Below are 280,718 nucleotides of genomic sequence, written 5' to 3' on the forward strand. Positions count from 1 at the left end.
TGGGGGTGAGGGGCGGGGTGATACGGGAAGAGGTTGGGGGGTGAGGCGGGAAGAGGTGGGGGGGGAGGCGGGAAGAGGGGGGGGAGGCGGGAAGAGGTGGGGGGAGGGGAGGGGAGGGGTTGGGGGGAGGCGGGAAGAGGTTGGGGCGGGGGGAGGGGAGGAGTTGGGGGGGAGGGGCGGGGTGATACGGGAAGAGGTTGGGGGTGGGGGGTGAGGCGGGAAGAGGTGGGGGGGAGGGGAGGGGTTGGGGTGAGGCGGGAAGAGGTGGGGGGGAGGGGAGGGGTTGGGGTGAGGCGGGAAGAGGTGGGGGGGAGGGGAGGAGTTGGGGGGAGGCGGGAAGAGGTGGGGGGGGAGGGGAGGGGTTGGGGGGAGGCGGGAAGAGGTGGGGGGGAGGGGAGGGGTTGGGGGTGAGGGGCGGGGTGATACGGGAAGAGGTTGGGGTTGGGGGGTGAGGCGGGAAGAGGTGGGGGGGGAGGGGAGGGGAGGGGTTGGGGTGAGGCGGGAAGAGGTGGGGGGGAGGGGAGGAGTTGGGGGGAGGCGGGAAGAGGTGGCGGGGGGGGAGGGGAGGGGTTGGGGTGTGACGCGGGCGGGCGGCTCGCGCCCCGAATCCGCGTCCGGCGCGCGCTCCGGCTCGTGCCCGCGCCTGGCGGGAGCTGAGCCGCATCAGCCGCGAGAGCCGCGCCGCCCGCATCCTCCCCGCAGCCAGGTAAGCTCCGCCGGGCGGGGCGCTGGGGGCCGGGGCCGGGAGCGGGGCGACACTTGCCCGCGGGACCCCCCGAGCCCCGAGCAGGGGCGCTCAGGGCGCCTGAGTTCTACGGCCGGCCCGCGGGACCGGGGGCAGTCGCTGCCGTGCCTCAGTTTCCTCGCCCTGCTCCAGCTCGCAGGGGCTGCGAGGGCGCCTCTGTCGGTGTCTGCGAAGCCGAGACCCACGGCCGGGGAACAAGCTCAGGGCCAGTCTTCAGCTCAAGATACCCCCATCCCAGCCCCATAGCCTGGGCAGGGGCCATGCTGCCCCCACCCTCCCGTGGGATCCTTCCAGCTGGGCATTTTCCGTAATGCCTCCTGGATAAAAAAAGTTGGATTAAAAGTAACCAAAAATGTTTGCAACCAGCTCTCCCCAGGCAGGGCCGTCTAGCCAGCCCGGCCTGGATTGCGAAGGTCGCAATGCCCTGGCTCCCAACAATTTGCAGGCAAAAAGTGCTCGCTGAAGACATGGGTGAATAATCCCCCAAATGACAAATACATGCAAGAATTTTTTTTATCTGCTCTTGGAAAATTTGCACAGATGAAATTTGCAGAATGAATGGTTGTTCTTTACACGTCACTAGCTCAGCTGTAGCTGGGGGAGTGCGCACCTTCGGGAGAGCTCGGAGATAGCAAGTTGCAGTGGGGGAGGTTTAGATTGGATATTAGGAAAAACTTTTTCACTAGGAGGGTGGTGAAACACTGGAATGCGTTACCTAGGGAGGTGGTAGAATCTCCTTCCTTAGAGGTTTTTAAGGTCAGGCTTGACAAAGCCCTGGCTGGGATGATTTAACTGGGAATTGGTCCTGCTTTGAGCAGGGGGTTGGACTAGATGACCTTCTGGGGTCCCTTCCAACCCTGATATTCTATGATTCTATGATTCTATGATAAGTCGGAAATTGAGCCGTGATTGACGTGAGCTGTCAGCACTTGAACCAGGGTTGGAGACAGTTTGCTACTGTAAACAGGACAAAACTCTTGTCAGCACTATTACAGAAAGCATGGCTTGGAGGGAATAGCCACCTTGCAGTTTGTATTCGATAAACACTGGAATTTTCTATTATTTTTCTGGCTAGGTCTGTCAGGCATGAATGATAGGGGATGGTCTCCCTATTGGGTTTTCTGGTAAAATGTGCAGCAAGCTGAACTCCTCAAACAGACTGACATAGCCCGGTGTTTCACCAGGCAATGTCTCTCTGACAGATGGTACCCTGGGTCTTCCGGGGGTGTTCTATTCCTGCATACATTGAGGCCTCTCGTGCAGAGCCTATGCAGGCGATACTGGCTCTGAAGTCTTTTCCCTAACTACTTTGTATTCAATAGGGTGAGGTCTATGACTTTGTGCCTGTACCGCACTGAGTGAATAAGAGATGCTACCCTGTCTCCAGCCCACATCTTCCAGGAGAATTCATACTCATCAAAATCCATTCTGCACAAAAATGTTACCCTGTGCATCTTACATGCTGAAGGGACAGAGAAGTGATCAGAACTTGTTTTCCTCTCTGTTTGCCTAGGGATTCATGACACTTCATCAAGACGGACCCAATCTTGTAGTCTTTACACGTTCAAAACATTTGTAGCTTTTCTCATCTCCTCCCTTTGTCTATTGTAAATTTTGGACATATGGAATAATGTTCTGTGACTCACATTAAAATGCATTCAACAGCATTTCTGAAAGAACGAAGAGGGGCTGGAATGTTTATGGGATTGTTAATGTTACTCTGAAACCTGTCATTAATGGGACAAGTTGATCCTAGGCAAAGAACCGTTCACCCTGGGCCAAGTTCAGGCAAATGGCTGCCCAGCCCACCATCACTTACACAAACAGTTACAGAACACCTTGCCTCAGATGGCCCCATGCTGTTCTGCCTGTAGAATAGAGCTGTCCTGCTTTCTCTCTAACAACAGTTTCAGCTCCCGTTAGTAGTGGCTATTGCCAACCCCAAGCATTCAAAAATCATGTCTCAGGCCCCCCAGGTCAATGAGACTGAGTTAAAAATCACAAGCTTTTTAAAAAGAAGAATGCATCTGTGGTTCTTTTTACTTACCTCCTGATGTTGGAATGTTCAGGGGTCACATTTTCAAGATTTTCTCCCCAGAAATGAGGGCTAGAAACTTACTAAAAAAAGCAGAGATTCCGAGCTGATAACTTAATTCCAGCAGCTGGGTCTTTAAGAAAAACACCAAATGTGATGAGAGTTGGCAACACGACGTTTGAGTCTCGGTCACGTTCCTAGTGGATACGTGCCCATATCACAAAACCTGCTATAGTAACAAGCTCTATTTGGGTCCCTTGCTGGCAGCCTTAGCAGAGGAATGAATGGGTCAAAGGGAGACATCAGCGAGGGGGGAGGCTGTACCTGTTCTGGGGTGACAGAAGACAATTCAGTGTTCAGTGCTGTTAATCTGGCACCTTTCACGAGCACTAAAATTCACTTAATAAAAACAGCAACACCTTATTACCTGTATTGACACACAAGGCTGCATTAAAGGATAAGTGACAGTTATAAAATAGACTAACAGACGTATTGGAGCATAAGCTTTCGTGAGTGAATATCTTATTCACTTCGTCGGATATTCACGCACAAAGGCTCACAATCCAATACGCCTGTTAGTCTGTAAGGTGCCACAGGACTCTTTGCTGCTTTTACAGTTCCAGATTAACATGGCTACTCCTCTGATACTTGAGTTATAAAATAGATATTTTCCATTATGGGTTGGAGTTTGTGCAGTGCCAGAGAAGCAGCCACCGAATTTCTATTAGTTTTAATGGGTTGCTTTGTGGTTAAAATTGTGCAGTATGCTTAAAATTCACATGGTAATATTGACTATCAATAGCCAAGAATGGATTTTACTTGTTATCCTAAAACACATACTGAGGAGGCCAATCAGAAAGCTTTGGGGATTTAAATGGTTGGTTTTAGATTGTAAGAATAGGAAATAGGTATTTCATTCGTTTAATTCATTTTTCATTTGGTGTGTTTGTGATGTCGCAGGAACCTGTCATTCCTTTCTTACAACACAGGAAATTAATTTGCACTTCAGTAAAGGCTTTAAGCTCCATGTTTTGCAAAATAGAGTATTCTGAGCAGATAGCTTTGTATAATGTGAGGCAGGAAGGAGGAGACCCTTATTGGAATGACAGGATGTATGAGATCTGTTCAGGAGCAAAGCAGGTGTGACCTCCCTAACACTGGGCAGCTGTCTAATGATTAAGCATGAGTGAGGATTTGTGTGTGTCTTGCTGAATTAAGATGAAAAACTTATTAGCTCCATGTATAAATGAGGGCAGAGTAGGGACGTAGCATACAGAGAGGAATCATCAATTCTAGGGCAAGGAACTAGTCCTAAAATTGATTGGTATTACTAGAAGAAACTCTCAGTATGGAAACTTGCCACAGGCCATGGTGAAAAACCTATATAAATAAGAGGAATACATTTTAAAAAGTCATACAAAAGGCATGAGATAGATATCATTAAATTGGCAATAGAAAACCCTCAATTTGTGCAAACATTCTGGAAATACTAATTCAAAATACAAGTTTTCAGTGCTCTACATAAGTCAATAAACCCTTAACTCAGGTGTTCACAACATCCTTAATATGTCCCTAATGGATTTTATTTTATTATAAGACAAATGAATTTCACAGGAGGAATCAAAGTTCAGGAAGCTCAGTGGACTAGTTTGAACAAATAAGATAAGTGTGTTTTGTTTCTGCCTCTGTCAGCAAATGATTTGCTTCACTAACATAACAAGGAAGAATCACTTATTTTACCTCCTTCTGTAATATGTATATGACATATGTCAATGTTTTTGGAATGGAAACTTGTCACTCAAACATCACATAGGTTCAGTAAATGTTTTTCCTACCTGATAAGAGTATGTGCACTACTGGTTCCATTTTTGTTACACTGCCTGGAACTGTGCTTTTTAGTGTTTGATCTGCTGATGGGGGCTAGAGGTCTTTCAGTTCTTTTACACTTTGGCAACACTTGTACAGGCAGTCAAGCCAGTAGAGTATACTGAATGTGTGTATAGTGCAGTCAGGTATCATGTTTCCTATTTAATTTGTATTAACTTCTCAGTTTTTTATATTTAAATCTCTGTGACTAAATGAATGAAGTTAGAGTTTTGATTTTCCAAATATATCAGTGGCCATGTCCTTTGTTCCAGATGTCCCATGCATCCCCAAACAGCTGTCACTTGGATTTCTCATCAGAGAACTGTCCCTCTTGGGGATGTATGATGTGTTACCTGATCTATTCCTGATATAGTGTTATTGTAAAGCACTAAGAAATCCAAACTTATGAGGGAACTGCTGGTTAGAGCTCTTGCTGCACCAGTTACAAGGCTTCTCTTCACACATGTACATTTCTGTTGATATGTATAATACATAAATGTAATTCTCAACATCATCATCCTCACTAAAAACCAACAAAGAACGTGGTTCCTTGGCTTGTTCTAAGTGACTGAAAGGCCACTGACTCTTACAGGAGAAACACAGGACTTGGAATGTATGTCAAGGAGAGGTTTCCAATATTTGAAGAAGAAAGGCCAGGGCGCTCCCCTGCCGTTTAAGGCAAGATAAGCAGGGGAATTCCTGTCTTGCCCTAGTTTGAATATTATGAGTTGGGACTTAGACAAGAGAGAGGCATCCATGTGCCGGCTTGAGGTAGTGCGTGCAGGCCCATAGGTAGAAACTTAGGTGCCTAGGGAACTTTTATGGAAAAAATGTAGGTCCTATGGCACCTACAGTGTCAGGTGGCAGCTGAGGAGGGGTTTCTGGATTGCAGTAGTGCTTAAATCTGGGCTTTAAGTGCCTAAGTCCTTGTGTGGTTCTGGCCCCAAAAGTACTGTAATTTTTCGTGTTGGAAATAGACTGTTATTTTTAAAAACTTAATCCTTTTAAAAAGTCTTCTAATGACATGTAACACACATACTCCATCCCACGCTAGTACTAAGCGTTGTGTCTAGGAGAGTAGACCCTACAGGGAGGTTGGATCTCATTCAGAATTAGCCAAGATATACACAATAATGGAAGCAAAACCTTTGCTGATCAAGTTAACATCACACAGGTTCAGTAAATGATTTTCCGACTTGATAAGAGTATGTACACTACTGGTTCCATTTTTGTTACACTGCCTGTTAGTCTGAAAACTGGTACTAAAATAAGAATATTTCTACCCCTAAATTGCAACAGTTAAATCAGAACAGAGTAAAATCCTTTCTGTAGGAAAACAAGGCGGCAGGTGATTTCTATGTACACTTTGCCCCAGTCTTTGGTTCAGGCTGTGGAAAAGGTGGCATGTGACCAAATGAAGATTGGAGAGGAATTATTGTTGTGCATTTCAGCAAGGAAACTAATAGCAGATATTATGGGCCTGTCCTAGTATCGGAATCATGTTAGCAACTGGTTATTAAACAGAGTCATGACCAACAAACTTTTTGTGTAGCCTCCCTAATCAACGTGGACTGGGATTTTTTAAAAATGAGAACTATGCTCGCCAAACCCTATTACAGACTAATAGGTAGTCTATAGCATGATTTTATAACATGAAGTCTGATCCTATAGGCATCATCAGGCACAGGAGTGTCCCCTTGGATTTCAACAGGAGCAGGATTGGATTTATGGGTCTCAGGGTGTGATGGGAGTAGCCTCTCCACAATGCTGAGGCAAACCATGCTAGGACCATACACACATTTGTTGCTAGCATTATTTCAACCACTGTGTGGATAGGGCCTCCGTGAGTGTGAAATGCATATGGCTCCTTTTGTGCTACAGAAGCCCTGCATCCAGAACTGATTTTCACGATCAGTTATTGAACATTATTTCAGATCACACAATTATGGTAGCAGATGCCAGCAAGAGCCAAACTTTAACTGTGTCCAGACAATGGTGGAGGTATCATCTGGTGTAGACAACTGCTCCATTGTTGACTGGAGGTGTCGATTAAAGTTTGTAAAGTGCTTTGAGATCCTCAGATAACTATAAAAGGGCAGAGTATTACTACAGTATATTGTTGAAGAAAAATGCAACTAATTTCTTATTTACTTATTAGAGAAGAATCCTTACAACCCGAGTAGTGTGTAGGGGCAAAGTGAAGATCATCAGAAGAGGAAGAGACAGGTAGCTGGTAGATGCTTTACCCAGCAGTGCCCAAATCAGGGGAGGGGAAGGTAAAACAGTAAAATGAGAAGCTTCTGGAAGCAGCAATGGGGCATCATAAAGTTTCCCCCATGGCTGCAGTTATTGCTGCATACTTCAATTTTGTAAACAGTGCGATCTAGGGGAAGCAACAAATACATACATTGCCCTGGGTTCATCTGCTACTGCAGTAGCCTGACTGTGCGGTGGAGTTCTGTCTGGCTCCTGCAACCTTCCAAGTTCTCAGCCAAGTTCTCCATTTGGATGTGGGGCAGGGGAGGGGAAGAGTATTGTGCTGCTGTGTTCCCTGATTCAGGGTGGGATAGGGAGGGGTTAGCAATAGTGGTGGGTGGGTGGGTGTGTGAGTGCCAGTTTCTCACTTATCACCTGTGTGCTTTACACTACATGGTACATCCCAGCTAATGGAAGAGCCGGGCAGCCTGAAGGGTTCATAGAGAAGCTGTTGAAGTATCCCTTTAGAAAACATGGGCCACTTGAACTCCTCTGACATTAAGCTCAAGTGAGTACAAGGAGCTGTCTCAGGATTGCAGGTGTGGCTACAGAACCAAGCAAGAGCCAGCTGCAGGAATAAAGAAAGAGTAAGATTTCGTCTTAGAAAAAAAGATTGTAGAAATTAAGGTAAGGAAATGTTGGAAAGGTTAAAAACAAACGTAGGGTTACTTCCCTTCTGGAAAAATGACCATTTGTGTGTGTGAAAGTGCAACTTTTTCTTTTCTGAACCAGCTTTGCCCTTTGAAAGCAACGCTTACTCCGGCCAGAGGGAGTGAGCTTGGCTCTTGGCCTCCTGCAACATTAGAAAATCCCTTTAAAATGGTGTTTGTTAACCAGTCTATTGTGCTACCAGCATTGGACAGAACATTGTTAAAATGTGTCAGGGTTTTTTTTAGAGACGAGGTGGGGGAGGTAATATCTTTTATTAGACCAGCTTCTGGTGGTGAGAGAGACAAGCTTTCAGGCCACACTGAGCTCTTCTTCAGGGCTGGGAAAAGTAATTTTAAATCATTTTATGGTCAGTTTGCTAACCTGGCAGCCAGTTTAGTGCTCAGTCCTGTAAGATACTGACCACTTTAGCCCTGATCCAGCAAAGCTTTTAGATACACGTTTAACTTTAAATCTTTGAGCAGGGTCATTGAAATCAGTGTGCACAGGGTAAAAAGCCAGTTTGCCTCCTGTGGGATTTGGCTCTTAGAATATGAGTCCCCACTACTGTGTTATCTACTGTGTGTAAGCGATAAAGTGAAGGCAGGTTATGTTAAACTCATGCAGGTAAGGATTGACTCCCTCTGCACTGGGGATAAAACTTTTTATGAACAGTTTTAAGCACAGTTCAAAACCAGTTTGGGCTAATTGGATTTGTCTGGTCAACATGGGCAGGGGTTAACTATTTCACAATAACAGGTTTCAGAGTAACAGCCGTGTTAGTCTGTATTCGCAAAAAGAAAAGGAGTACTTGTGGCACCTTAGAGACTAACCAATTTATTTGAGCATGAGCTTTCGTGAGCTACAGCTCACTTCATAATTGGTTAGTCTCTAAGGTGCCACAAGTACTCCTTTTCTTATTTCACAATAGTGTTTAAAAAGCTACTGTAGAACAGTGTTTAGGCCTAGTCATAAACCCATAAATACATAAACCACGTCCGCTTGAATGGGTGGTAAATTGTGATTCAGACTGATTTGATGATAGAAAGATCTGATGACTATATTCCTGTATAAAGTCTCTTGAAATAACAGCTGTTGTGATTATTTTGTTTCGGATATTTACATGACAAGGATTTAACCTCCTAAGTAAATAGTTTCTAAAAATTATTTGGATAAACAGTAATCTCCAGCAGCCTGGAGCCTCCACAGCATTTTTGGTGGGGTTAGAGAGGAGATTATGTCTACACTGAAACCGGAAGATGTACTTTCCTGCTCAAGTAGACATGCCAGCTTGATCAGCGTTGGTGCAAGCATGCTAAAAATAGCAGTGCAAGCGGCAGGATGATCTAGCTTCCCTATGATCCCATCTGAGATGGTAGGTGTGTACTTGGCCAGCTAGCCCTCCTCCAGCTGCACTTCTATTTATGGCTACTCAAGCTGGGAATTAGGACTTCCTGCTCAACAGGGCAGAGTCCTTTTACCAACATGCTATCTAAGTCAGCTCACAGCAGGTCTCGATGGTAGGAGGTTAAAATGCCTTTGGCTTGCCTCCAGTCGCTCTCCCACCATGTCTGTCACCAGTAGAGGTGTACCAGTGGTTCTGCAAAGATGGGTAGATTTTCTCAAAATTGTTATTGAAGTCACAGCAGATGTGGGCAGAGCCTAACTGCAGCCTGGAGCCAATTCAGGGCACTTCCCAGGTCCAGAACTAGGACACGTTTCCACAGATGGATTTAGAAATATCAATTGTGTTAAAATCTTTAAAGGGCCATGGTCAAGATTAGTCATAATTAAAAATCCTCTATTAATAATGTCTCAAATTATGAATAAAGAATTCTCATTTCATTTTCACCTTTTATGCTGTTTGTTTTTTCTCTTCACGGATGATCCAACGCTGCAAAAGTTTACTCACATGAATAATTCCCTCTCAGGCAAGCACATCATTTGACATCAGTGGGATGTCTCGTGTGAGTAGGAGTTGCAAGATAGCATCCTTAAGTTAAGCAATAACACAAAGCTGGTCAGATTAGCTGGTTTTGTTTATACTAGTAGTTATTTTTCCACTTCTTGTGGGGTTGTAACCAGTGTAGTATAATGGGAATGAATCCCAAAGAAAGTTTTAATTGAGTGTTTAGAAAATAATTGAAACATTAGGATAAGTAAATAAACAATTAGATGTTGTGTTTGAACTACTTGACACTGTTTTAAATTACAAGAAAACATAAAATAAGTAATCTGAATCTAGTTTATGATGGCTAATTCTGTGAAAACAACTAGTTGCAAGAGAATACAAAAGGGTGCTGAAAGTACTGGAAATATGAGCTACAAAGTAACTTTTAAAAGGGCCATTTGTTAGATGGATAAATGTAAATACATTCAAGATAGTGCATGTGGGTGTAATGACTGCTACAAAATTATGAACAAAGAAATATAAGTTTCATAGTGGTAGTCATGTTAGTCTGTATCAGCAAAAACAATGAGGAGTCCTTGTGGCACCTTAGAGACTAACAACTTTCTTTGGGCATAAGCTTTCTTGGGCTAAAACCCACTTCCTCAGATGCATGGAGTAAAAAATACAGTAGCAGGTATATATACACAGTACATGAAAAGAAATATAAGTAAACACTTCAAGGTTTTTAATTTTATATAGATAAAAAGATAAGGATACAATGGTGTACATATGCTGCATTATAACTGATTGTAATTGTGTAAATGAAAAGGTTTAAATATTCAGAAGACTATAGAAACGTTGTGGTTTATTCTAAAGAGAATACAATGTTTGTTATGGAAACTTCTGGGGAGCATTTGCTTGAAGAGAAACAAGAGGAAACCCTTCAATCCTGGGTAGAAGAGATATACATTTTACAGTATTGTAATATCAGAATTTATGCATGCTTTATGAATTATGAGTGTTGGCTGTCTGGGCAGTAAAGTGAAAGGCTAATTAATGAATAGTGATTTTCTTGAGTCTATCTGCAATTTCAGATTACTCAGAACATTTTTGAAAAGCACCTGTAGCACAGAAGTCTGTGCTGTGATCCTGGCTGACTAGGGTAATTGGCAAAAAGGAACCAGCTGGTCACTCAGGTCACTGGTTCTTGATCGAGTCCTGTTCAGTAGCAACCAAAAATCGCGAGTGCCTTAGTGGAAGGAGGTGGGGTCTCTGACAGTTCCCAGTCAACAGATGTTGACCTAACTTTCAGAATAGAAAGAAAGTATGTGTGTGTCTGACAGACCAAGGACTCGCTGGACTTGGAGAGGGAACACCCCTCTTGCCACCAGAGGTTCTGTTTCTTGTAAAGGCTCATGGTAGATTGACATGGTAATTTGGAAGAACTTTCCACTGCTGCCACCCATCCCATCCCAGATCTTTGTCTGGAGGTCTTCCCAGAACTGCTGTTCTGGCACCTTCTCAGCACTGAATTCAGAGAGTGGAAGTGTGATGCTCATGTCGTGGCAGTTTGAGGAACCATTCAGTGGTCACCAGCTTGATTAGAAGGGAAAAACTAAGCAGTTTATCCAGTGGGAGTATTCATGACAACTTCCTGTTTTTTTTCCCCTACAGTATGTTTGACACTGTGCCCTGATGCCATAACTCCACTGTCAACACAGTCACATGTAGGAGAACATCTCCTTAACATTTACAAATCGTTTATGAAAGATGATGTAATGGAAGGGAAATATAAGGAACTGAAATTCAAAGTTATCTATAGAAGCCAGTCATCCGGAGGGGATTGTTCAACTGTCAGCCTGTTACTTGGTATGGAGAAGAGCAGTTCTGGATTGCTGGTGATGATAGTAATGCTCATCATCTGGTTTTAATAATCACTGGAAAACCCTGTGGCAAAGAGAGTAGGAAACTGAGGGAGAGAGAATTTTGAAGTGTTATCTTTCAGAGGCTCAAAGAAATCCTCTTCTTTGAGATGCGTTGGAATATATCTGAATGTCTTGGCATCACTTGACCACACCCTTTCCAAAGAAAGCTCCACAAAATCTGGTACCCAATTTGCATCAGCTGCATGACAACTGCAAAAGCAGCACATCCCTCATAACCATGAGGGCTTAATGACTTATTAGTAGGGCCATCCAAATTCACGGCCATGAAAAGCATTTCATGGAGCGTGAAATCTGGTCTCCTGTGAAATCTGGTGCTTTTACACTATACAGATTTCACAGGGGAGACCAGTGTTTCTCAAACTGGGGGTCCTGAGCCAAAAGGGAGCTGCAGGGGGGGCGTCACAAGGTTATTTTAGGGGGTTGCAGTATTGCCTCTCTTACTTCTGTGCTGCCTGCAGAGCTGGGTGCCTGGAGAGCGGCAACTGTTGGTGTGGGCAGTGGGGGGAGGCACTATCCTTGTCGTTTTCTGTGTGGTCGTATATATTTCCCTCTCTTAACTGGTCCCTTCAGCCTGCAGATAAACTCACTTCACACTCTATTGCCAGTAGCAAGGCAGATCTGGGTTATGTCTACACTATGCCACGATGCAGACTATGGGGGTGGGAACTGCAGAGCGCACCAAAGTTTTGCAGCCTCATTGCCCCATATGGACGCTGCTGGCACAAACTAAAAGGTACCCAGTTCACATTAACATAGTCCAGCATGGTGCATTCTGCGGTTCTTGCCCCCGGAGTCCACACTGCAGCACAGTGCAGATGAGAGTGTTAGTCCTTCCTCTGCTGTATGTGAGGAGCTAATTCAGGAAATGCTGTGATGGTGAAGGAGGCTGCAGAAAGTTCCCACTCCTGAATTGGTGGAAATCTTTGAAAGGTCACACAGCTTCTCTTCCAGATTACGGCTAGTATCTCTGTCAGGGATAGGTCCCACACAGTCAGAGCATTCTACCAGCTCCTGGGAAGCAAGTGTTGGCAACTACGGTCTATTGATTTAAAACTATGTAGGAGCCAGAAAGCACTGCCCAGTTACAATTCAGTCATAGTTACACTCACAGTTTCAGTCAGAAAAGTACATGCTACAGCCAGAGTGAGTTGTACAAGGGAAATGGAATTGTTTTCAGAAACTGTAAACTATCCCCTCCAACCACTGCAACTGTGACGGTGGCTGGGAAACAGTGTGGCACACTGCAGTTTAACGTGATCATTAAGGCTGCCTCTGGTCTTAAATCTGTCGTAGTAAATACCTCTCTACAGACCCTCTTTCTTCAGCTGGAACAAAGCTCTAGATTGTACTTTCTGAGGGGAACATTAGCTTTCACAGACTATTTTAGTGAGTGCTTCTCCATCACTACCCATCAGCTCACCAATCTCATGTTGTTAATGGAAAGAACAAGGTGAGAACAAGTTCAAACACAAAGTGAACAACAAAATCTCCAAACCAAAGATGTGAGGGAGAATGAACATTTGAATATAGTTTGGTCAAGCCATGGGCATTTAGACCAAACTTTTAGCCACCTGATTGGGTAAATGACTCTGTGAAACCCTGAAACCGTTCCCACTTGTTGCTCAGAGCTTTCTGGTTTATATAAACTGTAATTTGCTTCCCTAATTTGAAACTTTTATTATTCCCATATCCTGCAGAGCTGTGAACACATTATCCATGTGATGGGCGATCATTGTGTGTCCAGCATGAATGGGGTAGCTCACGTTCTAGTCTAAGTGAGCTAACAAGGGGTTGAGTTGTAATTTGATCTGTTCTTAGAGACCTCTTTACCATTTATTTTCAGAGTTCAGAGCATTATTCCTTTCTAGATGGAACTGTCTGAATCATGGGTCTTAGTTTAGTGTGTCTGATTGCACCCTCCCAGGAAATACCCACAGGAGGCGTTTGGGGAGAAGAAAATCTATTGTGTGTCCTCCCAAGTTTTTCACTTGAGAAGTATGTGTTGGGGATGGGAAGATATTTGTCCCCACATGGACCCAACACCAAAGCAGAAGGTTTAGCCCCATAGCCCCACAGAGCTGCTCTCTGGGGATACATTGGAGGCCAGAGCCATCTGCACAGAGACTCCTCCACACTAACTCCTCTTGTTCTCTCTGGTTGCATAGCTCTGCTGTAGTTGAGGTGACAGGACTCCAACCAGCTTCTTCCACGAAGACCTTAAAGAGGAAAGTTCCCTCGCACAAAAAGGACTTGCTAAAATGTTCAGCTCAGGCTGCAATAACTTTATGATAGCCTCACCGCTGGTTTGAGGGGCTATGGGGGAGGAGGGTTAGGTGAAGGGTCGTGGTACATTTTAATCAAGGCAGCAAAGGGAGTGAAAATATGTGGCCAGGAATGTACAAGTTACTTGGAACAGGGAGAATGCATTGAAAGGAATCCATGACACCTCCTACAGTAACGGCTATCTCAGTGAGCTATTCCAAATAGCATTGGTGGCCAGCAGAATGCATTTCCCATCTGTGCACGCACACGAGAAAGTAGTGGAGTTGCCATGTGGGTTTTTCTTTTTTAAAGCTTCTCAGGATAATTAGGAGCAAACTTGCAAAGCTTTGCCCTTTTTCAAAATGATTGCCAACTCCATTGTTCTTAATTAGGTGAAGCCACAAAACTGTCCTCAATTAAAATAGCCTGTGCAGGCAGCAATGAGGCTGCCCTTGGCAAAGATGGACATGACCTCCCGTTGTTTCCAATTGGACTAATGCTAGATTGGGCTTAATGAAAACGGCCCCTCCTTTGTGCTGTCAGGAGGCAGCGAGAGGGATGCTGTAAGGAGCTGGTGAACAGCAGTGGGACAAGGAGGGACAGTGGGGGAAGCAGGTCACCGGGGGGGGCAGGGAGGGTGCTGTAAAGGGCAAATGAAGGGGGCCAGCACAATCTAGAAGAGTAAGGAGGGCAGCTGTAGGAGAGAGGAATGGGGCACCAGGGAAGACTGAAGGAGGCAGAGGAACCCATGGGGGTACGATGCAATAAGGTGCAGCAAGGAATAGGGGGCAAAGAAGAATTTGAAGGGTGGGAAGTGAAGGGGGGCAGGTAGGAGACTCTGGTGGAGCACAGAGGAGAATGTGAGTTGGACAGAGATCAGGAGGGAGAAAGGACAGTGAATGTGGGGGTGGACGGAGGATAAGGGGAATCTCCCATCAAGAAGCCGGCAGGGAGGATGATTATGTGTATGCTCATTTCAGGGTAGCGTTTGAATCTCAAATTATCAAACACAATTGGAGTCGGCATCTTCCCCCTAAAGCCATAGATCACAGCTCAAAGCAAGAGGCTGGCTTGACAAGAATGAGATTTTTAAAAGCAATCCCCTGACTTAGGAGCCCGGGGCATCATTCTGAATGCTGGGGGGGGGGGGGAGGAGGGGCTACACTGAAGAGATTCTGATTGGTTGTGAATTTTGTTTTAAGAGCGTTAAAATTCAGACTTGGGAGATGTACTATTAAAATAAAGACAGGTTTCAGAGTAACAGCCGTGTTAGTCTATATTCGCAAAAAGAAAAGGAGGACTTGTGGCACCTTAGAGACTAACCAATTTATTTGAGCATGAGCTTTCGTGAGTCTCTAAGGTGCCACAAGTACTCCTTTTTTTTATTAAAATAAGCCAACTCTTCCTTCAAGCCTTTCAAGTATATGAGCCATTGATACACATGTCTGCGTGAACTCAGGATCCCCTTCGGTGGGAGATTTTTAGAACTGAAACAAGACCAGACTTTGTACCTCTCAATTTCAAATTCTTATTTGGTCAGTGGGAAGAGTGAATAAGCAGCAGAGCGAACCCAGATCCCAGGGAATCCAGGTAGTCTGGTCTATCAAGTATGGATTGGATGAATGTACTATAAGGTGGACAGAAAGCTGGCTAGATCATCGGGCTCAGTGGGTAGTGATCAATGGCTTGATGTCTATAGTTGCCAGCCGGTATCGAGTGGAGTGCCCCAGGGATCTGTCCTGGGACTGGTTTTGTTCAACATCTTCATTAATGATCTGGATGATGGGATGGACCCTTGCACCCTCAGCAAGTTCGCGGATGACATTAAGCTGAGGGGAGAGGTAGGTATGCTGGAGGGTACAGATAGAGTCCAGAGTGACCTAGACAAATCGGAGGATAGGGCCAAAAGAAATCTGATGAGGTTCAACAAGGACAAGTGCAGAGTCCTGCACTTAGGACACAAGAATCCCATGCACCACTACAGACTAGGGACCGAATGGCTAAGCGGCAGTCCTGCAGAAAAAGACCTAGGGATTACAGTGGACGAGAAGCTGGATATGAGTCAGCAGTGTGCCCTTGTTGCCAAGAAGGCCAATGGCGTATTGGGCTGTATTAGTAGGAGCATTGCCAGCAGATCGAGGGAAGTGATTATTCCCCTCTATTCAGCACTAGTGAGGCCACACCTGGAGTATTGCATCCAGTTTTGGTTCCCCCACTACAGAAGGGATGTGGACAAATTGGAGAGAGTCCAGCGGAGGGCAATGAAAATGATTAGGGGGCTGGGGCACATGACTTATGAGGAGAGGCTGAGGGAACTGGGCTTATTTAGTCTGCATAAGAGAAGAGTGAGGGGCGATTTGATAGCACCCCTTTAATTACCAGAAGGGGGGTTCCAAAGAGGATGAAGCTCGGCTGATCTCAGTGGTGGCAGATGACAGAACAAGAAGCAATGGTCTCAAGTTGCAGTAGGGGAAGTCTAGGATGGATATTAGGAAACACTATTTCACTAGCAGAGAGGTGAAGCACTGGAAAGCGTTACCTAGGGAGGTGGTTGAATCATCATAGAATACCAGGGTTGGAAGGGACCTCAGGAGGTCATCTACTCCAACCCCATGCTCAAAGCAGGACCAATCCCCAATTTTTGCCCCAGATCCCTAAATGACCCCCTCAAGGATTGAACTCACAACCCTGGGTTTAGCAGGCCAATGCTCAAAGCACTGAGCTATCTGCCCCGCGTCCCCGTCCCCCGGTGATCCTTAGAGGTTTTTAAGGCCCAGCTTGACAAAGCCCTGTCTGCGATGATTTAGTTGGGGATTGGTCCTGTTTTGAGCAGGGAGTTGGACTAGATGACCTCCTGAGGTCTCTTCCAACCCTATTCTATGATCAAAGCTGGATGTTGCCCAGTGGAGTTTGGGTGTGTTTTAATTTTAATCTAATCTAAATCTTTTAATGTTTTTTTTTAAAAGAGGGAGAAATATTTACTAGTTTGCTTTTGCCAATCTCTCTGGCTTCCAGTGTATTTTGGTTATGCCAGTTTATGAAACAAGGGTTGTCCTTGAGGTTTCCTGATCTGGGATTTAGCAAGCAGATGTCTAACTGGTGACAGGACAGCTGAGGTGAAAAGACCACATGTAATAAACCTCCAGCCTTTCTTTATGCCGCAGGTTTGCTTATTCCTCTGGAATTGCCTACTCAGAGGGTATCTACTGCTTGGACCACTCCTGTCTTGCACGGTGGTGAGTTGGGATGCAGCGAAGAGCCATTGCTTCTGCAGTACCCCAGCCCCTGCAGAGAGCTTCTGCAGGGTCAGGCATCCATGACTGGAAAGTAGAAGAGATGGGCAGGAAAAGTGCATATTGCCTGCCCTCATCCCCACCACAGACCTGCACAAAAGCCAGTGGAAAGTTAATCGAACCTAAAGGCCCCCTTCATGCTGAAGAAACTCTTGCGAGCAGGGGGCTTGGAGAGTCCTTCCTTGGTATTGTGACTTCATTGGAGCAATGCTGTCAGGGAGGCGGAGGGCTGGGGGCCCCAGGTCCCCTTTGCAGGTTCCATGAAATCTGCTGGGTTTGGGGACAAAACTGCTTCCTGTTCCCAGGAGGAAGGAGTCTAAGCCCTGTCCCTGACACAACAATCCTAGGAAATCTCTGGAATGGGATAGTGCTAGGGGGCGGGGGAGTTCCTCCCCTCCAGAGCTCCTTACCATGGGTTTTGCTTAGGGAAGAGGTAATCTGGGTCTCATGACATTTGATCTTGGGTGATGAGGCTCTGTTGGGGCATGGCACAGGATCATAGGGCTGTGAGTAACTGGAGACAGATGGAGTTTGACTCCAGCTCAGCATGAAGTTGTGAGACACCACAAAGTCAGTGAATCGTTTTCAATCTTTATCAAACTCATTGCACTCGCAGTCTTGGCCAGATGTGGAAGGTGTCCTCACCCACTCCCCATAAACAGCTGAGCCTGTGTGAGTACTCAGTTACTATCCAGTTCCTCTGCTCGGATAGGTAAGGTTTCAAACTGATGCAGTCATCTCACCAAACAGGCCCAAGAGAAAAAGACCATCTAACCAAATGAAATCAGCCTACATTGTCTTCCAATTCTAGAGGAGTAAAGAGATCCTTCGAGTGTGCATGGCCTATACCCCAGCAACCTGTACAGCAACTTTCCTTTTATATTTTATCTACATGGGATTAAAGTTAGTGAGAGTAACATTGCATAAAAGCAGAATTTGTTCTTTCTTCTGAATATTGCTGATTATTGAAACGTTTCTAGTTCTACACTTTCAGTATTACTGCTCCCTCTGTGCTTAATACCATATTTAACATGGGTCCTCAATCCTGACATTCTACATTTTAAACCTCTGAACGATTTTCAACTTAGCTAGATCTCTCTTTTGTTGTGAAATTCTGCTCCGGGATATAAAGATTTAGTAACACGCATTCTCAACTCACAATAGCAGCATAAAATGTACCATGTACTCACAATACCAATGCAAAATATGCAGCATCCCTCACATCAGCAGCACAAAATGTACTGATATTATCTCAAAACAAAGGTATCTGGAGAAAAAAAAACAATCTATTGTCCTTTCTCTGGCAGGCACCCTCAGCCCTTTGACATTTTTAGTCTTGAAAATGGACACTTGTGCCCAAATCCCTCTTTCCTACTCCCCTTTCGGGAGGTGGATACATCTGATGCCCAAGGAGTTGGTAATACTTCTTCCCCAGTCATTTTAAGTCAAATCCCTTTAGGTCCCTTCTACACTGAGAGTTGAGCTGAGTTAGCCTAATTGCTGTTCTAAACCAGTTCAGAGTCATGCAGTTTAAACAGACCTAGAGCAGATAAAGATTTAAGACTAAGACTGGTCTACAGTAGTAGCATACATTAATGTTCATACAGTGCCATGAATGATGGTTCTTTGAGACAAAATAGGGGTCCCTTCTCCAAGGATCTTACACAGTTTAGGCTGTAATAGGCTCAGAATGGGTTTGCAAGTATGACTTGCCTTCCAATAACTGCATGTTTTCTGTTCCCCACGTCTAGGTGGGAAGGATTTCCAGTATTGCCGTAGGAAGCCCAGCTCTGGGGTGGTGGTACAGGGGGAGGTTGAGAGGTCTCCAGAACTCTTTCAACACGGGTAGTGAGACGCTGAGAATCTCATTCACATTTCCCTCGTGGCAACACAGACCACAACCATTAGGGCATAGGTGAGATCGCTACCCTGTGATCTGTGAAATCCACCTGTAGAGCTACCAGAGACAGGCTGAAGGCACCTGCTGGTTAGCCTCCCATCTGAAGGACTCCTAGAAGCAGAATATGGCAAGTAATTTAAATCCCGCTGCCTAAGACTAACCTGTTTTCCCCCCCATGTTCACAGGCATTACAATGAACTTTAAAAGGTATTTCATTAGAGTGCTGCACCGTCTCCAGAAGGGGCCAGGATACACATACAAAGAGCTGCTGGTCTGGTACTGCGATAACACCAACACGCATGGACCCAAGCGCATCATCCGAGAGGGGCCAAAGAAAAAAGTCATCTGGTTTTTCCTGACTCTGCTCTTCGCATCTCTCGTCTTCTGGCAATGGGGGATCCTCATTGGCACATACCTCTCCTACAGTGTCAGTTCATCTCTCTCTATAGGGTTTAAGACCATGAAGTTCCCAGCAGTCACAGTCTGTAATGCCAGCCCCTACAAGTGAGTTGCCTATCTGCACCAAGTGATACAGCATCAGCTGTGAAGCTGACTTTCTCAGTGACATTTCCAGAGCATAGCACTATAAATCTTTTCCATCTCAAATTGCAAAGATATGGGCTTTCTGAAAGTGGCCATTGTCATTCAGCAAGCCCTTTAAACCAGTGGTTCCCAAACTTGTTCCGCCGCTTGTGCAGGGAAAGCCCCTGGCGGGCCGGCCGGTATGTTTACCTGCCGCATCCGCAGGGTCGGCCGATCGTGGCTCCCAGTGGCCGCGGTTTGCTGCTCCAGGCCAATGGGGGCTGCGGGAAGCGGCGCGGGCTGAGGGACGTACTAGCTGCCGCTTCCAGCAGATCCCATTGGCCTGGAGCAGTGAACCGTGGCCACTGGGAGCCGCGATCGGCCGAACCTGCGGACACGGCAGGTAAACAAACCGGCCCAGCCCTCCAGGGGCTTTCCTTGCACAAGCGGCGGAACAAGTCTGGGAACCACTGCTGTAAACAAATGAAAACAAAAGAATGAATGAAAACACTTTCCGCAACCCAACCCCATTATCTGGGTGCCACAAAAGGCTAATATCTGCTCTCAGTTACTTCAATGTAAATTCAGAGTAACTCCTATGAAATCAGGCAGTCCAACAACTTCACTGGAGGTACTTTAAATTTACATCAATATGACAGAGCAGAGGTGTGGCCCAAAGTGTAAAGTACATCCCAGTCAGTAGTGTAAAGTACATCCCAAAACTTAGAGCAGATCCACAAGTAGGTTGATTTTTGTGTCTTCTCCTTCTAGAGTGGCTCCTGGGTATGTTAGCCCTCTGCTGACCCAGGAACATGAGTTATTTGAAAGATAATGACATTATTTCTGTAAACACAAGTCATCAGTAAAACACTGATGGTTTATCGCCTCGCTAATTTTATATCTGGTTCTTGCTCCAGGGTCTGGCCGCCAGGATACACATTCTAGCCTAGATCACACTTTGTACATGGACTGCATTCATTTTTCAGTAACTCTTTATGAAGCTACCTAAGGCCCATGTTCCCTATAGACATTCAATCTACTGCAAGCCACTGCCACCTTCCCAGCACCTGCTAACTGCTCTTTGTCCTTCAGATACTCCAAGGTGAGGCATCTATTGAAAGAGTTGGATGCGCTCACCGAGGCAGCCCTGGAAAGGATCCTGCAGTCCAAGCATGGGGACGCAATCTCAGCTCCCCCACTAAACTCCAGTGAGACTGTTTCTCAGAGGTTAGACCTGAAGCTCTGGAACCAAATCCCCTTGGTTCTGATTGATGAGAGTGACCCAGACCATCCCGTCATTATCGATCTCTTTGAGACCGACCAAAGCGGCTCAGGAACCCGACCCAACAGTTCCTCTCCCACCCTGTCCAACGTGACATCAGAAGCACAGAAACACAAAGTGGCAGTGAAGCTGGTAAGTGTAGGTTTGTGGCTCCATGCAGATGTGCTCTGCACTTCGCTCGAGGACACAAATGGGAGTTACACAAACATTTGGGGAGGAGAGTTAAGCCGTGGGAGTAAGGCAGATAGGGCTGTATCCATTGACACAGGATGACTATGGCCGTGAAAAAAGCTAATGCGGTCTTGGGATGCATCAGGCGATGTATTTCCAGTAGAGATAAGGAGGTGTTAGTACCGTTATACAAGGCACTGGTGAGACTTCACCTGGAATACTGTGTGCAGTTCTGGTCTCCCATGTTTAAGGATGAATTCAAACTTGAACAGGTACAGAGAAGAGGTACTAGGATGATCTGAGGAATGGAAAACCTGTCTTATGAAAGGAGACTCAAGGAGCTTGGCTTGTTTAGCCTAACCAAAAGAAGGTTGAGGGGAGATATGATTGCTCTCTATAAATATATCAGAGGGATAAATACCGGAGAGGGAGAGGAATTATTTAAGCTCAGTACCAATGTGGACACAAGAACAAATGGATATAAACTGGCCATTGGGAAATTTAGACTTGAAATTGGACGAAGGTTTCTAACCATAAGAGGAGTGAAGTTCTGGAATAGCCTTCCAAGGGAAGCATTGGGGGCAAAAGACCTATCTGGCTTCAAGATTAAACTCAATAAGTTTATGGAGGAGATGGTATGATGGGATAACATGATTTTGGCAATTAACTGATCTTTAACTATTCATGGTAAATAGGCCCAGTGGCCTGTGATGGGATGTTAGATGGGGTGGGATCTGAGTTACTACAGAGAATTCTTTCCTGGGTATCTGGCTGGTGAATCTTGCCCACATGCTCAGGGTTCAGCTGATCGCCATATTTGGGGTCTGGAAGGAATTTTCCTCCAGGGCAGATTGGAAGAGGCCCTGGGGGGTTTTTCACCTTCCTCTGTAGCATGGGGCATGGGTCACTTGCTGGAGGATTCTCTGCACCTTGAAGTCTTTAAACCATGATTTGAGGACTTCAATAGGTCAGACATAGGTGAGAGGTTTACTGCAGGAGTGGGTGGGTGAGATTCTGTGGCCTGCATTGTGAAGGTCAGACTAGATGATCATAATGGTCCCTTCTGACCTTAATACCTATGAGTCTATGAGACATAGCCTCTGCTAGAACGTAAAGCACAAATGGGGCCTCTGGATTTTGTTTCTCCACCAGGTTTCTCTCTTGAAAAGCTGCATCATGTGGTCCATGCTGGCTCATAAAGGGGCCCTGGCACAGTTCTGTGCATCATTTCCAGTCATTTTCTCTCAGTTTAGAGCTGGTTGGAACTGAGCAAGGATCCCATATCAAATGATTTCCCGCAGAGTGACACACTGGGTGTATGGCTGGGGGCTGCTCCATCAGGCTGGTGCATCTCTGGAAGGTTGTTCCATAGGACTCGCTGGTAACACTGGCGTACTGGGGGGCTGCTGGGTTTGAGATTTTTCTAATCACACCAGCCTAGAACCAGTTTGTTTCACTTCTAATCTTTTGGGCCTGATCCTGCCCCCAGGTGACACACCCGAGACTCTGGCTGCAGTCATTCATTAGGGATTCTGAGGGCCCCCACCAGGATCAAACACTCAGGGCTTGTGTGGATGAAAAGTTAGTGCCCAGCAAGCTGGTGTGTAAATCTCTCTCATGCTAATGTATTGCACACTGACGGTCTGCATGGACTCTGCTCCCACACCCGGAAAGCTCCTTAGTACATTGCTATCCACTCCATGGGAGTAGCACACTAGGGATCTTCTAGTGCACAGTAGCAGGGTCGTCTGGTAACTGAGCTAGGTGCAACCGACAGCAGATGGGTTCCAAGGTGAAATTCACCTGTGGTATGAAGGCCCGTGTTAGATGCACCAGTCCACTGAAGCCCTGCCCTGGGGACCATGGGCAGAGCTGCACTTAGATGTCCTTGCTCTGCAGAAAGGGCATCCATGCCAGCCATGCAAATACCCATATGGGTAGTGGTGATGGAGTGGGCTGGGAGGTGGCCACAGGATTTACATTCCTGTATGCTGTGACCCCAATACCCTGTGAATGCTACAGAGGGCCACAGCCACTACTCCAGCCCATAGGTTATCCCATCCCTCTGAACACAAGGCCAGCCGCCTGCTGGTTGTTTGTTAGTTACACATTAATATCTAACTCCATGTGTCTTCAGTGCCACCACAAGGACACCCCCCAGTGCATCTACAGGAACTTCACCAGCGCAGCCCAAGCAGTGACAGAATGGTACGTTCTACAGTCTACTAGCATCCTCTCGAAAGTCCCGCTGCAAGAGAGGATCAGGATGGGCTACCAGCCAGAGGACATGATCCTAGCATGTCTGTATGGGGCAGAGCCCTGCAGCTACAGGTATGTGGAACCCACTGAACTTCTACTTACTCTGTGTCACTTGAAACTATACTGGGCAAAATGAGTATGAAGCTCTTCGGAGCAGGGACCACTTTCTTCTGTGTCTGTAGAATGCTGAGCACAATGGGGTCCTGGTCCATGACAGAGGCTCCTAGACGCTTTGGAAATATGAATAATTACTACTACTATGAATTATTAAATCATGTACGAGCCAGGGCCTCACACTGATGTGTGATTCCTGCTCCTTTTATTGTCTTTCTAAATATTTTCATTGTACAGAATCAAGTCCTTAAAAGGCAAAGAAAAATGTTTATCTAGAAGTCTGTATTAATTTGTAATAGAAACAGCACACAAGTCTCACTCCTTACAGCAATGAATTGCAATTTGGCTTTTATCCATCCAGTGTTGCTGGGTGCTCATTAGCCTGAATGGAGCAGGGATCTTATAACAGAATCTCAAATCAAATTATTAAATGGCCTAAACTTGAACTGGGTATTCCCATCACAGCTTCCCCATTTGGAGTGTTACTGGATGCTCGCTTCTGTTAAAGCCTCCAACCAAAATTTAAGGTAACTTCTTAAATAGTCAGTTATTTAAAAAAAGGGAAAAGACACCTCCGTTCATGCTGCAGCTCTGTCTCTGCGGTTCCAGCCAGTACAGAGCCTACACTTGAGTCTATTTCACAGGGAGAGCGGAGTGCAGCAGGGGAAACAACCCACATAGTCAGGTTTATGGCAGAATATTTTTTAATTTTAAAAAGAAAACCTCAATTCAAAAACTTCAACCTCGAAGACCATGCGCCTGACCTGTAATTAGTGATGGACAAAGCTACTGCAATAGGCTTCAGCAGCTCCGGGGGTCGCTGCTTTTCTTAAGCTTACCTCAGTGAATCAAGAGATTTCCAATGCTCCCTAGTTAATACGAGAGCCACATATCCCACAGGATTTCTGGTTTTGATCATAGAATCATAGAATATCAGGGTTGGAAGGGACCTCAGGAGGTCATCTAGTCCAACCCCCTGCTCAAAGCAGGACCAATCCCCAATTAAATCATCCCAGCCAGGGCTTTGTCAAGCCTGACCTTAAAAACTTCTAAGGAAGGAGATTCTACCACCTCCCTAGGTAACGCATTCCAGTGTTTCACCACCCTCCTAGTGAAAAAGTTTTTCCTAATATCCAACCTAAACCTCCCCCACTGCAACTTGAGACCATTACTCCTTGTCCTGTCATCTTCTACCACTGAGAATAGTCTAGAACCATCCTCTCTGGAACCACCTCTGAGGTAGTTGAAAGTAGCTATCAAATCCCCCCTCATTCTTCTCTTCTGCAGACTAAACAATCCCAGTTCCCTCAGCCTCTCCTCATAAGTCATGTGTTCCAGACCCCTAATCATTTTTGTTGCCCTTCGCTGGACTCTCTCCAATTTATCCACATCCTTCTTGTAGTGTGGGGCCCAAAACTGGACACAGTACTCCAGATGAGGCCTCACCAATGTCGAATAGAGAGGAATGATCACGTCCCTCGATCTGCTCGTTATGCCCCTACTTATACATCCCAAAATGCCATTGGCCTTCTTGGCAACAAGGGCACACTGCTGACTCATATCCTGCTTCTCGTCCACTGTCACCCCTAGGTCCTTTTCCGCAGAACTGCTGCCGAGCCATTCGGTCCCTAGTCTGTAGCTGTGCATTGGGTTCTTCCGTCCTAAGTGCAGGACCCTGCACTTATCCTTATTGAACCTCATCAGATTTCTTTTGGCCCAATCCTCCAATTTGTCTAGGTCCCTCTGTATCCTATCCCTGCCCTCCAGCGTATCTACCACTCCTCCCAGTTTAGTATCATCCGCAAATTTGCTGAGAGTACAATCCACACCATCCTCCAGATCATTTATGAAGATATTGAACAAAACCAGCCCCAGGACCGACCCCTGGGGCACTCCACTTGACACCGGCTGCCAACTAGACATGGAGCCATTGATCACTACCCGTTGAGCCAGACAATCTAGCCAACTTTCTACCCACCTTATAGTGCATTCATCCAGCCCATACTTCTTTAACTTGCTGACAAGAATACTGTGGGAGACCGTGTCAAAAGCTTTGCTAAAGTCAAGAAACAATACATCCACTGCTTTCCCTTCATCCACAGAACCAGTAATCTCATCATAGAAGGCGATTAGATTAGTCAGGCATGACCTTCCCTTGGTGAATCCATGCTGGCTGTTCCTGATCACTTTCCTCTCATGTAAGTGCTTCAGGATTGATTCTTTGAGGACCTGCTCCATGATTTTTCCGGGGACTGAGGTGAGGCTGACTGGCCTGTAGTTCCGAGGATCCTCCTTCTTCCCTTTTTTAAAGATTGGCACTACATTAGCCTTTTTCCAGTCATCCGGGCCTTCCCCCATTCGTCACGAGTTTTCAAAGATAATGGCCAATGGCTCTGCAATCACAGCCGCCAATTCCTTTAGCACTCTCGGATGCAACTCGTCCAGCCCCAAGGACTTGTGCACGTCCAGCTTTTCTAAATAGTCTCTAACCACCTCTATCTCCACAGAGGGCTGGCCACCTATTCCCCATGTTGTGATGCCCAGCACAGCAGTCTGGGAGCTGACCTTGTTAGTGAAGACAGAGGCAAAAAAAGCATTGAGTACATTAGCTTTTTCCACATCCTCTGTCACTAGGTTGCCTCCCTCATTTATTAAGGGGCCCACACTTTCCTTGGCTTTCTTCTTGTTGCCAACATACCTGAAGAAACCCTTCTTGTTACTCTTGACATCTCTCGCTAGCTGCAGCTCCAGGTGCGATTTGGCCCTCCTGATTTCATTCCTACATGCCCGAGCAATATTTTTATACTCTTCCCTGGTCATATGTCCAACCTTCCACTTCTTGTAAGCTTCTTTTTTGTGTTTAAGATCAGCAAGGATTTCACTGTTAAGCCAAGCTGGTCGCCTGCCATATTTACTATTCTTTCGACACATCGGGATGGTTTGTCCCTGTAACCTCAACAGGGATTCCTTGAAATACAGCCAGCTCTCCTGGACTCCTTTCCCCTTCATGTTAGTCCCCCAGGGCATCCTACCCATCCGTTCCCTGAGGGAGTCGAAGTCTGCTTTCCTGAAGTCCAGGGTCCATATCCTGCTGCTTACCTTTCTTCCCTGCGTCAGGATCCTGAACTCAACCAACTCATGGTCACTGCCTCCCAGATTTCCATCCACTTTTGCTTTCCCCACTAATTCTTCCCGGTTTGTGAGCAGCAGGTCAAGATCCCAGCTGCAGTGGACATGCAGGGGCAGAGTAAAATATTCTCAGGCTGGGGTTGGTTTGAGTTTTAGAAGCAGGTGCAGGTTGGTCTTTATTTGATCTGAGTTTGTTCACTTTCCCTGCTTATAGTATCTCATTCTTGTCCACAGGCTCCAACACACAACTTGAAAAACCCTACTGGTGAAATCTGATAGTGTTCTTACTTTAATTACATGTACAGATTGGCATACTGAGAAGCCAACACTTAAGGCTTAGCTGGTAAAGTCTGGGTAACTGAGATCAATTTAATTCTGCATAGGAGCATTGCAAAGGAATTTGCTGGTGAATATTAATTATAATATTTACATTATGTATAATATTCATGTCAATCAATAGAAATGACCCTAAGGAGCAAAAGAGCAGACATGTACATGGGCTGCAGGGTGATTATGGATTGGTTAATATCAACACTACTCCAAGCTCCCCTCCAAATCAGTGGGAATTATGTGCTCTTCACAGCTGCAGGATTAGACCCTTAATCTTTCTCATCTTCCTTCTTCCATTTGTACAGACTGAGTAATTGAAAATGCGCCTGCTGATTAACACCCTGCGGTCACTGGTGGATGATTTGGAACTAACATAAGCACAGAGACTTAATTACTCTTCTATCACGGTCTTATTTGTACCAAGTGTCCCAACACAGAACAATGCCAGTGTGTCTGTGTACCAGGTGGAGAGTCTGTGCATGTTTTATTCCTGTCAGCAACAAAGCCAATTGCCCTGGGCATATTCCCAAGGTTGCTGATTACCATTTGGATATCAATGGAGTTCCATGCATGGAGTGAGAGCCGTTACTCTGCAGGGCGCCTGGACACCCAATGTCCGCTCTGCAGTCTTCCAACACAAGTTGATGGGTTCGCTCGTTATTATGAAGGGTTGTACCCTCCACATGCTCTCAGAGTGGAACCTATATTGACAAGAGTGGGGGCTCTACCTGCTAACAGAGGAGAGACTGTGAGCCAATGCTCATAACAGATGTATTTGCCCATCTGTGTTTGAGAATGTACGAACTTCCCTTGGTGCCAGGAGACCTCGGAGAGGTGCTCTGCTCAGCTCAGCAACTGTTAATCATCCAGTCATCCCTTCTCTCTGACCCGCTGCTGGTGGGTCTGGTGATGTGAGCACAGGACAGGGAATCAGAAGAGTCCCAATCCCAGCTCTGTCACCGACTCCTCATGACCCCAGAAAAGGAACTAAGGCCAATCTTTAAACTTCACACCCTAAAGTCGAGTACATAAATAAGTGGCCTGATTTTCAGAGGGGACGAGCACCTTCAGAGCTCAAATGGCTCCTGTGAGAGTTTGTCTGAATAACTAACCCTAGAGCACAGCATTTGGCCCAGTGTACACTTCTTCCCTCAACATGCCTTGTGATTGACAAACCCTTTGTATCTGCAGTTCTGCAGAACTGAGTGTATGATTCCAACCTGGGCTGTAACGAGCCCTTCCCACAGTACTGCTCTGTACAGGATATTACAAGAATTATCAACAAACAAATAGTTGGGTAGTTATCTAAACTTGGCAAGTCAATTATTACAGCCCTAGGGCAAGTCAGTTATCACAGCCCTAAGCCAGGCACTTATTTGGGTGTGCCACACTTATGTCACACTGTAGCATTCAATAGAAAATCCCAGGCAGGCTCCTTTCTGTCACGGGACGGCACGTACCTCTGAGATGCTGGCTCTGTGGGCAAGACTGTGTCTATACCCTGCACAGGTGAGCAAGAGGGCCGAGGGGTAGGTGCTACAAGGAACCTTTTTCCCTCTCTCGGCGCAAGGTCAGGCCTGGTGCTCCCCTGAGCCAAGCAGTGCCAGTGACCTCCCCGAGGAGATGAGCCCTGGCTAGCCCCGTGCTGTGGGTATCACAATGGCTGTGCTTCTAGAGGTACTGGGCCTGCGTGAGGCATGAGGCTTTCCAGAGCAACTGTGGGGCAGGGAAGCTCTGCACTTCTCCGTTCTAGGACGCACCGTAGGCACAACTGAGGCTCAAGTCACAGCGTCTCCTGTGCACTTTGTTCCATTCCCAGAAGGAACGCTTGCGTGTTAGTTCTGTGTTTAAATGTGGAACATCCCCTTCCCCCAGTCTGCCTCCACTGATACTGGAAAATACTTTATTTACAAGGTCCTTAAATACCATATTCTAAATTCTGTTTGGGTTTTTGGCTAAGTACAACATATCGATGGCACAATTTAAGCCTCCTCCCAGTGCTTTAGGGTCCTGTAAGTGAGGAGCCCTGAAATAATTCACACCATTAAAGACACTTGTTAGCACTGCACCTCCACCGACCTGAAGCTCTGATCTAGCTCCTAGTGTATTGCTCCCTTTGCCAACCAGCACCATGCTTGTCTCAGAAGCAGGAAGGATTTCTATGGGACAACGAGCCCGCGACACTGTCAAATTCAATAGGAAAAAATGAAATCTTGCCACGGAAATTAATAAAAGAAAAACTTCAAACGAGTCTCTCTGAAGTCCCACAAAGAGCTGCTGCTGCTATTTTTCAGTAGAGCAATTTGGTTGAAACTACACCACTTAGGAACTGAGCATCGTCTACCAGAATAAACTGTTGTATTTGTGTGTGCAGCAAATAAACAAGCTACCTGTACATCCCAGGCACAACTACAAGATATCAAAACATAGGATCAATTAGTCCCATTCTTTTACCACCTTAGAGGGTCACACCTTACTATGCATGATTCTTACAGAAATTTCACCCAGATCTATCATCCTGACCATGGCAACTGCTACATCTTTAACTGGGGCATGGATGAGGAAGCCCTGATTTCTTCCAACCCAGGAGCAGAGTTTGGTAAGTACTAAACCCCCAAGGAACAAAGGAAACAGGACAGCTGGGAAATGTTTCATCTGCAGAAAGCAAGATGTTACATGTTTTGAAGAGGCCGATTTATGGTATCATATAGGGCTACGACAGGGGATAGATCATTTGACGATTGTCTATTCTGTTCATTCCCTCTGAAGCACCTGGCATTGGCCACTGTCAGCAGACAGAATACTGGACGAGATGGACCTTTTTGTCTGACCCTGTATGGCCGTTATGTTCTTTTGAATGAGTTCTTGGAGCTACAGGGAATGGATAGGAAAACGATAACTGTCTGCCAGGATTAGAAAGGGGCTAAATCCCAAAGAAGGACATGGATTATATATGGAATGGCAAAGGGTATAACACAGAATAATGGGATGACTTTAAGAAAAGTGCATCTCAGCTGAATACCTGGGAAAACACTGACAGAATCAGGTGTTACACTCAGCCAATGTGTGGGAAGGAAAGAGTCCTTTTCAAAGCATTAACAAGTGTAACAATGGTCAATCTAAGGATGAAGGGTCTGTTCTCCTCTCTTAGTGGGAGAGGGATTTCCCTGCATAGTAAGAGAGTTCCTCTAAACAGTCATGTTTATATATAAATGCTGCACTTCATGTTGTGGGTTTTTGAATGTTGTGTTTGGTGCCCACAGGACTGAAGTTAATTCTGGACATCAGCCAACAAGACTACATTCCCTACCTCACATCTACTGCTGGGGCCAGGCTTATGCTGCATGAGCAGAAGAGTTTCCCGTTTCTTAAAGACCAGGGCATCTATGCCATGTCTGGGACAGAAACTTCTATTGGCATATTAGTGGTATGTGTGACATTTCATCAGAACAAATTGTCGGAGAAAGTAAGACTCTCTGATGGGGCAGCAGCCAAGTTTGTTTTCAATCTTAACTGAACTGGCTCAGTCCAAAACAGCCAAGTTATATTCGAGCTACGGCTTGGAACATTGTTTATGAAAGATTGAATGCAACTTATCTGGTAAACTGATTTATTGAAGCCAAAAGCCGCAGCCTAGGTAATTGTTGCCTCTTCACTCCATGTGTCAGGAGCTGCAGTGCTAAGCGAGTCCAGTTACATTTAACACTGCAGCTAAAGTAACTGGATGGAGTCTTCGGGGCAGGGCACCTCTTCCTTGCCCCCTGCTTCTCACTAAGGTGCAGTTACCTGAATGTTACACTCCCTGACTGACTTTGTCGTTAGTCTTCAGAGCATACTTATAATTGTCATTAACATCATAATCTTCCTAGAATTCTACAGACAACAGGTGTCATGTTTCTTTCTGTACGTTCAGTGAATAAGGTACTAGGTGTTTTGCTTGGTTACTACTGGTCTTGCTGGCTGTGCCTCTGTCAGCCTTTACCATGCATTGAATGTGGCTAAGACAACCCCCTCATCATAGATCCCAGCTTCTCACTCAATCCTCCCCTTCCCTTCTATGGGCTATAATGCAGTTGTCACTGGAACGTATAACCTGGGGTTTGGGACAGGGTGGAACCCATGGATCTGCCATTAATCCTCCCCCAGAGACAATCAGATGGGGTCACAGAGCAGTGGGGTCTGAGGAGGTCCTCGCTGTGTAATCCAGGAAGCCCCATGCTCCTCCTGAGCACCAAAGAATTCCAGTTCAGCGCCATGCATTTCCCAAAGATGATGTTCCTTGAATATTGCAACCTGTGGATGTTATAGCCTCTCCAGGACTGTACATTTCAGGGAAACTGCAGGATCTGCGTGTCTGAAATGGTCTCGCACCAAACAAATGTGACAGAAAGAAAAGGAGTACTTGTGGCACCTTAGAGACTAACCCATTTATTTGAGCATAAGCTTTCATGAGCTACAGCTCACTGCATCCGATGAAGTGAGCTGTAGCTCACGAAAGCTTATGCTCAAATAAATGGGTTAGTCTCTAAGGTGCCACAAGTACTCCTTTTCTTTTTGCGAATACAGACTAACACAGCTGCTACTCTGAAATGTGACAGAAAGGAACTATGACTACAACATACAGATATTTGGTGGGTTTGGTTTTCTTTCAGGATGAACTTGAGCGGATGGGTTATCCCTACAGCGACTGCACTATGAATGGGTCAGATGTCCCCGTAAAAAATCTTTATAATGAATATAACACCTCCTACTCCATACAGGTAAAAAGCATTATTAATTAAAACAATTTAAAAATAAATCTTTTAAGCAATTTAAATTCTTAATTTATATGAACGATTCTAGAGAATAAGTTAAACGTAATAGATCAGAATCTCTAAAATAACCATTAAGCATGAAGCACAAGAAACAAACACAAATGAGAGCCCTAATCTTGCAAACGATTATGCATGTCCATAACTTCATACATATGAATGTTCCCAATGAGTTCAGTTGGAAAATTGGTGTGCATGTTTGCAGGATCAAAGCTTAACAATTTATCTATTCCAAGTTATATTAAGCCACTAGGAATTTTTAAATTGCTTAGACAGAGAATCCAGTTCAATGTAATTCTCTGTCTCTCAATCTTACTACACAGATTGCTGAGCAGAGTGAAGACATGGTGGAAAATAGTTCTTTTCACTCTGTCCAGTTGGAAGCTTTATTTTTTTGCTGTTCTGTAGCTTTCTGCAAAGCGGTAGCCTAGCAAGTTTGCCTTGCAACATTCCCTATGGTTGCACAGAATTCCAATAAGTGCAACTTACAAGCAAAACAGCTATTTGTAAACCGAAAAAGCAAAATGTTTTTGTTGTGCTTTTGGTCCCTGGAAGAGACTGTGGGAGCTCAGGTGACATGGATGATTATTATACACAAGTCAAAGCAGTCAGAATCTAGAATATCTGTGCATCCTCCAATATATTATACATTCTCATTGGATCCCTCCCAATTTTCCTCCCTTTTACTTACCTTCAGACAAGCATCCAAAGGCTTGCTTGTCTGTCTCTGCCAGATAAAAACTGTTAAGAAGATTGGAGAGAACAGAAAAGGAGTACAGAACGTAAATTGATTTCCAGTAGAGTGTATTTTAGAAGAACAGGCAAACTGTTGGGCAAACTTGAATGGATTAAAGGGTCAGACCATAAAGGGGAAATGACAAAAGTTCCCACATAAATTGCAGGGTGCAACAAAATGTGATGTACCAAAATAAGTGCATTAGCAGTAAAGTAATGGGAAAACTCAACAATGAATAAAGCAAAGGTGGAGCCTGCACATGGGGCCCAGAGAAATGCCAAGATGGACAAGGACTCCAAGTGAGATGTTCTCACCCAGTGAGAACTTGTTGGCCAGAACAAAACCAAAATGAATGTGGTGAAAGTACCAGAGAGCTGTTTTGTTTGAAGGATGTCCTAGGGCTTTAGAAAGGCTGGGAGCCCTAAGGGACAAGTGTCCCTGCAAAACATCAGAGAACAAACTCAGGACAATAGTGCTGGTGGAGAGCAGGGTGATTTACCTCCTTGGTCCAGCCGGGCAGCACTTGTGAGCTTTGTCTGGTTTTGTTCATTGCCTCTACACTGCTGCCCAGTTTCTGTCTCGGGGCTGAGCGTCCCAGAATAGAGTTCCCTCTGAAGCCCCATGGCTGGAGGCCCCCATCCATCCTGAAATCAGAGCAAAGGCAGCAATAGGGTGACTCCAACCACAATGTTCAAAATGTCCCCTCCTGTTCCCGTCCTAAATGCTGTGTCTGCAATTCACCCACCTCTAAGGCCACTTGGGTTTCCACCGCCTGCGGCACTTAGCAGGACTCTAGCAGGGCATAACAAAAGCCGAGCAGAAATGGCCCAGAATCTCTGTAGCTATAAATTACCCCTGAAGCTACCATATGACCCTACCCAATTCACAGCTGTGAAAAACAGGTCACAGACTGTGAAATCAGACCTCTCCCATGAAATGGAGCTGTTGGCGGGGAGGAGAGGGGGAGGAATGGAGGCATCCTAGCCGGGGCTCCTACTGCCTATAGGAAAACTGATGATTCTTTCAAGGAACTGAAAGTCCTTGTGCCTTATCTACAGAGAGAGAGTGAAAGGGGCTTGTCGTCCAGTGATCCCAAAGTCAGACTTAATTAGGGGACACCCCTCCTGGCAGAGCAGTGCACAGGACAACAAACGGGTTTGCTAGAGGATGAGCTGCTGAATGACCGTTCTGCCTCCTGTGTTGCAAACGTCCTTGTCAGACAATAGAAAGGAGCCAACAGTAAAGACTCAGCGGGCAGGGAGCAGCTGAGGAGGATTGGGCCTGCACCTGCTTTAGCAGATTGTCTGGGGGCTATCCCTTTGGAGGCGGGGCACGGTGCGAATTGCCATGGGGTATGGCTAGTGTGTTAAAGGTGACTCACAAAGGGGGAAAATGGGTGTGACCCCCTTTTTTGCTTCTTTATGAAGGATAAAGGGGGCTTGAAACACTTCTTAAAGAGAAATTATCCAGCTTGAGCACATCCCACATTCAGGTCTTCTCTGCTCTGTTCTTCTTACAAGACACTATTGACAAGCATTATGGCCCCACAGATACCCAGAAGGTATCTGCCTGAGGGGGTGAGAAGAGAATTTTTATTTGGACAGTTTGAAATTTCTACTTTTGTTGGATAACATCTGTTTCTTCCACAACTTAAGCAAGGGCTGAGAAGGCTCCCAGTCCACAGCTGGGGCCTCTCTAGAGTCCGCCAGCAGAAAAAGCGCTGACAAGCCTCTACATTCCTGATATTTCTCAGCTAAATCACCAACAGGACAATATATAGCTTGTTAATCTCACACCTTACTGACCCTTTGTCATCATAAAGCAGCAAAAGGCACAAACCAATTTTTGCCTTTGCAGGTCTCCTGTAAAGAAGTACTGTGATATTTACACAGTGTCAATAAGGAAAGAATTTCATTGTTGGTCGTGAGAGGATAATGTTTGATTTGTGTGTGTCTGATGATTGACTGCAATCCTTTTATTATAGAACAGTGAGTTAACTAGCCAATGGGCCTGGAGTTGTAATGTAATCGTTACACCTGTGCACTAGGGATGTGCTTTGGACTCAGAAGGGATTATTGAACAATCAGTGTATACTTCCCAGGCTACTTCGGTTAGAATATTGGAGGGTAAAATCAGTCTAGAATAACTACTACAGTCTTGGGTGGATTGCAACATAAACAGCTACCACAATTCTGGATAGGAAGCCATTCAAGATTATCTACTTTTCCTTCAGACTGTAATATTCAGTTATTTTGGGAAACAGCATGATTACTGCTGTTTCATAGGCATTGGGAAGTTAAAGGTATCTCTGGTCTACGTAGCTGTATAAATATTATCTTTTGACTTAGGTGTGCTACAACTTTAAACTGCTAACAACTCTGCCTTCTGCAGAGACAGGCAGGCACAAAGGCTGATGCCTGTGACAGGAACTAAGCACACAAACGTGGCTCTCTCATGGAGACTTCACTTTTGTTCTTTCATTATCTTGTTTTCCTTAAAGAATTTATTTCACTTGAGACTGAAAACAGAAGTTTGGTTTTCACTAGATGGAAATGCAAATTCACCCCAGGCCTTTCTTCTTCTTCAGAATCAAAGACGGGAGAGAAACCAGATATGTTTGCTTAGCATTTATATTGCGCTTTTCATAGCGTTTGTTTCTAAACTCACAAGGCTGTAACTAGGCCTAATGGAATACAAGAGAACTGAGGGATATTTAAGCAGAACATATTTCCTAATCATGACAAATGTCAGACTGCTGTGGAACAGCAGAAGCCCTTTTGCTTGAGTCATTTACAGCTGGCTTGGAGATTAACACACCCCTCCCAAGCCTGGGGATGGGCTCTATGGAGTAGTAGGTATTTCACATATCTAACAATATACATGTTTTCATTAGACCCCTTTACATTAATTTTAAAATATTTAATGAAGCGGACACTTGAAATGACACTATCAGTACTTAATAAATAATACTTAGCTTAACGGTTTCTAAATTTTGCCTCAGTCCATATGTAATGCATATCTCCCAAGGGACATTTAAAGACTTGTCATCAAAATGGAACTTTTTCATTGCTCTATGACTAATTATAGTAAAATACTTAGACATTTCCCTTCATTCAGCTGGAGGTGTTGGGTTTTTCTCTTTTCTTAGTCTCCAATTTCTTCTCTCACTCCTTCATCAAATATCCCAGTCCAATGTCTTAGGGGTATCATCCTGCTTCACAATGGCCCGAGACTGAAAGGCTAATCAGAACGTGCAGCCTCGATCATAGGGTAAGCTGCAGCCATGACTGTCTCATGGGAAGGATGTGGATGGGTGGAGAAGAAAATTCAGCTTTCAGAGAGCTGCTCTCTGTAATAAGAACTTTCCAATGTTTCACATTTTAATAGAAGTTAGAAGGATTTTGAAAAATGGAGTCCACCACCTAGTCAGGGATACTATCCATCAATGTTCATAAATCAAAGGAAAATAAAGAATATGCCATATAAGGCCAAGAAATAATGTCAAGGTCCATAGGTTTAGTTTAACTTACTTTTTATTTCAGTTTGGAAACCTCATATAACTCCCCAGCAACCCTAAATAATCAGTTTTGTGTGTGACTAGAGGTAAGCTGCTTAAGCTCTCTGAGACTCCATTATTCCATCTGTTAAATGGGGTTACTACCATTTACTCACCATGGTAAAGAGCTTTGAGATCACTAGATATCAAAGCAGTAAAAGTGCAAAGCAAAGCCAGCTGGAGTTCTAAAGCAAAGATTTAACAGCTGGGAATTGTAAACCAAACCATTCGCTACTACTGAGTTCCATAGTCTGCCAGTGCATTCTGATTTGTACATGCTTATCACTCCACCTGTAAGAACCATCAGCCTCAAGTCACACCATGCAGTTCAGCTTGTTAAACCAGCAAAACTGGCTCCCTGTGCAAAATTAGCTTTTCCTAACATAAGTCTCCAAAATCTTCCATTCATTGTGGGAGGAATAGGCCCTGGTAGGAAGGCATCTGGGAGCGGTCTCTGCACTCTTTGATGCACTGATCAGCGTGAGAGCATGTCCCAGTTCTAAATGGCTCCTTGTCCCCTTTTTGCAGGCTTGTCTGCGCTCCTGTTTCCAAGCTCAGATGTTCGAAAACTGTGGGTGTGGTCACTATCTGTTTCCTTTACCTGAAGGGGTAAATTATTGCAACAGTGAAGTTGATCCAGACTGGGGTAAGAACATGAAGTAACAAGGCCCCATAATGCATCAGGAAAGGGATCAGAAACATACAGGGCTCCGTCAGGAACATTTTAAGTAACTGAATTAAACACTTTCCTTGTATGAGTTCAGCAGTGGCGCTGTTTGCTAACCAGATGGATAGTGAGTAGCGTGGCAGAGTTCTTAGCTCTGGCATCAGATTAAGAAACCTCAAGTTCCATAGCAGTTTAGCTGAAGGCTGCTCACACAGAGATGACCAGCTGGTAACACCAACATGGTATGAGACAACAGGGATTTCTGCTATGAAGTGAACAGAAAGCACCGCACCGGCCTTGTTGCATTTCAGGTCTCTTAGCACAGAAAGGTCAGCACTTCTCCACAGGTTTGTACAGACCCCAGATGAATTTGCCCCTTCAATACAAGGTGACACAGAATAGATGTAATCCTCAGCACACAACTGTGTCTGCTCTGAATGTTTCTGAGTGCTGCAGTTCTCTTGTGACAGACATTCACAGAAAAGGGATTGTAGTAAAACAAGGTGCATTACTACATTCAATGAGTTTCTATTTCAAGTGACAGCCCATGATACCTACTGGAGTGATGAAGATCTATCTTATGTAGTACAGTGCTGCATAATCAATCTGCTAAGCCCTTAATAATAGCTATCTGCAAAAAGTGTTACGTCGTCTAAGAGTTTAACTGTTTTTGCTTAAATGGTTTTCCAAAAAACCAGAAGGTTAAAGGGGATGCAAATTTGTGCAGCAGCAAAGTTCTCATCTGAAAGGATTGTTTGCTTTTTGTTTTCACCAAACAGCATATTGCTATTCTTCACTGAGAGCAAGTATAGGACACAGGCAGTTTTGTATTGACTCTTGTAAGGAAACATGCAAGTAAGTAAATAAACTCTCTCTGGCAGTTCTCAAGGTGGAGGGAATCCTGCGTTTCATTCCTCACTGAACAGTGATGATCTTAAAATCTAAAATCCTTTTTGGGGTGTTTGAAATCAAACTAAAGTTCTGATAATTTAAGAAAAGTGAGAAATTCTGTGTATTAATGTTCTTATGTCTTCTTTCCAGTGACACTCAGTACAAGATGACCATATCAATGGCAGACTGGCCGTCTGAGGCTTCCGAGGTAAAGCCAATTTCTAACTTTTAAAATGTAGATTGATAATGAAATGTTTTTACCCAAGTGACTCCCTCCATGTGTGAGGTTAACGTGTTCAGCGAGGCAACCTCCCTCTCTGCTAATTGACACTTTTGTCAGCATACAGCAGAGGACAGACTCTCCAGGCTGTGAAATACAAACAGGGAAGGAGAGCTTTTTATTTAACAGAATTGGAGCCAGGAATATTGTATCTGGTTTTAAAAAGCAGATAAGGCCTCCGTTCTTTCACTTAGATGAAAATCAGGAATAGCTGATAGTTAGAACCATGTAAAATTGGTGTCAGTGAGAGCAGAATCCGGCCCTTAATTATTCATTATTTTAGATGTTCTTTAACTATAATGAGAACAATGGCCTCCTCTTTCAAATAAATACCGCACTCGCCTTTGTAACTCACTGCGCCACGGACAGCTGCCCATCCAAAGCTATACAATAGAAACATGGTACAGGACTCTCAGGCATAACAGAAGGCTACTGTGTTTGGGCTTGGCCATTTCACCATAAACTTCCTGTCTAGCTTACACACCTCACTATGATCTGCATATTTCACTTACCCAAGAACAGCTAGAGCCTGCTAGAGAAGCAACTCTAAAATCCTGTTGGATTTTACCCTCTCTCAATAGCAGAGAACAACAAAAACCATCCACCTTTGTACTAGATGAAAGTGTTGTCTGAAGTAGAAAAGTGTGATAAGATCTCATAGAATAGCCAGTGTGAAAGTTCAACATTCCATAAATATATTCATTAAATGTTCAGGTTGCATACTTAAGCAGCCAAAGGTCAGGAAATGTCAAAATTAAGGTTGCACACAAAGCCTTAACTCTGCCTCTTTATGTATATATATAGATCTGCAAATCTGTGGACTATGTTTGCTGATCGCAGATCAGATGCGGATACAAATTTTGCATCCGTGCAGGGCTCTACATATACATGACAAGTCTTTAATTGTATGACCACATTCTATATGTTTAATACATCATCATACAATATTTTCAACAAGATTTTAGATGGGAGTCACATCCTCTGGTTTCAGAGGAGCAGCCGTGTCAGTCTGTATTCCCAAAAAGAACAGGAGGACTTGTGGCACCTGAGAGACGAACCCATTTATCTGAGCATGAGCTTTCGTGAGCTACCGCTCGCTGCATCGGATGCATTCAGTGGAAAATACAGTGGGGAGATTTATATACACAGAGAACAGGAAACAATGGGTGTTATCATACACACTGTAAGGAGAGCGATCACTTAAGATGAGCTAATACCAGCAGGAGGGCGGGGCAAAAACTTTTGTAGAGATAATCAAGGTGGGCCATTTCCAGCAGTTGACAAGAACGTCTGAGGAACATGGGGGGGGGGGGAATAAACATGGGGAAATGTCACCTCCTCTGGTACAAACCCATGTTAACAGCTTCTGCTTATCTAAGAACAGGTTAGAACAATTATGCAAACCTGAGAGAACGACTCAGGGACTCATTCCATAGTTGGTGAATGCTTCTGTAGAAGCGACACTTGTCTTGGTGTTATCACTGGTAAGAGCCACTAACTATGTCGGCTCACTCTGGATCGGCACAGTACAGAGCCGATGTTGCAACAATGAACAGTGCTCCGAGCAACCAGGGAATTACCTGGAGACTAAAAAGGCAGGAGCCAGATTGACAGCAGATCTACTAGAGCTGTGAAGATAATAGTTGTTGAATACATTATTCAACACTTTTCTCCATTTTTCTAGATAGAACATCTGGGTAATAAAAGTGATTTATTCAGAACAGATACAGGTTCTATGACATCTTTCTAATCAGACATGGGAACAGTATTTATAATTACCCAGTTCTACTCTTCAGAACACCCCTGCCTCCTGTTCTCTAATTTTGCTGACTTCCAGCATACTTAAAGATACTCCTGTTGTTTCTTCTTCCCTACTGTATTTGGACTTTATTTTCTCTTTAAATGCTCTTCTCTAACACTGATGCAGATTATCCTCCATGTATTTTTAGAGCTCTAGTTTTATTTGCAGTTAACTTGTCACTCATCCCCACTGGGTATAAAGTTTTAGGTTGAGGGTTCTGTGAAGGGATATGCTTCCCCTGGGCTAAGTCCTCCACCTCTTCAAACTCTAGACAGGTCTCATCTACCACTCCACTTGCTAAGAAACACTGCCACTCCCTATCCCATAATAGGCAACTCACTTCATCAAACTGGCCTTTTGGAAGGTTTCATTTACTTGAGTTCAGATCCCAAATCCTTCCAATGATGGAAATTTGACTCTGTTTCTGGTCTGATCCCATTTTCCCAAACTCTCCCGAAGTCACCTCACCACATTCTCTCATCATCAGTTGAGAACAGTGAAGCTAAAATATCAGGGCCTGTAACATGGACTGATAGAAAATTGGAAGCTCTGTAAAATTACCCCTTTTACCATTTCAACAGGAATTTTCCTGTTGATTTGCTTCTCTGGACCCTGGTTCTCTGGCCTGGAGGAAAGTCACCTGTCTGCAACTGCTATTGACTGAATCACAAATTCCTTTATGTAGTGTAATATCAATCGTTATTTAGCATAGGCAGGTGCCAGAGGTTCCAGCTTTCTTGTGGACCGTGTAGGTGGTATTTTACCTCCCCCAGAGCACACGTGGCTCAGAGAGAATATTTCCCTTTTCAGTTATGAATCAATTTTTCTTTTTCTAGGACTGGATTTTCCATATTTTGTCCTATGAAAGAGATCTGTCGACAAATGTGACTCTGGACAGGTGAGTAAAAACAGAGGTGCCTGTTGACATTAGGTTAGCTCAGACCTTGACGATCAACCCAAGCATGTGGGAGGAGAGCAAATTCTTGGACATGGTGCTTGTCTGTCCATGTAGGCAGACAATCACAGAAGAAGCACATGCAGATACCATGCTCTTCATAGCTCCAAACTAGGCAAATCAAAAACCTGCAACCAGAGTTTAAGCTAAAAAGCATATTGAACACAGCAGGTTCTTTTCAGCTCCAAATAAGTTTTAACAGAGACCAGGGCTAAAAATGCCACAGGTTTCCAAAGTTCAGCACCTGTATGTGCATGTGAGAGCACACACACACACAAACAAACACCCCCCACCCCCTACTCTCGTGTGTGGGAGGCAGGGTTTCCCACCTGAAAACACTGGATTGGCGCCTGCCCCCAGAAGGAGCCAATCCAGTGCACCAGGTTGGATGGAGATGGCTGTTACTATTTGATAATCTGAACTGAGGCCTCGGACAAGTGGGAAATCTGAACTCTGCCTTTGTGGTGCAGAAATAATCTGACTCCAAACCCAAACTATAGCTTTGTTTTGAAAATTCCTGACTTTTTTGGATGCGTGCACACATGCAGCAAACAAGTCACGTGAAAGCGGAGGCTGGACATAAAGGCAGAGCCCCGAATGCAGTGCTAGAGGTGGGCTTAAAAAAAATCAGATAGAAACAGGTCACATTGCAACCAAACTGTGTGAACATTAAGCTCCCTAAAATAGGACTGACACTGGTATTGTATCAGCCCTGTGTCTTGCATATCAAGCCCTAAACCCAGGTGAAACAGACCTCAATGCAACTAGTTCTACCCTCACAGGAAGGCACAAGGAAACTGGTTTTAAGTCTGTGCTCGGGAACAGTCACTTCTCCTCATGCAGAAAACCAATGCCTTGGATTTCATAGCCACACCCAGGCTACTCTGGCATCACCATTTTACCGGGGTGTAGAGCACGTGCGATGCTGACCCATGGATTTCCATGTGCCTGACACTTGTCGTCGTTGTTTCTAGTGCAGCGTTTCTCAAAGGCGGCCACCATGGCCATATGCGGCAACCAGCAGCTTTTCTTGTGGCCACAGCCTCCTGAGTGTGATGTGGGGGAGAGGGCAAAGTAGAGCCTCCTCTCCCTCCCTGTTGCTCCTGGATGCACCGCCCTGGTGTTGGTTGCTGGGGCTACCAGCAGGGGGTTGGGCCCTGCCCCCCTTAGAGTCACCTGGGGCACAACGCTGGTGGAGCAGGCAGCCGATGAGTTCCCCACCTTCCCAGGGCTGTGGGGCTCAGGCTCCAGCTGTGGGCTCCAGCCCTGGGCTCTGGCTGCACCGTGGCAGGCCCCAGGCTCTGGCCACACGGCTTCAAGCTTCATCCTGGCTTCAGGCTCCAGACCCCCACTGCCTCCCCCAACCCTCCATCTAGGGCTTAATTTGTCCCCAGGCTTGCCAGGGCTGATGAAGTCTACTGTGAAAAGTGATACTTGTATGTTTGTTAATACCACTTTTCACAACAGACTTGCTAGCTAGCAATAAATAAATTACAATAATTTGGCCGTGTCTACATGCATATTTATTTGGTTTTCCTACAGCTAATTAAGTATCTTAGGAAAAGTGTGAGAGTGGCCACCAGCAAGAGTCGTTTCAGAGTAGCAGCCGTGTTAGTCTGTATTACTCCTTTTCTTTCAGCAAGAGTTGGTGGCCGCACTCTGAGGCCACCAAAACATTTGTCCTGAGACCCTGTCCTAGGGGTAGCAGTTGCATTCCTTGTTTATACAGAATTCCAGCTCCAACTCCTAAGCAGCGTAAAGGATCCCGAACTAACAATGTTAAATAGAGAAACTGGTTCCATATTCCCATCCAGTCTGCATAATGTGGAGGATGCTGCTATGTCCAGATTACAGTGGACCTGAAATCATGTCATTGTGCAGAGTGAGACCATGTGATTAGGTTCTGAGGGAGAAATTAACTAGAGGCAACCACCTGGAGCAGATCTGTGACCCTGACTCTTCCCCTGTGGAGTCAGAGTATTAGGTGCTGTTACCCTGGGGTTATTTGCAGACTTGGGTGTTTTAAACTGAGGCAGGACAGGGAGGTTTGCTGCAACTGAAGTCCATTTGCCCAAGGGATGAATACAGATAAAGTTGCAGGTCCTGTGCTGAATTAGAGAATGAATGCAAGGCTGGCCATAAAAGGTCTGGCAAAAATGGACAGAAGTAGCATAATAATAATGCTTGGCGGAACATGAAAGTAAAACCAGCTAGCTACCAGGAGGTTTGGTGATGTGCGAGAGACCAAGTTCTGTGGCAAAAAGCAGAGGAACATTAACAAGGCCTTCACTGGAGTTACCCTAATTCTATAATAATATTACAGTCATAAAATAGATTTAAGAGACTGAGGCAGAAGAAAACAGGAAGTGCCACTGTTGCCGGCACCTAGTGCCGAGAGGCTGAACAACAGCTTGAGTGGTTCGTTACCCGGTGTGCTACACCCAATAATCACAACGGGGTGGAGAAGCAGAAAAGTTTATTTGCAGCTGCAAAAAGGTACAGGGAGAATAAAATCTCAAATCCTGCACAACAGAGCAGGAAGTTACACAGGCTTTTATACATCCTTTTTCCCAGCATACTTATCCAATAGCAAGCTGCTCCAAGTATTCATATAGCCAGCCAATCCAGTTCCCAGCTAGTTTCCTGATTCTCTGTATCATTTGTTAAACTACACATAAAGCTGCTTTATTCAGCATTGTTCTTCCATATCTCCCCTGTTTGGCCTTGCTTAGTTTCAGGCAGTCTGACTCTGCAACATACTGTTGCAGATTCTCAGCATAACTGCTGTATGTGCCTCCAGGCGGGGGGGCCAAGGACACTTGGGCCTAGCACACAGAGCTGCTGCGAGTGCCTCCAGGCAGGGGGGGGGGGCCAAGGACACCGGGGCCTAGTGCAAGGGGGCTTCATCGACACTCGTGGTCTTCCATCCCCTCGAGTTACCTAGTGGCCATGCCCCAGTGTTCCCAACAACTCCCCCCTTTGAGAACACTCAACAGCCTTGGCTCTGAGTTTTCTCACTTGGGCTACTTATTTCTTTACAATATGACTTTGCATAAGCACTTTGTGATAGCCCTGAAGAGAATGACTTATTAACTTTTGCAAAAGGGCCCTGACACATGATACCGCACAGCATAATACCAATAATACAAGCAATACAGGAAAGAGAAATTTTAATAGCAGGCTAAATAAACCACCAAGCCAAGACGACAAACCCCAGCCTGAAAACAAGGTTTGCAACCAATCGTTCTCTGGGGCAGTATAGGCAACCTGTGCTCCGGCTCGGGCATGGGCCTCAGCCTGTACCACCTTTTCATAGATTTCATAACTGCTATCATTTACATATACACAACATCGGGGCCCGATAAGGGCACAAACCCCTCCTTGGGATGCCAAGAGATAGTCCAAAGCCAGCCTGTTTTGGAGGGAAAACGTCCTGAGCTGCTGTACCTCTTTATTTAATGTTTTTACTGCTGACCATCCCCTCGAGTTACCTAGTGACCATGCCCCAGTGTTCCCAACACCACCATGACAGAGAGTTGGCAGAAACGAGTAAGTAAAGATGGCGGCCAAAATTTTCATACTTCAATGTTAGGCACTTCTAGAAGTGGCGAGAGCCTCCATTGGCTTCAGTGGGAGAGAGGCTGCTTTGCCTCTCTGAAAAGTCAGCTCCTATTTAGGTGCTTGATTATGAATTTAGAAGCCTAACTTTACCACGTCTCTTTTTAAATGGGGTCAAATGGCTACAAAACTAAGCTCCAGTACTTTCCTCGTGAACAGCTCTAAAAACCATCAGAAAATGCTAACACAGGCAAAACCAAATGCCTCCCTAGCACACAGTTTATGCCCATCCCTTGGCTGCCTCCAGAACAGACCTCATGGGTTATTCAGATGAGTCAGTCAGATGAAAGGTTGCTAATTGGCTCCCAGAAATTTGCTCCTGGCAAGTTCCCCCAAGAGTCTCAAAGCACTTCCAATACAGTCACTAGGCTGCTCTGTGTTTTTAATGCACCTTTGACCCCTTAAGGGATTCAGTTTATAAGGTGCCTGAGAACAAGATCTCTCCCCCAGCAACCAGTCTTACCATTTCTACCTCCTCTACATTCCAGACTGTGTGGTTAACAGAAAGAATATTATAAATGTCACCCTTAGCACTGCTTTGGGAAGCCTGATCCCAAATGCAAGCCCAGCCCCTCCCAGGGAGCAAAAGAGACGAGCTGGAACCACACCTGAGTAAATGCACAGGGTGTACAGGGCTAGAATTTAGTCTGAACTAATTCTTGTGTCCTACAGAAATGGGATCATCAAGCTAAATATTTACTTTCAAGAGTATAACTACAGAACCATCTCGGAATCTGCGGCTACAACCGTAAGTGCAGTATCAGGCTCCTGCTTCTAAACCCGTGCCAGAGCATATTTCCATAGCCTTTTCCAGAAGCCAAATACCTGCAGAGTTCCCACTGAAATGACTCTGCCAATCTCGGCCTCTGAGCAGCGTCCCTGCAGCTCCCCATAGAGATTAATCTGAAGTATTTAGAGGTGTCCCCATCCCCTGGACTGGGTGGTAAATGCACCTGCTGTTCTGCTCCGTGGGATTGAACTCCTGTGGAGTTCAGACACTCCTGGTGGGTCAGAACCACTCTCCACAGGCTGGTTCACAATCCCGTCTACATTCCTGCCGCTGCCCCATTTCTTCCTTTATCCTTGGTTGGGGCGGGGGAAAGTGATGCTAAGGAGTGCTGTGAAATCTCCTTTGGGGTGAGCCGCTGCCTTCACATGCCTCTGTGCCTGCGACATGAGGGACTCAGCGAAACGTTACAGGTGTGATCTAGGTGTGGATAGTCACCTAGTTAAACTTAACACACACACACCCCGAGTACACAGCTGCCCAATTGCTCCTGGGGCTGAGGGTAGGTGGGTCCTGACTTCATTTTCCTATTTCAGATTGTGTGGCTCCTGTCAAGCCTGGGAGGCCAGTTTGGGTTCTGGATGGGGGGCTCGGTGCTGTGCCTCATTGAATTTGGAGAAATCATCATTGACTTTCTGTGGATCACCATAATTAACATCATCAGCTGGGGCAAAGGCCTGAAGCAGAAACGAGCCTGGGCCCAGTACCCAGACGCACCTCCAACCGTGTCAGAGCTGGTGGAGGCTCACACCAATCTTGGGTTCCAACATGAGGACATCATCACCCACTCCCATGATGAAGTTCCTCCCCCTGGAGCACTCCCACCAGAGCCAGGCACCCCACCACCCAACTACGACTCACTGCGTGTAAACCCACTTGCTGTCATTGACTCGGACAGTGATGCAGAGGCCAGTTAAGCAGCACAGAATATCGCACTGCACTTGGCCTCTGAGGAGGGGCCTGCTCTGGCTTGACATGACCCTGTAATTCACTCTGCACCATGCTCTGCTCTTTAGGAAAGCTGCAGGGGATACTCTGCCATGTACATTGGTCAAACTGGACAGTCTCTACGTAAAAGAATAAATGGACACAAATCAGATGTCAAGAATTATAACATTCATAAACCAGTCCGAGAACACTTCAATCTCTGGTCACGCGATTACAGACATGAAAGTTGCGATATTACAACAGAAAAACTTCAAATCCAGACTCCAGCAAGAGACTGCTGAATTGGAATTCATTTGCAAATTGGATACAATTAACTTAGGCTTGAATAGAGACTGGGAGTGGCTAAGTCATTATGCAAGGTAACCTATTTCCCCTTGTTTTCCTAACCCCCGCCCCCTCTTCCTCAGACGTTCTTGTTAAACCCTGGATTTGTGCTGGAAATGGCCCACCTTGATTATCATACACATTGTAAAGGAGAGGTTTCAGAGTAACAGCCGTGTTAGTCTGTATTCGCAAAAAGAAAAGGAGTACTTGTGGCACCTTAGAGACTAACCAATTTATTTGAGCGTGAGCTTTCGTGAGCTACAGCTCACTTCATCGGATGCATACTGTGGAAAGCATAGAAGATCTTTTTATACACACAAACCATAAAAAAATGGGTGTTTATCACTGCAAAAGGTTTTCTCTCCCCCCATCCCACTCTCCTGTGGGGGAGAGAAAACCTTTTGTAGTGGTAAACACCCATTTTTTCATGGTTTGTGTGTATAAAAACAAACATCTGCTGTATTTTCCACAGTATGCATCCGATGAAGTGAGCTGTAGCTCACAAATGCTTATGCTCAAATATATTGGTTAGTCTCTAAGGTGCCACAAGTACTCCTTTTCTTTTTGCGAATACAGACTAACACAGCTGTTACTCTGAAACCTGTCATTATCTTTGCACACAGTTTCTGTGATCAGTAGCTTCTCACAGAATGATTGTGATAAACTAATCATACTACTAGGTATACAAGCATGATAGCAGAATAAAGGCTGTCACAATGACAACAGGAAATTTATTAAAATGGGAGAAAAGTCACAAAGGAAAGACTGAGGCTGGCTTGTGGTAGGGAGAGACTGGGATGTCCATGGCATGAGAATCTGATAGTGGCTTTGATAAGAAAAGGAGTACTAGTGGTACCTTAGAGACTAACCAATTTATTTGAGCATGAGCTTTTGTGAGCTACAGCTCAAGGTAGAGTTTTAGAAACTGAAAAGTAGAAACTAGAGCCTGTTCTACACACTTCTGTTCCTGTACAGCTAGCCGGCAAGTCACAGAATTGAAGTGACCCACCCTTTTTATCTTGTTCTAAGGTCTTCAACTCCCAATATTTCTGCCTCCAAATAACCAGGAGTATAAACAGTGACCTACTCCAGACAAGGTGTGTCGGCTGCTTGCTGGAGCCCTTATGCTTTTTGTTTGTGTTCCTATGCTCACTGCTCTGATTTTTGTAATTAGTTTCCTGCAGATGGGCACATTTGTTAATATATGTTAGAGGTAAACAGTTCAGATTCCAATAAAGATACAAGCACACCTACCATGGGTGGAGTGGCAGGTCACCTAACAGTATCATTCTTGGCAAAAAAACCACCAGCTATCATGGCTGAGTTTCCTGGTGGCAGAGCAGGTGAAGTTTAGTGCTTATAAAAAGAGACGCTGCTAGTCCAGGACAGGACTAGGTATGGTGCAGATTTGGGTCAAGCTTCCCTAGGCAGCCAGCTCTCCTAATGCAACAGCACTAGCCCTGCAATTCCATCTTGCAGGCTGCCTTGGGGAGCTGGGGTTGCTGTTATATAGTCAAATCTCCACCGGGCACTTGGCAAGGGAGCGTAGCACCTTGCTCTTATAGCCAACATGAACCATGTCTTTGTGAGGAGGGAGCAGCTCCGTGCCAAGGCTGCTGTCCCACTACCTCTCCACCACGCTGCAGATCTAGTTTATAGAAATAGTTTTCAGAACTTCAGGAAGAAACAAGATTGTGTGGTCAAGTCACGAGAGTGGGAACATGGAGTCCTGGGGCTTAGCCCCAGCTCAGCAGTTCCCAGCTGTGTGGCCATGGGTGAGTTATCATCTCCCAGCCCCCGACCTGTAGAACGGGGCTAATACATTCTCACACATCAAAGGGGTGGTGAGGCTCCATGCTAGTTTTTATAAATCCTCTTGAGATCCACAGCTGAAAACTGCTATCAAAGTGCAGTGCTATTAATTACACACACAATTCTCACAGCCCAGGCTGGCTGGAGTCTCTCCGTTCCTCCTTCACACAGCCACAGAAGTGATCAGCCTCACACATAGCAGCACAACTGATGTAACAAAATTCTAGCAAGACACACACTGACAATCACACAATCACTTGCTAGCGCAGCAGGCCCTGGTGGCTGCAGTGCCCAGCACATTTGTGGGTCCCCATATTACGCCGATGGCTCTGCAGTGGGATTTTATTGTAAGGCGGCCTTGGCTGGGAATTTTGGATACTTCCCGTGATGTTCAAAGTACCAACCCTTGCACGCTTTGACGATCACGCAATACCACTCACAACGATAAGGAGCTGCATTCTGCACAGGCCTGTCTCCTCCCAGTCACAGGAACCCTTTTGGATAAAGTATTAGGCCATAGGCTCCACAGCGTAAACCAGGACTGACAAGTCACAAAAACCACTGAATGCCTGCCATTCTGCCCCAGGCAGGGGAGCCCAGTACAGCTTTGTCATTAGCCGAGGGCACGGCTCCTGAGAGCATACACTGAATTGGTTTTCCTTTCAGTATGAAACAGGATTCAGCGTCTTCTACACTTTCCACAGTATGCATCCGATGAAGTGAGCTGTAGCTCATGAAAGCTTATGCTCAAATAAATTGGTTAGTCTCTAAGGTGCCACAAGTCCTCCTTTTCTTTTTGCGAATACAGACTAACACGGCTGTTACTCTGAAACCTGTAAGTGGGATAAAGTTAGGGATAAGTGACTCATTCGCTAAAGCCCCAAACCTGCCGTGAACTCCAGCTGGGCAGACCCCTGTCCCCACACGGAGCCCCAGGGGCTCAGTGCAAGCATCACGCCCTCAGAACTGATTACAGGATGGGATTCTAAGATAAAAGTGAATGGCTCTCTTTCCACAGCTGGGAAATAGGCAGCTGTGGGGTCTCTCCCCATTCCTGTTTCTCGATGGAGCCACTTGCAGTCTACATTTTAAAAATTTTATTTCCTGCACCTACAATGGGGAACATGGGTGAAAACCAACAACAGTTTTCAGAGAAGTAGAAACTTTCTGAGTGCGCTCACTGAGAGGGGAAGAATACAACAACATAGCCCAGAACATTGATAACACCTTCCCCTCATTAGGACATACCAGCCCTGATTTTGATTAATTCACATAATAATTTTGGGCAGATTTCTAGTTTCAAAACCACCTCCACCAAAAGCCTTTTACTGTATCCATAATCTCAATTTGTTAAATATTTGAGAATTCGCATTACGACCAAATCTCTATTACATCCCTCTATTAAACCATTACTAGAGAGCTGGATAGACAGAAATCTCTAATTTCACAGACTGCAGGGAGAAGTCTCCTAAAAATGAATGTGAGCTACACTTTATCATCCTTTCCTGGTCTTACCATTTACAGTGCCCTTTCCCTCCTTTTGTTAAAGAAAGTTATCTAAATTAGCCACACAATGTGTTTATTTAAGCAAATGCTCTAAAATCTGCAGAGATTATCTATAGCAAACAAAGCAACATCATGAACTAGGTTCTTAAGAATTTTTATATCTTTTTCCCTACATAAATGAACATTTACTACAGTCCTATAGCTGCAGTTCCCAGCATCATAGGAGTGAAACCAAATTCCCTTATTCTATCAACCCATATTTTGATTTGTTCCATTTACTCCAAAGGAAGCTTTTATTTACAAGAACAACCCTTGTACCGCCCATTCATTAAATATGCAGAACAAACCATCTCTGTTATCCTTCCCCATTACCACCCTTTCCTTCTATACTAGGAATACTTATGGTTTTGACATCTTCAAATAATTTTAATTATTGGTGAAAGACTGTTTCTTGGGCTACTGAGGAGGAGCGGGCTGGGGGAGTTGGGCAGATATTACTGGCAGTCCTTCGTATTGTGTTTTCATTTGTGAGCTAGGCTGATCCTATACTCTGGGCACTAGAGAGATTTCTACAAATACACAGAAACAAATAAATAACCAGTGCCACATATTACCAGCAGATCTGCAAACAATACAAAACCTGCATGTTGCCACTAATGCCACCTAATCAATATTTTAATCTTGTTCAAAACACTGGAAGCTCACTCAGGGAGACAGCGTTCATTTTTCAGGTCTAGGAAAAAAGGGCAGGATCTAAGATGTATCCATTATAACCTTCTAACAGTTTTAAAACCGGAAGATAACTAGATTAAGTAGTAGACTCTAATTTTCCAAATACTGGTCTAGCATTCCTGTAACTTCTATTTGTGTCTCTCATCTAATCACTACATTTCAAAAGGAAGCTTCTTTAGGTCAGTAAATGGAGCCATTCTGTCAAACGTTTGCCTTGAAAATGTGGTATTTTCGCTTTCCATACACAAGGGGATGAGCACAGCTACCGACTACACTTTACTGAGGGCGTGGCTACACTTGGCAGATGTAGAGCGCTTTCAGTTAAACCCGCCTTCGGACAGCGCAGTAGGGAAAGCGCTGCAGTCTGTCCACACTGCAAGCTGCAAGCGCACTGGCATGTCCACATTTGCAGCTGCACTGGGAGTGGTGCATTGTGGGCAGCTATCCCACAGAGCACCTCTTTCTAATCTGGCGCTGTGGCTTGTGGAAAGTGGGGGGAGCACTCGGGGAATTCCGGGTCCTGTCCCAATGCCCTGTGATGCATTGGTTCACATCCCAGCAATCCCTCTGCTTCTGTCCACAATTGGCACCATCTTTCAACAGTTTTTGTATGGCGCGCTCTGTCTTCCCTTTCGGTCTGCAGGAATAGATCCCGAAGTGCTGAGGAATATGCAGACGATTCACGCCAGCACATTGTGTTTGGCAGTCAAGTTATTCCTTATGATCCAAAGTGACAGTGAGGACTCCGATGATGATAGATGCGAGTAATGCATACGACATGACATTGCTTGTGGCTTTCACGGATATGCTCACCACCGTGGAACGGCACTTTTGGGCTCGGGAAACAAGCACTGAGTGGTGGGATCACATTGTCATGCACGTCTGCGATGACGAGCAGTGGCTGCAGAACTTTGGGATGAGAAAAGCCACTTTCATGGGACTGTGTGAGGAGCTCGCCCCCACCCTGCGGCACAAGATTGAGAGCTGCCCTGCTGGTGGAGAAGCGGGTGGCTATTTCAATCTGGAAGCTGGCAACTCCAGACAGCTACCTATCGGTCACTAACCAGTTTGGAGAGGGGAAGTTAACCGTTGGAATCGTGTTGATGCAAGTTTGCAGAGCCATTAATCACATCCTGCTCAGAAGAACCGTGACTCTGGGTAACATGCATGACATTGTGGCTGGCTTTGCACAAATAGGTTTCTCTAACTGCAGAGGGGCGTTAGATGGCACGCACATTCCAATTCTGACACCAGCCTCCAAGTATGTTAATCGGAAGGGCTATTTCTCTATGGTTCTCCAGGCACTTGTGGATCACCGTGAGTGTTTCACTGACATTAACGCAGGCTGGCCCGGAAAGGTGCATGACATACGCATCTTTTGGAACACTGGCCTGTTCAGGAAGCTGCAAGCCAGGACTTTTTCCCTAGACCAGAAGATCACCATTGGGGAAGTCGAAATGCCCATTGTGATCCTTGGAGACCCCGCTTACCCTTTAATGCCATGGCTCATGAAACCCTACACAGGGAGCCTTGACAGTAGCAAGGAGCAGTTCAACAACAGGCTGAGCCAGTGCAGAATGACTGTGGAGTGTGCTTTTGGCCGTTTAAAGGGCCGTTGGCGCTCTCTGTATGGGAAGCTGGACCTGGCTGATATCAGCATCCCCGCGGTTATATCCGCGAGCTGTACCCTCCATAACATTTGTGAAGGGAAGGATGAACGATTTACTCAGGCATGGAACTTGGAGGTTTAACACCTGGAGGCTGAATTTGAACAGCCAGAGAGCAGAGCTATTAGAGGGGCCCAGCACGGGGCTGCAAGGATTAGGGATGCCTTGAGAGAGCAACTTGAGGCTGAAAGCCACCAGTAATGTCTGGTGCCCTGCACGGGCGTGCAGTGGTTCCAATATTAGTAGGAATCTGTGTTTGCTACGTATGATATACTGACTTGCGGTGCCTGTTGCTTTCCTGGGCTAAGGTATCTTTTACTTTATGCAATAATAAAGAATGTTTTCAAAGCAAAAATATCCATGTATTGAAAAGAAATAACTGCTTGGGAAACAGAAAGGGCAAGGGGGTGGGGTGGGGAACGGTACAATCACAGGTTTGTGTATGTCCTATTCTCATACGCAGCCTTTCTGTCTGGAGTGCTGTGCAATGAGTGCTGCTCTTCAGGATGGCTATACTGCATGGTGATGGGGGTTGAGTGCGGTGTGTCAGAGTCGTAGTTTTCAGGGCTGGGTGGTGAAGCTACAGGTGTTGGAGGCAGCTGGTGGCTGGCGATAAGAACCCGGATGTTAGGGAAAGTGGGTTGGAGGTGACATGGGGGCACAAGGGAAAGAGTTTTGGGACAAGGGACAAGGGCTGCGGGCGGGGGGGCGGGCGTAGTAGTGCTCCATCTGCATGGCTATGAGCGCCAAGCAGACTCGATCCAGGCGCTCCACAATGCTTAGTAGCAACTCTGTGCTTTGGTGCTGGTGATCCGCATTCTGCTGGTGGACCCTCCTTTCATTTTCCCACCACTCCTGCACTTTTTGATTTTTATTAAGGGAGTGCTGCATGACTTCATTCAGCATGTCCTCTTTGCTTCTACGTGGCCTCTTCCTGATTCTTTGCAGCCTCTTGGCTGGTGATAACATGGATGGCTGAGATCTCAAAGTTGCATCTGTAAAGGCAAAATGCAACACTTGACAGAGGCAGCATTGTTCACACCAGACAGAGCAATTATGTGGTTTTTATTAAGGGCAAGCATAGTCTACACAATAGCATAATTTGCCCGTCCCAAAGCGAGTGCACATAACCCCCAGGAGCCCCAAAATGGTGAGTAAACACAGGGTCAAGGGGGACTGATTCTTTCATGGCTGTACTGTCCTCTGGGTTTCTGTGCCTTGGGGAAAGCCAACAGCGGCAGGGGGCCCCTGTACTGAACACTGTCCCCACATTTTCCACAGGAGTTCATCCTGAAAGATATTTCACTGTTGAGGGTGACCTGGGAAGCAACGGAGGGTCTTCTACTGCAATGTGGCTTCTGCCCTGGCCCATATGCAGCTTGCCTGTGTGCAGCAATGGTCCCCCCGCCCCTCACAGCATAGTGGCGGGGACATGTTAGCCTGACTGGGACAAGGACCACAGTGGCTCTCCCATGAAACTTGTGCGAGCGCATTGCCCAAGTGCTGGATGAGACCTTTGAAGAGATCACTGAGGCCGATTACCACGATGTGAGAGCACATCAAAGCCCTATTCCACATCGAGGCATGCATGCGGCCCTAACCCTCCTCGCCCCAACAGCCTGCACCGAATAACTTCCTTCCCAAAATAAAAGCCGCTTACTGGGAACCTCCTCTGATGTTTATCCTTCCCCAAGCACCGGCCACCATAACTGGCTACCTTCCTCCTGGCTTGAGAACAGCTCCTGGCTGCATGCATCTAGGGATGCCGGGGCATCTTCCTCTTCCGGAGCACCCTCGCTCCCGCTTTGCTCCTCCTCCTCCTGTCTTGTTGGACTGGGCTCTGAAGTATCCAGGGTAGCCCCCGGAGTGGTGGTGGGGTTGCCCCCAAGTATTCTGTCCAGCTCTTTGTAAATACGGCAGGTCGCAGGGGTAGCACCAGGGCGGCTGTTTGCCTCGCGGGCTTTGCGATAGGCATTCCGCAGCTCCTTCACTTTAACCCTGCACTGCAGGGCATCTCGGCCATGGCTCCTTTCCATCATGGCCCTTGATATCTGCCCGAAGATACTGTAATTCCTAGGGCTGGAGCGCAGCTGGGACTGGTCAGTTTCCTCCCCCCTAACACTGATGAGGTCCAGCACTGCGCCATTGCTCCATACTGGGGATCGCCTGGTGCGTGGAGGCATGGTCATCTGGAAAGATTTGCAGAGAGCACTCCACGCCTGGCTGAGCAAACAGGAAGGGGATTTTCAGAATTCCCAGATGATTTAACGGGCGGGTCTGACGGTTGGTCACCTGAGGGCAGGGCAGTAGAGTTCAAAGTGATGACCAGAGTGGCTAGCACAGGCATTGTGGGACACGTCAGGAGGCCGATCAGAGCGCTCTACGTGCCTGGCCAGCGTGGACACGTCGTGCGTTAGTGCACCCTGGGCTCCTTTACTGCACTGTAACTCACAAGTGTAGCCAAGCCCTGAGTAAAGGAGTGAGACTACACCACACTTCCAAGGATCAGATTCCTTATTGTGTGTTTCAGAGTAACAGCCGTGTTAGTCTGTATCCGCAAAAAGGAGGACTTGTGGCACTTTAGAGACTAACGAATGTACTTGTGCATAAGCTGTGAGCTACATCTGCAAGCTGCATCCGATGAAGTGAGCTGTAGCTCACGAAAGCTTCTGCTCAAATACATTTGTTAGTCTCTAAGGTGCCACAAGTACTCCTTTTCTTATCGTGTGTGAACACTTACTGCTGAGCCAACTCAACACCAGACAGGACCATACCCCAAAACTCTCACCATGCAGGGATGAGCTCACAGCAGTCAGTGAGGGAACACACCTACCCCAGCACTCAAGAGGGATTGAGGCACTTTAGGTCCCCAGTATCTGCAGCAGATGCTTTTAGGGTTAATAAAAGGGGAGTCTGTTGTCCTGTGCAATGAACAGACACACTTGTGAACCAGCTTCTCATTTAAGTTCTGTTGCTGTTTCCAGTTCTCATGCTTCTTATTCACCAGGTTGTTTAGTGTTTGTAGAAGACAGAAGCTAACAGCAGATGGAGACCAGCCTATTCCAGACAGCCAATTATGTTATCTGCACAGATGGTGTTGTGAGGAAGAGATCGCCTGGCCCTGGGTGCATCAAAAGCAAAACCATGAACAAGTAAAAATAACCAGAACTGGTGACAGGGCAGATGAAATGCAGTTAGGAAACCTGCTCAGGACAGCAAGATCCAGTTCTTACAAGACCTATCCTAGCCCTTTACTGTTCAACTCTTCATTACCCTCCTACCCAATAAATGGGTAACTTCCTTCATAAAGCAGAGGATGACTCTATATTGCACCTGCCTTCACAAATAAAGAGTTTCCCTAGAGCAGGGGCGGGCAAACTTTTTGGGCTGAGGGCCACATTGGGCTTCCAAAATTGTATGGAGGGCCAGTTAGGGGAGGCTATGCCTCCCCAAACAGCCAGGCATGACCCAGCCCCTGACAGCCCCCCCAGGACTCCTGCCCCGACAGCCCCCCCAGGACTCCTGCCTCATCCACCACCCCCTGCTCCCTGTCCCCTGACCGCCCCCAGAACCCCTGCCCCTGACTGCCCCTTGCCGCCCCATCCAACCCCCCCTCCTTCCTGACTGCCCACCCCAGGACCCCTGCCCCCATTCAACCCCCATTTCCCACTCTGACCACCCTGACCCCTATCCACACCCTGGCCCCGACCACCCCCTTGAACTCCCCTGCCCCCTGACTGCGCTGCCTGGAACACTGGTGGCACGGCTGCACCAGGACAGGCAGCCACGGCGCCCGGCTGGAGCCAGCCACGCACCACAGAGACCGGGTCAGCCAGGCTCTGTCGCTGCACTGCCCCAGAAGCTTGCAGCCCTCGCCCTGCCCAGAGCAAGGTGAGGCTGCGGGGCAGGGGGATCAGCGGGGGAGGGGCCAGGGGCGAGCCTCCCGGGCCAGGAGCTGAGGGGCCGGGCAGGAGGGTCCCGCGGGCTGTAGTTTGTCCACCTCTATCCTAGAGCCCTTCACTGTGCAGCCCATGTGGCCACTGCATGAGGACTGGGTAAAGGAACTAACCTCTGGTTTTGGGTCAGTGCATTCTAGCACGCTGGTAGTAACACTCAGGAGCTTCTCAGCCACAGACCTCCGCAGCTGCATGCAGCAGTGGGCACGCATTGCTCTCCCCATTTCACAGAGGAGTTCGTCTAGCCACAGAGAAGCTATTTGCTTAAGGCACCGAGCAACACAACAGGGAGCTGAGAATAAATCCCGGTCTCCTGATTCCAAATCTGGTGTCCTAGCCCCTGGACAATGCCGTCTTAATCACTTGTAACAGCTCCTATTTCATTAGAGCACAACAGCTGTTCCAGCCCAGAGCCAGGGCGGATTTAGAAGCATGTGTAGAAATCTCATTTGGCCTCACTATTGTCCCAAGCCCATGCTTTACACGGCAGCAAGCCAGAGTGCTTAACCCTGGGAGGCCAGCTGCAAAGAGAGGAGACAGAGTCTGTTCCCAATCCAGCCCTCACCAAAACTGTTGATGAATCGGTCCCCTCCAATATAGCATCCTCTAGCTCAACAAGGCCTGGCCCAGAAGGGGGGCCTCTGGGCACTACTACAACAGAAATAAAAGAAAATGCACCATTATGTCTAAGATCCTGCCGAGGAGTAAGCATCTGCCACATTCTCAGACCTTTATTCCTAGCTGGGTACCTGCAAGGGTTATTCACTCTGTGAACTGCGACAGCAGCTACAGCCTGGAAACAAAAGGCATAAAGGAGCCACCACACTCCTCAATTTTGAGTTACAAAGCAGAGAAAGGATAGGAGAGGCTCAAATCGTGAGAGTTTCAGCCCCTCACACAATCAATTGGAACAGCATGTTCTCTGGCAGCAGGTGGAAAATTTACTATTCTAGGCATTGCTGGTTTATAGAGGGTGTTTGACAAACTAATAAAATGAAAAATGTGCCTTAGGTACTTGAGTCAGGGTGTTTACTTACTTGGTTATTTCTCCCAAAGTGATCAATGAGAACGCCGAACACGTAGGTGTGACTGCCCCTTGCTAATGGGGTGCTCTGCTGGCTCAGTGAGCGGAAGAGTCTGGGCCCCATGGAAGGATATAAGCTGACAACAGACAGTCACATACTGCCAGCAGCTAGGAGGGGTGGAGGAACAAGCCTCTACCCTACCACAAAAAGCATATAGCGTGTGGAAACAAAGACATATTTACATTTTATGAAAGCAGCAGGACCTGCAGGAGATGGTGCTGGGGAGAAAGGCAGATGTGGGACTGCAGAGGAGGAGAGAGATCAGAGGGTGATTTGACAGTCACCAGCTTAGAGATAGAGACCAAAACACTGGAAACATGTACGGTCGCCAAGGAGTGCAGAGGGAAGAGAGAAAGTGGCAGAGGACAGAGCCCTGAGAGGGGAAGAAGAGGAGTCACAAAACGCAACAGTTCAGGGGCAGTAAGAAAGGAACATCAGGGAAGCCCAGGAGGCAGCGAAACCTGAGACGAGGATGGTCTGTGAGCTAAAGAGAATGGAACAATATGCTGACTTGCCTAGATATCCAGTTGTGACTAGAGAGGGCAGAAACCAGATGGAAGTGAGTTAACAATAGAACAGGAATAGAGAAGATGGAGGCAAGGGGGATGGACAACTGCCCCAAGGAGTCTGGAGGTCAAACCCTGATGTGCACATGCTACAGGTAGGAAAACCAACGTGATCCTCCAAAAGAGAATGAACCGACCAGGAGGTCATTACTAGCAGCTCAATGGCCTCAGAGAGTTTAGAACAAAAATTTGCACATCCCTGCTCTTGGGCAGGCTACGAAGAACAAACGAGTTCAAAGCTCCCCAGAGACTGGAGATTCTCCAGTGCGCTCCACAAACAGCTTCTTTCTTCCAGCTCAAAGGAGAGGCTGCACCATAAAACAAGTCCCATACACATGCCTGATGCCCAATTCCTACTGTGCTACTCAAGTCATCTTCACCCTTCTGCAGATGTTGCCAATCAGCAAGGCCTTCGGCCATTTACAACATACAGGCCCAGGAGCAACTATGCTTTGAGGCCTTACCCATTAGATGGGCCTTAAGTGAATAATGAAGGGCCGATCTGCCTGACGAGAACCTCAAAGTACGAGATAGGGTCAACCAAGGTTTGCAACACTAGAATTCCCTCCTCCCCCCATACACCAAAGCGCTTCAAGACTTGTTTCCCCTTGCACAGTTGCGGGAGCATGCTGAGGTTTTGTTTCTGCTCTGTGACACCCCTGAATGTGTTGCCTTATTACATAAACTAATGGGGTGTTTTTGTTGAGGTGCTCAGAGAAAGTCAGCGCCGGGTGTATAAATTACATTATTAGAGTCTCAGCAGCTGGGGGCTGCTGAAACCGAGCACTTCTGACCTAGAGCACCCTTCCCTGTGCAACTCACCTTGAGAACTGGCATCTCCTCTGGAAGGACACAGCACCCCCCCACCACACCCCCCCGAACTACAGTGACAGGAGCCACGTAGCCGCAAAAAGGAAGCAGTGTGAAATATTGTTTAGAGACCAATATCCTTGAAAGCCACTTGACTCCTTTATGTGTCTTCTGATTTCCCCCCATCTTGAGAGAGGTTTATAGGTCTGCTGCATACTCTTTACTGCTACTGAAAACTGCATGGGGAATGACTGGTGCAGAGGAACAACAGACACATGGCTGAAGATCAGGTCACTGCTGCATACACATAGTCCAATGGGGATTAAGCAAATGTCCTCATCTGCATGAAGGAGTTTGGCACAGAACCTCCAAAACTCAAGACAAGGAGATATCTGTGAAGATGATCCATGATGAATGGGTGCCTCTTTGGCAGAGCATGTCAGCAAATCCAGAGAGGATCGGCTGAGATCAGGAAAATGCCTCTGTTCTAGCTGGAAGAAGAGGGAGAAAGGACAAAGTGCTGGAGCAAAAGAGAAGAAAATCAACTCTGCAGTAGAAAGGTTTTATTTTTATTTGGTTAAATGGGCTGTAACTGCACGTTTCTTAAGTACACACCAGATAAAGAGTTCACTCTGCAATTCAGAGGAGGGCAGTTCACTGTTAAATAGACTATTCCATTCTGATAGGAGAGCAATAAAACCTCAGGGCTACTGCTGCCAGCAACCAAGAGAGTCGTAATCCCTTTCAGGTACAGCCTGTGCTTAGAATCAAGACACACCTGAATATTTGTGTTGGTTTGCATTCCAGATCAGGATTCCTCTCTTGCCAAAAAAACTGGTTACAGTAATGTTGCAGATGAAGTGTCAAATTCTATAGGTAGCTTGGAAAAACAGTTCAGACTGACACTACATGGAGCAGATGTTCCAGGGAAATTCTTCTAGTGCCCCCCCACCCCCACCCCCAAAATCAGACATTTTAAAATTTCTAAGACTTGATTCACCCAAAAAAGGTTCCCATAAGCTGAGCCTTGCAGAATTTCCCCCAACTGCATTTGTATCAACCATGATTCCACACAGCCAAAATCCGAACAGTGGGATCAGTTTATACTTTCCCCAAGCCTATACCCTGGGAAGCGTTCCTAGATTAGAGAAGCCTTTTCGCAAAAACCCACACACCACTTCCATCCATTTCACAAGAAGACTACAACACTGCTACATCCAATTCCTTAGAAGCTTCCCAAGAGCTTCAGAAGGAAGAAAGTCTCCTGAGAGACAACCTGCTAAACTGGTTTTGTTGTCAGGGCTTAGTTTGGTCCTGCCTTTTCTGCAAATTGCTGAGACGCTACCTTCATGAGATTGTGGATAATGAACGACTTGAGCAATGGGCATTGCCTGCAGGTAGTAGAGTCCTCATTTCAGTTGATCCACGCTGCACATACCCTGTAATTTCAGTCAGCATTGGTTAGACTGCACTAAAAAAGCCAGTCATTTCATTGTCATGCGGCATGTACTCTCCAGCTAGTGTCACACTTGTCACAAGACAGCTCTAACTCACCCAGGTCACCCAGATGGCCATAGGGAAATGTGGTCATTAAGATATTTTTCTTTTCCATTTCATAGTTCAAAACACCTAGAGAGCTCTCTCAACATTTCCAAATGAAGAAATGTATTAAATGAGTCACAAATAAATTCCTCTTTTCCCCAACGACATTCCCATCATCCTTGGAAAGTTTACTGGAGAAAAAATTCAATTTAGGAAATTTAGCCTTTAGCCAAGAGCTCCCCTGCTGGTGTTTCTCGAGGGCCTGGAGTTAATAGTCCACACTTCTCATGGTGGCGATGTTGCTTGCTAACCTGCGGGGCAAGCTTTTGGCTGTTTGCCTGTAGTCTTCTGGTTTGGTCTTCAACAGTGTTACAATGTTTTGTAGTGTCTTTGAAGGCTGAAGTCCGAGGGCATCCATCACATTTATCAGATAATCTACAAGATTGAAGGACAAAATGTATTTAAACAGGCAATGGTTACTATGTCAAACACTCCCCAAAGTAGAGCCATGTAATAGAGAAGCCTCCATGGCAATTCTGCCCCCAAAGCACTACACCAGATGTCCTCTGTCCATCAGCACTAGTTCAGACTAACTCACAGCACCTGAAAAGCGGCTGGAATTTAGTTACGCTCCCATCTTACATTTTGGATCTTCGGTTACTGCTTTACGTGATCCGTGGTTTTGGTCAGAGGAATGGGGTACATTTCAATAACTGCACAAACTAACAGGAGAGGATTCAATCACTTCTTCTCTCCCTATCCCCTCAACACCTGTTGGAAAGGCCCAGCTTCTCCAAGTGTCCAGGAGACAAGTCTTGCCAAAAACAAAGCTGTCGGGTTTCAACTCTGACCACTTGGTTTATTTCTACAGCTTTACTAGTTGACATGTCACTCAGAGAGTGACTTGGGCTGCAGTCTGGCACATGCCCTTAGTACCAACAGTGGGGAACAATGGGCTCTGAAATTGAACCACTAACCGGCCATCTCAGCTGTTAGCTGCAACATCATCAAAAGCCTTGAGATGCAAGATATCGAGCAGCTCCTTTAGGAGCTCTTATCCCCCAAAGAGCCCACTAGGAAAGGACAGCAAACCGCACTGCTTGGGAGCTTACTGGCACACTACAGGATTGGGGTCTAGGAGAGTAAGGCCTGCTAGGGAGAAGCAGCTCACTAGACAATGTATGTTCTGCGCTCACCAATGTCTGTGGCTAGCTGCTTCGCTGAGTGAAGGGTGAGCTCTGGAATCTGCAGGATAACTTCACAGTAGGTTTGCATTGTAGCTCTGGCGACGGAACCTAGCCAGTAGTCAGCCATGTTGTCCAGCTCAGGTAACTCGTCACCTGAACAGAAAGTTCTCATTAGCCATCAGAACCCCTACTCGCCTGCGCTTACTCAGTCTGTAGCTGGGGGTGAATTCTGTGCTAGGTAAAAGAAAAAGTCAGTTTAATCTGAAAAACTTTAAGGTACTGGAACTTAGACAGAAAGCGGTTCTCAGACTGGTCTATGGAGAGTGGGGGTGGTGACTGGTGCTAGCTCTTTTAGTTGTTATCAGCTGCTATCTCACATTAAAAGGTAGCTAAATACACAACACTCTTTCTTCATGTTACTCATCCTCATTAAGTCATTTCCACAGAGATATGAGGCAACCATGCACAGCAGTGGGCTGGGTTCCGGCTAGCACTTCTTCTCTAATTCAGACATGGAGAAGCCCTCCAGTAAGCAACAAAGGTCCCTGCAGAACGGATACATGCAAGGCGTCCTCTGTTCACGGCGACATGCGAGGTGTTTCGAAAGCTAATGAAACCCTTTTAAATATGAAAATACTTTAACGAAAGAAAATCATGCACATCACAAGCTAAACCACACATCGTATTTTTAGCAAGCTACAGGAGGAAAAAGGTAAAGAACAGAATTATCAGACAGAGATGAACATGATTTGTTGGGGAAGAGTCAACATTACTTTTGTAAAGGGACATCACGCCTCACCAATCTACTAGAATTCTTTGAGGAGGGTCAACAAACACGTGGACAAGGCGATCCAGTGGATATAGTGTAATTGGACTTTCAGGAAGACTTTAATAAGGTCCACCACCAAAGGCTCTTAAGCAAAGTGAGCAGTCATAGGATAAAGGGAAGGTCATCTCATGGATCAGTAACTAGTTAAAAAGACAGGCAATAAAGGGTAGGAATAAATGGTCACTTTTCACAGTGGAGAGAGATAAATAACTGTCCCCCAGAGATCTGTATAGGACCAGGGCTGTTCATTGTGTACATAAATTATCGGGAAAAAGGGGTAAACAGTGAGGTGGCAAAGTTTGCAGATTATACAAAATTACTCAAGATAGTTAAGTCTAAAGCAGATTGTGAAAAGTTACAAAGGGCTCTCACAAACTGGGTGACTGGGTAACAAAATGGCAGATGAAATTCAGTACTGATAAATGTAAAGTAATGCACATTGGAAAACATAATCCCAACTATACATACAAAATGATGGGGTCTAAATTGGTTGTTACCACTCAAGGAAGATCTTGGAGTCACAGTGGATAGTTCTCTGAAAACTCCCGCTCAATGTGCAGCGGCAGTCAAGAAAGCAAAGAACATTAGGAACCATTAGGAAAGGGAGAGATAACGCCACTATATAAATCCATGGTACACCAACACCCTGAATACTACATGCAGCTCTGGTTGCCCCATTTCAAAAAAGATCTATTAGAAATGGAAAAGGTCCAGAGATGGGCAACAAAATGAACAGGGGGATGGACCAGGTTCCACGTGAGGAGAGACTAAAAAGACTGGGGCTGTTCATCTTGGAAAAGAGGCGACTAAGGGGGATCTGACAGACTTTATAAAATCATGACTGGGGTGGAGACGGTGAACAGGGGCGTGTCATTTACCCCTTCAGACAACCAGGGGTCACCCAATGAAATCAATAGGCAGCAGGTTTAAAACAAACAAAAGGAAGTACTTCTTCACATAATGCACAGACAAGCTGTGGAACTCATTGCCAAGACTATAACAGGGTTCAAAAAAGAATTAGATAAATCCATGAAGCATAAGTCCATCCATGGCTATTAGCCAGGATGGGCAGGGATGTAATCCCATGCGCTGGGGTCCCTAAACCTCTGACTGCCAGAAACTAAGAGTGGACGACGGGAGATGGATCACTTGACGATTGCTCTGTTCTGTTCACTTCCTCTGGGGCACCTGGCATTGGCCACTGTCGGAAGACAGGATACTGGGCTAGACAGACCATGGGTCTGATCCAGTATGGCCGTTCTTATGAAGAACGCAAAGCATCAAGCCATACACTGCTTCAACTGGCAGTGAAAACAAATGTCCATAAGAGATTAAACACCGCAGACCAAGCCACTTTACAATTTAACACTAAGGGGATGGAATGAGGAATTCAAGTTACAGGTGCTTTCCTTCAGCTCTCACGGAGGTCTGGGTGATCTGATCAGCAACAGCAGAAGGAAGAGCCCTTGATAATCCTTATTTACGCCAATCTGGGTAAAATGGCAGGTTGGAAACATGAACATTGTGTATAATTATTGTTCTTTATAGTATGTCTAGTAAACTGCTCAGGACCCAGCTCACCCCCACAATATTCCCTCCCCGCCACCCCGTGTATCACAGGTGGGAATGCACATATCTGCACAGGCATCTATGTCAGATGAGCAGCTATTCAGGCCAGCTTTCCATGCCATGTCAGGATACAAGCACAGAGGTAACAGAATTGAGGGACAGGTCAGTGGGGAGCATTGAAGCCAAAAGCCTCATTTGAGAGGTCTTTGAGAAACACGAAGGCGGGCCAAAATGTAGAGCTCACAGGAGCCTCACTCCTGCCAGCTACAAGAGTTTGAAGAGGACTACTGATGCTGTAGTGACTGAAGTGTTTTCCTTGAAACCACCACCCACCTTCATCACACTCAGGGCAGTGCCCATCTGCTTCAGCCAGTCACATACCAACAGCTTATGGCTGTGTTGATGCACAAAAGCCAGGGGAGCACAGGGAGTCTCAGGAACAGGAGAAGGGAGGACAGTAGGGAGAAGGGGAGCCTAGGATTTGACAGGATGCCACAAGCTTATTTAACAGTCAGCCCCAGAGCAGGGTTATGGGGCCAGAGGGCAAGAAACAGGGATGGTCTCTGCCAGGCTATGCATTGATGTTATTCAGAAGAGACTCCACCAAAGTGGTGAATTTGCTTAAGTGTGACCCTCCCTCATTTAATACTTTAATTAATCCTCAGGCTTGGCACTCGTGTAGTGCTGTTCACCCAGGCAGCTCAGAGCACTTCACAAAGCTGAGGAGGAAGTAGTGTTTTCCCCATTTTACAGATGCAGTGACTGAAACAGACAGACGTGAAGCGATTTGCCCAGGGTGTACAATGAGTTAGTGGCTGAGCCAGGAATGGAACACAGATCTCCTGCTTCCCTCAGCACTCTCTCTCCGCTTGTGTGTCGCTTTGTGCTACCTAGGTAGGGCTTGTTATAGTGCTCAGATCATGTGATCTTTTATTAGCTAGACAAATTATCCAAACAGCTTCTCTGTGGACAGTGTTTCTCTCAAACATCAGCGGTTTGGTGCCAGCCAAAGAGCAGTGCTCATGATGGACATTTCAACACGGACAGCTCAGAGGGGTTTCCGGGGCATTGTCACAAATAACGAAGATTTAGAGCTAGAAATAAGTGAACGCATCAAGTGCGGCTACAATTGTGATTCAACTCGACACCCAAAGGGAACCACACAGCATTTCCCAGGAACTCACACTGACCGTGAGACAGATCCTAGCGAACCAAATAATGCCCTGGCATTGGCACGTTAACGAACTCATCTCTTCACTCTCACACATAGCCCCCATGTGGGCTCATCCCCTCTTCAGGGCAACTTCCCTCAATACAGACATCAACACAGCTCGACCTAAAGCTTCTAGTTTCAGTGAAGGTGCTGAAGTTTTCCTCATTAACTAGGGTCTCATTGTGAGTATTAGGGAGGGACAACCGGAAGGCACTATATGGTTATACAGTAAGGTACCACATCAGCAGGGAAATCAACCTCATCCCCACAACTCATATCTCTGCAATGCTAAAAATACACGCTTTCCTCCAGACACCTCAGTGAATCGGTCTTGTCCTACCTTGCTCTGGTGGATACGGCAGTTTACCAGCATGTAAAGCTAGTTCCAGAGCAGAATCTTCCTGAGTAACAAATGGCTCGAGATGAAGTGGGAGGGACATAATATATTGTCCAATCTAGGATTAAAAAAAATGAAAACCGTAAGCGTGACACTGAATTATTAAGGTTTGTGCATTAAGTGGGCACTTCACTGAATGAGACGCCAATGAGAGAGGACCCCCCACCTACAAGGTCTGAACACAGAGCGTGACAGCAGCTCACCAACCCACACTACGCCAGGAAGTGACGTCCATCTCTCGCTGACCATTAATTCCCTTTGTACAAACACAAGTTTATTTTCCAAGAGGTCAAGGCCCAGTTACAGGAGCAACCATGGCAAGAAAGACTGATACACAGATTCCCAGCTATAATTGCATTGTACTCTGGGCAGGGGCATAGCTCAGAGCACTCTGCCTTCATCCACTGGTGCTCTGGAGAGCAGATCGAGTCTCATTAACATCTCTTTTACTGAGCTCACGTTGCGCTCTCTCTTCTACATAGAAAGTCCAGTTTTGTGGATTTGAGTTTAAACGGCACTTGTAGCTTTTTGGCCATGCAGCAGCTTGGTTTTGGGGCCACCCAAGGAGAGTCTCACTTGGTCTCAATCCATAAATCACGCTCCCATCTCAATCACAGGTTAAAGAGTGGCTTGGGAAAGAAAGCAGACTTTCTACATCTGAACAAGTCCCAGAAGCCCCTCCTGGGCCCAGAAAGGCTCAAATTCCCTTTGAATCCTTACAGAACGAGACCCTAACTGATGCCATGACGTGCTTGGTTTAAAATTGCACTCAACTGCTGCCAAATGTATCCATCAGTCTCACCAATCCCACCAGGGCCTCTCTCAGGCAGTCTGCATCAGCAGCTTGGTTACACGAATTTGGTGGCGGGGTGTCCCCTCTCTTTTCTTCCTGCGACACTGCCCACGAACCTTGTGTTGTAACAGAACCCTCCCAGGTGGCTGAAGTTAGAAATAAGTGGGGAAATTACCCCACACCTCAGCAGGTGACCAACTCTTGGTATCTGCATGCGATGGGAAGAGGCAAGTTTCAGAATGCCAACACCAGAAATGAACTGACCGCATCCTACGGCCTCAGGTCCTCCCTTCAGCTGCTCAGCTGGGGCATACCCCCTCAGGGTCTCTTCCTTGTGCATGTCTGAGAATGAGACATGCAGAATGAGAGCAGTGCTGCCCGGGGCACATCACAGTGAAGAGCAGACATCCTCCTGTTTGTCAAATTACACTGGGGGGTGGAGTGAGCATCCAGCAGGTCAGTACAATTCTCTTGAGTATCGGACTGATCTTTGCTCACTGGCACAGGCTTCAGAATTACTGCCCTTGGCCCATTTAGAGAGAGAGACGATAATGAGAAGCAGCACGTGGAAGAAGTTCAGGAGCAGTCCTCAAGCCTCTGCTGGTGAGTAAGGATTAAACAGTATATAGCCAGCAAGACCAACCAGTGAGACTGATGGCCCCTGTTCACTCTTGGCATCCCAGCACCAGAAGATTATCGCTGCAGCAGAAAGGGAGATGGGAGAGGCTCCCATGTATTGAGGGGAAAAGAGATCAAGCTCTTTTCAAGCCAATAATGACACTAAGTCATCCCAGCAAACGGCAGGGACTCCAGCCCTATGTGCTCAGTGTGATTACTCTGCTGAGCTAGCCTCTCCAAGAGCTGCGTGACTGAAGAGATACTGAAAGACGCCACTTTTCCATAGTTACAACTAGGAAGCAGGGGGTGCCAAGGACTGCAGCAGAGTAACCCACCCCAGTACAAGTGTTAACACAACTCAATAGAGAAGTAATTTTCCACCACCTTTCCTGGGCTCTCCAGAAACCTTGGTGCTTTCCTGGCACCCTTTACAAGAGGTCCCTCTCCAACAACTGCCTAAAATCCTCATAGAGTGGTGTTCAGAAATCCTAGGGGTAGGAACCTGGACCAACAAAACAGCAACTCCTGCCCTTATACAATGAACAAAAATACTCTGACAGCCAAATTACAGAGTCCCCCGAGATTTGGCCATTTCTAGAAACTATCCCCATGTGCTCTTACGTTGCTGATGTACTCAAGAGGAGTCAGACTGAAGTTTGGCAGGTCATCTGTTAGTGTCTCCCCAATGCCACCTGAGCTCCAGCCCTAGGAAGGAGTAAAGCAGAGAACCAGTCAACACTCTCTTCAGCCAGCATGAGTAGCAGCCCCCAAGAAAGGGAGTGGGGTCATATGCTAACAAGGATCGGGATTGCCAGTGGACTCCTAAAGAAACCAAGGACTGTGGAAAAACCCCTCCTCTAAAACACTTCTCTAAAACCTTGTACATAGGTTGAAATTAATTATTTTCACAGAAATGTCGGAACGCTGGAGCCACAAATCCCAGCGGACGATGCAGTGGTGGGGGCCTGTGGGGCTCTCCTTTGAAGCAAGAGCACAGTTCCAAGAAGGGAGTTTACACCCGAGAAAACAGAAATCCTGGTAGCTGTGAGGGCATCCAATATGAGAGGCAATGAGGGTTTACTAGTCTCAAGCTCCCAAAAAGCGTGGGGAGAGATCCATGCTAGGTTTTCCCACTAGCTATACTGGATCAGTGGAACCATCCAGGGAACTTACCTCCATCCTGGAAATCAGTAAGAGCTGCTGTTTGATGCGAAGAAAAACAGAGTCAAATGCCAGCTGGTGAGCTAGCTGGTTGAGGTGGGTAAGGGCAGATCGAGATGCAGACAACAGGTTGTGGTTACTCGTCCCTTTCTCCTAACACAGAAAGGAACAGTTACATACAGATGCCACTAAGCTGATCATAGGAGGCCTAGGTTAAAATATCAGAAAGAAAGGTTTTGATTGGGCTCAGCACAAAGGATCCTCGTCCCGCAAGGGCCACACACATTACCAATGGAGAGCACTACCTCTCCTTCCTACTCAAGGCCCCTAGGGAGCGAGGTCCCTGAAAGGAGGCAGGAAAGGGTGGCACCCTCCACCACCACATCCCCTCCACACCAGCCAGCAGACCTGGTCAGGCACAGAGGGGAGCACACCTGTAGCTGCTGAAAGGGTGGAAGTGGAAGAGATGCCACTGCAGTATGCACTCCCCACACAGCAGCACGCCCTCTCCACACCCCATCCAGTACAAACCAGGGCTTAACAGTCACAATCCAACCGAAAGATTTTCCCTGGTTCCGTATAACTCCTTTGGCCAGTTGCAGGAGGGGCTGGCAACAGCACAGAGATTTTATTGCACTCTGCCAAGCAATCACTAAAAGAAACCTTAGATAATATAATCCATTTGCTCACTAAAGCTATTATGAAGTTACAGAAATGAGGAGGAGGAATACAAACATGACCTTTAGATGACCATGGACAGAGGGCACAAGCAACTGGCCTGCTGTGTGGAATCAAGGAATAGCTTTGCACAAAAAGTTGGTACAGAGAAGGCTGAATACAGAAATATGACTATGTTATTTCTACACAAATCAAATGTGTAATATTGAGGGTACTGATGCATGAGTTATGTGTAATTTAAGTACCAAAAAATTCAACACCCTGGGAAAATAAGGAAGACAGAACAAATAACTTAGCTTTATTATTACAAACGATCTAAGGAAGACAAACAAACATAAATTAGATCAGTCCTGAAGATAACTGGAGTTGCTTTACCCTGTTCGCAGATGCACACATGAATGCACAGGCAGAATTACACACAGTTCAGGATGGGTACACCAGCAGAGTGTAACTTGCTGAGAAAATCTTGGAAAGACAATGACCAGACTTGGAGCTCAAGGTGGCCCTCAAATACAAACTATCCCTTGCCTCTTGCCTTGGGATATCTCATCTGAACTGCACACACCCAGAGCTCTGTACTTCAGAGAGAGGGAGTGAGCCCAGAGCCTCACAGCTCTGGACATTTCGTTCTTTTGGGACTGGGGTGTCTGGAGATTTTGGAATGCCCCTCCCAATCAACAGGCTGCTGTTATGGAGGCATGTGACCAGGGAGTGGCCCCAACTGCCAGATGTGTCCCAAGCAGCACAGCAGTCCTACCTTTAGGGTATGGAGTGTTTCCATGAGGCTGGCATACTCAGACGGAGTCTCCTTCAGGAGGGAATTGTATTCCTGCCAGGGGTTCTTAACTAAGCTCTTCTTCTCTGCAGAGCTGGCATCCTGAAAGCCAGACAGACTACAAGGGCTGTAGGAGTCCAACAGGTACTTCCCAGCAGTGGATAAAACCCTGAAACCAACCAACACAACTAACAAAGTTACAAGCAAACTCCACTGAAGTTGGCACTGGGTTGCTCCAAGAGAATTCCTGAGTTTCTCCCACGGCCCCTGCCCCAGCCCTGCATGGAGTTTCCCCCATGGTCCTTCTGGGAGGCCCCATCTCAGCATCACCAGCTTTACTGACACACAAGGCTCCAGCTTGAGAAATAAAGCAAAGAACAGAGCTAATGTGCCCCTGCCCTCCACATGTTTTTTTAAACTTTGACAAACAAGTTAAGCAGCCTCTACCGGGCCCTGAGGTTAGTCCACTCTGCCCTATCATGTTTCACACCCTCCCTACCACAGTTGGCAGAAATCGTGCCATGTGTTGCTCTGTGGTGACCTCCACCTCACCCCAGCAGCCAATCTTGGCGCATAAGTCCCAGAGGGAGCCCTCCAGGGCCAAATGAACGTCTCTAAGGGTATGTCTTCACTACCCGCCGAATTGGCGGGGATCGATTTATCGCATCTAGACACGATAAATCGACCCCCGAGCGCTGTCCCCTCGACTCCTGTACTCCAGCGCCGCAAGTGGCGCAGGCAGAGTGGACTCACTGCGGTGGAGACATCACGGTAAGTCGATCTAAGTACGGCGACTTCAGCTACGTTATTCATGTAGCTGAAGTTGCGTAACTTAGATCGATCCCCCCCGCATCCCCAGTGTAGACCAGGGCTAAGACATAAGGTAGCCATTCCACAGATCTATCGGCAGCAGAAACTTGCTCCCATGTGGCAATGTGAGAGCGGCACTGCAGCTTCAGATATCTGTAGGGACTCTAACAAGCTTGCAGCATGCCAGAATCTCACCCCCAAAATCAGGATGGGAGACAACCCAACCACAAAACCAGTCCTAGGTTGAAGGGGTTAAGAGTTGGGGCATCTTCTGTAAACTGTCCCCTTACCTGCTCTCCCAGTCACCCCCAAAAGCCACTCTTTGTACACTGCAAATGAAGTTCCCATTAGCTGGTGATTTACAGAACCCTCAAAGGATAAGCAGAAGCCTCAGCAGCACAGGACATGCTCCTTTTGTCTGGCCTGGTTATTTACCTAGCTCCTGAATCTCCTGGAAGTCACTAAGATGGCTCCTGATAAGAGAGATGCTGCACGTGGGCTTTGTCAATAAGCTGCTCATCAGAGCTTCCCAACAGCAGCAGCAAGTGGAAACTTTACTGGCTGCATTTCCTGCCTTCCCAGGAACAGATGCGAGTACCTCAGTTCCACACAGCAAAGCATCTAAATTGTTTCACTCTGCCAGTGCATGCTCTTCTCTCTATCTCTAACCATCCCTCATTAGAAAGCCCAGCTTCATTTTGTGACACCATAATGTCTGAAGCTATTGCCTCCCTTATTCCCGCCCCCGCAATTTTATAGGCCATTGTTACACATTTGGGTCTTGACCAGGGAGACCTAGGTGGATTGGCGGTGTACACAAAGTCACTACTTTTCCACTGCCGTTAGCAAAGTTCATTGGCTCTTGCGTTCCTTCTGCAGCCTCCATACAGACGGAGCACCTTGGGGTTTGGTTCCTTTTAACTGCATAGACCCGTATACAGATTGCATGCTAACCCCAGCATTTCCTACCTGTTTGCTAGCTGCTGCTCAAAGTCCCCGCACTGCTGAAGGAGTTCACCACAGGTAGCTATTATCCTGGGAGGGAACAGAACAAAACACACCATGCTGTGAACCTGGGGGAGTCAGCACACAGGTTCCCAGACTCTCCCTCACGCCATCTAGCCTTAGTATGCAAGTCTCTGGGAATAAAGTTCATCACTGGATGATTAGAGGGAGCTCTCCCCATGGTAGGAATCACTTTTTCAGCTTGGCAGTTAACATGATGCTCATATCCTCACTCTCTCCTGCTGATGTCACACCGTAGCCAGGTCTGCACTACACATCTCTGAAATACTTCCCACCATGGCTAACACCAGCTCAGCTCCAGTAGCTATTTTAAGTGATGTATCCTGCTCTGAGCAGAATCAGTAAACATACTGCTTAAAATGCCAACAGCCACCTAATGCTCAATCTCCACTAACGCTTCCACTAATTTAGATGCCATGTAGACATAGCCCTATGTCAGGGGAGGGCAAACTTTTTGGCCTGAGGGCCACATCGGGTTTCCAAAATTGTATGGCGGGCCAGTTACGGGAGGCTGTGCCTCCCCAAACAGCCAGATGTGGCCCGGCCCCCAACCGACCCCCCCCGCTTCTTGCCCCCTGATGCCCCCCCCGACCCCCGGGACTCCTATACCATCCAACCCCCTCGTTCCCTGTCCGCCCCCAGACCCCCTGCTCTGACTGCCCCCGCTGCCCCATCCAACTCCCCCCTCTCCTTCCTGAGTGCCCCCCCGGGACCCCTGCCCCATCCAACCACCCTTTCTCCCGGTCCCTTGACTGCCCCCCGCCGCCCCATCCAACCCCTCCTCTCCTTCCTGACTGCCCTCCCGGGACCCCTGCCCCCATTCAACCCCCCTGATCCCTGCCCTCTGACTGCCCCAACCCCTATCCACACCCCAGACCCCTGACCCCCCTCCCGCCCCCCCGAACTCCCTTGCCCTCTATCCAGCCGCCCCTGCTCCCTGCCCCCTTACCACGCTGCCTGGAGTACTGGTGGCTGGCAGCACTACGGCCGGGCTGCGCAGCACAGGGCACCGGGTGGGGGGGCTCTGCCGCGGCGCTGCCCCAGGAGCCCGCAGCCCCCACCACGAGCAGTGTACGGGGGTGCAGCACGCTGAGGCTGCAGGGGAGGGGAGACAGCGGGGGAGGGGCTGGGGGCGAGCCCCCTGGGCCAGGAGCTCAGGAGCCGGACAGGAGGGTTCTGCAGGATGGATGTGGACCACGGGCCGTAGTTTGCCCACTTCTGCCCTATGTGAATCTGAACTAGCAGGGCCTCATCAGAGCCACATTTGTTTGATATCAAACCAACTTTAAAGTAGATCATACTGGAGGCCTAGATTATGGAGTGTCCCTTTCTTGAGCATTCAGATGGTTATGGCCTGAGAGACACAGGCTCCAGGGTTCCAACTGTCTTGGGGTTTGTTAGGGTTTTCAGAAATCATTGCTTCTCCATCCCACTAAGCAGATGTTTATAAAAATTACAAACAAAAATTCCTCTAGTTTTGCAGCCACTACCACCACAGAGTGTCCTGCCTTCCCCCTCTTCCCAAGCAGCCTGGCTCTGAAGCAGCAGTCAAATTAGAAACAGTTTCCCACAGTAGTGACCACACTACGACACAGGCTTGTTCGCATGGTCAGAGAGCTTTTACTAAATTGTTGCCACAAAGAAATCCACTAGTTAATTTCACCTCTGCTCAAAACTGACAGAGTATGGGTGAGCAAAGAGACTCAGAATTAGCCAAAGGTACAAAAAGAACAAGTTCTAAAAATGGCAAATGGGAGTGGGGACTCTTCATACTTCCAGAAGGGAGTCTCAAGCAATAGAGAAAAAGGGAGCTAAAATACCCAGGCTGAAAAAAATAATAAAGACCTTCTCCCCCTTCCGTTCTCACGTAAAAACCAGCTTGACCTCAGGACCAAATACCATGTGCCATTTCTCAAGAGCCCTGTTTCCAGTGTTTGCTGCACCGGAAGCCTGGCTCATGCTATCAAGTTACCGGATAGAGTTTTGGAATGCAGTCCAGTCTTCCTGGAAGAGGGAATCCGAGGGGATATCATCCAGTTTGCACTTCTTTCTTATGGACTGCAAAGTAGTAGTGAAGTCAGACACATACCTGTGTAAAGAGACGGAGCAAAGACAGGCAACGGAATAAGACCTCAGACTACAGCAATGGCACTTGCTATGAGCAGTTCACTTCATCTCAGGCAAAGAGCCAGAAGCACCTGAACAAGAAGAGGAGCACAAAGGAAGTATTCCTGGCTCCAGCCCAAGCCCTGACATTTGCAGGCTAGAGGTGGTCAGCAGTGGCAGGTCCAGACCCACCCTGGAGGATGAGGGGTTTGGGTGGTGCCCAGAGCACCAGTCACAGTAGCCTGAAGGAGTAGCTGAGTGACTGGAACCCACCGTCATCACGCAGGTAGGAGCAGAGCACTTTGTTGTCACTAGCATCACTGCTCTCTCCTCGAGCAGACGAGCCAAAGTCAGAGGCTACTGCTCCTCTCACACCTCTTGTTCCCTCACCAAAGAGCAGTGCTCTGCTTCCACCTACTCACGGAACAGGCCTCTCCCCACAGAGCCAATAGTGCACTGATGCTAAGACTTCGTTTATGCAGGGTTAGCAGCTGCCTTGGCCCAGGGAAAAAAGGATAAGTAGGGGAAATCAGTACTGGAATGCTGTCTTAAATGGGAGTATGTGATAGATTTAATAGGGGAAAAAATACATTGCCTCTGATTAGTGTCCCTCGTTATTCTACAGGGAAGCTATGCAGCAAATACTGTAAGGGGGAGGTCACTTGTGCACCGTACATGTTTCCCACTGAGGGTTATGTTCACCAGCCTACCATGCCTCTCTTCTATTAGGCCCTCTCAGAAGTGGTTCTTTCCCAGAAGTGCTTTTAGGCACTTTATCAATGAAAATTCAGGCATACTGTGACTATGAGGAGCTTTACCTCCAATCATGTTTAACTTCCACTTTTCATGAAAAGCCACAAGTTGAGGGATCTTTATAGATGAGCTGAGTGGCAGATCACAAGGGAAGGGATTATGCTAAACACTAGCTGTGTCTATAGAAACGTGACAATATCACAAACCACAATGTCCTCAGGTCTCCCCCCGCACTGCATTCAGAGCCACCTATTGGACACTTGCTCACTCGCCTGGGATAAGTGTATTAGAAAGACAGAAAATGCTTTACTTTTTGAACAGAGCTTTCAGTGCCTTGAGCAGCCCGCACACCCCCAGCCCATCGGTGAGTTTAACGCAGTTGTCAATGGCTCCAGCAGCCAGACTGAAGAGTTTGTTCACTGAGTGGTTCAGCTCCTGGACACAGTCAATTACTTCCCAATGCTCCTGGAGAACAAAAAATACACTGGTTGATCCCAATCCTCCTTCAGCAAGTGTCCCTGCAGTAACCACATTGTACCAGGTCTTTCTGTAGCTAACACTGTAGTTGCTGTAACGCTCAGATGGGGAAGGAGGATGTTTAACCCAACAGGCATACCTTCCCGTCAACATCTAATTGTCTTGTGGAGTGCACTGAGGGCTAACAGTCTCCTTTGTTTTCATCCTCCTACACCAGGGGTGGGAAAACTTTTTGGCCCGAGGGCCACATCGGGGTTGCCAAACTGTATGAAGGGCCAGGTAGGGAAGACTGTGCCTCCCGAAACAGCCTGGCCCCCACCCCCATCCACCCCCTCCCACTTCCCGCACCCTGACTGCCCCCCTCAGAACCTCCAACCCATCCAACCCCCCCTGCTCCTTGTCCCCTGACCGCCCCCTCCTGGGCCCCCCACCCCTAACCACCCCTCCGAGACCTCACCCGCATCCAACGCCCCCTGCTCCCCATCCCCCGAGTGCCCCCGGACCCCTATCCACCCCCCACCCCCTGACAGGTCCCCCGAGACCCCATCCCCTATCCAACCCCCCTGCTCCCCATCCCCTGACAGCCCCCTCCAGAACCTCCGCCCCATCCAACCACCCCCTGCTCCCTGTCCCCTGACTGCCCTCCGGGACCCCCTGCCCCCTTACCATGCTGCTCAGAGCAGCCGGAGCTTGCAGCCCCGCCAGAGCCAGCCACGCCGCCCGCCCTGCCCAGCAGGAGCGACGGGCCAGAGTGCTGGCAGCGCAGTGGCGTCTCTGCTGGGAGAGGGGCCAGGGACTAGCCTCCCCAGCCGGGAGCTCAGGGGCCGGGCAGGATGGTCCCGTGGGCCGGATGTGGCCCACGTGCCGTAGTTTGCCCACCTCTGTCCTACACAGTGATAGCACATAAAATTCAGATTTCCCTCTCCTATCTCATCACTGCCTCTAGACAAGATACACTGACCTAACCTTCCTATAGGACAGTGTTCCTCGACCTTTTTTTTTTTTTTGCTGGCGACCCCCTTTGGACTTTAAAAAAAAAAAAAAAAAAACGCTGAGCCCCCTACTAAGCTGGAGTCCGAACCCCACTACCCTGGGCTGAAGCACATAACTTGGCTTTGCAGAGCCCTCTGTGGCATAGGGCTCCAGGCAACCGCCCTACTTGCCACCTCCTAACGCCGGCCCAGCACTTGCAACCCCCAGGTTGAGAAACACTGCTATAGGAGATTCTTCTACAGGAAATTCCCTCCCCCACCCACTCAGTCTATGGTAAGAAAACAACAGAGGAGGCAGGAACGCACATAGCTAGTCTATGTAACCATTTGTCATTGTTACGCCATCCTCCCTGCAGTGGTTTGGTATAGCCACTTGCAGCACAAGAATCTGGGGCAGGGACTGTCTTCTAGTCTGTACAGTGCCTAGCACAATACTCCACCTCCACTCATTCTGACTGAAGGACACATTTGCAAAAGGTTAAAAGACACAAGGCAAACTCAGAGGTTTTCTTCCTTGCTTCTAACAGTCTGCTTAAGCGTCCAAGAGGTTGTCTGCTTATCCCAAAGGTTTCCCCTACATTAGATGCATGAAGCACCAGTTACTGATTGCCCAGGAGCAGGCAAAGTTATAAAATTAATTCCAGCAACTTAAGTGAAAAAAGCAATATTTAATTAAAAAGAAAAATCAAAGGCAAATGGAAAATGCGAGCCAAAATCTAGGCTCCAACCACCCTGACAAAGATGCTTTAAACTACTCGTAAATATCAGCCTCCAATCACCTGCTGACTACTACTGTACAGATGGAGCAGAATACATGACATTACCAAGGGCACTGCACTGATCTGGATGAGGAGGTTTTCTTCTTCCAGGTCTCCATACCGCAGCTGGTAGGGCTTATATGGACCATACACTACTTCCACCAGTTCCATCACTTTTACCAGGTTATGCTCATCTATAAGGAATCAGAAGTGAGTGTACAAAGAAATAAATGAACTGCTAAAAGGTGGCCTTAAAGCAGCATGTTAGGCTCTTTCAAAGAGTTGTGCCTATTGACAGCCACTATCACGTGCGCATATACCTTGGGACTTTGCCTAGCACCTTTAAAGCTGAGCTGCAGACTTTTTAAACAAATGGGAACATCATCACTATTGGCTCCTTAATACCCAGGTATTCTATTTCAACAAGCACAGCAGGAAATTATTAAGAATATTCCTGGCTGCTCGAGAACAATCTGGGGCCACAAGTCTTCCAGCCAGCTATCTATCACCCATCCCCAGCCTGCACAATCAAAGACGAAGTAAGGAATCTGTCTGAACTGTGCCTGCCTAAAGAGAGTATAGTCTCATTTTATGTCCCATCAAAGATTCTAAAAGGAAATTACACAGTCTTCATCCATACCTAAAATAAATGATGCCAACTCATTTCATGTAGACTACTACACAGCCACAGTCACTCCCAACCTGGCCTGAAAGTGAACCAGTTGACCTAATGCCCCACTGACAATCTGCTTAGTCACCCAGCTCCCGCATTCCTGGGATGCTTCTGCTTTTGCATGTTGCTTTTAGAGCACGCCACCTTGTTGCAGGGTAATATGCAAATAAAGAATGCAACTTTTATTCCCAACTGTTCAGTAACTGGTTTCCTATTCTCTCATCTTACAAACTTCGGCCTCTTCTCTCCAAGTTCCTTCTATACAGGGTCTATGGTATTTATTACCTACCCCAATTAAGCCAGACCAGTATGTGGCAAGTGTTTGCTAAGAGTGCACGAGGACTTCCAATGAAAAGCAGAACACAAGCACAGGACAATAGCCATGCTTCCTAGAATGGCACAGTCATTAAATGTAATCTACTAAAACTGGGTTTAAATAACTGAGGGGTATGACGCAAAGCAAACACAGGCAGGAAATGCAGCGTTAAAGATAACCCATCAACCTTAAGGTGTGATTTTCCTGAACGCTCTCTTTGAAGGGACACGGTGACAAATTAAGATAAACCTATAAGGTTCATAAATTAAAACTGCTGAGCCTATATAATCAGATGGTCTCATTACTGTTAACTCACCTTCCTCCCTCCCTTACCTCCAACGGTTCACATCAACTGCTCATGGATTTCTGTCTAAAATTGAACTGCAAATGCTTTAGGGAAGGGAGAGGTCTTTACTTTGTTCTGAACAGCACACTTTAGGCACTAAACAAAAGCATACTTAAATAATAAAATTTGACCCACCAATTTAATTTGGTTAAAACATGGTTTTCATAAAACCTAAGACCAACAGAACGGTTTCCACAATTTTTTTTACATTCCAGTGAAAACCATTTTGGCAAACTTTCCCTTGCAATGTTTGAGAAAGCAAACGATCAGGAGAACTTGTTAAGAGAGGCGCGGTCTAAATCAAGAACTCCTGAGCTTTTATTGCCATGCGATCTCAGACAAGTCAAGTATCCTCTGACTCCATTTCCCCATTTATGAGACAGGAATAAAACTGATCCACCTTACAGGGATGTTGCAATTCACCCACCCAAATGTTGTAAAAGGAAAGTGCTAAGTATTCTCTACACAAGGTAGCATCAACATAGCTCTGCTTCAGTAAACACAGCCAGGACTGTGTCAATATATTTGGGATAAGTTAAACATACATTTTAGTACAAACATTATGTAAACAGCAAATACTGCGGATGAAATCCAGATCCCTTACATTGTTGTAGCAGTTTCCATGAAAAACAAAACGCAAACCACAGAACCCAAAGGCTGTACAGAGAGTTACACCAAAATATACCATAAAGTCTGGGAATATTTGAAACAACAGTCCCTACTTAAGTTAGACAGCATTGCTACTTCCAAGCCTCTTGCAAAGTGGGCTGTGGTGTCATGCAGCTCCAGCAACTTATTCAGTCTGGTTTCCTGGCTGGCCCTCTCCATTGCAGTGCTGAGGCAGACTGGGATTGAAGGCACCAAGGCACCGAGTGTTTGGATCAGCAGCACAGTCACAATTTCATGGGGGTTCTTAAAAACCTGCACGAACAAGGAAGCTGTTAGCAGGAGCATGTGAGCAGGAGCAGGCCACTGCTTCTGCATAAACTGAGCCCCCCACTCCACCACTTTAGCAAGGGAATCAGCACAATGACCTAGTCAACAGAAGCCATATAGAAGCCCCCAGAAGCAATGCATAAAGAAGAAGAGACTAAACTGCCTCAAAGATGAAATTTAAATTATGTTCATTAAGAGGCAATTGTATGCACATCGAGAACACTGTACTCAGGGAACTGCCAGATCGCTGGATCCTCTCTGGGCATGTGCAATCCCAACTAACACGAACAGGAGCCCAGCATTTGAAAACTCACAAATGTTACCAGACTAAAAGCAGAGCCAGGTAAGATTTCTGGAACCTTGCTGACTGAGCATGCAGGAAAGGCTGACTCAGGATATGAAAGCAGAGTTAATCATTGTCACTTTAAGAGCCCAGCCGAGGAGCGCACTTTATCTAAGGCAGCAGAGAATTTATGAGGTTGAGCAGAGGCTGGATCCGAAGGAGGACAGGCAAATAGTGGGCAACGGAGTAGAGTAACAACAAGGTAGAGAGCCTGCTGTGTCTTCAAACAGAATTTAAACAGGTACCTTTGAAAGACACGAGGAAAGGGATAAAGAATCCCACGAATAAGCAGCTAGGTGATGGGGTCAGGATGGACTGAGGAGAGAGTTGGGAAGTACTACATTCTAGCGCCAACGAGAATATAACCAGCCGGCAAATGCTATCCTTAGATCAGCATAACACCAGCTTCACATTCATATCCATCACCCTCATCTTGGTTTGCAGTAGCTTTTATCATCACCACTTTTGACTGACTGGTCAGCTATTCTCTCTAGGTATTTATACAGCCCCCACCACTGCAGTACCAGAACATACACCCCCAGTATCCAACTCGCAGCAGTAAGACCATGAACAGCAAGTAGAACAGGGGGGAAAAAAATGGTTTTCCTAACACAAGCAGTGCAGGAGGACTAGGGAGAAAAGCCCTGGATGACATGAGCTTTGGTCCACATGGCAAGGCCCCTCACAATAACCAGGTCCTAGAGCACATGTTAGTGAATAAGCCAGCATCTGAACTGTGATTCACAACTAATTGTTATGCAGGAAAAAAACCCAAAGCTATTATTTCAAGGTAAGGCTGGGTATCCTTGCAGAAAAGGACTCAGCCCTTGTTACAAGCTTCATACCCATGAGATAACAATCTCCCTTACCCTTCACGGGTGAAAACTCTGACAGGCTCAACAATGTCCAACACAATTTGTTAAGCTAAATGAAGAGAGGTTAACTCCTTTTGGGATCAGGTATAAGTATGGTAAGCTCTGCATTTACAAATTCAAATGCTTTTCTTGGTACTGCACAGTCCTGAGGGGTTCCAGCAGAAGTTCCCCAAGAATTCACACACAAATCAGTCAAGCAATCCCTCCAGGGCCTCCTCTAGGTCAGGCGGTAATGAAATTCAGGTATTTCAAATGTTTTACGACAGAACAAAATGCAACACTGACAAATTAGATTTCATGTATGATACAGATGAAAGAGAGAGCAGTTTGAACAGCAGCGATGCAGCGATACTGCCATTGGTCTTGAGTCAAACATTTAATCTTTCTGTGGCAGCAGATGAGCTAGATCCCTAAAGCAAGCTCCAAGACGTTAGTGAAGAGGCACAAAATGAGACCATGAGCTGATCAATTATTCTGAGCCTTATGGGAATTTGCAGTCTTTGTTCCCATGCATTGCACTGATGTTGTTAACTGACAGTAACAGTACCTGCATGAGCCACTGGAGTTGCGAGTGCCATGTTCCAAGCAGAGTATCATACAGTTCAGTCAGCTGCCGATTTAAACTTAAGTCACTTTGACAAAGATCCTGCCAGACTGTCACCAGCTGCACCTGCAGGGGTAATAAAAGTCACTCATGCTACAGAATTGGGCCTTGTTAACTCAGAGACATGTCCTAGGGAAACTGCTTCTACACAAAGGCAGCACCCCTCAGATTTGAATGTACCACCATGCAATCATTCAGCACCCAAGAGGACTCAGACTTTAAAACGTTAAGCTAAAGGCTTCTTGGCTTATACAAAGATTTAATTAACCTTGGTATTTTGCTCATAAATGAGACTGAAACCAATACCACCCCATAACAGTTGAAATATTTGGCAGGCCCCAGCTCTGAAGCTAATCCTCACAAGGCCCACTGCTAATAGGGCTTTGGAGGATCAGGTTAAGGTCAATGAACCATCCAGAATTCCAATCCCATCTGAAGAGAGTTTCCATAATTCAGCAGCAGCAAGATATAATAAAGTTTAATAACAACCAGAGATCATAAAGGAAGGAAAAAGCAACAACCGAACACCTTCTCAGGGCACAGAGGGAAACCCTTTGGGATGCACAACTACATTTTTCATTTGGCCTACTAGCTGCTGTAGGAAGGCACAGGAAGACTCCTGTGGAGAGTTATTCCCCAAACCCCCATGTGCGGAGTAATCACAGCCAGGAAAAGATTCAAGCGGATGAAATGTGGAAGAGAACAAGCGCCATCCTCAGTTTAAATTGGACAAGTGAGATGACCAGAGTGGCAGCCCCCCCTACAGGCTAAACCAAGGAACTACTCCACATTTCTCTCCCCCAAATTAAAATGTGACCATGACAGAGACTAGATACCTTGTGACATTTGTAGTAATAAGCCAGGAGCTGGGGCATCCGATCAATTTCAGTGAAGACTTTCACAAACACTTTTGCCTGGTCTAAATACAACAACACAGAACATTAGTTAACAGGTCACCCTCCTAACTTGTGTGACAGAGGTACTGCCCTGAGCAAAACAAGTCTTCTGGACTAAGCAGGAAAATCCATCCTCTTCAGTTTGGAGAAGAGCCTGGATACAGTGTGTATGGGATGTAGAACCACAATATGTCAAGAAAGTGACAAGACCTCCCTGTGTTCCTTTCCCTTCACTTAGGAGGGCAGGTGCCCCTGAATCCATGGCCACAGAAATTCCAGAGTGGGTAGAGTAAAGTGATGATGGAAGAGTTTTTAACTTCCCTTGGGAAAACATTTCTAACTCCAGACCCCCTGTAACAGTACTGAGTCCCCTAAGGACATGATGCTTTTTTCAGACAGAGCTAGTGCCCTCCAGACCAGAGAACGTGTCAGTAGATCCAAACTGCACTCCTCAGTTTTGCCTTCCTCACCCCCAGGTGCCAGGACCACAACCAGCTGTTTCTTCACCTTGACTAAATGACCCAGCTACCGCTTACTCACAACCTGAAAGTCTCCCTGCTCCCTTTGCATTACTGGAGCAGTGGGGAAGGCTTTGTCTACAAAACACACCTGGGTTCAGAGATGTTAGTAATGACGTATTTAGGAACTTGTTTCTGGTTTGCTGGCAGGGCACAAGTGGCTTCCTGTAAATCTGACACACAGCAATTAACTAGGGTTGCTCTAGAGCAGTACAAGGGAGAGAACAGTGCCTCCCACCACCACCACCCCACCCCAGGGACACATTTGTTGTCCTAAAAAAATAAAAGGAGGACTTGTGGCACCTTAGAGACTAACAAATTTATTTGAGCATAAGCTTTCATGAGCTACAGCTCACTTCATCGGATGAAATGAAGGATGCATCCGATGAAGTGAGCTGTAGCTCACGAAAGTTTATGCTCAGATAAATTGGTTAGTCTCTAAGGTGCCACAAGTCCTCCTTTTCTTTTTGCGAATACAGACTAACACGGCTGCTACTCTGAAGTTTGTTGTCCTGTGTTCCTATCTACAGGGTCAGATCTAAGCAAGAACTCAGAAGAACATGTGACATACTATCAACAGAAAGAAAAAGTGTGTTTGACAGCTGCTCCGGAGGAAATATTAAAAGGAGAATAGACTCAGGGCTGCATTTATCGCAAAGTGAGCCAGAACATCTTGAATAACTAAGCGAAGCAATGGACCCATGTCCAGTACAGAAGCGCCACCTGCTGTCAGTTTCCTACCACAGCTACATGGCATTCCTAAAGAACTCATCACAGTATCCTGCAACTTCCACGAGGCTCTCTCCTGGTAGGTGGGAGAAAACATTCTCAAACATCACTGTGTCCCCTGCATCTGCCTGCAAAAGGGCCATACAGCCCAAGAGCAGCAACAAGATAGACACACATACTGAGACAGATGGGTGCAGAGTCAGTATGATAGACTGGAAGACCAGAAAGAGAGTGAAGGGAAATGAGAAGAGAAAAGCAAAGAGAGGAGTAAAGGAGGAAGAGTGTGAAAGAGAACACAAACATAAATCGTTCATATTAACCTTTTCCTTCCTCCCTCTGCTTGTCTCACTCACTGCATCTTGTCTTAAATTAGAAAATAAGCTCGTTGGGGCATGGACTGCCTCTAGGTGCTACTGAAATACTAATAAACTGTGTAATGGTAGGGAAAGGGAGCAAGGTCAGACCAAAAACCCAAAAATCCAGGGGTGGAAAGTAGGGTTGCAGGCTTTCGGAGCACCCAACACATACTGGGCTGCAGGCTGCTGTCCCATCCATCTCTTTTTGTTTGGTTCTGCCAAGAAAGGGCACGTAACCCAGCCCCAGAGAGACCCAATGGATACACACCCAACCTCAGGCAGCATTTAGCTTTCTGGTGAGCAAACCCCAAAACACAAACAGAAACAGAGGGCAAAAGACAAGAAAGAAAAAAAACAGAGACAGAAATGAAGAAAGGACAAATTAAATAGGAGAGATGGTGGTAGGTGTACAAGGCTTGGCAGAATGGTGCTCCTGCTCCCTACCTTGCCCCACCTGCCAGTTCACTGCAAAGGCGGCTCCAACAACAGCTAGGAGGCTGAAAGCATGCTATTCAGAGCACCATGCCTCACGCTCCTGATGAAGGCAGCACCAACATATAAATACATCTATGCTGAAGACAAGGGAAACAGAGCCGTACTGACCTACGGACTGAGCATTGAAGGTGGCCACAATCTGGGGGCTGGCCATGGCCTCTAGCCGGTTCTTCAGAGCCTCTAGGTGCACACATTTCTCAGAGTAGTCCGGAGTGTCCACAAGCATCGCCAGGCTGTTCTGCATACCTGTTAACTTGGCAGAGATCACAGACACATCCTGCCACCAAAGGAAGTTAGGGGTTTGTTAACACAATATCAAAAATGCCAAGTCCTAAGCTCCACAGTGACATCTGGGAAGCACAGGCATATTTCCTTTTGAAAAGTGATCTGAAAGGACTCTTATTTAAATTTGGTTTCTTTATAATTGACAGTTTTTCATGCCTTTGTCTTTTTCAAGCAGGTACCTACTTGTGTTTTAAAAGTTTCCTCAATATCTGCACTCAGTGTGCTCCACTTGTCTGCTTCCTGGAGGGACTCAGCAGCCAGCTGCATTCTGGATTTCACTCGATCAAGTTCCACCAGAACCTGAAAGAGAGATGAAACTGCTGCCCATCAGAATTGGGGACAAATGTGCAAGTTGCTTCACTTGGTGGGGAGTAAGGTGGGATGGGGAGGAGAGGGTTATTTCTGTTATATTTGCATTTAAGAAACTGGGTGATAACAATTTCAGGAGGAAGTTGGCTAAAATCAATTTTAGGGGTTTACACAGAAGTGGATAATCTCTCCAAAGAGCTGAAGAAATTTAAATCAATTTTAAAGTTGAACCAGCTGATGAGCATCATCAGTAGAAATTTGAGTACATAATGAGGAATGTTGCTTTTATTCAGGGTCAACACCCAACTCTAAACAATAATATGGCTATGTGATCCGAGGGGAAGGGGGCTGGGCTCTGATGACAGCCAAAGCTGCAGGAACAACTTGCAAAACAGTTCACCAAAGATCTGCAGTAATGTGGGTAAACCATCAACCCCTCTGCTTGAGCAGCTCACTCCTGAAATTTCACAAGAAAACAAACACACCTATAAACTGGTTTGGATTCGGGATTCAATATAATCAGCGTCTATTTTGTCTGGAAAATGCAAAGCAACTCTATAGCATGGTATTAACACAACACCACCACCAATAAGCTCACACAATCAAGGCTTTTGCATCTTGCTGCCTGTCATGAAAACTGGATCACTCACATGAGGAGAGTTATCAGCTCTTGACAGGTCTGATCAGAGCTAGCTCTAGTCTGGGTTGTGAACATCTATGCCTTGGTGGTGAGGTGGGGGTACTGCACAAGCTTTTCACTTCTGAGCACACAATGCATGGCTGAGTTAACAAGGAAAATGCTTTTGGGGATGTCAACCTAGTCTCCCATCTGTCCACACACAAAACCACCATACAGCATCATTCTCTGCTTAAAAGAGGCTTTGGACTCTAATATCAGGGGTGCTGCAGCCCAGAACCACGGTACAATCTGTAGGGAAGTTTGCATTGTGCCTGCTCTTGCTACGTCCTGCTCTAGACACTTCTATTAGTTCTTCAATTCAATAAGTGCGATCATTCATTCACAATAAGGAAAGTCAGCATCTCCAGAACTTTTTACTTACTCACAAAAGTACCAGAAATCTGAAGCAGCCCACAGGGTATCAAATTGCTGAACCCTAGTACAATCAGACTGTAGTTCAGAGAAGCTACCAGACTGTAGGAGTTTTCAGTGACTGTTCTGCTTGAAAAAAGCATAGAGATTCCTTGCATCTAGGATCTCATAGCCTCAGAACTTGCTGAAGTGTAACAGGATCACAGTAGCAATTTTAAAAGGACACAACATCAGAGCAGGAAATCAGGCTCCCTTACCTGTCAGCATCTACCAGAGCTCAAGCTGCTGCAGAGAGCTAACAGAGCCGCCCTGGAATTGCACAAACCGAAACAGTCTTCAAGTTCACTCAACATCAGTAACTTTGGCAACTACAGCAAATCTGGAAATCAGAGTCAAATATTTAGTGATGAGAGAAGTTACCTGCATTGACTGAGCTGTGTCCTCTTCAAATTTCTTAATGTCCTCCTTAACAAGGACCATTTGTTCCTTCAGGAAAGTTGCCTCCTGTTTCAAGGCTTCCACATCCCGCAGGACTCTGGGCATGTTCTGAAGCGCCTGGTGGCTTGTTTCTGCAGAACGACAGAGCAATGGAATTCTGCAGAGCAATGGAACGACAAGGGACTCAACCCTCACACAGAAGAAGAAACTTGGCAAGGAGCATGGTGTCCAACAAGTCTTCATTGCTGCATTCAAGCTACAGCAGAACCTCAGAGTTACAAAAACCTCGGGAATGGAGGCTCTTCGTAACTCTGAAATGTTCAGAACTCAGAACAAAGCGTTAGGGTTGTTCTTTCAAAAGTTTACAACTGAACATTGACTTAATACAGCTTTCAAACTTTCCTATGCAGAAGAAAAAAGCTGCTTTCCTTTTTTGTTTTTTACAAGTTTACATTTAACACAGCACTGTACTGGCTTTTGGTTGGGGTTTTTTTTGGGGGGGGATGGTGGGGGGGTGTCTCTGCTGCTGCCTGATTGCATACTTCTGGTTCCAAATGAAGTTTGTGGTGGACTGGTCAGTTCATAACTCTGAGGTTCTACTGTATATTTAATAAGATCTTCCAGATCTGAAATAGCAGGGCATGCTGCATATTAGGGACAATCCTCCAAGAGTTTGGCAAGTGCCTATCACCACATATAAATGTGAGAGAACTGGAGGTCCTGGTGATGTCAAGGAATTAGGACATGATTGGAATAACAGAGACTTGGTGGGATAACTCACATGACTGGAGTACTGTCATGCATGGTTATAAACTGTTCAGGAAGGACAGGCAGGGCAGGAAAGGTGGGGGAGTAGCACTGTATGTAAGGGAGTAGTATGACTGCTTAGATCTCCGGTACGAAACTGCAGAAAAACCTGAGTGTCTCTGGATTAAGTTTAGAAGTGTGAGCAACAAGAGTGATGTAGTGGTGGGAGTCTGCTATAGACCACCGGACCAAGGGGATGAGGTGGATGAGGCTTTCTTCCGGCAACTCGCAGAAGCTACTAGATCGCACGTCCTGGTTCTCATGGGTGACTTTAATTTTCCTGATATCTGCTGGGAGAGCAATACAGCAGTGCATAGACAATCCAGGAAGTTGTTGGAAAGCGTAGGGGACAATTTCCTGGTGCAAGTGCTAGAGGAGCCAACTGGGGGGGAGCTTTTCTTGACCTGCTGCTCACAAACCGGGAAGAATTAGTGGGGGAAGCAAAACTGGATGGGAATCTGGGAGGCAGTGACCATGAGTTGGTTGAGTTCAGGATCCTGACACAGGGAAGTAAAGTAAGCAGCAGGATACGGACCCTGGACTTCAGGAAAGCAGACTTCGACTCCCTCAGGGAACGGATGGGTAGGATCCCCTGGGGGACTAACATGAAGGGGAAAGGAGTCCAGGAGAGCTGGCTGTATTTCAAGGAATCCCTGTTGAGGTTACAGGGACAAACCATCCCGATGAGTCGAAAGAATAGTAAATATGGCAGGCGACCAGCTTGGCTTAACGGTGAAATCCTAGCGGATCTTAAACATAAAACAGAAGCTTACAAGAAGTGGAAGGTTGGACATATGACCAGGGAAGAGTATAAAAATATTGCTCGGGCATGTAGGAATGAAATCAAGAGGGCCAAATCGCACCTGGAGCTGCAGCTAGCAAGAGATGTCAAGAGTAACAAGAAGGGTTTCTTCAGGTATGTTGGCAACAAGAAGAAAGCCAAGGAAAGTGTGGGCCCCTTAATGAATGAGGGAGGCAACCTAGTGACAGAGGATGTGGAAAAAGCTAATGTACTCCATGCTTTTTTTGCCTCTGTCTTCACTAACAAGGTCAGCTCCCAGACTGCTGTGCTAGGCATCACAACATGGGGAATAGATGGCCAGCCCTCTGTGGAGAAAGAGGTGGTTAGGGACTATCTAGAAAAGCTGGACGTGCACAAGGCATGGGGCCGGACGAGTTGCATCCGAGAGTGCTAAAGGAATTGGCGGCTGTGATTGCAGAGCCATTGGCCATTATCTTTGAAAACTCGTGGCGAACGGGGGAAGTCCCGGATAACTGGAAAAAGTCTAATGTAGTGCCCATCTTTAAAAAAAGGAAGAAGGAGGATCCTGGGAACTACTGGCCAGTCAGCCTCACCTCAGTCCCCGGAAAAATCATGGAGCAGGTCCTCAAAGAATCAATCCTGAAGCACTTACATGAGAGGAAAGTGATCAGGAACAGTCAGCATGGATTCACCAAGGGAAGGTCATGCCTGACTAATCTAATCGCCTTCTATGATGAGATTACTGGTTCTGTGGATGAAGGGAAAGCAGTGGACGTATTGTTTCTTGACTTTAGCAAAACTTTTGACACGGTCTCCCACAATATTCTTGTCAGCAAGTTAAAGAAGTATGGGCTGGATGAATGCACTATAAGGTGGGTAGAAAGCTGGCTAGATTGTCGGGCTCAACGGGTAGTGATCAATGGCTCCATGTCTAGTTGGCAGCTGGTGTCAAGTGGAGTGCCCCAGGGGTCAGTCCTGGGGCCGGTTTTGTTCAATATCTTCATAAATGATCTGGAGGATGGTGTGGATTGCACTCTCAGCAAATTTGCGGATGATACTAAACTAGGAGGAGTGGTAGATGCGCTGGAGGGCAGGGATAGGATACAGAGGGACCTAGACAAATTGGAGGATTGGGCCAAAAGAAATCTGATGAGGTTCAATAAGGATAAGTGAAGGGTCCTGCACTTAGGATGGAAGAACCCAATGCACAGCTACAGACTAGGGACCGAATGGCTAGGCAGCAGTTCTGCGGAAAAGGACCTAGGGGTGACAGTGGACGAGAAGCAGGATATGAGTCAGCAGTGTGCCCTTGTTGCCAAGAAGGCCAATGGCATTTTGGGATGTATAAGTAGGGGCATAACGAGCAGATCGAGGGACTTGATCATTCCCCTCTATTCAACATTGGTGAGGCCTCATCTGGAGTACTGTGTCCAGTTTTGGGTCCCACACTACAAGAAGGATGTGGAGAAATTGGAGAGAGTCCAGCGAAGGGCAACAAAAATGATTAGGGGTCTGGAACACGTAACTTATGAGGAGAGGCTGAGGGAACTGGGATTGTTTAGTCTGCAGAAGAGAAGAATGAGGGGGGATTTGATAGCTGTTTTCAACTACCTGAGAGGTGGTTCCAGAGAGGATGGTTCTAGACTATTCTCAGTGGTAGAAGAGGACAGGACAAGGAGTAATGGTCTCAAGTTGAAGTGGGGGAGGTTTAGGTTGGATATTAGGAAAAACTTTTTCACTAGGAGGGTGGTGAAACACTGGAATGGGTTACCTAGGGAGGTGGTGGAATCTCCTTCCTTAGAAGTTTTTAAGATCAGGCTTGACAAAGCCCTGGCTGGGATGATTTAATTGGGGATTGGTCCTGCTTTGAGCAGGGGGTTGGACTAGATGACCTCCTGAGGTCCCTTCCAACCCTGATATTCTATGAAATAATACTAAGGACAAAGCATGTAAAGCAATGCTGGTGGGGGGATTGGTAGGAGAGCAGAAGAGAGAAGAACAACTGGGCTGGAATACCAGAAGATGCTGCAGGTCAGGACAGAAATGAGCGGGAAAAAGTTCTCTCATTCTGCAAGAGTTTTCAAAACTTCAATTTTTTTTCCTTCTCCAAATCAAGCACAAAAAGTCAAAATCCTCAAACTAATAATCTAAAAAAAACCCAACACACACAAAAATGGGTCAGGTCAATCAAAACATTTCATTTCAATATTGACTTTTTTTTTTTTTTTTAAGAAAAACTTCTTTTTAGTATAAATTAACATTTTAAAATGAAAAGTTGTTTCAAATTTAAAAACAAAACTTTTTGGTTTCAAAAATATCAAAATGGAATGTTTCAACAATTTCAAAAGATAATTTACAATTTTTCAAATTGGGAGATTTGTCAAAACCGACCCCGTCTCACAAGCAATTGTGGGTTCCATGAATCAATGTTTTTTGAGAGAGAAAAATGGTGGGAAAATTGGCAACCAGTTCGACTCAGCACTGGGTGCCTGCTGGCAGCGCTCCAGGAGGAAGCTTGCAAAGCAGGTGCCGGTGTACTGTATTAAACTGCTCCGCAGGAATGTGCTACTGGTAGCAGTTACTGATACGTGATGGATTGTAGGAAACTGCTATTGTAGTAAGCTGCTACCTGATGTAGCAAATGCCTACGGGTAGCAGTTACTTGCACCACAGTATACGTGCAATTCCACGCGTAGCAATGTCAGCGCAGCGCAGAGCGGACATCCCAGCGTGATGTTCTGGTTTTTTGCATGCTCCGTACACTGCAAGTAGCACATTACCACGGAGAGCACTTTGCTGCACTACACCGGGACCAGCCCTGGCTGCAGCGAGCGCCATCCCCTGCCCACACGGTCACGACATCCGCTCCCAAGCGCAAGGAGACACAAGGCGGCACCTTCCACGGCATTGTTGACCTCCTGGATGAAGAGCTGTAACTTCATCACCAAGGTCGCTGCGTGGGCGTCCACTTTGCCAGGGGCATCCTGCTGCTGCACGGCCTGGAAGGCTCCGTTCACCCAGCGCTTCACCTCGAAGTCATCAGCCAGGAACTTGGAGAAATCCATCCCGGGCGCCGGGGCCGCTCCGCCACCAAGCTCAGAGCCGGGCTCCTACCCACGGGCGGGCGGGACGGGGGCAGCGCTCAGCGGGGCTGGTCGCAACCTCGGGGGCCCCCTCTTCTCGCCAGCCCCCGCTCCGTCCGGGGCCAGCGCCGCACAACACGCTGCCCCCCCCCGTGGCCCCCTGATCTCGCCACCCCCCCCGCCCCTCCCCCAGCGGCCCCTTGGTCTCACCGCCCCCCCGCCCCCGGCCCGAGCCCCGCGACCCCCTGGTCTCGTTGCCCCCCTCCCCCAACGGCCCCCCTGGTCTCGCCACCCCCCCGCCCCTCCCCCAGCGGCCCCTTGGCCTCACCGCCCCCCCGCCCCTCCCCCAACGGCCCCCTGGTCTCGCCACCCCCCCGCCCCTCCCCCAGCGGCCCCTTGGTCTCACCGCCCCCCCGCCCCCGGCCCGAGCCCCGCGACCCCCTGGTCTCGTTGCCCCCCTCCCCCAACGGCCCCGTGGTCTCGCCACCCCCCCGCCCCTCCCCCAGCGGCCCCCTGGTCTCGCCCGGCCCGAGCCCCGCGACCCCCTGGTCTCGTTGCCCCCCCACTCCCCCAACAGCCCCCCGCTCTCGCCGCCCCTCCCCCAGCGGCCCCCTGGTCTCGCCGCCCCCCTCCCGAGCCCCGCGCTGCCCCGCCTGGGCCGGCTAACTGGGAGGGGGCGCTGGAGTCACGGCGGCGCGGCGCGGCCCCACCCGGGACAGACGCCCCCGGCCCACGCAAGGCCCCGAGGGGCAGGAGGCCGGCTCTGGGGGAGGGGACGCCCCAGACTCACCGTCTCCCCAGGCGGCGGCGGCGGCGGCGGCCATCTTGGTTGGGTCATGAACAACGCAGGGCGCAGAGGTTGCCGGGAAACGCCAGGTGCCGGTCCCCGCCGGCCACCGTACCCAGCGGCCCTGCGATCGGCCCCGCCCGGCCACCGTCGCGGCCCAGCGCCGGGGCCCGCCCCCGGCTCAGCAACCAGCGCTGGCGGCGCGGCCGGGGCCGGGGGTGGCTCCGGCTCCGCCGCGCCCATTGGCCAGGGGCCAGGACCAATGGGAGCTGTAGGGGCGGAGCCAGCGGGCGCCGGGTGCGGCGCGAGGAGCCTCCCTGGCGGGCCGGGCGCCGCGGGGCTGCAGGGACCTGGGGGCTGCTTCCTGGGAGCCATGGCAACCGCCCCCCCCAACTCCCCTCCCGGAGCCCCCGCCCCCAGCGCCCCCCCCAAACTCCCCTCCCGGAGCCCCCGCCCCCAGCGCCCCCCCCCAAACTCCCCTCCCGGAGCCCCCGCCCCCACTATCCCCCCCACCCCTAAACTCCCCTCCTGGAGCCCCCGCCCCCAGCGCCCCCCCCAAACTCCCCTCCCGGAGCCCCCGCCCCCAGCGCCCCCCCCCCAAACTCCCCTCCCGGAGCCCCCGCCCCCACTATCCCCCCCACCCCTAAACTCCCCTCCTGGAGCCCCCGCCCCCAGCGCCCCCCCCAAACTCCCCTCCCGGAGCCCCCGCCCCTGCCCCCAGCACCCCCTCCCGCACCCCCCGCCGTCCCCCACCCCTAAACTCCCCTCCCGGAGCCCCCGCCCCCACTATCCCCCCCACCCCTAAACTCCCCTCCTGGAGCCCCCGCCCCCAGCGCCCCCCCCCAAACTCCCCTCCCGGAGCCCCCGCCCCTGCCCCCAGCACCCCCTCCCGCACCCCCCGCCGTCCCCCACCCCTAAACTCCCCTCCTGGAGCCCCCGCCCCCAGCGCCCCCCCCAAACTCCCCTCCCGCACCCCCCGCCGTCCCCCACCCCTAAACTCCCCTCCCAGAGCCCCCGCCCCCACTATCCCCCCCACCCCCAAACTCCCCTCCTGGAGCCCCCGCCCCCAGCGCCCCCCCCAAACTCCCCTCCCGGAGCCCCCGCCCCTGCCCCCAGCACCCCCTCCCGCACCCCCCGCCGTCCCCCACCCCTAAACTCCCCTCCCGGAGCCCCCGCCCCCACTATCCCCCCCACCCCTAAACTCCCCTCCTGGAGCCCCCGCCCCTGCCCCCACCACCCCCCGAACCCCTAAACTCCCCTCCTGGAGCCCCCGCCCCCAGCGCCCCCCCCAAACTCCCCTCCTGGAGCCCCCGCCCCCAGCGCCCCCCCCAAACTCCCCTCCCGGAGCCCCCGCCCCTGCCCCCAGCACCCCCTCCCGCACCCCCCGCCGTCCCCCACCCCTAAACTCCCCTCCTGGAGCCCCCGCCCCCAGCGCCCCCCCACCCCTAAACTCCCCTCCCGGAGCCCCCGCCCCCACTATCCCCCCCACCCCTAAACTCCCCTCCCGGAGCCCCCGTCCCCAGCGCCCCACCCCCACCCCCAAACTCCCCTCCCGGAGCCCCCGCCCCCAGCGCCCCACCCCCACCCCCAAACTCCCCTCCCGGAGCCCCCGCCGTCCCCCCCCACCCCTAAACTCCCCTCCCGGAGCCCCCGCCCCTGCCCCCAGCACCCCCCCACACCCAGAGTGCCACCACCCCCCGAACCCCTAAACTCCCCTCCTGGAGCCCCCGCCCCCAGCGCCCCCCCCACCCCCAAACTCCCCTCCTGGAGCCCCCGCCGTCCCCCCCACCCCTAAACTCCCCTCCTGGAGCCCCCGCCCCCAGCGCCCCCCCACCCCCAAACTCCCCTCCCGGAGCCCCCGCCGTCCCCCCCACCCCTAAACTCCCCTCCCGGAGCCCCCGCCCCCAGCGCCCCACCCCCACCCCCAAACTCCCCTCCCGGAGCCCCCGCCGTCCCCCCCACCCCTAAACTCCCCTCCCGGAGCCCCCGCCCCTGCCCCCAGCACCCCCCCACACCCAGAGTGCCACCACCCCCCGAACCCCTAAACTCCCCTCCTGGAGCCCCCGCCCCCGCCGTCCCCCCCACCCCTAAACTCCCCTCCTGGAGCCCCCGCCCCCAGCGCCCCCCCACCCCCAAACTCCCCTCCCGGAGCCCCCGCCGTCCCCCCCACCCCTAAACTCCCCTCCCGGAGCCCCCGCCCCCAGCACCCCCTCCCCACCCAGAGTGCAACCACCTCCCGCACCCCCAAACTCCCCTCCCGGAGCCCCCGCCGTCCCCCCCACCCCTAAGCTCCCCTCCTGGAGCCCCTGCCCCCAGCGCCCCCCTACCCCCAAACTCCCCTCCCGGAGCCCCTGCCCCCAGCACCCCCCTCCCCACCCAGAGTGCAACCACCCCCCGCACCCCCAAACTCCCCTCCCAGAGCTCCCGCCCCCATCGTCCCCCCCACCCACCCCCAAACTCCCCTCCCGGAGCCCCCACCCCTGCCCCCAGCACCCCCTCCCCACCCAGAGTGCCACCACCCCCCGCACCCCCAATCTCCCCTCCCGGAGCCCCCGCCCCCACTATCCCCCCCACCCCTAAACTTCCCTCCTGGAGCCCCTGCCCCCAGCACCCCCTCCCCACCCAGAGTGCAACCACCCCCCGCACCCCCAACTCCCCTCCCAGAGCCCCTGCCCCCCAGCGCCCACCCACCCACCCCCAAACTCCCCTCCCAGAGCCCCCGCCCCCAGCACCCCCTCCCCACCCAGAGTGCAACCACCTCCCGCACCCCCAAACTCCCCTCCCGGAGCCCCTGCCGTCCCCCCCACCCCTAAACTCCCCTCCTGGAGCCCCCGCCCCCAGCGCCCCCCACCCCCCAAACTCCCCTCCCGGAGCCCCTGCCCCCCAGCGCCCCCTCCCCACCCCAGAGCCCCCAGCCCGCCCAGCATGCCGGGGGCCTCGGGGGAGGGGCAGGACCCGGGTGTCCGGTTCTGTGCGAGAAGGACGTTGGCCGCCCTGGTCCCAGCAAAGCGAGTCCCTCGCCCTCCTTGTCTCGGCGGGCTGCGCGCTTGGCCCGTGGTGGGCAAAGGCTTTGACTGAATCCGCCCAATGCTGGCTCGCAAAGACACTAGGTAATTCGCACTGCCAGAGACCACTGGCTGAGAAATAGGGGGGAAGCTGAATGTATTTGCTGGCACTTTGCCTTTCTGGGGGCTCATTTACCCGTGTGCCGACAAGCTGGGCTGGGGCCAGACACTTGCACTTTTACCCCGGGGGAATTCTGCACTGCTGCAGGCGCGCGTAATCAATGAGCTGTGCGTATTATCACAAGTTTCTGCCAAAATGCTGCTGCAGTTCTGCCATTTTCCCACCAGACAGTGCTGTGGCACAAGAACAGCTGCGGCGCTGAGCAGAAACTAACTTCTGAGTTCCGCCTTTTGCGCACCAGAGGGCAGCCTGGCGCTAGAACACAGCAGCAGCTCCTGGCCAGCAAGGGAAGAGAAAGAGCCTGTCAGGCCAGGTCAAGAGACAGGTGCTATTGGGAGACAGACAGCACGCAGTGCTGGGTGGGGTCAGACAGGGACTCATAAGGGCCAGTGGTGGAGGACGGGGCTAAATGAGAGTGGAGGCATAGGGCCACATAGTGATGGGGGAGGGGTGCAGAGCTACATAGGGACAGGGAGTGGCTGGGTGAGGGCACAGAGACACATGGGGATGGGGGAGTGGGTGTCTGAGTGGGGGTGGAGGGACACATGGGGGTGCAGGAATACGTGGGAGGGGGCGGATGTGCCTGACTGAAGGGGAGAGGCTAGGAGCCAGGCTCTGCATGGGGGAAGCTCCCTAACAACCCCTCCTCACCCCCCAAAAAACCCTGTTCCATACTTTTCCCACTTATACCCAACAACCTTCCAAGTTCACACCCGGGCTCCTTTCCAGCAATTCACTTCCCTCTCCCTCAGCTCCTCCGTTACCCCTGACTCCCCCAAACCTTTGCACTGCTTCTGAGGGGTGCAGGAAATGCAGTTCTGTAGTGTAGTTTAAATGAATCTCAGAGTTCTGTATTAATATGCCTAGTAAGGAATCTATTTGTCAGAAAACATTTCCTGGTTCTTTTTTGTTGTCTGAATTGTTACATACTTGCTGACAGTTATTTTGAAATAAATGACCACAAATAATTGAAACCCGTGTGATTATATTGTGTTATTTTGACAAAATATGCTGAATTTTGAAGAATTTTAAAATATTGTGCACAGAATTTTATATTTTTTTGTTGCAGAATATTTAATTTTTTGGTGCAGAATTTCTCCAAGAGTTCACCTTGCAAGACTGGGCTTCTTCAGTGGGTTTATATTTTGGAGTTTTAAGAACAAAGTGTTCAGAGTGAATCGCAGAGCCCCGGCAGACCAGGCTCTTCGTTGGGACAGTTAGATAAAGGTGATAAATTGCATTCAGTGTTGATCTGGCCCCCTCCATCGCTGTCTGATTCTGTGAAATCCAGGGGCTGAATGCGCAGTGAATCGTAGTGCGGGGGCGGAGTGCCGGGTTCTGGTGGGATTTCTTCATTGGGATAAGTTTCATTATTGGGGTTGAAATGGGATTTTTCATGTTGGAACCCAAAATTGACATGAGCCTGTGACAGCTCTGACACTGTCGGAGGTGTATCTGGGTACTGGGCCAGGGCTCGCTTCTGCTTCAGGCCTTTGCACCAACTGATGATATTAATTATGGTGACCCACAGAAAGTCAATGATGATTTCTCCAAATTCAATGAGGCACAGCACCGAGCCGCCCATCCAGAATGAGAACAGGCCTTCCAATTCCCTCACAAGCAGAAAGAGCTGTAACAGGAAATCAGGAAAGTGAGGGGAGTTCCGGGCAGGATCCTAGTCTGCAGTCAGCCCAAGATGCCATTGAGCAGCTGTTCACTGAGGATTTCTTAAAATATTTAAGCAGGTGACTATAAGTGGTCAGAGCCTAACACCGGCAACATTTAGCTCAGCCCCTCAATTTGCTGCCAAGGAGTGCAGTTAAGGTAGAGAGTGAGATGATCGCCCCCCACCCACACCTCTTTACACTACGAAGAAGTGCTGGAATGGCATAAAGGCCCATATCTGATTGGGGCAGGGTTAACCCATTGCAGGAACGGCAGAAGGCAGCTGTAAATTTGCCTCTAGAGTGCCCCCTCACAAGCCCTAGGGCTGGGGTTCTGAGGATCAAGTCAGGGATGGAGCCCAGGGATGCAGCACTGTGGAGGTTCCAGAAAATTCTGTGGGCCACATGGCAGCTGCCATAACTTAGGGCCCCCACGACTCTATGTTATAACAGGAGCCTAGTCTAGGCCCTGAAATAGCCCAGGCTGGGGAGGGTACAAATGTGGCATAATGCCTCCCCTGCCTGTGAGTTCCTGCTGCACCTCTTAGCCCTGGTCTACACTAGGGGTATGTCTACACTACGAAATTAGGTCGAATTTATAGAAGTCGTTTTTTTAGAAATCGGTTTTATATATTCGAGTGTGTGCGTCCCCACAGAAAATGCTCTAAGTGCATTAAGTGCATTAACTCGGCGGAGCGCTTCCACAGTACCGAGGCAAGCGTCGACTTCCGGAGCGTTGCACTGTGGGTAGCTATCCCACAGTTCCCGCAGTCTCCGCTGCCCATTGGAATTCTGGGTTGATATCCCAATGCCTGATGGGGCTAAAACATTGTCGCGGGTGGTTCTGGGTACATATCGTCAGGCCCCCGTTCCCTCCCTCCCCCCGTGAAAGCAAGGGCAGACAATCATTTCGCGCCTTTTTTCCTGAGTTACCTGTGCAGACGCCATACCACGGCAAGCATGGAGCCCGCTCAGGTAACCGTCACCCTATGTCTCCTGGGTGCTGGCAGACGCGGTACGGCATTGCTACACAGTAGCAGCAACCCCTTGCCTTGTGGCAGCAGACGGAACAGTACGACTGGTAGCCGTCATAGTCATGTCTGAGGTGCTCCTGGTCGCCTCTGTGAGGTCGATCAGGAGCGCCTGGGCAGACATGGGCGCAGGGACTAAATTTGGAGTGACCTGAGCAGGTCATTCTCTTTAGTCCTGCAGTCAGTCCTATTGAACCGTCTTATGGTGAGCGGGCAGGCGATACGGACTGCTAGCAGTCGTACTGTACCATCTTCTGCCGAGCAGCCATGAGATGTGGATGGCATGCAGTCCTTCTGCACCGTCTGCTGCCAGCCAAAGATGTAAAAGATAGATGGAGTGTATCAAAACAAGGAATAGACCAGATTTGTTTTGTACTCATTTGCTTCCCCCCCTCCCCTGTCTAGGGGACTCATTCTTCTAGATCACACTGCAGTCACTCACAGAGAAGGTGCAGCGAGGTAAATCTAGCCATGTATCAATCAGAGGCCAGGCTAACCTTCTTGTTCCAATAACGACAATAACTTAGGTGCACCATTTCTTATTGGAACCCTCCGTGAAGTCCTGCCTGAAATACTCCTTGATGTAAAGCCACCCGCTTTGTTGATTTTAGCTCCCTGAAGCCAACCCTGTAAGCGCCCCTCCCAGCGTCAGAGCAATGGCAAACAATCGGGCATCTGAGAGTGCTGTCCAGAGCACTCACAATGGAGCACTCTGATGGGGCTAAAACATTGTCGCGGGTGGTTCTGGGTACGTGTCGTCAGGCCCCCGTTCCCTCCCTCCCTCCGTGAAAGCAAGGGCGGACAATCGTTTTGCGCCTTTTTTCATGAGTTACCTGTGCAGACACCATACCACGGCAAGCATGGAGCCAGCTCAGGTAACCGTCACCCTATGTCTCCTGGGTGCTGGCAGACGTGGTACGGCTTTGCTGCACAGTAGCAGCAACCCATTGCCTTCTGGCAGCAGACGGTGCAATACGATTGGTAGTCGTCCTCGTCGTGTCCGAGGTGCTCCTGGCCACGTCGGCTGGGAGCGCCTGGGCAGACATGGGCGCAGGGACTAAATTTGGAGTGACTTGACCAGGTCATTCTCTTTAGTCCTGCAGTCCTATTGAACCGTCTTATGGTGAGCGGGCAGGCGATACGGACTGCTAGCAGTCGTACTGTACCATCTTCTGCCAGGCAGGCAAGAGATGAGGATTGCTAGCAGTCGTATTGTACCATCTTATGCCAGGCAGGCAAGAGATGAGGATTGCTAGCAGTCGTATTGTACCATCTTATGCCAGGCAGGCAAGAGATGAAGATGGCTAGCAGTCGTACTGTACCATCTTCTGCCAAGCAGCCATGAGATGTGGATGGCATGCAGTCCTTCTGCACCGTCTGCTGCCAGCCAAAGATGTAAAAGATAGATGGAGTGTATCAAAACAAGAAATAGACCAGATTTGTTTTGTACTCATTTTCCTCCTCCCCTGTCTAGATCACACTGCAGTCACTCACAGAGAAGGTGCAGCGAGGTAAATCTAGCCATGTATCAATCAGAGGCCAGGCTAACCTCCTTGTTCCAATAACAACGATAACTTAGGTGCACCATTTCTTATTGGAACCCTCCGTGCAGTCCTGCCTGAAATACTCCTTGATGTACAGGCACCCCCTTTGTTGATTTTAGCTCCCTGAAGCCAACCCTGTAAGCCGTGTCGTCAGTCGCCCCTCCCTCCGTCAGAGCAACGGCAGACAATCGTTCCGCGCCTTTTTTCTGTGCGGACGCCATACCAAGGCAAGCATGGAGGCCGCTGAGCTCATTTTGGGAATTAGGAGCACATCAACCACCACACGCATTATCCAGCAGTATATGCAACACCAGAACATGGCAACGCGATACCGGGCGAGGAGGCGACGTCAGCGCGGTCCCGTGAGTGATCAGGACATGGACACAGATTTCTCTGAAAGCATGGGCCCTGCCAATGCATGCATCATGGTGCTAATGGGGCAGGTTCATGCTGTGGAACGCCGATTCTGGGCTCGGGAAACAAGCACAGACTGGTGGGACCGCACAGTGTTGCAGGTCTGGGACGATTCCCAGTGGCTGCGAAACTTTCGCATGCGTAAGGGCACTTTCATGGAACTTTGTGACTTGCTTTCCCCTGCCCTGAAGCGCATGAATACCAGGATGAGAGCAGCCCTCACAGTTGAGAAGCGAGTGGCGATAGCCCTGTGGAAGCTTGCAACACCAGACAGCTACCGGTCAGTTGGGAATCAATTTGGAGTGGGCAAATCTACTGTGGGGGCTGCTGTTATGCAAGTAGCTCACGCAATCAAAGATCTGCTGATATCAAGGGTAGTGACCCTGGGAAATGTGCAGGTCATAGTGGATGGCTTTGCTGCAATGGGATTCCCTAACTGTGGTGGGGCTATAGACGGAACCCATATCCCTATCTTGGCACCGGAGCACCAAGCCGCCGAGTACATAAACCGCAAGGGGTACTTTTCAATAGTGCTGCAAGCTCTGGTGGATCACAAGGGACGTTTCACCAACATCAACGTGGGATGGCCGGGAAAGGTGCATGATGCTCGCATCTTCAGGAACTCTGGTCTGTTTCAAAAGCTACAGGAAGGGACTTTATTCCCAGACCAGAAAATAACTGTTGGGGATGTTGAAATGCCTATATGTATCCTTGGGGACCCAGTCTACCCCTTAATGTCATGGCTCATGAAGCCGTACACAGGCAGCCTGGACAGTAGTCAGGAGCTGTTCAACTACAGGCTGAGCAAGTGCAGAATGTTGGTAGAATGTGCATTTGGACGTTTAAAGGCGCGCTGGCGCAGTTTACTGGCTCGCTTAGACCTCAGCGAAACCAATATTCCCACTATTATTACTGCTTGCTGTGTGCTCCACAATATCTGTGAGAGTAAGGGGGAGACGTTTATGGCGGGGTGGGAGGCTGAGGCAAATCGCCTAGCTGCTGGTTACGCGCAGCCAGACACCAGGGTGGTTAGAAGAGCACAGGAGGGCGCGGTACGCATCAGAGAAGCTTTGAAAACCAGTTTCATGACTGGGCAGGCTACGGTGTGAAAGTTCTGTTTGTTTCTCCTTGATGAAACCCCCCACCCCTTGGTTCACTCTACTTCCCTGTAAGCTAACCACCCGCCCCTCCTCCCTTCAATCACGCTTGCAGAGGCAATAAAGTCATTGCTGCTTCACAGTCATGCATTCGTTATTCATTCATCACACAAGTAGGGAGATGACTACCAAGGTATCCCAGGAGGGGTGATGGAGGAGGGAAGGAAAATGCCACACAGCACTTTAAGCACAGCACTTTAAAAGTTTACAACTTTAAAATTTATTGAATGACAGCCTTCTTTCTTTTTGGGCAATCCTCTGTGGTGGAGTGGCTGGTTGGCCAGAGGCCCCCCCACCGCGTTCTTGGGCGTCTGGGTGTGGAGGCTATGGAACTTGGGGAGGAGGGCGGTTGGTTACAGAGGGGCAGCAGTGGCAGTCTGTGCTCCAGCTGCCTTTGCTGCAGCTCAACCATACACTGGAGCATACTGGTTTGGTCCTGCAGCAGCCTCAGCATTGAATCCTGCCTCCTCTCATCACGCTGCCGCCACATTTGAGCTTCAGCCCTGTCTTCAGCCCGCCACTTACTCTCTTCAGCCCCCCACTTACTCTCTTCAGCCCGCCACCTCTCCTCCCGGTCATTTTGTGCTTTCCTGCACTCTGACATTATTTGCCTCCACGCATTCGTCTGTGCTCTGTCAGTGTGGGAGGACAGCATGAGCTCGGAGAACATTTCATCGCGAGTGCGTTTTTTTTTCTTTCTAAGCTTCACTAGCCTCTGGGAAGGAGAAGATCCTGTGATCATTGAAACACATGCAGCTGGTGGAGAAAAAAAAAGGGACAGCGGTATTTAAAAAGACACATTTTATAAAACAGTGGCTACACTCTTTCAGGGTAAACCTTGCTGTTAACATTACATACATAGCACATGTGCTTTCGTTACAAGGTCGCATTTTGCCTCCTCCCACTGCGTGACTACCCCCTCAACCTTCCCCCCTCCCTGTGGCTAACAGCGGGGAACATTTCTGTTTAGCCACAGGCAAACAGCCCAGCAGGAACGGGCACCTCTGAGTGTCCCTGAAGAAAAGCCCTCTATTTCAACCAGGTGACCATGAATTATATCTCACTCTCCTGAGGATAACACAGAGAGATAAAGAACGGATTTTGGTTGAATGCCAGCAAACATACACTGCAATGCTTTGTTCTACAGTGATTCCCGAGTACGTGTTACTGGCCTGGAGTGGTAAAGTGTCCTACCATGAAGGATGCAATAAGGCTGCCCTCCCCAGAAACCTTTTGCAAAGGCTTTAGGACTACATCTAGGAGAACCGCAAATGCCAGGGCAAAGTAATCCTTTCACATGCTTGCTTTTAAACCATGTATAGCATTTTAAAAGGTACACTCACCAGAGGTCCCTTCTCCGCCTGCTGGGTCTAGGAGGCAGCCTTGGGTGGGCTCGGGGGGTACTGGCTCCAGGTCTAGGGTGAGAAACAGTTCCTGGCTGTCGGGAAAACCGGTTTCTCCGCTTGCTTGCTGTGAGCTATCATCTTCTTCGTCCCCAAAACCTGCTTCCGTATTGCCTCCATCTCCATTGAAGGAGTCAAACAACACGGCTGGGGTAGTGGTGGCTGAACCCCCTAAAATGGCATGCAGCTCATCATAGAAGCGGCATGTTTGGGGCTCTGACCCAGAGCGGCTGTTCGCCTCTCTGGTTTTCCGGTAGGCTTGCATCAGCTCCTTCAGTTTCACGCGGCACTGCTTCGGGTCCCTGTTATGGCCTCTGTCCTTCATGCCCTGGGAGATTTTCACAAAGGTTTTGGCATTTCGAAAACTGGAACGGAGTTCTGATAGCACGGATTCCTCTCCCCAAACAGCGATCAGATCCCGTACCTCCCGTTCGGTCCATGCTGGAGCTCTTTTGCGATTCTGGGACTCCATCACGGTCACCTGTGCTGATGAGCTCTGCATGGTCACCTGCAGCTTGCCACGCTGGCCAAACAGGAAATGAGATTCAAAAGTTTGCGGTTGTTTTCCTGTCTACCTGGCCAGTGCATCTGAGTTGAGAGTGCTGTCCAGAGCGGTCAGAATGGAGCACTCTGGGATAGCTCCCGGAGGCCAATACCATCGAATTGTGTCCACAGTACCCCAAATTCGAGCCGGGAACGTCGATTTAAGCGCTAATCCACTTGTCAGGGGTGGAGTAAGGAAATCGATTTTAAGAGCCCTTTAAGTCGAAATAAAGGGCTTCACTGTGTGGACGGGTGCAGGTTTAAATCGATTTAACGCTGCTAAATTCGACCTAAAGTCATAGCCCTGGTCTACACTAGGACTTTAGGTCGAATTTAGCAGCGTTAAATCGATGTAAACCTGCACCCGTCCACACAGTGAAGCCCTTTATTTCGACTTAAAGGGCTCTTAAAATCGATTTCCTTACTCCACCCCTGACAGGTGGATTAGCACTTAAATCGATGTTGCCGGCTCGAATTTGGGGTACTGTGGACACAATTCGATGGTATTGGCCTCCGGGAGCTATCCCAGAGTGCTCCATTCTGACCGCTCTGGACAGCACTCTCAACTCAGATGCACTGGCCAGGTAGACAGGAAAACAACCGCAAACTTTTGAATCTCATTTCCTGTTTGGCCAGCGTGGCAAGCTGCAGGTGACCATGCAGAGCTCATCAGCACAGGTGACCGTGATGGAGTCCCAGAATCGCAAAAGAGCTCCAGCATGGACCGAACGGGAGGTACGGGATCTGATCGCTGTTTGGGGAGAGGAATCCGTGCTATCAGAACTCCGTTCCAGTTTTCGAAATGCCAAAACCTTTGTGAAAATCTCCCAGGGCATGAAGGACAGAGGCCATAACAGGGACCCGAAGCAGTGCCGCGTGAAACTGAAGGAGCTGATGCAAGCCTACCGGAAAACCAGAGAGGCGAACAGCCGCTCTGAGTCAGAGCCCCAAACATGCCGCTTCTATGATGAGCTGCATGCCATTTTAGGGGGTTCAGCCACCACTACCCCAGCCGTGTTGTTTGACTCCTTCAATGGAGATGGAGGCAATACGGAAGCAGGTTTTGGGGACGAAGAAGATGATAGCTCACAGCAAGCAAGCGGAGAAACCGGTTTTCCCGACAGCCAGGAACTGTTTCTCACCCTAGACCTGGAGCCAGTACCCCCCGAACCCACCCAAGGCTGCCTCCTAGACCCAGCAGGCGGAGAAGGGACCTCTGGTGAGTGTACCTTTTAAAATGCTATACATGGTTTAAAAGCAAGCATGTGAAAGGATTACTTTGCCCTGGCATTTGCGGTTCTCCTAGATGTAGTCCTAAAGCCTTTGCAAAAGGTTTCTGGGGAGGGCAGCCTTATTGCGTCCTTCATGGTAGGACACTTTACCACTCCAGGCCAGTAACACGTACTCGGGAATCACTGTAGAACAAAGCATTGCAGTGTATGTTTGCTGGCATTCAACCAAAATCCGTTCTTTATCTCTCTGTGTTATCCTCAGGAGAGTGAGATATAATTCATGGTCACCTGGTTGAAATAGAGGGCTTTTCTTCAGGGGACACTCAGAGGAGCCCGTTCCTGCTGGGCTGTTTGCCTGTGGCTAAACAGAAATGTTCCCTGCTGTTAGCCACAGGGAGGGGGGAAGGTTGAGGGGTTAGTCACGCAGTGGGAGGAGGCAAAATGCGACCTTGTAACGAAAGCACATGTGCTATGTATGTAATGTTAACAGCAAGGTTTACCCTGAAAGAGTGTAGCCACTGTTTTATAAAATGTGTCTTTTTAAATACCGCTGTCCCTTTTTTTTTCTCCACCAGCTGCATGTGTTTCAATGATCACAGGATCTTCTCCTTCCCAGAGGCTAGTGAAGCTTAGAAAGAAAAAAAAACGCACTCGCGATGAAATGTTCTCCGAGCTCATGCTGTCCTCCCACACTGACAGAGCACAGACGAATGCGTGGAGGCAAATAATGTCAGAGTGCAGGAAAGCACAAAATGACCGGGAGGAGAGGTGGAGGGCTGAAGAGAGTAAGTGGCGGGCTGAAGAGAGTAAGTGACGGGCTGAAGACAGGGCTGAAGCTCAAATGTGGCGGCAGCGTGATGAGAGGAGGCAGGATTCAATGCTGAGGCTGCTGCAGGACCAAACCAGTATGCTCCAGTGTATGGTTGAGCTGCAGCAAAGGCAGCTGGAGCACAGACTGCCACTGCAGCCCCTCTGTAACCAACCGCCCTCCTCCCCAAGTTCCATAGCCTCCACACCCAGACGCCCAAGAACGCGGTGGGGGGGCCTCTGGCCAACCAGCCACTCCACCACAGAGGATTGCCCAAAAAAAAGAAGGCTATCATTCAATAAATTTTAAAGTTGTAAACTTTTAAAGTGCTGTGCGGCATTTTCCTTCCCTCCTCCACCACCCCTCCTGGGCTACCTTGGTAGTCATCCCCCTATTTGTGTGATGAATGAATAAAGAATGCATGAATGTGAAGCAACAATGACTTTATTGCCTCTGCAAGCGGTGATTGAAGGGAGGAGGGGCGGGTGGTTAGCTTACAGGGAAGTAGAGTGAACCAAGGGGCGGGGGGTTTCAACAAGGAGAAACAAACAGAACTTTCACACCGTAGCCTGCCCAGTCATGAAACTGGTTTTCAAAGCTTCTCTGATGCGTACCGCGCCCTCCTGTGCTCTTCTAACCACCCTGGTGTCTGGCTGCGCGTAACCAGCAGCCAGGCGATTTGCCTCAACCTCCCACCCCGCCATAAACGTCTCCCCCTTACTCTCACAGATATTGTGGAGCACACAGCAAGCAGTAATAACAGTGGGAATATTGGTTTCGCTGAGGTCTAAGCGAGTCAGTAAACTGCGCCAGCGCGCCTTTAAACGTCCAAATGCACATTCTACCACCATTCTGCACTTGCTCAGCCTGTAGTTGAACAGCTCCTGACTACTGTCCAGGCTGCCTGTGTACGGCTTCATGAGCCATGGGATTAAGGGGTAGGCTGGGTCCCCAAGGATACATATAGGCATTTCAACATCCCCAACAGTTATTTTCTGGTCTGGGAAGAAAGTCCCTTCCTGCAGCTTTTGAAACAGACCAGAGTTCCTGAAGATGCGAGCATCATGCACCTTTCCCGGCCATCCCACGTTGATGTTGGTGAAACGTCCCTTGTGATCCACCAGAGCTTGCAGCACTATCGAAAAGTACCCCTTGCGGTTTATGTACTCGGCAGCTTGGTGCTCCGGTGCCAAGATAGGGATATGGGTTCCGTCTATAGCCCCACCACAGTTAGGGAATCCCATTGCAGCAAAGCCATCCACTATGACCTGCACATTTCCCAGGGTCACTACCCTTGATATCAGCAGATCTTTGATTGCGTGGGCTACTTGCATCACAGCAGCCCCCACAGTAGATTTGCCCACTCCAAATTGATTCCCAACTGACCGGTAGCTGTCTGGCGTTGCAAGCTTCCACAGGGCTATCGCCACTCGCTTCTCAACTGTGAGGGCTGCTCTCATCTTGGTATTCATGCGCTTCAGGGCAGGGGAAAGCAAGTCACAAAGTTCCATGAAAGTGCCCTTACGCATGCGAAAGTTTTGCAGCCACTGGGAATCGTCCCAGACCCGCAACACTATGCGGTCCCACCAGTCTGTGCTTGTTTCCCGAGCCCAGAATCGGCGTTCCACAGCATGAACCTGCCCCATTAGCACCATGATGCATGCATTGGCAGGGCCCATGCTTTCAGAGAAATCTGTGTCCATGTCCTGATCACTCACGGGACCGCGCTGATGTCGCCTCCTCACCCGGTATCGCGTTGCCAGGTTCTGGTGTTGCATATACTGCTGGATAATGCGTGTGGTGGTTGATGTGCTCCTAATTCCCAAAATGAGCTCAGCGGCCTCCATGCTTGCCTTGGTATGGCGTCCGCACAGAAAAAAGGCGCGGAACGATTGTCTGCCGTTGCTCTGACGGAGGGAGGGGCGACTGACGACACGGCTTACAGGGTTGGCTTCAGGGAGCTAAAATCAACAAAGGGGGTGCCTGTACATCAAGGAGTATTTCAGGCAGGACTTCACGGAGGGTTCCAATAAGAAATGGTGCACCTAAGTTATTGTCCTTATTGGAACAAGAAGGTTAGCCTGGCCTCTGATTGATACATGGCTAGATTTACCTTGCTGCACCTTCTCTGTGAGTGACTGCAGTGTGATCTAGAAGAATGAGTCCCCTAGACAGGGGAGAGGGGGAAGCAAATGAGTACAAAACAAATCTGGTCTATTTCTTGTTTTGATACACTCCATCTATCTTTTACATCTTTGGCTGGCAGCAGACGGTGCAGAAGGACTGCATGCCATCCACATCTCATGGCTGCTTGGCAGAAGATGGTACAGTACGACTGCTAGCAGTCCATATCGCCTGCCCGCTCACTATAAGACGGTTCAATAGGACTGACTGCAGGACTAAAGAGAATGACCTGGTCAAGTCACTCCAAATTTAGTCCCTGCGCCCATGTCTGCCCAGGCGCTCCCAGCCGACATGGCCAGGAGCACCTCGGACATGACGATGACGGCTACCAGTCGTACTGTACCGTCTGCTGCCACAAGGCAAGGGGTTGCTGCTACTGTGTAGTAATGCCGTACCGCGTCTGCCAGCACCCAGGAGACATAGGGTGACGGTTACCTGAGCGGGCTTCATGCTTGCCGTGGTATGGCTTCTGCACAGGTAACTCAGGAAAAAAGGCGCGAAATGATTGTCTGCCCTTGCTTTCACGGAGGGAGGGAGGGAACGGGGGCCTGACGATATGTACCCAGAACCACCCACGACAATGTTTTAGCCCCATCAGGCATTGGGATCTCAACCCAGAATTCCAATGGGCAGCGGAGACTGCGGGAACTGTGGGATAGCTACCCACAGTGCAACGCTCCGGAAGTCGACTCTAGCCTCGGTACTGTGGAAGTGCTCCGCCGAGTTAATGCACTTAATGCACTTAGAGCATTTTCTGTGGGGACACACACACTCGAATATATAAAACCGATTTCTAAAAAACCGACTTCTATAAATTCGACCTTATTCCGTAGTGTAGACATACCCTTAGAGCTGCAGCATAGAATGTCACCCCCCAACCCCTGGAGTAAGGAGAGGTTGTGTGCTGCTCTTGAACAACCCAGGCACCCTCCTCCTTGAACAACCCAGCCACCCTCCCATTGAGCCACAAGCAGCAGTGGCAGGCTTTGGAGGCTGGAAGGGAGAGGCAGCCAGTAAAGGCTGGTGCTGACAAGAAGTAGGAGTTCTGTCCCAGACTACAGATACATTTAACATTCTCCGGGTGATGGGGGTAGGTCTAAATACTTCAGATTAACCTCTTGGGAGCAGCATGGACGCTGCTCAGAGACTGAGTGACAGAGTCTGCAGGTATTTGGCTTCTGGAAAAGGCTATGGAAATATGCTCTGGCACGTGTGTTAGAAGCAGGAGCCTGATACTGCACTTACAGTTGTAGCCGCAGATTCCGAGGTGGTTCTGTAGTTATACTCTTCAAAGTAAATATTTAGCTTGACGATCCCATTGCTGTAGGACACAAGGATCAGTTAAAACTCATTTCTAGCCCTGTATACCCTGTGCATTTACTTAAGAAAGTGGTATCTGTATAAGCTGCTTTTGTGATCAACTAGCTTGATAGACAAGCACCCCGGCATCAGTAGATTTGTTCTGTCCCACAGGCACACGTTTGGGATGATGGTCAGGTTTTGTGCTAATCTAACATTAACAGGCCCCTTGGATCAGAGAGAAAATGGTCTATTCTTTTACTCACCTGTCCAGAGTCACATTTGTCGACAGATTTCTTTCATAGGACAAAATATGGAAAATCCAGTCCTAGTAAAAGAAAATTGATTCATAACTGAAATGGGAAATGTTCTCTCTGAGCCACGTATGCTATGGGGGAGGTAAAATACCACCTACAAGGTCCACAAACTGTACACAGAAAGCTGGAATCTCTGGCACCTGCCCATGCTAAATAACAGTTGATGTTACACTACATAAAGGAATTTGTGATTCGGTCAATAGCACTTGCAGACAGGTGACTTTCCTCCAGGCCATAGAACCAGGGCCCAGAGAAGCAAATCAACAGGAAAATTCCTGCTGAAATGGTAAAAGGGGTAATTTTACAGAGCTTCCAATTTTCTATCAATCCATATTACAGGCCCTGATGTTTTAGCTTCACTGTTCTCAACTGATGATGAGAGAATGTGGTGAGATGACTTAGGGAGAGTTTGGGAAAATGGAATCAGACCGGAAGCAGAGTTCATTCCAATGTGGAACAAAAATAAATGATGAAACCTCAAAAGTTGTCCCAAAAGTTGGCCTCCATCCAGCTCTGCTACCAGGCTTAAAAATGCTTCATTTGGTTAAAAATGCAGCAGCCTGCTTACTGAGCCACATAGACCACTACGAGCATACCACCTTCTCTGCTCTGTGCTCTTTACTTGGTTTTTAAAGAGAAGTTCAGTATTTCAGTTATTCTCCTCAAAGGGCCCCTGTGGAATAGCCCATATCATGCAAGGGACCATGTCCCACTCCAAGTTTCTGACTCCTGTGAGAGTGACATTCCATAGAAACAGTGAGTCAGCTTTCAGAGTGAGAATTATGTGTACAGGAGACAGAACTTCCTCAATACTGTCCCATGACTGAGTATCTCAGACTGGAAGACACTGGAATCATCACCCAGCACTTTCAGATCAAAATTGAAACCCTGTTACTGTGGCTGTACAGGTCACAAAAAACCAACAGCCTGTACTGAATAGGGGCTGGAGAGAGAATGGCCATTTATAGTGTTTATTTTTAACATCTGTAAGGCACTTAAATACCAGTGAGAAGCAGAAACAAGGTAATGTAATGGTAACAAGGTAATGTAATGGTAAGGTGTGGTAATATGTTATCAGACCAACTTCTGTTGGAAAATGTAAACTCAAAAGCTGCTCTCTCTCACCAACAGAAGTTGGTCCAATAAAAGATATTACCTCACCACCACCCCTTGTCTCTCTAATATCTTGGGACAAACATGGCTACAACAAAAGTGCATACAATAGCGATAAGCAGGGAATCTTCCCTAGACAGACAGGAACTGATTTTACCTCTGACGCCTCAGATGGCCAGCCTGCCACAGAGATGGTCGTTTTGAACTGAGTGTTGCTGGAAAGAAGACACAAGAACATTAATTCATGGAGCTTTCCACTGCTCTTAAATCACCAGAACTTTAGCTCAATTTCAACCCCCCATAAAGGTCTGTTCAGATTTTAAGATCAGTGTTCAGTGAGGGATAAAACGCAGGATTCCCTCCACCTTGAGAGCTGCCAGAGAGAGTTTATTTACTTACTTGCATGTGTCCTTACAAGAGTCAATACAAGACTGCCTGTGTCCTATACTTGACCTCAGTGAAGAATAGCAATATGCTGTTTGGTGAAAACAAAAAGCAAACAATCCAGTCAGATGAGAACTTTACTGCTGCAGATTTGCTTCCCCCATAACCTTCTGAAGCTTTGACAATCCATTGATAAAAACAATCAAACTCTTAGACGATGTAACACCTTTTGCAGGGCCTAGTGGACTGGCTTTCATCAACACTGACACGTGTGGTGGGCTGTCGATGGTCCTACACCTCACTTACTGCAGTCCCTTCTGCAGGAAACATTCAGCTGGATGCTTGAGCAGTGCAGAATCTTGTCAGTGATGCACCCGCCGATGAATACAGGGTGACTTCTAAAACATTTGTTGCAAGAGAACTGCAGCACTCAGAAACGTTCAGAGCAGACATAAGTGTGCTGAGGATTGCATCAGGTCTGTGCCACCTTGTACTGAAGGGGGGGAATTTATCTGGGGATCTGTACAAACCTGTGGAGAAGTGCTGACCTTTCCGTGCTAGGACACCTGAAATGCTGAGGCTGGTGGTTTCTGTTTACTCCATAACCCAGAGTAGAAAACCTTGTCATCCCATATGGTGTTGGTGTTACCAGCTGGCCATTCCTCTGTGAGAAGCCTTCATTCAGCTAAGCTGTTATGGCAGCTGATATTCCTTAGCCTTAGGCCAGAGCTGAGAGCTCTGCCTCCCTCCTCACTCTCCACCTTGTTAGCAAACAGAGCCCCTGCTGCAAAAACGTTTAACTCCCAGCTACTTAAAGTGCCCCTGACAAAGCCCTTATGTTTCCAACCCCTTCCCATACGTATTATGGGGCCTTGCTATTTCACACTCTGTTCGTGTTCTTACCCCAGTCTGGATCATCTTCACTGTTGCAATAATTTACCCCTTCAGGTAAAGGAAACAGATAGTGACCACACCCACAATTTTCGAACATCTGAGCTTGGAAACAGGAGCGCAGACAAGCCTGCAAAAAGGGGACAAGGAGCCATTTAGAACTGGGACATGCTCTCACGCTGATCAGTGCATCAAAGAGTGCAGAGACTGCTCCCAGATGCCTTCCTACCAGGCTCCCAAAGGGCCGACTCCTTCAACACTGGTTGCCGGTGTTTTACACTGTAACCTCACCCAGCTGAGAACAGGTGTTCATGTCACAATGGTAAAAATGCCACCAACAGCCAGTACTTTCTCTCCACTAGCATTCCCACCCGCTGCCCACAGCAGAGCTGCCCTGGGCTTAGCAACAACGGGAAAGATGTCAGACAAAAAGCCAAGCGTAGACCAGGCCGAAGGGGGATGCTCAGCTCTGAAGCAGAGAGAGGGTAACAGCATGCAGAGCAATAACCAAAACCAGACAAAGTTCACAAGTGCTGCCTGGATGGAGCTTTGGCCTCTGGATTTCTGCAGAATCACTTGTCCCTTGTGGTTCTCTGCTTTCCGAGGCCCTCCCTGTTTTTTCTCCAGCTCTCTGGTTCTTAAAACACATTTGTTTGGTTTTCTTCTGGCCAGTGAGTTCTTACCTGGGTGCATCTGCATGGCGCAGGATTAATGACATGATACTAAGTGCTCAGTCAGGGCCAGATTCTCCCCTGAAATCAATGTGGGGGTGGGGACAAGGAGAACCAGGACTTAGCATCTCCCATCTACTTGCCCAGGGCTCCCCTCTCACTGTTTGATGGCCCAGGAACCTAGGGTGGTTCGTGGTGAAGAGCGGAAGACAGGCAACTTCACCTGGCTTGTTTGTAACAAGGTGCTGGGCTCTGGCCCACCAATTTGTTTCTATGGGGAAGAGAATCTGTCAGAGCCCAACCTGCATCACCTGACCCCCTTCCAACCTACAGACCTAGCAGCTGCGGAGCCCCCTCAAGGGGCTCTTCTAAGGTCAGGGAGGAGCATGCAGCACAGTCAGCTCCTCCCCACTTCCACACCCTGCACTGGGATCCATCGTCCTCCGCTTTCAGGAACAGAGGGGTCACTTGGTTCCTTAGTCTGAGAAAAAAACGGTTACTTACCTCTCGTAACTGTTGTTCTTCGAGATGTGTTGCTCACGTCCATTCCAATAGGTCTGTGCGCGTGCCCTAGCGGAACCCGTCGGGTCGGCTGTGGAGACCCCTAGAGTGGCGCCTTCATGGCGGGGTATGTATGTCCCTGCCGACCCGCCGCCTGCTCGGTTCCTTCTTGCTGGACACGCCGACAGTGGGGCGGCGGGAGGGATTTGGAATGGACGTGAGTAACACATCTCGAAGAACAAGTTACGAGGGGTAAGTAACCGTTTTTTCTTCTTCGAGTGGTTGCTCATGTGCACTCCAATAGGTGTATAGCAATGGAATAATAGCAATGTGACAGTACACGTCCTTCAAGTCGAAGACAGTGTACCAGTCTCCCGGATCCAGGGCGGGAATGATGGCGGCCAGAGAGACCATGCGGAACTTCACCTTTTTTATGTATGTGTTGAGCTCTCGTAGGTCCAGCATAGGCCGAAGCCCGCCCCTGGCCTTGGGGATGAGGAAATAGTGGGAGTAGGACCCCTTGCCCCTGAATTCCTGAGGAACCTCCTCTATTGCCCCTAGAGCTAGGAGTGATTGTACCTGTTGTACAAGGAGTTGCTCGTGAGAGGGGTCCCTGAAGAGGGACGGGGAAGGGGCGTGGGAGGGCGGGAGGGAACAGAATTGGATTGAATATCCCACCCCCACCGTGCTGAGGGCCCAGCGGTCTGATGCGATCTGAGACCAAGCACGGTAGAAGCAGAAGAGTCGATTCACAGAGTGGGGGAAGGATCCAAGAAGGCGACTGGTGCGCTGTCCTCGTGTGCATCTTCAAAAGTTTGGCTTGGGGCCGGGGGGCTGTTTGGTCGAACCCTGGCCTTGGCCTGAGGAGGATTGCGGTGGGTGCCTCCTGTTATTTCTGCCCCTCCTCCTAGGTGGATCCCACCTTGGGGTCCCCGAGTAGAAACGGGTTGGGGGCTGAGGTCTAAAGGCCTTTCTCTGAGGCGCTGGGGTGTGTAGCCCCAGAGACTTCTGAGTCGCCCGCCAGTCCTTCAGGATATGTAGATGTGTGTCCATATTTTGAGCAAACAGGCCCTCACAGTCAAAGGGGAGGTCCTGAATTGTATTTTGGACCTCAGGTGGGATCCCCGAAACCTGAAGCCATGCACTGCACCTCATAGCGATGGTGGTGGCCATGGTTCCAGCCGCAGAGTCCGCTGCATCCAGGGCTGCTTGGAGGTCAGTCTTAGAGACCACTCTATGCTCCTCAAGGAGCGCACTGAACTCCCTGCAAGAATCAGCTGGGATTAACTCCTGGAACTTAGCCAACGAGCTCCAGGAATTGAAAGCGTATCGGCTAAGCACCGCCTGCTGATTCTCTACCCGACTTTATGGCCAAAGAGATCCAGCTTCTTGGCGTCATGTGACTTAAGCGTGGGGCCGGGTTGACCCTGCCACTCCTTGTGGTTTGCCTCGTCAACCACCAGAGTCCCCGGTTGGGGGTGCGTAAACAGGTGCTTATAGCCCTTTTGCGGCACAAAGTAACGTCTCTCGACCCCTTTCGCCGTTGGTGGTTTGGAGGCCGGGGTTTGCCAAAGCACCTTCGTGGTGTTCTGAATTGTCCTTATGAGGGGCAAAGCTACTCTGGAAGGACCCTCGGGGGTGAGGACATCCACCATCGGATCTGAGTCCTCCATAACCTCCTCTGCCTGGAGGTTGAGGTTAACTGCTACCCTCCTAAGCAGGTCCTGGTGCCCTTTGGTATCCATTGGTGGTAGAGTGGTGGAGGTGCCCACCACTGCCTCATCCGGCAAAGAGGAGGAAGAGGTTCCTGGGACAGGGTCTTCCTGACCCTCGGGTTCTCTGGACGCTGGGTCAGCTACCTCGGAGCACCCCGCGACTGGAGGTTCAGGTGCCACCGACGTCGGTGGAGGAGGGGCCGTGCTTGTCCGTGGCCGCTCAACAGCCCTGTCCCATAAGGGATCCTCCGGGTCCCTAGGGGTATAGCGTGCCATCGACATCGCTGATGGAGGGGCATGGGGGGCCGATACCACCGACACCAGCCTAGATCCCTGACCTTGAGCCTGGTGGTAGGCCCAGGGGGTCCAAAAAGGCCATTGCATTGGACCTGCCACTGGGGTGGCCAAGTGGCGACTGGTGCTGGTTGTTCCGCCGACCTTCAGTGCCGGGATCGGGGCCAGGACCGGGAGCAGTAGTGGATGCATCGGGACACAGACGATTCCGTGTCGGACTCTGACGAGTATTCTGTACCGGACCATGGGGGAGCGGAGCCCGATGGTGCTGGGGAGTGGTGCCGGGGAGACGGCGATTGGTGCCGCAGCATCATGGGCCTTCCCCAATGATGAGTCAACGGCGGTGCCGCCATCAGTGCCGGTGCGGCCATCGGTGTCACGACCGGGGCTGTAATCACCCGCGGTGCCAGGCGTGACGCGGCAGTCGGTGCCATCGCCGGTACTACTGGCCGTGCCTGAGTTTGCGAGGCCGGGTACTGCGCCGCCATATCAATGAGGTCTCGAGCCGCCTCATGTGTGTCTGGAGTGGAGGGGAGATCAAGCTCTTCCTCCAAATCATCGCGGGTAGGAGAGTCCGTTCTTGCCGGAGTCAAGAGCGCCGGTTCTTGGGGGCCAGACCGAGGGTGTCCCACCAGAGGATGCAGCCCACTGGAAACCCCCTCAGCTTCCTGACAGGGGAACGACCCCTGTCTGGTTTCTTTTTCTCATGCGGCACTGGAGGCTGTGAACAGTGCCGCCGTGAGGCACTGGCCTTGAGGGCCAGGGAGAGGTACCGGTGCTCCCTGGTGGAGTCTTTCCTCGGTGCCGGGACATCCCACCCTGAGGCTGGTGTGCTGTGCACCGAGGGTGCCGGCATCGGCTCAGGCTGTGGCTGAAGGGCCGACTCCATCAAGAGGAGCTTCAGGAGATAGTCCCACTCCCTCTAAATCCTGGGTCTGAAGCTCGTGCAAATAGGGCACTTATCTGTCTGATGGCCCTCCCCAAGGCACTTGAGACAGGCGGCGTGCAGATCACTTGTTGGCATAGGTTTTGCACACCTCTCACACGCGACCGAGGCATGCCCCAGTGCTGGGGAGAGTAAAACAGGGGAAACCCCCCCAAAGTACGCTAAACTAACCTAATCTACAACTATTAACAACTAACTAACAACTCTGTACACTAGAACCACTCGATAAGGCACTTGCAAAGCAAGAGACTAAGCTGTTCCAACAGGTAAGAAGGAACCGAGCAGGCGGCGGGTTGGCAGGGACATACATATGCCACCATGAAAGCGCCACTCTAGGGGTCTCCACAGCCGACCCGACGGGTACCGCTAGGGAAAAGCTTCCAGCGATCGTGCACGTGACATGTGCACACACCTATTGGAATGCACATGAGCAATCACTCGAAGAAGAAGTATTTATTGCATGATAATTAGTGCTAAGCCCCTGGTCTGTCACACACCAATATTCAGACTGTCCAGAAAGAGTGCAGAAAAAGAATCCAAATGGAGGATTTTTAAAAAAAAACATTCGATTTTTTAAATTACCTGTATGGAATAGGAAGTGTTGTACTTGTTATATAGATTTTTCACAGGGACATCAGAGCCATCTGTCGTGCAGTTGTAAGGGTAACCCAGCTGCACCAATTCATCCTGAAAAATCCAACACTTGTATGTTGCAGTAAGAATCCACATGTATCTTGGCTTCTAGTTTATATATAAATGGAATCCCTTCTCACTGCAGCTCTGGCACCTGGAGTGCAGAGGCAACACTTGCCCATGCAGAGGGAGTTATTTGGATTTAATAAAGCAATTTAACTTAAAATCAGAGTTGCTATGTGAATGCTTATGTTGGAAGTGCACAATTTGCTTTCTATTAATAGTCCCTAAGTGCCACATAAAGGTCTTAGTGTGTGCAAGCACTCCTGCCAAGATTGGCCAGTGTACATGCAGAAGGTGTACCCAAATGAGCACGCATGCATGCAGCCAACGCAAGTTCTGTTATTTTATTAAAGCAAATCTTGTGAAGAGTTAGCTCAGCTAAGACGGAAAGTGAACAGCAAACAGCGGAGAGGCTAACAGTGGGAGTTCGCCTGGGGACAACCCACTGAGGCTTTCATCTTGCCGGCTTCTCTGAGTAATTACTACAGCTCCTGAAAAGAAAAGGAGTACTATTGGCACCTTAGAGACTAACCGATTTATTTGAGCATAAGCTTTCGTGAGCTACAGCTCACTTCATCGGATGCATTCAGTGGAATGCATCCGATGAAGTGAGCTGTAGCTCACGAAAGCTTATGTTCAAATAAATCGGTTAGTCTCTAAGGTGCCACAAGTACTCCTTTTCTTTTTGCGAATACAGACTAACATGGCTGCTACTCTGAAACCTACAGCTCCTGAGGAAGCTCGTAGAAGGAAGGTGATATGGATGGGGGGTGTTCAGCTGTTGTTACCTGCACAGCATGTGCCATGTTGTTTTTCTTCCACAGGACAAAAGCAACTTTGTCTGTACAAAGTGCAAGCTGGTCTCCACATTGGAAGAGAAGGTTCAAGGTCTGGAGAAACAGGTATCAACCCTGCATTGCACAAGAGAAACTGAAAATTTCCTAGACAGACGTCAGGATATGCTTCTACGGGCACAACGGTCTGAAGATTCAGAGCAGGCTGCGCAGCGGGGACAGGAGGATGGTGAAGAAATTTGGCAGCATGTGGCCTCCAGAAGAAGAAAGGGGAGCGTCTATGTACCAGCAATGCAGATACAGGTAAGCAACCATTTTCATGTTCTCTCCACAGGTACTAATGCAGAGAGTGGACTAGATGATACATCTGAGGGAAGGGAGCAGAAGGAGACTCCGCCGATTGGAAGGCATGAGATGCCCTGTCCTAGGGATGTGGTTCCACGACCACCGCTCCCAAGTGAAGGAGGCAGGTGGTGGTGGTCGGGGATTCCCTCCTCAAGAGGACTGAGTCATCTATCTGCCGCCCCAACCGGGAAAACCTAGAAGTCTGCTGCTTGCCAGGAGCTAGGATTCACGATGTGACGGAGAGACTGCCGAGACTCATCAAGCCCTCGGATCGCTACCCCTTCCTGCTTCTCCACGTGGGCACCAATGATACTGCCAAGAATGACCTTGAGTGGATCACTGCGGACTACGTGGCTCTGGGAAGAAGGATAAAGGAGTTTGAGGCGCAAGTGGCGTTCTCGTCCATCCTCCCCGTGGAAGGAAAAGGCCTGGGTAGGGACCGTCGAATGGTGGAAGTCAACGAATGGCTACACATGTGGTGTCGGAGAGAAGGCTTTGGATTCTTTGACCATGGGATGGTGTTCCAAGAAGGAGGAGTGCTAGGCGGAGACGGGCTCCACCTAATGAAGAGAGGGAAGAGCATCTTCGCAAGCAGGCTGGCTAACCTAGTGAGGAGGGCTTTAAACTAGGTTCACAGGGGGAAGGAGACAAAAGCCCTGACGTAAGTCGGGAAGTGGGATACCGGGAGGAAGCACAAGCAGGAGAGCGCGCGAGGGGAGGGCTCCTGCCTCATACTAAGAAAGCAGGACAATCAGTGAGATATCTTAAGTGCCTAGACACAACTGCAAGAAGCCTGGGAAACAAGCAGGGAGAACTGGAAGTCCTGGCACAGTCAAGGAATTATGATGTGATTGGAATAACAGAGACTTGGTGGGATAACTCACATGACTGGAGTACTGTCATGGGTGGATATAAATGGTTCAGGAAGGACAGGCAGGGCAGAAAAGGTGGGGGAGTTGCATTGTATGTAAGGGAGCAGTATGACTGCTCAGAGCTCAAGTATGAAACTGCAGAAAAACCTGAGTGTCTCTAGATTAAGTTTGGAAGTGTGAGCAACAAGGGTGATGTCGTGGTGGGAGTCTGCTATAGACCACCGGACTGGGGGGATGAGGTGGACGAGGCTTTCTTCCGGCAACTCACAGAAGTTACTAGATCGCAGGCCCTGGTTCTCATGGGAGACTTCAATCACCCTGATATCTGCTGGGAGAGCAATACAGCGGTGCACAGACAATCCAGGAAGTTTTTGGAAAATGTAGGGGACAATTTCCTGGTGCAAGTGCTGGAGGAACCAACTAGGGGCAGAGCTCTTCTTGACCTGCTGCTCACAAATGGGGAAGCAAAAGTGGATGGGAACCTGGGAGACAGTGACCATGAGATGGTCGAGTTCAGGATCCTGACACAAGGAAGAAAGGAGAGCAGCAGAATACGGACCCTGGACTTCAGAAAAGCAGACTTTGACTCCCTCAGGGAACTGATGGGCAGGATTCCCTGGGAGAACAACATGACGGGGAAAGGAGTCCAGGAGAGCTGGCTGTATTTTAAAGAATCCTTATTGAGATTACAGGGGCAAACCATTCCGATGTGTAGAAAGAATAGTAAATATGGCAAGCGACCAGCTTGGCTTAACAGTGAAATCCTTGCTGATCTTAAACACAAAAAAGAAGCTTACAAGAAGTGGAAGATTGGACAAATGACCAGGGAGGAGTATAAAAATATTGCTCAGGCATTCAGGAGTGAAATCAGGAAGGCCAAATCACACCTGGAGTTGCAGCTAGCAAGAGATGGTAAGAGTAACCAGAAGGGTTTCTTCAGGTATGTTATCAACAAGAAGAAAGTCAAGGAAAGTGTGGGCCCCTTACTGAATGAGGGAGGCAACCTAGTGACATCCGATGAAGTGAGCTGTAGCTCACGAAAGCTTATGCTCAAATAAATTGGTTAGTCTCTAAGGTGCCACTAGTACTCCTTTTCTTTTAACCTAGTGTCAGAGGATGTGGAAAAAGCTAATGTACTTTTTTCGCCTCTGTCTTCACGAACAAGGTCAGCTCCCAGACTGCGGCACTGGGCAGCACACCATGGGGAGGAGGTGACCAACCCTCTGTGGAGAAAGAAGTGGTTCAGGACTATTTAGAAAAGCTGGACGAGCACAAGTCCATGGGGCTGGATGCGCTACATCCGAGAGTGCTAAAGGAGTTGGCGGAAGTTTTTGGAAAGCGTAGGGGACAATTTCCTGGTGCAAGTGCTAGAGGAGCCAACTGGGGGGGGAGCTTTTCTTGACCTGCTGCTCACAAACCAGGAAGAATTAGTAGGGGAAGCAAAAGTGGATGGGAATCTGGGAGGCAGTGACCATGAGTTGGTTGATTTCAGGATCCTGACACAGGGAAGAAAGGTAAGCAGCAGGATACGGACCCTGGACTTCAGGAAAGCAGACTTCGACTCCCTCAGGGAACGGATGGGTAGGATCCCCTGGGGGACTAACATGAAGGGGAAAGGAGTCCAGGAGAGCTGGCTGTATTTCAAGGAATCCCTGTTGAGGTTACAGGGACAAACCATCCCGATGAGTCGAAAGAATAGTAAATATGGCAGGCGACCAGCTTGGCTTAACGGTGAAATCCTAGCGGATCTTAAACATAAAAAAGAAGCTTACAAGAAGTGGAAGGTTGGACATATGACCAGGGAAGAGTATAAAAATATTGCTCGGGCATGTAGGAATGAAATCAGGAGGGCCAAATCGCACCTGGAGCTGCAGCTAGCAAGAGATGTCAAGAGTAACAAGAAGGGTTACTTCAGGTATGTTGGCAACAAGAAGAAAGCCAAGGAAAGTGTGGGCCCCTTAATGAATGAGGGAGGCAACCTAGTGACAGAGGATGTGGAAAAAGCTAATGTACTCAATGCTTTTTTTGCCTCTGTCTTCACTAACAAGGTCAGCTCCCAGACTGCTGCCCTGGGCATCACAACATGGGGAATAGATGGCCAGCCCTCTGTGGAGAAAGAGGTGCTTAGGGACTATTTAGAAAAGCTGGACGTGCACAAGTCCATGGGGCCAGACGAGTTGCATCCGAGAGTGCTAAAGGAATTGGCGGCTGTGATTGCAGAGCCATTGGCCGTTATCTTTGAAAACTCGTGGCGAACGGGGGAAGTCCCGGATAACTGGAAAAAGGCTAATGTAGTGCCCATCTTTAAAAAAAGGAAGAAGGAGGATCCTGGGAACTACTGGCCAGTCAGCCTCACCTCAGTCCCCGGAAAAATCATGGAGCAGGTCCTCAAAGAATCAATCCTGAAGCACTTGCATGAGAGGAAAGTGATCAGGAACAGCCAGCATGGATTCACCAAGGGAAGGTCATGCCTGACTAATCTAATCGCCTTCTATGATGAGATTACTGGTTCTGTGGATGAAGGGAAAGCAGTGGATGTATTGTTTCTTGACTTTAGCAAAACTTTTGACACGGTTTCCCACAGTATTCTTGTCAGCAAGTTAAAGAAGTATGGGCTGGATGAATGCACTATAAGATGGGTAGAAAGTTGGCTAGATTGTCGGGCTCAACAGGTAGTGATCAATGGCTCCATGTCTAATTGGCAGCCGGTGTCAAGTGGAGTGCCCCAGGGGTCGGTCCTGGGGCCGGTTTTGTTCAATATCTTCATAAATGATCTGGAGGATGGTGTGGATTGCACTCTCAGCAAATTTGCAGATGATACTAAACTGGGAGGAGTGGTAGATACGCTGGAGGGCAGGGATAGGATACAGAGGGCCCTAGACAAATTGGAGGATTGGGCCAAAAGAAATCTGATGAGGTTCAATAAGGATAAGTGAAGGGTCTTGCACTTAGGACTGAAGAACCCAATGCACAGCTACAGACTAGGGTCCGAATGGCTAGGCAGCAGTTCTGCGGAAAAGGACCTAGGGGTGACAGTGGACGAGAAGCTGGATATGAGTCAGCAGTGTGCCCTTGTTGCCAAGAAGGCCAATGGCATTTTGGGATGTATAAGTAGGGGCATAGCGAGCAGATCGAGGGACGTGATCGTCCCCCTCTATTCGACATTGGTGAGGCCTCAGCTGGAGTACTGTGTCCAGTTTTGGGCCCCACACTACAAGAAGGATGTGGACAAATTGGAGAGAGTCCAGCAGAGGGCAACAAAAATGATGAGGGGACTGGAACATATGACTTATGAGGAGAGGCTGAGGGAGCTGGGATTGTTTAGCCTGCAGAAGAGAAGAATGAGGGGGGATTTGATAGCTGCTTTCAACTACCTGAAAGAGGGTTCCAAAGAGGATGGATCTAGTCTGTTCTCAGTGGTAGCAGATGACAGAACAAGGAGTAATGGTCTCAAGTTGAAGTGGGGGAGGTTTAGGTTGGATATTAGGAAAAACTTTTTCACTAGGAGGGTGGTGAAGCACTGGAATGCGTTACCTAGTGAGGTGGTGGAATCTCCTTCCTTAGGGGTTTTTAAGGTCAGGCTTGACAAAGCCCTGGCTGGGCTGTTTTAGTTGGGGATTGGTCCTGCTTTGAGCAGGGGGTTGGACTAGATGACCTCCTGAGGTCCCTTCCAACCCTGATATTCTATGATTCTAGGATTCTATGAAGTGTGTAACTCAGTTCATTCAGATTGGCCAAGACAAACTTGGCTGCTGTCCCATCAGAGGGTCTTACTTTCCAATGATTTGTTCTGATGAGATGTCACACATACCACTAATACGCTGATAGAGGTTTCTGTCCCAGACATGGCATAGATGCCCTGGTCTTTAAGAAACGGGAAACTCTTCTGCTTATGCAGCATAAGCCTTGCCCCAGCAGTAGATGTGAGGTAGGGAATGTAGTCTTGTTGGCCAATGTCCAGAATTAACTGCAGCCCTGTGGGCACCAAACACAATATTCAAAAACCCACAACATGAAGTGCAGGGTTTATATATAAACGTGAGTGTTTAGAGGAACAACAGGGAGTCCGGTGGCACCTTAAAGACTAACAGATTTATTTTGGCATAAGCTTTAATGGGTAAAAAACTCACTTCTTCAGATGCAATGTTTAGATGAACTCTCTTACTCTGCAGGGAAATCCCTCTCCACTGAGAGAGGAGAACAGACCCTTCATCCTTAGATTGACCATTGTTACACCTGTTAATGCTTTGAAAAGGACTCTTACACTCAGCCAATGTGTGGAAAGGAAAAACCTGATTCTGTGGGTGTTTTCCCAGGTATTCAGATGAGATGCACTTTTCTTAAAGTCATCCCATTATTCTGTGTTATACCCTTTGCCATTGCATATGTAATCCATGTCCCTTTTGGGGGTTTACCCCCCTTTCTAATCCTGCACCTCTAAGAACTCAATCATAGCCCTACAGAGGAACATAAATCAACAGTCTCTGTATGATGTGCAGTAGAACTTGCTGTCTGCAGAAGGAACATTTCCCAGCCTTCCCAGTTCCTTTGTTCTGTCTCTTTTAGGAGGGGTTTTAGTACTTACCAAACTTTGCTCGAGGCTTGGAAGAAATCAGGGCTTCCTCATCCATGCCCCAGTTAAAGATGTAGCAGTTGCCATGGTCAGGATGATAGATCTGGGTGAAATTTCTGAAAGAATCACGTACAAGCCGTGACCCTCCAGGGAGAGCTAAAGGGTGGTAGGCTAATTGATCATATGTTTTGTTATCCTGCAGTTAATACTTGGTCCTCCTGCTTCATGGTGTAAGCCAATCTCTGACTATTAGATAGCAGGATAAGTCCTAACATGGGGGCAGATTATTCCACATCTGCTAGTTGGGGGTTCTGACAGCTTCGTTTGAAGCATCTGGTGCCGTACACTGTCAGAGGCAGGATACTGAGCTAGATGGACCTCGGGTCTGAGCCAAATTGGCAATTCTTAGGTTCCCATTGGCTACACACTTACCTGCCTATTTTATTTAGTAAAAAACCCCAAAAAGTACATTCACATGACACTATTATAGATCCCTACAAATGCTTTTCTTTAGCAGTCAATTAGAAGGACAAAACTGGCAGGTGACAATGCAGGATCACAGCATGTCTCATACACAATAACGTGGGGACCATGTGGCACTGCGAAGCCCTCTGTGCCAATATAGTTTCAAGTGACACTGAGAATAAGTAGAAGTTCAGTGGGTTCCACATACCTGTAGCTGCAGGGCTCTGCCCCATACAGACATGCTAGGATCATGTCCTCTGGCTGGTAGCCCATCCTGATCCTCTCTTGCAGCGGGACTTTCGAGAGGATGCTAGTGGACTGTAGAACGTACCATTCTGTCACTGCTTGGGCTGCGCTGGTGAAGTTCCTGTAGATGCACTGGGGGGTGTCCTTGTGGCTGCACTGAAGACACATGGAGTTAGATATTAATGTGTAACTAACAGACAACCTGAGACTAGGCCATCCTGATGGTGAGGGTGTGGGGAGAATGATCTGTTCCCTTCAGTGAACACACAGAGGGTCATCTTCTTTTCTCTTCTCCCTCTGATCCGATGCCAGCCCTCTCTGCTTATTCCTATAAAGGTGAACAGAGATAAAGCCAGGAGTGGCCTGTAGAAATGAATGATCTGGAAAAAGGGGTAAACAGTGAGGTGGCAAAATTTGCAGATGATACAAAACTACTCAAGATAGTTAAGTCCCAGGCTGACTGCGAAGAGCTACAAAAGGATCTCTCAAAACTACGTAACTGGGCAACAAAATGGCAGATGAAATTCAGTGTTGATAAATGCAAAGTAATGCACATTGGAAAACATAATCTCAACTATACAAGCAAAATGATGGGGTGTAAATTAGCTGTTAGCACTCAGGAAAGAGATCTTGGCATCACTGTGGATAGTTCTCTGAAAACATCCCCTCAATGTGCAGCAGCAGACAAAAAGGCTAACAGAATGTTGGGAATCAATAAGAAAGGGATAGATAATGAGACAGAAAATATCATAATGCCTCTATATAAATCCATGGTACGCCCCCATCTTGAATACTGCATGCAAATGTGATCGCCCCATTTCAAAAAAGATATTAGAATTGGAAAAGGTTCAGAAAAGGGTAACAAAAATGATTAGGGGTATAGAACAGCTTCCATATGAGGAGAGATTAATAAGACTGGGACTTTTCAGCTTGGAAAAGAGACGACTAAGGCAGGAGATGATAGAGGTCTATAAAATCATGACTGGTGTGGAGAAAGTAAACAAGGAAGTGTTATTTACTTCTCATAACACAAAAACTAGGGGTCAGCAAATGAAATTAACAGGTAGCAGGTTTAAAACAAACAAAGGAAGTATTTCTTCATGCAACGCACAGTCAACCTGTGGAACTCTTTGCCAGAGGATGTTGTGAAGGCCAAGACAATAACAGGGTTCAAAAAAGAACTAGGTAAATACATGGAGGATAGGTCCATCGATGGCTATTAGCTAGGATGAGCAGGAATGGTGTCTCTAGCCCCTGTTTCCCAGAAGCTGGGAATGGGTGACAGGGGATAGATCACTTGATGATTCCCTGTTCTGTTCATCCCCCGCGGGGCACTTGGCATTGGCCACTGTTGGAAGACAAGATACTGGGCTAGATTGACCTTTGGTCTGACCCAGTATGGCCGTTCTTATGTTCTCATGACTCTAAAATCCTAAAGAATTTAATAGAGAATGATCCCCTTTCTACTGGGATTTTGAAGCATCCTAATGACTTCTGTAATAAGGACAGAATTCTCTGTTCATCCTGTGGGATGGCCCAAAATGCCTATGGAATGTTCATTCCCTATTCCTGTATACCCCTGTCACGGAGTCCCTGGGCGATGCTCTGGAACTGCTCCCCATGAAGCCAGTCAGGACTCTGGGGCAGTCGCCTTTCTGTGAGCAGCCTGTCTTCAGGACACACAGCTCACACAACTTCCACCTTCCTGGGTCTGACCTCAGAGCATTCAGCATCCTCTGCCCCTCCGTGCGCTTCCCCCCAGTGAGTCCGCTCAGGCGGGGCTCCTGGGGAAGCCAGAGGGTCTTGCACCCCAACTTCGCAGTCAGACGGGACTCTCAGCCAGCCAGTAAAACAGAAGGTTTATTAGACGACAGGAACATGGTCTAACACAGAGCTTGCAGGTGCAGAGAACGGGACCCCTCAGCTGGGTCCATTTTGGGGGGCAGTGAGCCAGACAACCACGTCTGCACTTCACTCCATGTCCCAGCCAGCCCCAAACTGAAACTCCCTCCAGCCCCTCCTCCTCTGGGCTTTGTTCCTTTCCCGGGCCAGGAGGACACCTGATTCCTTTGTTCTCCAGCCCTTCAGCTCTGACCTTGCAGGGGGGAAGGGCCCAGGCCATCAGTTGCCAGGAAACAGGGTGTCGGCCATTCTCTGTGTCCAGACTCCTGCACACACCGGCCCTCTAGGGCTCTGCAAGGATCATACACCCTTACCCCACCCCCTAGAGACTTAAGAACTGCCTAGGGGAAACTGAGGCACCCCCACACTATTCAGAGGAAACATTAAGAACAGTCCCACTTCGTCACAACCCCCCACCCAGGATCCTGCCATGCCTCAGTCTGCCTGGACCAAGGCACCCTGGGGGGAATTTCTTCAAGGAGCAATTCACATCAGCCAGTAAAACCCCATCACTGGGCTGGTTGTGGGTGAAGTGTGGCTGGGTAGGGAAGGGAAACCTGTACTGCAGCACGGGGCCAAAGACTGCTCAGAAGCTCCACGACAGCTGCTCTGGCAGCCTAAGGGCTGGGTAGCTGCTGTATTCGGAAGGGACTGGGGCCACAAGATCAGGTGGAGATTTTTAACAGAGAGGGTAATTAACTACGGGAGCAATTTACCAAGGGTTGTGGTGGATTCTCTGTCATCGGCAATTTTTAAATCAAATGTGGGTGTTTTTCTAGAAGCTTTGCTGTAGGAATGATTGTGGGGCCGTTCTCTGGTCTGAATTATACAGGAGAGCAGATGAGATGACGACAGTGGGCCCTTCTGGCTTGGCATCTATGAACCTGAATCCTGTGGTCCGTCCTAGCCCACCCTCCTCACCACTGCCCACAACAGCCTGCACACAGAGACACTTTCTGCAGAGCAAGGATGCCTGTAAGTGCAGCTTCGCCCATGGCTCCCAGTACAGCCGCAGGACAGGGCTTCAGTGGAGTGGGGCATCTGACACTGGCCTCTGAGCACAGGTGAATGTCACCTGGAAACCCCCCTGCTGTACACGTCACCTCATTCAGTTACCGTGCATCCCTGCAGAGCACTCCGAGGGTCTCCCCCTGCCAGGAGCTGAACCGCCTCTCGCCGGAGTGCTCCCAATAGCCCTCGCTGGGGGAGCAGGCCCAGCACAGACGCATACAGGCCGCACTACCCTACACAAACACAGGACACTGTCCTGGGACTGCTGACACCAGGGGAAACGCTCCGTCTTCATTGCAGCTAGCTGGGTTCTGGAGGGAATAACTCAGCCTGGCTCCTCTCCGGGAATTGCAATGTGGGCCTGATCCTGGTGTGGGCACTGAGAATCCCTCATGACTGCAGCCAGAGCCCCAGGTGTGTCACCCAGGGCAGGATCAGGCCAAAAGGATTGGAAGTGTTTCTGTTAAATGAACTTTCTGTGTTGGTGTGATTAGAAAATCTCAAACCCAGCAGCCCCCCACTACACCAGTGTTACCGGCAAGTCCTATGGAACAACCCTCCAGAGATGCACCAGCCTGATGGAGCAGCCCCCAGCCATACACCCAGTGTGTCACTGTGCGGGAAATCATTTGACATGGGATCCATGCTCAGTTCCAACCAGCTCTAAACTGAGAGAAAATGACTGGAAATGATGCACAGAGCTGTGCCAGGGCCCCTTTATGAGCCAGCATGGACCACACGATACAGCTTTTCAAGAGAGAAACCTGGTGGAGAAACAAAATCCAGAGGCCCCATTTGTGCTTTATGTTCTAGCAGAGGCTATGTCAATGGATACAGCCCTATCTGCCTTACTCCCACGGCTTAACTCTCCTCCCCAAATGTTTGTGTAACTCCCATTTGTGTCCTTGAACGAAGTGCAGAGCACGTCTGCATGGAGCCATAAACCTACACTTACCAGCTTCACTGCCACTTTGTGTTTCTTTGCTTCTGACGTCACGTTGGACAGGGCGGGAGAGGAACTGTTGGGTCGGGTTCCTGAGCCGCTTTGGTCGGTCTCAAAGAGATCGATAATGATGGGATGGTCTGGGTCACTCTCGTCCATCAGAACCAAGGGGATTTGGTTCCAGAGCTTGAGGTCTAACCTCTGAGAAACAGTCTCACTGGAGCTTAGTGGGGGAGCTGAGATTGCGTCCCCATGCTTGGACTGCAGGATCCTTTCCAGGGCTGCCTCGGTGAGCGCATCCAACTCTTTCAATAGATGCCTCACCTTGGAGTATCTGAAGGACAAAGAGCAGTTAGCAGGTGCTGGGAAGGTGGCAGTGGCTTGCAGTAGATTGAATGTCTATAGGGAACACGGGCCTTAGGTAGCTTCATAAAGAGTTACTGAAAAATGAATGCAGTCCATGTACAAAGTGTGATCTAGGCTAGAATGTGTATCCTGGAGCAAGAACCAGATATAAAATTAGCCAGGAGCCCTGTACCTGGGCAGTCATTTTCACCATTGCACAGTGGGCATAAAATGGTCCCACTCTGGTTTAATCAGCAGTTTACATGATCTTTGTGCTGGTGTAAATAACTTCACAAGGTGCCAGGATTCAGAGAACGAAGCCAGCTGTGTTCTACTGATGAATGTGCTCTCAGTTATGGCCACTGTCTTTCAGGTGATTTTCTGGGATCCTGCTCAATACATAGGAGCTGCTGTGGAAGGAAGAGATGCACCAAAATCGGTCAGCACCCCTGGTACTACCCCACTTCTTTCTCTGCCCTGATCCAGAGAACTTTCCTGGAGAAAGAGGGCGTGCCTAGTGGGCCATGGCAAGCCACAGGTGCCAGAACAGCCTGGGGGGAAACTGGCACCCAACATAGGTTTGAACAGCCAGCTTTGTCAGCGTAAGAAGGGCCCATCTCCCTCGTAACTTTACCTGCATTTATCAGCAGCAGCTGGCATGGCTGGCTCCTAACATGCCGTGCGTACCCAAACCCATGCTTAGGAACAGTGTTACTGCTGGCAGTGTTTCACCCCCGCCAGTGGCCTAAATGGGAGCCTATAGTTTTCTTCCTGTACATGATTCATACCCCAGTTGTTTTGCGGCGTGAACAGGGCGCACTGAGCGTGCCCGTATAGCAGACTCCCGTCAGGCACGGCCCGCGGCTGCTCTGTGTGTGGGGCTGCTGGGCACTATGTTCCCTGCTGAGTTATTGGCAGGATAGAGTTGTGCAGATTTTCCCAAGATTTTCTCATACAAACAAAACTAGGCAGCCCCTTTGCGTCAACTTGGGTGACCCAACGAGGGGGCTGGAACACTTTGTACAGTGGGGGTGCAAACCCTGGATATGATGGAAACCACTTCACACCAGGGGGTGCAACTGCCCCCTCAGCACCCCGAGCTCCAGCACCTATGGACACCCGGTTGCACTGTGACAAAATCTGCTGCATGGACAAAATGCAAACATATTTGTTATAACTAGGCCCGGTGGCAGAGTCCCAAAGGGGCAGCAGCCACTCCCCCGGACTTGTCGAGTGCAGAGGCCCTAAGGAGCTCACTTGAAGGGGCTGGCATTGCAGACTGTGACCGCTGGGAATGCCATGGCTTTAAATCCCACCGAGAGCGATGGAGTGACACCATAGGAGAAATATCCCTGCACAACTGTCCCCCAGTGCAGAATAAGCAGCGACACTGAGAGCAGCACCAGGAAGAACCAGAACACTCTTTTCTTCGGCCCCTCTCGGATGATGCGCTTGGGTCCATGCGTGTTGGTGTTATCGCAGTACCAGACCAGCAGCTCTTTGTATGTGTATCCCGGCCCCTTCTGGAGACGGTGCAGCACACCAATGAAATACTGCTTCAAGGGCATTGCACTGCCTGCTAAAGAGACAGGAAACAATTCAGAGCAGGAGCATCCCGGGCAGCCAGGATGGGATTTTCCAGAGAGACAAAAGGAACAAGGTTCCCAACTCCCCCTGAAATTCAGAGGGAGCTGGGCACCTAACAGGTGCCTTTGAAACTTCTGGCCCTCAAGCTTCAGTTCCACTGGACAGATGAGCTACAGGACACATGGAACATTACTGACATTTTAGTGTAAACGTGATTTCACAACATCCCCAAGAGGACTCTTCCTCGAGAACGGAGCTCCCCTCCCTGAGCTTGGGTGGGTGAATGGGACATACTGGTGGGACATTGGAACCTCCTTTGTTTGCTGGGATTTACACCGGTAGCACGCACAATGGGTGAGGCAGTTCCCAGACAAGGTGAGTGCGTGGACCTTGACCTGGGCAACTCACAAAGGTTTGGATCCCATAATGTCAGGCACCTCCTAAATGCATCCCAGCTCGGGAGAATCCTCTGGGGGCCTGCCAGCTGCAAAGGGACCTGCTTCCTGTGAAAATGGCTTGTTTATTGTGTGTCTAACTGGGGAGTGGGGAGTTGTGGATGGAGCTAGGAGACTAAACATGGGGAAGAACACAGAAAATAACTCAGGGCTCCACCAAACCTCTCACTGTCACTGTGATTCTAGAGCCCTGCCCCCCCCCCAAACCTCTCACTGTGATCCCAGAGCCTGCCCCCCCAAACCTCTCACTGTGATCCCAGAACCCTGCCCCCAAAACCTCTGTGACCCCAGAGCCCTGGCCCCCAAAACCTCTCACTGTGATCCCAGAGCCCTGGCCCCCAAAACCTCTCACTGTGATCCCAGAGCCCTGGCCACCAAACCTCTCACTGTGATCCGAGAGCCCCGGTCATGCCTGCTTCCCCCGAACCTCTCACTCTGTCTCAGAGCCCTTGACACCCTCCCATACACCTCCACCCCAGCCCTCTCACTGCATCCCAGGGCCCCAGCCCCAAACCGCACTGCATCACAGAGCCCTGGCCACCCCACACACCTGCCCCAAACCTCTCACTGTGTCACAGATCCCCAGCCACCCCCCACCCCTCTCACTGCATCCCAGGGCTCCAGCACTCCCCCCCACCCCCCGCAAGTCTCACTGCATCCCAGAGCTCCAGCTACCCCACCCACCTACCTCAAACCTGTCTGCATGTTCCTGGAAGTCAGATGCCAGCACTGCTCTTGGTGCCCATGAGCCTTGAGTACCTTCTAGCCATCCTCTCGAAAGCCTGAGCATTGCACCCTTCAGTGCCATGAGACACTGGTACTCACGTCAGGCCTCCCAGCTGGCGTCAGGCCGCTGCTGACTTGGGGCGAGGGAAGGTGGGGGTTAGTCTCTCTCTCTCACTTTTGGATGAAAATCCCAGGATCCTCGTCCACCCCACTCTGGCTGCTGACTCTGTGCTTCAGTGTCCTGCACCTGGCTGCGCGGTACAAGCTGTTTGGGGCCAGGGTTTTATGGTCAATATAGTTCACCTGTTGTACAGCACAGGTAGGGCTGTGAGCTGTGTGCACGGCAGAGCGGCTGCAGGGCGGGAGTGGCTGCTCTGTTAAGCATTGCTGCTCCTTCAGGTAACATAAGAGCAGCAAACGCCTGGCTCCTAAACCCAGCACGCAGCAAGCTCAGCCTGGTGTTTCCGATATGCCGTCAGGCGATGAAATGGGGAGGATTCCATTCAGTTTAATTCAATTGAGTGTATTGGCCTGACAAGCTACCAGAGCAGGGTTGCTAAAATGAAAGAAAGAGGCAGGCCTGTGAGGTCTGGGGGCTGGTCCCCCCGGCCCGTCCAGGCGAGGGCTACAGCCTGTCTGGGGGCTGGTCCCCCCGGCCCGTCCAGGCGAGGGCTGCAGCCTGTCTGGGGGCTGGTCCCCCCGGCCCGTCCAGGCGAGGGCTGCAGCCTGTCTGGGGGCTGGTCCCCCCGGCCCGTCCAGGCGAGGGCTGCAGCGTCTCTGGGGGCTGGTCCCCCCGGCCCGTCCAGGCGAGGGCTGCAGCCTGTCTGGGGGCTGGTCCCCCCGGCCCGTCCAGGCGAGGGCTGCAGCATGTCTGGGGGCTGGTCCCCCCGGCCCGTCCAGGCGAGGGCTGCAGCGTATCTGGGGGCTGGTCCCCCCGGCCCGTCCAGGCGAGGGCTGCAGCGTATCTGGGGGCTGGTCCCCCCGGCCCGTCCAGGCGAGGGCTGCAGCATGTCTGGGGGCTGGTCCCCCCGGCCCGTCCAGGCGAGGGCTGCAGCGTATCTGGGGGCTGGTCCCCCCGGCCCGTCCAGGCGAGGGCTGCAGCGTATCTGGGGGCTGGTCCCCCCGGCCCGTCCAGGCGAGGGCTGCAGCATGTCTGGGGGTTGGTCCCCCCGGCCCATTCCCAATCTGGTGGCTCCACAGCACCATGCCATCTCTTTCCTCTGGCCTGGGCAGGCCCTATTGTCCCTCGTAGCTTGTTTTCCTGAGCCCTGGTAACTGGAGGCCAATCTGGATTAATGCCAGGGCTTTAGGGGTGGCAGGCCACGGCCTCGGGCTCTGGTGGCCCTGGTGCAGCGGGGCTCAGGTAGGCTGTCCGCATGCGGTGGCCCCACGCCGCTCCCAGAAGGGGCCAGCTGCTGGCACGTCTCTGCGGCCTCTGGCAAGCAGGGTGGGGAGGAGGTTCTTGGTCTCCTGAATCCCAGCCTGGAGCCCCCTCCTGCACCCAAACTCCCTCCCAGAAAGAAACTAATATAACAGCTGTTCTCAAGTAAGTAGTAGGCTATTTTGAATTAACTATATTCTACATGTTTTAAAACTCAAATGTAACCACAGAATGGCTTTATGTTAAATAAGAGGCAAGTTTAGTAAAGTGTTAATAGCCTCGATGCCATAATTGTGATCATTTTGTTTTAAATTAGGAAAAAGACTTGGATACAGGGGCCCCACAAAATCTAATAGCCCTAGGCCCGCAGAAGAGTTAATCTGGCCCTGAGTGGAGGAAATACCTTTCTCACACTTGTCTATTGGACAGTGGAGTAGGAAGGGTCTGTGCTGTACACTCACACTTAAAACGTAGCTGGATAAATGGTAAGAGTCTGGGGTCAGGCTAGATCATTACAATGGGCCCTTTGGGTCTTAAAATCAATGGAAGATTAATTTAGCCCGACAATTGTTACATTTTCTCCAACAGCCTTGGAGAACATGTTGGTAGAATTTGAAGAAAGCTACTCTAAGTGTTATTTGAGTTATGTTGTTAGAAAAAGACCCAATTTTAAATTGTGTGTGTGAGAGAGAGAGAGAGATGGACTTAGCCCTTCCTACCCAGTGGCCAGGCGCGGCCTCCTGGCCTCGCTATACATTAACTTTATGATGGTTCCTAAGCCCACAGGCAGCAGCCCCACCCAGCTCTGAGCTGCTCTCCCTCATTCCTGGGCACTGGAGAGGCAGAATTGCACATGAATTGCACAGCTGGGAACAGGCCCTTGGTCTCCTGAATCCCAGCCAGGGGCTCTATTTATGCCTTATTGAAATAACCTGCAGTGGATCCTATTTCAGGGGTCCCTGCAGCAGCTCAAGAGCTGAGGGCGGGGCAGTGGTGGGTGTTATCCCTTCCCACATTTTCAGCACCGTGGGAGTCCTTGGACTAGCTCCTGGGACTAGTCTGTGACAATAGCTCCTTTCAGGGCATTAGGTAGCACATTTCTCACTATGAAACTGTTTAATCTTGAGCTGCGGACCAGCCCAACATACCTTCTGACCAGCCTGCACAGGGCAACACCCATCCAGCTGGCAAAGCTCAATCTCCGTTTCTTCCAAGGGCTGTAATGATTTCTCTGCTACTCTTGGTTTACTCCAGTTCTGTGTGAACCCAGTGATGACACTGATCAGCGATTGCCTTCTGTTTCGCTGGAGTTGGCCATGGAATGTATTGGTACAAAACTCGCATCGAGAGGATATTCACCGTGATGATTTCCATTCTCCTTTACCCTCTACAGAACCCCACCTTAAAACCTACCCGTGCTGTGATCCCCGCCATTCCCTCCTGCCTGCCAGTGGCCAGCCAAGAGACTAGCCAGGAAGTCTGGTCTTCTCCTACCTCTGGTCATTTTATTCTTCCAAACCACCCCAATTTATTGTCTTTTTCATCCACCTGTTGCACCCTGATGCCCAAGACTATGAGGATGCTGAGGCAGGACTGCCTTAGCTGTTACTTCTCTGTGCAGCACCTGGCTTAGCAGGGCCCTGATCCTTGATTGGGATTCCCAGGTGCCACCGTAATATAAACAACTACAAACATATGGACAGGACATCCCCCCTTTTTTGCATCGTCTTCTATCTTCTGGAGCCACGTGCTGCCAAGGAGTGTAACTGATGCCAGTTCTAAAAGCCGTGTGTAAGACAGTTCCAGTCAGGGTGAACTTAGAAGCGGGCGTCAGGTTTTCATAAAGATGCCCGTTTACTGCTCTTCAACAGCGACAATGAGAGCAATTCCTGAACCCTGGCTGCCCAGCCGCACAGTTCTGCTCTGAATTCCAGTGACTCAGCTTCCCCTCCCCGCATCATGGCACCAAAAGAAAAAACGGCACCTGCAAGTCCATGCCCAGTAACTGGCACAAGCGCCAAGTTCTGGGACCTCTCTTCCTAGCTGGGCGCCTGCCCAGAGTTATTTGCTCTGTAAAGAGCAGTAACATCTACAGGCCGGAAACGAAAGGCAAAGACAGTGTTGAGTTGTGAAGTGTTTGTGCCTTAAAGAATTTGGGGACAGAGGAAGAGTCAGGTGGAAAAACATGCTAGTAAGTCAGGGGAGGAGCATAGCGTTTCAGGCCAGAAGGAACCAGATCATCCAGTCAGACCTCCTGCATAGCCCAGGCCACCAGCAGCACCCACCACCTGCAACCCAACAACCAAAGTCACACCAAACTATGACAGCCCACAAGGAATGAGACTATGATGTGCCACAAGCAGAGAGCAGGAGGGGCCCAGGTACCCCTGGGCACCGGGTCCCTGCAAATGGCAGGGAAGTGATTGAGATAGACCCAGATAATCCTGACAAGTGATCCACACCCCAACGCTGCACAGGAAAGCAAAACCCCCCAAGGTCACCCCCAATTCCTTCCTGCCCCTACACATGGTGATCAGTTAGACCCTGAGCATGGGAGCAAGAACCAGGCAGCCCAGCACCTGAGAGAGAGCTTGCTCAGAGCCACCTCGGAGCCCTGGCCCTGTCCAACCTCCCATCTCCAGCTAGAGCCATCAGAGGAAGGTGATGACAAAAGCCCACAACCAACCCAAAACAGGGGGAGGAACCTCTTCTAGACCCCTACAGGTGGTGGCTGAAGCCTGAAGCTGTTGGCCAGGCCAGAGGTTGGCTGGGCAGGGCCTGACCCAGTGCTCTGGGACAACCGCACCTTCCACGGAGGTTTGATGGGCGCTTCAGTGACAATATTGACACTGGTCTCAGAGGAGCAGCCGTGTTAGTCTGTATCCGCAAAAAGAACAGGAGGACTTGCGGCACCTTAGAGACTAACACATTTATTTAAGCATAAGCTTTCATGAGCTACAGCTCGCTAACACTGACCTCTGAAAAGGAAGGGCCTTGCAAGGTGGGGCAGGGGAGTGGCACAGAGGGAGGAGCTTGGATACCCCAGGGATGGTCTGGGTGAGACCTGAGACAGATCCCAGGCTACTTTGGTGAAGAGCAAGGGTGTGAAAGAGGCACAGGGCCATGAGGGAGATGGCAAGACAGAGGACAGGAGGGATATGCCACACAGAGCAGGGGAGAGTCTGTCCCTCTTCCAGCCCCTGGGGATGGCTAACAAGCTCCGTACCTGACAACCACCGTGCAGACACAGATCCTGTCATGAACCAGACATCTGCTGTCTGCTTCCAGCTCTCTCTCCTCCGCCCGTTCCTAGCTACGGCAGACGATCCTTGCAGCAGGAGCCTTGCCTTCACTTCTGGCTGTGAAGTGCCATTGAACAGGTTTGAATAAAATGCGGAGGCTAAAGCCCAAGTGCCCCTCATCCCCCTCCCTCAGCCATTCTCCTGAGCAGCAGAGGGACCTTGCATGCACACCCAGGAACCACCAGCAAGCAGCCCCAGTCAAAGCAAACGCTGTTTATTCGGGTTGTGCCTGGGAACCCAGTGCTCTGTACAGGAAAAAAAAGCTCAGAAAGCGAGCGCCCTACGTGGCCAGACTCCACCGAGCTGGGGATGAATAACGCTCTGGCATTTCAGGCACCAGTAGCAACAATGACAACCAGGAGTCAAAAATACTTTGATTTAAAAATGCGCAAGTCCAGCATCATATAAAACCTGACGCTCAGGACGCTGGGTTTGCTGGCTGGCTGGGCACATTCCACTAATAACAGCGCAGGGGGTCCTTTCTCCTCTGCTTCCCAGCACAGGGGGAACAAGGGGAGAGCTGGCCTAAGCAGAGGTTTGTCTAGACATGGATGTACAAAGTGATTTCTCCAGACACGCTCTCCCCGTGGAGCAGCTCAGGTGCCTTAGGACTTGATCCACATTTCCACTTGTGCAGCAGTGAAATTCTTTATACATTTCCCCCCTTAAGTTTTGAGTGACCAGGAAGGAAACGTAAGCTTTGCATAGACACAAACCCACATGCTGCAGTGGGCCCTGCCCATGAGAGCTCCCCACAGGATGCTCCCCAGCATGGAGGCTGCCTCAGGAATCACGGTGAGGCTGAAAAGACACTAAGGGTCCCAGGGAAGGAGCGAGGACACAGCGCCTTGCAGTGCAGAGGCTGTGGTAACACCCAAGAGGTTTGGCTTATGGATCCACCCCCTTTCAAGCCACAGTCGTTCCGTTCTATACCCAGTGGTTCACACCACGCCCATCACTGCGAGGTCAGAGCATTGATCCCCAGATACTGCGGACACCAGCATCAAGAGCTGCTCCGCCCTGGGAGCAAACCGGGCCTGAATTAGGGAATTGTTTTCAAAGAGGTCAGAGGGTGAAATGGCTCAACAAGCAGGAGAAAGCAGAAATGCTGGTAGGAAAGGAGCATCCAGCCACTGGAGGGATGAACGCTGAAGTAAGGCAAAGAGCAGGAGCAGCTGGTTTGCACTCCCTCCTACCAGGTGCCCACAAGGAAAACCCGAGCAGGAGTGGAAGACTGGGCCCCGGGGAGAGCAGCCAGCCTGGAGCCCACCCTGGCTTTCTGGGTGCTGGGCGCCTCCCCCAGCCACACACACAGGGCAGAGGCTCTCGCTGCCCTTCACAGGCGACTCCCCACAGAGCGGTGCTAAGGCGATGCGGCAATGTCCACGTTCCATCAAAGCAGCAGTTCAGCTCTGGCCCCACAGCTCGGCCTCCGGGAAGCCAGTCACCTCCCCCACTTCGCTGAAGGGCCGCTCGCCCTGCGTGAACATGAGCTTGTACCGTAATCGGATGGGGTCCTGGACAGGGGCGAGAGGAACGTTACACAGGCAGGTTACGTGGCCTGCTCCCCTCCACCCCACCTCTGCTAATGCCGAGGGGCTGATGGGTCCTGCAAGGGGAGGGCAACACCCTGAAGCAATGGACACAGCAGTTGTAACGCTATGGGGGTTGGGAAGCGGGGGAGCTGTCCCACAGGCCACCCAAGGGAGTTCCCAGACAGCTGTGCCTGGCCACATTCCCTCTCTGAGGAACCCACAGTCTACCCCATAACCATTAACCGCAGAGTCACCCTCCAGGGCCTGGCCAGCTTGAAGAACACATCTAGGGTGCCTCATGTTCCAGCAGGAATAGCCATCAGTGTTCCCATGGCATGTCAGCACCAGAGAGCCCTCCAGGTCCCACCACTGCATACAGGCTGCGGTGGGGTAAGGCAGTGAAGGGGTTAAAGCTGCAGCCCGCAACGGCCACGCACACCTCAAGATCACCAAGCCCATCAGCTGGAGTCTCTCTCCTCTGGCTCACCCCCCCCCCCGCCCGCCCGAAAGCTCCACCCTTACTGCAGCTTCAGCTATCGCGGATTTCCCACAGGATTCAGAGCTCTGCCCTGCCAGGAGAGCTCCCCAATGCTGCTGCCTTGCTGGCAGAACCCAGATGGCCCTGCCTCTCCTAGCATCAGCTCCCCATACACACGTCAAAGGCGAGCGCTTAGCAGGGTCACTGCCACGTACTTTGTGTGGGTTGGTGAGCAGCAGAACCTGGGATATCACAGCTGGAGGGAGCAAAGGGCTGAAGGCAGGAAGCTCAGAACCACTCGCCGGCTGCAACTTTACTCTCATAACCTGCCATGAGAGAGAGATCACAAGACACATGTTCTAATCACCACTGGAGATGGGCTGGGAGCACTCAGAGCCCCAGAGCCAGTCCTGGGTATATATATGCCAGCCACGCCTTGTCATCCACAAGACTAGTGCACCACGAGCGAAGAGTAAGTGCTGAGAGGAGCATGCAATGGATCCTTACAATGCAAACCACCTTCTGTGTCCGGAGGAAGGAAAGCTGCTACTATCGCCATAAAACCCAGGGGGCAGGGGAGTCCTGGTTCTGTGCCTGGGTGCCTGATGCTGGCACACAGGCTCAGGACAGAGGCTTGCTCATGGTCTCTGGAGGGCGTGGTCAGTGCAAGGGGCTGGCTGTACGTGTGAGCAAAAAGCTACAGGAGTTCAAGGACAGGGACATCCCGGTGATACTGGGAGGGCACCATGATGCAGAGAGCTCCAGGGGACAAAGGTAGTTGGGGTTTGGTACATGCATAAACCGGGTGTAACTGAGCACAGACCCAGTGTGTCAAACCCCTGGATTCTCGGTTACACTGCTCTGTTCACACAGGTGTATAACATGCCTGGGCTTTCCCCAAAGCCTAGTCCAGTGAGGGGGGCATGCAGAGGCTCTAAGCAAATGCATGCCCCTTCAGTAGGATTTTAATGAAAGGCTTTTAATTGAGCACAGGTACAAAGACAGGACATGTGGCTTCCTCGTGAAGTTATTATCCTCCAGTTAAGTAATGCACCCAGGCTAGCCCTCAGGCCAGGTCTCCTGCGAAGCAGGGGGCAGGGCTGTATATTAAGCAGCCAGTGAATACATTACTAGAAACGAGCAGCTTGGTTACTTTGTTATTTCAAGTATTCGAGGAAACCCCTAAGCCAGAAACAGCAGTGCTTTCATTCAGGATAATTTTCCCAGGTCCCACTCCCACGTTCTCACCTTTGGGACCGCAGCCTGGAACACAATGTCCTTAATTGGCTGAGTGGATGTGCTCAGCATGGAGAGCACCATCACCAGTACATCTGGTCGCCCAGGGGCTAGGTCTCTGGAGAAATGGATCATGACCTTGAAACCATCTTGATCATACACTGTAACTGGAGGGATATGGCCTGTCAGAGACAAAACAGAGTCAGGAGAGGATGCAAAGGCCACCTGGGAACAGGAACCGCCCCTTCCTTCTGAGAGAGAACAGGAGAGAGACAGAATGAGGAACAAAGAAAGGGAAACGCTCTCACAAACTGTCGTCTTCCTCAGTAACATCAGAGGTCAGTGCAAAGCCCAAAGGTGTCTGTGTGCACCTGTCCTGCTCCTTTGTGACAGAGCACAGGGAACCTGAGCCTGCCTAAAGTTAGGGCTGGGAGAGCAGCAGCTCCAATTTTACCATCCAGCTGGGACAGCTCTGTCCAGGCCCTCCGAAGTCTGCTGAAGTCCCTCACGTAAAAGAGGGAAGGCAGACAAGGAGGTAATGAAGTCTTTGAGTCTATCTTTATAGCTCAAGGAGCAGTAACAGGCTGGGACTTTAACACAACATTGACATGCTTCAGCCGTACCTTGCTTTGCTGGGCCCAGTAACACAGGGAAAAGGCAGAGGGAAAGGAGCACAGTTCTGTTTAGGGAAGAGAGATAACCTGCCGATGACCAGTTAAGGCAGACTCTGGCATAGCTGGTGCCCAGGCCCGGCAGAGCTGCTCAGAGCTATGCGGGGGATGATACTACCTGTAGGTTTCGAAGCCCACTGTACAGTTCACATATATGTATCATGAGAGTGGGAGGCAACCTGGCCATGGGTAGGGAGGGCTAAGTACATCTCCATGGCCGGGCTCCCGGAGTTCAGACATAGTAAGTACTAGGCAGAGTTACCCTAAAATCTGTCCAGCTTCCCCGCCCCATGAAAAATCCCAGCCTTCAATGCCATAAAGAAGCTGCACTGAGCAGAGCTGGGACACAGAGATCAGTGCACTTACTCGGTGTAATTGAAGTGAGTGGGACAAAAAGGTTTGCCAAAGCAGCATCGTGGGCAGCTGGCTGCGAAGGAGCAGCAGGTTTCAACTCATAGGCTGGGTCAGAGAACAAAGCGTCTGCAGCTAAGCTGCTCGGAAGGCCTGCCGGGGACAGTTGCACTGGTGGTAAGTTCCTGGAAGGAAAAACATTCAGATAACTGACATTAACTGAAGAGATCACATATGGGATCTCATCCCGTCCTCTCCAGCATCTGCCCTGCCCTCAGAATCATCCACCCCCTTTAGGGTACAAAGAACCTACTGTCCGAAGACTTAAGGGAGTTATCAAGTTTGGAGGCAGGCTCTATGTTACACTGAAGATGCTGCTGCTTCTGTGTTCTTTAGGCTGAACTTTTGTCTCTGTTGCAGTGAGTAGATTTTGTTACAAGGTGCTGGCAGTTGCTCTCCATGACAGCTGCAGCCAGGCTCTAATACAAACCCTGCTCTCAGTCTCCCTGTAATGCTGGAGCAAGATTAAAGTACGCTCCCGCTCAGCCACAAAGTAAGGAGTTGAGGCAGGAATCACTGTGTGAAATCCCTTGGCCAGGGGTCAGGCTAGATCATTACAATGGGCCCTTTGGGGCTTAAAATCGATGGAAGATTAATTTAGCCCAACAATTGTGACATTTTCTCCAAAGGCCTTGGAGAACATGTTGGCAAAATTTGAAGAAAACTGCTCCAAGTGTTATTTGAGTTACAGTGTTATAAAAAGACCCAATTTATAAATTGTGTGCGTGTGTGGGACCGACCGAACCACCACTGGTCCATCTAGTCCAGTATTCTGTCTTCCAACAGCAGACAGTGCCCAATGCTTCAAAGGGAATGAACAGAACAGGGCAATTTTGAGTGATCCATCCCCAGTCATCCAGTCCCAGCTTCTGGCAGCTGGAGGTTTAGGGACGCCCAGAGCACAAAGTTACATCCCTGACCATCTTGGCTACTCGCCACGGGTTGACGGTGAGCTGTGTGAAGAAGCACTTCCTTTTGTTTGTTCTAAACTGGCTGCCCATTGATTTCATTGGGTGACCCCTGGTTCCTGTGTTGTGTGAAGGGGTAAATGACACTTCCTGATTCATGCTCTCCACACCCCTCATGATTTTACAGACTTTAATCATCTCCCCCGAGTTGTCTCTTTTCTAAGTTGAACCGTCCCCCGTCTCTTTTTAATTGCTTGCTACCAACTCTTGGGATTGTCCTTCAAGTTAAGAACTCCTTGAAAACGTAGTGCTGGCTGTATCTGAAGACCCTGGCTTGCCATTCAGCAAAGCTAGAAATGACTGTTGTAACCAACTATAAGAAGTTACAGTGAGCCATCGAGCAGCTTGCCCTTTACTGGCAGGTTGCAGTTTAACAGATGATAAGGGGTTTTCCGTACTTCAGTGCCAGAGCAGAGGACTCCCCTTTTCCAAACCAGTGTGCTGTACAGTCTGCTTACATTGGAAATGGCCTGGTCACAGGAGGTGGAGACAGCTGCCCTGCCAAATCCTGAAGCGCACTCCTCTCTGGTGAGCCACCCTGCCATCTATCCCCCAGCACCATGGTTTGATGGGTATCGGCATTTCCGGTTTGATTATATCCATTGTGCCCAGCACTCTGCCAAATAAAGAGGTTCTGATTCACCAAGCAGCTACAGAACACCCGCAGAAGCCACACACATCCTGCTGAAACAACCTGTTTTTAAACACAGGCTGAAATGGGACGATTATAGACAACCTAGTGGCAAGTCCCACCCCAACAACACTGCCACTCTCAGACTAGGGCTGGGACAAAAATGAGTGCTCCTGCCTCCCCAGCCTGCATCCTGGTGGCTCTGCATCCGCAGATACCTACAAACCCCAGGAGTGTCCCCTGACCTCCTGTGTTACAAGGCACAGGGACCACATTGCACAGCCTTCTGCTACAGAAACAGAGGCCTTTACTACCTAAGCTGAAGGAGAATCTCCCATAGCTGCCTACAGTATTAGGGCTCAGAGCATCTTCTAATCTCTCCAACCCTTGCAGGAAGATCAGAGCACTTGCAGATCTGATTCTTTCCAATAGGGGTCAGTGGTGCACGCACCAATCAACTCTCCCAGTGGATGGACTTCCACAAATATTGATCAACACATTATTGCCAACCTCTCATTGAATCATAGAATCATAGAATATCAGGGTTGGAAGGGACCCCAGAAGGTCATCTAGTCCAACCCCCTGCTCGAAGCAGGACCAATTCCCAGTTAAATCATCCCAGCCAGGGCTTTGTCAAGCCTGACCTTAAAAACCTCTAAGGAAGGAGATTCTACCACCTCCCTAGGTAACGCATTCCAGTGTTTCACCACCCTCTTAGTGAAAAAGTTTTTCCTAATATCCAATCTAAACCTCCCCCACTGCAACTTGAGACCATTACTCCTCGTTCTGTCATCTGCTACCATTGAGAACAGTCTAGAGCCATTGGGGGAATGGGGGGCAGCCATTAGTATTTGTAATTCTAAGCCCCCCAAAAATGTGCATGTGGGGGAGCAATGGAACCTGCAGCTAATGCACGTTGGGGCAGGCTAGGTCAGCAGAAAACTGTAAATGGTATATGGAGGACTACGCTACCAGGGGACCACTCACCTGTACTGAGCTGAAATCAGGTGACGGCCTCTGTCCAACAGGGGAATCATTGAGACCTGCGGTAGGGAACCAAAGTACAGACCAATCAGAGCAGGTTGGGCACTCCCATTTGCCAAGTACCTATGAGGTCTAATAGCAGAGCTGGACTGTGATTGGACTCCCTGAAAACTCCCAGCATTTGCCCTGGCTCAGAGGGCTCTGGTTAAAAAGAAAGCTACCGAACCTGCAATATACACAGTCATCCCTAAGGATCAAGGACAGCCCCATCCCTGCGCCCCAAGGACAGACCTAATGACATTAGTTCCTCGTCGAGCAGGCAGGCGGAGGTGCTGCTGTGCTGAGCGGCAGCTGTCGCGTTCACGCTCTGCTCCGAGAGAGACTCGAACGTGGAACCCAGCTTGGAGAAGTCGATCAGTGTGTAACTCTTCGTACTGCCCAGCGGGGACCGAGGTGCTTTGGGAGTGAGAGAAAGCGTTAAAGAGCTGCCATCTCGTGTGCTACGCCCCGGCCGCTCTGACCCAGCCACTAGCTCAGTGGTGTTCGGACTTTTTGGTTTAGTGACCCCTTTCACACAGCAAGCCTCTGAGTGCGATTCCCCCCTTATAAATCAAAAACAAGGGGGTTAATTTAATTTAATGGGGGCTTGGGGCTGTCAGTCCCATGGAGCTGACCACTCACGACCCCCACGTAACCACCTTGTGACCCCCTGAGGGATCACAACCCCCCGTTTGAGAACCCCTGTGAGCTGATCCACAGTGAGAGGGGAGGGCTTTCCTGAACATTTTTTTAAACACATTTATTGAAAATCCTACAGCTGGAAAAACCCTAGAAAATCTTAACTGGACCAGCATTTTCCTAGGAGCACAAGGCCTCTTTCAGCTCTTAGGCTCCATCAATACTGGGCTTTGAATCGTATCTGAAAGCAGGATTTGAACATGGTTAAAACATGGCTCAGGTTAGCATGCTTTCACAAGGGACTGGGCTGACCAGGGTCGATGGAGCAAACCTATTTCAAACTCTTCACAAGAGCCAGGCATGAGCCAGTGACACTCCTGAGTGCCGTTAACCAGCTGTCTTAACACCGCTCCAGCTACGTGCAGCCCGCCTCATGGTCGAGAACGGACATAAGTGACCTGTGCAGCACCATAACAAGTCAGAGAGAATGGGGGGCCACATGGTGCCACTTCTCTACAGTGTCAGGGGTCGTTTCCCAGGTCGGGCGTAGCTGTTTAAGGGCAGCGTCCTGCAAAAGATTTTGTAAGAATTGGGATTGGGCCCTTTTCTGCTTCTTTCTGGCGTAGAAAGAAACCTAAAAGGGTTTCCTGATTGTTTTATACCTTAGAAATATCGGGAATATCAAGTCGAGTTCCCCCTGGTTTTGCTGGAGGACGCAGAGCAGGTTACTTGTGTACTCTCACCTTAATAGAAGGATAGCTCTTTAACAAACACTTCCTTTCTCCTGGGTTAGTCTTTGACGTTAAAGAGATATTAGCAAACCAAACTCTGTTCGAGTCTAACTAGCGACCCTTTCCCCTCTCAAGGGCACAGTCTTCACTCTCTGGGCAATGGTGATGTCACCATCTGACTATGTCTCCAGCCACCACGGAGTCTGCCAGCCTGGAATTTCTACTGTAACACACATAACGCTTCAGGCCACTTGGATACAGCAGAAAGAAGCAGAAGGAGGCACAAACCCATTTTTGTTTTCCTTTGCAGGTCTCCTTGTAAATACACAAAGAGCTCGAGTAGCCACCTTCCCACATAACTGCTTAGTCTGAGGCAAGGGGGAGGCCTAATACAGCCACACTCCAGTACCCTCCCTGGCCCCCAGCGAACTCACTGAAAGGCCTGGCAGTGGGAATCCTGTGTGCTGTTCTGGGCATTTCAGGGCCTTCCCCACGTTTGGTCTCCAGGCCCCACCCCGCCTTCCTTCCAAGCCCCATTCAGACACCGTAAACCAGCAAGGAAGCAGGTTCCTTTGCGGCTGTGGGGGACCCTTTCTACCTGAGGCATCCGTGGAGATGGTCACCGAACTCCTCCTGCCCTGGTCACAGCCCACTCCAACCTGCCTGTACAAGTCGAGCGCCTGGGTGAGTTTGTCATTGGCCTGGAGAATCTCTGCTGGAGAAAGAGGAAGACAAACAAATTAATTATACTCCAACAGGAGGGCAATGGAGGGCCACACTCCGTGCTGGTCACGACAGAGCCAGTCTGTGTCTGGGAACCCGCCACACGCCGGTCCAAGCCCAGCTGGCCACTCGGCTTTTGTTGCAGGGGTTGAGGATAGGTCCATTGAATACCAGCTTCCTTCTCAGACTGACCCATGTGTATCTAGCTGAGATGCTGTGATGTCACACACACAGCTGAGATGCTGTGATGTCACACACATGCCTCGTGAGCCCTGCCTAGAGGCTGCAGCCTGGAGCTGGGACTCTCAGCTTTGCCACTGTTTAAAACAAACAAAAGGGACAACGCACAGTCAATCTGTGAAACTCCTTGCCAGAGGAAGTTGTGAAGGCCAAGACTATAACAGGGTTCAAAAAAGAATGAGCTAAGTTCATGAAGGATAGGTCCATCAATGGCTATTAGCCAGGATGGGCAGGGGTGGTGTCCCTGGCCTCTGTTTGCCAGAAGCTGGGAATGGGTGACAGGGGATACATCACTTGCTGATTACTGTTCTGTTCATTCCCTCTGGGGCACCTGGCATTGGCCACTGTCAGAACACAGGATACTGGTCTGGATGGACCTTTGGTCTGACCCAGTGTGGACGTTCTTATGTTTAGGCCTGTCACTTGTAAAACAGGGATACCAATAGCAGCCTATCTCCCAGGAAGAGCATGAAGTGACATTCAGTCTGTTACCTCAGAGGGAAGTGCTAGAGAGATGCAAAGTAGTGTTATCTCAGGCCTAGGGACTGGGACAGCAAAGTGGACAATAAGAAAATGGCTTTGACTTATGTATCTGAATGGGGATTTAGTGGGCTCTAGACACTGTATTTTGTTGCATGTTCCCTTAAACTGCCACTTTCTTTGTTACTATCTGGTTTGCTTAGATCTGAGCCTGACTGAAGTGCTGGGTGCGTGGGACACAGGGATACAGCGCCTGTCTGAGACATGGGGGCAGGGAGTCAGATATCCTTAGGTGGGAAGGTAGAGTCCTGATGGACGGAGCAAAGGGCCTACTCTCCTCCCGACTCCAGCAGTGCCATCCCCACGACCCAAAACGAAGATGAGAGACATTAAATGGAACCCCTCAGGATAGAGATGGCTCTTGGTTAGATCCTGTCCTCAAAAGCCCAGGGAGTTTGGGGCTCTTGATCTAGTTGCTGGGGGGATTAGTTTACACTTCACCCAAATCGCAGCCTTTGATATGTTTGCTCCCAGGCTCAGGGGGCTGAACAGCAGGGGCTGGTGCGGCAGGTGAGGAAGGAGGTACATTTCCAAAGCTGGTGGGCTCTGAAGCGTAACAGCAGGGATGCTGCTGGTTAGGAACGGGTGGGCCACTCCAGTAACATCAGGAGAGTCCCACAGTCCCTGCTTGCACTAAAACCCAGGAGTTCAGACAGTAGGACGGGGAGTGAGAGAGGTGAGGAAAGAGCAGCAACAGCATATTTTGTTAGATACCCAAAGCCTCGTCATCTTCAGTAGTCTCGCTGGCAAGGCGGAAGAGCAGCGGCCTGAGCTTCTCACAGCGTTCAAACAGGCTCTGGAGAAGAGAACAAGAGAGTCAGGCTATTTGCTTGTTAGATCACAGGTCCTCAGAACCCCGGCCCAGCCTCTGGGGCCATAAAACCCAGAGAGGAAAGGAAGTTAGCTATACAGGCAGCCCTGGTAAAATGCAGCCACGCTTTCTGCTCAGTTCCAGACGCTGGCTTTGTCAAAGCCAGAGAAGACAGTTCAGCGCGTTACTTCCCCTTTCAAATGTGCAATAAGTAAGGCCATGATTTAGTCACAAAAAGAAAATGAGTACTTGTGGCACCTTAGAGACTAACCAATTTATTTGAGCGTAAGCTTTCGTGAGCTACAGCTCACTTCATCGGAATATGCATCCGATGAAGTAAGCTGTAGCTCACGAAAGCTTATGCTCAAATAAATTGGTTAGTCTCTAAGGTGCCACAAGTCCTCCTTTTCTTTTTGCGAATACAGGCTAACATGGCTGTTACTCTGAAACCTGGATTTAGTCACAGGTATTTTTAGTAAAAGTCATGGACAGGTCACGGGCAATAACCAAAAAGCCACGGCCTGTGACCTGTCTGAGACATTTACTAAAAATATCCCTCACTAAATCTTAGGTGCTGGGGTGGGGCAGGCGCTCCCATGGATGCTGCTGCTCTGGGGGGGAGGGAGGGGTGTTTTCCAGGGGTCGCTGCTGCTGCTGAAGGGGGGTGGCCTGGGGCCCCGCAGCTGCTGCCAGGTTGGGGGGGAGGGGAGATCCACCCCCTGAGCGGGGGGGATCCCCCCCACCAGTCACAACACTCACATATACAGATTAATAGGCAGCTCTGCCCCCAGTTTTCACATCCCGTCACTGCTAGACGCCATCAGTGATACCAAATCAATGAGTCTCAAGGCAGGAGGTGTCATTCACCTGCAGAATCTGTAGGTCAGATTTGGGTAACTCCTGCCTCTTGTAGCTGGTCAGCATTTCACCCAGAAGCTTAACGCTGTTGTGAACCTCATCAATTGCATTCAGTCTTTTGGACACCTTGGCAGATTTTTCTTGTTCCTTTGAGACAAAATAAAACAAAGGGCGAAGGGGATGAAATCCCTGATTTAGCCAATAACCTCATCACACATTATGCTGATAGCTTGGACTTCTGCAATATCCCACTGCCTGGCCAGTAATTTCTACTTGTATTCCATAAAACAGAAAACAATGCTAGAAAGGACACACAATGCACCTCAGTGCTAGAAGCTGGGGTGAAATTCACCCCATCGGAGTGCAGCACAAGGCTCGCGCCTTCCTGAAGTGCCAAGGACTGAGCCAGACTCCCCAGAACGCATGGGCCTTGCGCTGGTCCCCTGCACGGGGCGAATTTCACCCCAGCTGCACCAGCTTGTGCTGCAGAGTCTCCAAACTCTCATCTCCGTTACAGCTAAACAAGTTGCAAACCCGTGAGCTGCCAACGGCAAGTCCAGCCAAGCTCTGCCTCGCTCTGAGCAGTGGCAGACATTATGCATTCCGTGCTTCAGAGGATCACTGTTGAAACCAAACTGTGAAACTGCCTCCCCTGCCCCACTCCCCTCCCGCCTCTCCCGCCAACTGCCAGCAGCAGCTTCTTTGACACTCAGAGCTGTGAGCTTCTCATGATGCCTACCTCTTTAATCATGCTCTTGATCAGCCTGTTGGCTGCCTGCAGGTCCTCAGGGTGGTTGCTCTTTAGAAGTCTTGCTAAGAGCTGTTGAGTGGAGACCATTAGAAGACAGACAGCATGAGCAACAGCCCCAGGCACCATAATGCAGCCACTCACCCAATAAATGCAGATGTGTCCAGGGCCCTACTGCCATAGCTGGGCTATAGCTCTATGGACATGTGGACTCACGTCTCACAATCTGATCAGGGTCACACTGCTGCCACACAGGCTGCCAGCCTCACTGAGCTTGTAATGCTGCCTGCATGTGTCAGCAAGAGGACAGAAGGAAACTGTAGTCAACAGTGCGGAAGGAAAACAGGTGACAAATACAAGCCAGATGTTAGAAAAATGAATCCTGGTTCTGAAACAGACTCTCTCTGTGGCATAGGGCAAGTTACATTATCCTCGGTGCCTCTGTTTCCCCATCTCCAAACAGAGATAATGATACTCACCTGTCTGACTAGGAGGCGATAGGGTTACTTATTAGCTAGCCTTTGTGCAGCATGGAATGTGATAAGTATTAGCATTATTCTAAGGAGATCTTCTCCCTGGAACCATAAAGGCCCAAAATACGACCACACACACTCTCCTGACAATACAACCTAATCAGAGGAGGACACAGATTTGAAAACATGAGATTTACCTTGGATTTCTCTTCATCAACATCAAAAATAGAATTCTTAGGTCTCGGAGAAGGAGGTGGTAAAATTTTGTCTTCTAGGAGTTTGGGGTCTTGTTTTATGACTCCTGAAATGAGTAACAGAGAGAGAGAGATTCTACCAGCCCCCATGCAGCTTTGCACAATGCTCAGCCGGGTACCGAACCCTGCTGACCTCTACCACGTCTGCTGGCAATTGAGTACCCCCAACACAATTTTAAGGAATGAGGGGAAGAAGGAACCAGTGGGCTTAGCATGTACCCCAAAAGCAGGTACATGCTAAGATGAGAAATACACGACTCAACTGGCTGTCTGAGATCAAGCAAAAGGGTGGGGGAGGTTTTCAGAACAGGAAGATGAGGAATAAAAGCCTGGCAGTTTCCCTAGAGGGGAATCTGTGGCACCATCTCCCAGAAAGGACTCTGTTCTCCATTAGTTCATAGTTAGGCAGGTCAGAAATCCTTTCTGAGGCTGCTTAGCCCTGCAGGGTCATCTGCCAGTGCCCAGAGCCATAAAACACAGGCAGCTCACTAACATGAACACACAGCAGAGGCAGCCTCAGAGCTTCTGTGAAATTCTCCTTCGCTCCTTCCTAGACACACTGCCTCTGCATGCGTGACAGGCTGTCGTCTTCAGATGTCACCAGAGTGGTGGTCTGCTCTGTTCAATGTTGATAACAGTCGGCTGCGTGCATATGTTTCCTCTGTGTACTGCCCTGGCTCTGCAGATCGCTGACACAGCAGACCCCGAGAGAACGCCCAATGACCACAGGCTCCGATAAGGTACGAAGGCACCTGGCCAGGTTTATTGTCAAATGAAGCACAGTAATAGTTTCCTGCAGACTCTACAGGACATACTACGAATATGTGCCCCTGACAATGGACCAGGTCAGTAAGTGGCAGGATTCTCCACTGCCCACAGGCCACACAAAGACAACCCCTCAGAGGTACACTTCTATACACAGGTACAAACAAGTTACACATCACTCCTGACGTACAGAGGTACAACCCCTCTACGTATTAGGGTGCCGCCTCTCACCTTGTACATGTTGGTTTGAACAAAACAACTCTACCCATCATATTACCCTCCTGCCCTGTCTTTAGGATGGGTCAGCCTGTTCCTTGTTATCTATGTGGAACGTGCTAGTACCGGAATGTTCTGGTACCATCCTGGCATGTGTTTATATTACCAGTGCTTAGTACCTGTTAGGAAGGTGTATTTTTGCAACATCAGCCTTCTTCTTGCCAGCTCCTGTGAGCAGGGCCTGCCTCTGGCTCACAGCTTAACTTTGCTTTACGTTAGCAAAATCTTGACCATTCCTTTAGTTCAGGCCTTAGGCCTCACACCGGGCCTCTGATACAAGCGCTTACGTTTCAGGGCCTCCTCTTACCACTGCTGCGTGCAGGAGAGACTGCAGCCAGTCACACACAAGGCTGCTGACTGGTTTTGTGAAGATCTGTGCTGTCCAGCCAACTGTCTGATTTACTGCCCACCTGACCTCTGCGGGGCACCCAGTCTGGTACCTCCAGGCCCTGCCCAGGGGGCTGGCTTCCTAACAAATCTAAACCTTCCCCATCAAACACTAGCCCTGGCCTCCGAACAAGTCAGGATTCGACAAAGTGGTCCATGCCAGCTTGGTATAACCAGCCCGTCTGGGCAGCTGCCATATCCATCAGTGCTAGCCCTGCACTGGGACAGACAAACCCAAGCTCCTGGCTGCGCACGTCCCCATCTGAAAGAGGCTTTGGTTGCCACTGGCAGGTCTGGGTTATTCTTATTCTCAGGGCTGGGTGCAGTTCCTCTGATCTCCCCACTGAAGCTCTGTGGACAGACACCTTGTCTGTCCTATGCTTCCCATCCATCCAATAAGGTAGCACTTTTTTTACCCCCACCTAGTCTTGCAGCACGTTCTATACTAACCTACTTCTCTCTACCCCTACCAAATAGCTAACAGTGGTGGGTTCTCCTATTCCAGCCATCCAATCCCTGGGCATTTCCACACCCTCCTCATCTCATTAATATACATGCTTTCCTCTGACAGCGTTGTAGTGTGCCGTTCACTGAAAGAGAGCAAGGGTATCTAGCACATGACAAAATCACACAAATGACTTCACAACAGGAAAGCATTTTAATGTTCCTGTCAAGCATACAAAAGATGTTTGTTGCCAGAGCACAGGGCCAACCAGTAGCCAAATATTTACAACTAAAGCAGAAGCTTCTTGTAGCAGGAGTCAGGGCCAGATTTACAGACCTGTGTAGGCACAATGGTCTTTAGGAAGCTATTTATTTAGGATGGTATTCAGACACGGAGGAAGGATGGGCATGGATATGATACTAGGCTAATATTTGGGAGATGAGAACTTCACTTTGATTTCCTGCTCTGCCACAGACTTCCTGTGTGCCCTTGGGCAAGTCATTGAGCCTCTCTGTGCCTCAGTTTCCCATCTGTACAATGGGCATAACAGCCCTGCACTGCCTCCCAGGGGTGTTGTGAAGATAAATACATTAAAAGGCTTTGATGTGCTTTAAGATCAACTGATGAAAAGTCACTATGTAAGAGCTACAGATTTATTAATTATTATTATTATAAGTTTGCAGGTAGGCATCTAATAGGATTTAACCTCCTGAGGTGCTTTTATTGTCGTTTATTGTCATCTTTAGGTGCCTACATCCCTCTGTAAATCTGACCTTTAAACCTTCATCTTGTACAAATAATCATTTTTGGAAAAGTCAAATCACATGGAATGAACTTTAAAACAACTACTCAGCTATTCGTGGTTTGAATCCACATGACTTTGATGTGACAAAAGGAAACTGAAATAACAGAACTAAACCTTGTTTCTTCAGCATCTGATAAGCGTCCCGGATTTTAACTTCCTGAGGAAACCAAACGGTCCAACTGAACATTATTTCTATGACTCTCGATTTGACCTTTTCTGCAGACCAGGTTCCAAGATACTGGGGAAAAAAAAAGTGATTACAACCAGCAAGTTACTGTCAGTTAGGAGTCAGGGATTCTGCCCAGAACGTTCATGCTGAAAGACTGGGGTGAAAATGGGTTCTCAATGCATTATTCAGAGTGCTGTCAACTGTACACCTTACAGAAGATACATATATAGCACTATAATTTATGTGGAATTGTAAGTGCTACATTATTAAATGTGTAGAATTTCATATAAATAATCTGTCACTACAAAAATAATGGCCCATTCAGTGCTGCTTTGGTCAGGTTTTACTAAATCCAGGATCAATATAAAGTATTCTTTCTAATTTGTTTTTAATTACACTGAAAATAGTTTCCTGCTTGGATTTAAACATCCCCCTTCTCCATTACAACCTAGCCAGAACCAGAGCGAAACAAACTGAAAACTGACCATATAGAAAAGTGAAACTACATAGTATGTTTTCAGCGCTCAAGTTTTATCTTTCTACACACTTGTAGGTCCCGATCACCATAGTATCTGAACATCTTGCTGAATAAAATGCAAAACCAACCAGGATGAATGGTGAAAGGTAAATGTGAGTTTTAAAATTCTTTTAGTTTTAATAATCTTGGACATTACTATGAACCCAGAGACAGACACCTGGTGTTTAAAATACGAGGCTTGATTCTTCATGACTTTACCCCAGCTGTGAACTGGGATAGCACCACTAAAGCCAGGCTTTCCTAAATCCAAACTCAACAAAAGCATTTGCTTTAACCTATTTGGTTTTTAACTACAATGAAAACAGCTTCATTAGATTTAAACATTCCCATGAAACCAATGGAGGTCATCCTCTGCCACAGAGTTGGGGTGATGCAGAGCAAACCAAGCCCATGATATTTAACCTGGCTGTGTCCCTGTAATTATTAAATAAATCATCAGGCTGAGAAAAAGGTCCCAGTTTTACTAGTTGATCCAAAGGACGGAGAGAAATGTGGCAATCATGCACAGTAAGTGATGTAAATTGCTCTCTATTTCCCACTATTGCACCAGGTGTCAGTGCACTGGCGAGGTTATTCTCTCTGCATATTGAGCTTGTTTAGCATTTCAAGCTAAAATTCCTATTCCTATCGGTTACTTTTCCAAGGAGACGAACCCCAGGAAGCTGAGTGGGAGCAGGGTGTAGCGCACACCCCAAAAAGAGAGATGAGCAGCAGAGATAGCATACTGCAGAACTCAAATTAGGTCCCCCCAATCTCTCACTTGAAGCAAGTCAGGGCAGAGTCTCCAGTGCCACATTCTTCCCCAGGTGCCTCCTGAGAGTTCACAGTTCCCTATCTGGGCTTTTGGGATGTTCCCAGGGAGAGGTACCTGTGGGGCTCTCATGGGCTTGTGCTGTGTGTAGGCACTGACGACAAAAGCCTAAGAAGAACAGTTCCAAAGGCTGGAATTTGAAGCGAGAGCAGGAAGGTGGGGGAAGGGCCTATGATACAAGGCCAAAATGTGGCCCATGAGCCACTCCTCCCTCTTACTGTGCGGGGCAAAGGGTCCAACCCAGCGAAGCGCAAGCTGGTGAATGACAAGAGCAGATTGGCTCTTCGAGGGTCACTGCCACATTGTGGTGGAGTTCAGAGCAGTAAAAAGGAGGAAAGGTCCCCCAGAAAGAGGCAACTAGGAATAAAACCTTCTGTATTTACCAACACAGGACCTGGGCCCTAGCACACCAAACACCTTCCTCACACTGGCCTTCTGGTGAAGTCTGCCAAGTTGTTCAATGCTTTCACCCCTACTCTGTACCCATCTCCCTTCCCCCTTTGAATTCTAAAGAGACGTTTCAATTATTATCCTTGTTGCTGGGAAATTCATAGCCTGTCCCCGCCATTCATTGTCCCAGGGAACCACAGCAAAACAGTCACACTCAGTTCCTATGTGGAATTGGTATGAAGTTTGCATTTTCTCATCTGCCTGCTAGATCGGGGTGGCTGGGCACTTACCTTCGGGGACAGCACTTTAATCAGTTCATTCAGAAATCTGAATTTTGCCACTTCATTGTGAAACCTTTCTCCACAGTTATTCACACATGTCTCCAGCACCTGGGACGAGGTGGGAAAGCATGAGACATAAAACAAACTTTCCAGGCAATTTTAAAACCTCTTCCATCAAGACAAAGATCTAAGAACCTGTTAGCGGCATGGACACAGATAACGGATAGTACCCTAGGTGAAACTGCTAATTAGGCAACACGTGTCATTTTTACCCACATCCATCATTCATTTTCACCCGTTTAAAACAAATGAGCAAGAGTGAACTGGCAGAGCTTCATAGGTATAAATACAGACATTGACAATGGCTAAGACATTCCCTGTCATAATCACCACACACAACATTCAGGCTGTAAGCTTCAGGGACTGAGTGGCAAAGGGAGCTGATGTGTGATGGCTTCTAACTTCCAGGAGCAAGGCTCCAAATCTGTGCTTGGCCACCGGTAGGAAAGGAGGGCAGAGCCTCAGTCTAGTCCCTGTCAAACATTTGTTCACATGAGGAAAAGCAAAAGACATTCTGGCAGAACCAGAAATCTCCGCTCAAGAGGGGCCTAGGACTGGAATAGCAAGGGGTGCTGTAAGTCAGGAACGAGGGGTGGGAGGAGCTGGGACAGATCAGATAGTAATTTGGGAAATTATATTAGATATGAAAAAAGAAAAGGAGTACTTGTGGCACCTTAGAGACTAACCAATTTATTTGAGCATAAGTTTTCATGAGCTGTAGCTCACGAAAGCTTATGCTCAAATAAATTGGTTAGTCTCTAAGGTGCCACAAGTACTCCTTTTCTTTTTGCAAATACAGACTAACAAGGCTGTTACTCTGAAACCTGTCATTAGATATGAAGGGGATTATCGAGGCATAGGGAATCACTGGGATGGGTGACGGGAACCTTACGGCTGTGAATGCACAAGGAATCCCGGTGACCAAGATGAGTGACAGGAACAGCGTTACAAATTTGAACGCAGTGAAGGGTTAAAAGCGAGAAACACTAATTTTTTTAAAAAGCGGTAGACACAAAAATCTACCACAAGAGATACATTTCCAGCTTATCCCAGCCCATGTCTGTGTGCTGATGAAAGCACTCACTGTTAAGGCATGAAGAGCTTCCATCTCCTGAGGCGACTGTATCTTATGCGCTAGCAGTCTGGGTGCAATGGACGGGCTAGGGAGAAGAAGCAGCAAGTCAGACCAGGCAGGAAGTCTCAGGAAAAGCAAACACGGCAACTTTTCATGCAAAGAAAAGGGCAGTTACCATGTTCACAGACACACAAATCGGGGGTTGGACTAGGTGACCTCCTGAGGTCCCTTCCAACCCTGATATCCTAGGATTCTATGACTGCATCACAGCAACCCTCCCCTTGGCACAATGCTGGGATTATACACCCAAGAAGTAAGGAAGAGATTAATGCAGGCCAGGAAGCCAGAAGTGTCCCGCAAGTGCTGATTACTGCTGCTCTAGCAGCTGTCCCCTGCAATGGAAAAGGGGGGGAGGGAGAGAGGGAGCGGTGTATTCATTGCAGAAGCATCACACCAACTGGGTCACTCAGCATTTAGCAGAAGTGCTCCACTTTGCTGTTCATCACGGCTGGCCCTTTGGCTCAAAGTCTCCCACAGCAGGAATGTTCATTAGACAACAAGTGCAAGTTCTACAGACAGAAATTGTGAGCATCTGCTCGACAGAAATGCTAGCTCAGGGACCTTTATCAGCCCTTTTACTCAGGGCCGTCCCTGGCTATTCTGGGGCCCTACACAGCCTCCGCCGGCGGGTGGGGGGGAGAGCGGGAGGGCTGTGGGCCCAGCCCCACTGCAGAGCTCAGGGGAGTAGGGGCGGGGCAGAGCAGGGGCCCTGGTGAAGAGCCAGAGCAGGGGCTGGAGCAGCACGCAGCTGCACAGGGCACCAGGAAATTTGGTGCCCCCAATTTCCTGGTGCCCTACGCAGCTGCATCCTTTTTATAGGAAAGGGCGGCCCTGCTTTCACTTTACCAGTGCGTACGCTTTGCTGCGTATTGGAGACAATCCCATGAGCTGCAGGGGTGGGGAAAGCCCGGGTGGAGACCTCACCTCCCAGAGAACAGCAGCTAAAGCCACATCAATAGCTACGGACGCTCAGGTCTTCTCTGAAACACAGCCCAGAAGAATTCAGCATCCCACTCATGGCACAGGGATGGGATCTGACCACCTCTGAGACCGTGAGGGGGAGAAGGTGCAGGCTCGTGCTAAACGAAAAGTCCTTTCCTCTAGATCTGCCATGTTACCACAATGTCGCAATAATCTGGCCACTCTTTATCTACCCACTTCTTGCACAGGCATCTCCAGGAGTCACCGAAATTAGCCACTCCCTGCCATTCCTCCTAAGGTTTTACAAAACTGCAATTTACAGATTATCCTTTCACCTCTGAGATCAGAAAAGCTCAGAGCCAGATGCACAGTGCAGAGAGAATACAAAGAGCCTTTCTGTCCAGCTTACCCTTCCGGGTCTGCATTCACCTGGTCACAGAACCGCTGGATACATTCCCAGTTTTCTTCAGAGATGCTTGGGTCCGTGGCTTTATCTTACAGGGAACAGAACAAAAGATCATCTCAGTGTGAGATGAATACAAGTGACTGACTGATGAGACAGTTCAAAATACATTCTTCCCCACTGCAATTCCTCCAGGCTCCATACTCACTCCCACTGGACCAGCTGCTCCAGGACTGTTATCAAACAGGCAGAACTGCTGGTTAATACAGGGCTGGACTCACAGCATCACTGGGACTAACACATACAAGTCTCAGACGATCATTAACTATGAGGCAGATGTTAAAGTCGTGATATTACCCTTTGCAGAAAGAGGTGGGGGCTATTAAACTCCCAGAGGTGTTGGACAGGCTTCTGCCCCCTACCTAGGGCCCATCTATGGACAGTTACATTACATTCAGCTATGTGCCCTCAGGGCAGTCTAGGCACCTTCCAAGCTCATCCAGACTGTTCTCCTTTCTCTCACTGCCTGATTTCCTTCTGGCGTGAGTGGGTGCCACCCAGAGATGTCAACTAGGTCACACCTACTTAAACCAGTGATTAATTTGGCCCCCATCGTTTAGGGGAATGTGACAGCAGCTGGATTCCAGCAGTACCACATTTCTGGGAGATGAAGTTTGCTTTAATTAAAGTTCCAAAATCATAGAAGATCAGGTCCTCTAGTCCCACCCCCTGCTCAAAGCAGGGCCAATCCCCAATTTTTTCCCCAGATCCCTAAATGGCCCCCTCAAGGATTGACTTCACAACCCTGGGTTTAGCAGGCCAATGCTCAAACCACTGAGCTATCTCTCCCCTTCAGTGCAACAGATGTAAACCAAAGACAGAGGATAGATCCCTACGCTGAGGAACATTCCCTGGCTAATCATGATGCCATCCTTTGCATTTGGCCCAGAAAAGCCGGACTGTACACTCAACTCAATGGCCCTTCTCTGTCTGTAATGCAGCAACTTTTGAAAACCACATCTGATGTATTAAAACATTTCAGAGAATACTCAAAGTATCAATGGTCAGAACCCTATAAATTCTGGTGAAAATCTGAAAGCCAGAAAAGCCTGATTTCCACTAATCAAACTGTTTTGATTTCGCCTGGATCCGGGCGTGAAGCAGTGACCTCAGGGTTAGGTTTAGGGCTAGGGCACCAGACTCCTCGGCCTGCAGCAAAACACAGGTATTCTATGAGCCTGATTCTAGTGGACAGCAGGCTGCTGAAAGCCTCTTGCATCCCTCCACCAGGCATATGGTGACCAGTCAGCAAGTGTGAAAAATCGGGACGGGGGTAGGGCTAATAGGAACCTATATAAGAAAAAGACCCAAAAATTGGGACTGTCCCTATAAAATCAGGACATCTGGTCACCCTAACCAGGCAGCCCCCTCCGGCGAGCCCTTTCCCCGCACTCCGGTCTGACCGCCCCCTGGGGCCAAAACAGGCATACAGCTCAGCCTACATAAACAACCAGGTGTGAGGCCTTTTCATTTGTTACGTCTCCTCACAATTGTTTCCAGTGCAGACTGTTCACAGCTACACTTTGCAGGGCTCATGGGTGACTCAGATTTACAATAACTGTGGGGTTGCCTCAGGTTTCCGGGGGATGTATGTGAAAACGAAACGGCTTAAGATGATCAAGCAAACACATGTTGCCCCTTCATTACAGCCCCAGTCCCAGGGAGCCAGGTATTTGCAGAATGGCCATTGTCGCTAAATGCCTTAGCACAAGGCTGCATTTTACAACCTGACACTTAGTGAGACAGGCAATATATGCCGAATGCCACAGCCTTTGGATAACACCACTGTGACTACACTTTGATCAGGAATTGCTTGAACAAAACTTATACCCATAGGTCTCGCTCTAGCAGTAGTTTAAAATGCTGGCCTTGCACCTCCAAGGTCTGTGATAGGTGTTACAGGAAAACTTAGACAGCTTTGAAAACTAGCCCCACAAACAACTAAATGGAATTTTAAAATCAAATATTCAGGTAGCTGCTGTTTGACGGTCCGCTGTGTCGTGGGCTGTGCAGCAGCTTCCACCTCATTCTAAGCTATTCAAAAAGCCCAAAATTGATACATCATTAGCTCACTATTTCTCCCCCTTCTCTCCCCTGTCCTAGTATTTAATTCCTGGCCCTAGGGTGGAAAGTCTAAGAACTCCTTTCCCATTACTGAGCTGTTCCCCTGTCACCAAGATGAGGTGCTACTTCCTCATTCTGCTCTGGGCGGCCTGCTCAGATGGTCTTTGCCTGAGCAGTTACTTGTTTGGAAATGGTGACCCTTCCAGGGAGCACTGCACTCAGCGCCTAGCTGAGAGCTAGGCTACACGGCCTGCTGCTCAGGGCAGCTGCACTGGTGCGAGATGACAGAGGTGGAAGCTATGTCAGCGGAGCGCGTCTCCCAGCAACATAGTGCCAATGTGGGCGGCACTTAGGTCGCTGTAACTTGTGTCGCTCAGGGGGTGTCTTTTTCCCACCCCTGCGCGACGTAAGTTACATCGACGTAAGCGGTAATGTAGACAAGCCCGAGACTGTGCCCGCTCTCCCAGACCGACACAAAAGAGAGAATGCTGCTTTTTGTCTCCTGCTAGGGGGTTGAGCAAAGGGGGTGCGAACTAGGCTAACTTTATCCTACCATAACTCCAGTGAAGCCAGAAGGGTTTGCCCAGGAGGGACCCTCAGGGCCTGCTCCTCAGGAGGCGGCTCTGCCCAGCCCCTTCTCGGTGAGACATACTTGGAGCTCTACCCCCTGCAGGGCAGCGACTGTGAACCCCTTTGCCAAGCCCGTTTTACCCAGGCCTCCCTGTCTCCTGCTCCGGGCCTGCAGCAAGGGACCTAGGGGGCAATGGAAAACCAGGCAAGCAACCAATTCCGTAGGGAACCTGCAACCCTGGGACATCCATTGTCCGTCTGTCCGACCTGCCCACTCCCCAGGGCACCCAGTCCGTCTGTCCGACCCACCCCGCCCACTCCCCGGGGGCACCCAGTCTGTCTGTCCGACCCCCCCCTGCGGGGCACCCAGGCCGTCTGTCCGACCCGCCCTGCCCCGACCCCGGGGCCCCCAGGCCATCTGTCCGACCCCCCCCTCCCCACGGGGCCCCCAGGCCGTCTGTCCGACCCGCCCTGCCCCGACCCCGGGGCCCCCAGGCCGTCTGTCCGACCCCCCCCTGCGGGGCCCCCAGGCCGTCTGTCCGACCCGCCCCCCCCCTCCCCGCGGGGCCCCCAGGCCGTCTGTCCGACCCGCCCCCCCCCCCTCCCCGCGGGGCCCCCAGGCCGTCTGTCCGACCCGCCCCCCCCCCTCCCCGCGGGGCCCCCAGGCCGTCTGTCCGACCCGCCCCCCCCCCTCCCCGCGGGGCCCCCAGGCCGTCTGTCCGACCCGCCCCGCCCCCGGGGCCCCCAGGCCGTCTGTCCGACCCCCCCCCCTCCCCGCGGGGCCCCCAGGCCGTCTGTCCGACCCCCCCCCCACGCGGGGCCCCCAGGCCGTCTGTCCGACCCGCCCCCCCCCTCCCCGCGGGGCCCCCAGGCCGTCTGTCCGACCCGCCCCTGCCCCCGGGGCCCCCAGGCCGTCTGTCCGACCCCCCCCCCCACGCGGGGCCCCCAGGCCGTCTGTCCGACCCCCCCCCCCACGCGGGGCCCCCAGGCCGTCTGTCCGACCCGCCCCGCCCCCGGGGCCCCCAGGCCGTCTGTCCGACCCCCCCCACGCGGGGCCCCCAGGCCGTCTGTCCGACCCGCCCCCCCCCCGCGGGGCCCCCAGGCCGTCTGTCCGACCCCCCCCCCACGCGGGGCCCCCAGGCCGTCTGTCCGACCCGCCCCTGCCCGCGGGGCCCCCAGGCCGTCTGTCCGACCCGCCCCGCCCCCGGGGCCCCCAGGCCGTCTGTCCGACCCCCCCCCACGCGGGGCCCCCAGGCCGTCTGTCCGACCCGCCCCCACGCGGGGCCCCCAGGCCGTCTGTCCGACCCGCCCCGGCCCGCTACTCACGGAGCCAGAGCTCCAGCGCCCCCAGCGCCGCCCCAGCCATGGAGACTCGCCCGGCCCCGGCCCCGGCCCCCGACGCAGCCGCCGCGCAGGGAGGCGGCGCCCGACGGGCCCGGCCCCCTGCCCCGCCCAGAGCCGCGGGGTCCGCGCCCCACCTGCAGCCGCCGCTGGGGCGGGGCACGCTGCGGGGTCCAGGACGCGGCCGGCCGGAGGTGCCAGGCCCTGCTGCGGGGCGGAGACTGGCACCTGCCCGCGGCAATGCGGGCGCCCCGCACGTCCAGCCCCGCACAGCCCCTGCTAGCGACCCGCCAGCGGCCGCCGCGTACACACTGGAGGAGCCTCCGTCGCCCGCGGGCTCCGGCCGACAGGGGCAGTCCGTGAAGTACAGCCCCCCACGGCAGGGCTTGACCTCGGTCCTCGGGCCCGCTGCTGGCCGGCCTGGGCTGGGACCCGCGGGCTCCGGCCGACAGGGGCAGTCCGTGAAGTACAGCCCCCCACGGCAGGGCTTGACCTCGGTCCTCGGGCCCGCTCCTGGCCGGCCTGGGCTGGGACCCGCGGGCTCCGCAAGGAAGGCTCCAGCCGCACCTCAGCTTGGGTCTGCGCTTCAGTCACCCCTGCATCACAGCAGGGAGGGCACAAGGAAATTTGCAACACCCCCCACCCCGCTCTAATGATTCGCAAACCACAACATCTGTCAGTGACAGCACACACAGCAGGCCTCCCCCAGCCGAGAGCCCCACACTTTGAACATGGAACATTCCCAACCCGCTCGACTCCATGAGCCCCCTTTCCTGACGGGCTAAAAGTGCACTTCTCCCAAGGCTTAACCCTGAACATACAGCTCAGATCTCAGCATATTTTTGGAACATGTTTGAGTGGCCGTCCCTGCTCTAAGGAGCAAGTATTAAATCTGTGAGATACACTCAACTTAGTTCCAGGCTTTTCAGAGTAACTACATTCAATTTAAAAAGAAAAGGAGGACTTGTGGCACCTTAGACACTGACAAATTTATGAGAGCGTAAGCATTCGTGAGCGACAGCTCACGAAGTTGCATCTGAGGAAGTGAGCTGTAGCTCATGAAAGCTTATGCTCTAATAAATTTGTTAGTCTCTAAGGTGCCACAAGTCCTCCTTTTCTTTTTACGGATACAGACTAACACGGCTGCTCCTCTGAAACCTATATTCAATTTGTCGCACTTACACTTGTGTTGACTTCAGAACAAAATGGGGCCCATCATTATTTATCCACAAGGAGTAGACTCGCATATGTTTAAAATGCAACATCTGGCCATCGAGGGGGAGCACACAGTAACTTAATGTTCCCAATGTACAGTTCTTGAAAGACCTAGACACTTCCCCACCTTAGATGCACTGAAAGACACTGCTGAAAGAAGGCCACAGTAAAACAGTTACAGATTTTTATGATAGGAAAGAGTTACACACTCACGTCACATTTAGACACAGCTGTACAAATGTACATGTTTTCTCTGCTGCGTTAATGGGGTGGGAAGGCAGGTAGGATGACCTGCAAGGAAAGGATCCAGCATCCCCAATTTCATGTCAGGATGAAAGTGCTTTTATCCAAAAAAGGGGCTTTAAAAACCAAATTGCTAACTGGACATGACGATGTGCACTGTAATACTCTAGCACAGAAACTGCTGTTTGTTATCTTTTCCTGGGTCCAGTTCAAAAACAAAAATATCAGGGACTTTTTAAAAAGTAGAATTAAGTATTCATGAAAAATGTGGGTTACAGTGCTGGAAAGAAAAGTCCTTGCATCACCCACAGAAGAGAGACAGTGAAAAGTGTACACTTCTCTCACACAACAGTCCCCACCAACATGCACCAAGCCAGACCTGGAAGGGCACTTTGTATGGCTGAAGGGATCAAATCTACATTGCCCATTTACATGTGACCTCTCTGCTCAGATTGCCAACTGGGGGCTAATTAGCATCAGTTGTGATGGTTTCTGGATCATGTGGACACAGCTTCAAAAAGAGATCACCATGCTGTGGCTTATGGGAAATCAAACAGCCATCAGAAGTAACCACTTTCAGTCACTGCCAAGCTAGGCTGGACTTGAACATACAGTTAAGATGAAGGACTCCATATCCCAATCTGAATGTCAGCCTGGTCCCACAAGACGAAGACAATGAAGCAGATCTGAATCAGAATTCAGTTGCACCCCTTATATGAACTAGGTTATGCCTCATGAAGACACAGAGATCTTCAAGTGTGCTGATAGCACTCTCACAAATTCAGCATGGTATAAGGCCCAGTTCCTGTGAAATACTGTGGCCTCAGAATTTAGGCTGCAGTACTGAAGAACACATAGGGCTCGGAAGGGGAGTGCTGTCTGCTGGAGCCATTCCTTCTAGGAAGCTTCTTGCTAGTTGGAAAGCACCTTCTTTATCCGTTCACACACTTCTCTAGGTCCCAAGGAAACCATCATCTCAGCCACGCTTGGTCCATGCTGAAAACACACACAAAAGACACTGCACAAGTGAAAGCAAACACTCTGTTGTTCTACTCCCATTCCCACACTGCGCTCATCACAACACTATCAGAACTTGGAGTTTTTTATATTTTTCCCTTGGTAACATCCAGTGGGTACAAGTCTGTATCACTCTATACTGGAGATGACTGAATGATGAGTTGTTAGTCACCTGCGATTAAAATATGCTGAAATTTCTAATACAAGACTCTGGTTCTGTCATCTTGGAAGAAAAGTCCCCAACATCAGGCCAACTTCTCTGCTGGGGTAGCGCCATCAAACTCAAAGGAGTTATGCCATGAGAGAACTCGCCCTGCTTTTTAACCATCATTTTGGACCAAATGAGGAATTTATTCTTGGTTACATTATGAACCATGACACACCCAAAAGCTGACAATGCCCCTTACGAACAAGCCAGCTGCCTTTCCAACCACAGGTTTGCAGCTCTGGGGGGATGGCTTGGTACTTCTTGCCTCTCTTAGCATCCCTCTCTGCCAAGGAGCTTTTTCACATTAGCACATTCACTTATTACAAAAACTGAGGAAAACACACACAAGGTTTAGCACCCAAAAGCCTGTCTTGTGACCAGAGAGCAGGCTGTTATTACTGGATGGGAAGGTCTCAACTTCAAATGGCTTTTACCTGCTGTCCACTGAGGGCCAAGCGGAGGAGTTTCATCATGCTGCTGTATTTGGTCCCTCTTGTTTGCTCCTGTAGGCCTCTCAGGTCTTCATTCAACCCTTCTGTAGTCAGGGCAGCAGTCTGCCCTTCCATCAGCCTTTGGGAGAGAAGAAGCCCTCTCAGTCCAGTGACACGTGGAAGTGAGGAATTCCCGCTGACAGTAGGAGCTGCCACAAATGACCCTTTTGCACACAAGCAAACTATTGCTTTTAGGAAGCTAAGCACTACCTCAGCAGCACCAGGAAAACAGTTAGCTCAGATAGGCAACGGATTATAAAATGATGCCAGAGATCTGGAAAACCACATGGCTGATCAGACATTTTTTACACGGACATGATCTCTCGAGGAGTCAGGGACAGGACCTGTTACTAATGTTACCCCAACTATAAGAGCAGGCCCAGTGTGCTCTGCATGTTAGCTGGATGTTTCTCCTGACATTTGCATTGCCATTGTTAAGGTTCAGTTACTGTCCCACTACAATGAACAGGCAGCTTGCACCTCTCAGAGGTCCTGTTTCCAGCTGTCTGTCAAGGGTCTGCAGACATCACTGCATCAGTTACGGTCAAAATCACTGCATCAGTTATGGTCCTGCTACTCTGAAACCGGTCAAAATTTAGCTTTCAGCACAACTGCTAGTCTCAGCTCAGAAGAGGCCCTTGGTCCAGAGTAGCAGGGTTTGCTGAAGGTTGGAACTGAGTTCTGGGGAATCTAGGATCCGAATTGCAGATGACTGTGCAGGTCCATATTATGATGGCTTAGCAGAGCTGGGAGAAGGAGATTTAGGAGTGGAAGAGAGGGTGGTACAGGTCAGGGCTGAAATGCACTGGCAGAGCTGTGTGAAGGCCAGAGGCATAAAGTAAAGGAGATAGTGCACAGCAGAAGCGGTATGGCCTGTCCTCCATCGCAGCACTGTTTCTGAACAGAGGACTGTGGCGCACTAGGCGGAAATGCAGACATGGAAACAGCAGAGGTCCCCTCCAGGAACTCCAGAGGTGACAATTATTCAGATTAGCTGAGAATTCATGTAGAAGTTTACAGTTTATCACACTGGTCTCTTGCATTCTGCAGGCCACAAGATCCCAGATTAATTCCAGACAAACACCCTGGTCATTTTGTTAATAATCAGAATTGTTTTGAACATCCTCCTGCACGTGAAAGTTTGAGCCAAACCTTCCTGGATTCTTGAAAGTTAGAGACTACAGTTGGTGAATTGCACCACAGGTAATTGCAACACGCTTTGATACACCCCACTGTGAAACTGGAGTAAATCAGAGTGCACTAGGGAACTTTTAGAGCGCAGAAGCAGGGTCCACATGGACAGCTAGTGTGCACAGGCTACTGTGAGGTAGACTTACACCCCAGCTTGCTGTGCGCTAACTGTTCATATACATAAACCCTCCGTACAAGAGAAGAGATGGACAGACAGACAGACTGCTGCAGGGGGACGAGTAAACAATGAGACCCTACCAGTCAGCATGAGAGGCAGTGATCTCTGAACACCAGCTGCCTAACAGGGTTTGTTGGCATCTCGGCAGAGGAGAGTTTTAAGGAGACTGGAAAGTGGCATGGAGGTAGCTTTGTGGATGTTTACAGAGAGTGCCCCCCATGCACCTGGGGCAGCGTGGGAGAAAGCACAAAGGTGCTTGTTTGAAAATGTAACAAGTGGGTGATAGAGGCTGGTTTCATGGGCTGACTGGAGGTGAGCATCAAGTGCGGCCGAGAGAGGATAGGGAGGGTGAGGACTGAATGTGAATGTGTTTAGCCTCTTGATGCACACTAACTACAGCATGTTTTCAAGAGTTTGTGTCTGATGCCAGTGCAGAATGAGCAGCAAGACCAGCTGGAGGGGGCAGGCGGGAGAGAAGAGAGCAGGGAAGAGACACTTACCCTATGACTAGCTTTCCTATCTCATCTACTTCTGCTGAAATGGTTTGCAGCTGCTCTCGGGACACTGAGGGCCTGACCCATAAGTAAGAATACTCAGGCGCCACCAAGTTCTTCAGGCGGCTTATGTGACCCTGCGGGATGGAAAGAAGGTCTGTCAAGATCGGGCAGCTCAGGAAGAGAAAAGATGAAGTCTATTTCCAGCTAGATGTCAGGGTGACAAAGGGGTCATTCACCACTGTTCTGCACTCTCACCAGTTCAGAGGGCGGAATGCTGACACTTGGCTTGTGTAGCATTTTACACCCACTTGCCACTGGCATAAATGACGATGCAAGTGCTGGGCAACAATGAGTCAGGGACAACAAGCCTCCGTAACAGGCCAGCGGTGGAGCAAGCAGGCTGAGTCAGAGCAGCACTCTGCAAATGACTCCCCCTGACATTAACTCGCTGATTCACTGAGGGCAGAAGCAGGAAGTCACATGAGTAATTTTATATTTGCTGCCATAGTGAAACCACATTTTCAAGAGCCACAGTATTTCCTGCCTTTATTAAAGCAAGAGTGTGCAGTGACCCCCAAACCTGCAGTGATCTCATGGGGCTGGAGTGTAGGAACCATGCGGCCTTGCTCATGTAGCAATAGGCAGGGCCATCATCTCCTCTGCTCCCACCTCAAGCCTTGCTTTGCCACCTCCTTTTAGACCAGGGCTCTGGATTAAGGAACGCTCTTGATTTAACCACAAAGTCCCACACTGACATAGCTGGAGACGTGCTCTCTCCATTTAGCCCCAGAACAGGCAGAAGGTAGGCAAGCTTCCCCAACTGCCTAGCCAACGAGCCCTGAAGATAACCAATCTCCTGGGGCAAGAGAAGGCCCATTCAGTCCTTGGTCTCTCTGCTGAGACCACCATCTGTGACGGGGGCTTGGTGATAGAAATGGCTGCTCACTACCCAGCAAGGTCATTTTGGATAGACACGCAGGTCTGCAAAGATAGTGGAGATGCTTGGAGTGTCATACCTGCAACTTGGACTGACTCCACAGCTCCATATTTTGGTATTAAGCAGGGATGCAGGTGCCTGGCAGGATGGGACCTCTCACTGTTTGTGAGGCCTTGGAGCTTTAGCTCTCAAGTTCTAGCATTGCCCAGAACCCAACTGGGTCACCTGCAGAGCTTCTGCCCTCCCAACTCTCTACTCCCCTCCCAAAGGGCACCATAGCTTTAATGCTGGTCATACTTTTCTCAGTAGGAGGACTCGCTCCACATAATCCTTCTCTAAAACCTCTCTGTCCACAAGCCGATCACCATAGACCTGCTCCACCTTCATCTGCAGCTCCGTCACCAGCTTTCGTCGTAGCCTCTCATCTCCAATCTGCTGGACCAGGTGAATCCTGCACAGAAGACAGAACCATCCGAATGGTTACAGACCTCTTTGGCTTAGACTCAGACTTATGAACGTCATTATACAGTGTTTACAAAATAAACCCATAGAATCATTTAGAAAAATCAACATTACAGTGAGTGTAAATATTCAACAATCCTTAACACATGGCTCTGGGAGAATGTGGGGCACTTCACAGAGGTACACCATTAATAATGATGATTTTTAAAAAGTAGTTTCTCACCCAGACTTAAGTCCTTGCATTCCTCTCACAACATGGCCCATCTAGCTAGGCCTTCCTACCATGACCACCACCAAAGTATACAAGCTCCTGGCACATGAATGCTAGTGTTATTTAGGAGGTTGGCTCAATTCCCCCCATTTGGTATCTATTTGCAGAATGGCGGATTTCAGAGCCTTGCGCCATCAGGTTAAAGAGGAAGGGAGCCACTGCACTGAACCTTCCAGTGGGTGCAATGGGCAGGACGCTTATATGGAGCTGCTGAAAAACTATTTGCTTTACAGTAGATGGAGTGGGGCTCAAGGGAGAAAGGAACCCCAACAGTGGAGAATACAGAGAAGAGGTCATGACTGGAACAGCAGGCCAGGGGAGCAGGTGGACAGAGTCATTAGGTGAAGCTAAGTCCATGGAGGGCAATTTTTAGAGTTGGTTGGAAATGAATAAGGTGCTACACCCAATTGTCATACCTGTTGAATTCTAGGAGTTTGTCAAGATCCAGCAGGGCTGAGTGGGTGGTAATTCTGCCCACATCAAACTCCAAGATCAGCTCCTCCAGCGTCCTGCCCATCTGATTGCCTGCAAAATAACGCAACAATGGCATCATGCATTCACTCCCATGGACAGCTAGTATCACTGCTGCTCATCGTAACCAAGGAAACAATGACACTGGAGGGTCTCGCTGCACCGGCTCAGTGCCAACACAGAGCAGGGAACTTTCTTAAGAGAAAGGCAGAGCCCTCACGGCAAGATTTTGCGCGATGCCCGTCTCGTCCTGAGAACAGACTCTGCCAACTTTTCTACCAAGTCCCAGCTACAGGCAGTGCCCAGGGAGTTCCTGCTGTTTTAAAGGGGTGACACTGAATGAAGTATTTCAGTAGACGTGCCATTACCTGACTAATAATTTCCCCTGTATCTCTAACACCTGCCCATGCAGCAGTCGGCCTGGAAGTGACAGTGCAGGGTACCCGGGCCATTTAACAGCAGCACTGAATTGTTACGAAGGTGGGGGGGAGGGTGCGGGGAACACTGATTCAGAGCATTACTGCGGAGCTTCATAGAACAATACTGCATCCCACATGCACCAGACAGCCTGGAGAGGCCCTGTGAGCGGTTGGAACCAGGGACTTTTCCCTCTGGCTTTTTGCTGCTCTGATTCAGTTCTTAAAGAGAAATCATCCTCACGTTGCTCAACCCAGCAGCAAAAGTGTTCAGAGGCAGAAAGTTTCATCCCCTGGGAAGGGGTTAATTTGCAGTGGGGTTCCTAAGCCACACATAGGAAGCGCTGTCTTGCTGAGACATGAGACTGTTTGTGACTCCTGCAAAATGAGAATCTGAAAGGGAGTGACTGGCCCAGCTTCCCATGGACTTTCAGGTTAAACAGGCAGGGAAAAATCTTTAATGTAGTGTTTTAACTACTAATCAGAGAGCAGAAGTGTCCCCAACAGTCCCCAGAGCAGCTGCTGCTCTCCTGACACCCCACCTCCAGCTCTTTTCATTTTACAATGAAGCTGGTGCTGAATGGACAGTCTTGGGGACTGAAATCCTCTAGTGTGGGGAGCAGAAGGGCAAGCTTTCCCCAATCCACCCCACCCATGCTTTGGAGGGACCACCTCCATAACCCATTCCCTCTCTGCTGAGACTGTCACCAGGTGGCCGTTAAGATCTGGACCTCTGCCCACTAGGAACTGGACTGAATTTTAAACAGCTCCCCAGAGGTATCCTGACCCTCGTCACTCTTGGGGGAACTTTAGAGGAGCTGGCAGCATTTTGATTGTAGAGACCCCTTCTGAGACCTTCCTTTTTGACCCCCTCCAAAGAGAGCTCAGAGAGTGCTGAAACATTAATACACCAAATCTTTCCACAAGCAGTAAACGTGTCAAGTAACCAGACCTTGGGGCAGCTCCCAGTGAATCACGCCTGTCCCCAAGTACCTGCAAATCCAGAGCCGCAGTTGGTGACGATGTCCAGTAGAGCTTCCGGCAAGCAGCCATCTTGAACAAAATGTTCTAGAAAAATGTCTCCCTGCCTTTTGGACAGTTTACTGCCATCTTTGTTCAAGAGCAACGGAAGGTGGCCAAACCTAGGAGGGTCCCAGCCAAAGGCTCTGTAGATAAGAAGGTGCTTGGATGTTGAAGTAAGCCACTCAGTTCCACGGAGAACGTGGCTAATTCCCATGTGATGGTCATCCACCACATTTGCCAGGTGGTATGTGGGGAAGCCATCCCCTTTTAAGATCACCGGGTCACCTTCCACCGTAGCCACTTCATGCTTGCTCCATCCATAGACCAGATCATGAAAGGGCTCCACACCTTCCTTCAAACGGAAGCGGACCACGTAGTCAGAACGCTGCGACAACTTCTCAGCCACTCGCTCTGAGCTCAAGTGTCGGCACCTGTTGTCATACCTTTTGGGACAGGAGAGCAATGGTCTTGGTTCAGTACCACTGGCAAAAGGTCAGCTTTTTCTATTCTAGTCTGGATCCTGAGTTCTAATCTCAGCTCTGGCAACAATTCACTCAGGGCTGGGTCAAGTCTCACCTCTATGCCTCAGCCCCTCGTTCTGTAAGGTGGGGATAATGTTTATCTACTTACACGCCTCACTAGGAGGGTGGGGGATTGAGAAGCTTGATCAGTTAATGTGTGTAATGCTCTTTAGAGACAGTAGGTGATATATAAATGTTAAACATGGTCATTTAGGCTAGAGACTGGGACTTTCCCTTCAACAACAAAATACATTTGGAGCTAAAGCCAAAGTGACAAGTAAGAGCTCTGATTATTCTGAGCTGTTAATGCCTTCAGTGCCCCTGTAGCTGGGCAGCTGGTGTCTTGGATCCCAATGCCAGAGACTTCTTCACTGGTTCTGCATGCACACACTCCACAGGAAGCCCCCCTACCGTGGTGTCTGACGATTGCGTAGCGCATCCTTCTTCAGCAGTTCCAGGCGCTGAGGGGTGCAAAAGCAGCGGTAGGCAGCTCCATTCTCCAGAAGAAACTTGCTGGCTTTCTTATACAGCTCAAGTCTGAGAGACTGCTGGTAGGGCCCGACCGGGCCTCCTTTGCGAGGGCTTTCATCAGGTGGGATACCTGGAATGCCAGATTTATGGGATTTAACAAGCTCTCAGTCCAAGGTAAAGTCTGATGATAGAGCATTCAACAGGGATCAGAAGGCAGGAGTTTGTAGTGTGTCCACAGAGCACACTGCTCACTCACAGCCTGGGACTCTACCTGGTGAACTGTAGAGGAATCTTCCAGAGCCATCAACAGTGTTAGCGTTTATAGCAGGGGTGGCCAAACTGTGGCTCGCAAGCCACATAAAGCTCTTTTACAGTTAAAATGCAGATCGCGGAGTCCCACCCCATTCTCCACCTACTGGACTTGGGGTGGATGAGAGAGCTTGGGACCTCTGTCTTGCAGGAAGGTGGTGGAGTAGCGGCTTCTGCCCAGTGGGGAAGGGGGTCTCAGGAATTCAGTCCTGCGAAGCATGCCTTCTGGGGCTCAGGGCTTCAGCAGGAGCGGGACTGATGCCCTGAGCCCTGGCCGGTGCCTCCCGCAGGGCAGAAGCCCTGAGCCCCGGCAGACCCACCCTGGCTCTTGAACTTCTGAAGATTGTCAGATTCGGCTCGGAAGGTCAGTAAGTTTGGCCACCCGTGGTTTATGGTCTCTTTCAGGTTTCCAGCCTCTGGTAGGTCAGACCATGACAAACTGGCAAATACTTGAGCAGGTCCAATCCATTTCAAGTAGCCGAGTGTGAAGTATGTAAGTGTGGCTGCCCGCACTCACCTTCCTCTGGTAAGTTACACTATCTTCACAGAAATGCAGCTGAGATTTTAGGACCCATTATTTTCTCTACTGTAAAGTGATTCAATTACCAGAGTACTCGGAATTCTAAACATGCGAAACAGAATTAACAGTAACACCGTCTTCTCAAACGTTCACCATCAATGCAATATCTTTAACACTCATCCAAGCACAAAAAGAGGCAAAGGATGCAGCCCGGAGACTGGTGTGTACACAGATGAACAACCATCTCTGAATCTTATAAGACATGTCACAGAACCCTTTTTTGCAAATTACATGCACGCACACAATTTATTAACTCATGCTGAGTTCTCTCAGTTCCAACTCCTGGTCTTTTTGCCAACCTCCTACACACCTCTTTGGTAGGGATGCATCTCTTTCCAGATAAACATCCATGGTCCTTCTGCACAGGATAACCAAAGGACACTCACCTAATCATTAGCTAAAGTCTTACTACAATAGGACCCTTCTGGCTCCTAGCCCTTTGTGATAACCACTCAATATACTGAATAGCAAGGAAGAGTGCTGACGGGATTTTGAATTTTAGTGAGGTTCTTTTTAGTAGTAAAACTCTTCATGGTGTAGATTGTTTCAGTAGTTAAGAAGTGAAGTGTATAGACTTGGAAGTTACCTGCCCAATCCAGCATATCCTCTATTCCTTCCGCAGCCCCAGGCACAATGCGACTTTGATCCGTATCTTCCAGTCTCAAGATAAAAGCCCCTTGGTTTTTTCTAGCAAAAATGTAATTGTACAAAGCAGTGCGAAGGCCGCCCAAGTGCAGAAAGCCTGGGTTATAAGAGCAAAAGCAGAGCAAGTCAGGTCAAATTAGATACAATCGACAAAAGAAGTTTTTCAACAGGAGCTGTAAACTATTGTTTATGATGGCATTTCACACATTATTACACCTGAACAGCACAGAGAAACACCAAACGGCTATGCAGACCATTAAAGCTCTGTCTACACTAGGAAACTGAAGCACCGATGACTGGTTTTCAGAAATGGCTTCCTTGAGCTGGTGCAGAATATGATTTAAATGACAGTATCCACTGGAGAAAGCCATTCTCAAAACTCTTTCAGATGGCACGATTAGCTTCTGTCTTCCTCTCCAAAACACTGAAGAGTTTTGTGTGGTCTGCACTCTCACTTACACAGGTTTCAGTACTGGTTAGGGGATCTAATATTGAAAATTAGCAGCAGCTGTTCAATGTCCTACTAGACAAGTCTTTAAAGAGTAAATATGCAACCTGAGGGTCAACAGCAATGGCCTAGTAAAGGCAGGATGGACTGTGTGATCACAAGAGCCTGCACAGATTGCCAACTCGGCCCAAGCATTTGCCAGTTTGTAATGATCCTACCCTCTCGGAGCTGAGGCCATTAATCAGTGCTTCTCATTGCAGCAGAGGAAATTGCCCTTTATCTTATTTATCTGGGAGACCTGTACGGCTGGAGCAGAACACTGCAAGATCTGCTCCTGACTTGGCATACAACATACCCATATGCAGTTTAACTGATCACTAATGCAACTAATTTCAAAGTGTGACAAGACAGATCTATTAAGGGACAATGTCACAGTTTGGTGTAAAACGTACTTTTTTAAAAGAGGTATTTAAAATGTTTTGGGAGCCTTCACAGATGAAAGGATGTAAATGTCAGGTATCACCTATAACAGAAGTGTTTTTATGAATGTTCAGTTTCAGTTGAGAGGGTTTCCCCTGCAACCCACATTAAACAGACCCTTGTAGCAAGCTACAAAAGAGAACCTGAAAACAAAAAGGACTAAAAACAGACCAGTATATTTTCACTGGGAGAGAATGCTAGTTCTGAGCATACAGAACTAGCCATTTTAGGTTCCATTATTACAAACCACTCCGCATTGACACACTGAAGTCCATGGGGCTCTGTACAGGCTGAGGGGCCCAAATTTGTCAGATTGTGTCCATTATTTTTAAGGCACCTATTCCTGTGACACGGAAGTGCCAGCTGATAGATGGAGTTCCATTCTCAGATCCGTCACAGGCACAGGCCTTGTTTAGATACAAAACTTGTATCAGTTTAATTTTTTAAAACATATCTATTTACTTAAACCACTGCAAACCTCTGTGTGGATACTCTTAAATCAATTTTCTGTTGCTTATATGTATTATAACTTAAATTGAGAAGGAATCAGCTTAAAACTATATTGACACAACCCAGGTGTAAACAGATTTAAAAGAGCCCATAGAGCCATTTGCATGAGTTTATCCAAATCGATTTAAGACATTTATTCTAGCTCAACTGATGCAACTTTAGTATGTATACAGAGCCTTTGCGTGTGACCCTGAGCCTTTAAACTCAGAAGAGTGATATAATACACATCGCTCTCACAGGGACATTGTGACGTGCTTTGAAAACTTTTAAATGAAAGTTTCTCCAAAAGTGCAAATTATGAAAAAAATACAAAAACCGGGTGGGGAAGGGTTATTAAACAGCCACTTTTTTTTTTATTATTATTATTATTTCTGGCCCTGTACTAGATGACTGATTTTTATATTTTAAGTCGACGTTTAGATTCTAAAGGAGTTTCACCATTCCATTTACATCCCCACTCCTGAATCACAACAAATTGGGCTCATTTTTAACTCACACCAAGTTTATCCTCTCGGATATTAGCTACATTTCGGTAGTTTTGGTTTAGTTTTCAGGCACTTTTTTAAAGTCTCCATGGGTGTTTCAAGGACACATTTACAATTCTCATGCAAATTACCCCCCCCACACACCACCACCACCCCCCCCCTCCGGTGTCCCTTCCAGTAGGGCAGAACCACCCCCCCCCCCGGCCAGTAGCGTGCCATCCCAGTATGGTTTCAGAGGAGCAGCCGGGTCAGTCTGTAGCCGCAAAAAGAACAGGGGGACTCGTGGCACCTTAGAGACGAACCAGTTTATTTGAGCGTGAGCTTCCGTGGGCTGCAGCAGCTGCGCCCGATGCAGCGGGCTGTAGCTCCGGGAAGCTCACGCTCAGATAACCTGGTCCCCCCCCCACCCCGTTCTTTGCCCCAGCGTGGGTAACTTCAGGTGCGGGCGAGGACAGGAACTCGAACCCCAGCTGCTGCCGCGGCCCTGTGCGGCTGGGACTGGGGACCCTTTACCTGTGGGGCTGGGCGCGAACCGCACCCTCGCCCCGGCTCCGGCTCCGCAGGGCACGACCCCCGCCCGAGACGGCGCCCCGCGCAGAAGGGGCCCGGCCCCGCGCAGCGCAGGCGCCATGGAAGCGCCCGTTCCGGCACGGAGCTCCCCGCGCACGTGGGTGCGCCGAACGGCTTCCGGCTTTGCACAGCCAGCCAATCAACTTCGCCCCCACACCACAGGGCGGGGCGTCCCTTAAAGGAGCCACGTCCCCTTTATCTCACGCCTCCGGTCCGGGCACGGTTGCCGGGCGCTTCGCTGTGTCTAAACGGGGGGGGGGGGGGCGAGCTATAAGTCACTCCGCATTGGCCAAGCCTATCCCCACACCCCGAACAACAACTCCTCCTGGGTCCTCTCCGGGGCGGCGCGGGAGAGGTGGCATCTTCCCCGCAGCGCCAGCGACACCCGGGGGGATCCCGGCAGGGGGTCCCCGCGCCACGGGCAGCTCCGCGCGGGGCCGGGGACCGGCGGGGGCCCGGGGCGGCGAGCTGGGATGGGCGCGGGGCCTGTCAGGCGCCCGGCTCGTCTCGGGGCGCCGCACCAGGCCGAGGGGAGCGGGCCCAGCCGGGCGAGGGGACGTGGCGGGACCGGGCTGGGGCGCAGCGAGCGCGGCGGGAGGGCTCCAGCCTCGCCTCCTCTGGTGGGGGAGGCGGGCTACGGGGGCCAGTAGGGGCCAATCCGGGGCCGGCGGGGGCGGGGTACGGGGCGCCGTGGGGGCCAATCCCGGCGCGCGGCGTTTCCCAGCACCCCCCGCGGGCGGATTGTACACAATCATCATGGCCGCGGCCTCTGCCTCCCCTGACGGTGAGAGTGGGTGGCCGCCGGGGCAGGGACCGTGCGGGGGCGGGGCCTGGCGCCGGGGTCGGAGGGCTGCCCCGGAGCTGCCCTGGGAGGACAGGGCCCCGGGCGGGCCCTAGCAGCTGCCCCGCGCCGTGGGGGGGGGGGTGCCCGAGTCTCGCGGCAGCCGGCGGGTGGCGTGTCCCTCCCCCGGCAGCCGGGGCCCGGCTGCGGAGCGAAGCGGCTGCCCTGGTGCCGGGGCCTCCCGCCCGGGGGAGCGCGGGGCCGGGGGCGAGCGGAGCCGCCGGCGGGGGACCTCCGCGGCGTTAATCGCCCGACCTGCCTCTCCCGGGGCTTTCCGGGTCTGTTTGTTCCCTCAGACGCTGATGAGCCCGGCATGGACACAGAAGCTCAGGACCTGCAGCTTAGCTGTGGAGATGCTGGGGAAAGCCATGCCTCTGCTGCTGGAAAAGCCCTGGAAATGGACCCGCTGCAAGAGGATTCAGCCATTTCACAGGCCTCAGTCAGCAACGGCGGCGATTCCGAGACTGGGAAGGATCTCGTAGAATTAAAAATCATTTGGAACAAAAACAAATACGATGTGAAGTTCTTGCTTGACAGCACAGGGGCTGATCTGAAAGAGAAAATCCACTCACTCACAGGTAAAATGTTGAGCATGCGGAGGTAACTACTTGCCATATAAGCTTGTTTCTCTTCTGACCAAAAATATACTCATGGGGGTTTAAAATGCTCTTTAATTCTTGCCTGGTAGGCCTTCCACCCACTATGCAGAAAGTCATGTTTAAGGGACTTCTACCAGAGGAGAAAACGTTACGGGAAATCAAAGTAACAAATGGTGCAAAAATAATGGTGGTTGGTTCCACTATCAATGATGTGCTAGCAGTAAATACTCCCAAAGAAGCTGGTCAACAAGAGGTGAAAGCTGAAGAAAATAAAAAAGAGCCGCTTTGTAGACAAAAGGTAAGTGATGTCTCAATAACTGTTGGCATAGGACAAGGAAAGCGGGGCTAGTACAGTTCTTGTGTAACGTTGTGTTCTAACCCTTGGGTTCCATTCCACTATGAAGTAGACTATTTCTTACTTACAATCAGTATTACAAGAAGGGACCACCATAGATGAGTTCTAACCGGAAATATTGGTGTCTAGTCCAGTGGAAGCCATAGATTCGCAAGTTCAGTGCTGCACTGCTGGCTGATGGAGCTCAGCAACTCAGTAAGACAAATGTTAGCAGCAAGGATTCACAAGAGACAGGCTTCATATTCCATTTTTAGTCTCCTCTTTTAGGTCAGGTGAGCAAAAATTGGTGGCTGTTCAGTCACCAATGTGAAACAACTTAATGATCTTAGTCCCATTTCTAGCAGTCTAGTTTCTATGTCTCCAAAACCATCTTCATAGTTGGTACCTAGTGGTCTCTTTTTTGGCAGCTTCATCAGCACAGAGAACACTGAACTCTCTCACATCTAAAAGTGTCGTCCGTCCCCCCCCCAAAGAAAGTTCAGCTACAGTGTGAGAAAGCATGCTCTCATGGCTGTGCTGCATCTGTGGTAGGGCTAAATAAAGGGCTTTTAATTCTAGTTGTTTTCAGCCGCATATCTTTCATCAGCAACAAATTCCATTAAAAGTTAAGATCCCCTGTTGGTCTGCAACTCTTTTATGAAATGTCCTTTTGTCTTTTTATAATCTATCATAGTTCGCATTTACTGTAAATTTCATCATTGTTCAAAGGTACTCAGCAAACTTGTCAGTTGCAAGCATGTTTTTCCTTATTAGTAGTGCTCTAATCTATTCTGGTTTTGTTGCTGTGTTACTTTATTAAATCTAGGGATTGTATTTCTGACAATCATTGAATATAACGCCTGATTATTACAATTGTCTTACTAAGGGATAACTCCTCTGTGATATTAAACTGATCCCTGGCTTTTGCACACAATAGAAGACGTTTTCCTTTTTTGCATCTTCTTTGGGTTTTGATTCTCACAGTATTCTTTAGTCAGTCATAAAAAAAATCCCTTTGGTTAACTAACTTTTAAAACTAACCAGTTTCTGTATGATAAATGACTTTTACCATATTTTTAAAAAAATGTTACATAGACCTATTGCACGGTATTTCAGGAAGTGGTCAGGAGTAAATTAAAAGCTTTGTGTCACGTTTCAGTAGTCTAACTTCTGGTTTTTGTTATAGCAACACAGAAAAGTATTGGATAAAGGAAAACCTGAAGACGTGATGCCTTCTGTTAAGGGTGTTCAGGTAAGTTAAATAACCACTTGGACCACTGTCCTGATCAGGAAATACACTACCAGCCCATTGTTCATGCTCCCTGAGACTTTTTCCAGATTTGTTTCCTCCTGCTATCTTAGTAGAATAACATAGATATCCCTTGTACTCTACAGCTTTTTCTTGTGCATTTTAAGTCTTGCATTTTCACTCTTCGTATTGTGTATTTTTAGGAACGCCTGCCAACAGTGCCCTTATCCGGCATGTACAACAAAACAGGGGGGAAAGTGAGGCTGACTTTTAAACTAGAGCAAGATCAGCTGTGGATAGGCACTAAAGGTAAGTGACTAAGACTATTACACAGCTAGTCAATACCTGGAGTATGTACAGACTAGACTTGTAGTCCCTTCTGACCTTAAAGTCTATCATGATTATCTAGTCTGACCTCCTGCACATTGCTGGTCACAGAACCTCGCCCGTCCACTGCTGTAATAGACCCATCACTCTGGCTGAGTTACGAAAGTCCTCATATCATGATTTAAAGACTTCAAGTTATGGAGAAGCCACCATTTACACTTGTTCAAATCTGCAAGTGATCCGTCCCCCATGCTGCGGAGGAAGGAGAAAAAACCCCAGGGTCTCTGCCAATTTGACCTGGGGGAAAATTCCTTCCTGACCCCAAATATGGCGATTAGTTAGTCCCTGAGCATGTGCGCAAGGCCCACCAGCCAGACACCTGGGAAAGAATTCTCTGTTGTAACTCAGAGCCTTCCTCATCTAGCATCACATCTCCGTCTGTTGGAGATATTTGCTGCTAGCAATCACAGATCAGGTACATGGCATTGTTGGCAGTCCCATCATAAAGATCAGTTTCAGTCCAGAATAAACTTTATTAAAGGAATAGCTCCAGCTCTTTGTATATTAATCATTCAAAATCAAATAGAAAAGGAGTACTTGTGGCACCTTAGAGACTAACCACTTCGAAGTAAGCTGTAGCTCACGAAAGCTCATGCTCAAATAAATTGGTTAGTCTCTAAGGTGCCACAAGTACTGCTTTTCTTTTTGCGAATACAGACTAACACGGCTGTTACTCTGAAACCTGTCAAAATCAAATGTTCACTCTGTTTCTTTCCCAGATAGGCTTTCTTCAGGCAGCTGAATATTACAAAATATTTTACGTATTTGTACTTGAAAAGCTTGAATTTATTTGTGTTACTATGCCATAAATAAGGTTAAGATTTTGTCATGGTTATTTTTAGTAAAAGTTGCCGGGGGGGCAGCACCCACGGGGGTTCGGAGCTCCAGGGCCACCCGCAGCAGCTTGGTACTCCAGGGCTGGCACCTGGGAGATCCACAACCTCTGTGACATAATCTTATTCTTAGCCATAACTCTCAATTGTGGATTATGATACTTAGCATTCATAACATTTCTTATTTTCAGAGCACTGCATAAGCAATTTAATCCCCACAGCACAGGGAGGCTAAGTGACTTGTCTAAAGCCACAGAGGGTCTCTCTTAGAGCTGGAATACTGCTAGGAACACTGGCACTGCTTTCATTATCTGTTCTAGGAACTGAAATGAGTTGGGTGACTTGTTTGCAATTGCACAGCCCTGAATCTAGTTTAGAGATGACAGCATGTGCAGCTGCAGGGAATTCAATTTACAATCTTGAAGACAGGCTAGCAGGAGCTGAAAGTGCTGTGGAGATAGCACAGTGTGCGGAGGACATCACTCTCAAATAATCCCTTGCTTCCAGATAACTAAAGGAACCCATGCCTTGCTCTTTGGCCAGAACGGGATGATGCTGCAAAAATGGGGAGAGGAATGGGAGGGACTTGTTGTCTGAGTAATAGAGCTTAACTGTACTGTTATGTTAGCTTGGATAACAATTTCCTGTTGCAAAATAATAATAATAGACACTTATATTGAGCTTTGCAAACATTAACTCCCATACAGCGTAGGTCTTCTTCCAAAGCCCAGCAGAAATCACTGGCTGGGTTCTGTGGGCCTGTGATGTCCAGGAGGTCAGACTAGATTACCATAATGGTCCCTTATGGACTTAAAATCTATGAATTTTTGGCGCCAATCCTGTGGCAACACCCAATACGGCGACTTCATTTGTGTTGGGGTAAATGACTGATGGAGAACTAGTCCTTTTACAGCATGGTGTTGAGTGTTGGTGCAGTCAAGTCAGAGTTGCTCTCCATTTCATTATTGATAGGTGTGTTCTATTGGCTAATTAGTGTTTGAATAATTGCTTACCTTTCCCTCTGCTACAGATTTTGAGGATTAATATTTCTAAAGCACCTTTTGATCCTAGGGCAAGCAACTTCCCCTGGCTGTGCCTCACTTTCCTTATCCGTAAAGTAACGCTGACCTGTCCATTTCAGAGATGTTTTGAGAAGTAATCAGTTAATGTTTGGAGGATGCAGAATAAGTGCCAAGTAATTTGCTCAGTAAATGATCATCCTTCCATCAATTTGATTGGAATTGATCTGTGACAGCTATAGGGTCAGGGTAATTATTGCATTAAAATGGAGAATATTGGTTTACATTTTTACATTTTTGTCTTCTCTATGGTGTAACAACAAAGTGCCTCTGTGCAGCTGCATTTCCTTATGTGTCTTTTCCGAGCAGTTGCTGCTTTCTGCATTGCGCTTCAAAGGGTGCTCCTCATTTAAGGTGTGCATTGCTTGGCTTATCTTCTATAATTAGAGCTTGTTTTTGTCTGTCTCTTGTTCTCAAAAAGATGAACTTAGAGTGTCAGACTGACGTGGGTGATGGAAGTAGGAGTTAAAAGGAAAGATTTTAGTTAAAAGTCTAAAGGAAGAAGTGACGACATAAGTCATAGATAAGAAATGAAAGACATCCATCGTGAGTCCTATGCGTTAGTAATTCCTCTTGGTCACAGCTGACTACCAAATCCATTATTTTGTAATGTTGTTATAGTCATTTTTTCAATATCTCTTGTATTTTCTCTCCCTTCTATACTCTTATTAATATTTGCCTTCCTATTTTTTTAATACCTTTATAATAACCACTAAATGCAGTCTTGTGCTGGAGACAGGAGTAGATCTTGATAGAGAGTTGTACACTTTTTTCATAGCTCAATTCTGCAGAAATTGGAAGGATGAAAAGAGTTAATTGTTTTACACACTTAAACCCTGATCCCACATACATATATGTAAGTGCTTCACTTTACAGTTGTGAGTCCTATCAATTTTAATGGGACTGATCACAGTAGTAAAGCTAAGCACATGCATAAGTGTTTGCAGGATCAGGATCCTATATTGGTTGGTGAAGAAGATTAGGTTTTCTGGTATTTAGAGGGGCTACCTGGCACAGTGAGTCATCAGAGTTTAGGTAGCAGGGACTGGGATTACTTGGAATTGTTTGCATGCTGCTATCCCCTGTCCCTCCCCCAGCAGAAGTGTGAGAGATGGTGTTTGAAGTCAATATGAAGCACTGTAGCAAAGCACTGCTGACATATCCCATGTTATTTTTATCCATTTCAATGTAGAGAGAACAGAAAAAATACCCATGGGGTCCATTAAAAATGTGGTGAGTGAACCTATTGAAGGACATGAGGATTATCACATGATGGTAAGTAATAATGGACTAATAACTTGACGCTAATACATTGAACAAGAAGTTTAAGTTAGAATAAGGCCAAGGCTGACAGCCTTGTTTTAAATGCTTCTAAAAGGTTGACCCTTCAGTATTGTCTGCTATTACAGAGTAAATATTCTGAGCAATATGAGCTGAATGGTTGCCATGACTTTGGGATATTGAACTGTTTCTACCCAAGCTTTAAAGCCATTTAAAATCCTATGGCTTGAAATGACGGCACAGCCACTGTCAGATGTTTAAATTTGGAGTATTTCCTAAAATGGTGTATCATTTTACTTAGGGACAGACTTTCAGAAGAGCTCAACTTTTCGGGTGCAGATTGGGTGCTGAACTCTTCTGAAAACCTGGCCATAATCCTATCTGATTTTATGCATATTTAACATTTGTCTTTTCAGTTTCTTCCTTTGTAACACTTATGTCCCTAACATTGGGGCCAATATGAATTCCACATCTTCAGCATTACTTTCCACTAAAGAACTCTGCCAGAACAATCTTTAGCTCAGTAAAAACTTAACTGACAGTTACAGTAGGAGAAAGTTAGTCGTCCTAGAGTGAACTTCCATCTGATCATTTTCTCAAAATAAACACTTTGTGGTGGTGATCCTTTGTCAGAAAAGAGGTTAGCTCTTGGTAGGTTAATTCCTATTCCATTCATCTTCTCTACCTGCCTCAGTGGAGGTAAAGAATTTTCCCACCCTCCATTTTAATGTATTGAATCTCTGAAAGGTTGGTATTGTGTTTAGGAAAGTGATACATATCAGGCAAGGGTAATGTTGATTCTGCTATGGGACTTTTTAAAGTCCAAGAGTTGCTTTTTTTCCAGTCAGGCCTGTCTTTTAAAGAATATCACTGTAACTAAACTTCGTAATGTTGAGATAAGTTTCTTAGACAGAAATTCCACTTCTTTCTTTGTGGGAGGAAAGGGGGAAATACCCTGAGAAAAAATTATCTGCAAGAGGAAGCTGTTCCATGCCTTTTCCAAACGTTCCATTTGTAATCACTCAGATGGAAGAGCAGCCTCTTCAGATTAGGGCATAAACTATTGCTCAAACCACAAGGATAGAGACTGTTGCCACTTCGTAGTTCTCCCTCCTGTTTACATCAGTCTATTTATTTTGACAATGGTATTTACCATTTAAATACAGAATACTTGCTGAAACTTCAGCTGCTACAATGCAGCCATCTGCCTCAGCCCTTGGTTGGCGTCTCAGCCCTGTGCACTGAATTAACTGGTTTAGATTTTTTTTCTAGGCGTTGTGCTGCAGATTCTGCTCCGAATATCAATTGACCATCCAGATTGTCTGACACCACCTGTTCTGTTTGTTTCCAATCTGTAAATGCTACCTGTTGTCCTTTTAATTTTGCAGGCATTTCAACTGGGCCCTACAGAAGCATCTTACTACTGGGTCTACTGGGTACCTACTCAATATGTTGATGCAATCAAAGACACAGTACTGGGCAAATGGCAGTATTTTTGAAAGCACACTCACCTCTGGCACAGGAGGCTGACACAAAACAAAGGACACTGCTGGGAGAGGCCTCTGACATCCCTGGATGTGACAGTCCTGGAACTTTATTAATAAAATATGATATAACGAGGCATTGACGGAAGCCAGAGGTGATGTTCTTTCACCATTAGTTTACTTTTAACTTAAAAATTTCAGCATCCCTTTTCTGCAGTCAGCTTCAATCATATTTAAAGTAAATACAATGGAAATCAATAAATCTTAATTCATAAACCATTGTGTGTAATACACTTAAATCTTCTGAGAGTAGATCTTCCAATTTAGTTTTCAGAAGAAAATATTACAATGTACTGAGGATTTTTTACTTGATTTGAACAAAAGACAAATATTTTCATAATTCTTCAGTTACAAACAGACTTAATTTAGTTATTTGGTTGTGACTGAGAGTTTGAAAACAGTTTTTTAAAAATTTTTGAACAGTATGCAAAATTGGGGTTTAGTAAGCCATATTACGCTGGCCCTTTTATTTCAGGTTTGACTTCTTTTAGTAGCAACATTTTAGCTTTTTTTTTTTTTTTTTTTTTTGTTTAAACCCAAAGATGCCCAGTTTCTCTGTTTTTTGTACCAGCAGCTCTGGGATGATGCTTGCAATGTTGCATATTGGGAGCAGGAAGATACCACTGTAGACTTTCTGTAGCCAAGATGGCTTGGTGCTGCTTATATCCCATTTCATGCAATTTCAGTCATTCTTTGTTGCTTGCATAGCTCTGCCCCTTTGTCTCTTTCAGGGGAATTCTGTTTTTATGAGCATCTTCTTTACCTTTTATGTTGGGGTCCAAAATCATATTGCAGCGAAGTCCTAACGCTGACCTAGTTGGCTGAGTTAGTATTGATTTTTGCACTCTGCAAAGGACTCCTGGAGTCAGTGCACTGCAATTGTAACAAAGATGATGCTAAAGGAAGTGAACCAAAGAGACCTTCCTATTAATTGTTGGGATAAGCTGGCCAAGATGCCACTTTATTTGGATACTGCATAGATAGGGTAGAATAGTCAGTCCTATGTGATCTGGGTTTGAAAAGTCCTAGTAATAAGGTCAGTGAGTCTTACAAAGTTTTGTACATGCACCCAACCACTGAGCTTTATCTTTAAAGGGTAAAGATGGTAAGGCTACATTTCAGCTTTTCTTTCCTCAAGTTTCCAACAAATTATTCTAGTTCTTTACCCTAGTTCTTTCTGATGTTCCTCATCTGTGGCTCATGACATTTTGCCTGTCCATTTAGCAGTTAAGTTAAAGTGCCATTTATCTCAGGTTTTCTGAGTGGACCCTTTCAGTCCCGGAAAAGTTCACACCCTTAACGGATTGTATTGCACAGCCAGGCTGAATCAGTCCTGCTATCGGTTTAACCTGCATATAACAGATCACTGTTCTGATTTTTATCTCCTGTGTTTTTTTTTTTTTAAAAAACACTGTACACTTCTTAGTATTGTTTGATACGTGTAGCTCAAAATTTTGTGAAATTGGTAGGGAAACATCCCTCTTTAGCAAAGGCTAAATTTAACATATTCCTTGTCTATATTTTATTTTATTTGAAATAACCATGTTGAAACTCAGCAGATACAAATTCCTGAATAAGTATTTTTATAAAGATAGATGGGGAGGAGGTCAGTTATGGTGTGGGCTTTTTTTTTTTTTTTTCTTCCCCAAATATGGTGGTTGCAAGTCAATTTGGATTAAGGTTCTCTATCTGCCTGTAGACTATTGGTGGCAAAATAATTTTGGTTCTGGTTTGTCTTTCCAGTTTGAACATCCCTGTAATATAAATCGGTGTTAAAGGTGTTCTTCTCCCCTTGTTTATAAATTCTTCACATACTTGTTACATCTGTAGCTTTAGATACTTCCTTTTCATATGAAAACCGGTACTATTGTGTCTTGCCATATAATATATACATTGTAACAGGGGTAGTTTTGAAGTAGTACAATGTCAGTTTCCTAGGACAACCTCTGAAAGCTCTTAGCAAGTGCATTCATTCTGGTAATAGAGTTGCTGTCAGTTCCATTACCTTTGAGCAATATGTAAAACTTAAATGCAGATATCGTGCTTTTTATTTTCTAATGTCCAATTTTAGTATTAAGACTAAAACTGCAGTATATGAAGGAAAGTGTATGTACTGTACCTACACCAGACACTACCGCACTCTACGTCAGTGCATAGCGAGAGGCAGTGACGCACGAAGCATTTTCTGTTCCTCATACTCATTCACCTACACCTTCACCCAACCTTGCTGATTCAGCGACTATCAGCTTCCACTCATTGCCTCACGTACCCCTGAACTTGTCCGTAAATCCACTTGTGTTCCCTCTCCTGCGCTTTCATTGGCTTCTCATTTGAAAGGCCCCACTGCATTCTGTTTTGCAACCCCTTCTAAACTCTCCAGTGAATTCAGGGTTCACACTCAATAATGTGGCTGAGCACACTCTACCACCAGTGCTTGTAGTTCTGTGGTAGTGGTGTACATGTGACCTCACCACTTCCAAGAGAGCAAGGGCACCTAGGACACGGAATCCAGTGTCACCTTTAATGTTCCTGTTTGCTCCTTCCCTGAGGATTTTCTTGATTCTACATCCTGTGCCTGGTAAAATAGATCACTGGTATTTAAAAGGACACTGTCAGTTAAAAAATTCTAGATCTTTACTTGTGTTACAAACATCTTATATTATTACAAATGAAGAAAAATATTAAATTCAAATGTACTTGTCCCTGTTTATGTACCTTGTTTCCTTTTTACCTTCATTTGATTTAGAACATGAAATCCGTTTAATTTTTGTTCACCCAATTTCACTTTCAGATTCTAAGGGCAGTTGTCTGGGTTACAACACAGCAAGGAGAGATGTGTCTAACCCGTTTTCATTGTTGGCTTTGGGTTTTTTGGTTATGTTTATTGGTTTAGGGTTTCATGAAAGTTTATTCTTAAATTCAACCTGAACTATTTCATTTTAAAGTTGACAGTGCCCCTTTAAGTTATCTCAGCTCTATTTGGAGTGACATGAAGCTTTGTGTCTTCTGGTATTCCCTAAAAAAGTAACTTAGGCTATGTCTACACTGGCGCTTTTGTATGTAAAACTTTTGTCGGTCAGGGGCCTGAAAAAACACGCCCCTGGCGGACATAAGTTACACCGACAGACGTGCTCGTGTGCACAGCGCTATATCAGCGGGAGACGCTCTCCTGCTGGCATAGCTACAGCCGCTCGTTGGGGGTGGTTTAATTATGCCGACAGGAGAGTTCTCTCTGGTTGGCATAAAGCAGCTACACGGGAGTCCTTACAGCAGTGCAGGTACATCAGTACAACAGTGCCGCTCTAAGTTCTTCAGTGTAGAAAGAGCCTTAATTCACTTTGTTCATAAAAAGCTAGGAATACACAGTGACTTCAGCATATGTTCTATAGTCTGCTGAGTCCAAGTGCCATTTGCTACTCTGTGTCATGACACTGAATTCTCCTTCTGTAACCATGGGAAATTCCTTGTTGGATCCAGGGTATCCATTGGTCCTAAGAGCCCAAGGAGCACATGGGCAGTGATGGAGTAAAGAGTACATTGGTATCTCCTTAAGTAATAGAATCATTTATTACAAAATAAGTGTTAGAAGTAAAGTACTAATAAAATAAATATTTCTAAATTGGCTGAATAAGATTAAAGATCATTCATATAATCCTTCCAGGGGGAGTTCTTAATTATGCTTATAAACAATACAGAAGTTGAGTACCTTCAGTTATTTTCACATTAAACCCTTTAATGGGGGGTTCTGTTCCCTATTCTAAAAGAATGTAATTCCCAATTAAATGGGATGTAGCACCCCATAATTAAGTAGTAGTGAAGGTGCTTTGCCCCACTTCTATGGTTACTGGCAAGCAAAGAAAGTATTTGGAATGCAAGTGAGGATATTTTTGGTGGGAATGAGGAAAGTATTTCCATGCACACAGATCCTAGATGCTTTTCGTATGTTGTCTGGCCAAAGTATCCATTTTAGCTATTCTAGGCATCAGTTCTTCTTCTCTGAAGTACAGTAGTACCAACCCATGTAAGTGAGGAGCCTCAGTGAAGTCGAACATCTCACGGTGCTGGAGCCGGTGCTACCGCTACCGATGTAGTAGCAAGCCTTTCGCTGTATTACTTTTGATCTTTGCTTGCCTGCATTTCTCATTTATCTCTGCTTGTTTTGAATGTAGTATTCACTCCATAACACTCTGCATCCCAAGCGTAAACACCTTCCTATCATATTTGCAAATCAGTACAATAAATGTTTTTAAATTTTTGCTGGGCACAAACATCAGCTGCACCAACTCTTCTGCTCAGTCATTTTTGTATGAAGAATTTTTAATACCTGTAAGTTTCCCATAGTTCAACCTTAAAATAAATCATGCGGTTTTCTTAGCACCAGTAAGTACATCTCAAGGATAATGTATTCCTAGCTTGGATAAGGATGCTCTTGGGGTGGTTAGTTGGGCAAAGTGACAAGAGAAAAAGAAAAAGTGGTTCAGGGGAAGAATTAGTTAAGAAACCGGTAACATGCAATACTCTAACTTGCCGCACATGCACACAGCCTGATAAATTATATAGATGTTTCCACACATTGTATCCACCATTTCATACGATAAGGGCCAAAGATAAACAGTTCATTTGCAATGCCATTTATATCAAAGGTGCCATATTTTGGTGGGGTTTTCTTCCTTTTTCTCTTTTACCAGACTCCAGCTTCCCTCAGAATAATTGCTGATGGAGCTATCAGGGCACTGGCATGTTCTCCTCAGAGCACAGGCTCTGTACTCTGTGATCCCATTGGTTGGTGTGCCAACTCAGTGGTACAAGTTTACTGTTTACTCCTCTCTCTCTCTCTCTCAGTATGCTTTCCCAAGGCACCTGTTTCATTTGGAGATTCATACTCTAGACTTTCACTGTCTGATAAGAGTTGATTCATTATTATGTTTATTGTCAGGGTCACTTTTATTATACTTGAGGGAGGGCAAGATCGCTGTAGCAAGTCATATGTAGAACACATGGTCATTTTACCTTCCAGCAAAAGATTTCCTTTGTGTGGCTCAATGAAGTTTACTATGTCTTACCCATATTCTAGGCAATTCATTCTTTAGTTCTATATGTTTAAAAAAAAAAGACCATGTTTAAGTTTTCACTGCAGAATTATTATAAAATGGAATATGTAAGTACCATATTTATGGTATTTTAAAATCTATTACCTATTTTGGAGGAGGGGGAGATGACAAATATTTAGTCTTAGATTTGCACTGCTGGATTTTTTTAAGCATAACCTTGACTGGTTATCCTATTGTTTTATTCTGTAAAATTAGTCTTATCTATTAAAGTTTGATAATTAAGCATTCTGTGTTTGAGTGATTTACATTCTACACACCCTATTTCCTATAGAAAACAGAATTCAAAAATCATCCCTGTTAGAGAATGACTTCATATGTACTAAGGACAGAAGGGGGCCACAGTTATCATCTAGTCCAACCTCCTGTATAACACAGGCTATAGAACTCCCCCTTCCTTGTAGTTTGGGGTGTGGGTGCTTTTTCTTTTTCCCCCTCTCTTGCTTACTGCGCTCTCCTTTTAAGTGTTTTCCCTGTTCAGGTTTTTGTGCTTGCAGTCTGTTTTTCATTTTTTCTCTTATCCTATCCTCACCCTTTTAATTTAATTAAAATGAACCAATAAAACTGTATTCTTACCAATCACTGATAAATTCATAACCCGTCCGAGTTGATCAAAGAAGGAGAAATTATCCTGGTACCAAGAATCAAGGTGTAGGTAATTTATAGATGCCAAAGGCATGCCTGTGGTCCACAGCATACTGGTCATTTCACAGTTTCGTTTCTGCTCCAGTGCTCCCGTGTTCCTTTATCTAATGCCCAGGAAGTCAGGATTCCAGTGTTACCTGTTGGCATTTCTATAGACTAGAGTGTCTGTGTTGGATGCTGACTTCCAAATGTGGATGAATTAGCTATGTAGTTTGTTCCTTGTATTATTTTAAAAAAAAAAAAAAAAAAGCTGTGAATTATGAGACACGAATATCTACACTGATGCTTAAAAATCAGGTTAGGTTTTGTTTTAAATGCTGGAATGTGCCTGTTGAGTGCGCACATCCTAAAAATGTAAACACATACAAGTATAATCTAAAATACAGTCAAAAGTCCCACTTTAACTTCCCAATCCACAGGAAGTGAGACCCTGAGGAAAAGTTTGACTTAATAGACAGGACTTGCACAGTCTGGGTTTGTACAGTCTCTAACACTCTGGGGTCCTAGTGTGCCACTTGCTAGTCACATAACTTTTCTACAGTTCAGTTTTCCCCATTTGCAAAATGGAGACGATTATGGCCTCTGAGATCTGTGGTTGAAAAGTGCTGTCTGTGTGCAGTAAGTAAAAACTTTGTTAGATTGCACCTTAACTCAGTGGGTCAGTGCACTCTACCTCCACCCAGCAAATTAAGCGTTCATTTCCAGACTTTCTAATAGCGGCAGGCTTTTTTTTTTTTTTAAGTATAATTGTTGGGAAAAAAAAGTTTAATTGTTTGGGTGTGAGCTAGACCTCATTAAAATCGCTTTGAGCTTGGTTGCTTTTTACCAGATATGTTTATGGATATCCATGTGGGGTTATTTTTAGGAGGCTAAAGTTTATTTAAATAGGGTTGATGCAGGAAGGGATCTCTACTTTCTGAAGATGTTAAAGTCTATAGGAAGGTAGCGTGCTGGAAATTTATACGTGTCTGGACTGTAGGGCCGTGGAGGTGGACGGACGCATGGTACTCCTGAGGGCATTCTGCACCAAAAAATTTAAAATTCTGTGCACAATATTTTAAATTTCTGCAAATTTTATTTGTCAAATAAATGTGGAGGCTCCAGCATGGCATTGGGGAGCACAGGCCCCTGGGCTGCACAGAGGTGGGAGATCACTGTGCAGCTCCCCCCCCCACAGGACACAGACTCAGCAATGAGGCTGCATCCAATCCTGACACAGTGCAAGGACCTGGCCTGCCCCAGAAACACCTTATGACCCTGCCCCTCTGTGTGGGCTGGCAGGCTCTGAGTGTGGAAGGGCTTAATGTGGGGGGGATCCATGTGTGCGGGAATCTGGCTGTGGGTGGCTCCATGGGGAGATCCCAGATGAGGGGGAATCTGAATGCACAGGGGCTTGTTGGAGGGTTCTGGGTGCAACGATAACGGGACTCTGCTGGGGGTCCAGGTGAAGGTGGTTGGGGCTCAGTGGCAGGGGGGGTTGAGTGTGTGGGGGATCGAGCTTGGCAGGAGGGTCTGTGTGTGGGGAGTTCGGGGGGGGTTCAGATGCTGGGGGGGTGGGGATTCAGGGGTAGCTGGTTGGGGCTCAGTGGGGTGGGGATCTGGGTTCATGTGGCTCATCAGGGTGGTCCAGGTGCAGCGAGGCACATTGGGGGGGAGGTTCTGAGGGTGGGGGAGTAAGGCTCCGTGGGAGGGTCTGGGTATGAGGGGGTCTGGATGCACGGGGGTTGGGCAGATGGGGGAGCAACTCCCTTTTCAGGAGCCCTTCCCCCTGCAGCTGAGGAGCAATGGGTGCAGGAAGTGGGGCGGGGGAGTTTGCAGAGCTTCCTGCAGCTGAGAGGGAAACCTGGGGGTGTGTCTGACCTGGCCCTGGATGCTGTGCAGGGGAAGACAAAGTCCTGTCCTGCCCAGCCCAGCAGGGTAGGAGCCCGCTGCCCTGGGCACTTGAACCACGCTGCTGGGCAGGCGCCCATGCTCGCTCTTGTGGCTTCCCTGTCACCGTCATTTTTCTGCGGGGGAGCAAAGAACGCTGCGGGGGACAGGCACGCTGCAGGGCGGCGCGGCATTCCCCCCGGAGTCGCCTGGGGGGCCGCCCGTGCCCCCTCCCCCGTCGGCAGGAGCCGGGGCGAAGAGAGCTGAGGGGTCCCGGCCCCCATCTCCCGGCCGGCCCGGGGGCGCTGAGCGCCACTGATCCGAACTGCGAACGCCGGATCCCATGGAAACGGCTTGAAGCCAGCGGCCGCGGCAGCCCCCGCCCCAGCACCCACGGGGCGGCCCCCGCCCGGCCCCGCGGCGGGGAGCTCCTGGGCTGGGCCGGGCCGGGCCGCTCCTGCCCGGCGGGGGCTGACGTGGTGGCGGGGCAGGAAACCCGCATCCTGGTTCCGCCCGGCCCGCGGTGAATCATTAACCGGCCGGGGCGCGGGGCGCGGGTCCAGCGGCCGGAGCCTCGGGCGAGCAGCCGGGCGGCCCGAGCACCGCGCCCGGGGCTGGCGCAGGCCGCTGCCCGCCGGGGCGGCCGCGGGGAGGCGCCGCTCGGCGGCCGGGCCCAGACCCGCCCCGCGGACGGCGCCCGCCGGAGCCCGCGCAGCGCCCGGGCGGGATGCGGGGCGGCCGGCGGCGCTAGCGGCCCCGGGGCATGGGGCGGGCGAGCGGCATGTCCGCCCCTGCCCCCGCCGAGCTCGGGCAGCGCGATGGGCGGCGGGGGAGCGCGGCCGGCCCGGCCCGGGCGGCTCCTGCTGGGTCTCTGGGCACTGGCGGCTCACCTGGCGCAGGTAAAGGGGGGCCCCGTCGGCGGGCGCGGGGCGGGCTCTGGGGTCACCCCCCCCCGGCAGGCGGGGGGCCCCGTCGGCGGGCGCGGGGCGGGCTCTGGGGTCACCCCCCCCCGGCAGGCGAGGGGTCCCTGTCAACGTTGGGGGTCTGGGAGAGCTCTGGGGTCACCCCCAGCAGGAGGGGGCTGTCAATGAGGGGTCAGAGAGGGGGGAAGCTTCAGGGTAAAGGTACCTGTAATCGTCGTGTCTGTTTCAGAGGAGCAGCCGTGTTAGTCTGTGTTCCCAAAAAGAACAGGAGGAGTTATGGCACCTTAGTGACGAACCAATTTATTTGAGCATGAGCTTTCCTGAGCTACAGCAGATGCATCCGATGAAGTGAGCTGTAGCTCACGAAAGCTCACGCTCAAATAAATTGGTTCGTCTCTAAGGTGCCACAAGGACTCCTTTTCTTTTTTCGTTGCATCTGTGAGGAGACTACTGAGCCTGCTAGGGGGCCGAGCCCCTCATTAGGGCCCCATACTGAGGGAGGCTGAAGCTGTGGGTTTCCCCACACTGCACACACATTGTTACCAAGCTTCTTGGTTGATGTTCTTGAGCAGCCTGGTTTGCTGTCTAGTGTTTCACCCCCAGGAGGGAGGGCAGGTGGGCGATGCTGATCCCCAGTGAACCATAGGAGAATCTGCACCAGCCTGGATATTCCACCATAGAATCCCACGATCTTGGTGGATGGAAGGGGGGCGGGTGGCAAAGTGCCCTGGAGTGCTGTCTGCTGGGGGATAGCCTGTAGTCAAAATGGGATTATTTGCCTTTTGCCAAGCTCAGGTGTTAGATCCAGTCCTGGTTGGGCAGGAACAGCTACTCTGCACTCAGGGGCAGCTCACCCAGCTTCCAGTGGTAAAGCTGACTGCGGGGGCACAATGGCCAGGATACAAGTTGTCCCCAGTTAGTTTTGACAAACACCGTTTGTTCATGACCCTTTACTGCCAGGGGCAGGCTGAAGAGAGCTTGGCCCCTGTGGGTGGAATCTGTAACACTGTCGTCCTTTCTCCACCGAGTCCTGCTCAGCAATGACTGTGGCCCCATGCCCTGGGACAGGATTAGAACCCACAACCTGCTGCCTCTTTCTGTCCGATTGGATTGGGCGACTGGATCAAGGTATTGCCAGCGTACTCAGGCTCGCAGCTTGTCACCACCACTAGTGATATGGCCACGTCCACAGACTCCAGGGCTGCGTGCCATGATGGCTTTTTGAATGGATCATTGATCGGCTGTCTGCCAAGAAGAGGAAACCAGCCTGTGGTACCTGTCGGGCTGATGCCATAGGTCTGTTAGGGTATGTCTACACTGCAGTGAAACACCAGGGGCTGGCCTGGGTCACCTGCCTCGGGCTCATGGAACTCGGGCTGTGGGGCTATAAAATTGCTTGTGTAGATGTGGAGACTCATTCCCTGCAAGGTGGGAGGGTCCTGCGAGCCGCAGTCAGCTGACATGGGCCAGTGGCAAGTGTTTTATTGCAGTGTAGATGTACCCTTAGAGCAGGGGTGGCCAACCTGGGCCTGAGAAGGAGCCAGAATTTACCAATGTATGTTGCCAAAGAGCCACAGTAATACGTCAGCAGCCTCTCCCACCCAGCGCCTCCCACCCACCACTGATCAGCACCTCCCCCTCTCCCTTCCCCTCCCCTTCCGCCCCTACACCTCCCAGTCAGCTCTTTCTTGGCATGCAGGAGGCTCTGGGTGGGAGGGAGAGGAGCAAGGGCATGGCAGGCTCAGGGGAGGGGGTGGGAAGGGGTGGAGTGGGGGCAGAGCCAGGGGTTGAGCAGTGAGCATCCCCTGGCACATTGGAAAGTTGGCGCCTGTAGCCCCAGCCCCGGTCTTGGTGCCTAGACAAGGAGCCGCTGATTAACTTCTGAAGAGCAGCGTGGGGCCCCGGAGCCCCAGGTTGGCCACCCCGGCCTTAGAGTCTGGAGAGACGTGTCCTGGTGCAGCCTTCGCTCCTCCCATTCCCTGAGAAGCTGTGGTTCAGCTGTAGTAGTGGCTGTAAGGTAAAGTCTATTACAAATAGATCTCCAGGGCTTTGGTAGAAACCTCCAACCCTTTTATACCCGAGGGTAAATAGGAGCCTGAATAAAATCTGGTTCAGTAACTGGTGGGCAGTCTAGCCTTTCAGTGCCTGGTATAAGATTGGCCAGAACATCTCCCAGTCATGTATGGCAGCCTGAGAATTGCTGAATGTAAAGAGAAAACCACCCTATTTAACAATGAAATTAAAGGGCTTAGCAGCTACCTGGACTGACAGGCAAGTTGGATGATTCTGCAGGTGTATGAGCCTGTCTCTAAGTCTTGTGCAGGAGCTTGGGGCTGTGTGCTGGGGTTGGGCAGCCCCTTAGTTTGGGCATCCTTCACAGAAGAAAAGAGAAGGGCTTTGGAGGAGACATCACAAACTCCAGAGAGCCTAGGGAGGAAAGAAAGGGGCAGAGAATGTGACTGATGCCTGCTCAGGGGCCTTTGTGAAATGAGTTTGGTGACTCAGCCCAGTTTCCATCAGACAGGTGGCTTCACCACAAAAGCCACCATCTCCATTAGCCCTTTTTGTGCTCTCATCTGCAGTCTCAGCGGAGAGCAAGGACTGAACAGGCCATGAAGACTGACCACTGCCCCCTGGCACCCATAGCATAGTGTGTGGGGCGGCGGAGGCCTATTGTTGAGGTGCAGTGAGGGGGAGCTTGCCCTGCTTCTGCCTGCTGGTATGCCTGCTTCTGTCCTGTTGATAAAGTGAGAGCTGCCGAGCCAGCACTAAATATACTTAAGGTTAAACAAGAAGGAATGATAGAAGTGGGAGAGAGAGAGAGATGGCTGGCAGGGGAGTGAGCAGGTGAGCATCTCTGCTAGGTGGGTTGGATGAGAGTAATCAATGCGGACAGGAGGGAGAGAACCAGTGGGGTGACCGAATTACTTTTGAGGTGTGCTGGGTGATGATGGCTTTTATTTATGTAGTTACAGCTGCATGAGTTTCAGCAAACAATGGCTGCAGGGAAGAATGTGTGTCTTTGTGTGCCCCCCCCCCCCAAGTCCCTCTCTGGTTTGGTTCCCTGACTGATAGCCTGCACAGCCGTCCCCACAGAGGACTCGTTCCTGCTCTTCTTCTCTTCACCCTGCCCAGAGCTGGAGTTTCTTTTCAGTCTGGGTTTCTCTGCCCTGTCTGGGCTATACCCTGGCATCTAGTTGTATTTAGCAGACCCTAGGGAGTGAGAGGTGAGAGCTGGGCCACCAAGTGACAGCATCCAGAATCCAAGGCAAATACATGGCCCATTGAGCCCTCTGGGCTAGTGAGCCACTAGGTAAAAGGCTGCCTACTTTATCATCACCAGTGTAAACTCCTGGCAGTGCCCAGGAGCCAAGCAGGGGTCACGTCTAGACCCCAGGCCACTGTCACCCTTTTTCCTGTAATGTGGTGCTGAGTACGGATGTTGTTCCTGCCTTAGTCAACGGAGGCAGAGCGGACCGCCAAATGGCTTATTAACTACAGCCTGTATGGGAACTGGAAGCCATGTGGGTCTGGTGCTCTGAGCAGGTGGGCTCATTGGCAGCAATTCAAATCCTAATTCAGATTCCTGAGCAGGAAAAGAGCAGGTGGTTCCCTTCCCTCCTCAGCCTAGAGTGCCTTCTGCCCCGCCCCACCATGCCCTGGGGCTGTTTGCTCAGCCTTGGTCCTGTTTGCCGATGGGTGTGGCTGGCTTGTGTTGGGAAGGTGCAGTGTGGGCTGGCAGTGGCCCTGCGAGTAATGCACACAGAGCATTGTTTCTGTGGGGGATTTGAAGATACCGTCTCAACATCAGGGTCACTACAATCCATGGCATTAAAGTCCTGAGCCAGCAACACTGGCATTTCTGGCAGGAAAAGCAGCCTAGCCAGTTTGCTTCTGGGAGAGGCTAGTGGCTGGGTCAGCTCGTGTCACCCTTTAGCAAAGCATCCAGGAAATCTGATTTAGGAAACAGCCACTCTGTTCTATAGCTCATCTCCAGCAGGAGGAGGAGCCTGCTGGTGTCGATTGCCCCTTGGCCCCATGTTAAATTATGTTCTGTTCGGAAGGGCAGAAAATAGGGGGCTCTTGGTTCAGACTACTGTGTGTTTTTATTAGTACTATTTGTAGGCTGAGTAAATAGAAAGCATTTTACAAATTCAGCAGGCAGTCTGCAGGAAACGCTTCACCCACTGCGGAAACGCAGCCACCTCTGGGGTAGCTATTGCCAGAGCGCCACAACGCTACACAACAGTTGAGGAAAGGAAATTGAGAGGAATCCTATATCCAAATGCAACGGCATGGGGAATTTTGGAATTGAAATGTAAATACCCAAACTGGAATTTGGCTAAAAAAATCCGGGTCTACATCCTGACTCTTGGGGAAACGAAAAGATTTCCAATAAATTCAGATTAAGGAATTAAGGGAGAGGGCAGTTTGTGTTTGATTCTTGTGCTGTATAAATATGTAAACACGCCGAGCTCTATCGATAGGTATTTTCAACAAATCTAAAGAAGTAGTGGACTGAGAGTCAGGACCCCTAGGTTCAGTTCCCAGCTCTGGAATGGGAGGGTAGGCTGGCTGTCAGAGCAGGGGACTGGGAGACAGGAGCTTTGGCTTCTGCTGCTGGCCTCCCTGTTAAATAGTCCAGCCGCACAGTGCCTTGTCACACTGGGATGGGGCTACTGGGGACGTGTAGTCTGCTGCTGGCCTGCCTTCCCTGCACAGGAAGGACTAATGCTACACCTAGAGTCTGTTCAGACCTTGTCTTCAGGGCACAGTTTATTTGTCAAACGTGACACTCACAAAGTAACACAAACCTATTCCCCTGACCAAAGGAGGCTGCAGGGGGCCCATGCCTCTCTCCCCCTGCTGTCGGGCTTGCCATAGGAGCCAACCTGCTTCCTGCAGCTCTGTTTTCAAATGAGCTCTTTCAGCCCTGACCCCTTTCAGCTGGGTCTGATCATCCCCTCTGTTCTTCAAATGGCTCTGTTTCCACACAGAGCTGGCTGGCCCCAAGCCCCTGGCTGGTAAAGCAGCAGACACCCTATCATAAGGCAGCACAGACTCCGTAGGGAGAACACCCTCTATAGCACCAATTCCTGTATTTAGGGTTTCTTTCCATGTCTCCCTCCCAAGGGGTGATCCATCCTGACGCTGCTTCACTTATGAGACTTGATGGGATTACAGTACAAGGTGGTATCAATTTAGGGGGGAACCCTCCCTCCCCCCATTGCTTGACCCATTGGGCACTTCCTCAGTGACCCAGTGGAGTGGTTAGCTGGTGTACTGGGGGATGCAGTTGGCAGGCCCATTAAATGGATCTGGTTGTCCTGGTCAGGCGCTGTATTATCTTTGCCATGTTTCTGCCCTCAGTGTCTTGCTGGCAGCACAGTGACTGTCCCAGAAACACTGCTGTTTGTGTCCACCCTCGATGGGAACCTTCATGCTGTGAGTAAGAAGACAGGCGACATCAAGTGGACCCTGAAGGATGGTGAGCAATGACTCTGGAGGGTATTTATTTGGGGGTCAGGTCCCCAGGGATTGCCATTGCCTGTGGTCAGGCTCTCCTCCTGCCTGAGAAGGGCTGGAGGCATTGCCTCCCGTTCAGATCCTGCCTGTGCTGCTCTGAGCAGGGGACACTGGAGAATGACACCTTGTGCATGGCCCAGTCCCAGGGGTCTTGCTGTTTTAAGGGGAGTACACGCACCATTGGGCAGCTTCATACAAGCAGCTGTGACTGCTCGGGGCTCCCGGCTGGGTCTGAAATGCAAATAGGTAAATGATCTGAGCTTGTAACCATGTGATTGCAAATCCTGCTGTGAATGCTGCCACGTGGCCCCCTGTGGCAGGGACATTAGAGGAGACAACTGATGTGTTTCTTTCACTCTCTCTTTCAGATCCCATTCTTCAGGTGCCTGTTTATGTGGCAGAGTAAGTGTCCCCTCCCCTCCCCTCCCCTCCCCAGGGTGTCCTTTGCAAGAAAGGTTTCAGAGTAACAGCCGTGTTAGTCCGTATTCGCAAAAAGAAAAGGAGTACTTGTGGCACCTTAGAGACTAACCAATTTATTTGACCATAAGCATATGCATCCGATGAAGTGAGCTGTAGCTCACGAAAGCTTATGCTCAAATAAATTGGTTAGTCTCTAAGGTGCCACAAGTCCTCCTTTTCTCTTTGCAAGAAAGCTTACCACTTCTCATCCTGCCAGGCCTTTGCAGACACTGACTGGGGAGCTGCTCCCCAGGGAGGTGCAGAATGAGGAAATGGAGGCTCAGAGAGGTTGAGCACCCTGCCCAATGCCACAGCTTTTTCTTAAAATCTTTCCCCTTTTACTAGCACTGGTGCCACTTGGCCACTGCAAGACAAGGCCCGGCCGCTGTGTCATCTAACCTTGCTCACAACCACGCTAAACAACATGCTGGCAGCCCCTGAGCCCTGTCTAAACTTGTGCTTCTACCAGTGGGAGCAACAGTCGTAAACTTACTGAGATACCCTAATGCAGCCAAACCCTGTGTGAGTGCAAAGGCAGGCATTTGCTGGGCAGATTCTCTGCAGGGTCTCCAGAAGCTTGCCATCAAAGCCAGAGCTTACCTCCTCTGGGAGGGGATGTTTATCTGAGGGGCCTGTTGTTAATGGATCACTCACTGGCTCTCTAGTACTGGTCTGGGCTGCTTGTGTCTCCTGAGGAAATTGGTTAGTCTCTAAGGTGCCACAAGTCCTCCTTTTCTTTTTGCGAATACAGACTAACACGGCTGCTACTCTGAAATCTCCCAAGCTGATATTCAGGGCTTCATTCATTCTCAGTTATGATTCCTGTTTGACTTTCCTCCCCAAGGAGCCCTGAACTGCTACAAATACCAGCAATGTAGGTCTTTCTTCCCCCACTGCTGAATGTGCAGCCACCTCTAGGGTGGACACGACAGCTGTCTAACAGCGCACAGTAACACACCACACACGTTTAGGATGAGAAATGAGGAAAAATTCTGCATCCATTTGAAACTGCAGGGGGAATTAATGGAGGCAAATGGAATGACTCCAGCTGGGATATGCCAGGACATCAGAATGGGGTAGATGTGGAGTGGCTGTGTAGGAATTGCCATATTGGACAGACCAGTAGTTCAACTGGTTTGGTATCCCATGCCAGGAGATTCACCGGAAGGCATACCCGCCCCCCCCCCATAGCGAACAATCATGGAATAACCTACGGAGGGGGATCCTTCCCCTAACCCCTGTGAGTAGCTGGCTTGTGCCCTGAAGCAGGACATGGCTGGCATTTCATTCTCCTTCCTTTCAGGCCGGCATTTCTCCCGGACCCCAATGATGGCAGCCTGTACATCCTGGGAGGCAAGAACAAAGAAGGCCTGATGGTCAGTACCTGGGGCGGAGGGGTGGCTCAAGAGTGCTGTCCTCCATCCTTCCTGGCGGTGGTGCATGCAAACAGGGCATGAGATGGCAGCTCTGCTGGAAGGTGCAAGGGCCTCATGCTCTTCGCGCTAACCCCTGCCACCTTAGGAATGGCCTCTGGGAGAGACAGCAAAGCCATGTGGGTCTCCTCCCTGACTACTCCTGTGGCTGGCCTGTGTGTCTGCGTCACCCGAGGAGGACCCCCTTCTTGAGGGACGGGCCGTGGTGCATGTGGCTGTCTCCCCTGGCTCTTTGTCACTCACAGGCTGCTTCACTGTCTCTGTTCACTACAGAAACTCCCATTCACCATCCCAGAGCTGGTCCAGTCCTCACCGTGTCGCAGTTCAGATGGTGTCCTCTACACGGGTATGAGCAACCCCCTGCTGTGGGAGAGAGAAGGGGCTTTCTCTGTGCATAAGGCAGCCACTCCCGCTCCCTCCTCCAGACTGCCATGGAGATGACACTGGGACAGCCTGGCACTGCAGGGGTTTAAATTAGTAGGGTGCAGATCTGTGTGCAGGACCCATAGCCAGCTCCCTGTTGGAGCCAAGCCAGACTTATGGAAGATCTGAATTTGAGTATGAACGTGCCAACCCTCTGGGACAGGGGAGCTTGATGGAAGGGGGTAGGGGTGATCCTGTGTGGGAGCAAGTCTGGGGGCAGGTGGGAGTGACTGGAGATTGGCCTGAGGGGAAGACGGGTTGGTGTTGCATGGGAGAGGACCTAAGGAACCTGGAGAAGCGGTGGCTTCTGAAAGAGGGGTACCAGGCACATGGGAGATTGAGAGGCATTACTGACTTTCCAGGGAAGAAACAGGACACATGGTTCGTCGTGGACCCCAAGTCGGGAGAGAAGCAGACGACGCTGTCGACAGAGGCCTGGGATGGCCTGTGTCCTTCAACTCCTCTCCTCTACATCGGCCGCACCCGTAAGCCAAGTCCCCTTTCTGCTGGTTGCAGGCGCAGAGCCATAAGGCTGAGGGGCTGTTCCCTGTGTCTAGTCAGGCTGCCATCCATTCTTACTGTTGGAGGAGGTTCCCAGCTCTGGTGTGCTGGAGCAAAAGGCCCTGCTTTCCCATTACAAATGGGGAGTGGAGACCTTTGGTTATCCAATGAAAAGGGACAATCCCTATAGCTCTTCTGATGCTCCTTGACCTCCTCGCAGGGCTTCTCCTGAGGGAGGCTCTCCTGACTATGTCATTAGTTCAGTGTTGCCTAGCAGCATTGTGGTGTGGTTCTCTTCTGAAGTAGTTAACAGAATGATCAGCATCCTGTTCCTCTGGCCTGTCCCGTTGGAAAGCCCCTCGTTCTGGGTAGAGTAGCCACCTGAGTTCCAGCACAGTGGTCGTAGCTGTTCCTCTCTGATCCCCAGAATACGTCATCACCATGTACGACACCAAGTCCCGGGAGCTGCGTTGGAATGCCACCTACCATGACTACTCAGCAGAGCTCTACGACGAGGCGTACGATTACAGTGAGTCCCTGGGCACTGCAGCGTGTGTGTGGAGGCGGGTCCTGTTCTCAGCTGCAATGAGGCAGTCCCAGCTTCCCAAGGGGAGAATGGTCCCCCTCACCTCCATGGTTATTAGCTCCTGTCCAGCTTTGCTTGCACATGGAGCCTTGAAGCAATGCTGTCCGTGCATGGGAGGCTCTCCGTTTCCAGAAGGACTGATCTGAAATCAGTGCTGCATTGGAGAGTCGTTTTCCCGCACGGCAGCGGGGGAGGGGGAGAGCAGCGGGGCTGTGGGCAGCCTTCAGGACTACAACTTGCCTGACTGGAGAGAGTCGGATGCTGTGACCGGGCAGGTGGCATATGTCTGTCACAAGCGCTGTGCCAGCTGATCAGTGCTCCAGCTGTGTGCAGCCCTCCTGGGCTGGGGGAGAGTCACTGACGCTTCCGAAGGGCAGACTAAAGGGCACACGTGTCTGGGAAGACATCCCTCACCCCCAGCCCCTGTGGATCCGGGGGAGCTGGGGCAATAGGATCCTCTGGGCTGCCTTTGGTTTGGATTGAGGAGTCACGTGGGGCGAGGACTGGGGAGGTTTGCTCCTTGCAGTGACCCAGCAAATGGCACATGCCCCAGTAGCATCAGTGGGCAGCATCCCCAACCTGTCTGTAACTGGGGAGACTAAATGGTCTGTGAGAGGGGGTGGGGGAGAGACAACCTTCCCCAGGAAATGCTATGGCATTAGCTGCCTTGTGTCTGTGGCTAGAGATGGCTCACTTTGCGTCGAGTGGGGACGGCCTGCTGGTGACTGTGGACAAGGAGAGTGGTAATGTCCTGTGGATGCAGAACTATGGCTCCCCTGTGGTGGGGCTGTATGCGTGGCACCAAGACAGTCTGCGCCGGGCCCCCCACCTCAACGTGGCCATGGAGACGCTGCGCTACCTGACCTTCCACTCACAGGACATCCGCCTCATCAAGTGGAACTACCAGTCCATGAAGGACTTCTCCACCACCAAGACCCAGCTGCTGTAGGTGTTTCAGGGGCCTTCCAGGTCGGGGCAGGAGGGCAGAAGCATGCTGGGGGGTGAACCTTGGTACCTACGGGGTGGGGATGAGGGTGGCAACGCACTGAGGAGCGCTCTGGAGATGGAGTTGATGCTCTCTTGGGTGAGAGGACAGTGGCTCCCCAGGAACATGCTAGGGTTGGAATTTAAGCTAAGGTAAATGAAATGCTTTTCCTGCCCCTCTCCACCTTGGAAGGAGCTGGCTGTGTCTCAGAACCGGGGGTGTGGCTGGGAGTCCCCCAAGCCTGTTTCTCTGGGAGGTCTCACTGCATTCATGTTGCTCTGTTTGTCCCATGCGGTGGCACAGGCTGGGACTGACTCTGTCTCTACACCACAGGCCGACACTCTACGTGGGGAAGCATGCAGCCAGCTTCTACGCCCTGACCTCCTTGGTCCACGAGAGCATGGCACTTGTGGTAAGTGTCCCATATCTCCTCCTGCCCCCTACATGCCCTTGACTGGCAAGGCAAGTCGGTGTGAGTGCCACGTCTGCCCTGCCTGATACTTACTGATCTGTCTGACTCCTCCAGCCCCAGGGGATCACGCTGGCCAGGATCGATGGCCCCACCACAGATGATGTGACAGTGAGAGCGTCCGGCGAGTGTGAGATCACACCAAGCACAGATGTCAAGTATCCGCAGGGCAGCATGAGCTCCCTGCACAACGAGTGGCTCCTCATAGGTGAGGGCTCCAGGGCTGGACAGGGCATTCCCTGTCCCGTTGCTCCTGGAGACTGTCCCAGTGAGGGGGAGCCAGGCATGGGGATGTTCTTTACTGTGGCAGAGTAACCTGCTTTGCCTGGTACTTTAAATGAAACCTGTGCTGTGATCTGCACCCACAAGACGCTGCAATGACTGAGGGCTGGGATTTACTTTCCCGGGAGCTAGTTTCACTGCATCCCTGGCTCCTTGCCAGGGACAGCTTCCTGTGCAGGCATGGGGGGCAGAAAATCTGCAAAGTGAGGCTCACAAACCTACATGCAAGTGAATAGATCGTTGCACCCAATGTGTGCGCACAGATATTGTGCCTGGGGAATAGCAGCTGCAAACAGGAGGTGCGTGTACTCACCCCAATACTGTGAGCACAGTCGTGATGTCAAGTGAACAGGTCTGCATCGGCATGTTTGAAAATTTGGCCCATGTTGTAAAACTGCAGCAGGGTAACTGCAAGCGGTCACACCGAGCGAGTGGGGTCAGGTCTTGGGCTGAGGAGTTTCTAAAGAGGTCACTGCCTAAGCTGTCACTAAAGGAGATCTGGTGTGGGACACGCCTCCTCCAGGATCTGAGGCCATGGCCTTCCAGGGATCCTTGCCCACGCCCAGGGATTGAGCCAGCAGGATGTTGCTCTGATTCTCTTAATGCGTGAGGCCCAGATGTTTCCCATCCTGGCAGACCCCCCCCCCATGCTGTGTGTCTGGCTGGGGCCCCTGCTGGGCTCAGTTTGGAGCTGTGAGCAGACTGAGGTGTGACTGTGTGGTCAGGTGAGCGCTTTCTCTGTCCCACAGGGCACCATGAGCTGCCTCCTGTGGTCCATACCACGATGCTAAGAGCCTTTCCAGAGACCCTGCGGAAGACTACCGAAACCATCATCCCCAAGAGCTCCCCTCCCAGGACTCTGTTTGATGATGTGAGTGGTGTGACTGTCTGGGGGGCTGCCCAAAGGTCTGTGGCACGTGGGGGGCACCCAGAGGGACAAGGAGAGATGTCTTGTGTGCAAAGCAAGCTGGTGTGTCCTGGCATGTGGGGTCTGGCAGGGAGAGCGAGGAATTGGAGGCATGCTCCATGTGCATTCCTGCATGTGGGGGGAAGCTGTGGGGGATGGAGTCTACAGCAAGGGATGCCTGGGGGGCCCTATTGGTGTAACCCATTACCCTGGCTCTGTGTTGCAGTTTCTGACCCCAAACGGCTTGGAGGATCAGGCCAGCACGGGCGGCGATGGGCGGTTCCGTTGGGACTCCACCCAGGCAGAGCAAACGGAAATCTACCCAGAGTCAGGCAGCTGGGATCTTGTGGTCACTGCAGTGCTACTGGGCGGAGGCATTCTGCTCCTGAGTTTCGGTCTCAGGGTGAGTCTTTCTTCTCTCTGTGGTGCCCCTTGCTGGCAGCTGCAGGAACTGATTGCCGCAGCAGTCCCCCTGGTATGGGGGCTAAAAGTTTCCTCTGATCCCTGCTTGCCCTATTCCTTGGTACACACGGCGTCCTGGTTAGCATGGCCATACAGGGTGCTGTGATGTTCCTGTTACCAGGCCCTCCCCTTGTTGCCCCAGAGGAATTGGCAGCCATCAATTAACCCTGCAGGCCTCTCCAGGGTCATATTAAGTACCTCTAAGAACCTTCTGTGTCACAGCTCTGCCAGTGTCCTGAGTCATGGCCTCCAGCGCTCCCTGCTGCCTTAGCCCTGACTCTTCCTGCCCCACCCAACTCTGCTGGTTCAAGGGCCCAGGAGAGGCGAGCTCAGTTGCCCCATTACTACACAGAGCCCACCCCCACTGGAGCTGTTTGACCCCAGGAGGGGGTTTGCTGGTTTCCTTCACTGTAATGGGGGAGGGATAATTGTCACGTTGCTGCCCTCAGGGTGGTAATGCCACCTCGGTAGGTTCATCTGCATCACCTGCTTTTCCAAGAAACTGAGACATCCACGCTGTTTGTGCCCCAGAAACTGCTGGAGCAGCGACTGCCGCAGCAGGGACTGCTTTCCCCAGGCCGGATCTCTGGGGAGATTCTCCCGCCAAGCTCTGAGGAATCGCCGAGTGGGAGCCAGCGGACATCTTCGCAGCCATCACGGAGCTCAGGCTCGCCCTCCTCACAGAAGGACCTGCCTAATGGAACGGCCGGCCAGGATCTGGCTGTGCCTGGAGCTGCTGAAGGTCTGTGCTGGTGGGGAATGGGGAGGAACCTTCTGTCCTGCGGTCCAGCTTGTGGGAGGCAGGTTGCCCATGTCCCCTTCCTCAGAGAGCAGAGGGGGCCGTGTTAGGAGGGAAAAGCCAAGGCTCGGAGGCAGCACTAAGTTCTAGAGCTCAGGTCAGGATGACGTCTTCCCCAGGGCTTTCCAGAGCGGGGCATTCAGGAGAGAGGGTGCCATCCGCAGTAGGATCAGGAGGCACAGAGATGCAGAGGGGAAGGCTCTAACATCAGTGGGGAGACAGAGGAAGCTGGTGCTGGACAAGCATAGGAAATAGGAAGGAAAGGAAAGTAGAGATGGGGCCTGAGAGGGGCAGGTGGGCAGTGAGTGAGGGGATGGCTAGTGATGTTAATCCGATCTGCACTCTCTGCAGCTGCAGAGCCTGATTTGACTGTAGTTGGGAAGATTTCCTTTAACCCCAAGGAAGTGCTGGGCCATGGAGCCAGGGGAACCTTTGTATTCAGGTGAGTAGTCGTCCCATCCCCCCACCGAATGCCCTGCTTTTTGCTAATGCGAGGTCTGGTTTGGAGAAGCCACGACTTCTTTCCTCCTCAGAGCTGGGAGCCGTGGGGGCTTGGCCTGGCAGTAACTTGGAAGGCCCTTGCAGGGTGGATCTGGCTGGGGCCATCTGGTAATGGGGTATCGAGCTTTCCTGTCTCACCCACCTAAATCAAATCAGATGATTCCTGTTGGACTGGAATTCAGTGGCCTCTGTAGAAAACAAGGCGGGAAGTTACCAGTCCTGCCCCCCTTGCACTTGGCACAGCAGGCCCCCCAGCTGGCAAGCACAGCCAAGGACTGAACTCCCCTCATGGCTGGCATGTAGACACACTGGGGAAGCCTGCGCTGCCCTGCCCTGCCCTGCCCGGGCTGCGTCTGCTCCGGTGCACAGAAGGGTTCTGTTGGTTGGTCTGCCTGACGCTGAGCGGAATCCCTCAGGCTGTGGCTACAGCACCTTTCCCCAGGACCGAACTCACTCTGAAGGCCGAGGGGACTTTATTTCTCTGAGAAAAGGCTCCACCAAACCTGACCTTTCCCAGTGGCTGCAGAGATTTCAGCCTAGGCCCAGTTGCCCTTGTGTTTGGGGTGCGTCTCCTGATGTCACACTGGGGAGCCCTTGGGGACTAGTTCTTGGGCTAGGCCAGAACCTGGGTGGATCTCTTTGAGAGTCTCCTGTGTGTCTGGGCTGGCTGGCCTGTGGGCAGGGTGTGATGGTGGCTCTCTTCTGATCCCAGGGGTCAGTTTGATGGCCGGAATGTGGCTGTTAAGCGCCTTCTGCCCGAGTGCTTTCACCTCATCGACCGGGAGGTCCAGCTGCTTCGGGAGTCAGATGAGCACCCCAATGTTGTGCGCTGCTTCTGTACGGAGAAGGACAAGCAGTTCCGTTACATTGCCATTGAGCTCTGCTCTGCCACACTGCAGGAGGTGAGCCACTGGGCTGCTGCTGCAAGGTGGCTGTTAGCTCTGTCGCTCCTGCTGGGTGTTCGCTATGCAGTCCAGGTCCAGGGGCCCTCGTGGAACTATTTCATCGCTGGTTTGTCATCGGCTACCAATGGCCTGGTCTGCCATACTCTCACGGGAGATAGCAGGTTCCAAAGGTGTGCGTGTGGGGATGGGACCTAGGAATTCCTAACTTCCTGTGTGGCGTAGGGCAGGTTGTTCCATCTCTTTACACCCGTTCCCCCACCTGCAGAACGAGAGAGAACTGATGATGGGATAATGCTAGCATCGCTCACGGGCGTGTGGCAAGGCACCCGTCCTCATTCACTTGCTTATTCGATCCCCTCTGCACTAGGTGCAGCTAGTGCTTCATCGTGCTTCCTGCGCACCCGGGGCAGCTAATCTGGCACGCGCCTGTTCCCTTCTGTAAGGCCTGCAGTGAAGTGTGGAGCTGCCGTATGAACGGAGAGGTTCTGCCTGGGGAATGCAGACCTCGGACTCTAGCTTGGTTCTTTTCTTCTATTTCCCAGGATTTAAGCTGGGAAAAGACGTGGTTTATTGTCGCAGAAGGAAAAGTCCTTATAAATCTCTGACTCTGGTAAATGCAGACCTGGGTGAACTTCCTCTTTGGTTTTTCTCTCATCTGTTGTTAGTATGTGGAAAGCCCCAGCTTTGATCGTCGGAACCTGGATCCAGTGTCCCTGCTGTATCAGACCACATCCGGCCTGGCACACCTGCACTCCTTGAACATAGGTGAGGGAGCGCTTTGCCCCCAGTTTTGGTTGGGATGCCTGTTGCCTTAAAGCAATAGGTTCAGTTCTAGTGAATTGTCTGTGGAAGGGAAATTCTCCAGCCCAAAATCCTGGTGCAGAACTTGAATCCGCAGCCTGCAGAGGCAGGACTGCTGCTCGCTGACCCGCGCTGTGTGGCAGCATTGGTGGCATGCAGGTTACCCCGTGGTGATGCTCTAGCCTGGCACACCTGCACTCCTTGAACATAGGTGAGGGAGCGCTTTGCCCCCAGCTTTGCCTCCGGCTGCACGGCCTCTTCTGCAGGTAACTCCAGCTCACTTCGGAGGATATTTCTTTCAGTTCATCGTGACCTGAAACCCTGCAACATCCTCATCTCTGTCCCAAACAGTCACGGGCAGATCCGGGCTGTCATCTCGGACTTCGGCCTGTGCAAGAAGCTGCAGGGGGGACGGCACAGCTTCAGCCTCCGCTCTGGAATCCCAGGCACTGAGGGCTGGATCGCACCGGAGGTGCTGCGGGAGAACCCAAAGGAGAACCCTGTGAGTGTGCTGTTGTCATGTCCCCTCAGCCCTGCTTGCTGTGCACATTTTCTGTCCTTGCAGCTTCCTCCCTTGCACCTGCAGAGGATTATTCGTTCTGCCCACGTCGAAGGCTCTAATTCTCTGCTTTGCCGGAAGGCAGTGACCATGCTGGGCATCCTGGAGGGAGGCAGCTGCCCTCAGAGCTGGTGCCTCAGTCACTGCTAGAGAATCGGATAGTTTGGCAATAGGGATTGGGAAGTGCTTGTGTTGGCCCCCGTGCTGCTGGTCCATGCGGGTGTCTCTCATTCCACAGGTGCCTCTGCGGGCTGGAAGCATGGTTCATAAAACCCTGCACCTGCTGTTGTTAACGTAAAAAGCCCCACAAAAGTCACAAATGTCAGCTAGGGGCCCAGCTCCCATCTGAGCCTTTGAAAATCTCCTCTCAGTATTTCTACTGCAGTGTCAGCCAAAGGCTGCAGTCAGGACCAGGTTCCCGTTGCGCTAGGGGCTGCACAGACCGTAGAAAGAGACAGTCCCTGCTCCAAAGAGCTTCCAGAGAGAACTATTTGCGTACATCCAGGAGTTCTGCTAAACTCCCTTCTGCAGAGAAGAGTCTGGTCCCAGCAAGCAGCTCACGCCTATCAGAAGAGAGACCACTAGGTGGTCATTCTTGGAGCTCAAACTAAGGGGTTGCCTGGCTAAACCTTTAGCCAATCAAGTGTTCGTGTTCAGAAAGAGAGACAAACGCCCTCCCACCAAAGCTGAGCACTCCCATGGCCCCGGTTGTGTTTTGCAGACGTGTGCAGTGGACATCTTCTCAGCTGGCTGCGTGTTTTACTACGTGGTGTCAGGCGGGGAGCACCCCTTCGGGGACAGCTTACGGCGACAGGCTCATATATTGTTGGGCTCTTACCAGCTGGCATGTCTCTTGGAAGACACTCATGGTAAGGACCCTTCTCTGAGGCTGTCTGAATGTTTACAGAGCTCCCAGCCCTGTACAATCTGGATGCTGCAGTGCTGCTCTGGCCCGGCTCCTCTGCAGCACCTTCCATCTGAGGATTTCAAATCACTTGGCAGATGTTGCTTTATTCTAGCCTCGCTAGCCCCTGTGAGGCAGGCAGGCAAGTCAGTACTGCTAACCCTGTTTTACAGCTAGGGAACCTGAGGCACAGAGAGACGAAATGACCAGCCCGAAGTCACCCAGGAAGTCATGACAGAGCCCGTTTTCCTGATTCGCTGTCCCATGCTGCAGCCACAGGACCAGCACTTAGGTGCCCAGAGGATAGAGACTGCATGTCCCCAGCAGCAGATCTGGAACCCTAGAACAATGGGAGAGGCCTCTTAGGTCATGACTAGTCCATTCCAATGGCCAGCGGCGGATTATCCCCAGCGGTGCTGTAGCTAGTTGAGTTGTAAATGTCTCGAGCAGTGGGGTTCCTCCTTGGCAGATGACTCCACAGCCTACTAGACTTCGCTAGTATTTCCAGCTACTTGTCTGAAATGTTCCTTTGCCCCATAGCTTGCCTATGGGGAGATATTGGTGAGTCTGGTGCATAGAAGGAGCCAGACATATTTTGTTGTATTTCATGGTCTTCCAATGATCTGGGGTTCAGTCCTGCACATGCACGTTCCCTTTCTGGGAATCCTACTGGGAGTATGCAGGACTAAGAGAGTCAGTAATATGATTGGAGCTGTGATTTGTAGCGAAAGCTCTGGGCTCGAGGTGTGGACAGCTCCCTTCAACCCCAAGGGTGTTAGTAACCTGCTCTCTTTCATGCTCACATCCAAGACAACATTGTTGCAAGGGAATTGATTTCGGTGATGATCAGCAACGAGCCCCAGGAACGCCCATCGGCCCCGCAGGTCCTCATGCATCCCTTCTTCTGGAGTCGTGAGAAGCAGCTGCAGTTCTTCCAGGTGAGAACCCTTTGGTTGAGCAGGGTGCATCCCAGTCCTTCTGTCCCCATTTCCAAATTCAGCAATGAAAGCTCTATTCTGTGACATCAGAAAACAAGCTGGTGTTTTTCCTGAAGCCTGGGATTCTCAGCTGGCCTCAGCTGGTTTGGTGCTCTGTGGTTATAAAATTCACCCCCTGCAATGAATCTGCCTTTTTGTGAGCAGGGCTTCTTCTGTTCCGGGATTCTTTGGCTGTGGGATCCGCTCCATGCTGCAGATTCTGAGTTTTCATTTAAAACAAGCAACCAACATGATTGCTAGCCCTTTTGCTTACAAACATCTTAAAAAGATGATCTGAGCATAACCTAACAGTGCTGTTTTCCTGAGTCTGCAGCGAGCCTGAAACAAAAGCTCTGAGAGGTGTGAACTTCCCCCTTTAGCTCAGTGAAGTATTGGCTCTGAAACCTAAAGATGACAGTTTATTTCGCTGCTGATCAATTTTTCAGAAACATCCAGCTAATATAGTGATCCCACAGTCCCAAGGTGCTCCCTGTGCAATTCAAGGTGCCAAAAGCCCCAGCTGTCTCCTAGCCAGTTGTCAAATCTCCAGCATCCCACCAATACCTTCATTGTCAGTGCAGAACTCAACAGCGCTCTGAAAACTGACAATGTGGAGAGGATCAAATAGATGGAATTGAATGCAAAAATAAACACAGACTGCGGTGCTGATTGGATCATGCACGTGTGTGTTTATATCAATAAAACACACACACACACACCCTTTTAAGTTAAAAGAATTCAGGGTCCTTGCCATAGAATGTAGGACTAGCTGTCTGCAGAGTGCAGGGCTCTCTGAGTTAATTGTGAGCCATTGACTTTCATACAAGGAGAGTGAAAAGCTTTCTCTTGGGTTTGGGGGCAGTGACCCTGCGGAGGGAAGTACCTTGGCATGGAGCCATCTCTCCACTAGAAGAAACAGTTTCAAATACCTCATCTCACCGTGATGGAGGCTGGGGTCTGTCAGGGGGTCAGGTTTCTGCTAGACCTCATTGCAGCCAACTGTGGGTTCCTTTCCCAGAATGCTCCAGGTCCCAGCCCATAGGCCGTACCTTCGGTTACAGACTCTCCTGTAGGTGGACCGTGCTGCTCAGTTCCGTTGGCACCCAGTGTTTGAGCAGAAGTAGCCCTACGTCACCTTGGTGTCCATAAGCCTTTGGAAAATGTCAGCACTGGGACTCCCCCAGTACAAAGTGAAGTTTCCATTGACTCCCCCCACCCCTCTCTGGATTTCAGGACGTAAGCGACCGTATTGAGAAGGAGCCTGCCGAGGGACCCATTCTTACTGCCTTGGAGTCTGGGGGGTGCTCGGTCGTGAGATTGAATTGGAGAGCTCACATCTCTGTCCCGCTGCAGACAGGTGAAGCTCAGGTGCCAGGCTTACTGCTTGGCAGTAACCTCACGGAGCCGTTTCATGCTGAGCCATGTGGAGCGTTTGCATGGAGCTCACCAGTGCTAGTGTCATGTTCTCATGCAGTCACTTCCTGGCAGCTGGAAGTCAAATGGACTGAAACCCATGGACCCAGAATGGATGACTAATCCAGCTAGCCCTTCCCCTCGACAGGGCTTTGTTCTGCCCAGTCTTAAATGCCCCAAGCAGATCTCCCTCGGAAGATTGTCCCACTGCATCCCCCATGGGGAAATGTTCCCAGCCCTGATGCCCTGTTAGCACATTACTGCAGAGGCCCAACATTGCTGATGCTTATTTGGGTCTCTTGCTGTTTCCAGACTTGAGGAAGTTCCGAACATACAAGGGCAGTTCAGTACGTGACCTTCTGCGGGCCATGAGGAACAAGGTACTGTTACTCCCCCAGCAGCGTGGGGTCCAGTTTGCCCTGTGCAGTGACCCTGGTAATCGTGTTTAATCTGTTTCCCATGTAGAAGCATCACTACCATGAGCTGCCAACAGACGTCCAGGAGACTCTTGGGGCTGTTCCTGATGAGTTTGTTCAGTACTTTACTTCTCGCTTCCCCGAGTTGCTGCTTCACACACACACAGCCATGCAGATCTGTGCCACAGAGCGGCTCTTCCACCCCTATTATCAGCAGCAGCAGCCAGGAGACCTTGGAAACAAGTGGAGAAGCCACACCTGGGAGGGAACTTAGAGTGAGGGCCTGCTCTCTGGTGCTGCCACGGTGAATCCTGCTGGAACAGGGATCCCAGCAGGCGGGGCTCAGCCGACATGTGCCTCAATTTTATCTTTTTTTAATGCAGAGATTTCTGAAGGATTTTATCTCCCCGGCAAAGCTACCAGGACCTAGCACAGCTTCACAACGCCACCTGCCACCCTAAACTGGTTCTGGAGCTCCACTTCCCCTGGAGAGCAACAGGATGGCATCTCTGGACGCTCCCTGGCACTCGCAGTCTAGGGATGTCACTGCCTACCTTTCCAGGGAGAGGCCTGTGGTGGGAACCCAAGAGAGTTTTCTCGGTGGTTCCTCGGTGGCTTGTCTCTTCGGGGCTGCTCCTTCAACCATGGCATGTGCCTGGCCCTGACTGAGGCCTGGTCACTAAATGTAAAGCGTTAAATCCAACCTGGGCTGCTGTGCAAAGCCACCCCTGGAGAGGTAGGTAAGTGCATGCACACGCATGCCTGTAGACAGAGTCTCTCTTTTTTCTTGGGACTCTCTGAATGGATTTTATCCAAACATAAATGTTCGGTTTATGCTCCATCGAGACATTTCAGCTCAGAAGATAATTGGAGCGGGGGCATTAGAATGGAAGAGACTTCTCCTGTAGGGCTGTAGTGTGGCAACCATCTCATCAACAGCTGCAGCGAGTTGCTTTACCATTTTTAATTGAAAATGTTTTAGGCTATTTATATTTTGCTTCCAAGACCCTATCTTTCCAGTGCCAGCCCTTAAGCATCAGACTGGGAAACAGCAAGGTCCTCTGTTGCCTGTATGCCTCTGCTAGAGCAGAGGCTGATGCAGCAAACTTCTCTCTCATTGATTCCTTTCCGTGCTGAGCTGTTGGAAGCTGGGGTGTTTGTCTATTTAAAACTTGAATGTGAACGGCAGGACTGATGTGGTCTTGACACTGGATATGGTCTTATGCCCTGGCTGGACAACATACCTGCCTGACATTTGGGCTGGGTTTTTTGTCCACTATCTACAGAAGATGTAGGCCACCGGCAGTGCTAAAATGAGAGGTCTCCGTCTCTCACCATAGCCCTTCCCCACTGTTTTGTGGCCAGGTAGAAGTCACTGGGGCTGGATCAAGTGGATTTGCAGAAGCTCAGTTTACAGGATGCAAGCTCAGGGCCTGGGTGCAGGAGCACCTCCTGTGGCCTCTTTTCTGCCCCACCTGGCAAGCCCAGCCGGGGTTGCCCAGCTCTGGAGGCAGGTAGGGAAGGCTGCTCTAGGGAACATCCCAACAGAATCCCCGTATCTCGGTTTGGCTGAGTAAAAAGCTTTCTCCGTCTGTAGCAGCTCATCTTCATCCCAGCTCGCAGGCTTGAAGATCTCGGGCAGATGCCTGATGCCACATCTGCATGAGGCACGAGACTATGGAACCCCAAGGGATTGTTTCCCCTATTTTGTGGAGGATGCTGCTGTTCATGAGGAGCCCTCTGTATAGAGGGGGCTTCCTCATCCATGCAGAGAGCCTGTCTCTTGGAGCGTACGGTGTACCGGGCCTCCCCCACTCCCAGGGCCTCCAAGAATCTAGAGAAATGGCCACCGCTTCCAAATTCCTTGGTTGTGAGGATCCTTTTGTGTCTGCTGGCAGTGTCTGATCTGGAATCTCTTCACCATGGAGGCAGAATCCTACCCTTGCCCAAGAGAACATTGCCACGGAGGTGGTGGTAGCATTTCCTGTTTTTCCTCCTCCTGGGACCCAGTCAGTGGAAGCAGAATTCTCTGCAGGACAGGGGTCTCAAGTGATGAATTACAAACTAGATGTTTTTAACTCCTTCTCAAGGGCCTGAGTTGAGAAATGGGGGAGGGGAGACTGCTGGAGCCTTCCCACTAACAAGGAATGCTCCAGCCCAGCAAGGACAGAAAAATCCTCCTTCAGCAGAGGTGGGATGGGGGTGTCCCTGAGGTCTGACCTTCTATCCCCAGAGCTGGGGAGCAGGTTTTCACTCTGCTGGGATATGGCCCTGGCCAGACTTCAACTCGCATACAGTTTCCACTGATCCCAGCTGGAGCCCCTATGGGAGGAAGAATTGATAATGGGTCTCTAAGCCCCTTCTGCATTCAGCAGCCTATAGATAACTCATGCCACTGTTGCTGCTGGGTCTGGAGGCCCCATGCCTGAATGTCTCCTGCTAGCTCTTCTCCTCTGGGCAGTGCTTTCCTCTCTAGGGGTGTGGGTTTTGTATGTTTTGATTTAGCTTTGTATGTGGGTGCTGGGGGTCTGTTCCTTTGGTCACAATCAGTTTGTACCTGGTGTATATTCAGAACATTTTATAGGGCAGAGAATGTTTTATACAAAATATTGTAAATAAAAATTGTCTTGAAAGTTTGGACTTGTTAACATTGGAAATAAACTCAGCAATTCATGCAGGCTGAAAGCCCTGCTTAGGAGCTGCATCTCCAAACTAAAGGGCCAGGGAGGGATAGTGAGGCCCCAAAATGTACATGTTCAGGCCTGCCAGAGTTGAGTCCTTTTGGATCCTCAGGGACACCCACAACACTGCTTAGGACTGCCTTGTAAGGGTATTTGAGACCAGGGTCTGAACCAAGTAGCTATTGTCCTCTTGAGTGATTGACCAGATGATCAAAAGTGTGTGTGTGGGGGGGGGGGAAGAGTCTGCTCTGGAAATTGTGATAGTTTTGGCAGAAAGTTTGAATATTGAACAATTTTGGGCAAAAGCTGCAGCCTTGGAAGCATCACTATGGTGCATCAGATTCCTATTCTCCTTTGGAGATGTCTGCCTGGTTGGACTGCATCTCTCAAAATCCACCACGGTCTCTGTTCTGGGAGGGGGAGGCAGTGCATCATGGGTGATGTAGTCAGGCCAGGGAGCTCAGCCCATACAGAGGAACAAGGCACCATTTCCAAATTGAAATGTCCTTTTTCAGATCTCTCTCTTTTCTGAGAAATCCAAAACTTCCCAGAGAAAACAGCCACTTGTCACCACTATCTTGGCATTGAATTGAATGCTCTGTTTGCCATCAAAACCTGTTGTGACAGGACATCCTTTGACCAGCTCTAGGTGTTGATAGCAAGGAAGCAGTAGCACTGGTGGTAAGAGGTTTGGGACTAGATAAGGGGGCTTCTGCTCAGCCCCTCAAAACATTCTCCCTGGGACAAGGCAGCCTGACTGCTCCTGTTTTCAGGGCAAGCTCAGATTCCCTCTGGGCAAGCTCAGATTCCCTCTGGGCAGAACTCCCCCATCTCTTCTGTGGAGATAGCGGGGGGGGCACCTCCTAGTGAGGACACTGTCCTACACAGGCTCTTCAGGGCTGAGCCTTCATCCTAAAGCAGGGTACAGACCTCACCCCTGAACAGCAGAGTTAGGTAAGAAAGAGACAAAACTTGTCATTCTCTTCCCCTCTCCCCCCATATGCAGGGGAACTATTACTCAGGTTGGCCCCAAATGGGCAGAGGGGCTCCCTGCTGAGGTGCAGCCCTTTCCCCCCCACAGAGCCCAATACTGCATCTTAATGGGGGAAGATCAAAACCCTCCCTGCAGTTGTTACCGACTCAGAGCACCCAGCTGGGCAGTGTTTCTGGGGGACCTGTGACCGGCAGGGAATGGTTAGTTCTTTGAGAGGTATCAGGGCCTAGTCCTACAGCTGAGTTGTGGAGCTTCTGGAAGCTTTGCTGTACCTGTAGCCCACAGCATGAGTCCAAGCCAAGGGGATGCAAGGCTGGGAGAGCCCCATCACCTCAGTTCCTTCCCTGAAACCCACTGAGGGAGGAGGGGACAGATCATAGTCTCTTACACTGGGACACTCACCCTGCAAAGCAGCCACAAGAGGTGAGGTGGCCTTTTCCTGTTCTTCCTGGGGACACCAGCAACACAATGGCCACCATGGTGGCTAGAGGGTGAGAACTACCTCACTTATAGGCCTGCTCACAAACAAACTGTGCAGCCTGGTCATAGAATATCAGGGTTGGAAGGGACCTCAGGAGGTCATCTAGTCCAACCCCCTGCTCAAACTTGGACCAATCCCCAACTAAATCATCCCAGCCAGGGCTTTGTCAAGCCTGACCTTAAAAACCCCTAAGAAAGGAGATTCCACCACTTCCCTAGGTAACGCATTCCAGTGTTTCACCACCTCCTAGTGAAAAAGTTTTTCCTAATATCCAACCTAAACCTCCCCCACTGCAACTTGAGACCATTACTCCTTGTCCTGTCCTCTACCACTGAGAACAGTCTAGAACCATCCTCTTTGGAACCCCCTTTCAGGTAGTTGAAAGCAGCTATCAAATCCCCCCTCATTCTTCTCTTCTATAGACTAAACATCCCCAGTTCCCTCAGCCTCTCCTCATAACTCATGTGTTCCAGTCCCCTCATCATTTTTGTTGCCCTCCGCTGGACTCTTTCAAATTTTTCCACATCCTTCTTGTAGCATGGGGCCCAAAACGGGACACGGTACTCCAGCTGAGGCCTCACCAATGTAGAATAGAGGGGAACGATCACGTCCCTCCATCTGCTGGCAATGCCCCTACTTATACAGCCCAAAAGGCCATTGGCCTTCTTGGTCCTACTTTCACATACTGCAGGGTGCTTGTATTAACCCCCCAGAATTGCTGCAGCATGCTGGGGTAGTCCCCCTGAAGGGGGAAGGAAGGCAGACAGCCCTTTAATAGCTTTGCTCTGAGCAGGCAGGCGTGCGTGCAGGCTGGCTGGGCACTGCAGGCTAGAAGGCTCCAGGAGCTGTAGGGAGAGCACATCACAGAATTATACAGCAGCCAGCTGGAAGAACAGGGGATTCCTTAGGGGCAGCATGAACAGACCATGTGCAGGCGAGTCCGCCCTACCTCTCATGTTAGAGAGGGAACACAGCAGAGTGGGAAGACTTCCTTCTGCCTCATACTTAATAGGGTCTCCACCATGGGCCAGGCAAAGCCCTTCACCCAGAGTGGGGCCCCTGCAGACTAGGTGGGACCCAGAGAGATGCCGGGAGGGAGGGGACTGCAGAGACCAATCTTTAATCAAGTTATGTAATATACAAGAGTTTAATTTGGTGCAGATTAGTTTCAATATTAAAAGGCTGATTGCTCAGACTCAGCATGTGAGCACATTAAATATATTACAGGCACTACAGGAGGAGGAAGGGAGCCCCAGAGCATCACAAACATACAAATAACTTACAGAACGCTGCCCCGCCCATGCTCTGATCTCCACAGGAGGCTGTGTCAAGGCTGTGGAAACAACTCAGGGGCTGGGGGAGGGGATTTGACAGTTAGAAAAACTAGATATTCAATAAAATCAACTTCCTAAAGGGTGCTGAGGGGCCAGTCTGGCCATGGCATAAAGATGCACTAGTTCCTCAGCAGTGGCCCCTTCTGTGGCCCCCATGCAGCTGACAGCACGTGGCAGCAGAGAGGTGGCCCAGCTGGTGGGAGGTAACAGTTTGACAGGAGGGTGTTGCAGAGGCCCCTCTGTCCGAGGCTGTAACAGTTTGGCACAGACACTGAGTCCATTACAGCCGGGTTCTAAGCAGAGGGCTTCACACGGGCAGAGCCAGACTTGGAGCTGAGCAGCTTCTCCACCATGGTGCGGGCGTAGCGTAGCCGGCTGGCCAACTCCTTGCAGCAGCCATGCTCCTCTATCAGGCTCAGCTTGTACGTGCGGAAGTCCCGTTTCTCATCGATGTACGTGACTGCCGCCATCAAGGGGCATAGGATGATTTTAGTGTGGTCCTGCAGAGAGAATGCATAGAGCTTGAGAGGTCCCTTGGCAGGCTGAGCCCACTGGTTCACAGCTAGCCACAGGGGTCCTCAGACTATCCTAGGTGAGCATCCCACGTGCACCCCAGCTGGAATCACCTCGCCTGTCTCTGCTGCCGTGGAGAAGCAGGACCAGGAAAGCACCGACTGCATTTCGTTCTTTTAAAAGGATTTCAGCAAGTGACAACAAAGGTAGCCAGCACCACATGGCCAGCCAGATCTGCACAGGCTACAGGGCAAACAGCAGCACTAAGGATTAATAAGGCACAATAGCCTTGATTAGTGAGCAATGCCAGGGAGTCTGGCTGGCTCAGATACTGGGAAAATGGACTAAGAGGCCTTCCTGTCCTGGGTCAGCTGCTCTGAAATCTGGCCTAAATTGTGACCATCTTATAGCACCATCTTTCTGCGTGTTACGATGGCCCCCAAAGTGGTTGGTGAGCTGCTGACACTGGAGGTTTTGCTCCTGCTACCACACAAGCAGCTGTCTCACCTGGAAGAAGTTGATCTGCACAGTGCCGTTGCTCAGGTGCAGGATGATGGCACTGCGAGTCCGGAACCAGGTGCGGAGGTAGGGGAGGCGTGCCAGCTCATCCCCCTCCCGGGGCGTGATGTTGGCTCCAGCCTTTAGCAGGTGCTCACTCATGTAATTCCGGAAGTATTTCAGTAGTGTTATCTACAGAGACAGCTACATGGGTTAGCAGGATGAGCTGGGCTGTGTGGGGAAGATCATACTTCTAAGGCAGTGTCTGCTTCCATAGCTGCATGGCCCAACTGGTTATTGTAAGATTGCCAGGTTATTGTAAGATGTGAACAAACCAGAACAGTGTACTTGGACAAGGAACCTAGATTGGTTGTTCTACCTGGCCTCACTTCATGGGTTTATTTTTTAGTCCAGGTTGTTCTCGGCATTGCAGAGAACTATTGTTAATATTTCGGTGAAACTGCATTCGCACTGGGTTTTTTTACAAAGTGGAAACTGAACCTGAACTGCTGCCAGCGCTCTTTTTTGGGGGGGAAGCAAAGACTTAGCCTCTTTAGCCAGACCCTAGATATGTGGATTGTGCTTGGTCTGCTTAGCTAGCCCTTCACAGCCCAGGTAGGTTTCCAGTTCAGACCCAGTTTGGCCGGGGAACAGGGAAAGGAGGAGGACACAGTTAATAGACAGTAGCTCCTAGCTGCTGTTAAATTTGCATCTCCAGAGTGACTGACCTTCTTAGTCAACGTAGAGGGGTAGGATCTCACAGTGAAGTAGGACTCCGTGCTGTTTTGCTCAATGTACTGTAGGCTGTCCCCATCGTTGTACATAATGAGACGGGTGGAGTCATTGAAGAGAACCCCAACGCTGTTATCGCACAGCTGGTAGCCTGGTTAGAGAAGGGAATGCATTAGATCTCCGAACACTGAAGGTCTCCAGGCTTGGGATACTATAAGCTGCAAGAGCGCCTTCGCAGAAGGCTCCCACTCTGGCTGACCATGGTGCCACTAAGTGTCTTGAGCAGTGCCTCTCAACCTTTCCAGACTGCACCCCTTTCAGGAGTCTGATTGGTCTTGTGTACCCCAAGTTTCATCTCACTTTAAAACTAATTGCTTACAAAAATCAGACATAAGAATAGGAAAGTGTCTCAGCACCGTGTTACGGAAACCTTGTGGACTCAGTTTTACCATACAATTATCAATCAATTGGAATATCAATATTGTAACTTGCGTGTCTGTGTCTAGCATATAGAATAGTAGAAACAAGGCCGTATGACATTAGTTTGTCCTGACTTTGCTAGTGCTTTTTATTTGCCTAGTTTTACAACAGGCTACATATTTAGAGGAGTTGATGTACCCCTTGGAAAACCTTTGCGTACCCCTGATTGAGAACCACTGGTCCAGAGCTCCTGTTTTCGAAGGACTATGTGGGGAAACGTCCCCTGCAGGGTTAGTCGTGTAACAAATGAATGCACAGTGAGCTTCCCTCTCCATTGTACTGCCCACCTCAGAATGCCAGTGCTCTCTCAGCTGGCCTCACTGGTCAGCACCTTCACACCAGGCCCCGCACCCCACCCCACCAGGTGTTCGCTGGGGCATACAGTGTTCAGTGCCTGCCCGGATGCGGATCTGAAATCCTATGCTCTTTAGACTGTAAGGGGTTGGCGCAGGATGTTAATGATTCCTTTGATCAGCTGAGTATTTTGTGCTGCTCTCACGGACGGTGACATCTGAGGCACTGCACATACACCCTGTTAGTCAGTTAAAGAACCAGCTACATCAGATGGACGATTTGCAGCCTGGGCCCTTGGATCTCACCCTCCCCTGGGAAGCTGGGGGAAGCGGCTGAAGTGAACTCGGCAGCTGACAATGCCAAGACGCTCCCTACCTAATCCGTACTTGTCCGAGTAGTCCACCCATTTGCTAACCCAGAAGATGGGTATGCAGGCAGGATCTTCAGCCTCCTCTGCAACAGAAATGGGGTTTGTTAAATAGCATTTGTAAAGCAACATGTGAAACCCTCAGCTGACTTGCTGGGTGTAAGGGGGAGCCAGGGGCAGGGCGAGGAGCTCCTCCGCCAACCCTCTGCTTTGAAGTTTTTAATCCAAGCACCTCGTAGCACATGGAGGCTCGGAGGTCAAAAAGCAGCACATCCGATCCTGTGCAGGGATCCTGGTGTGTGGCAGCCCGTCCCCGTGGCTCACCTTGTCTCACGACTGCCCTCTCAGAGGGTTTTGCTGCGTTGGCCACGCTCAGCTGCTGTAACATGTCCGCTAGGTGGCAGTCGACAGGCTCTCCCAGCTCCCGCAGTGCTGCTTCGTCTTCCTTTTCATGGGTTTTATCCAAGGCAGGGCTGTCCAGGCCTGAGCCGGAGGAGAAGAGCAGGGCGACAGCTGTATTAGTAGCATGAAGGCTAAAGCTGGCAGAGTTTCAGGAGAAGTTAGATTTACCTTCACACCAAGCTGCAGCAGTTTGCATGACTCGGCCCATAGGGCTGGAAGCAGAGACACCCATCTCTGCAATGAGCAGAAGTTCTGCCAGCCTCATCCTGTTGATGAGCCGCCTGCTCCATTAGAGCAGGATTACTGCAATTAACGCTGACGACCTTGTCAGCGTCCATGCCTCATGGGAGATGGTCTTACCCTGCTTGGGATACTAGTCACTCCCTCTAATGGGCAGGGGCAGGAAGGAAGAGAATGGAGTTAAGTGCTGCCAGGGGACACCATCTTCCCTTAGGCCATGAGCCTCCTGTGTGGTAGCAGGACACCTGGCAAATTAAACTGGCCTAAGGCCTGAGCTTGGATCGGGCATTCCCAAGTTATTGCCAAATGGGAGGAAGAGGATCCAGTTCTGCAGTGGCTGCCCCAGTGAGGCTAGAAGAGCAGCGAGCTCCCATCCTCACTCAAGCATGGCCCTGCCCAGAGCCAGAGCACTACAGAGAAGCAGGGAGGGCGAGGAACATGAGGCCTGACGTGTCCTGGGACCAGGATGCTCCATTCGCAGTATGTTTAAGATAACCCTCTCTCCATGCTGTGGGGGGATCTGTCAGAAAAGCAGTGACTGCTCCTGCAAGGGACAGTGCTGGATTTCCAGGACAAACATCCCCACATGAGCTCACTAGGCATAACCGTATGTCACCAAGGGTAAGCAGCAGGATACGGACCCTGGACTTCAGGAAAGCAGACTTCGACTCCCTCAGGGAACGGATGGGTAGGATCCCCTGGGGGACTAACATGAAGGGGAAAGGAGTCCAGGAGAGCTGGCTGTATTTCAAGGAATCCCTGTTGAGGTTATAGGGACAAACCATCCCGATGAGTCGAAAGAATAGTAAATATGGCAGGCAACCAGCTTGGCTTAATGGTGAAATCCTAGCGGATCTTAAACATAAAAAAGAAGCTCACAAGAAGTGGAAGGTTGGACATATGACCAGGGAAGAGTATAAAAATATTGCTCGGGCATGTAGGAATGAAATCAGGAGGGCCAAATCACACCTGGAGCTGCAGCTAGCAAGAGATGTCAAGAGTAACAAGAAGGGTTGGCAACAAGAAGAAAGCCAAGGAAAGCGTGGGCCCCTTACTGAATGAGGGAGGCAACCTACTGACAGAGGATGTGGAAAAAGCTAATGTACTCCATGCTTTTTTTGCCTCTGTCTTCACTAACAAGGTCAGCTCCCAGACTGCTGCGCTGGACATCACAACACGGGGAGAAGATGGCCAGCCCTCTGTGGAGAAAGAGGTGCTTAGGGACTATTTAGAAAAGCTGGACGTGCACAAGTCCATGGGGCCGGACGAGTTGCATCCGAGAGTGCTGAAGGAATTGGCGGCTGTGATTGCAGAGCCATTGGCCATTATCTTTGAAAATTCGTGGCGAATGGGGGAAGTCCCGGATGACTGGAAAAAGGCTAATGTAGTGCCCATCTTTAAAAAAGGGAAGAAGGAGGATCCTGGGAACTACAGGCCAGTCAGCCTCACCTCAGTCCCCGGAAAAATCATGGAGCAGGTCCTCAAAGAATCAATCCTGAAGCACTTACATGAGAGGACAGTGATCAGGAACAGTCAGCATGGATTCACCAAGGGAAGGTCATGCCTGACTAATCTAATCGCCTTCTATGATGAGATTACTGGTTCTGTGGATGAAGGGAAAGCAGTGGATGTATTGTTTCTTGACTTTAGCAAAGCTTTTGATATGGTCTCCCACAGGATTCTTGTCAGCAAGTTAAAGTACGGGCTGGATGAATGCACTATAAGGTGGGTAGAAAGTTGGCTAGATTGTCGGGCTCAACGGGTAGTGATCAATGGCTCCATGTCTAGTTGGTAGCCGGTATCAAGTGGAGTGCCCCAGGGGTCGGTCCTGGGGCCGGTTTTGTTCAATATCTTCATAAATGATCTGGAGGATGGTGTGGATTGCACTCTCAGCAAATTTGCGGATGATACTAAACTGGGAGGAGTGGTAGATACGCTGGAGGGCAGGGATAGGATACAGAGGGACCTAGACAAATTGGAAGATTGGGCCAAAAGAAATCTGATGAGGTACAATAAGGATAAGTGCAGGACCCTGCACTTAGGACGGAAGAACCCAATGCACAGCTACAGACTAGGGACCGAATGGCTAGGCAGCAGTTCTGCGGAAAAGGACCTAGGGGTGACAGTGGACGAGAAGCTGGATATGAGTCAGCAGTGTGCCCTTGTTGCCAAGAAGGCCAATGGCATTTTGGGATGTATAAGTAGGGGCACAGCGAGCAGATCGAGGGACGTGATCTTTCCCCTCTATTCGACATTGGTGAGGCCTCATCTGGAGTACTGTGTCCAGTTTTGGGCCCCACACTACAAGAAGGATGTGGATAAATTGGAGAGAGTCCAGTGAAGGGCAAGAAAAATGATTAGGGGTCTGGAACACATGACTTATGAGGAGAGACTGAGGGAACTGGGATTGTTTAGTCTGCAGAAGAGAAGAATGAGGGGGGATTTGATAGCTGCTTTCAACTACCTGAGAGGTGGTTCCAGAGAGGATGGTTCTAGACTATTCTCAGTGGTAGAAGAGGACAGGACAAGGAGTAATGGTCTCAAGTTGCAGTGGGGGAGGTTTAGGTTGGATATTAGGAAAAACTTTTTCACTAAGAGGGTGGTGAAACACTGGAATGCGTTACCTAGGGAGGTGGTAGAATCTCCTTCCTTAGAAGTTTTTAAGGTCAGGCTTGACAAAGCCATGGCTGGGATGATTTAATTGGGGATTGGTCCTGCTTTGAGCAGGGGGTTGGACTAGATGACCTCCTGAGGTCCCTTCCAACCCTGATATTCTATGATTCAAGGGCCAAGCAGGGTTTTCATCTGTAATTTACTCTCAACAGCAGCCTTCTCCCCCTCCCCACTATAACCCAGGGCTCTCTTGTAATTGCCAGACACTGTTAAAACCTACATCCCGCCCCCTCCCCACATCTTACCTTTGTTGAGAGTGGTAAGAGGTTTCCGTCCACTCGGGTCAAATCCACTGGGGGCAATTGAAAACCTAGGCGGGATGGTTAGACAGGTGGTGGGCAACCGGGTGGGGATGTAACCTGATGTGAAGAACTCATCATTCAACAGTTCGTCAATAGTAGGGCGGGTGGCAGGGTCAGATCTCAGCATCTTCTGGATGAGATTAGCAGCTACGGGGTTGATGTGCTGAAAGAGGGGATAGGCAGGGTTCATGAGTGAAGGCCAGGAGATAAGCACGACCTAGCACTGGTGTGCACAATGGATAGGTCAGCCCCACAACTAGTGAGGCTTTCCTGCTCCAAGCAGAGGTCATGCATGGTTGGGAGATCAGGACTTAAGTCTGGAGGAGCTGCGGAGGATTAGAGTTCTAGATGGCTATTTCAGGGTGAAAGCTTACAGTGCAAGTACAATTGGTGATTGCGGAAGGTTCTGACAGGCAGCAGCAGGGATGGGTTTGATACCCAGACCAGTTCAAATTCTGAGTCCAGCCACAAAGGAGAAGGAGTCCAATGGTAGGAAGGGAGTTGGAATCCCTTATGTGCCCATGATATCACCCAACAGAATATTGTAATGCATCTCTGTGCCAGTTTGGGGGGCTAGCTCCCCCCTCCCTTCCCCTGGGAGTTGGCCTTTCAAGTTAACACTCCCTGCATTAAGCCTAGAAAGGCTTAACACAAATGTAGATCTTTGTTTGGTGTCTCCTCATCTGTACTCAGGATGCTGGAAGCCATTTCCATGGTTATGAGCAGGCACCAGAGAAGCAATTTGGCTTCTGCACAGGATATCAGCTCTTTCACAAAGGTGACAAAGATCGACCAGGAGGACGAACCCTCCCCTCTGCAGCAGGCTCCGTACCTTGGGGATGTTATACTCATTCTTCTTAATTCGGATGTATGTTTCTTTTAGACAAGAGGTTTCAAAGGGTGGCTTCCCTACCAGGAGAGTGTACCTGCATATTTAAGATATATAAAAGCCCGTCACAAGGAGGAGACTGCAAGATTTCCCCCATGAGGTGTCTTTCGCAGTGGGGGAGAATCACCACACACCCAGGAGATGAAGGGCAGCAGATAATTGTAACTGAAATGCCAGTTCAGTTTCCAGTTCCCTGCTCCCTAAGGGAGGAGATTGGAACTTGGCACCCTCTGGAGGGAGTTCCAGCTAGTAGGTGGCACTTGGGACTTTAAAGAGAGAAGCTTCAAAATAACCTGCCCTATAACAGGAAGTTAGCCTGCAAATGCCAGTGGGTGCACATAGGGCCGGGTGCGCACACAACAGCTGGCAGGTCAAGTTAAGCAGAAAAATCACAGTGATAGTCTGATCTGAGGAATTTTCTGGAGGGAGTCAAGCCCCCGTCACAAAGCAAACGAGCCATGAAGGAAGCAGAGAATCATTACCATCTCCACCCCTTGATTACTGCCTTTATGGGAGTAGTCCTACTAGGGCAGCCTAATTTTCAAACCATTAATTTAAACTGTAACATTTAAGACCCAGTCCGGACAGAGATTTGAACCGTGTTAGCAGCATTATAGCTAGAGAACAGCACACAGCTGGGTCTCAGGCCAGTTAGTGTCTCAGGCCCGGTCTACGGGTAAAAATCTGATCAACCTAGCTACGTCGCTCAGGGCTGTGAAAACTGTCATGCCCCAGTGCTGTGGTTTAGACACAGCTAGGTCAATGGAAGACTTCTTCCACAGATGTAGCTAATTCACCTCTCCTCCGAGAGGTGGATTAACTCCATTGACGGAAAAACCCTTCAGCCAATGTAGAAAGCATCTGCCCTGTAACACCACAGTGGCTCAGCTGCAATGCCATAGCAGGGCCATTGGTGCATTGACAGGCCCTTAGTCTGCACTTAAGCAGGTCCTGGCTTGGAATTGGTCATGTTTGTTTCATAGCGTCTCCTTTAAGAAAAAGGCTCCTTACAATCTAAGAGTAACTTGAAACCAGGAACCGATCACGGTCTAGTTGACTGAGCTGGCTCATCTCAGCAGCCTTAAGCCCATTACATGCTGAAGGCCCAAGTTTAAGGGCACACAAACAAAAACTCAAGATGCGTCATAAAAAACTTACATAATGCAGCCGATGGACCAAATGTCCACTTCAAAGCTGTGTCCCTTCTTGCCCAGCACTTCAGGAGCTATATAGTTTGGCGTCCCACACAGGGTCTTCTTACGCTCACCATCATATTCTACTTTGGTTGCCAAGCCAAAGTCACCTTGAAAGAATGTTGGTGTCAGTCGGGGTTATGCACCAGGAAGACCAGCAGTTCTCAGGTGGTACCTTGTGGACATTCAGTGATCACAGACCTTGCTGCTGAGCCACAACTGGCAGAATTATAGGCAACATCCTCCAAATACTGAGTCTTAAACGGCCTGAGAGGCTGGTTTCAGGGTAGCCCGCTCAGAAAGGGGGAAGAATTCTGACAGGGGAGTTAAGAAGCTATCCTATGGTTTTGTGGCAGCAGAAGCTACTGCTCTCTCTGCTGTCCTTTCTACAAACGAGCCAGCGCTCAAGGGAGAATGTCCCAAGGGCTCTTTGCAGCAAGAGAGGAAGAGAAAGGCTCCCTGGGCTGACAGATTCCTGGACATGCTTCTCCCCTGCGCAGACAAGTGGATAGGGAAGTGCCCTGCAGGTGTCCATACCTATTTTCACCTCCATGTCATCGTTGAGGAAGAGGTTGCCCAGCTTGAGGTCCCTGTGGATGACCCGGTTGCCATGCAGATACTGGCAGCCCAGGATTGTTTGCCGCAGATAGTACCGAGCTTCGGGCTCTGTCAATGCTTTCCTCCGCTTATGCAGCTCCAACAGGGACTGGGGGCCAGGAGAGAGGCAGGATCATGAGCACCCCCCAGCCGAGAGCCAGTTGTTCTCTCCCCCCCCCCCCAATTCCATCCCATTTGTGTCCCAGGTGAGAGATCCCAACCCACCCTCCTGAAAACCAGGTATCCTCCCAGCCGCTTATCCAGCCCCCGGGGCAGGCCCAACCCATCCTGCCTCCCTCACCCTTCTCCCCCGGTGCCTGGGCTGGGGACTCTGCCCCCGCGGGCATCACCCCGCCCTCGCGCCACTGAGGGGAGAGGTGCCATGGGAAGGTTTAGGAGGGTCCCCGCGCCTTGCTGCTCAGGGCTACTGGCCCTTTAAGGGCTTGGAACGCTCAGACAGGGTGGAACGCGGAGACAGGTTCAGAGTTCCGGCCGGGCGCCGCCCGCATCCCGCGTGGAACCGGGCCCCGGCCCCTCGGCCCGGCCGCCCGCCCCCTTCCCCAGCCCCGGGCCGGCCCGGCCCCTCGGCCCGGCCGCCCGCCCCCTTCCCGGGCCCCTCGGCCCGGCCGCCCGCCCCCTTCCCGGGCCCCTCGGCCCGGCCCATGGGAACAGCGGGCATCCGGGCCAGCCGGGGCCCAGGGACCTGCAGCGGCCCCGAGAGCCGCCGTCTCTCTCCGCCCCGGGCGCGGGCCGGACCCGGCGGCGCGCTGGCGGAGTCGGGGCTCGCCCCCCGAGCGCGCCCCCCGCCGCCCCCTCACCCTCCGGCGGCAGAGCTCCAGCACCACGAAGACGAAGTCGCCGTCCTCGAAGAAGCCCTGGAAGCCGACCACGTGGCGGTGCGCCAGGCTGCGGTGGATGGAGATCTCCATGGACATCTTCTCCTTCTGGTGCGGCTTCACCAGCAGCGACTTGGGCACGATCTTGCCCGCGAACACCTCCTGGCTCTGCAGCTCCGTGATCTCGTAGCACTTGGCGAAGCCGCCCTTGCCCAGGAAGCGGCCGCGCATGTAGCTCCGGCGGGTGCGGGGATCCACCAGCACCTTGGGGATCTCCTTGGCCGCCGCCCCGGCCCCGGCCCCGGCCGCCTTCCCGGGCTCCGCCGCGCCCGGCGGCTTCGCCCCCTTCCCGGCCACCGCGCTCATGATCCTGCCCCTGCCCGCGGCTCCCCGAACCCTGCCCGGCTCCCCGCGCGGCTGCTGCCCGGCCCGGCCCTGCGCCGACCTCGCCCCGCTCCGCGCCCCGCCGGCTCCGGGCCCCGCTCTCGCCGCCGCCGCCGCCCCGACACTGTAACAATTTCAAACCTCCAGCCGGAGCGTTACCAGCCCCCAGCGCGCTCCCCATTGGCTGCTAGGATTTAAAATCCAAGCCGCCCGCCGCTAGGCACCATGGGAACGCCCCCTCCCGCCCGGTTTAAAGGGACAGGCGCGCCCGGGCGCCGCGAGCCGCTTCCAGGACGCAGGGTCTCGCCCCGCGGCGTCGCCCCCGCGGGAAGCAGCTCTCCTGCCCCCCAGCCGTGCTCCAGCCACCGCCCCCCAGACGTGCAGCTCTAGGCCCAGCCGCTCTCCCCCGACATGTGATCCAGCCGCCCCCCCCCACGTGCAGCTCTAGCCCCAGACACCCCCTCCCACATGTGATCCAGCCACCCCCCCACCCGCAGCTCTAGCCCCAGACACCCCCTCCCACATGTGATCCAGCCACCCCCCACGTGCAGCTCTAGCCCCAGACACCCCCTCCCACATGTGATCCAGCCACCCCCCCACCCCCCACGTGATCCAGCCACCCCCCCACCCCCCCACGTGATCCAGCCACCCCCCCACCCGCAGCTCTAGCCCCAGACACCCCCTCCCACATGTGATCCAGCCACCCCCCATGTGCAGCTCTAGCCCCAGGCACCCCCTCCCACATGTGATCCAGCCACCCCCCCACCCCCCCCACGTGATCCAGCCACCCCCCCACCCGCAGCTCTAGCCCCAGACACCCCCTCCCACATGTGATCCAGCCACCCCCCCACCCCCCCACGTGATCCAGCCACCCCCCCACCCGCAGCTCTAGCCCCAGACACCCCCTCCCACATGTGATCCAGCCACCCCCCATGTGCAGCTCTAGCCCCAGGCACCCCCTCCCACATGCAAAGCTATGAGATCAGCCTTCCCTTCCCCCGTTGAACTTTCTCAGCTTCCTTCTGGTGGGTTACAGGAGCCAGTCACAGGCTGTGGGCTCACTGAGGATGTGCTTCCTGCAGAGTAGGAGCCCTCTCAGTGAGCCACTCTTGCGGCACACACCTCACTAGGAGGACTTGCAAAAAGAAAAGGAGGACTTGGGGCACCTTAGAGACTGACCCATTTATTTGAGCATGAGCTTTCCTGAGCTACAGGACTTGGTTTCTCTTTTTTGTCATAGGCTCCTCCAGCATTTCAGGCCTTACTGGGGAACAGACATCTCTCAGCCAATAGTTTTCTTAACTTTTATTATTTCCCTTTGCCTACTGAGCTTATCAATACCTTGCTACTTAGGGACCCTCGAAAAGCCCCCTACACGGGAGGAAATTCTAAGAGTGAGGACAATTCAAAGGGAGATTCTAACTGTGGATAAAAAAAAAAAAAACACCCCCTAATGAAATGCTACCTTGGTAAATAGCCATTTAACTAATGTGGCCTAGGGCCTGCTGGAAATTGACTGTTCCACAGCTCAGCCCTGGCTTCAAGTAGATTGAGGTTGGGTACTTTTGTTGATCATCATCATCTGTTTACCACCGCCCCACAGCCTATGGTAAGGCTTTGAAACAAACACAGGAGGAATCTTGCAGGGCGAGCAACCGCTTCTCTAGGCACCTCAAGCTGCAGTCGGGTGTTTAGCTGTCCGCACAGCCACAGCTGCGGCCTGGGCAGGGAAGGGATTTTGAGCTGGCCCCTGTGAAACTGGCCTTATTGCAGAGTCTTAGTAGATGTGACTTCAACAAATTATTCACAGAGGAACTTGGCATGCAGAGTCCCCCAACCCCCGTTCTTTAAAGTATGAGGTATTGGCTGCTGTTGAAGGATGAAATAGTCTGACATGGTGCAGCAACGTCTATTAATTGCCTGTTTGTTATTTGACAAGTTAGCGCCCAAGACCCAAATGTTATTCAAATGGATTGAATTCACATTTAAATAACTCCAGTAAATTCATTAAAAGGGGCAAGTCTAAGTCTTCAGCTGTGCAAGTTAAAGCCCGCAAACATTCTTTCCAGTAAGACTGAGGTGACCGTAAATTCGCTTGCTCAGGCTCCATATTCCCAGGGGAGGGAGCAGCGGCTACTGCGCACGAAGAGGCCGGGAAGCAGGGAGCTAGAGAACCGCGCTCCGCGGCCCGTGCGGACAGGGCTCTGCCCACGGCAGCCGGCGACACAGCGGTCAGGGCCAAGGCACTTAGAGACAGGGACTTGTCCACACAGTGATTTATTACAGGCAGCTAGAGTGGTCACGGAACGCAAAGAAACAAGTAGCTTAACACATGTCTGGGTCCCCTGACAGCGTCATTCCTGGAGCCGTGTTTTGGCGGGGGCCGCGCTCTGCAATACACCCCCTGCCCCCCTTCACCTTTTCACACACCCCCCCAGCTGGCTCCATTTCTAGGCGGCTCTGGCTGCTCCCCTGGAGAAAGAGGTGCCAGGGGCCGCGGGGGCTTCGTTCCGTCCTTGCGCCCGGGGAGCTGCGGCGCAGGGTCACACATCGCCTGGGGTCCTTTGGCCGCGCGGCCGGAGCAGCTTCCCGCCCAGGGCCGCCCGCTGCAGCGCTTAGTTTGTGCCAGGCTTGAGCCCCGGCCGGCCGCTCCGGGCTTGCAGCACCAGGTGTGAGTGTAAACAAATCGCAGGAGCCCCAGCAGCTCCTTCGCTACACGGGAAGCCCTGCCCCGCCCTAGCTGGTAGCACAGGGCTGCTGAGCAGGCCCCTCCAAGGAAGGGGGGACGCGGTGCCTTTGTCCCTATGCAGGGAGGCGGGTGGTGGGACTCACTGCAGGACAAGAGTGGGAGCAGCTGGGCAGCTTTATTCGGATATTAGAAACTCAGCTGCCCTCAGCAAACCCCATGGAACAAGGTCAGGCCCCTGGCAGCTGCAGCCGGGGCAGGGAAGGGATTTTGAGCCCGCCCGTTTACAGCTCTGGCTTTAGGAGCCCTGTAACCTCAGTGACCGAGAAGGTTATGGAGAAAGGCAGGCTTTGGCAGAGGAGGTGTGAGCGCTCATCCTACCGCTGCCGAGATTGGGAGACCCAGAGCGGCATCCCCAGAGGTCCGGGACAAGCTAACAGGAGGCAGGGAGCTGCCTTTGAGGCTTCCCTTGCCCTCCGAACCCAGCAAAAGGGAGAGAGAAAGCCACAGCCTCCTCACTGTCGCCGGGCTCGTTGCTCGGCTCCGACACCTTGCTCCCGAAACTCTCCGGCTCGGCCAGGCTGGGGTTCCCCCTGCCCGGAGCGCACAGCCCTGGAGAGCCGCCCGTGGGCGCACGCGGGGCACAGGAACACCCCGAGCCTGCTGCTGCCGGCGGGGACCCCCCCTCTTCTAGCCGGCGCCTGGAGGCGGGGTACATGGGGAGCAGAGCCCGCTCCTCCCCCCGCTGGCAGGCGGGGAACAATCCCAATCGGGTCACTCTCAGCGGGCGGAGCGGGAGCGCCCTGCAGGCAGCTCCGGTCCGCTCCCTCCAGCTGCCGGGGGACCCCCTCCCGCCCGGCTCTGGGGCCCGCCGGCCGCGGCACCCCGGGGTCCGCTCTCAGCCCCGCCGGGCCCTAGCAGACCGCGCAGCTGTGGCTCTTGCCGCTCCGGCGGGGCGGCTCCTTGGAGAAGGTCTGGGGCCGGCGGCGCTGCAGGGCCGGGCTGAGCCGCCCGGGCAGGTTGACCTGGCTCAGCAGCTCCTGGAAGAGGCCGACCACGTTGCGCCCCTGCTTGGCCGACGCCTCCAGGCAGGGGCAGCCCCAGTCCCGCTGCGCGGCGGCGATGCGCGGGTCGGGCTCGCCCGGCGCCAGGTCGCTCTTGTTCCCCACCACCACGAAGGGCACCGCGCCCCGCTTGGCCTCCAGGATCTCGTCCCGCAGCCGCTGCACCTCGGCGAAGGAGTCGGGCTCCTGCAGCGAGTAGACCAGGGCGAAGGCGTCGGCGCGGCCGATGCAGAGGCGCCGCATGGCCGGGAAGCTGTAGCTGCCGCTCGTGTCCAGGATCTCCAGGCGGAGGCGCAGCCCGGAGCCCGCCTCCAGCTCCAGCTGGTGCAGCTCCTCCACCGTGCGCCGGTGCCGCGCCTCGAACGTGTCCTGCAGGAAGCGGCGGATCAGCGCCGTCTTGCCCACGCCCGCCGCCCCGAAGAGCACCAGGCGCACCCGGGCCTCGGGCGCCGGGCACAGGGCCATGCGGGGCGTCCGGGCAGCGTCCGACTCCTCCCGGGGGCAGCGCGCTGGGACCCTCTCGCCGCCAGACCCTGCTTGGCACCTGCGGGGAGCCGCCCGCGCCCGCCCTTTATAGCCGCCCGCCCGGGGCTCCCGCCGGCAGCCAATCCGCCCGCAGGGGAGGCGCTCGGGCCGGACTCGGCCGGGGACAGTCACCTGTGGGCCCCGCCCGAGGGCGAATGTGAGCGGCTGCCGGGCGGCGGGAGTGACGCGGGGTGGGGGGCATGGGACGGGGGGCGGGAGGCACGGGACGGGGGGCGGGAGTGACGCGGGGTGGGGGGCATGGGGCGGGAGTGACGGGGGACGGGGGGCACGGGACGGGGGGCGGGAGTGACGCGGGGTGGGGGGCATGGGACGGGGGGCGGGAGTGACGGGGGACGGGGGGCACGGGACGGGGGGCGGGAGTGACGCGGGGTGGGGGGCACGGGACGGGGGACGGGGGGCACGGGACGCGGGGCGGGAGTGACGCGGGGCGGGGGGCACGGGACGGGGGGCGGGAGTGACGCGGGGTGGGGGGCATGGGACGGGGGACGGGGGGCACGGGACGGGGGGCGGGAGTGACGCGGGGCGGGGGGCATGGGACGGGGGACGGGGGGCACGGGACGGGGGGCGGGAGTGACGCGGGGCGGGGGGCATGGGACGGGGGACGGGGGGCACGGGACGGGGGACGGGAGTGACGCGGGGTAGGGGGCATGGGACGGGGGGCACGGGACGGGGGGCGCAGGTGCTTCCCCAAGCCCCTGGAGCGGGGCTCCGCCGTGCACCCCTCGGAGTTTGCGGGAGTTTCCTTTCAGCCCCCGAACAGCACCAAGTTCCCTCGGGCTGCGTCCCCTCAGAGCCGCTAGGGGGCGCTCCCGGGCCGGGCTGCAGGGCCCCGGGGCCCCTTGCACCGGGCAGGCTCGGGCCGGGCCTGGGCATCTTTGCAAACACGGGGCTGCCCCTTCCCGTGGCGCCGGCCTGAGCCCAGAGCCAAGCCGCGTCCAGCCCCGTTGTAACGGAGCCGGGCCCAGCATGGGGAGCTGGGCTGGACGTTTCCTGCGGGACACTGGGTGGGGTCCTTCGGTCAATGTCCCGGGGAAGGGGGCTGGGGGGGCTGCCGCACCCCCTGGCTTGAAGCGGTTTCCATCATATACAGTTTGATTCATTGGATCCCAAGGCCTGGAGTGTCGCTGCCCGCGGGGGGCGGGGGGGTGTCCCACCGGCCAGCCCCCCATCTGCCTGCCCACCATCACACATGCCCCCTGGGCTGGCGCTAAGGGAAACTGCACTGGAGAGAACTGCGGCCCTCAGCCAAGGGGGAGCAGGGCTGCTGGGAGGGTCGCTGGGGCAATGCCTTGGGGAGCCATGTGTAGCCGGTTCACGAGCCACAGGACCGAGCCCGGGTGCTCTTCTGCCAGACGGCTGGCTGCGAGAAGCCCCCAGGGGCTACCTGTGAGACCCCCATGCTGGGTAGGGAAGTCCGCAGCCTGGGTGGGTGGGTACAGGGAGGGGAGCTGCCCTTTGCTGCCCGTTCTCCAGGAGAGCTAGGCCATAGCTGGGTGTCAAAGCACCCCAACGCTCCACGCCTGTGGGGAGGTGATGCTAGGGGAGTCTGAGCCTAAGGGGAAGAGAGAGAAATGGGGGTCCCATGCCACAGGGCAGAACAGGCCTCTTATCCACTATGTCAGATGCTGGGGGGGGGGGGGTAGGCAGCAGGTCTTAACAGCTGGCCCTGAAGACACCGGGGTTGTGGTGCCTCTGAGTCTCCCAGTCTCCCCAGAAGGCAACAGCAGGTAGGGGAAGCGGGGTGTGTTGGGGGCTGGGGTGGTTTTGTGTGTCTGGGGGTGGTTAGCGGGAACCTCCATAAGCTCAAATAGCCTCAAGGCTGTGGGAAGCGTCTCTGCCCTGACCCAAGCTGGGACTCTCCCGTCAGTGCTTTGGGCATATGCTGGAGGGCTCTCTGCACGTTGTGGCGAGGGGAGGTTGCAGTATTGATGTTGGTTTTGCACATGTGTTTCTGCAACACGACCTTATTGTGACAATCTAAATATCATCCCCCGTAACGATGCAACATCACGATGTAATATATGGGACAGAACATGGAGGATTTAGGGGACTACTTGTCTGATACCCTCTGTGCCTTCTAGGAGAGCAGATCTTTTAGAACAGAGGCCCTGATAATTTATGTTAATATAACAAACACCCTAATGGTCTCGAGTGTGCACAACCCCGTGTGTACCAGGGCACCATTCGAGCCCTCTGGTGTATTCAGGGAATTTTCCAGTGAAAAGGTTTTCCATGAAGTTATCAGCTACCTCCAGTGCTGTGTTACGGTTTAACACGCCCACCTCCCACATCATGGTGGGCATGAACAAGGGGCAGAGGAATGAATCCAGTTGGTCTTTCCCCTTTCCACCTGGGCTACAGGGAGCTGGGGAAACAGGGGTGGCCTTGGTGCTCCATTAGGGAATAGGGATGAGCTTTGGAAGGAAGAGTGAGGGGCTTAGGAGAAGAGAGGATGATGGGAAAGAAAAGAGCAGAACAGAAGGGCGGGGGAGAAAATTGCTGAGGGGCAGAGTAAACAAGGGGAGGCTGAAGCAAACCTGACCTTGAAGAAAAGTAACTGCACTGATTGTGGACAGCCAGCGTGACCAGCTGTTGGGCACAGTGCCCTGTGAGAACATGTTCAGGGGGAAGGTGCTGCCCCCAGACTCCGGATGGGTCCCCACCATCGCCGGCAGAGCACCACTGCTCGGGAGTGTGGCCCTGCCTGGTCCTACAGCATGGCCCAGCTGACACCACAAATGAGCAGCTTTTAGCTGAGCCCCTCATGTGGGTCACATACAGATCTGTAAATGCACACAGGCTGTCAGCCATTCTGATACCACATTGCTTTCCTTCCCCAGAACTTTGAGGCTGAGAGAAGTGTGCAACTTGCAGGTGGCTTGGGCTATTTTATCTCACACTTACCGGGAATATTATTCATCTTCCCAAGAAAAGACACTACTGAATGGATTGTGTGTTCCTCCCTTTGTCTATTGTTCATCGTATACTGTATATTGTTCTCCCTGAGAGTGAAACATGATGTCCTACTGCAGTGAGTTTGCCAGATAACGTATCTGAGGGCATGGCCAGTGGCTTGGCTGAGGTGTGTATTGACTGGCCTTGCTGGGTGTGGTCCTCTTGGGATAGTTTTTTGCTTTGCATAAAGTGTTGTGCGTGTAAAGCAATCAGATGTTAACACCCTGATGGCTCTTATTGCTTCCATGGAAGATGACATGCCAGCCGGTCACATCCTTCCCGCAGATTAGTTGGAGTTGACTGGCCATGGAGCGTGAGTGTTGCTATCGTGTACAGGGGGCAGTGATCTTCATCTAGGTCAGAGCTGGTGACCTAGAGGTGAAGAACTCTGTCTTGGCTTTCCGGTCCCCTGAGCCAGACGGGTTGGGACAGGTGACCTAGACAGGAGAGACTCTGTAGCCCATTTCCAGTCCTTTGAGCTCATCTCGCCTCCTTCATTTGAAATGAGTTTTTTTTAAATATTTCATTTCTCATTTAGTTTGACATTAGGAGAAAAGCTCTCTCAGCCACGACTTAGAGAATGGGGATGCTTTAAAGGTGACTTGCAAAGGAAATTAACTTAAGGATTAGGTGTTTGCCCTTTTTAGTTGTTTGTGGGGTTTTTTTTTAATGGGGTGAAAGCTGGAAAAGACCCCTTCCTCCAGGTATTTTTCTGCTCATTTTTTAGTTGGGATGTCCAGAATGTCAAGTCTGGCCTCCCTGGGTTCTGGTGAAGGACTTGGTGGAAGTCTAACATGTATATTGGGAGCTCTCCCATGCCTGTAAAGAGTTAACACCTCATCCCTTCGATTAAAGACACCCTTTCTCCCAAGAGTGTACTAGGCATTGCAGGTAAAGATGTGTAAACAAAAATATGTCTGGCTGAAACGCTCTCTCCTTCTCGGTAGTTTGGCTTCCAGGCTTTGAGCTTCCAGGGCAGAGGAGACTTGGATTTCTCATGTAAAAACCAAACAGAATGATTATTTATTTTTTTACAAACTCCTTCTGGGCCTTGCCTCGTTGCCCATAAATTAAGAGCTCTGAGGTCCACTGAAAGATATTCCTCATCCACTTTGTCTCTCTAATGTCTTGGGACCAAGACAGCTACAACACCACTGTTTATTTTCTAACCTACCCCTCATGTTTATGCTTGTCCTGTAGAGAGTGGGATGTTTCGTTTTGGTCCCCTTGGGCGTCGCCATTGCACTGGGGCTCTGAGTTTGATAGTTTCCCTAGCAGGTATTTCTTGTTCTAAAGCCCCATCTAGCTCTGTTTGGAGAGTCCCTGTTGCTCGTTCCCCTGTGGACCTGCTGAGTCCCCTGCTCTCGGGATGATTCTGCTGGCAGGGGTTCCTTTAGATGCCCCACACTCTCTCACAGCTGCTGTTTGCTGTGGGGTTTTCACTGGAAGGAAACTCACTCTGCAGGCTCCCAGCACTCTCTGTTCCTGCTCAAATATTTACCTGCAGAATTAATGAGAAACAGTTTTCGTTAGTCAGCAAGTGGAGGTGAATGCCAGGGCTGCCCACACAGCAGGAGATTAACTGATTAATGGCAGGAGGGAAGGAGGTGTCAAACTGTGGGTCAAGTTGTGTATCCATCCATCAGCCTCAGCAGATGGAGCCCAATGAACCCCAACTGGATCCTGCCACTGCTCCAGGGAGACTTCAGATGATGCCCTCTGTGCCAAGGCTCACATTGAGTCATCTCTGGAGGCGCACGGCCCCAGCCCAACTCCAGTGGGTCCATCAGCTTCCTCAGAATCTAAATGTCACAGCGATGGTTTCTATTTTAGCCTCCCTGGTTGGGAAGATCCATCCCAAATGTGACCTGGATCCAGGCTGCGAGCCTTCTTCTCTCTCTCTCTCATGCTGGTTCACACAGGTGCGAGTGAGAGGAGAACTGGGGCCTGAGCCTACAGATGGACCTATCGGGATGGAAGGTGTTAAGAGCACAGGGAGGCTGCTGCACTGGGGGACAGTGATGGAGGGGGGACTGTACGTGAAGGAGTTTGGTGATGGGGGCAGGGCCCTGTAATGGCCAGTGTTCAGACCTGCCGCTTTGTGGGTCTCCAGGCCTAACTCCTGGCAAAGGAGGCGGATGGGGCTCTGAGCTTGTACGCCCACTGGCTGCAGCAGTGGCCATGGAAAGCAACGCAAGCTGTCCTGTACTCAGGTATCACATTTGAGGGAAGGATTGCTTTTCCATCACAATTTCCTAAGCCAGTTGCTAAGGCTACACACCAGCAGTTCAGCATTTGGAGCTGAGGTGATGTGAACTGCCATGGCCATCTCAGTGAACTGTTAACTCTGAGCCCTAAAGATGACCATTCAAGGGAAGATTTTTCCCAAGACACAAATGGCTGTCAGGCACCTAGCTGCCCTGGAATTTGATTGGGAGGTAGGGGTGCCTGTCTGCCGTCGGGGCCTTTGAAAATCTTATACTCTGAAATGTTGACATTGTTGATTATTTCCCTGCTGACCTTTAGCAGAAACACCCAGCTGCTCTGGGGTTGTGAGCAGAGCTTGAGGAGGGTGCCACTACTTCCCTCCCACAGGTTGACCCTTGATTTGCTGGGGCCTCTGTGCACGCTCCCTGCCAGGCCTGTGCCCTTTACATGCTTGCAGAGGGGGGTTTCTACGGGAGGCTGTTTGACTGGGAGACTCGAGACGCGTGCTGCTTGCCTGGAGCTAGAATTCAGGATGTGACGGAGCATCTGCCGAGACTGATCCAGCCCTCGGACCGCTACCCCTTCCTTCTTTCCCACCTGGGCACCAATGATACTGCCAAGAATGACCTTGAGCGGGTCACTGCGGACTACGTGGCTCTGGGAAGAAGGATACAGGAGTTTGGGGCACAAGTCGTGTTCTCGCCCATCCTCCCTGTGGAAGGAAAAGGCCCAGGTGTGTGGGTGTCAGGTATCATAGGCACGGGAAGGCTTTGCCTTCCCGAACAGCCTGACGGCCCCCTGCCCATGCTCCACCCCCAGGGCCCACCCTGCTGTTCCCTTGGTGCCAGAGGCTGGGGCGGGCAGGCAGGCTGAGGGCTGCGGCATGCCCCGGGGCCGTGCCACGCCACCTGTCCTCCGAGCGCTGGGGCTGTGCTGCCCGCCCAGTGCTCTGGCTGCGCTGCCTGCCCAGCGCTGGGGCTGGGTTCACACCAGCTGCGCTGCCTGCCACCCGCCCAGCGCTGGGGCTGGCAGCTTGACCAGGGAGTGCCTTCAGAGGCGGGGGGTCGGGCCAGGTGGTGCAGCCCAGGCCGTGCTGCCTGGCGCTCCAGGGCCGGGGGCACTAGCCTGGGGCAGAGGCCAGCGGCCACAGTGGGCGGGGGGGAGGCCTGGGGGCACTGGGCAGGGGCCAGCGGCCACAGTGGGGGCTGGGCTCCAGTGGGTGCAGAAGGGGTGGGGCCTCAGGCAGAAGGGGCGGGGCTGGGGAAACTAGCCTCCCCAAGCCAGGGGTTCACCCATGTCAGGCCCGTGTCAGGGTAGGACCATCAAACTGTGGAGGTAAATGCATGGTTGCGGAGGTGGTGTTGGAGAGAGGGCTTTGGATTCTTCAACCCTGGGATGTTGTTCTGGGAAGAAGGAGTGCTAGGAAGAGATGGGATCCACCTAACGAAGAGAGGGAAGAGCATCTTCACAGGCAAGCTGCTAACCTAGTGAGGAGGGCTTTAAACTAGGTTCGCCTAGGGATGGAGACCTAAGCCCAGAGGTAGGTGGGGAAGTGGGATACCAGGAGGAAACACAAGGAGGAGGGTGTTACAGGGGAGGCCTCCTGCTTCATACTGAGAAAGCAGGACAATCGGCTAGTTATCTTAGGTTCATGTACACGAACGCAAGAAGCCTGGGAAACAAGCAGGAAGAATTGGAAGTCCTGGTACAAGTCAAGGAACTATGATGTGATTGGAATAACAGAGACTTGGTGGGGTAACTCACATGACTGGAGTACTGTCATGGATGGGTATAAACTGTTCAGGAAGGACAGGCTGGGGAGGAAAGGTAGGGGAGTTGCACTGTATGTAAGGGAGCAGTATGACTGCTCAGAGCTCCGGTATGAAACTGGAGAAAAGCCTGTTGAGTGTCTTTGGATTAAGTTTAAAGGCAAGAGCAACAAGGGTGATGTCGTGGTGGGCATGTGCTATAGACCACCAGACCAGGAGGATGAGGTAGACAAGGCTTTCTTCAGACAACTAGCAGAAGTTTCCAGATCACAGGCCCTGGTTCTCATGGGGGACTTCAATCACCCTGACATCTGCTGGGAGAGCAATACAGCAATGCACAGACAATCCAGGAAGTTTTTGGAGAGTTTTGGGGACAACTTCCTGGCACAAGTGCTGGAGGAACCAACCAGGGGCCATTCTCCTCTTGGCCTACTGCTCACAAACAAGGAAGAATTGGCAGGGGAAGTAGAAGTGGGTGGCAACCTGGCCAGCAGTGACCATGAGATTGTCGAGATGGGGGAGGTCCTGGGTGACTGGAAAAAGGCTAATGTAGTGCCCATCTTTAAAAAAGGGAAGAAGGATGATCCGGGGAACTACAGCCCAGTCAGCCTCACCTCAGTCTCTGGAAAAATCATGGAGCAGGTCCTCAAGGAATCCATTTTGAAGCACTTAGAGGAGAAGAAAGTGATCAGGAACAGTCAGCATGGATTCACCAAGGGCAAGTCATGCCTGACCAACCTGATTGCCTTCCATGATGAGATAACTGGCTCTGTGGATGAGGGGAAAGCAGTGGACGTGATATACCTTGACTTTAGCAAAGCTTTTGACACGGTCACCCACAGTATTCTTGCTGGCAAGTTAAAGAAGTATGGATGAATGAATGGACTATAAGGCACACCGATAGCTGGCTAGATTGTCGGGCTCAACAGGTAGTGATCAATGGCTCGATGTCTAGTTGGCAGCCGGTATCAAGCAGAGTGCCCCAGGGACCGGTTTTGTTCAACATCTTCATTAATGATGTGGAGGATGGTGTGGATTGCACCCTCAGTAAGTTTGCAGATCACACTAAGCTGGGGGGAGAGGTAGCTACGCTGCAGAATAGGGATAGGATCCAGAGTGACCTAGACAAATTGGAGGATTGGGCCAAAAGAAATCTGATGAGGTTCAACAAGGACAAGTGCAGAGTCCTGCACTTAGGACGGAAGAATCCCATGCACCGCTACAGACTAGGGACTGACTGGCTAAGCAGCAGTTCTGCAGAAAAGAACCTGGGGGTTACAGTGGATGAGAAGCTGGATGAGTCAACAGTGTACTCTTGTTGCCAAGATGGCTAATGGCTGCATTAGTAAGAGCGTTGCCAGCAGATCAAGGGAAGTGATTATTCCCCTCTATTTGGCACTGGTTGGTGAGGCCACACCTGGAGTATTGCATCCAGTTTTGGTTCCCCCACTACAGAAGGGATGTGGACAAATTGGAGAGAGTCCAGCAGAGGGCAACGAAAATGATTAGGGGGCTGGGGCACATGACTTATGAGGAGAGGCTGAGGGAACTGGGATTGTTTAGTCTGCGGAAGAGAAGAGTGAGGGGGGATTTGCGAGCAGCCTTCAACTACCTGAAAGGGGGTTCCAAAGAGGGCTGGAGCTTGGCTGTTCTCAGTGGTGGCAGATGACAGAACAAGGAGCAATGGTCTCAGATTGCAGTGGGGGGAGGTCTAGGTTGGATATTAGGAAAAACTATTTCACTAGGAAGGTGGTGAAGCACTGGAATGGGTTCCCTAGTGAGGTGGTGGAATCCCCATCCTTAGAGGTTTTTAAGGTCAGGCTTGACAAAGCCCTGGCTGGGATGATTTAGTTGGGGACTGGTCCTGCTTTGAGCAAGGGGTTGGACTAGATGACCTCCTAAGGTCCCTTCTAACCCTGATATTCTAGGATTCTATGAATGGATTGGCTTTTGCTGCTGCATCTGGGTCTCCCTCCCAGCCAGGGGCCTCTGTGGAGGTGGAAATGGTTGGGTTGCCTCCAGCTGAGCCCTAGGGCTTCCCAGGATCCGGTGGGACAAGGGGAGCTACAGGGAATGAGCCCGTGCACCCAGATGCTGCGTCACTGACCTCAGGCTGTTGCATCAGGATTTTATTGCACCGTTCCCCATTCTGGCCCAACAGCATCACTTTTCACTGTAGCATTACAAGTGGGGATACTTTATTGGTCCTGCATGCTGTCCTGAGACCTGGTCCCGCTGCAGAACACAAGGTCACTCCAGCAAAGTCCGGACATTCCCACAAATGAGAGCAAGTGGGGAAGCTCTGGTTTATATTCCACTGTCCTTGATAGATTGGTGAATGTGCAGGGAGTGTTCTGATCACAGTAGGGGAGGGCTGGGTTTATGTATAGAGCTGATCCATATAACAGCTACCTACTGTCCCAGGATATTGAAAGGTGGGTGCCTTACCTCAGGCTTGGGGCTCAGCTGCTCAGCCATATCCTTCCCTGTCAGGATCCCCGCAGCAAACAGCAAATGAGACATTTCAGCCCTTCCAAACCTTCTTCTGGCTGGCCTGTGGCAGTGGGAGCAGCCCCAGAAGGCCCAGCCCCCCCGCAGCACACTCTTCTCGACAATAATATTTGTGCAGAGCCGGTTCTACAGCTCAGCACTTTCCAGAGCTCGTTCTGTACATGCGTATGTCAAAAACACAGTGGCAGGGATAACCCCAAGCAAGGCAGGATAGCCCCAAGACAAAGCCCTGGCTGGAGAGCTCAGCTCAGCTACATGCTCCAGGCTCTGTGATCTCCCTGGCAAGCTGGACCTGTTTGCAGTAATACCTGAGAAGGTGTAGAAACCCCATGTCACGGGCAGCCAAGACCCCTGCAGCCTAGACCACCTTCTCCCTCCCTGCCTTCACTAGTCAGAGCTCCCTTTAGCTTGCAAGCTGCTTGGGGCAGGAGTATGTGTCTCAGGCAGAATGTCTGCAAAGCACTTAGAAGATCTGGAGCACGGTGCGTACGTTACAGAGAAACCCCTACAGTGAGCTGGGCACCAGCCAGACCCATGGCACTTAAGCATGACTCAGGCCTGTGGCGTGCTGCCACGGGTCCGGCTCAGCCCTGCGGCGGCCGCACAGCGAGGGGAGCGTTACTGCCTGTGATCGGGGGTGCTATCAAAATGCTTGTGGCTAATCCCCAGTGATCAGCACAGGGGAGAGGTTCACTCACACAGGAGGCAGAACAGCCCTGGGGTTCAGGCGCTGGATTGGGATCCACAGACTTCATGTGTGGGCCGGTCACTGCCTTGCTGGCGATCAGTCCATGAATGCCTGCGAGCTGCCGACACTGCTGTGATGGGGCCAGAGAAGGACAAGAGTGGCTCAGGGATGCTGAGTGACACTGTTAGAACAAGTCTCCTGGAGGCGGGGGGGAAAGGGAGTCCAGGGCTGGCGCACTCGATCCAAGGCACGTTGAGCACTACCATAATCTTACCAATACACCACAGTGGAAGGGGCCGGATTGGCAGCTCTGGGGCCTGACATCTTATGATACACAAAACAACAGCAGCATGGACAGTGACCTTGCAAGTGACACCCACACACCAGGGTGCCTCAGCGCTGACTTAGAGGTGCCCCCAGGTTCCTTGGCCTCTCGGCAGAGATCACCAGGCAGAGTGGCAGCTGACGGCGCTGTTTGTTTCCAGGGTTTGGGCATCCAAGCCCTAAGCAGCCTGATCCCTGGGTCCCCCTGAGCCAGTCATGTTGTTTTCCAGGTCCCTGGCTGTTTTCAAGTCTCAGTAAATCATTATCTCTGCCCATGGGGAGAGGAGAGAAAAGACCTGAGGCTTTATTTCCTCCTCAGCTCAGCTTTATTGTCCCTTTTATGACCCCTGGCAGGGCCTGACTGCTGGGCCCCAACCCCCAGCCTGGCTGGTGTTTAGAGAGCAAGAGCAAGAGCAAGAGCAAGAGTCCGGCTGTTGTGAGCAGGGGTTTGTTGGTTTTTCAATTTCCCCCGCCCTGTAGTTACCTTTGGGTGTTGACAGTCGGGGGAGCAGCATCTGGGCCTGCTTTAATTACTGGAGAATGAAACAGTAACAAACAGGCTGGACTTTGCCAGGGCAAATCAGGGCTGTGGGTTGGGCAAAACATTGTGACAGGAAAGTCTGGGGTTGTTTTTAATTAGAGGATAATTAAAAAGTTCTCCTAGGGCCTTTAGGGCCCATTTCATGCTGTCTTCATTGCAGGGAGTCTTCTCCCAAGCAGCAGTATCCCCCCGCATTCACGCATTCACGCGCGCATCAGTTTGCCTTCTTCCAGCTGCACTGTGCCATGCTACCTAACTAGGTCAGATCCCTGATTTCTGCCAGGTCTGGCAGAAGGGGGCCATAGAGTCTTGCTCCCTCTATGGATGACGGAGGGGACTCAGTCTCTTCGAATGCCTGGCATGCACACTGGCATCTCCGTAGGTTTTCCAGTTGCTCCTTTTACGAGAGATGCCTGCTCAGTCTGGCTCTATCCCCAGCCCTGTTCCCATCTCACGGGGGAAGAAGGAAAATGATCCAACTCTTTTTGTAGCCATTATACCCCTTTCCCACGGAGGGGAATCTGCCAGACATCCCTGCCTGAACTCTCTGCTGCTGTCCTCTCGGGCGCTGCCAGAGACAGAGGCCAGGGCCTGCAGAGCTAAAGGCGGTACAGCCCTAGGCTAGTTAACACACCGAGTCCCTGGGTGGGGAGAGTCCCAGAGTCGTGTCCTGTGTGGCTGGGGCACAGGGTGGGAGCTATCACACACACTGCGGTGTGTGTTCGGAGTAGAGAAGAGCTGAACTCTTGCCTAGCGCTCCCCATCCAGCTCAAAGCATCTAAAGGGGTCAAGTGTCACTATCCACTGTGTACAGATGGGAAACCGAGGCATGGGGTGAGTCAGGCTCCCAGCCCTGTAACGCACCCTAGGCCACTAGGGTGTCTGAGCCTAGGGCCTGTGGAATGTGCAGAGGGCTGTTCTGGCGGATCCTGCAGGTACAGATAATCCCCTGTACGTGGGGTTGCTGGCGGCACCTATCCATATTGATTCCCCTCGGCCGGGAACGAGGGCTCAGGTTTCGCCTCTCACGGCGGGTCCCTTCTCCCTCCGTGGAGTTGGAGAGACGGTTGTAGAGCCCGAGGCTTGGGAGGTGGTGACTGTGATGGTGCAGCCTTTGCTACATGCAGCATGCAGGGCCTATTGTGCCCTTGCCCCCCCTTCCCCAGCCCCTCCATAGGCACCCACTTGCCTTCACCTCCTGTACCCAGATTGCCACAGCCCCTGCTCCCTGCAGCCCCAACCGCCTGGTTTTCAGAAGTTCTGAGCACTCGCAGCTGCCGTTCATTCAGCCACGGCTGTGAACACCAAGCACCGCAAAGCTTGGGGCCTGTAATGGGGCCAGCCCCCTCCTGGGGAGAGCTCACTCTGCAGCGCCTTGCTCCTGTGCGCTCCAAGGAGAGGGCCCAGACTTTGGCTTGGGTTTAAAAGACATGGGAGAGCTGCCAGTTAAAAATCAGATTTTAGGGAGGACCATTCTACGGCCCAGGTGGGTACTAGGCACCTGCTCCCATCTCCGCTCCATGGGAAATGGGTGCCTGAATGCCCTATGCACCTGGAAAAATTCCCTCTTTACTTAGCCAAAGCCCCCTGACTGCAGCCCCGGGGGGAGGGTGCTGGGACCCACGGGCTCAAACCGCCTGCCTGGCTGAGTTGCTCTGGGCTGCTGGCTGGCACGTTTGCATGTTGCTTCCAGCGCTTGTGGGTGGATGCTGGTAAAGGCTACAGATGCATGTTAATATCTCTCCTCCGCTCATTCGTTGTGGCAGGGAGGTCTCATCTGCTCTGGAACAGCTTGCCTGCCCTGAGGAGACCTCTTGGCTTTGGCTTTCCGGGCAGCATTTAACAGCGTGCTACTGGGAAGCGAGCTGCTCCCCGGCAGTGTGAAACCAGGGAGCGAGGACCCATCTGACCTCTCCTGCAGGAGAGGAGAGCATGGCAGTGCAGGGAGACCACACCTGGGCCACATGCCCTTTCCTTAAGGAAGGACTTTGAGGTCCCCTGGTGACAGAGACTCACTGTGCAAAGATTTAACTCTTTCAGAGCCCTGGGTGGTGTGTAACCTGCCACCATGTCTTTATCTCTCTAAGCATTTATACCAGGGCCTGTGAATGCCAGGGCACGCCTGAGCTGTGTGTATGTTGGGGGGATTGCCCTTGGAGAGCTTCCAGCTTTGCACAAAGAGGTGGAGCTGCCTTCTTGTGACTCTGCTCACTAGGACCTTTCATTGAGCCTCTCCCTGGGGCTGGGCAGCTGCCCAGCACTAGCCACAACTCCTAGCATCACAGTCCTGGTCCAGAACTGGGAGAGGATCTTCCCAGGGCATTTCACAGACTGGGGGAAGTTCAAGGCAGCCAGGAGGAAATGGAGCAAACCTCTGCCAACCCAGGCTGGGACATACCGGCTAGTAAATACTAACTGCCCAGCAAATGTCGTCTTAGCGGAACCCAGAGTGGGCAGAATACCCCAGCGGACAGCAGATTGCCCATCCCCAGGAGGTTAAACTGCACCAAATGCTGCATTTCAATAGTGGTATAATGTCGGGGGGAGATGCTGGGGGGGGGTGTCCGTGGGGTGTGAACCCAGTGCTTTCAGCACTAAAACCACAAACCACTACAGATGAGCTAAATTAATTCCCCTCACAGTAGTAGATTGTCCTCCCAAATGGCTGTGCTCCATATGTGGACTGCAGGAAGGCATAATGTTCCCAGGCCCAGAAATCTAACCTGTTCTGATTGGAAACACAACTTGATTTTGCTGCAAACAATCTCCCTTTCTGCCTTTTCACAAAAAAATCCATAAAAGAGTGAGTAAAGCAAATACACGAGTCAGACAGGGTTTTATTTAAGCATTTACTATCTAGCCAGTGTTGACACACTGAATAATTGGGGCAGAGGTTATTGTGCTGGGTATTTTTAGGTATCTTATCAAGCCTTTTATGGAAGTTAGAAATAAATGGTTCTCTCCAAGCAGGTACAAGCTCTGCAGGCAGCACAGTCATTACTGGATCACGAAAGCTTATGCTCTAATAAATTGGTTAGTCTCTAAGGTGCCACAAGTCCTCCTTTTCTTTTTGCGAATACAGACTAACACGGCTGTTACTCTGAAACCTGGATCACACAGAAACTCCATATTCTGGCAGCGGAAACTGACCCCAAGAGCTGGGCATCTTACCTAAGCGAGTTTCCAGTGACCATTGGGGTTGTGCTAAGTGAGGCTAATGCTGCTTGCCAGCAGCCACTACACTGTCCTTGCAGCCCGATGGCTTGGGCTGACTCGGGGAGAGGAGGCACCATCTGTCCAGAGAGGATGAGCAGGGCAGAGAAACCCCTTGAAAGAACGTCAATTTGGAAAGCGAGCCCAGGGGAGTGCTTCTGTCTCCTGTGGGAGGGCCGGGCTAATAACAGGCCAAGGAATCCTCCCATCAGCCTTGCAGACTAGAGCAGAAGGCATCCCCTTGTGCCGATGGGGAAAGTGATGCAGGCTGGTGGAAGGACTTGCCCCTGGCCACACACTTGGTTCGTGGCAGACGTCTTGGAAATGCCTGGCTCCCAGGCCCATGCTGCTCAGGTCACAGAGCGCTGGTGCTGCAAGGGAGGGTGTGTGAATGCTGATACTGCGAGCCCAGTGACCCCAGTTAGGGGTGTTTGTCTGTGCAGGCTCAGAGGATGGGGGGTTTGCAGGTGAAGCAGGGAGCCACGGATTGGAGATCACACAGGGTTTTGTGAACTGGAAAAACAGTTTAGAGGTAGTGTGATGTAAAGATGGGTACCCCAGAGCACTAGTTCCAATCCAGCCACAAATTCTGGGGACCGGACAGCTCCGGGATTGGGAATAGGGTGTGTAATCTTTCATGTTGAGTTCAAAAGGTCGAGTCCTGCCCAGAGCCAGACACTGGATGCCCCAGGTGACTGAGTTATGAGTTCTTTAACCTCAAAGTCACTGGACTAGACATGGTCAAGGTCAGAAGTGACCCACATATCTCAGTTTCCACGGCATGCATCTGATGAAGTGAGCTGTAGCTCACGAAAGCTCATGCTCAAATAAATTGGTTAGTCTCTAAGGTGCCACAAGTACTCCTTTTCTTTTTCCACATATCTCTGTCTTCCTACCTCTGGCTCCCCCTTTGAAAGGGCATGTATGATAAGTGGTATCCTGGATCAAAAGCATCAGCAGTGCCAATTAAATCAGTTTGTAATTGGCCACCCAAGTCAATTCATGGGAAAGGCCTGAAGTGGCGGGTCCCCATTGATTACTAATTAGACTTGTCTCCTGGGTTTGTGCCTTTGGCAGGGATGCACACAGAGCCATTTTTTAAAAGGTTGATATTTGCCAGTTGTTGTTAAAGAGCTTATTCCTTCACTCTCCCACTTCCCTGGTCCTTCTCGCATGAACAGAGAGCAACAATACCCGAAGTCCAAAGGTGCAAACAATTAGTTGTTTATGGGGGAGAACTTCCAGCAAGCTTAAATCCAAGTTCCTTTTTCCTTATTTTTGAATCCCAACTTACTTCCTGTTTGCCCCTAATTTATATAGTAATATTCTTAGCTATACCTTAACGAATCATTCTACTGAAATTTACCTAACCAATCCTAACATATTGTAACGTGATTAGCTAACCAATTATATCCCACCACCTTAATTAGTTTACACCCAGCAAAATTAATTATACAGCAGACAGAAACAATCACAGAACCAGACAGAGACCATGCAAATAAACAATAGCAAAGTGGGAACTATAATGACAGAACAATACAGAAGTGAGGATTTCACAACTACCTCTATAAAGACATAAGGGTTTCCCAGCTGTGTCTATAGATAAGTGAGTTCTTACCAGACAGAAAACTATCAACCTAAATTTCCTTTTACATCTTCTAGGCTCTTCCCTTTCTCTGGAGGTGAGAGATCGGATCACCTTCCTAACAGCCCCAGATTGACTAGTTTGGGATGTGAGGAGGTGACCGGTCACTTCCCAACTTATGGCTGCCTCTGCTGCTTAGCCAAAGGCCTTGGCCTAAGAACAGGGCCCCAGACTGTCACAGGGAGAGAAGGCCCTTACACAGATTCTTTCTTGTGTACCTCTATTACTAGCTAAATGATAAACATAGACCTCCATTCTTAGAGTATAGGCCTTTCAGGCAGGCCTGAATATCTATATCCTAACAGTTGTAAGTAAATTAAACCCTCCAGTCAGGTCTCTGGCATGGGCAGAGGGCAGCCCCCGAGGAGGCGCTGGCTAGTCAGTGTGTTACTGCTAAGCCAGCAGCCATCTAGGAATGAAGGGGACGTTGGCAAACAAAGGGCAGGCTCCCACTGAATAGATACAACTGACTACGCCCTTCCCATCCCTAGGGGTGGACCTTGGGAGCAGGGTGAGCCTGTGACTTCAAAGGGGCTCCGATTACAAACCTCCTCCTGGGGAGAGGGGAGGAGAAGGAGGTCTGGGGTGCCCCTGCCAACCACATCCAATATCTGGGTTTCACTTCTTAGGCACAGCTCCAGGGTAACTCCCGGTTTCTCTGCAACTGCTGCTTACAAGAGGTCATCTTCCCTCCAGGGACGTTACCTCAACCCTAGCTGAGGCCCTGGTGGCCCGAGAAAAAACAGGCCTGGTCGGGCTAGGGAGAGAAATGGATCTGATCTGCCACAGAGCTGGGCAGGTCCCTTGTGCACGACCAGGAAGGGAACAGCCTTACTGCTAGAGAGCACTTTCCCCTTCCCCCTCGTGCCCACGCCACCTGTCAGACACCTCCCCGTTGGGCTCCCCGTTACCTGGCTCAGACCTGCCAGGCTGTTATGATTCCTCTGGGTGTGCCTGGATACTGCCCCCTGCCCCACAACGGGGGCATCCCTGGAGCCTGTCTCTGAGTCCATTCTGGAGTCTGTTCAGTGCAGGGGTAGCCAGTTTCTCTCTAGTTACCTCTTCCACCTGTGCGTCTTGGCCCCTGCCCCTCCAAGGCTGTCTCTACCTTCTGTGCTGCCCCCAAGGGATCTAGGTTCATTGTCTAGGTTGGAGGGACCGCCCCACCAGCTCACCCCCTTCTCAAGATGCAGGGCTGTTAGCAGCTGTGATTTGCTGTTATGGTGAAATCAAGTACGAATCCTGGGCTGTCACAGCGACTTGCGCTTCCCTAGGGGAGGGGCCTGGTGCCACCCCCCCTCGCTGTTCACCCTGCATGGCAGTGCCAGGGTTACTGTCTGCTAAGAGGATGCTGACCCCAGGGGAGGCTGGGTTGTGGCAGAGTCTGAAATCTGCATTTCACACCTCTGCTTCTCCTGCCTTTCCAGTGACAGTGCCCAGGAAATGGCAGTGCCCTGGGAGCAGGCTGCCCGCCGTCTGGCCTGCTTCGCTTTAGTGCCCTGTGGATGGAATGACCAGGGAGGTGCTGGTTCTGTTTGCTGTGTGATCTCTGCTCAGTCTTTTCAAGTGGGAGAAAAGAAAACAGTTAGTTGACGTCACCCGTGTTGGAGGTGAGATATCGGTTTGCCCTGGTTGCATTGTGACTGGCAGGTGCCTTATCATCCTGAGCTGAGTGACCGATACAGGCCACGTTCCCCTCTTGTGGGGCCTGGGGGCAGGAAGCAGCTGACGGTTCCCTAGTCAGATCCCTGAATCATGCCTGAATCTTGCGCCCTGCACTCACAGAACAGGCCTGGCCTTTGACCCTGTCAGCAGCGGTAGTGTGCACAGTAGGGACACAGGGTCGTTTTTACTGCACCGGCCCCCTTCCCTTGGCTGTGTGTTTGGGAAGTGCATGGAGTTCCTTCGGTGGAAGATGAGAGGCAGCCGAGCGTTGCCAGCCTCCCTGCTCCCCAAGCACGGTACCGCAGGAGAGTAGAGGTGTGAGGACTCCTCGTGCCGGTTGGACAGTGGACTCTGCATCCCTGCATCTTGAGCAGGAGCCTCTTGTCCCATTGGACTGGCAGCTCTTTGGGGCAGTCCTGTCTCTCGCCCTGGGCCCCTGCAGCACCCGGCTCAGTGGGGCCCAGTCTCCACTGGGGTTCCCGGTGCTGCTGTAACACCAGTAATAATGAACACTGGTTCACTACAGCGTCGGTGTATTACTCTGCAGGCATGAGCGGACCCATCAGCCTTCTACGTGGTCTAGCCCCTGGAGGGGGTAGGCCCATTTGGGTTAACGTGGGTCATGCAGGTTTCTGAGATGGGTCTCAGAAATTCAAAAGTCATTCATGAATGCCATGCAGCACCGGCTAAGAGCCAGGTGTTGTCGTTATTAGCTGCTGAGGGATTTCCTGGTGTCACCGTGTGACAATGTGATAGTCCACGGGGGAGAACCTGACAGGCTAGTCCCGGACTCCTGGCCCTGAACGCCAAAGCCCTTCTGGAGCATTCCCCTGCCCCTGCTCCAGGCTCTTCTCTTGGGCCCAGGCAGCTGCTGTGGTTCAGGGGGAGGTGCTGGGCCCACTGACAGCAGCTGAGATGTAATGGAAAGCTTTCTGCACCAGGGAGCCCATGTACATAGCGATAAGGCAGCCAGCCGGCTCCAGTGCAGGGCACAGCAGGCACTGGAGTGTCTCTGGGGCAGACTGACCTGTGCATCTGGCAAAAGCATTGTTCTCAGCAGAAATGTCTCACATTCAGTCAGTTATTTCTGCTCTTCCAGGAAGAGCGATCTGGGCTCCCTGCCTCCAGAGCTGACTGCAACCTCGCCTGCCTCCTCCCTCTGTGGCCAAGGAAACGGAGGGTTGTGTTAGACGAGTGTCAGGTAGGAACTGGCCGCCTGGCATCCTTGTGCGTTGTGACTCAGTTTCCAGGGGTGGCAGAGTAGAAATGCTGCCGGGCCCAGGGGGACAGCAGAGGGGAGGGACGGGGCCCTGCTGCAGGCCAGAACCTGGGTGTCTCAGGACAGGCTCCAGCAGTGACCCGAGCCCTGCTGAGCTCGTCAGTTGCAGTGTGTCACTGGGAACATTCGCAGCCCACTCAGTTGTGATCCAGGTGAGGGCTGCTTCGCTTTAATGTTCCTCCTGTGTGTGGGCATCACGAGTTTGTCGTTCTGGGGGGCTCAGACCTGGCCCACTCCCAGCTGTGTTCAGCCCTTTGTACAGGGACTCTCTCACACTGAGATATTTTGTCCCACCTCACCCCCCTCCCCGGTACTAGCCCTCATCACCAGAGCTCACTGGCCCTTGATGTGACGTCTGTAATGCTGCATCTGTGACGGGTCGGACCAGGACAGGAAGGGGTTCATGGTCTGTGCTGGAGATGGGCTGAGGCTGGCCCCGTTCCCCAGCACCTGCCGGCCGTGTTAAGCCTGGAGGGAGTAAGGAAGGAGAAACAGACGTGGGTCTGGGGCAGAGCAGGGAACTGTGGGAGCAGCCCTGCCTGGGTGGGCCGGGCTCAGGCTGGCCTGTCGTCATGTTGTTCATGTGTTGAACAAAGTCCAGCCCAAGAGGGGCGAGTTTTGGGCCCCTGCTGGACGTGAGGCCTGTCTGGGGGTGGGGTGGGAAAGGCACCTGCTCCCACCATCAGAGACCACTCCGTGTTTCCAAGGTGACAGGCTCACAGGAGGCTCATGACTTTAGCGCAGGTCAGAGGAAGGAAGCCAGAAATGGGGGGAAGAAGCTGGGGGGGGGGGTGAGCGAAAGAGAGAAGTGGTGGAAAGAGGGCTCTTGTTTCGAGGTAAATGGCCACAAAACCTCTAGGAAACGGGCACAACGCCAGCATTCTCCTGTCCAGTCCCCACTCCCCGCCCCCTTGGCACAGTCCCTCGTAACGCGGTGTATGGTGCAACAGGCCCAGCCAGTCACAAAGCCACAGAGCCCTGAGCTTCTCCACAGCATCCTTCGTCCTGTGCCTCAGGCCGGCGTGACCAGCTGGTTGTACGAACTGTGCCATCGCGGAGCCCTGGGGCCATCCTGCACGGAGCTCGTTGGAGACATGCCTGGGGCCCTGGCTTCCCTTCCTGCTCTGCCGTGACTCCTCCAGCCTCTGGCTTCCTGGGGGATGGAGGGCAAGGCCTGGCCTCCGGCCCCGGGGGCCGAGCTCTCTGCAGTCAGGTGCGCCGGGTGCCTCTCCGTGGTGAGCACGTGGCACGGGCTGTCACAGGGACAGGAGGGGACTAGGCTGGCGGGCCACGGCCAGTTCTGGTTCGGCTGCTCCCTTGCTCTTGTGGAATGTGTTTCCCTGTGACCGTGGCAGCATTTCCCCGCTGGGCACTGGGTGCTCATAGTGAGCAGGAGGGACCATTTGGCAGCCTGCTCCAGATACCTCAGCCTTAACCAGGAGGGCAGCAAGGGGCTTCCTAATGGCCGGACCTGGTGGCTCATGTTCTTATTTATTTGTTCTGTGGTAGCTCCTGGAGGCCCCCCGGCAGGCGTGAGTGCCCGGTTATGCTGGTGCTGCACAAACACGCAGCAGAGACCCCCGCCCAGACCCTGGCGGGCTGACCGTCCGGCAGGCGACGGCTCTGCTGGTGAAACTGGGCTGGGATGCTGCACTTCAGGGGAGATGGCAGCGGGGCTGGGCCGGGTCAGTGAGGGACTCGCAGCAACCTTGGAGCGTTTCTCCTCCTGGTGTCTAGGGCCTGCCATCTCTCAGGCTAGCAGTGAGGCAGATGGGTTGCCATGAGCTAGGTTTGAGTAGGGCAGGGATTCAAACCCGCAGCTCATAGTGCAAGCAGAGATGCTGATCAGCCCTGGCAGCCAGGAGCCAAGCACAGGGGACTGCTGCAGCCCCATGGGCCACATGGGGCATGGTGGAGGGACGGGGCAGTGCAAGCCTAGGTCTGTCCCAGGCAAATGTAACCCGGTACATTCTCAGCTCCAAAGGGCCCTGTGCGACTGGCAGCAGCAGGAGTCCTCCCAAAGGGCACAGGCAGGTTAAAACCAGGCACTTTGATTTCTGCCTCCCTCCCTTTGTTGCTGAGAACCCCTGAGAATGGGCAAGTTCTGATTTGGGCTTTGCTGTTTACTCTGTTTTACTCTCCGCGTTTCCCCCAGGTTGGGCCATGCTGGTTCTCACTGCTTTCCCCCTCAGGTGGTTGTGCTTTAGCAAAGGGTTCCCAGGGCTGCAGGGCGCATTAACCCCGACAGGGAAATCCGGCCCCAACCTCGTCTCACTAAAATGTAAATCAGGCACTTCTGGTCACATCAGGGATAGTGAAAGTAAGGTACAAAACCAAGCCCTCGACTCTGGGAGCCCTGTCACCTGAAATACAGAGCGTGGCAGCACCAAGGAGAAAATACCAAAGGCCAAGTCCTGGGGTCTGGGCTCAGGCAGATTTCCCTGACTTCACTGCGGCGTTGACTGTGAGGACGGCAGGTCTCGACCCCTGGGAAGCTGTGCTGTGCCCATCTGCTGCTGCTCCCATAAGGGTGTGAGCCCTGGGGAGCTGGGATCACACCTCCCTGTGAAAAGCTGTGAGGCTTTTGCGTGCAGGGCTGCTGCAGCTCAGATTACAGGACACTGTGTTCTTGGGGAAGGAAGAACAGACCCTGTTTTGTGCCTAGAATAATGTTGCAGGGGCCTGGGAGAAGCTCTGTGGAGGCAACTTGACAAGGACAACACCCTCCCGGGATGTCTTGCAAAAAAGCCAAATACTCCTGGCCACATGAGCCCTTTGCTTGGTCTCTACGTTAATTTGCCTGGCAGGCTGTTTCCTGGTACTCCTGCCAGCCTCAGGGGGCTAGGAGGCTGGAGATTGACGTGTACCAGAATACTGGAGGGGTTTTTACATTTAACTGCAAGGCTATCGGCAGCATTTGCTCTCAGGCTGAGTGCTCAATTCTGCCTGCCGCTGAGCTCCACTCGAGAGGGGGCCACTTACAGCTCGCTGATTCTGCACTAGCCCAGTTCTGGGGTGAGTCACAGCAGCCATGGGGGTGCTCTAACTTACCGTACTAGTGCATGGCCCCTAAGGGAGCCCCCTTCCCTGGCATGCCTGCTCACTAGGGGGGCTGCTGCTGCAGGAGCGAGATCAACTGGCTTTATGCCAGGAGTGTTCTGTGCTAGAAAATTACAGCCTTTGCACTGCCAGAGTGTGACCCCCGGATCAGGCCCGGTGAAAGAGGGTGTTTATGATGTGAGGGTATGGCTCCCAAAGCATCCAGGGGGCTGGAGGCAGAGGGCTGGACCCAGGTTCCTGACATTAACGCTGATCCCTGCCTTTGTTTCAGCCAGGGTCCTGTGTCCTGTGTAGCATGTTTGAGCCCAGGCCCTGGGGACACTGACCCTCCCCACCGCCATAGCTGACAGGGAGGCGGGGGACAGTTTAGCTGGGCAGGTGGGGCCCTTGTGATTCAAACCAATTTCTCTATGTATGAAGCACAGAGGGCTGCTCAGGTTAGGTAGCCATTGTTTGGTTTGATCTGTACTGAGTCAGGGCTCCCCTGGCATGCAGAAGCAGAGGGGATTGGGAGCCCAGGAGCCTGGGGAGAGGAAAGAGAAAGGTCTTGCCACCGTAATTCCTAGTCGGGGGTTAGGGGAGCCTTTGCCTTAGGCCGCATCAGAGCAATGTGCCCGAGTGTCCGTCTGAGGAGTATCCGTCACCTGGCACGGCCCAGTTTGAAATCCCTGCCATCCCCATGGCAGACATAGGAGAAACAGAAGAGAAAAAGCCAGGGGAAAGAGATTCCACTTCATAAGGAGGGGTCAGACCAAAGGTCCATCTAGCCCAGTGTCCTGTCTTCTGACAGTGGCCAATGCCAGGTGCTTCACAGGGAATGAACAGAACAGGTAATCATCAAGAGATCCATCTCCTGTCACCCGAACATACAGTTGCATCCCCGGCCATCCTGGCTAATAGCCACCGATAGATGTTTTCTCCGTGAACTTACCTAAAACTTATCACCTCTTTCACTTTGCTGTTTAGCCGTGGTGGCATTTTATTGGTCCTCTTGCTGTTTTCTTTAATTTGTGGTATACATTTAGTTTGCGCCCATGATGTTTTTAAATAGTTTCCGTGCAGCTTGCAAGCATTTCACTCATGACTGTTCCTTTTAATTTCCATTTAAATTAGACACCTCATTTTTGTGTAGTTCCCTTTTTTGAAGTTAAATGCTTCTGTGGTGGGTTTCTTTGATATTCCCCCCCCCCCCCAAGGATAGTTAAGTTTAATTACATTATGGTCACTATTACCATTGAGCTATATTCACCTCTTGGACCAGATCCTGTGCACCACTTAGGACTAAATCAAGAATTGCTTCTTCCCTTGTGGGTTCCAGGACTGGCAGCTCCAAGAAACAGCCATTAATGGTGTCTAGAATCCCGGCCTGAGGTGACATGTCCCAGTGTAGCAGGGTGGTTACCCCGCTCCTGAAATAAGAGGAGTGAGAATAGCTGGGGGAAGCTGAGTGAGTAGCTGACCACAGGTGTGGCCAGCTCAGTCAGGGTGCAGCTGGCTCTGGTAAGGGGGCTGGAGGCCAGGAGCTACAGACTAGCTCTCTAGCTGTGGACAGAGAAGGACCTGACTGCCTGGGAGCTCAGGGTACCGGGACCAGAGCAGGCTGGGGAAAGGCAAGAGGCGCTGGGGAGCTCCAGCCTGGTAAGTCCCCAGGCTGCAGGCCTTGCTAAAGGCCAAAGCAGGTACTGGGGTTGCAGAGGTGCAGCCCAGGGTTAGGCAGAGGCAGCTGGTCCAGCCTCCCCTTGCCAATGATGAGTGGCCATTACCCTGCAGTCTGCCCCAGGGAAAGGGGGCTAGATGATGACTGGCAGTAGCCACTGAGGTGAGGTGGGTTTCCAGGGTTGGGGGTTCCCCTGGGAGGGGAGACCCAGAGTGTGGGGGTACTGTGGGGCAGAACCCCAAGGTAAAGGGTACCCGGGTCTGGGAGGGACACAAGGGCCTAAGGCGGGTGAGACATGAGCCAGAAGGAGGTGATCTGGAGCTGGACAAGAGCTAATTCCCAGGACAACCAGCAGGAGGTGCTGCGGTGGTGTCTTTGATCTGCTACACTCAGTTAATATGGGGATAGTTGAATTCCCCCGTTATTATTGGCAAAGAACAAAACGACTCTGGCCCAGTGTGGAGCTCCCAGCCCTTCTCAGGACACAGCAATCGACTTGGGGCCTTGGGGGACGTCTCTTAGGAGCTCTCTTCCTCCTTGAACTTGAATCCATATAGAAACATGCAGCTTCCGCTGCTCTGAGCTTTGATCCTATTGCTTCTCCTTCCCCCTATGCTCGCGTTGGGCTCCCTCCCTCCCCGGTATCACGGAAACATCAGCTGTGACCCCAGAGCTCAGGCTGCTGAGATTCGCCCTGGGATCCCTCTCTTGGTTGGTCATGAGCTGGAAAAATGGCTGGGTATTAGGGTGGGTAGAAGCCAAGGCAAGGGAATTGTGGCTTAGCTGTCAATTTCCTGGGTTTTCAGTGACTGCAGCGGTAGGAAATGCATGTGAGGAGCCTTGCGTGCAAGTTCACCAAGACGTTTGTGTGGGATAGAGACAGATCCCTGCACTGAAGGGCCAACAGTTCAACTCGGCCCAGTGTGATATGATGGACGAGGCTCAGAAAGCTGCAGCACACTTGTAGCTACTGAGATGGACGAAGGAGCCCTTGGCTCACCCTGGGCCTGGAGATAACCACTGGCTGGAACTCCTGCCCGCCTGCCAGCTGGTCTGGTCTCATTTAGCTGCCAGGCTACTCAGGGCGGAAGGGTGTGTTATCAGGGTGCAAAGCGCTATTGTCTTTGCGGCACCCTATCTGTGTTCTAGAATAAAGTGACACCAATATTAATAAATAATCTGCACCAGCCGCAGCAGCAGCACTTGGGCACCGACTGGCTGCTGCAGGATAAAAAACAAAGGGAAGGTTGCGTAAAACCAAAGGAAAGAAGGATCCCAGTACAGGGCTCCAAGGCATTATTATCGGAGCCCTGCTGATTCATCTGGGCCAGCAGTCCCGCCCACAGACAGTGCCCTGGATGTCTAATTCCTCTCCCTGCAGTGCTGGGGGGTGCAGATCCAAGACTAAGCATGGAAGTGCTTGGGGTGGAGCCCTGTGACATTTCCACAGAGAACAGTGGTCTAAAGGGATCACTTGTCTGTCCCTTCTGCTCTCGCCCCTCTCCCCAGGACTCAAAATGCTCCTGTTTTCAGGTGGAGAACCCAGTTCTCCGCATGTAGAAACCTCCAGACAAGACCAGAATTGCTTGGTTTGCCAACTTGCAGTAGAGTGGGAACTTCTTTATACCACTGCTATCCCTTCCCTGGGTTTTGGCCCCTTCTTTTCACTTATGCCCCTCCCATCTTCCTTGTTTCTGAACCTAACCTTGGCTCAGAGGGCTTGGCTGTATTTCTTCTGAGTCCTGGTCTTCTCTTTCCCTCACTCCCCCCCGCCCTCCAGGGATTCCTGTTTTACAAGGCCAGATCCTCAATGTAATTACCAGCCTTTTCTTATCTTAATCACCCTGCCTCTGTTTGTAAACAAACACTGACTCCCTGCCCCAGGGGCACAAGCTGGGAGAAGCACCTCTCTGCAGAACTCACATTCCACACTAATACTGGTTTCAGAGTAACAGCCCTGTTAGTCTGTATTCGCAAAAAGAAAAGGAGGACTTGTGGCACCATAGAGACTAACCAATTTATTTGAGCATACGCTTTCATGAGCTACATCCGATGAAGTGAGCTGTAGCCCACGAAAGCTTATGCTCAAATAAATTGGTTAGTCTCTAAGGTGCCACAAGTCCTCCTGTTCTTTTCACACTAATACTGTGCAGTTAAGAGCTCCGCCTGTGAGCCCACCTTGGCGCCCTTGATCACTGTTACCAACACTGCTCCTTGCAGATCCCAGCTACTGACCAGGCCTCGCCTAGTGAGACATGATCACTGCACAAGGTGCTGTGGCTGGCTTCCTTTTTATGAAGTTATTTGGTTATTTTTGCTGGTGTCTCATTCTCTGATGCAGCAGATGGCAAAATCAGTGTAATAAAGACAAGTCTCTTCTCCCTCATGGCACGTGTCTGGGATGCCCATTTGCCTTAAGGGAAGTTGTGCTAGGACAAATAGGGCCATGGCCTTTCATATCTAGTACGGTCCATTGCTTCCAGACTATCCACCGGAGAGGAGAGCCATGCAGTGGTCAGAGTGGAGGGGAAATTTGGAGATGATGGTGGAAGAGTCATTGACACCGTCAGCCCAGGGCACAGCTGCACTGAAACTGTCAAACAGCACTGCTAGTTGTATTAGCAAAAAGACTGAATACAGAGCGAGTGAGAGACCCTATCTGGCATACTGGGGGAAGAACTGTTCAAGGGCAGGGTTCTTTGGAGAGAACCCTCAGCACCAACTCGGTGCATTGTGCTAGGGGCCAGTATGCTGCTGGAAGTTCTGTTTTCCCGCTCCCTCCGAGGTGCCTACTCCATTCATGATGGTTGAAGATGCGTGGCGCTTTGTGCAAGGGGGGAGGGGCAGTTAACTCCTATCCTGGCTAAATTCAAAACTGGGCAGTTCCATTCTGCTGTCCCAACTGTCCCCTGCAGTTATGAAGGTGACGCTCTTCACACCTGACCTATGGTGCTGGGGATGGATGCTGGGCTCTGCTCCAACAGCAGCGGTGGGAGAAGTGATTCCTCCTCCCCCAGCTATGTGCATCCAGCCGAGACTCTAGTCATTGTTATCAAGAGCCTGCTGCTTGCCCCTCTGGTCAGCAATCCGTGCCTCTCTCATGGATGCCCATGCAGGAAGGAACGCCTCTGGCCCCCAGTGAGCTGTTTTGCTCAGTGGCAGGCAGGCACGCACCCCCTCTCCCTTTCCCCCAGCAAATGCAAGCCAGCTTGCCTGTTTCAGGGCAGAGCACACGCTAGCTAGAGACTTGCACAATGACATTGTTAGCCCACATCAGCTGGTACCTGCCCAAAGGCCTGTTTCTTGCAGCACCCGGGCATTGCCACTGGACACCTAAGCTCCATGTTCCAGTGAAATAGGTTCCTGCTCCCTTTATACCATAACAGGGAAAAAGGCCCATGTGCCAGGTGTGCCTGGCTCTGCCCTGCGAGCTGGCTGGGCCTAGGGCCCCCATGAATTTGCTAGGAGCTCTGCTCACTGTTAACAGCTTGCATGAACTGCAAACAGGGGTGAGGTCAGTGTTTTATGTTAATTTACAAATATCCCTGCCCTGGTTTCTCCTCCCCATTAACCAAACCAGCTTCATGTAACCCCAGGAGTGTGAGGATGACTCAAAATACAGCCCCAGCTGATACACGGCACCTTTGTAAGCAGTGAGCTGGCCCCTCCCAGAAGACTCTGCTGCTAAGTTTAAATAAATACTGGCTAACTGGTACCTCAAGCTAGAGGCATTAAGATCTTTTCTAGAAAGGACTTGAGAGTTCATGGCTCTTCCGAAGCTGGAGTGCTAGACACAGGTTAGGAGCCAACACTAGGCCCTGCAAGTCACTAATATTGCAGCCAATTGGTCAACTAGTTCCAAGAAATCTCTGGCCTGGCCTGGGGGCTCTGGTCTTTGTAGAGCAGGTCTGACCCCCACCAATGCTCCTGGGGCCCATTCCTCTTGGGGCAGGGCCCTATGATAGCCAGCAGTTACACAATGCTCACAAGGCTTGGAGCGATAGTGAAATCTCCTTTGTGGCTGACCCCAGCTATCGTGGAAGCACAAGCTGGGAGAAGGCAGCTTCCTAAAGCTCTGATTTTTGTTAAGTTTCTGAGCCCTGTTTATACTTCAAACAAAGCATTTGAGCATGGCGTAATGCTGCCAACAGCCCTGGCCCATCAAGGGCAGGGCATTCATGGCCCACAAAGCAGTATGGTGGCAGAATGCAGGGTTGGTTTATTGTTTAAGCAAGTGAGAATGTTTTTAAAAGGTTCCTGAACAGAGGAATCCAGTAGCGGAGTCTCCATTGCCCCCAAAGCCAACTAGCTCCACTGTGGCCATTTGCTCCAGAGCTGTGCAGCAAAGCCTCCTCGTGGAAGTTGTGGTTCATTCTACTGTATCAGGCTAATTGTAGACACCAGAAAACTACAACTCCCAGGAGGCAATGGTGACAGGCACAAACCTAGGAACACTTCATCATTCGAGTTAGTACAGCCAGCCGGCAGGTAGAGGTTCAGAGACGAGCCCGGACAGAGCGATGCTCCAGAGGATGCAGGTTAAAGGGGCCAGATCTAGGGGATTTTAACAGGGCTGCGTTTGTGAGGTCTTCGCTGGTGACTTGGTCTTTAGGCCCTGGCAGAGGCCACCTTAACAAAGACAACAAAACAGATGGTCATTGAGGCAGCAGCGTGGCAGCTCAGTATGATAAAAGGGGATTCCATGCGGACACGTGCCTGGGCAGCCCTGCACCTGCAGGCCCCGGCTGGACAGCTGGGCTAACACCCCACAGCACCAGATAGCGCTATCCTAGTGCGTGGAGAGCCATAGCACGTCCCCTCACTCATCCAAATGGCTTTTGACTACACCCCCTTAATTCTACCATCCAAAAGTAGCTCCCATCTTCCAGAGGGGTTTTCCCCTTTTACTAACTTCACAATGCCCAGGTGTGGTCACCAATCAAGAAATCCTTGTGAAATGCCCTGTGTGGTGTTGAGACTCTGAAGACATGGACATCATGGTAACATGCATAGAGCTGGACCCTTCTGCTGGCCCTCTCTTGCCAAGCATAGAGCTGTCTTGGTCAGTCAGCAAAGAGATGGTTGGTAGCATCGGTGCCACTCTGCAACATGACTTAACATGTTATTACAGCTACTCCATGTCTAACTTCCATGTGATCATGCAAGAAGCTCAGCAGTTTGTGTGTCTGGGCATGTGATCTTCCAGGCGTCAATCTATGTGCACGTGCCTGACAGCTGCAGAGTACATAACTCTTGCTTTTCTATGGAGAGGCCATGAGGGGAATAGACAGGAGGGTCAAATCCTTTCAGCAGTTAAGCTCACTTAGCAACAGGACACAATGTCCTCCCATGCCAAGAACATCTGACTTAATACTTGCTCTGCTTAGGTGAAAAGGCAGCAGGCCCTGGCCCATCATCACCTTTTCATCACACTAAACTCAGGCAAGGTCACCCAAAGAGAAATGTACAGTAAAGCTCTTTAAGCCTCCAGCAACATCTGGCTCCAGGCCCAGTTTCACAGGGTTTCTTAAACTTTACTTAAATACAGTTGCACCCACTGAATGGATCTGGTTAGCCAATGCAGGACCAAAGTGTTAAGAGACCTCTGGAAAGGGGTTTAAACCAAAAACTGAATTTCACCTGCCATTTTGTTGCTCAGTAACCCAATTTTGAGAGATCCCTTTGTAACTCTTCACAGCTTTGGATTTAATTATTTTGAGTAACTTTGTATCATCTGCAAATTTTGCCACTTCACTGTATACCCCTTCTGCCAGATCATTTATGAATATGTTGAATAGCAGTGGTCCCAGTACAGATCCTTGGGGGACCCTGCTATTTACCTCTTTCCACTTTGAAAACTGTCCATTTATTTTGTTTCCTATTTTATAACCTGTTACGGATCCATGAGAGGACTTCCCCTCTTATGCCATGACTGCTCACTTTGACAAGGTCCCGTACCAAAAGCTGTTAAGCAAAGGCTTTCTGAAAGTTCAAGTACACTATATCCACTGGATCACTCTTATTCACATGCTTGTTGACAACCTCAAAGAATTCTAATAGATTGGTGAGGCACGATGTCCCTTTACAAAAGGCTTGTTGACTTTTCCCCAACACATCACGTCCATCCGTGTATTTGGTAATTCTGTTCTTCACTAGAGTTCCAACCAATTTGCCTGGTACTCAAGTTAGGTTTACCAGCCTGTAATTGCCAGGATTCTCTCTGAAGCCTTTTTAAAAAAATCAGTCACATTAGCTCTCCTCCAGTCACCTGGTACAGAGGCTGATTGAAGCAATGGGTTACATGCCACAGTCAGTAGTTTTGCAATTTCACATGAGTTCCTTCAGAACTCGTAGGTGAAAGCCATCTGATACTGGTGACTTACTACTGTTTAATTTAGCAATTTGTTCCAAAAACTCAGTTATTGACACCTTAATCAGGGAAAATGTCTCAGATTTGTCACCTAAAAAGGAATGGGTCAGGTGTGGGAATCTCCATCACATCCTCTGCAGTGAAGACTGATGGAAAGAATTCATTTAGCTTCTCTGCACTGGCCTTGTCTTCCCTGAGTGCTCATTTAGCACTTCAGTCTTCCAGTGGCCCCACTGCTTGTTTGAGAGGCCTCCTGCTTCTGATATAGTTAAAAAAATTGCTGTTAGTTAGGTTGTGTCTTTTGCTAGATGCTTTTCAAATTCTTTTTTGACCTGCCTAATTATATTTGATTTGCCAGAGTTCATGGTTCTTTCTATTTTCCTCACTCGGGTTGGAATTCCAGTTTTTAAAGGATGCCTTTACCACTGCCTCTTTTAATTGCTACTTGGCAAAATTGGAGGGTTCTTACCTTCATCAACTGTTTATACCCACCTTCCGTTCTCTGCCTGGCTGGAGTTAGTAGTCTTTTTTTGGCTGGGGCCTGTTATCACATTAAAGCTGAGTGAATAGTTTTGTGCAAGGTCAGTAAGTGTTTGTCAGAGTTTTTCAGGACAGTTTCCTGTCAGTGGCCCTAGAATTTCATTTTTCTGTTTCTAGGTATACAGGTGAAACGGACAGCAACAGCACAAGTTATTCTGTTTTTGGTGATGCAAAAGGCTCTTGAATGCACTCAAACTAAATGCCTGATAATAAATCGTTCAGGTGCCTCTCTCTGAACAACAGAATGTGGAATGAGTCCAACACAGCAGGAACTCAGTGCCCTTGGCAGAAAGCTTACTCTGCTTTCAGAGCAATTGGACTTGGAAAGTTACAACTTTCAAGTCACTTGACCCATATAAGAGGCTTTTAATTTATGTACAGTAAAAAATACAAACAAACCAGACAGTGGTGTTACATTTGATTAACCGTAGTTACAACACACTTAGTATTTATATAGCTGCTAGTTAATGTGTGTCAGAGCCCTACGTGAGACAAAACAGCTAAAGGCCCGTCGCTACTATTCTCACCACTGCATGCCTACAACACTACTGCCATGCACCCTGGCTCCCCGGTCCATGTAAGATACCCTACAGAGGCCCCCACGTTCAGCAGGGAAGGGGAAATGTTAAGTTTGAATACAATCTAACATGAGGAGACTCTGTTTATCCTTGGCAGGGCCCACCCTACAGGAGTCAAGTGTGTGGAGTTTGTAGCCTTATGTGAATTAGGCACACAGGCTACCTCCATAAGAATTGTGCTTAGAGTGGCATTTTGGCATTTGTTCAGACGCTACTTTTTCTAGGGATTTGATTTTTTCATGTTAGTTTTACATTGTAAGTAAGAGATGCCAATAGGCTGTGCCCCGTGCAGCACTGCAACCCTGGACAAATGCCACATGCTCCCACTTCTGGTTCCAGATAATTCAATGCAGCAGGGGGCATCCTCTTTCCATAATCCCATTTGACTCTGAGCTGCATGATGCTCAGAAGGAAAATGGGCATCAGCCATGAAAACTAACCCTGCAAGGCGTCTGGGATTAGTGGAGGTAAATGTCCCTACTGCTGGAAGTAACCAGATGATGAGACGTGTCCCTTCACACAGGGCAGAGAAAGCCAAGACTCAGCCCATAGGCCTGTGGGGTAGGAGTCAGGGAAGCTAAGCTTGCTTCAAGCTTTTCAGTAGCCAAGGGAGGCAGAGGATGTTCTATTCTTAGTGTGGGAGAGAATCTCGGTCCACGGGCTAGAGGGGAGATGAAGGAAAATCCTGGCTCTTACTTGGACAGAGTAAGTATTTACAGTAGTCACCCTTAATGAAGATGTTGGCCACACAGCCGCTCTGTTCAAGAATGAAGGTTATTTCTAAGAGTCAGACACAATGGCTTTGAAGCTGAATAGAACAGATGTGTGCAATTCACTTTGGCTAGGAAGTATTTACAGTACGATCCTGCCTCATTGCTCAGTTGCAGCAGAATGCATTAATCTAGTGGGAATTGTAACTGCACTCCAACCCCAAAATGTCGAATGGCACACCTCCCAGACAACATGGAATGAAATACATTTGAGCAAATATACAAAGTTTAAACATGACATAGGAACTTTTCACAAGGTTCTGCTTGCTGGAGCTGTAGTGTTAATAGCACAGAGCGGGGACATGCCACTCCAAACAGCAGAGCTCATTAAACATCCCTCCCATCCCCCAAAGCTCCCTATAGTGCCTTCACTTCTCTGAAACACAGTAAATTGGCTACTAGACCTGAGTAAGTGGCAAGAACTTCTGGTAATAGCTCTTTGTAACATCAATCATCAGCTCTTGGGTGCATTCTGGGAGTTCTCCAGAGAAGAGCCCTGAAAAACCAAGAAGAGCATGAATGCAAGTGTTCTCTTGGGAAGCAGTGAGCCTGAAGAGTTTTATTCAGCTTCTCCACTAGTATTTATGCTGTTTAACCTGCAGTATATAGAGCAACCCATGGGCTTGTGTAGGGACACTGCTCTCATGTAGATCAATACAAAAGTGTGGCTTCCCCTATCATCCCCTAAGAGATGCAGTAAGGCAGTCTGTCTCCAGCTAGATCTCTTAATAGCTTACACCCATCCTAGATAAACAAGGGTCATGAAAGCTCTTTCCTAAAGGAAGGCTAGTAACAAAGGTTACATTGACCTTTCCACCACTGCTGTTTCCAAATGACTGGAACATTGACACCTCCAGTATGGTCAGCAGTGCTGTTGGGGTGGGCTCTGTACCAGCACAGAGGGGTAGTCTAACAGGAGCCTCTCCCCATATATGTAGCACATGCACAGTGGTCTAACAGGAGCCTCTCCAGCTGTGTTTATGGAGGCACCTGCAAATCCAGAGCATATGGCAGAGAAGAGAAGGAGACTCTTGATGCCAAAGAAGAACTGCTTGTGGAATGCTGGATGCTTGATCGGTCATGTTGCTGATTCTGAGCTCTGATAGGAAGCAATTCTGTAACTAAGAATGGTCCGAGCTGGCAATCAGACTGACAAGCCCTAGCCATATTAACCTAGCTATTGAATGCGCAGATGCTATGCTTACTCCTACTAAACTCCTGTCCCAATAATATCCTCAGACAGTGAGGTCCATTGGTTAGAATTGTTACTTTTCAGTTCACTGAGCACTTCCCCCCAACTCTATTACTATAAGACAGTGCAACCAAGGAGCCTACCTGGCCTTCTCCACATCAGGGTGTTGTATTTCTTTTAAATATCGGATACAAGTTAGCTGAATTTATACTGGAAGTAAAATTAAATGGACTTTACCTGGGCAGCCTGAAAAGACTGTAAAAGGTGGGACCACAGTTTCAGGGGGTAGAACTGTGTTGGCTAGAATTTTGCAGCAGTCTTTCAAAACACACCTACGACCCTGAAACAAAGACCGGATTCTGTTTGATTGTATAACACCACCACCACACTTTGTCTTACTCCTACTCGTGTCTCTAATATTCAAAAGTGAGTCTGACTGCTCTTTATTAGTCAAAGTCAACATGAGGGCTGTCTGTAAGAAGCAAGATGTCTGCCTGCAACCCAGGGTTCTTCTCTCAGCTCTGATTGCTGATTTCACTATTAGGCCTGGTCTATACTAGAAGTTATATCAGCATAATGTTGGTTAGGGGTGTGATTTTTTTAAAAAAACAAACAAAACCAATAGTTGTACTTGTATAAGGCCTAATATAGATGCAGTTATACTGGATAAAGCTACCTTATATTGGTATAGCTTATTTCTGATTTGGGAAGCAAAATCAGCTGTACTGATATGTTGCCCTTATACTCCATCCACACACAACAGCAAATGCCCCTTAAATTATATTAGCACAATTAAAGCAGCAAAAATGTTCTAGTTTCGATAAGCCCTTACTGCCATGCTGGCAGTCTAGAAATCACTAGTGCATTCAGTAAGAGTTACTAGTTTTTTTTATTTGCTTTCATACACTTTGAGTAGTTATAAAAATGTTTTATGTAGCTTTGGCCAACAATAACTTCTTGTGCGTTAACATACATTGCAAACTTTAATGTTTTACAGATCAACACGTACTAGTAGAGATTGTCTTGTGTGGAAAAACTGTGTGTTCCTCATAAATGCATAGTAGGGATTTGCATATTAAAACAAGCCACTTCAGGTAAGTAGATATTCAAGTTGGAATTGGTAGTGCTACCCATGCAGTAATTGGGCAACATATTCCCCATTGCAGTACTCAATAACCTTGACTGTTTGGCACTATCTATATCAGAGCTGAGCTGAGCCCCACTCTCTCCTCTGGATACCCTGACATCAGCAATTGCTAATGCGTGCTGATAACCCAACTGCTCTTATTTGGCTTAAAGAGGCAGACAAAGCCCAGAAACAAATAGCAATTAATAGGGACGTCCACTTGTCTAGCCTTGTGTAAACACAATGTTTGAAAAGAACAAGCATGTCTTTGAAACAGGCAACAGCGATTAGACTGAAATTGCTGCAATATTTAATGAAACTCAGGACATTAACCTTTTTGAAAGAGTCACTCTGTTCAAAGACACTTGGGAGCCTGTCTGAAAAGATTAGCAATTAATGCTCCATACATTCATTTATCCAAATGATGATACAGCAAACTGCACATTAATCTTGATGATAAACTGCCAACTGATACAGAAAGCCATTTCTAATGGGAGTCATTATTTGGCCATTCATTACAGGCAGATAGGAGCTATAGAGGCCTCACAATGCCATGGTATCTCAGTTCCTTCATGAGACTTTTCTAAAGTCTTCCAGCCTGGTTTGACTTGTGAGAGATACCCCTGGGACATTGGCTCTGAAAAAGGAGCCCTTGGGGCCTCTCCTGCCTGCACGAGTTACTCTTGGAGAGAAGAAACTGAAGGTGCCATGTGCTGCAAGGAAGGGGAATAAACCAGACAGTGGAGAAGTAGCCATCATTTTCCTTGAGGAACTGAAACCTAAGTGTATGTCCCTGCATATTAGGGATTCTGTGTCTCAGGTAATAAGGTCACAGCTCTCAGAAAGGGCCTTTTTACCACATTTAATTACACCCACCCTCATTTTTCCTGCCTGTCAGCATTAAGCCATTTAAAGACATTATTGCATTCTTCCCTCTTCATACCACTGGCTCATTCCTGCCTTCCCATCTAGCTTTGATCATTTCCAGGCAGTACATGCTGGCACCTCCCCAACTCCAGGTTTCTGTGGAGCAGAAGGCAATGTGGCTTTGCAGTGTTTGATGTCTGATAAAGACCTAGTGTTATGGGCACATGTTTGGCGTAAGGTGTATCGGTTAATCTGAACTACAGCTGGCTGCCTTTTTCCCTCTGAAGCAGCTGAGTAGGCTGCAGGATCTAGCATTATCAGTGGGTATAAATGTAGAATCCAGAGGTTGTTCTCAACTAAAATAAGGCAGTGTCACTAACAGCATAATCAATTACACAAGTGACCCCCTTGGGCGTGGTCAGGCAAACTCCACACTTGCCTTAGGCCTATTATTCAAGGCTTTCTAGACCTCAGTTACTGTGCCAGTTCCAGAACACTGCTAGCACCTGCTGTTTCCCAGTCAGCTGTATGTGCTGCCCTTCCCCAAAGCCCAATCTCAAGCTCTGTTGTAGAGCAGAGCGCATACACACCTGACTGGAAGGCGTGCAACAGAGGTGCACTCAGGTCCAGCACAGACTCCTCACACTAAGCTCCAGGAGCCTGAGGGACCAGTTACGGTTTTGGTAGCTCCTTTGCTTCAGAAGCATTCTCAATACAAAAGAGCACAGTCTCTGCCCCCAAAGAGTTTTCAAGCTCCAAGCTGAGGGAGGGGGTATTATATGAGGAGAGTCATCAAAGTGGGGACCATCCATAGCAATACAAATCACCCCTGGCTAGCATCTGTTCCAGTGTATGGAAACCTCTGGTCCAATCCAAAGTTAGTCCATCTCTCTTAACCCAAGGATGGGAATTTCCCTGATGCCCTGAACCAGCAAAAGGAAGTACAAGTTCTTAACTGTATTTGAGGGGTTTAAAGAAAGAAGACTGACCACACGTACTTACAATGACACAATTCTTGCCTATGTGAACGTAGGAGCCGATCTGGGCTGCATTGACAACACAGTCTTCTTCTATAAACACATGATCACCGATGTGGAGAGGGAAGAAAGCAACTCTGGAGAAGGAGAAGGGGTTATTTGCTCAGGCTCTGCAGCACCGATGAATCCACAATACCATTAAACCCAAAATCATGTAAGTGTCCGTACCCTCACCAGCTTGCCAAAGGCAGGGCCTGGAGCCAAGACAGATCTGGTCAGAGACGGTGCATTTCATATTAATTCCTCATGATGATCAAGCAACTTTTCAAACCAAGCCAACTGATAACCATTAACCTTTTGTAATAGGCGTTAGTGCAGGGAGAGAGGGGGAAGGGCACACAAGGAGAAGCCAAACCAGCATGCAGGGATACAAGTAGGTCCTGCCAGCCAAGACTTCATGGACATTCTGTCTGAGGTGCTTATCTGACCCTCGTCGCCACAGTATCTGTGCACCTCACAATCTTTTAATGTATTTATCCTCTCAACATCCCCATGAACAGGGCAGTGCAGTTCTCCCCATTGGACAGATGGGGAACTGAGGCACAGAGCGCCTGTGTGGCTTGCCAAAGGTCACATAGGAAGCTAATGGTACATCAGGGAATTGAACCTGGGTTTCAAGTCCTAGGCTAGTGCCCTAATCACTGGACCATCCTTCCAGCTTGACTGTTACAAACTTGAAGCATTGCTGCCTTCTAACTCCAGCAGCTCTTTAATGTGTCTGTGTTACTAGTGCACCAGACACTTCGATTCTAGGGCACTGCCTGAGAAGTTGAGTATTGGAGGACATTCAAGCAGGACATCTCTAGGGGCACAGCCAAGGACTGTGCTCATTCATTTGCTCATGAATTAAACTGTGTCCTGCAACTGTTTGCAAACCAGGCACCTTGTAACAGTCACAGCAGAAGATTCTGTGGTCATATGAAAATATCACCAAGATGGTGTTTTTAAAAACAATTTAAGGTCTGAATCCCTGGGTCTGTCTAAGCTCTACTTAGAGGAAGGAAGGTGGAAAAAAGTGGCTCTAAACCCCCTTTCTGCTCCTGGGACTGGATGGGGCCTAAAACCGCAGCTCAAGAGTTGCTCTAAATTATGCTGTCTGAGCTGCTGGCCAGAGATTGTCAGCACATGACGCACTCCAGTTTTGTTCCCTGCATGTCACTTGTGCCTGAGGAACAGGGATTGAGGTTGAGAGCTGGCTATGGCTGAATAAAGCATTAACACTAACTGGTTTGTGATACTGCCCCAACGGACCATAAGCTTTTCAGGGCAGAGGTACCTCTCTGGCTGTCACAAATGGGCTCAAATAATGAAGCAACTATCTGTATTTGAAACTCCACAGGAGAAAAAAACCATTAAATCTGTTCTCTTTTGAATACTGAATTTTAACTATTAAATTCCAAGAAGGCAGCTAGGACACTGAACACACAAAGTCTGACATTTTCTGGGCTTAATGTGCTGTTTAGGAGCTTTAGGTCAGCTGCCTGTTAAAGCATTTTGTATTAAGAGCCGGAGTGGGAAGCGGGAATGAGAAGAATAAATCAATGAAATCTAAAAGTTCAGAATGATTAAGTGATTTTAATCCTTATGCGGCCATCTACTGATAAACATTGAGAAGGCCATAATAGCCCATGACTGGGTACGAAGGTTAATTCAAAATATCTATAGGTGATACATGGTCCCAAAGGACAGCTCTATGTTCGGATTAGATGTAAATAAAGGCCAGTGGGTTGAGTGTGCATTTAGACATGGGAATCTTTAGGGATTTCTTTTGCCAATGCTTCAGTCAAGGTATTAGATACAAGTGGGTCATAAGAGACCCACTGCAAAGGGGGAAAAAAAATGGTTGTGTCTATTTTGCTTCTTTTGATGAAGAAAGTCAGTCCGACAGGGCATTTTAAAGTTAAATTAATTTCAAGCATGCAGTTTATATTAGAAATTCCTCAACTCTGGGAGACTATTGCTGGAATATGGTATCTAAAGCCCTGGACCCTGCAATGTGTATACATGAGCAATCACTGCATTCAGATGGAGCTTCATGTGAGTGCAGGGATCCCTGGTCCACCTCTCATTGCAGGATTGGGCCACACATGACAACTAACATACAAACACACACACACATTTTTAGATACACATCTTTTTCTGTTACAAATAAACAACCACTTGGTATGCTCAACTGCTCTACAATCTAGTTATCATTAACTGGCTGATTTCCTATAGGCATCCAGGGCAGAGGCTGGTCTTGAAAGAAGGAAGTATAGTAGCCTGATGGATCAGTTTGGAGATGTTTTTCCATGCATGTTAAATAGCCACAGACGCCAAAGGACAAATAAACAGAACCCTACAAATAATATTCCAGCCTAGTTATCTCCAGTACCAGATATCTGAGATGTATATTGTACAATGCAAGACTCTTCCTTTATAGATATTATTAAAATATGGTATTAATATAGTTAGATCTGGCTGAGGTGCATTGGAAGAGTATGTGCTAGTCCCAGGCTGCATTCAGGCCTTAGAAAATGAGTAAGTATTTTTAAAAGGTGAACTGAAAAGTTTAAACAGAATTGTTTAAATATATTTTGCTAGTGGTTTGGATTCTTAGACTTAAAGATGGCAAATATATACATTTTAAATAAATAGATCAGCCTCTCCTTCACCTACATGTCCGAGTTCAGCCTAGTGATTTCCATGCTGCAATTTAACAGGATTACTGACTCACAAAGCAGAGCAGGGACTAGGAGAAAATGCTGACTTAGGAGGATTTATGCAAAACCGTAGCAAGAGAAACAGTCCCCTGAGTTCAGCTCTTAGCAAATCCAAAGCTTCTAAGTTCACCTTTCAGTTTAACAAGCCTCACAGCATAGCACAGAAGAAATATAAACTCCTACCCCTTGCTGAATTTCTTGAAAGGCGGCCTGATGACACTGCGGCTTTTCACAACACAGTGGCGTCCAACTCTTACGTTTGCCAGATCACCACGAATGATACAATCATTCATAACTATCGTCTAGGAAACAAGAGAAACAGAGCCAAACGAGTTCAAGTTCTGCCAATGTTTTCAGTAGCTTTATTATAATATATGGGGCCACACTGAGCACTAGTGTAATTTCAATGAAATTATATCTTACAGCAGGACTCAGTTGGGCCCAAGGAACACCAACTTGTATCACAAGCACATATTAGTGTATGAATTGTGGCCCTATAGAGCAAACCACATGAATAAGAATAGAAAATGCAGATTCACTGTTAAAGTCCCTTTCATGAGAGCATCCCAAGACAAATTAATGAAGCCTCAAGACACCATACAAAGGGTTCAGTTCTTATTTCCACTCCACTAATAGTCAGGTTGAGGCACAGAAAGGTTAAGCAGCTTGCCCAAAGGCTACACAGTGAGTGCAGAGATTTTGGATCCCAGTACTGCAATTGATCCAACAGCTAGAAGTTGAAGCTAGATAAATTCAGACTGTAAATAAGGGTGTAAATTTTTAACTGTGAGAACCACTGGAACAATTTACCCAGGATTGTGGAGGATTCTCCATCACCCACATTTTTAAAATCATGATTGAATATTATTGTAAAATCTCTGCTCTAGGAATTACTTTGGGGAAGTTCTGTGGCCTGTGCTATGCAGGAGATCAGACTAGATGATCACAGTGGTCCCTACTGGTCTTGGAATCTATCTATCTATTATCCAAGCGCATATATATATATATATATATATAAGTATGCATTAAGCACTAATAGTAAGCCCAAATATTGCAACAGTAATATAATCTAAACTGGCCTATACCATAACCCTGTACAATTATGCTCTGTATCCCATAACTACTACTTGCATTTGCTGAAGTAAGCATTTGGTATAAGTAGTTAAGAAACATCAAAAATCAAGATACGTTTGTTGTATGTCTTGGTACAAGTTAGCGAAGTACCCTCACGGACCAGTACCTTGAATGCTAGTATCCAAAGCAAAGATCAGGAAGGAACAGGACAAGAAACTAGGGAACTGGGACAAAAAGAAATAGATAAGTTCATGGAGTATAGGTCTATCAATGACTATTAGCCAAGATGGGCAGGGATGGAACTGACGGGTTAGATTTTAGTGACATGTAAAGAGATATACAACTTGTAAACTCATCATATAAATAATACCAGCTAAAATGTGTAACTTGAGGAGCACACCACTTGCATAAGGTGAATGTAACATCACTGCATGGCTTGGCTTCCCGGAGACTGTACTGTGTAGAACCTTTTCCCTGTACCATATTAATAAATCTGACACTGGGTATTTGGCCTTGACTATATTTAATAACAAATCAAAGTGTGGTCAAACAGTTGATTATACAATTTATCACATGAGAGTTTGACTGTAAACCACAGAAATGCTTGATTTTACAAGAAGTACACCAGTGACTTGGTATTACCCACCTTTCCATTCAGAACTATGTTCTGGCTTCCGCAGAGCACTGACTGTCTGCTGACTTTGTTGCCAGATGCCTGAGGGAAACCAAGAGACAGAGAGACGATCAGTGACAGAAATACAGCCTTGTGATACAAACGTCTTATTATATCTGTGGATTGTGTGGGGTCCTTTATAATAATGAACCTTCATTATAGAATTTTATAACACACAGTTTGCAAACAGAATGCTTTCACGTTGCCTCCAGGACTCCTGGATGTTAGTCTTTAGGCAAGATCCAATGTAGTGTCAGCTGAATAGTCAACTGTCCTCCATTGAATCTCTTCTTCGGACTCTCTTCTGGCAGTCAATCTTCCATTGGGACTCTGCTCCAAGACTAAGAGGACTTGTGGCACCTTAGAGACTAACCAATTTATTAGAGCATAAGCTTTCGTGAGCTACAGCTCACTTCCTCAGATGCATATCGTGGAAACTGCAGCAGGCTTTATATATACACAGAGAATATGAAACAATACCTATTCCCACCCCACTGTCCTGCTGGTAATAGCTTATCTAAAGTGATTTCCAGCACAAATCCAGGTTTTCTCACCCTCCACCCCCCCACACAAATTCACTCTCCTGCTGGTGATAGCCCATCCAAAGTGACAACTCTTTACACAATGTGCATGACAATCAAGCTGGGCTATTTCCTGCATAAATCCAGGTTCTCACATCCCCCCCACCCCCATACACACACAAACTCACTCTCCTGCTGGTAATAGCTCATCCAAACTGACCACTCTTCAAGTTAAAATCCAAGTTAAACCAGAACATCTGGGGGGGGGGGGGTAGGAAAAAACAAGAGGAAACAGGCTACCTTGCATAATGACTTAGCCACTCCAAGTCTCTATTTAAGCCTAAATTAATAGTATCCAATTTGCAAATGAATTCCAATTCAGCAGTTTCTCGCTGGAGTCTGGATTTGAAGTTTTTTTGTTTTAAGATAGCGACCTTCATGTCTGTGATCGCGTGACCAGAGAGATTGAAGTGTTCTCCGACTGGTTTATGAATGTTATAATTCTTGACATCTGATTTGTGTCAATTTATTCTTTTACGTAGAGACTGTCCAGTTTGACCAATGTACATGGCAGAGGGGCATTGCTGGCACATGATGGCACATATCACATCGACGTCTCCGACTCAAGGAATATTTCCAAAATACCTCTGAACAGCATACTAATCCACAGAGGTCTCCCTACCAACACTACAGAAAGAGGGATTCTAGGTGGACTCCTCCTGAAGGTCGAAACAGCAGACTGGACTTCTACATAGAGTGCTTCCGCCGACGTGCACGGGCTGAAATTGTGGAAAAGCAGCATCACTTGCCCCATAACCTCAGCCATGCGGAACGCAATGCCATCCACAGCCTCAGAAACAACTCTGACATCATAATCAAAAAGGCTGACAAAGGAGGTGCTGTTGTCGTCATGAATAGGTCGGAATATGAACAAGAGGCTGCTCGGCAGCTCTCCAACACGAGTTTCTACAAGCCATTACCCTCTGATCCCACTGAGAGTTACCAAAAGCAACTACAGCATTTGCTCAAGAAACTTCCTGAAAAAGCACAAGATCAAATCCGCACAGACACACCCCTGGAACCCCGACCTGGGATATTCTATCTACTACCCAAGATCCATAAACCTGGAAATCCTGGGCGCCCCATCATCTCAGGCATTGGCACCCTGACAGCAGGATTGTCTGGCTATGTAGACTCCCTCCTCAGGCCCTACGCTACCAGCACTCCCAGCTACCTTCGAGACACCACTGACTTCCTGAGGAAACTACAATCCATCGGTGATCTTCCTGATAACACCATCCTGGCCACTATGGATGTAGAAGCCCTCTACACCAACATTCCACACAAAGATGGACTACAAGCCGTCAAGAGCACTATCCCCGATAATGTCACGGCTAACCTGGTGGCTGAACTTTGTGACTTTGTCCTTACCCATAACTACTTCACATTTGGGGACAATGTATACCTTCAGATCAGCGGCACTGCTATGGGTACCCGCATGGCCCCACAGTATGCCAACATTTTTATGGCTGATTTAGAACAACGCTTCCTCAGCTCTCGTCCCCTAAAGCCCCTACTCTACTTGCGCTATATTGATGACATCTTCATCATCTGGACCCATGGAAAAGAAGCCCTTGAGGAATTCCACCATGATTTCAACAATTTCCATCCCACCACCAACCTCAGCCTGGTCCAGTCCACACAAGAGATCCACTTCCTGGACACTACAGTGCTAATAAACAATGGTCACATAAACACCACCCTATACCGGAAACCTACTGACCGCTATTCCTACCTGCATGCCTCCAGCTTTCACCCTGACCACACCACACGATCCATCGTCTACAGCCAAGCTCTGCGATACAACCGCATTTGCTCCAACCCCTCAGACAGAGACAAACACCTACAAGATCTCTGTCAAGCTTTCTTACAACTACAATACCCACCTGCAGAAGTAAAGAAACAGATTGATAGAGCCAGAAGAGTTCCCAGAAGTTATCTACTACAGGACAGGCCTAACAAAGAAAATAACAGAACGCCACTAGCCGTCACCTTCAGCCCCCAACTAAAACCCCTCCAACGCATTATTAAGGATCTACAACCTATCCTAAAGGATGACCCAACACTCTCACAAATCTTGGGAGACAGGCCAGTCCTTGCCTACAGACAGCCCCGCAACCTGAAGCAAATACTCACCAACAACCACATACCACACAACAGAACCACTAACCCAGGAACTTATCCTTGCAACAAAGCCCGTTGCCAACTGTGCCCACATATCTATTCAGGGGACACCATCACAGGGCCTAATAACATCAGCCACACTATCAGAGGCTCGTTCACCTGCACATCCACCAATGTGATATATGCCATCATGTGCCAGCAATGCCCCTCTGCCATGTACATTGGTCAAACTGGACAGTCTCTACGTAAAAGAATAAATGGACACAAATCAGATGTCAAGAATTATAACATTCATAAACCAGTCGGAGAACACTTCAATCTCTCTGGTCACGCGATCACAGACATGAAGGTCGCTATCTTAAAACAAAAAAACTTCAAATCCAGACTCCAGCGAGAAACTGCTGAATTGGAATTCATTTGCAAATTGGATACTATTAATTTAGGTTTAAATAGAGACTTGGAGTGGCTAAGTCATTATGCAAGGTAGCCTGTTTCCTCTTGTTTTTTCCTACCCCGCCCCCCAGATGTTCTGGTTTAACTTGGATTTTAACTTGAAGAGTGGTCAGTTTGGATGAGCTATTACCAGCAGGAGAGTGAGTTTGTGTGTGTATGGGGGTGGGGGGGATGTGAGAACCTGGATTTATGCAGGAAATAGCCCAGCTTGATTGTCATGCACATTGTGTAAAGAGTTGTCACTTTGGATGGGCTATCACCAGCAGGAGAGTGAATTTGTGTGGGGGGGTGGAGGGTGAGAAAACTTGGATTTGTGCTGGAAATCACTTTAGATAAGCTATTACCAGCAGGACAGTGGGGTGGGAATAGGTATTGTTTCATATTCTCTGTGTATATATAAAGCCTGCTGCAGTTTCCACGATATGCATCTGAGGAAGTGAGCTGTAGCTCACGAAAGCTTATGCTCTAATAAATTGGTTAGTCTCTAAGGTGCCACAAGTCCTCCTTTTCTTTTTGCGAATACAGACTAACACGGCTGTTACTCTGAAACCTGCTCCAAGACTGTAATATTGTAATTTAAAGAATACAAGGAAGAAGTGACAGATGTGCTAGGCCATAACCCTTGTCATACTCCTCTCTCCTAACGCCCCCGATTTGGTGGCCTGCAAGTAGGAAAAACAAAAACTCTACTAAGACGAAAAAGAGACTTTTAAAATCTCAGATAACGCCTTCCTTTGGGCCTCCCAGTGCAGCCTGCTCTTCTGGAGTGGGAGCTCCCACAGGCAAGGGTTGCCCGGATGCCCTGTATACCAAAACCTGCATGCACCTAGAACAGATGCAGAGACAGGATCTGCATCCTCCTGTCCGCTCTGCAATCCTTCCATACCGATCTGTCAAGACCAGCCTTGGACTGGATGCTCTTTAGGGCAGGAGCAATGTCTCCTGTGGGAGTTCTGGGAAATAAAGCAAACTAAGCATTCACGGAATAAGAGGGAAGGTTCTCTCATGGATGACTAACTGGTTAAATGATAGGAAAAAGGGGCAGGAATAAATTATCAGTTTTCACAATGGAGATAGGCAAATAGCAGGGGCCGCCCAAGAAGCTATACTGAGACTTGTGCTGTCAACATATTCATAAATAACGGGAAAAAGGGGATGAACAGTGAGGTGGCAAAATTTGGAAATGATATTAAGTTACTCAAGATAGTTAAGTGCAAAGCTGACTGCAAAGAGTTACAAAGGGATCTCAAAAAACTGAGTGACTTGGCAACCAAATGGCAGATGAAATTTCTGTTGATAAATGCAAAGTAATGCACACTGGAAACAATAATGGATTCTAAATTAGGTGTTACCACTCATGAAAGAGATCTTGGGAGTTGTCATGGATAGTTCTCTGTAAACATTTGCTCAACGTGCAGCAGCAGTCAAAAAAGCGAACAGAACGTTAGGAATCACTAGAAAAGGGACAACTAATAAAACAGAAAATATCATAATGCCCCTACATAAATCCATGGTGTGCTGACACCTTGACTACTGCCTGCAGGTCTGGTCTCCCCATCTCAGAAAGGTGGAGAAAGAAAGAGCGTGCGTGCGTGTCTGTAGGAATTGGAAAAGGTACAGACGAGGACAACAGAAATTCAGGGAGGCATAGAACAGCTTCCATACAAGGAGAGATTAAAATGAGTGGGGCTGTTCAGCTTCAAAAGAGACAACTAGGGAGGAGATGCTAGAGAGGTGGAGAAAGTGAACAGGCAAGTGTTATTTACCCCTTCACATAATACAAGAATGAGGGGTCACCCGCTGAAATGAAAAGGCAGGTTTAAAAACAAACAAAAAAGACTTCTTCACGCAACGCACAGCCAACCTGTGGACTTGTTAACGGGGTTGTTGCAGAGGCCAAAGGTATAACTAGGTTAAAATCAGGTCAGTTCACAGAGAAGAGGTCCATCAACGGCTATCAGCCATTGGACACAACCCTGTGCTCGGGGTGTCCCTGAACCTCCGACTGCCAGAAGCTGGGGCTGTAGGGCAGGGGATGGACCACTTGATCATCGCCCTGTTCCTTCCCGCGGGCCAGGGGCAGAGGCTTCACTGTCGGAGTCGGGCTCCGGGGCCCGGTCTGACCCCCCCCGCCCCCGGCTGCTCACGGAGCGCCGCCCCTGGGCGCCGCATCAAGCGGCTGGGGCGCAGGGGAAGGATCCGCTCCTCGCCGGCCGGCTCCAGGGCCGCGCCCGGGAGAGGGCGGCTGGGGGCCCGGCTCGGGCCCGGCGCTGCCCCGGCTCCGCCCACTGCTCGTCCGCCCGCGGGGCGCCGCACCGTCTCGATGTACTCGGACTTGTTATACAGCATCTCGCTCAGCTCCATGGCGCCGCCGCTTCCGGCCTCCCCGCTTCCGCTTCCGCCTCTTCCCCGCCATGACCCCCCCCCCAGCCAATCCCCGCTCGGCCTCCGTACCGCCGCTTCCGGCCTCCCCGCGAGCACAGCCCATCTTCGCCAGGCTTGCCGGTGGCGTCACATCCGCCCAAACCGGACTGGCCAATCTCTTCTCAGAATCTGCGCCGCCCCTTCCACGCCGACCAACCCGAGCTCGGCTGCCTGCTGTCGTCACTCCCCGCTGGCGCGCGCTCAGCTCCCCCTAGCATGCTGCCTTGCGGCCGGGGCTGAGGCGCTTCGGGAGCGAGCGAAGACGGGCCCGGCCCGGCCCGGCCGGGGGAGGGGCGGCCTCGGGGGCCCGGGGAGGGGGGGGGTCCGTGCTCCGAGGCCCGTTTGCTCCCCGCAGTCGGGGCCTGGCGGGACGCGCCTGGGCTCTGCGGGGGGCCCGGCCCGGGCTGAGGGGGCCCCGCTGGCCGCGCTCGTTCCTAGGAGCCCTTCGCTCCCGCCCGCGTCGCGAGGACCGGCCTCGGCACGTCCCTGGGCAGCCCCGGCTCCCGCCCAGAACGGCGCGCCCGGCCTGGGGCGCTCGGGGCCCCCCTGCCGCGGGCTGCGAGGGGCCGGCGGCGCGCGCCATGGAGGGCCCCGCCGTGGGAAAGGCGCTGGGCTGGCAGGAGAAGGAGAAGGTGCGGGCGCTGCTCTGGCTGCTGCTCTGGCTGCGGTGGTTTCTGTGGCGGGGCCTGTGAGCAGGAGCGCGCCGCCCAGGCTGTGTGATTAGGTTGTGGGCACCCCGAGGGGCCGTGCAGACGGACGGGAGGACGCTGTCCCCCACCCCCGGGAGAACTAGATAAAAAAGCGCTAGCTAAGTTCATGGAGGCTTGGTCCATCGATGGCTATCGGCCGGGAAGGTGTCCCTAGCCTCTGTTTGCCAGAGGCTGGGAATGGGCGACGGGAGGGGTCACTGGATGACTCCCTGTTCTGTTCATTCCCTCTGGGGCACCTGGTCCTGGCCACTGTCGGCAGACAGGATACTGGGCTGGATGGACCTTTGGTCTGACCCAGTCTGGCCGTTCTTATGACCTTATGGTGTATGGACCAATCCCACTTGCCTCACTCACCTGGGCAGACCCATTGACTTAAAGGGGAGCATCGTTTGGCCCAAAGTCACAGACAGCATGGTACAAATATGGATGGTGCCCAGACTGTTAAACCTGTAATTCCTGTAAATCGATATTAGATTCTCAGGCAAATATAAAAATTTCTTTAAGCTGAAGTTGTTGTTAACGATCAGTAATTATGTAAGAGAGTCTTGCTAATTTTTCAGAAAACACATATACAAGGGAGACTGATGATTTCAGGATATTTACATTTAAAGAGGAATAAAATATCCAATTATTAGAAAGCATGAAACTGCATTTAAGGGCCTACAGAAATCTCTGTGGTTCTGCCCAAAGAACATCTGAAAAGAGACCATTTGGTGCTCCAAAAAGTGCACAGACAATTATCCAGGAAACACTATATCATTCTAAAACTATTTGACATGGTTGAAACTGGGGGCAATTGTCCCACACTGTTCCTCAAAGGTACACAAGCCTATAACTCTAAGAATACTGACTACTGTACCATATTTACAGATGTTTACTGCTTAAGTGCGCAGTTAACAGATGAGGGTAATGAGGTAAAGGATCATTCAGCTTTAGAGAAACGTATAAATAAAACTAATACACTTTAAAAAACATTTCCTGTGTCCCTAGTACTAACTATACATGTTACTTGTAAGAGAGACATTTTGATGAGCTCTTTAGTAAATCTTAAGCATGCTCTATGTATATTTTCCTGTGGAGTCAAGGAACTAGAGTGCGTGGCTTCAGATTTGTACATATATGGCAGATAGATATATATGATTCCATGCCATCTTACTTCCCAGTAAGCTACCTAACTTTGGTTCCAGACCTTGAGGTCCATAGCCCCAGATATGTTAGGTTGGTGTCTGTGATAAGTCTCATAATATGACAACACTTATGTTTGGCTCCCACTATATTGTTGGAGTCCAATTAGCCCATCAACACAAATAGGCTAATTTAGTCAGATCACTTCTCAGTTTTTAGAGTCAATGTAGATGTGTGTTATTGGAGAAGAGGATTGCCTTTTGGTTTTACTGTGGGCTGCATTAAGGTTATTTATTTGACCTAATTTGTGCATTTTTGTATATTCTAATGATTGATCAAGTGTAACTCTGGTCTGCTGCAGTTTCCACGGTATGCATCCGATGAAGTGAGCTGTAGCTCACGAAAGCTCATGCTCAAATAAATTGGTTAGTCTCTAAGGTGCCACAAGTACTCCCTTTCTTTTTTCTGATTCCCCAGACTTTCTCCCACTTGTGGTGGTGTGAGAAAACTACACTATTAAGGGTTTTTTCCCCTCACAAGTGATTCATAATCACTATTTCCTACTTTAACTCCTGGTTACAATTTTTTTCTGTATGTCTTTCCTTAATATTAAATTGATTCTGTAAAAATGCCAGAGATGCTTTCATAGAGAGACAAGGTGAGGAAGGTAATATCTTTTATTGGACCAACTTCTGTTGGTGAAAGAGAGAAGCTTACACAGAGCTCACCCTCCTTGTGTCTCATATGCTGGGACCGACAAGGCTACAACACTGCATGTAACCATGAGATGCTTTGATATCCATTACAGGTTTCTAAAGGGTATGTGGATTATTCTGGACATCTGTGAACTACTAATGTGGTAGTTTTCATTGAATGGAGCAAAGCACAACAGAATTATCATAGAATTGTAGGACTGGAAGGGACCTTGAAAGGTCTTCTAGTCCAGCTCCGGGCACTCATGGCAGGACTAAATATTATCTAGACCATTCCTGGCAGGTGTTTGTCTAACCTGTTCTTAAAAATCGCCAGTGATGGAGATTCCATAACCTCCCTGGGCAGTTTATTCCAGTGCTTAACCACCCTGACAGGAAGTTTTTCCTAATGTCCAAACTAAACCGCCTTTGCTGCAATTTAAGCCCATTATGGCTTAACATGGGAAAATATTTATGTGCAATTTGCTTGCAGCCTGGGTTAAGGACATCCTAAGGTGCACATGATGTGGCAGTTCTAATATGAGCCTTAGGATGCTTGCAAGTACAAGTGACAGTTTCAGAGGCTGCCATTCTGGCTGGTTCAGAGTTTGAAAACTCTGGAGCCCAAGCTTTTGTATTGTGTTGGCATTGGGACTAAGCAGGTCCCCCCCTTTAATAATGAAGAAACCTTCCGTCCTTCTCAAAGAGGCCAGCTCAACAAATCAAACGTGGCACTTCTAGCTCACGCTGGTTTTGAGCTGTGAAGGGGCAAAACAGTGTTAGGAAATATTTCAGAAAGTTGACCCACCTCATTATTGGATCTCCTTTATCTTGTGAAAACCTCAGTCAGCCCTCCTGAAGCTTCCCAGGAAACTTCTACCTTTCCATTGGATCTTGCAGGGCAGTTTTCAGATGGATTTGTTAATTCTGGTAAAGTTGAACAACTGGACATGTGAGAAAAAGCCTTATAATGGAACAGTTCAGATCTCCTTTGTGAGTTACTACGGTTTCTCTACAGTACACAATAGCTTATTGCTGAAATACCTCACAGAAGCTGTCGCTTGTAAAGGGGTATTTTAATAGAGAAGGATGCCCTTTGGCACTCAGAGTGGGAGAGAGTTCGAAGTCGAAGGTGTGGATGGAGAAAGACCTGAAGGCAAGAAGAGGCAAAGGTTTCAGATGGGATGGGGTGTTGAGGAAGAAGGTGTACAGGCAGAAATGGCATTCTACAGGGCCTTGTAGTTGAGGATAAAAAGATAGGGCTTGGTAGGGGAGTCAAGAGGAGGCTAGTAGAGGGATTTGAAGATGGTCTGACATGGTCAGAGTAGTGAATAAGAAGATTGGGACAGAGGCCTGAGAACTAAGCACTGGTCTTGAGCAATGAAGCCTTAATATTTCTCAGGAAGCTTGAGTGTATGCGTATCAATATTCTAGGTTTAAAATGTCACTACACAATTCTAGGCCTTGGTTTGGTTTTTACTTACTGTTGGCATCGTGTAATGTCTGTGATGTGTCATCTTTGTTTTCTAGCTGAAAGAAAAGTTAGCCTTCCTGAAAAGAGAATACAGCAAAACATTCAACAGGTTACAGGTAGGTGAGCACCATTGTTTTAACCCTGAATTATTAGGTTTGCTTGGCTCTTGTGTTTCTGAATGATAAATTTGGTGAAAGGTGCTGAGACTTTGGGAGATGAAGTTTATTCTTTAAAAAAAAAACAAAAAACATGCAGACAATGAAATGCTGAGTCATTGATTTGTTGTTGTTTTAACAGCGTGCACAAAGAGCTGAGAGGGTTAAAAATTATGTTAAGAAAACGGTTGCAGAACAAAATCAATTGCTTAGGCAAGAGGAAACTGAGAATAATACCACAGGTAACAGTTCAAAATATAACTTCTTGAGACATTATTTCTTTCTTTAACCTCTAGGCCTTATGAATAGAGCTGTGTGATCCCACACTACAGTTCAGTATAGTATAGAAGTAGTATAATATAGTATCGTATGTGCTACATGTCAAGACTGAGGTGCCAACTCTGATTTACCACCTACTTCTGCCTATGCACCACAGTCCTGACCTATGGCACAAGCTGATATTACAGTCCTAGGGTGCTTCCGAGCTCTGCTAATACTCGTGAAAATTCTGACTTGAATTGTCCCTTTTATTCAATTGTTGCCTTACCCCTGGGCATATGTATATGTCGCCATGACAATACTCCTAAATCATGACCCACACTATCATCCCTTGTTACAGTCCTACCCCCATTTGCCAGTGCTTCTTGAGCCTGGTGTTACCACCTCAGTTCTAGTGTTGGCCAGAGTCTTCCATTTGTGCTGGTAAGTTTGTGCTTGCCTGATAGTGATAAGGATGAAACTATTCATCTCAGTTCCTTTTCAAGCACAAGAAAGGTCTTCAGAGATGAAAGACCAGTAGGTTAACACAGTGTACCACCTAGTTTCTGGAAGCATGATTTCTTATTAAGCATGTATCCATTTGGTGTATGCTTAGTAAACTGAGCATCATATGGTGTGTCATGTTATACTTCAGCCAAGAAAATAAAACAGTGGAATAATTTTTGCAGAACCCTTAGTTTGCCATTTTTGTTAAAATTGTCTCTGGTTCTGCTTTGTTGCCTCCTGTCTTAGTGGGACTCTTCTGCGGGAATGCTCTTCACAAATTGCATTTGTCTCCACAGAACTGATGGATAAACAGTCTCCCAATGATGACGATAAATCTGGAATATGTATGTTACAGACCAATACCTGTTCTGACTCAGGCACTGAGAAAAAAATGTCTGTCACATTTAAACTTGAGCCTGAATTCTTCAACAATGAAGTTAACTTGCAGGAAAGTTCATTGGCAGAAAGCACAAATAGTGACCAAGAAAATATCCTCTCTGGCCTCATGAGATCTGTTACTGAGGAGAACCAAAGCCAACTGTCAAGGAGTAGAATGACTTTGGTCTCAGAGGGAAGAGAATCAGCTTGTGAAGTGCCACCAATCAGTGCTGGTGAAACGTTGGAAAATCAAATGGGAAGTACAGAGGAGCCTGGGTCACCAGTATTCAAGGGAAGGAACACCATCTCAAACACCAAGAATAAAATCCAAAAGGCCCCCAGGCTGGTCATTGTGAGGGAAGAAAAAGGTTTAACTCCTCAAGATCCACAGGTAGGAGATTTTCAGGAAATGCCTGAAGAAAATGTATTTCTGAGTGTCCCGAAACCACTTTCATGCATGTTGATGGGTGGCAATAACATTCAGCAGCCTGTGTCTCCATGTGCTGAGGACATCTGTGATAGCTATGAGCCATTGCCCCAGTGTTTAGTGGGTGATATGCCTGTTTCACTTCAAAACATCGAGAATACAGGAAAAGAACTTGCCTGTATAGAAAACCAAATGGATCGGGAAGAGTTGAGTAGGGCCTTCGATTTAACTGCAGATAATCAACCATCCCTGGCAGGCAGAAGCAACCCTAGCACTAGTGAAAGCAGACCCCATAAAGAAAGAAACCACAGTGAGACCAAGAGCTCAAGTCCTCTGAACACTGACTCTCTTCTGGATAATGTTGAAGAACCTTTGAGGAATCAAGAGGCTCAGACTGAAGCAGGGTCTCCTGTCCTAGAGAAGACTCCTCCTGCAGCAGAAAGCGCACTGAGCTCTTGCACAATGATTGAAGGACTCCTCTTTCCTGTAGAATATTATGTTAGGACAACTCGGCGTATGTCTAATTGCCAGAGGAAAGTAGACCTGGAGGCTGTCATTCTCAGCCAGTTGGGCAGGAGCAGGAAAGGGCTGCGAAGTAAACATAAGCAGATAAATTCAAATTCAGATCAGCTCTACCAAGAAACCGCCAGAAGTGATTTGCAGGCAGGGGGCACTCTGTTCCCTTTTCTAGGTGCAGAGAGTGACCCAGTGAGTTCAAATAGTTCTGAGAAATCTCTCCCTCCATCAGATGAGAGCTGCACTTCCAGTGGCTCTCTTTCTCAGAAGACTGTTATTAGTATGAAACAAGCTAAGGGAAAATCCTGGAGGAGAGGAAGGGGCAGATGGGGTTCTACCTGCAGACCTGCACTGAATGGGTCACAAGCACATCCTGAGACTTCAGATCTTACAGTGCTAAAGCAAAACAGTCATCTCTTGTCAAATGATTCTCAACCTGGAAAGGAAAACTGTGAGGGTGACCATGAGAGGTCACCTATAGGCAAAACAAGGGTGGTCGTCCCTGCAGCTGGTGAGGCTACAGAAGCAGAAATGACAGACATTACATGGCCAGCTGAGGCTGATCTTCCTGATGTAAGCCAAACATTCAGCAAATGCCATCAGCCTCCATTAGAACATATTCAAAATCCACTCCAAGGAAATAATTTCTTAAATCCATGGGATGAAGCTTTCTCCAGCCCCACGCAAGATCTGGAAGCCAATGTAAATGTGAGTCAGGCTGATAAACAGCCAGTGGGGCACATTAGGAATCAGTGTGTTCAGAAAGCCTGCCGGGCTGAGCAGCTGCCAACAGTTAAAGAATCTCTACTTCAGCATGATCTCCCAAGTTCCTCCGTGAAACGT

General features: G+C 49.9%; 11 protein-coding genes and 1 long non-coding RNA gene across 36 annotated transcripts in view; 5 read left to right on the top strand and 7 right to left on the bottom strand.

Moving 5' to 3' along the window:
• The first annotated feature begins 598 nt into the window (after window positions 1-598).
• Window positions 599-52,095, top strand: LOC140918037 (epithelial sodium channel subunit beta). 6 transcript variants are annotated; one of them, XM_073361606.1, is made up of 14 exons: window positions 599-706; window positions 16,814-16,885; window positions 19,028-19,346; window positions 20,457-20,778; window positions 22,955-23,148; window positions 29,145-29,248; window positions 29,913-30,076; window positions 31,302-31,409; window positions 36,281-36,398; window positions 37,199-37,274; window positions 37,461-37,518; window positions 40,228-40,289; window positions 44,637-44,712; window positions 45,288-46,210. In XM_073361606.1, exons 3-14 carry the CDS (start codon window positions 19,036-19,038, stop codon window positions 45,666-45,668), a joined length of 1,974 nt encoding a protein of 657 aa, XP_073217707.1. In that variant the 5' UTR covers window positions 599-706; window positions 16,814-16,885; window positions 19,028-19,035; the 3' UTR covers window positions 45,669-46,210. The 6 variants fall into 6 exon arrangements, 5 of the variants coding, with proteins under 5 accessions (XP_073217707.1, XP_073217710.1, XP_073217709.1 ...); XM_073361607.1 differs by lacking the exon at window positions 599-706 and adding an exon at window positions 15,472-15,490; XM_073361609.1 differs by lacking the exons at window positions 44,637-44,712; window positions 45,288-46,210 and adding an exon at window positions 50,717-52,095.
• Window positions 52,096-58,705: 6,610 nt separating this feature from the next.
• COG7 (component of oligomeric golgi complex 7) lies at window positions 58,706-90,600 on the bottom strand. 4 transcript variants are annotated; one of them, XM_073361601.1, is made up of 18 exons: window positions 90,455-90,596; window positions 89,478-89,691; window positions 84,994-85,142; window positions 83,397-83,513; window positions 83,037-83,205; window positions 80,771-80,853; window positions 79,878-80,000; window positions 77,899-78,097; window positions 75,908-76,035; window positions 73,925-74,079; window positions 72,728-72,844; window positions 70,699-70,764; window positions 68,902-69,088; window positions 67,479-67,619; window positions 66,927-67,010; window positions 64,838-64,952; window positions 60,896-61,039; window positions 58,706-60,134 (listed from the first exon to the last, which is right to left on the bottom strand). In XM_073361601.1, exons 1-18 carry the CDS (start codon window positions 90,500-90,502, stop codon window positions 59,968-59,970), a joined length of 2,406 nt encoding a protein of 801 aa, XP_073217702.1. In that variant the 5' UTR covers window positions 90,503-90,596; the 3' UTR covers window positions 58,706-59,967. The 4 variants fall into 4 exon arrangements, 3 of the variants coding, with proteins under 3 accessions (XP_073217702.1, XP_073217705.1, XP_073217704.1); XR_012161059.1 differs by lacking the exon at window positions 58,706-60,134 and adding an exon at window positions 61,686-61,855 and having other exon boundaries at window positions 60,959-61,039; window positions 90,455-90,599; XM_073361604.1 differs by lacking the exons at window positions 89,478-89,691; window positions 90,455-90,596 and having other exon boundaries at window positions 83,397-83,530; window positions 84,994-85,079.
• Window positions 90,601-93,221: 2,621 nt separating this feature from the next.
• Window positions 93,222-149,867, top strand: LOC140918040 (uncharacterized). Of its 3 annotated transcripts, XR_012161062.1 has the most exons (5): window positions 93,222-93,561; window positions 94,707-94,864; window positions 115,269-115,541; window positions 126,314-127,902; window positions 148,981-149,867. It is a non-coding gene; the product is annotated as an uncharacterized lncRNA (long non-coding RNA). The 3 variants fall into 3 exon arrangements; XR_012161061.1 differs by lacking the exon at window positions 148,981-149,867 and having other exon boundaries at window positions 126,314-129,440; XR_012161063.1 differs by lacking the exons at window positions 126,314-127,902; window positions 148,981-149,867 and adding an exon at window positions 124,474-125,722.
• LOC140918038 (epithelial sodium channel subunit beta-like) lies at window positions 94,332-133,500 on the bottom strand. 3 transcript variants are annotated; one of them, XM_073361610.1, is made up of 13 exons: window positions 128,671-133,500; window positions 127,198-127,519; window positions 125,608-125,929; window positions 121,702-121,895; window positions 121,041-121,144; window positions 120,267-120,430; window positions 114,331-114,435; window positions 109,634-109,751; window positions 108,746-108,821; window positions 108,504-108,561; window positions 107,183-107,244; window positions 106,863-106,938; window positions 94,332-95,267 (listed from the first exon to the last, which is right to left on the bottom strand). In XM_073361610.1, the coding sequence occupies exons 2-13, from the start codon at window positions 127,506-127,508 to the stop codon at window positions 94,806-94,808; spliced, it is 2,052 nt and encodes a 683-aa protein (XP_073217711.1). In that variant the 5' UTR covers window positions 127,509-127,519; window positions 128,671-133,500; the 3' UTR covers window positions 94,332-94,805. The 3 variants fall into 3 exon arrangements, with proteins under 3 accessions (XP_073217711.1, XP_073217714.1, XP_073217713.1); XM_073361612.1 differs by lacking the exon at window positions 94,332-95,267 and adding an exon at window positions 105,418-105,600; XM_073361613.1 differs by lacking the exon at window positions 128,671-133,500 and having other exon boundaries at window positions 127,198-127,666.
• GGA2 (golgi associated, gamma adaptin ear containing, ARF binding protein 2) lies at window positions 133,590-157,863 on the bottom strand. Of its 5 annotated transcripts, none has more exons than XM_073361615.1 (17): window positions 157,768-157,863; window positions 153,754-153,838; window positions 152,373-152,448; window positions 151,238-151,336; window positions 149,154-149,277; window positions 146,305-146,408; window positions 145,626-145,706; window positions 144,896-145,033; window positions 143,932-144,013; window positions 142,313-142,426; window positions 140,597-140,761; window positions 140,309-140,364; window positions 139,149-139,306; window positions 137,678-137,847; window positions 136,653-136,822; window positions 135,620-135,730; window positions 133,590-134,908 (listed from the first exon to the last, which is right to left on the bottom strand). In XM_073361615.1, the coding sequence occupies exons 1-17, from the start codon at window positions 157,805-157,807 to the stop codon at window positions 134,798-134,800; spliced, it is 1,884 nt and encodes a 627-aa protein (XP_073217716.1). In that variant the 5' UTR covers window positions 157,808-157,863; the 3' UTR covers window positions 133,590-134,797. The 5 variants fall into 5 exon arrangements, with proteins under 5 accessions (XP_073217716.1, XP_073217715.1, XP_073217719.1 ...); XM_073361614.1 differs by having other exon boundaries at window positions 142,313-142,429; XM_073361618.1 differs by having other exon boundaries at window positions 142,313-142,429; window positions 153,774-153,838; window positions 157,768-157,784.
• A 1,304-nt stretch (window positions 157,864-159,167) lies between these two features.
• Window positions 159,168-172,067, bottom strand: EARS2 (glutamyl-tRNA synthetase 2, mitochondrial). 3 transcript variants are annotated; one of them, XM_073361621.1, is made up of 9 exons: window positions 171,365-172,064; window positions 168,870-169,025; window positions 167,335-167,524; window positions 166,373-166,845; window positions 164,909-165,017; window positions 164,057-164,210; window positions 162,826-162,956; window positions 160,900-161,035; window positions 159,168-160,258 (listed from the first exon to the last, which is right to left on the bottom strand). In XM_073361621.1, the coding sequence occupies exons 1-9, from the start codon at window positions 171,480-171,482 to the stop codon at window positions 160,217-160,219; spliced, it is 1,509 nt and encodes a 502-aa protein (XP_073217722.1). In that variant the 5' UTR covers window positions 171,483-172,064; the 3' UTR covers window positions 159,168-160,216. The 3 variants fall into 3 exon arrangements, with proteins under 3 accessions (XP_073217722.1, XP_073217721.1, XP_073217723.1); XM_073361620.1 differs by having other exon boundaries at window positions 159,168-160,236; window positions 171,365-172,061; XM_073361622.1 differs by lacking the exons at window positions 159,168-160,258; window positions 162,826-162,956 and having other exon boundaries at window positions 160,906-161,035; window positions 171,365-172,067.
• Window positions 172,068-172,132: 65 nt separating this feature from the next.
• On the top strand, window positions 172,133-180,968 carry UBFD1 (ubiquitin family domain containing 1). Its single transcript, XM_073361623.1, has 7 exons — window positions 172,133-172,205; window positions 172,559-172,840; window positions 172,951-173,159; window positions 174,382-174,447; window positions 174,648-174,753; window positions 177,936-178,018; window positions 179,413-180,968. The coding sequence occupies exons 1-7, from the start codon at window positions 172,178-172,180 to the stop codon at window positions 179,521-179,523; spliced, it is 885 nt and encodes a 294-aa protein (XP_073217724.1). The 5' UTR covers window positions 172,133-172,177; the 3' UTR covers window positions 179,524-180,968.
• Window positions 180,969-187,917: 6,949 nt separating this feature from the next.
• ERN2 (endoplasmic reticulum to nucleus signaling 2) lies at window positions 187,918-210,057 on the top strand. Of its 2 annotated transcripts, none has more exons than XM_073361624.1 (22): window positions 187,918-188,089; window positions 193,484-193,601; window positions 194,008-194,041; window positions 195,402-195,474; window positions 195,805-195,877; window positions 196,317-196,439; window positions 196,883-196,984; window positions 197,725-197,986; window positions 198,360-198,438; window positions 198,553-198,703; window positions 199,527-199,648; window positions 199,911-200,087; window positions 200,678-200,888; window positions 201,297-201,387; window positions 202,159-202,348; window positions 203,017-203,116; window positions 203,455-203,654; window positions 204,433-204,580; window positions 205,426-205,553; window positions 206,826-206,949; window positions 207,318-207,385; window positions 207,471-210,057. In XM_073361624.1, the coding sequence occupies exons 1-22, from the start codon at window positions 188,009-188,011 to the stop codon at window positions 207,693-207,695; spliced, it is 2,880 nt and encodes a 959-aa protein (XP_073217725.1). In that variant the 5' UTR covers window positions 187,918-188,008; the 3' UTR covers window positions 207,696-210,057. The 2 variants fall into 2 exon arrangements, with proteins under 2 accessions (XP_073217725.1, XP_073217726.1); XM_073361625.1 differs by having other exon boundaries at window positions 201,303-201,387.
• A 2,670-nt stretch (window positions 210,058-212,727) lies between these two features.
• Window positions 212,728-223,546, bottom strand: PLK1 (polo like kinase 1). The gene is made up of 10 exons (XM_073361626.1): window positions 222,910-223,546; window positions 222,032-222,200; window positions 221,460-221,604; window positions 220,245-220,338; window positions 219,356-219,575; window positions 216,120-216,278; window positions 215,804-215,881; window positions 214,651-214,805; window positions 213,932-214,114; window positions 212,728-213,411 (listed from the first exon to the last, which is right to left on the bottom strand). The coding sequence occupies exons 1-10, from the start codon at window positions 223,291-223,293 to the stop codon at window positions 213,205-213,207; spliced, it is 1,794 nt and encodes a 597-aa protein (XP_073217727.1). The 5' UTR covers window positions 223,294-223,546; the 3' UTR covers window positions 212,728-213,204.
• A 2,025-nt stretch (window positions 223,547-225,571) lies between these two features.
• Window positions 225,572-227,646, bottom strand: LOC140918045 (ras-related protein Rap-2c-like). The gene has a single exon (XM_073361627.1). The coding sequence runs from the start codon at window positions 227,524-227,526 to the stop codon at window positions 226,912-226,914; it is 615 nt and encodes a 204-aa protein (XP_073217728.1). The 5' UTR covers window positions 227,527-227,646; the 3' UTR covers window positions 225,572-226,911.
• A 27,672-nt stretch (window positions 227,647-255,318) lies between these two features.
• Window positions 255,319-273,611, bottom strand: DCTN5 (dynactin subunit 5). The gene is made up of 7 exons (XM_073361629.1): window positions 273,526-273,611; window positions 268,025-268,093; window positions 266,488-266,606; window positions 263,568-263,679; window positions 260,810-260,912; window positions 259,785-259,876; window positions 255,319-255,751 (listed from the first exon to the last, which is right to left on the bottom strand). The coding sequence occupies exons 1-7, from the start codon at window positions 273,571-273,573 to the stop codon at window positions 255,731-255,733; spliced, it is 564 nt and encodes a 187-aa protein (XP_073217730.1). The 5' UTR covers window positions 273,574-273,611; the 3' UTR covers window positions 255,319-255,730.
• Window positions 273,612-273,983: 372 nt separating this feature from the next.
• Window positions 273,984-280,718, top strand: part of PALB2 (partner and localizer of BRCA2) — a 16,018-nt gene continuing 9,283 nt past the window's right edge. For 2 of the 6 annotated variants that reach the window (XM_073361638.1, XM_073361639.1), the window contains exons 1-4: window positions 273,994-274,265; window positions 277,691-277,750; window positions 277,932-278,031; window positions 278,851-280,718. The exon at window positions 278,851-280,718 is cut by the window's right edge and continues 22 nt beyond it. In XM_073361638.1, coding sequence (XP_073217739.1) covers window positions 274,215-274,265; window positions 277,691-277,750; window positions 277,932-278,031; window positions 278,851-280,718 — 2,079 coding nt within the window. In that variant the 5' untranslated portion in view covers window positions 273,994-274,214. Of the gene's footprint in view, window positions 274,266-277,690; window positions 277,751-277,931; window positions 278,032-278,850 lie in introns of all 6 variants that reach the window. The other 4 variants (XM_073361641.1, XM_073361637.1, XM_073361635.1 and 1 more) reach the window with 4 other exon arrangements.

This window comes from Lepidochelys kempii, chromosome 10 (assembly GCF_965140265.1).
Source record: "Lepidochelys kempii isolate rLepKem1 chromosome 10, rLepKem1.hap2, whole genome shotgun sequence".
In the NCBI taxonomy this organism is placed as follows: Eukaryota; Metazoa; Chordata; order Testudines; family Cheloniidae; genus Lepidochelys; species Lepidochelys kempii.

Excerpts from the sequence above, each read along its gene's own strand:
- LOC140918037 (XM_073361605.1), top strand. The coding sequence starts at position 19,018 with ATGTTCACAGGCATTACAATGAACTTTAAAAGGTATTTCATTAGAGTG. Across the intron at positions 31,410-36,280 it reads ACACCTCCTACTCCATACAG|GCTTGTCTGCGCTCCTGTTT; the intron begins GTAAAAAGCATT and ends CCCTTTTTGCAG. Across the intron at positions 37,519-40,227 it reads GGCCGTCTGAGGCTTCCGAG|GACTGGATTTTCCATATTTT; the intron begins GTAAAGCCAATT and ends TTCTTTTTCTAG.
- COG7 (XM_073361601.1), bottom strand. The coding sequence starts at position 90,502 with ATGACCCAACCAAGATGGCCGCCGCCGCCGCCGCCGCCTGGGGAGACG. Across the intron at positions 64,953-66,926 it reads CTCTTGAGTACATCAGCAAC|ATTGGACAATATATTATGTC; the intron begins GTAAGAGCACAT and ends TTTTAATCCTAG. Across the intron at positions 61,040-64,837 it reads GCCGTATCCACCAGAGCAAG|GTGACGAGTTACCTGAGCTG; the intron begins GTAGGACAAGAC and ends CTTTCTGTTCAG.
- LOC140918038 (XM_073361610.1), bottom strand. The coding sequence starts at position 127,508 with ATGCCCTTGAAGCAGTATTTCATTGGTGTGCTGCACCGTCTCCAGAAG. Across the intron at positions 121,145-121,701 it reads GCAGAGCCCTGCAGCTACAG|AAATTTCACCCAGATCTATC; the intron begins GTATGTGGAACC and ends TGATTCTTTCAG. Across the intron at positions 114,436-120,266 it reads CCTCTATCAGCGTATTAGTG|GATGAATTGGTGCAGCTGGG; the intron begins GTATGTGTGACA and ends TGGATTTTTCAG.
- GGA2 (XM_073361614.1), bottom strand. The coding sequence starts at position 157,807 with ATGGCTGGGGCGGCGCTGGGGGCGCTGGAGCTCTGGCTCC. Across the intron at positions 140,365-140,596 it reads CGAGGAACTAATGTCATTAG|GTCTCAATGATTCCCCTGTT; the intron begins GTCTGTCCTTGG and ends TCCCTACCGCAG. Across the intron at positions 136,823-137,677 it reads ACTCACTTCAATTACACCGA|GCCATATCCCTCCAGTTACA; the intron begins GTAAGTGCACTG and ends TGTCTCTGACAG.
- EARS2 (XM_073361620.1), bottom strand. The coding sequence starts at position 171,482 with ATGGCGCCTGCGCTGCGCGGGGCCGGGCCCCTTCTGCGCGGGGCGCCG. Across the intron at positions 169,026-171,364 it reads GTTCGCGCCCAGCCCCACAG|GCTTTCTGCACTTGGGCGGC; the intron begins GTAAAGGGTCCC and ends CTTATAACCCAG. Across the intron at positions 166,846-167,334 it reads CGCAATCGTCAGACACCACG|GTATGACAACAGGTGCCGAC; the intron begins GTAGGGGGGCTT and ends CTGTCCCAAAAG.
- UBFD1 (XM_073361623.1), top strand. The coding sequence starts at position 172,178 with ATGGCCGCGGCCTCTGCCTCCCCTGACG. Across the intron at positions 174,754-177,935 it reads GCTGTGGATAGGCACTAAAG|AGAGAACAGAAAAAATACCC; the intron begins GTAAGTGACTAA and ends ATTTCAATGTAG. Across the intron at positions 178,019-179,412 it reads ATGAGGATTATCACATGATG|GCATTTCAACTGGGCCCTAC; the intron begins GTAAGTAATAAT and ends TTAATTTTGCAG.
- ERN2 (XM_073361624.1), top strand. The coding sequence starts at position 188,009 with ATGGGCGGCGGGGGAGCGCGGCCGGCCCGGCCCGGGCGGCTCCTGCTG. Across the intron at positions 195,878-196,316 it reads AGATGGTGTCCTCTACACGG|GGAAGAAACAGGACACATGG; the intron begins GTATGAGCAACC and ends CTGACTTTCCAG. Across the intron at positions 198,439-198,552 it reads ACGAGAGCATGGCACTTGTG|CCCCAGGGGATCACGCTGGC; the intron begins GTAAGTGTCCCA and ends TGACTCCTCCAG.
- PLK1 (XM_073361626.1), bottom strand. The coding sequence starts at position 223,293 with ATGAGCGCGGTGGCCGGGAAGGGGGCGAAGCCGCCGGGCGCGGCGGAG. Across the intron at positions 216,279-219,355 it reads TCTTACCACTCTCAACAAAG|GCCTGGACAGCCCTGCCTTG; the intron begins GTAAGATGTGGG and ends CCTCCGGCTCAG. Across the intron at positions 215,882-216,119 it reads GAGGGCAGTCGTGAGACAAG|AGGAGGCTGAAGATCCTGCC; the intron begins GTGAGCCACGGG and ends TTTCTGTTGCAG.
- LOC140918045 (XM_073361627.1), bottom strand. The coding sequence starts at position 227,526 with ATGGCCCTGTGCCCGGCGCCCGAGGCCCGGGTGCGCCTGGTGCTCTTC.
- DCTN5 (XM_073361629.1), bottom strand. The coding sequence starts at position 273,573 with ATGGAGCTGAGCGAGATGCTGTATAACAAGTCCGAGTACATCGAGACG. Across the intron at positions 266,607-268,024 it reads ACATAGTTCTGAATGGAAAG|ACGATAGTTATGAATGATTG; the intron begins GTGGGTAATACC and ends CTTGTTTCCTAG. Across the intron at positions 260,913-263,567 it reads TAGGCAAGAATTGTGTCATT|GGTCGTAGGTGTGTTTTGAA; the intron begins GTAAGTACGTGT and ends TCTTTGTTTCAG.